Raw genomic sequence first — 265972 nt, 5'->3', positions numbered from 1 at the left:
TCAGCACGAATTGTACTCGCTCGCTCTCGTCGCCCTGTCTGGGCGGATTTTACCACAGAATCTGAAGATTTCCTCGTAGTGGGCAAATATAACTGAAAGAAGGGAAAGGATTAGGTGATGATTCCAGACCATACACTATCAGCTCCTCGACCTTGTAGTAGAAACTACATATTTCACTCGATTCCGGTAAAGTCTGGAAGGAACAGAGGTAAAATGAACTACTATTCAAGAGTTTTAAGACCCGGGGAGGAGTGAGCAGCCAAAACTTTATATAGAAAATTAAAGAACTTGCATCAAAGCAGGTTCAAGTGGGTGTTAATCAAAGTCCGTCATCTTACTTTACTCTCCGCCAGTTGCTTCAGGTAAAGCTGCTGGTCTAAAGCGTTCGCTTGAATCTGGGCAATACTAGTCTGCACGTGTTCTGAAAACCCAGTTCTACTTAAGTCCTCCATAAGAGTAGAATGATCTAGAATTTAGAGGAAATTTGGTAACCCCCTCCCCAAATTTATGGTGTTTCTAAACATCAGATCATCTACAAGGCTGATTTGATGATAGTGGTGAATCCGCATTTGATAATTGAAGTGCTGTGCCATATGTGCTGTAGGTAAGTCAGATGTGTAAGAGCAAGTAATTATTTGGAACACAGTTTCTTTTAAGAGAAAAGAAAGGGGGAGGCCCCACTTAGAATTGTAAAGAATGAAATGTTCTGAGTAACAGGACACTCATGAAAATGATTAATAACAGGTAAAATTTTTATTGTGAAAGTGCTTCTGTTTTTCTCAACACTGTGAAACACTAAAAAATTGAGAGAAATAAGGAAAGCTTCAAGAAGAAAGTGAAATTTGAACTAGTAATAAAAATACTCATTTACTGGCAGTGGAAATAAAAGGTAAACTAGTAAAGGGCACATTACCAAGGCAGAATCAATAATAATTGGTAATGAAATCGATTTGGGGAAGAGAATGAGAAAGAGAAAGAATATAGGGTTTCATTGTATAATTGAGGAAAACAGCAATATGATTAATAATAAAGTGAACAATACAGAAACAGTTTCAATTTTGTGAGAAAAATATTGAATTCTTAGTTAGAAATACAATATGTTATGTGTTTACAGGAAAGTGTATTATATAGGCACCATCTCTTCTGTTACAACAGAGAAGCTTTTACCCCAACCCAGAGCCAGGCATTCCACCTGTGCTTTCTTAGGAATACTACACTAGTGATTATCCTTTATCTCATGTTGACTCATAGAACTGGGACCATCTGTCAACTTTTAAACTTTCTCAAATCTTTACTACGTTAAAAAAAAAAAAGAAAAGAAAAGTTCCTCCTGTGATCCCACACCCACTACTACTAGCAGAAGCTATAGCTTCTTCCTTTCAAAATATTGTGTGTGTCCATTTTCTTACATCCTGCTTTCTGCTCTGCAGTTCACTCAAATCTGGGTTCTGGGTTCTAGCCTATAAATCAACAGAAATGGCTTTTGCTAAGGTAATCAATGACTTTCATGTTATATTTAGTGAACAGTGTTCAATCTTTCTGTTACTAGAGCTTTCAGCAGCATTTAACACTATTAACCTTTTATTGCTCCTTATAGTGTTCTTTTCCTTTGATAGACCAGTTGGTAAAGAATTCACCTGCAATGGAGGAGACTCCAGTTCAGTTCCTGGGTCAGGAATATCCCCTGCAGAAGGGATAGGCTACCTGCTCCAGGATTCTTGGACTTCCCCGTGGCTCAGCTGGTGAAGAATCCACCTGCAATGTGGGAGACCTGGTTAGATCCCTAAGTTGGGAAGATCCCCTGCAGAAGGGAAAGGCTACCCACTCTAGTATTCTGGCCTGAAGAATTCCATGGACTATATAGTCTATGGGGACACAAAGAGTCAGAAACGACTGAGCAAGACTTTCACTTTCACTTCAATTTGAGTTTCCTCCTGTCTGGTCATTCCTTTTAGTTCAATTCAGTTCAGTTCAGTTGCTCAGTCATGTCCGACTCTTTGCAATCCCATGAACTGCAGCATGCCAGGCTTCCCTGTCCATCACCAACTCCCAGAGCTTACTCAAACTCATGTCCATAGAGTCAGTGATGCCATCCAACCATCTCATCCTCTGTTGTCCCCTTCTCCTCCTGCCTTCCATCTTTCCCAGCAACAGGGTCTTTTCAAATGACTCGTTTCTTCACATCAGGTGGCCAAAGTATTGGAGTTTCAGCTTCAACATCAGTCCTTCCAATGAATATTCAGGACTGATTTCCTTTAGGATGGACTGGTTGGATCTCCTTGCAGTCCAGAGGACTCTCAAGAGTCTTCTCCAACACCACAGTTCAAAAGCATCAATTCTTCTATGCTCAGCTTTCTTTATAGTCCAAGTCTCACATCCATACATGACTAATAGAAAAACCATAGCTTGGCTAAACGGACCTTGGTTGGCAAAGTTATGCCTGTGCTTTTTAGTATGCTGTCTAGGTTGGTCATAGCTTTTCTTCCAAGGAGCAAGCGTCTTTTTAATTTCACTGCAATCACCATCTGCAGTGATTTTGGAGCCCCCCAAAATAAAGTCTCTCACTCTTTCCATTGTTTCCCTATCTATTTGCCTTGAAGTGGTGAGATCAGATGCCATGATCTTAGTTTTCTGAATGTTGAGTTCTAAGCCAACTTTTTCACTCTCCTCTTTCACTTTCATCAAGAGGTTCTTTAGTTCATCTTCGCTTTCTGCTGTAAGGGTGGTATCATTTGCATATCTGAGGTTATTGATATTTCTCTCAGCAATCTTGATTCCAGCTTGTGCTTCATTCAGCCCAGCATTTCTCATGATGTACTCTGCATGTAAGTTAAATAAGCAAGGTGACAATATACAGCCTTGACATACTCCTTTCCCAATTTGAAACCAGTCTGTTGTTCCATGTCAAGTTCTAACTGTTGCTTCTTGACCTGAATACAGATTCCTCAAGACGCAGGTCAGGTGGTCTGGTATTTCCATCTCTTGAAGAATTTTCCATAGTTTGATGTGATCCACACAGTCAAAGGCTTTGTCATACTCAATAAAACAGAAATAGATGTTTTTCTGGAACTCTCATGCTTTTTCGATGATCCAGAGGATGTTGTCAATTTGATCTCTGGTTCCTCTGCCTTTTCTAAATCCAGCTTGAACATCTGGAAGCTCATGGTTCACATACTATTGAAGCCTTGCGTGGAGAATTTTGAGCATTACTTTGGTAGCATGTGAGATGAGTGCAATTGTGCAGTAGTTTGAACAGTCTTTGACATTGCCTTTCTTTGGGATTGGAATGAAAAGAGACCTTTTCCAGTCCTGTGGCCACTACTGAGTTTTCAAAATTTGCTTGCATATTGAGTATAGCACCATCTTTTAGGATTTGAAATAGCTCAAGTGGAATTCCATCACCTCCACTATCTTTGTTCGAAGTGATGCTTCCTAAGGCCCACTTGACTTCGCATTCCAGGATGTCTGGCTCTAGGTGAGTGATCATATTATGGTGGTTATCTGGGTAATGAAGATCTTTTGTGTATAGTTCTTCTGTGTATTCTTGCCACCTCTTCTTAATATCTTCGTTCCTTTACAGTCTCCTTTTTTGCCCCATCTTTCTTTTCAGTCATTAAATTTTGGAGTTCATTGACACTCAGAACTATAGCTTCTTATCTCTTTTCACTTTTTCCTTTGAATAATTTCATCCATATTCATGGCTCCATTTATAACTATAATTCTCAACTAGGGGCAGTTCTTTCTCCCTTGGGGACACAAGCAATGTCTGTGGGCATTTTTGGTTGTCACACCTAAGGGAAGAATGCTACTGGCATTGAGTGAGTATAAACCAAGGATTCTGCTAAGCGACCTATGATGCACAGTATAGTCCCCCACAACAAAGAATGTCAATACTGCTGAGGTTAGGAAATCCTGAGTTACATCAATGACTCCCAAGTTTATTATTTCTAGGAAAACTTTCTTCTTGAACTTTAGACCTACCATGTACTGGATCTTAACTTCAAGAGGCAGTGTTACACACTGGTAAAAAGGCATGTGGAGCCAGTTCATCTGAATTCAAATTCTAGGTTTACCCTTATTGATTATGTGACTCTTGGCAAGTTATTCAAGGTCTCTGAACTTTGTGGGAAGGGGGGTTGATCTGTTATATGGAAACGAAAATATAGTATCTACCTTATAAGACTGATGTAAGATCAAATGAGTCAAAACACAAAATGACTAGCACATAGTAAATGTGGCAGAGATGCTCACTAATATAATGTGTTCTTTCTTGGTCCATAACAAGACCATATTTTCTAGTCTCCCTTGAAGTTGGTTGGCTTCTCTGATAGCTCAGCTGGTAAAGAACCCATCTGCAATGCAGGAGACCCCGATTCAATTCCTGGGTCAGGAAGATCCCCTGAAGATGAGATAGGCTACCTACTCCAGTATTCTTGGGCTTCCCTAGTGGCTCAGCTGGTAAAGAATCTGCCTGCAATGTGGGAGACCTGGGTTCAATCCCTGGATTAGAAAGATCCCCTGGAGAGTGGAAAGGCTACCTGCTCCACTATTCTGGCCTGGAGAATTCCATGGACTGTATAGTCTATGGGGTCACAAAGAGTCAACACGACTGAGCAACTTTCACTTTCACTTGAATTTAGTTACTACATATGACTGCATCCTGGGTCAGTTATGGGACAAAAGTTACACATGCCACTTCCAGGCCTAACCATCAGACTGTCTGTGTACTCATTCATATTCTCTTTCTTTTCCACAGTGATCACAGAAACAGTATCTCAAGAAGGAAGGAACTTAGATCCCTGAGTCACTGCTTGAAGGAGTATCTCTGGCCTCCAAGGAGTACCACATCAGGCTATGATGTAAATAAGAAACTTATGTATTGTGTTAAGGCATTGGTAGTTAGAGGGTCCTTGTTTCAGTATTTAGTTTTAATTACTCTGACAAAATACCATTGAAAAGTGTTCAGTTCAGTTCATTTCAGTCATTCAGTCATGTCCGACTCTTTGCTGCCCCATGGACTATAGCACATCAGGCTTCCCTGTCCATCACCAAATCCTGGCGCTTACTAAAATAAATATTTAATATCTCAGAAATATTTGAAATGTACCATGTAACACACTGATCTTTTCCCCACTCTTAGACCTCTTCTAGCATCTTCATCCAGAGAAGGCAATGGCACCCCACTCCAGTACTCTTGCCTGAAAAATCCCATGGACGGAGGAGCCTGGTGGGCTGCCATCTATGGGGTCGCACAGAGTCGAATATGACTGAAGTGACTTAGCAGCAGTAGCAGCAGCAGCATCTTCATCTCTTTGAATGGCTTCTTCACCCATTTCAGTTGAGCAATATAGAAACCTAAGCACCATCCCTGGTACCTCTTTAAACTTTTCTCTCATTTCAAGTGAATGGCTATACTTCTCAGTTTTATTTCCTGTACTACTGTTCTTGAATTACTCACCCTTCCAATAGCACTGCAGTAAGCTAAGTCTGAATAAAAGACTTCCTTACTCTCTGTCCCCCTGTTGACTTTTGCCTCTCTTCTGTCTGTTCAATGCCCTGCATCTAGAGTTATCAAATGTGATCAAGTCATTTCACTGCTGTAGCTCATTAAGTGACTTTCTGATGGTCTTAATTATAGATTGAATTGAGTTTCCCCCAAAATTCATATGTTGAAACTCTAGCCCATGATATGGTTATATCTAGATATAGGGTCTTTTGGAGGTAATTAGGGTTAAATGAGGTCATAAGGGTGGAGCTCTAATCCAGTAGGACTGTGACCTTTAAAAAAGAGGAAGAGTTCACACACTTTCTCTCTCTCTCTCTCCCTCTCTCTCTCTCTCTCTCTCTCTCTCTCTCTCCCTCCCTCCCTCCCCCCTTCCCCCTGACCCCACCATCCTGACTCTACTGTCCCCCATCATGTAGAGACAAAGTGAGAAGGCAGCCATCTGCAAGAGAAAGAGAGCCTTCCCAAGAAGCAGATGACGCTGTACCCTGATCACAGACTTCCAGCTTCTAGAACTGTTAGAAAATTGATTTCTGTTGTTCAAGCCACACAGTATTTTGTCTTGGCCACCCAAGCTGACTAAAACAATCATTATTAAAACTGAATCATTTAGGAGTGACCCTCACTACCAATTCTGCTTTATCTTATACCATGCTTCACCCCGCCACCCATCTCTGATTCCAACCATAGCAGCCCTTAGAGCTTTTCAGCTCCTTAAGCACATCTTATTCTCACCATATGGCCTTTTCACATGTTTATCACTCTACCTAGGACATGTCATGCTTAGCCAATCCATTCTCGTTCTTCAGAGTATAGCTGGTAAAATTCTCTCCCTGGCAAAGCCTTCGGTGATTCTGACCCCATCTGACCTCTTCACACAGTTTCCCCTTATATGTCATCAGTACTCATTCATTTTCCAATGAAACACTTTTCACAGGTTTTTTGAGATTATTTTATTAATACTTATCTTTTACTCTGGACTTAACAAACTCTCTGAGGACAGGAAATATATCTTGTTGCTCACCATTCACAGAAAATGCCCAACGCCTGGCACATAATAAAGGTTTATTGAATGAATGAAATGTAAGGAAGCATCTATAGAGAAATGTTAGCAAAATTAAGGAAGAGTACATGAGACCAAAATGGGAGACCCTAATTTTAATGTGAAGAACAAGAGAGGAACTAACAAAATTATTGTGAACTTCTCAAAGAGTGTCACCATCCATCTTTAGCATACAGCAGATTTTCAACACGTGAATGAATGAGTGAGGATGCAGTAGAAGAAGAATGAGAAGTTTATTCAACAGTGTAGAATATTACTTGCAATTCCATTTTCAGAAAAAAAAAATACTATATTTTCAAGAAGAGGTTAATGATCAGAAATGTCAGATTTCTCACAGAGATTAAGTAGGATAAGAACTGAGAAAAGATAATTGGGTTTATCGTCTATGTAAATTAGTGAAAATAAAAGCAAATAGTTGAAGAATAAGTGAGAGTCAGCAAGACAGGAGCAGTGATTATAGAGTATTCTTTTGAGATATTTAGAGGCTAAAAGATAAATAGAGAAGATATTAATATCAGTAGTAAGGATACTAGAGTCAAAAGAAAATTTTTCTAGGAGAGATGAGTTTTTAAATTAAAAAGATTGATACAAAAAGATTGAAACAAAAAGAAAAAGAGAGATGAAAAGAGAAAAAGAAGAACAAATGCTAAATAGATTGAAGTGCCAGAGAAAGTAAATGTGGATAGAATCAGAAGTGAGAGAAGTTTGGACATAGAAGGAAGGAAGTCGAGGGAAGATAGGTCAAATGGCCATGGTTTGAGTGAAAACAAAAAGCAAAATCATCTGCAGAAAGATGCTGATAATTCTGGATCCAAATGGGGACTGGTAAAAAGATTGTGTAAAGAACATTTAATGAGTGACATTAACAGTTTAAATAAATTTTATTTAGAGACTTTTTAAAAGCACAGATGTTGCGACAGTTATATTTTGAAGTCCCTTAGTGAAAAGAAAAGATATTAGGGACTCTGGAAGACTAAATAATGATCCCAAAGATTTCTAGGACCTAATCTCTAGAACCTATGAATGTTATTTTATGTGGCAGAAGGAACTTTGCAGACATGACTAAGGATCTTGAGATGAGATTATCCTGTATTTTTATGATCCCTAAATGTAATTGCAAGTGTCCTAAGAGGGAGACAGAGGAAGATTAAACCACAGAAGAGGATAAAGCAAAGTAATGGTTGTGCACAGATTGGAGTGATATAGCCACAAACTGAGAAATGTGGGCAGCCACTAAAACCTGGATAATTCCAGGCAAAGAATTGATTCTCCCCTGAACAAACTAGGTCTGCTCTCTCTTTTTGTTAAACACTTTTTAAAATTTATTTGGCCACACCAGATCTTCTTTGCAGCACATGGGATCTACTTCCCTGATGAAGGATCGAACCCAGGTCCCCTGCACTGGGAGCTGGATATCTTATCCACTGGACCACCAGGGAAGACCCTAGATCCGCTCTTAATTTTAGTCCTGTAAGAATGCTTTTGGACTCCTGACCTCCGGAACCGTAAAAGAATAAATTTCTGGGGTTTTTGTAGTATTCAGCACAACAGTGACAATAAAGGGAGTAAAGTAAACCTGAAAGTTCAAGGCAATAAATACAACTGTTTCGGAAGTAATTATCTGAACACACTGTAAAAGTTGGGTATATTTTAGGTATGATTCCTCTACCAGCTCCTTTCTTTGGATAATGTTAATATTGCCATACTTTTACCTAAATACTCAGGCTTCTCTGATAGCTCAGCTGGTGAAAGAATCCACCTGCAATGCAGGAGACCCTGGTTCAATTCCTGGGTCAGGAAGATCCACTGGAGAAGAATATGCCAGTATTCTTGGGCTTCTCTGGTGGCTCAGCTGGTAAAGAATCTGCCTGCAGTGTGGAGACCTGGGTTTGATCCCTGGGTTGGGAAGATCACCTGGAAAAGGGGAAGGCTACCCACTCCAGTTTTCTGGCCTGGAGAATTCCATGGATTGTGTAGTCCATGGACTCACAAACAGTTGGACACAACTGAGTGACTTTCACGACCTAAATACTCATTTTAATATCTGGTCCTAGCCTTGAGAGTATTCATTTGTGAAATGCCCATGTATTTTAAGATAATAAATAAGGCATTTTAAAACACCTTTTATAAAAATGTTTAATGAAGCACTTTTTTTTAAATGTAATTGATTGAAATTTGATTTGATCCCAGTAAAACGTCAGCAGTTCCTTACTTGAACAGAGAAGAAACATTTTCACCAAGATGGGGACAACATAGTTGTCCATATGTTTCTTGTCCACTGTACCCTTGAGATGTTAGATTAAAGGATGATGTCAGGTTAGTTCATGTGCTTAGTTGTGCTTTCCCATAATTGCAGCTTGCACCTCTGGAGGTAACATAAAAGTAAGAACTTCCAGCAACTCTGAAAAGAGTTCAGAGAGCAACTCCTACCTATTTCAAGGCCACCACTTATCTCTAACCAGAGAAGTAGCAAACTAGATATGGTTCCTTGTCCACAGCCTGCTTTGTCCTTCAGCTGCCATCATTCCAGGTTGAAAGGAAATTCCTGGCAGCTCATTGGCCCAAGAGTAAGGAAATTGTTGCTTAGCAACCAAGTCCTGACCCCTACAGGCCTGAAAAGAGGAAGCTTGTGGGCTAGCCACCTAGTTCTGCCTGTGTTACAGTAAGAAGGAGCTACTTAGAAGAAGATGAAGCCCTTGTTCCTGCTAATAGAGATATTGATAATTCTTGGGGTCACAATTAAAAGTAAGTTTTTCTGTCCTTACAGTTCTCTATGAGGGTCTTAGCGCTAAGAGTGGAATCTGATTAGAGAATTGTAAATAACTTTACAATATTTCTAATTAACACAATTTTTGGATAAGTACTTTAAAATATGCAATAAGGATAGATAGCAATGATACTGTCATTTAAGACAGTACCTGGGAAGAATATGTGTATATGTCTGTGTGTGTGTGTGTGTGTGTGTGTGTGTGTGTGTGTGTTGTGTGTGTGTGTGAAAGAGAGAGAGAAAGAGATTAAAAGAGAGAGAAGAGGGGCAGACATTGAGCAAATCTATGAGAAAAGTATTATAATAATTTTTATACCATAGGGATATTTGACACAGGTTGTTGAGTTTTCTTAAATCTAGAATATCATGAAGATCTAGTTCTAGAATTTTAAATGAGAATTATAGGACTCAAAGAGTGGTAAAGTACTTTAATTGATATTCTTATAGTCTCTTACAATCTTTCCACAATAACAATTCTACTTTCAAGGTTTCTGTAATTCCTAACTAGTTCAGTTCAGTTCAGTCGCTCAGTCGTGTCCGACTCTTTGCGACCCCATGAATCGCAGCACGCCAGGCCTCCCTGTCCATCACCATCTCCCGGAGTTCACTCAGATTCATGTCCATTGAGTCCGTGATGCCATCCAGCCATCTCATCCTTGGTCGTCCCTTTCTCCTACTGCCCCCAATCCCTCCCAGCATCAGAGTCTTTTCCAGTGAGTCAACTCTTCACATGAGGTGGCCAAAGTACTGGAGTTTCAGCTTCAGCATCATTCCCGCCAAAGAAATCCCAGGGTAGATCTCCTTCAGAATGGACTGGTTGGATCTCCTTGCAGTCCAAGGGACTCTCAAGAGTCTTCTCCAGCACCACAGTTCAAACGCATCAATTCTTCGGCGCTCTGCCTTCTTCACAGTCCAACTCTCACATCCATACATGACCACAGGAAAAACCATAGCCTTGACTAGACGGACCTTAGTCGGCAAAGTAATGTCTCTGCTTTTGAATATGCTATCTTATGTCATAACTTTTCTTCCAAGGAGTAAGCGTCTTTTAATTTCATGGCCTAACTAGTTACTATCTCAAAATGGAAATTATTTTTCCAGTCTTGTTTCTCTGGTCATTTATTGAGTTAATTTTTACCCAGTCCTTACATAATTTGCTCATCATGAATTCAATTTAAGAAATACTTATTTCCATTTAACCTAGGAGTGCAAGGTTGGTATAACATCTTAAAGTTAATTGCTGTAACACACTACAACAATAGAACAAATGACAAAGACCACATGATCATCTCAACTGATGCAAGAAGAGCACTTAACAAAGATCAACTTCCCTTTTGTATAAAAACACTCAATAAATAAGAAATTGAAACACTATCAGCCTGATAAAGGGCATCCTCAAAAAACTGGCACCTGATATATTTAATGGTGAAACACTGAATGCTTTCTCCCAGTGGTCCCCTAAGATCAGGAACAAGACAAAGATGTCCATTCCTGCAATTCCTGTTCAATATTGTACTGGAGGTTTTAGCCAAGGCAATTAAGAAAAAGAAGTAAAGATTGGGAAAAGAGAAGTAAACCTCTCTGTATTTACCAAAGACAGGATATTATACACAGAAAATCCTAAGGTTTTCAATTTTTTAAATATTCAGTTCAGTTCAGTTCAGTTCCTCAGTCGTGTCCGACTCTTTGCGACCCCATGAATCGCAGCATGCCAGGCCTCCCTGTCTATCACCAACTCCCAGAGTTCACTTAGACTCACATCCATCGAGTCAGTGATGCCATTCAGCCATCTCATCCTCTGTTGTCCACTTCTCCTCCTGCCCCCAATCCCTCCCAGCATCAGAGTCTTTTCCAATGAGTTAGAACTGATAAATGAGTTTGGCAGGGTTCCAGGATAAAGATTAATAGACAAAAATTTACTCTATTTCTATACTATCACAGTAAACATACCAAAAATGAAATTGGTTCCATTCGTAATAGCATCAAAATGGATAAGTTACTTAGAAATAAATTTAACAAAAGAAGTACAAAGTTCATCCTCTGAAACTGAAAAAGTTGTTGAAAGAAATTAAAGAAAATCTCAATAAATGAAAACACTTCCCATGTTCATGGATTGGAAAAGTTAATATTGTTAAGATGGCAATACTCTCCAATTTGATCTATAGATTCTATATAATCCCTATCAAAATCCCAGCTTATTTCTTTGTAAAAATTAACAAAATCTGAAAATTAGCATAGAAATGAATGTTCTTTAAAAAAAAGAAGAGGACACGTACTTCTCAAATTTCTCGAACTGCAAAGCTGCAGTAATCAAGACAGTGTGGTACTTGTATGAAGATAGATTATATAGATCAATAAAATATCATTAAAAATTCAGAAATAAATCCTTACATTTATTATCAATCAATTTTTGGAAAGGATGCCAAAATATTGAGCTAATGGAGAAGGGGAAGAATAATTTCTTCAACATATGGTGAGGACAGCTGGAGACACACCTATCTCACCCCAGTCAAACACCTACCTCATACTTTATATGAAAAATAATTCAAAATGGGTCAAAGATCTGAATAATAGCTTAAGCTTTAAAACTCCTAGAAGAAAATATAGACATAAATCTTTTTGACCCTAGATTAGGCAATAATTTCTTAAATATGCCACCAAAAGCACAAACAGAAAGAAGAAAACCATAAACTGGACATCACCAAAATTAAACACTTTTATGTTCCAAAAGACATCATCAAGAAACTAAAAAGACAACCCACAGAATAGGAGAAAATGTTGCAAATCATATTCAGTAAAGGTTTAGAATACAGAATGTATGAAAAAATCTTAACAACTCATCAACAAAATAACACACAACCCAGTTTTTTTAACCCCATTTTTAAATGGGCTAAGGATTTAGATATTCTTCCAAAAGATATGCAAATCACCATCAAGTGCATAAAGAGATACTCAACTTCATTGCTTACTAAGAAAATGCAAATCAAAACCACAATGAAATATTACATTGTATGCAATCATGTGACAGTCCTGGGTAAATCTAGAAGGTTGGTCACTCTCAGGAGAAGACAATAAAGGAGAGAAAAGGTTGAGGAGGTGGAGGTGAAGATGGAGAGAGGCAGAAACCAGAGGCAAGAAGCAGGCAAGCTTGTACGCTGGTGTTTTCCAAACGGGCCAGAACATGGAGTCATTCTCACCAGCTGATAATGCAGCTTTCTACTAGCTTAGCGTCCTGTCTTCCCCAGCTGAGCGTCGCTTAGGATGGCTATAATTTTTAAAAAAGGAAAATAACAAGATTTGGAAATGATGTGGAGAAATAGGAACCCTGACACATTGCTAGTGGAAGTGTAAAATGGTGGGAAACAGTTTGGCAGTTCCTCACTAAGTTAAATTTAGAATTGTCATTTGTTGTTGTTGTTCAGTAATGACTAAAGTACTGTCCAACTCTTTGTGACTTCTCAGACTGTAGCATGCCAGGTTCCTCTGTCCTTCACTATCTCCCAGAGTTGGCTCAAATTCATGTCCATTGAGCCTGTGCTGCTGTCTAACCATCTCATCCTCTGCTGCCCCCTCCTCTTGTTGCCTTCATTCTTTCCCAGCATCAGGGTTTTTTCCAGTGAGTTGGCTTTTCTCATCAGGTGGCCAAACTATTGGATCTTCAGCTTCAGCATCAGTCCTTCCAATGAATATTGAGAGTTAATTTCCTTTAGAATTGACAGGTATCTCCTTGCAGTCCAAAGGACTCTCAAGAGTCTTCTCCAGCACCACATTTGGAAAGAACTACCATATGACTCATCAATTCCAATGACCCATCAATTCTACTACTAGGAATATTCCCAAGAGAAGTGAAAGCATATGTCCACAATGGAAGTTTGTATACAAATGCTTATAAAAGCGTTACTTTTTATAGTTATAAGATGGAAACGACCTCAATAATGGATGAGTAAGTAAACAAATTGTTGTGTATACATACTGTGGAATATCATTCAACCATGAAAAGGATGAAGTACTAGAATGTACTACAAGTTGGATGAACCGCAAAAACGTTATGACAAGTGAAAGAAGCCAGATACAAAAGGTCACATGTTATTTGATTTTTATTATATGAAATGTAAGTGAAATATCCAGAATAGGCAAATCCATAGAAATAGAAAGATTATTAGTGGTTGCCAGTGGTTGTGCAGAGAGAGAATAGGAAGTTATTTAATGAATATAGAGTGTATTTCTGGGCTAATGAAAAAGTTTTGAAAGTAAAAATACATGATGGTTGTGAATACACTAAGTATTACTTAATTGTGTACTTTAAAATGGTTACTTGTATGGAGAAAAGACAATCTTTTTAACAAGTGGTGCTGGGAAAACTGGTCAACCACTTGTAAAAGAATGAAACTAGAACACTTTCTAACACCATACACAAAAATAAACTCAAAATAGAATAAGGATCTAAACGTAAGACCAGAAACTATAAAACTCTTAGAGGAGAACATAGGCAAAACATTTTCCGACATAAATCACAGCAGGATCCTCTAAGACCCACCTCCCAGAATACTGGAATTAAAAGCATAAATAAACAAATGGGACCTAATTAAAATTAAAACCTTCTGCACAACAAAAGAAACTATCAGTTCAGTTCAGTTCAGTCGCTCAGTCGTGTCCGACTCTTTGCGACCCCATGAATCGCAGCATGCCAGGCCTCCCTGTCCATCACCATCTCCCGGAGTTCACTCAGACTCACGTCCATCGAGTCTGTGATGCCATCCAGCCATCTCATCCTCGGTCGTCCCCTTCTCCTCCTGCCCTCAATCCCTCCCAGCATCAGAGTCTTTTCCAATGAGTCAACTCTTCGCATGAGGTGGCTGAAGTACTGGAGCTTCAGCTTCAGCATCATTCCTTCCAAAGAAATCCCAGGGCTGATCTCTTTCAGAATGGACTGGTTGGATCTCCTTGCAGTCCAAGGGACTCTCAAGAGTCTTCTCCAACACCACAGTTCAAATGCATCAATTCTTCGGCGTTCAGCCATCTTCACAGTCCAACTCTCACATCCATACATGATCACAGGAAAAACCATAGCCTTGACTAGACGGAACTTAGTCGGCAAAGTAATGTCTCTGCTTTTGATTATACTATCTAGGTTGGTCATAACTTTTCTTCCAAGGAGTAAGCGTCTTTTAATTTCATGGCTGCAGTCACCATCTGCAGTGATTTTGGAGGCCAAAAAAATAAAGTCTGACACTGTTTCTTCTCTTTCCCCATCTATTTCTCATGAAGTGATGGGACCAGATGCCATGATCTTCGTTTTCTGAATGTTGAGCTTTAAGCCAACTTTTTCACTCTCCTCTTTCACTTTCATCTAGAGGCTCTTTAGTTCCTCTTCACTTTCTGCCATAAGGGTGGTATCATCTGCATATCTGAGATTATTGATATTTCTCCTGGCAATCTTGATTCCACCTTGTGTTTCTTCCAGCCCAGCGTTTCTCATGATGTACTCTGCATAGAAGTTAAATAAGGAGGGTGACAATATACAGCCTTGACGTACTCCTTTTCCTATTTGGCACCAGTGTGTTGTTCCATGTCCAGTTCTAACTGTTGCTTCCTGACCTGCATACAGATTTCTCAAGAGGCAGGTTAGGTGGTCTGGTATTCCCATCTCTTTCAGAATTTTCCAGTTTATTGTGATCCACACAGTCAAAGGCTTTGGCATAGTCAATAAAGCAGAAATAGATGTTTTTCTGAAACTCTCTTGCTTTTTCAATGATCCAGCAGATGTTGGCAATCTGATCTCTGGTTCCTCTGCCTTTTCTAAAACCAGCTTGAACATCAGGGAGTTCATGGTTCACATATTGCTGAAGTCTGGCTTGGAAAATTTTGAACATTACTTTACCAGCATGTGAGATAAGCAAGGTGAAAAGACAGCCTTCTGAATGGGAGAAAATAAGAGCAAATGAAGCAACTGACAAACAACTAATCTCAAAAATATACAAGCAACTCCTGCAGCTCAATTCCAGAAAAATAAGCGACCCAATCAAAAAAAGAGCCAAAGAACTAAACAGACATTTCTCCAAAGAAGACATACAGATGGCTAACAAGCACATGAAAAGATGCTCAACATCACTCATTATCAGAGAAATTCACATCAAAACCACAATAAGGTATCATTTCATGCCAGTCAGAATGGCTGTGATCCAAAAGTCTACAAGCAATAAATGCTGGAGAGGGTGTAGAGAAAAGGGAACCCTCTTACACTGTTGGTGGGAATGCAAACTAGTACACCCACTATGGAGAACAGTGTGGAGATTCCTTAAAAAACTGCAAATAGAGCTGCCTTATGACCCAGCAATCCCACTGCTGGGCATACACACCGAGGAAACCAGAATTGAAAGAGACATGTGTACCCCAATGTTCATCACAGCACTGTTTATAATAGCCAGGACATGGAAGCAACCTAGATGTCCATCAGCAGACGAATGGATAAGAAAGCTGTGGTACATATACACAATGGAGTATTACTCAGCCATTAAAAAGAATACATTTGAATCCATTCTAATGAGGTGGATGAAACTGGAGCCTATTATACAGAGTGAAGTAAGCCAGAAAGAAAAACACCAATACCATATATGGAATTTAGAAAGATGGTAATGATAACCCTTTATGTGAGACAGCAAAAGAGACACAGATGTATAGAACAGTCTTTTGGACTCTGTGGGAGAGGGAGAGGGTGGGATGATTAGGGAGAATGGCATTGAAACATGTATAATATCATATAAGAAATGAATTGCCAGTCCAGGTTCAATGCAAGATACAGGATGCGTGGGGCTGGTGCACTGGGATGACCCAGAGGGATGGTACGGGGAGGGAGGTAAGAGGGGGGTTCAGAATTGGGAACACGTGTACACCCGTGGTGGATTCATGTTGATGTATGGCAAAACCAATACAATATTGTAAAGTAATTAGCCTCCAATTAAAATAAGTAAATTTAAAAAAATAAATAAAATCAACTTGAATCTGAAAAAAAAAATGGTTACTTGTATATTATGAATTTCATCTCAATTTTTTAAAATCGTACAGTGCTTTGGAAAACAGCCTTAGAGTTCCTCAAAAGATTAAACATAGAATTACCATATGATCTAGATATTATACTCCTAAGTACATATACAAGGAAACTAAAAACTTTTCCATGCAAAAACTTGTACACAGATGGCAGCATTATTCATAGTAGCCAACAAGTGGTGAAAAACTGATCTTCACCAACCAATGAGTGAATAAAAAACTTCAGTATATCCATACAATGGAGTATTATTCAGCAATAAAGAAAGTACAATATGGATAATAATTTAAATATTGTACTAAGCCACAAAAGCCCACATATTGTGTGATATCCGTAAATGAAATGTTCAGATTAGGCACACCCATGGAGACAGAATGTAGTTTACTGATTACCTAAGGCTGGGAGGTGTAGGATACTTGTAGGAGATTATAATTAAAGGACACAAGATTACTGATTGAGTAATGAAAATGTTCTAAAATTATAGCAATCGTTGTACATATCTGTGAATATACTAAAAGCCATTGACTTGCAGGGAGAAGAGTATTTAATAAAAGTTATATGTCAGGGGTATGGGAAGAATATAATAAAAATTATATGTCAAGGATATGTGAAGAATATCTAAGACACAATCCTTATCCTTGAGCAGTTAAGAAGAAAACAAACTATAAGTGAATAAATTATTAAATGTTGCAGGTATTTGGCTTCCTGGTAGCTAAGCAGTAAAGAATCCACCTACAATGCAGGAGACCTTGGCCAATCCCCAGTCAAGAAGATACCCTGGAGGAGGAAATGGCAACCCACTCCAGCAAGCTTGCCAGGAAAATCCCATGGATAGAGGAGCCTGGTGGGCTACAGTCCATGGGGTCGCAAAGAGTCAGGCATGACAAAGCGACTAAGCACATAGGTATTTAAATAATAGCATTTATAAGGTACTATATATAGGGCACAAATCAGGGAATGGCCAATTCTACCAGTTTGTGGAGCAGTCAGAGGGCTTCACAAACGAAATGGCATAAACTGAATCTTGAAAGATTAGTGAGTGTTCACTAAGCAGGCAAAAGAGGAAAACATTTTAGACTATGTAAAGGGAATAAAGACATAGAGAAATAAAAGCGTGGTCTATAAATAAGTATGGAACACAACGTTTTGAGGCTGGAGAAGTAGGCAAAGACTGTGTGATAGGCTTTGAAGCTTGGGTTTGATCTTGTGAGCAATAGGGAGTCATTTAAGAGTTTACTCATTGAAGAATGTGAATAAAATTATGCTTTTTAAAAAATAGTCATTTTCGCAATTGAGAGGTAGGTGGGTCGGCTGTGTAACTGGTGACCATGTAACCAGTAGCAGACTATTAAATGACCCAAACAAGAAATGACGAGGACTTCAACTATAGCGACAGCAGTGGGGACCAAGGAGTACTGTAGATGGAAAACAACACTAAAGAGTCATAAGAGTTCAGAGTGAGAGTGTGCCTGGAAGATGAGAATAACCAGTAGTGCCAAATGCCAGATAGAGTAGGGAAGGGAAACAAAGGCCAGTGAGTGAACACTGGATTTATTATTTATTTATTTATTTAATTTATTTTTTTAATTTATTTATTTATTTTACTTTACAATACTGCATTGGTTTTGCCATACATTGACATGAATCCGCCATGAGTAGTCATGTACATGAGTTCCCAATCCTGAACCCCCATCCCACCTCTCTCCCCATATCATCTCTCTGGGTCATCCCAGTGCATCAGCCCCAAGCATCCTGTATCCTGTATCGAACCTAGACTGGTGATTCATTTCTTACATGATAGTATACATGCTTCAATGCCATTCTCCCAAATCATCCCACCCTCTCCCTCTCCCACAGAGTCCAAAAGTCTGTTCTATACATCTGTGTCTCTTTTGCTGTCTCGCATACAGGGTTATCATTACCTTCTTTCTAAATTCCATATATATGTGTCAGTATACTGTATTGGTGTTTTTCTTTCTGGCTTACTTCACTCTGTATAATCGGCTCCAGTTTCATCCACCTCATTAGAACGGATTCAAATGTATTCTTTTTAATGGCTGAGTAATACTCCATTGTGTATATGTACCACAGCTTTCTTATCCATTCGTCTGCTGATGGACATCTAGGTTGCTTCCATGTCCTGGCTATTATAAACAGTGCTGTGATGAACATTGGGGTACATGTGAACACTGGATTTAATAGCTGGAGAATCTTTACATTTCCAAGACACTTTTATCAGAGAAGCAGAGAAAAAACTTGATTTCAATTGGTAGGAGTGAACAGGAGGAGAGCGAGTAGAGACAGCCATGATGAGTACAGAGCTCTTCTGGGATTATCACACTTCACAGAGTCAGAGGAGTTTTCAACAGATCATTTATCAGTTGCAGGTATATAGAGACTCAGAGGAGAAGTTTGTAAGGGAGAAGTGAAGTGAAAATCGCTCAGTCATGTCCAACTCTTTGCGACTCCATGGACTATACAGTCCATGGAATTCTCCAGGCCAGAATACTAGAGTGGGGAGCTGTTTCCTTCTCCAGGGGATCTTCCCAACCCAGGGATCGAACCCAGGGTCTCTCGCATTGCAGGTGGATTCTTTACCATCTGAGCCACCAGGGAAGCCCAAGAATACAGAGTGGGTTGTCTATCCCTTCTCCAGTGGATCTTCCCCACCCAGGAATTGAACTAGGGTCTCCTGCACTGCAGGCAGATTCTTTACCAACTGAGGTATCATGGGGGAGAAGACAGTTGCTTTCCAAGCAAGTGCTGAAACACCTAAAGGTCTATATGTAAAATCAGTCCTTAACCCTGCTCATTTTTTTTTTCTTCCTGACTCTCTACCCCTAGTTTTCAAGGCAAAACAGGTCTCACCTTTTACATTCACATTGTGAGCTTGCTTATTGCCTTCTTATGGTTTTTTCACTTATATTCACTTTACTTTGACTTCACTTGTGTGAAATTTTTGAGACAGGGATGATGCCATAACCACAATTTTTCCCTGACTCTGCATTCATCTCAGGAGCGTTCTAAAATAGTTACTGACCTTAGGTTTCCCTTTTAATAAATGCTCAAAATGAAGTAGCTGATGCTCATGGAAAGACTGAGCAGTCTATCCCAAAGTGTACCTTAGAAAATGGAAGTAAAACAATGGTCTGTTTTCTCTCTATCCACCCTACCTGTTCAGCCACTGGTTTAAGAGGTAATATAAGGTACATAGGGGCTTCTCTAGTGGCTCAGAGGTAAAGAATTCACCTGCAATGCAGGAACCACAGTTGGCCTGGGTTGAGAAAATCCCCTGGAGGAGGAGGGCATGGCAACCCACTCCAGTATTCTTGCCTGGAGAATCCTATGGACAGAGAAGCCCGGTGGACTACACTCCATAGGGTCACAATGGTTGGACACTACTGAAGCAACTTAGCATGTGTGCACACATAAGGTATATAACTGAGGCAGAAAGAAGACATTGCCAGAAGTTCTGGCTCTAGATCACTCAGGATCCAAGGTTTCTCTGTCCTATCTCACTTTCTGGTAGTAATTTCTCACTATCATAAGCTTCTACAACTTGGAAAATAAAATAAAAATAAATTAAAATACATGCTAAAATAAAAAGTTCGCAGCAACTCTCTCCACTGTTACCCTCCCACCCAGCAACTGTCTTTCCCGGTTGAAAAAGGCAAGAAGCTTATTGATCTCACTCTAATCAGAGGTCAGAAGCAATTGCCTAGCAATCACATCTACATTCTTGGAGAGTCCAGAGAGGAGCCACATAAAGGCCAAGTCCTGGACGTGTTTTAGAGGATGCTGGGTATAAGCAGTAGAAGCAGGCAATGTCTTACTGCTTCAGAAACGTACCTTTTATTACCAGCTGTATTATATTTTGAATAACTTGTGAAATCCAGAAGTTTTAAATTACCTTTGTTTCCTTTCAGTCCCTTACATTATGCCTCTAAATAGGGAGAGAATTAATTGCCAGTATCTGGAGCATCTTTCCTTGCAGAGAAGTGGGAATGAGCAGGTGTGTCATGGGGTAACCACTGACTACTAGAGACAGCTTTGGTTTCTATGTTATGTTAGAGATCAGTAAGGAAGCTCATTCCTCTTGTGAATTGTCCTGAAATATGTAAGCCTTTTCCTTGTATTCATATCCTAGAGTCTGAAACATTTCTATATTAACAAGTTACTATTCCTCTTTGGAACCATTCAGTAAGACAGCACTTGGTGGGGAGAAGGCAGCCCTCAACCTGAGGATCTAGGGCAGGATAGACCCCTTCCCCAGCTGCTCCCATGATTGCCCTGGCATCAGCTTTATTTCTGGTTACTCTGTCTGCTTCAAGGAACTAACTTCTGCCATGTCCTTTTGTCATATCAGAAATCACTCTTTCCAATTCTACTCCATTTTCTCCATGCAAAGGCTCATGTCTCTCCTACCCCAAGAATCCTCTCTGTCAGTGATAACTGTCTGTGCATGCATGTTAAGTCATTTCAGTCATGTCTGACTCTTTGCAACCCTATGGACTGTAGCCTGCCAGGCTCCTCTGTCCATGGGGTTCTGCAGGCAAGAATACTGGAGTAGATTGCCATGTCCTCCTCCAGGGGATCTTCTCCACCCAGGGGTTGAACTCGCACCTCTTCTGTCTCCTGCACTGGCACGCAGGTTCTTTACCACTGGCACAACCTGGGAAGCCCAATAGCTGTCTACCTGTTCTTAACTGATTCTAAGATCTACTTCCCATCTATTGAGACTGCTCCAGGGGGCTCTTAGTGTTCTTACTACTTAAACTCTCTGCAGCATTTGACACTGTGCACTGTATTCTTTTCCCTTCTACCTCTGTACGATCTTCCTAGACACTTTCACTGGTTTGTATTCCTCAACCCTCCCTTTAAATGCTAAGCCCAAAGTTCATTGCATAGCTTTCTTAGTCTTCATATTCTGTGCTTCTGATTCTCTCTCCCAAGCTTCAATTATTATTTTTTATTTTTTAGTAATTGTGACTTTTATATTTATTTTATATATTTAATTTATCTATCTACCTGGCTGTGCTAGTTCTTAGTTGCAGCACATGGGATTTTCATTGCGACATGCTGTTGTGGCACGCAGGGACTTTAGCTGCGACATAAGAACTCTTACTTGCAGCATTTGGGGTCTAGTTCCCTAGCTAGAGATCAAACTAGGGCCCCTTTCATTGGGAGCATGGAGTCTTAGCCACTGGACCACCAGGGAAGTCCCTCAGGGCTTCATTTACACCCCAGACCTTCCTCCAGATCTCTTGACCTGCATATCAGCTGCATGATTGTCATGAATAATGTATAATCTGCAAACATCTTAAATTGACCATTTTTTCTCCAAGTTAGTTTCTCTCTTCTTAATGGTATCAACATCTCTCCCAGCATCCTGGGTTCTCAGGTGCAAAACCTCAAATTCTTGATCATATGGTTAATAATGCACTGAAAAAAGAAAGTGTAAGGTACTCAGTTGTGTCCTACTCTTTGCAACCCCATGTACTGTAGCCCACCATGGAATTCTCCAGGCAAGAATACTGGAGTGGGTAGCCATTCCCTTCTTCAAGAGATCTTCCCAATCCAGGGATCAAACCCAGGTCTCCTTCATTGCAGGCAGATTCTTTACCATCTCAGCCACCTGGGATGCACTAAGAATCATCTAATTCAATGTTTTTACAGGTGATAGGACTGTCTTCCAGAGTCATGAAATTAATTCACCACCATAAATACACAGCATAACATCCTACTAATCTTTAAAGGTCCGTTTCAAGTTTTACTCTTCCAATAAAAAGCGTTTCCAAGCCCTTCCTCATAGAAAATTGTGCCTTTATTTTCTTATGCATCACAGTCTCACAATTGAGTTAGTTTTTACCCTTCTCACTAAACTGTCACCTACCTGAATGTAGAGACTGTGTTTTCCTCACCTCTAATATTTCTTATAACTCATTGCAGAACTTGGCACATGCTCAATTAGCACTTGTAAAATAGGATCGTAACTAATAGCCATGTAACAATTTAAAACTTTGTAAAATACATTCCCAAAACCAATGAAATAAGTCATGTAAATATTTTTATTATTCTAGATTTACACATTTTCAAAACTCTAAAATCTAGGAAACCCAAATCCTCCAATGAGAATCAAGTTTTGCTTTTTGGTTTTTTACTTCCTATCATCTGTTTGTTATTCTATGTATTCTCCAAAGTAGACTGTTCAGAGTATTTGCCTCATTATCATATTTACTTGCCATAAGCTGTTTCTACATACTACCAAACAATCAGATGAAAAATATAAATTCAATCAATCATCCAAATATTTTAAAATGTAATGTATATTTGCTTCTGTATAGAACAAACAGCTAGGTGATTGATTTGCATTACTTACTTTTCAACCAGTTGTTTTGGCAGAATGATGACTACATAAACTTCAACAATGGCATTTTATCAGTTTTTTCTTGATTCTGTGATATTACTACTGTATTTGTTAGCTATAACCATATAATTTTATTTATATAGTTTATCACCAAAGAGATATGGTAGGCAAGGAAAACTGGTTTCCCCAGATTGGAAAAAGTAATATATACCCTGCAGCTTCCCTCAGAGAAGAGTTGTTTTTAAAGAAAACAGATCATCAGTCCTGAGAAACAAATGTCTGTGTTGAAATGGAATTAGGAATACCTAAAGGACAAGAAGTAGAAATGGATTGAAAGAAGAAACTTCTGCCAAAAAATGTAAAAAGAGAATATGGCTAGAAAAAAAAATGTACACATGGATTTAGGAAAAAAGAGAGGAGCCCCAGGGCAAAAAGAAAGGATTGTTGGTTGAAAACATTAGAAGCAGCCTAGCAGTTCTGACCCCTACTCCCCTCATCACTGCATGGCACTCCCACCGGATACAAAGGAAAAGGCAACAGGTTGATTGCTAGTAACAAAGCCTAGGTGAGGGGCTATTTGGACTAACCCGCCCACTGAAAAATATGACACAGAAGCATACAAATGAGTTGAGAAGTTAGTAAAGGACTACTAGATTTTTTTTTTTAACATGTAAGAGATCGCTGGAATGAAAGAAGTAAATACAGAATACCTGAGCAGGGCCAGGACTTGCCTTACCTTGCTCCCAGCCCTGTACCTGAACACCAAAACAGCTTTTGCCCTGAGCCAGATAAACTTGGGCTTTGTTTATAGTTGCCTCACAAAGCAAGGAGGATGGAATCTAGTCCTCAAGACCAGAGGACTTGAGGCGTCTAATAGGAATCCTTGTCAACATTAACCTAAATCCTTAAAGTGCTGTACTCTTAGGACAAGGGCAAACCAGAAATAAATACACCTCTTCCAAAGTCCAGGGATTTGCAGAGTCTTGACACTTAGAAGAGCAGGGAGAAAAGGAAAAAGAAAAAATACATTTCTAAGAAGTTGTGACCTCCAGCCCTCCTGGAGATTTTCAGACTTGGTTATCCCAGGTACTCTACGTCTAGTACTAGATCTAAGATCTAAGATCTATAGTGCCCCATGCACTTGGCAAAAGCAAATTTATGTTCTCTTCACAGGAAGGTGATTTCATTGTAGGTCTCAAAGAATTCACTCAGATAAGGGTTTTAGTACTTAATAAAATAATTAAGCACACAGGAGACAAAGCACCATTAAGTGGGGGCATTTTGGGGTGGGCACTTGAGCCAGAAATACAGGTTACAGCTTCAAATGTCTAGTGATACTCAGGGAACCTCTATCCCAGAAGACTAGCTCATGTCACATTCTAATAGCATATCCTGCAACACTAAGTTACTAGTGGCAAGCTAAGTTCATTGTTACAGCATTCACATACAGGTTAAAAGGGAAAATCCAAGTCCAACATGAATATAACCAAGCCTCACCAAACATTTGACGAAAAGTAACACCATAAGAGAAAAGCATCAGCCTACACACACACACACACACACCTGATAACACCTGAGGAAACATAACAAGTAGAACAGATGGTTGAAGACTTTAAGACGTAAAATGATTGTCATAAGATGTATTTAGAGAGGTTATTGTATCCTTGAAACAAGAGTGCATCTTAATAAAAAGAAGATGAGCTACTTTGTAAATGAAATAAATAATGGTAAAAAAAGAAGAAGAAGAAGAAAAAAGCAAAGCCTTGAAGCTAAATAGCAAAATTGAGGGCTGAAGAGCAACTTGGCTACTCAAAGATCAGCCTGAGAAATTATCTTAGACCACAGTGTGAATGGACAGAGAAGATACGTATAAAATAAAAGTCAAAGGCCTTGGAGGACCCATCCAAAGTTACAAATCCACAAAGTGGGATTTCCAGAAAGAGAAAAATCAAAGCACTTAGAGAAAGAAATAAAAAAATAAAATTCTCAGTGTGAAAGAAGACTCACATTTTTAAATTAAATTCCACTGAGTGTCGAGTAAGAAGACTGAGAAAAGACCCATCCTTAGAAAGTAATGGTAAAACTTTAATATTTCATGGATAAGCAGAAAATCCTAAAGACTTCTAACATGAAAAAAATATATTATTTATAAGGAAAAAAAAAACATGTATTGACTTCAAATTCATTAGCAATGTTGGGTACAAAAAGATACTGGAGATATATTTTCTTTGTACTGAGGTGAAATGATTTTGAATCTAGAATTGTATAATCTGACAAATCCTCAGACAAGTGTAATGGCTAACTAAGACATTTTCAGACAAGAATGGATTCAGAAAATTTACCACTCAGAAATTTTAGATGAAATATTGACTAGAAGATATGCTCTATCATAAGGAAAGGAGGAAAGAAAGCTCAGGAGGAACACTAAAAATCAATGGTAAGCAAAGAAAGCCTTAAGACTTAGGACTACTCATAAAAGTTCATTTTAATTTTTAAAAATATAGCAGTCACAAATTCAGGATTGGGGTTCAGGATTGGGAACTTATGTACACCCGTGGCTGATTCATGTCAATGTATGGCAAAACCAATACAGTATTGTAAAGCAAAATAAAGTAAATATAAAAATTAAATAAATAAATAAATAAAAATCCCTTCCACAATAGCAACAGAAATTATAAAATACCCAAGTCAATTTAATTAAAGTGAAACAATACATACATGAATAATACAGATGAAATTTTTCTGAAGATTATTAAATAGAAAATTTGAATAAATTAAGGCTACACAACTGAATATATCTCACTATTGTAAATATCACAAGTCTTTGTAAATTAATATATAAATCCAATGCAATCTCAGAGAAAATATCAACACATTTTTTGAAATGGATCTGACAACCTTATTCTAAAATTTTTCTCAAAAAGAAATTATGCTAGAATTCCCAATATAAGTTCTTAAAAGAGGAACAATGAGGGTGTACTGCTGTGGATCTTCACAGAGATTCTCGTGCAACCAGATTGTATAATACGCAATTATTCAGTTCAGTTCAGTCACTCAGTCATGTCCAGCTCTTTGCGACCTCATGAACTGCAGCACGCCAGGCATCCCTGTCCATCACCAACTCCCGGAGTTCACCCAGATTCATGTGCATCGAGTCAGTGATGCCATCCAGCCATCTCATTCTCTGTCATCCCCTTTTCCTTCTGCCCTCAATCCCTCGCACCAACAGAGTCTTTTCCAATGAGTCAACTCTTTGCATGAGATGGCCAAAGTACTGGAGTTTCAGCTTTAGCATCAGTCCTTCCAGTGAACCCTCAGGACTGATCTCCTTCAGAATGGACTGGTTGGATCTCCTTGCAGTCCAAGGGACTCTCAAGAGTCTTCTCCAACACCATAGTTCAAAAGCATCAATTCTTTGGTGCTCAGCTTTCTTCACAGTCCAACTCTCACTTCCATACATGACCACTGGAAAAACCACAGCCTTGACTAAACAGACTTTTGTTGGCAAAGTAATGTCTCTGCTTTTGAATATGCTATCTAGGTTGGTCATAACTTTTCTTCCAAGGAGTAAGCGTCTTTTAATTCCATGGCTGCAATCACCATCTGCATTGATTTTGGAGCCCAGAAAAATAAAGTCTGACACTGTTTCTACTCTTTCCCCATCTATTTCTCATGAAGTGATGGGACCAGATGCCATGATCTTCGTTTTCTGAATGTTGAGCTTTAAGCCAACTTTTTCACTCTCCTCTTTCACTTTCATCAAGAGGCTCTTTAGTTCCTCTTCACTTTCTGCCATAAGGGTGGTATCATCTGCATATCTGAGGTTATTGATATTTCTCCTGGCAATCTTGATTCCACCTTGTGTTTCTTCCAGCCCAGCGTTTCTCATGATGTACTCTGCATATAAGTTAAATAAGCAGGGTGACAATATACAGCCTTGACGTACTCCTTTTCCTATTTGGCACCAGTCTGTTGTTCCATGTCCAGTTCTAACCGTTGCTTCCTGATCTGCATACAGATTTCTCAAGAGGCAGGTTAGGTGGTCTGGTATTCCCATCTCTTTCAGAATTTTCCACAGTTGATTGTGATCCACACAGTCAAAGGCTTTGGCATAGTCAATAAAGCAGAAATAGATGTTTTTCTGGAACTCTCTTGCTTTTTTAGTGATCCAACGGATGTTTGCCATTTGATCTCTGGTTCCTCTGCCTTTTCTAAAACCAGCTTGAACATCAGGAAGTTCATGGTTCATGTATTGCTGAAGCCTGGCTTGAAGAATTTTGAGCATTACTTTACTAGTGTGTGAGATGAGTGCAATTGTGTTGTAGTTTCAGCATTCTTTAGCATTGCCTTTCTTTGGGATTGAAATGAAAACTGACCTTTTCCAGTCCTGTGGCCACTGCTGAGTTTTCCAAATTTGCTGGCATACTGTCTGCAGTAATTAGAGTATTAGAAGAAGAATAGAGAAATAGATCAAGAAAACAGAACAGAGAGTTTTAAAATGGACCCATGTATAAATCGGAATTTGGTACCTGAAAAAGTTTTTTTTTTTTAATTTTAAAATCTTTAATTCTTACATGTGTTCCCAAACATGAACCCCCCTCCCACCTCCCTCCCCATAACATCTCTGTGGGTCATCCCCATGCACCAGCCCCAAGCATGCTGTATCCTGTGTCAGACATAGACTGGCGATTCAATTCTTACATGATAGTATACATGATAGAATGCCATTCTCCCAAATCATCCCACCCTCTCCCTCTCCCTCTGAGTCCAAAAGTCCGTTATACACCGCTGTGTCTTTTTTGCTGTCTTGCATACAGGGTCGTCATTGCCATCTTTCTAAATTCCATATATATGTGTTAGTATACTGTATTGGTGTTTTTCTTTGAAAAAGGTTTTTTAATTCAATGGGTAAAAGATTGACTGTAATAAATTCTGTTGTCAAAGTGTACATTCATTTATGAAACAATGTCAGATTCTGCTTCATACCAATCTCAAAAGTTGATTCCAGAGTATTTAAAAAGTAAAAATTAAAATCAAAATTCTAAAAAATAGCTGAAGGAAATATAGGAGAATGGATATTCAACTGTTGGTAAGAAAGCCTTCTTGAACAAGACACATACACACAGGTTGTAAGTGAGAAAAAGATTGATTATTTTGACATTATCAGAATTTAAAACCTCTACTACAAAGGACACCATAAACAGTTAAAAGGCTAACAACAGATTGAAAAATATGTTTACAACATATACCTTAATCAAATAATATCCAGAATATATAAATAACTCCTAAAACTGCATATCTTAAAAAGCCTTATAGAAAGATGGGCTAAATATCTAACAGTCAGTTCCTTGGAGAGGATATATTTTACAAACACCCCTAAATGTGAAGAGATCACTAACCTTGCCAGATAATTAATTAATGATCATTAAAAGATCATTAATTTCTATGCAAACTTCAATACACTGGCAAAGACTGAAAATGTTTGTAGAGTGAGGAAAAATTAATATTTGGTATACCATATGTGGAATTATAAGTCAGTGTAGCTTTTGGGGGAATGCCAATATGCAGATGCCACCACCCTTATGAGAAAGCGAAGAAGAACTAAAGATCCTCTTGATGAAAGTGAAAGAGGAGAGTGAAGAAGTTGGCTTAAAACTCAACATTCAGAAAACTAAGATCATGGCATCCAGTCCCATCACTTCATGGCAAATAGATGGGGAAACAATGGAAAGAGTGAGAGCCTATTTTGAGGGGGAGGGGGGCTCCAAAATCACTGCAGATGGTGACTGCGGCCATGAAATTAAAAGACACTTGCTCCTTGGAAGAAAATCTATGACCAACCTAGACAGAGTATTAAAAAGCAGAGACATTACTTTACCAACAAAGGTCCGTCTAGTCAAAGCTATGGTTTTTCCAGTATGAATGCCAAAGAATTGATGCTTTTGAACTGTGGTCCTGGAGAAGACTCTTGAGAGTCCCTTGGACTGCAAGGAGATCCAACCTGTCCATCCTAAAGGAAATCAGTCCTGAATATTCATTTGAAGGACTGATGCTGAAGCTGAAGCTCCAATACTTTGGCCACCTGATGTGAAGAACCAATTCATTGGAAAAGACCCTGTTGCTGGGAAAGATTGAAGGTGAGAGAAGAAGGGGATGACAGAGGATGAGATGGTTGGATGGCATCACTGACTCTATGGACATGATGTTTGAGTAGGCTCCAGGAGTTGGTGATGGACATGGAAGCCTAGCATGCTGCAGTCTGTGGGGTCGCAAAGAGTCGGACACGACTGAGCAACTGAACTGAACAGAATATACCATTGACTATCAAAAATTAAGTTGGGCATATTACTTCTTAAGTGAGCAAATCTATTTCTTCTTGTCTACTCTAGCAAACCCTTATACCTGTTTCACAGAAAACGTGTTCAAGATTATCCATTACAGTGTTATTGTTTGTAATAGCAAAATCATTGAAAATATCATGTGTCTATGGGATCACAAAGAGTCAGACACTACTGAGAGACTGACCTGACTGAACTGATCCATTAAATAATTATATGTAACATCATTGTAGAGATGACTCTCTTCCAAACCTGAAATTCTGGATTTTACTTTTAATATGTCAGAAGTCCTCAAGAATGGTTAACAAAAAATTCCTGCACATAAACAAACTACTTTCTTATCTCCACATTAAGTAGATGTTGAACATTACCTCAAGTGCTTACAGTATCCAGATTACTACACATTTCTAAGATCAGGTACATAGTTTTCTACAAATGTATCTTTGTATAAAATGTATATTTTGTATAAAATGTATATTTGTATAAAATATACAAAATATACCACAATACAAATGCTTTAGGAATGTTCTACATGGTTATTTCCTGTGTTTGGTTGATTTAATATGCCCAGATAAATTATCTTTCTTTCAACTTCTGTCAGTTTTGATCCCTACTGCATTAATTATTTAAGTAATTTTAATCACCCCAAGCTATTCATTTAGATCACCGGAGAAGACAAGATGTGGTAAACATAAATGCTTCACCTCAAATCAGTTAGCACATTCATTTACAAGGGGAACTAAGACTAGAGTTAAAGACTTCTGAATTGTATTACCTTGCTCTACTGATAATCTACATATTCTTACTTTAAAAGAAAGACACATTGGTAAATAAGGACATAAGAACTAAAAGCTACAAAGTTCTAAACCTGCTCTAAAACTACTTCTTATAATACTCAAAACAAATCCTCCATATCAGGTTGCTAAAAGTAATCAGTCAAATACTTCTGTGGTTTCAATCAGTCAATTAATTCTACATATATAAGAACATATGAACTTAAAAGCACCTTCAACTCGGTCAGCCTGTTCCCAGATTTGTAATGTTCTAATGGTAGAGCAATATGGATAAAAATTCTATTGGTAGCTAGGGGGAAAAAAGAACAGTAATGTTATAGTCCTGTATCATCTTTGTTTTTGAAAAATGGTATATTATATAAAGATTTTAAAATAACACAACTTCATGAATAGAACTACTTAATTCAAAGTTGTTGCAGGGATGAAGCATAGCAACAGTAAAAAAAAATTTTTTTTGAATAGGAAAGCCACATCTTTGTGTAAAATTTTTCAAAAAATTTGTCTTTGTGGCTATGTAATTTCATTTGACAATTCCAAACCTGAGATTCTTTGATTCTAAGTTTCCAGTAGTAACTTTAAAAGCATTTTTTTTTAACTTTAGATCCAAGAGCAGAATTATATGCTATTATAACAAACCTGTATAGTTTCTTAGTTTTATTTTGATGAGGGAAGTGTTTATCTCACAGGTGCTAGTGCAGTTTTCTTTTAAAAGATAAGCCTTTGGAAAAAGAGAAAGAGACACATTATTATTATATTTATTATTATACTGACATTTATTATTTAGCTGCCATGTATTAACTAAAACACTGAACATTACACTTTAATTCGATTCTGTCTTTATATCTGCTCTAAGAGGTACATATAGTATTGATATTCCCATTTTATGCAAAACTGAGACTCAGAGAAGTTAAAGTATCTAAGGTCACAGGCTTAAGTAAGAAGACTATATAGAGTGAAGTACATTATTGCATATTAACGCATACATGTGGAACCTAGAAAAATGGTACAGATGAATCATTCGCAGGCAGGAATAGAGATGCAGACGTAGAGAATGGACATGTAGATGGGATGAGGGGGGAAGGGGTGATGGGACAAATTGGGAATTGACACATATACACTACCATGTGCAAAAGAGAGACCTCGTGGGAAGTTGCTCTTCCCACGTGAAGCTCAGCTCAGTGCCCTGAATGACGCAGAGGGGTGAAGTGGGGGATGTGGAGGGAAGGGATTTCCAAAAGGGGGAGGATATATATGTATACATATAACTGATTCACTTCGTTGTACAGCAGAAACTAGCGCAACATTGTGAGGCAACTACACTCCAATTCTTATAAAATAGCTATGAAATAGTTTTATGTCAGCAGAGGCTTTGATGGTAGAGATTTTTTGCCTACTTGTTAATTTGGCAAGATTATGCATAAACACAGATTATTAGTCTTGGGTCTCAGGTTTGTCTGTGTCTCTACCACTAATTTATATTCCTTAGGGCATACACTCAACTCTCCCCAGCTTCTAAATATATTATCCTTTGTCCTAATAAATGTATAAAATTTTTAAAAAGAAGGTATGAAATGTTATTTCTAAACATCATTCTTGATGATATCCAAAGCTAAATATCTCACAAAACAAAATAAGTGACCTAAAATTATATTTGTTTTTATTAAAAAAGTTTAATGTTTAGTCTCTTCAACAGGAATTGTTAAAATTTAGGGGAAGAAAACTTAAAAAAAAAAACAATTAGTAGCTAATGAAGCAGAGATTATTTGGATTTGAAAAATAGTTGTGAATGTGGAGTTAAACCTGATTAGGAAACCAGAAGTCAAAATAGGAAGTTAGCCATTGTACAATAAGATGTAAGGACTTCTAAGCAGATGCATGCATTGCTGGAAACAGTACTTGGGTGAAATTATTCTGAGGCAAGAAGTAAACCAGATCAAAATTAGACTCACTTCAGTTCAGTTCAGTTGCTCAGTCATGTCCAACTCTTTCTGACCTATGGAGAGCAGCCGCCTGGCTTCCCTGTCCATCACCAACTCCTGGAGTTGACTCAAACTCATGTCCATCAAGTCGGTGATGCCATTCAACCATCTCATCCTCTGTAATCTCCATCTCCTCCTGCCTTCAGTCTTTCCCAGCATCACGGTCTTTTCAAATGAGTCAGCTCTTTGCTTCAGGTGGCCAAAGTATTGGAGTTTCAGCTTCAGCATCAGTCTTTCCAACGAATATTCAGGACTGATTTCCTTTCGGATTGACTGGCTTGAATGCCTTGCAGTCCAAGGGACTCTCAAGAGTCTTCTCCAACACGACAGTTCAAAACCATCAATGCTTCAACACTCAGCTTTCTTTCTAGTCCAACTCTCACATCCATACATGACTACTGGAAAAACCATAGCTATGACTAGACGGACCTTTGTTGGCAAAGTAATGTCTCTGCTTCTTAATATGCTGTCTAGGTTGGTCATAACTTTTCTTCCAAGGAGCAGGCATCTTTTAATTTCATGGGTGCAGTCACCATCTGCAGTGATTTTGGAGCCCCCCAAAATAAAGTCTGTCAGTTTCCATTGTTTCATGTATTTGCCATGAAGTGATGAGAACGGATGCCATGATCTTAGTTTTCTGAATGTTGACTTTTAAGCCAGCTTTTTCCTTTTCTTCTTTCACTTACATTAAGAGGCTCTTTAATTCTTCTTTGCTTTCTGCCATAATAGTGATGTCATCTGCATATCTGAGGTTATTGGTATTTCCCCTGGCAATCTTGATTCCAGCTTGTGCTTCATCCAGCCTGGCATTTCACATGATGTACTCTGCATATAGGTTAAATAAACAGGGTGACAATCTACAGCCTTGGTGTACTCCTTTCCCATTTTGGAACCAGTCTGTTGTTCCAGGTCCAGTTCTAACTGTTGCTTCTTGACCTGCATACAGATTTCTCAGGAGACAGGTCAGGTGGTCTGATATTCCCATCTCTTTAAGAATTTTCCACAATTTGTTGTGATCCACACAGTCTAAGGCTTTGGCATAGTCAGTGAAGCATAAGTTGATGTTTTTCAGGAACTCTCTTGCTTTTTCGATGATCCAGTGGATGTTGGCAATTTGATCTCTGCTTCCTCTGCCTTTTCTAAATCCAGCTCAAGCATCTGGAATTTCATGGTTCATGTACTGTTGAAGCCTGGCTTGGAGAATTTTGAGCATTACTTTGCTAGCGTGTGAGATGAGCACAATTGTGCGGTAGTTTGAGCATTCTTTGGCATTGCCTTTCTTTGGGATTGGAATGAAAACTGACCTTTTCCAGTCCTGTGGCCACTGCTGAGTTTTCCAGATTTGCTGGCATACTGAGTGCAGCACTTTCACAGCATCATCTTTTAGGATTTGAAATAGCTCAGCTGGAATTCCATCAGCTCTACTAGCTTTGTTTGTAGTAACGCTTCCTAAGGCCCACTTGACTTCACATTCCAGGATGTCTGGCTCTAGGTGAGTGATCACACCATAGTGGTTATCTGGGTTGTGAAGATCTAGTTCTTCCATGTATTCTTGCCACCTCTTCTTAATATCTTCTGCTTCTGTTAGGTCCATACCATTTCTATATGGTATTAGATAAATTATGATTCAATCCGTTGGAGGGCTGTTTTAAGAATGCAGGCCTGAAACAATGATGATCTCATTCATGCTATGCTTTCCACAGGAAACCAAATACTCACCCCTACAAAATCCTTTCACAGAACTTTCTCTGGACCCATACAGGTGCCAACCCTCCCTCTTCTTACTTCTACGTTTCCACAGTTGTTTACTCATTTCTCGCTCATCTACACACTTCTGTGCCCACCCTGACCTACCCCCATGATTTTAGTCCCAAGTTTTCAAACTGTCCTCAATGCCTGGTTTTCGCTCACCACTTGTTTCACCTCTGCCAACCTGATTCTTTCTCTGGATTCTTCTGTAACCTGTGTTTTCCTGCTTTCCTGCCATCGCAGTTTGATTCACTCGGTTTTACTTCTTACATGGCTGCTTGATACTTGTCCTGGAATCAGCACATTATCCTTTCCCAGCTCATGACCTCCTGCACCACCATCTGTCCACTTCAAAGCCCTTCCTGGTTGCACTCAGCCCTTAGATCACACCAGAGAGAAAAGGTGAGGACCAAGCATTGAGAAATACACAGTCATTAGTGGATATAAAACCACAGAGAAACTCTAGCATAGGGGTTTGAAAGAAAGAACGATATCCAGGGTAGTGTAATGTCACAGAAGCCAGTGTACTATGCAGGGTCTAAAAGGAAGTTTGGAACGAAACCAGTTGCTAATATTTTTTACACCAAATGAATCAGGTGAAGATCATAGTGAGGCAGAAAGCACCATTTTAGAGAACCAGGACAGGAGAATCAATAAAATACTTCATTTAGTTTCATTTGTCAGTGTTGTATGAATAAAGAAACAGATTTTATTTGACTTTAACTCCCCAGGCAGATCCTGCCTAAAGAATAGAAGTGTTTTTTGCAGAACTTAAGTCAGTGAAAAACATCAGTTATCCTGATGTTAACTTAAAGGAAGATAAACCATGTTCTGGAAAAAAAGGAGGTGAGCCAAACTGGGGGATTTCATGGTAAAGCCAGGAGTTAATTATATCAAGCCTTTCAAGAGAAAGTAGGTCTGAAAAGAACTGTGATCAAAGCAATATTTGGGGATATTATTTTTTCAAATCTTTTTCTCAAAGCTATGAATTTATTATTTATATATGACTTATTTTCGCATCATATATTGGTCTAATGTGGCTTCTGAGAGTTGAGAATTCTATCCAAGGAGTCCTAGTAGGCTGAAAAAATAAGCTTATTTCAGTTATCAATTGCTGCATAACAAAACCCCCAAACTTAGAGGTATGAAACAATGATTTATTATTTGTTGTAATTCTCTTTGAGGTTGACTGGGTGGTTTTTCCCCTGGTCTCACCTGAGCTCACTCATGCAGCTTCACTCAGCTCGTAGTCAGTGGGGACAGCTGGGTCTCTCTCTCCATATGCTCTTTTACTTGGATATGATAAGCTCAAGGCATTTTTCCAAGACAGTAAAAGAGACTGAATGGCCCAAGTACTACCCTTGGAAATTAATATCATCCACCACACTTCTTTTGGCCAAAACTAGTCACAAAAGCAACCCATTCAAAGAATAGGAAACATAATCTCCACCTCTTGATGGGAGGATTGGGCAAAATCACGTGGCAAAGAAGCATTTGTTGTTGTTTAGTCACAAAGTTGGGAATACCAGACCACCTGACCTGCCTCTTGAGAAATCTGTATGCAGGTCAGGAAGCAATAGTTAGACATGGAACTGGACATGGAACAACAGACTGGTTCCAAATGGGGAAAGGAGTATATCAAAGATGTATATTGTCACTCTGCTTATTTAACTTATATGTAGGGTACAGCATGAGAAATGCTGGACTGGATGAAGCACAAACTGGAATCAAGATTGCTGGGAGGAATATCAATAACGTTACATATGCAGATGACATCACCCTTATGGCAGAAAGTGAAGAACTAAGGAGCCTCTTGATGAAAGTGGAAGAAGAGAGTAAAAAAGTTGGCTTAAAGCTCAACATTCAGAAAACTAAGATCATGGCATCCAGTCCCATCACTTCATGGCAAATAGATGGAGAAACAGTGGAAACAGTGGCAGATTTTATTTTTGGGGGGCTCCAAAATCACTGCAGATGGTGACTGCAGCCATGAAATTAAAAGACACTTACTCATTGGAAGAAAAATTATGACCAACCTAGACAGCATATTAAAAAGCAGAGGCATTACTTTGCCGACAAAGGTCTGTGTAGTCAAGGCTATGGTTTTTCCAGTAGTAATGTATGGATGTGAGAGTTGGACTATAAAGAAAGCTGAGTGCTGAAGAATTGATGCTTTTGAACTGTGGTGTTGGAGAAAACTCTTGAGAGTCCCTTGGACTGCAGGGAGATCCAACCAGTCATCCTAAAGAAAATCAGTCCTGAATATTCATTGGAAGGACTGATGTTGAAGCTGAAACTCCAATATTTTGGCCACCTGATGCGAAGAGCTGACTCATTTGAAAAAACCCTGATACTGGGAAAGATTGAAGGCAAAAGGAGAAGGGGATGACAGTGGATGAGTTGGTTGGATGGCATCACAGACTCAGTGGACATGAGTTTGAGTAAATTCCGGGAGTAGGTGATGGACAGGGAGGCCTGGCGTGCTGCAGTCCACAGGGTTGCAAAGAGTCGGACACGACGAAGTGACTGAACTGAACTGAACTGAGTCACTAAGTCATGTTGGACTCTTTTGTGACCCCACAAACTATAGCCCCCCTGGGTCCTCTGTCCATGGGATTTCTCAGGCACGAATACTCGAGTCGGTTGCCATTTCCTTTTCCAAGAGATCTTCCCGATCCAGGGATTGAACCCATGGCTTCTGCATCAGCAGACGGATTCTTTACTGCGGAGCCACCAGGGAAGCACTAAAGGGGCATAAACGTGGGTTATTGTGATTCACTGGGGCGGTTGATGTGATAATCTACAACAGTCTACCCTTGGTTTTGATGATTCACATCTTTCTCACGTGATTCTCCCCCCTCCCCTTCCAAAACTGTCTGTATCTCATCCAGTCATGACATAGGGCTCAGAATCCACAATCTCATAGTCTGCATCAGGTCAAGATGTCAATGAGGCTCCTTGGTTACAGTTCTTAGATTCAGAGGCTTGTGAACTAAAAAGGCAAGTTATCCGCCCATTTCCTCAGGTACCAATGTACATTGGAGAGAGAAAAAAACCACACTCTAGTAGACACTGATGTTCAAAAAAGGAGAGGGGAAAATGTGCAATAGTTACTGGTCCATGACAATTTGGAAACCCATCCAGGTACATGCTGGCAAGTTTCTATACTCCAGGAGTAGGCAGAGTTCCTTGATTCTACTCTCTTGAAATATATGCCTGATCTTCTGTCCTTCTGGGCTCTGGGCAACACTCTCTCAGCTCTGCCCTCTTGGTTGTTCTTCCCTCTCAGTAAGAAATGACCCATGCTTGTAAGAGAGAAGCTTTCTCATCCTACTTCCTATTCATTGAAAGATAGAGGCCCAGAAGCCTCTTCTATTTCTGTCTCTTTCACTCCAAGCTGTGATGATTTTTCAACACAACTCTTTTAACACTATGTGGATATTCTACAAAGTTGTTCAGGTTCACTCTATAACCCTAAAAGCACATGAATAATTCTTTTGGAGGCAGTGAGCTGTAATGCTAGCTTCTTCCTTACTTCTTCAAAATCCTTCTTTCTCAATGAAACAAGAAGGTGTTAGTCACTCAGTTGTGTCCGAGTCTTGCAACCGCATGGACTGCAGCCCATCAGGCTCCTCTGTCCATGGAATTCTCCAGGCAAGAATACTAGACTGGGCAACCATTCCCTTCTCCAGGGGATCTTCCCAACCCAATAGGGGATAGTAAATTAAAGCTCTTATGTACATAAAAGGGTATATTTCACATTACGCAAATAGACATGCCATATCAAATATTGTGCATAAATTGATTTTTTTATAAAGACAGTGGAATTTATCTCATTGTAGAATTTGCCATTTGATCTATCATGTATCCTTTGGTAAAGTTTGGAGACTCAGTAGGTAAAAAGAGGGAGAGTTCTGGAGTCAGACCTGCATTTGAATCCACTCTGCCATGTGACCTTGAACAAGTTACTCATGCTCATTTGGTGTCAGTTTCCTCATCAGTAAAATAACAATATAGATATTCTGTGCTTACTATCTTGCTGGGTTGCTAAGGAGAGTGGAACTAAATTCTGCAAAGCAACTGACATATAATAAATTATAGTTAGATTACAGATATAGAAATGAACTTATGGTTACCAGGGAGTGAAAGGGGGAAGGGTTAAATTGGAAGATTGGGATTGACACATACAAGCTACTATATATAAAATAGGTAACTAATAAGGACCTACTATACAGCATAAGGAAATCTACTCAATACTCAATGGCCTATATGGGAAAAGAATCTAAAAATGAGTGGATACATGTATGCGCATAACTGATTCACGTTGCTGTACACCTGAAACTCACACAATATTGTAAATCAACTACACCCCAATAAAAAGTTTTTAAGTAATAAATAAATATATTATATCTAGAGCTACAATTTTGGAGCTGAATAAAACTTTAATCCCCTTCCAAAGCTAACTCCATATCAAAACTTTTTGATGGTTGCTGTTATATATATTATTTATAACAGTGATATAATACTGATCTTATTGTTGTGCTTAGTTGCTCAGTCATGTCTGACTCTTTGTGACCCCATGGACAGTAACCCACCAGGCTCCTCCGTCAATGGGGATTCTCCAGGCAAGAATACTGGAGTGGGTTACTATGCCCTCCTCCAGAGGATCTTCCCAACCCAGGGATCAAACCCAGGTCTCCCACATTGTAGGCGGATTCTTTACCATCTGAGCTACTAGGGAAGACCCATACTACTGATCTAGTATATTATAAAACACACCCCAGAAGTAGAAATTATAAAAGATATTTTTAAAATTACACATAAGTAGAAAGTCTAATATTTTCTTCCTGTACCCAGTAGACTGTGTTTTTCTCAGGGAGTGCTAAAATTTGTGGCAATATCCATATTCATATAGAGAATGAAAGTGCAACAGGTCTCCAACAATTACAGATGTCTCTCAGTTAATATAAATATCTACCAGAAAACATTGTGCAAGGTACTTTTTGCAGCAGAATGGTTTCCCTGGTAGCCAATCAAAACTTTATCTATATGAAAACCTAGAAGTCTAATATTTAGAAAAGAAACACATACTTTGAAATGAATTTCAAGGTTTTTTTTATGATTGTGCATCTTCTGTTGTAAATAATGACCAACTACACTTGTCTTCTTTTTGTGTTTTAAGCTATTAGTTTGTTCTTTGAGTTAGACTATTATATCTCCTCCCATTTCACTAATTCTTTTAACTACATTTATTTTACCTTTGATAACTGCTTTTAGCCCTGTAATTTTCATGTTAGTTTTTGACCAACTGACAGTTTGATTTTCTCGTCCAATGTATAATACATACTTTATTCCATTTAATATCCATAATTTTCTCTTCTTACTCTAATACACATGACACTTTGTACTTCTTATTCTGTGTCTGTACATTCCATACATACTAACTTTAATTTTACTGTCTGTACTTTGAATATAATAATGGGAATCTATCAAATCACATTGCTTTTTCTAGTTATTGTTAATGGCATTTTTAGGCTAGTAGACATTAACTATGACTGTAGTATCAGTCACTGTCTGATTTCTAATACACAAATATAATTAGACTAATTTGTTTTGAAGAAAGTGCTTAATTGAGAAAGAAGGCAAATAGGAAAAGCATTAATAAATTTTAATAGTGTATTAAATCTTTAATAATTCTTTATCATAGTCTTTTTAAAATATAAATTTAAAGTACTATTATCTTGAAGGCATCTAAGTCCTTTAAAGAAGTAAGCTTCATATAATAATAATTGTTATTATTTTTGTATATTTTATATATTAGTGTATTAGTCACTCAGTCATATCCATATCCATCTCTTTGTGATCCCATGGACTGTAGCCTGCCAGACTCCTCTGTACATAGAATTCTCCAGGCAAGAATACTGGAGTGGGTTGCCATTTTCTATAGCTAACATTTAAACATACTGAACACATATTAAGTACTGTGCCAAATACTTTACCTAGATTATCTCATTTGATTAGCATAACACGTTAATGAAATAGATATAAAATTATGACTTGAATGCAGACCTGTCTGACTCAAAGTCCGAATGGTGGGTCATGATGCTATATGTTGCCTCTGATAATGAGTATTCATGACCCCAAAATGATCACTTGACAAACTTGCGATAAAAAAAGTTTTATTTGTAGTAAACACTTTAATTCTGGGATAATTTATTTTACATTCTGAATCTAAAGAGCGATCTTGATATGTATAATTATTTGAAACATACATAATCTTTTAAAGTTTTCATATGCTTTCTATTAATGCGTTTGACAGCATGTACTTATTGGATTTTTATTTAGAATTTGCCAACTGTTTCTCTAATTTGACAGAGGACTAAATATCAAATAACCTGATGAGTTTGTATAAGATCTGGCTTAGGAAGTAAACAGAACTATGAGGCTAAGTGCTAAAGTTCATCAGTGACAGAAAGGATAAAACATATCAAATTAATTTTTTTTAAGTCAAAGATAACATTAGAACATTGACAACATGCTTTAAAGCACAAACTCATATATTGGAAATGTAAAATTTTGACTTCCCTATATTTGTCTTGAGTCAAGTTTTTCTGTCTGTAAAAGGTGAATGTATCACATACATGCATGTTTTACTTCAGGAAGTATGTGGGGTGACACTTTTGCTGTCCATCAGATAATTTTTCAGTAATTGAAACTGAGTAATACTAATAAAGTAGTTGACATGTCATGATTATCAATTGTTATTATCAGGTTTTCAAATTCTTATTTTTCTAAATATGTAAGTTAATAAAATTCAAGTACTATGCAAAAATGAAATATACCAATGTGTGGATCACAATAAACTGTGGAAAATTCTGAAAGAGATGGGAATACCAGACCACCTGACCTGCCTCTTGAGAAACCTGTATGTAGGTCAGGAAACAACAGTTAGAACTGAACATGGAACAACAGACTGGTTCCAAATAGGAAAAGGAGTACATCAAGGCTGTATATTGTCACCCTGCTTATTTAACTTATATGCGGAGTACATCATGAGAAACACTGGGCTGGAAGAAGCACAAGCTGGAATCAAGATTGCTGAGAGAAATATCAATAACCTCAGATATGGAGATGATACCACCCTTATGGCAGAAACTGAAGAGGAACTAAAGAGCCTCTTGATGAAAGTGAAAGAGGAGAGTGAAAAAGTTGGCTTAAAGCTCAAAATTCAGAAAATGAAGATCATGGCATCCAGTCCCATCACTTCATGGGAAATAGATGGGGAAACAGTGCCAGACTTTATTTTTCTGGGCTCCAAAATCACTGCAGATGATGATTGCAGCCATGAAATTAAAAGACACTCCTTGGAAGGAAAGTTATGACCAACCTAGATAGTATATTCAAAAGCAGAGACATTACTTTGCCAACAAAGGTCCGTCTATCAAGGCTATGGTTTTTCCAGTGGGCATGTAGGTATGTGAGAGTTGGACTGTGAAGAAAGCTGAGCGCCGAAGAATTGATGCTTTTGAACTGTGGTGTTGGAGAAGACACTTGAGAGTCCCTTGGACTACAAGGAGATCCAACCAGTCCATTCTAAAGGAGATCAGTCCTGGGTGTTCTTTGGAAGGACTGATGCTAAATCTGAAACTCCAGTACTTTGGCCACCTCATACGAAGAGCTGACTCATTTGAAAAGACCCAGATGCTGGGAGGGATTGGGGGCAGGAGGAGAAGGGGACGACAGAGGATGAGATGGCCAGATGGCATCACCAACTCGATGGACATGAGTTTGGGTGAACTCCGGGAGTTGGCGATGAACAGGGAGGCCTGGCGTGCTGCAATTCACGGGTTCGCAAAGAGTCGGACACGACTGAGTGACTGAACTGAACTGACATATATAGTCTATTAATATATGGTATATATAGTCTTCAGTTTATAAAAAGAGTCATTAAAAATTTCTTGTGAAAATGTTCTCAAATTTCAAAGCTTGATATAATTATACTACTCTACATTTCTCAGATATTTATATCATTCAACTGTATTAATTTTTAGTATCTCTCTGCCACATGGATGAGTCTATAAAAATTTAAAAGGTTGTATTCCCTCTCCTATGTTTTAATATTCTCTATTAATAGATAGCATTTATTTATATAGATACATTTTAATTAAATTCTAGCTCAGAAAGTTTTCCACTGTTGTAATTAGCTCCATTATTTGTAGAACTCTTTCAGGTTATATCAGTTTCAGGATACTTGATCAAAGTGATACTTGATCAGTGTCAATTACATCTTTAAAAATTATCAGTGAAGAAATTAGTTTGTATCACATTAATAACTTTAAAGTTTTAAATTGTTTTTAACTATCATTCTTAGAATTCTGTTATCCCACAAGTTTTTTTAACAAGAAACTATACTTAGTGAAATTTTTTTTAATTTTAGTATTTTATAAAAATGTTTTATGTATTTCAGCTATTGAAGCAGAAAAACATAGTAAAAAGCAGAAAGGAAGAAATGTCACCACACAGGTAAAAATTTTGCTATATCATTATATTTTTCCAACACAAAATTAAGCTATACCTATTAACAGCATTTATTTGGTATGCTCAGAATTTCTTAAACAATGAAATTTTGACTGTTCTTTCTGTTATTTTTTTTCCAATCTCAATCCACAGTTTTTTTCATCCATTCAACAAACAGTTACTCATTCCCCTGTGAGAAGAAAAGAATGTCATCAGGCTTGAGCCTTCCTATAAGTCATGGTCTGTCTGAGGTCCTAAAATACCAAGACAAAAAGGGCAGACAGAGACCAGCCTGGCTTATAGAGCCACAGATGCTTGTTAAACTTGATTAACCTCAGGATGTCTCCTGACATCTTGAAAGAATTCAGCATTTTCCGTCTGTTCTCAGCCCAGCAACCCTTGCTCCTTTCTTTGAAACCCTTTAGTGGCTTCCCATCTCATGCCAAGTAAAACCAGTGTCTTGCTTAACAGGCTCTGTGAGCTAGTCCTACCGCTTTTTCTCTGATATCACCTCCCTTACACACCATTCTAGACACACCAGGCTCTGTGCTATTGCTCAGAAACCCCCACACACGTGCCCACCTTTCTGTTTTTTCTGCCTGGAATGTCCCTGAGCCCAGATATCCATGTGGCTTTATTTTAGGAGAGTCTTCCCCTAGGCATTCTGTGAAGTTGCACTCACTCTATCCAAAATTACTAACCCTATCACAACACTTTATACCTCCCTTCCTTACTGTAACAGAGCTACCATTATGGAACACTCTGTGATGTGTGCAGTCACTCTCCCTCCTCTAGCACATAAACTCCATGACAGCAGGAGTTTTTGTCTCTGTTGTTCAGGGCTATTATCCCAGTAGCTAGAACAGTACCTGGCACTTTGCAGGCACTCATTAAATGTCTATTGCTTAATGACTAAATCCAAAATCCAGATTAAACAGGTAAACTTTGTTTTTTGTTTTAATTAATTTATTTTTTAATCAAAGGATAATTGCTTTAAACAGGTAAACTTTGAAGAAATGTTTGCACAAGCTAAAAACTCTGTACATTGCAATATTTTCTAAACCCCTCCAAATTTAGCTTTCCCCCATTACCATAACTACCACATCCCATAATTAGCAGTGGGATTGTCATCTGCCTAAATAGAAGTGATCTTGGCAAAAAACTCAGTTTGTCCTTGAGCAGGTGGAGACTGAAGGACATGTGCTTCATCAGGTCATCTTGTTTTCCATGATGCCTTGTGATATGCAGTGCCTACCCAATAGCATGTAAAAGCCTTCTTTGGGTCTGAGGATCACCTTACTGCTTGGGACCAATGATATTGCTCAGGCTCATAAGTGTCTTCCCTGATGCCCAGCATCAGTAGATAAGGCCTATATAGTAAACACAGGAAAGGACCCCAGCTTTACCCATGTATAGCCAAGAATAAAAAGAAAAATATGAACTATACTAAAGATCTTAGAATATTTGGAGAAAAAATACTATTTTCATGTCCAAGATGGGAAAATATGCCAGGGTAGCCTGTTTGCAGACTATCTGTCTCACAGTTCCCCTGGAGCTTCTCCTTTTCCTGCCTTCCTGAGACCCATCCTCATAGAGCACAGACCGCCAAAGTGAAAAGACCAACGACTGTAAATGGCTCTAATGCAAAGTTCCCTTATATCCCTGCTTCACTACAGCCAGGATAAAGTAACAGTTTACTCAACTGGCCACATTGCTTCATGACTCCTTTATAATAAAAAAATATTATTTATAATATTTAGGAGTCAGGATATAATCTGGCTGAAGATGCCCTCCTCATGTCTCTACCTTCATTACAGACACAGCAAATTCTAGTTGTCTTTCATAATAATTACTATTTGTACTGTAATTTTTTTAACCCTTACTTAAGTATAGCTAGGGCTTCCTTTGTGGCTCAGCTGGTAAAAAATCCGCCTGCAATGCGGGAGAACTGGGTTTGATCGCTGGGTTGGGAAGATCCCCTGGAGAAGGGAAAGGCTACCCACTCCAGTATTCTGACCTGGAGAATTCCAGGGACTGTATAGTCATGGGATTGCAAAGAGTCGGACACGACTGAGCAACTTTCACTTTCACTTAAGTACGGCTATGTAAGTATAGCTAGCTTCCCTACGCTTTCTCTTTCTGGCTTTAGAACTCTAAAATCCACAAGCGTACCACCTATTCCTCCATTCCCCAACATTTAACTTTCTAAAAACACACCTACACACTTAAAATGATGTTTAAATACACTTTGTTTTGTGTTGAGGATCTAATATTTTCAGTTCTGTGTATTACTTCCTTCAGTATTAAAGTATGATCATGATCATAGAGGGGGTAGACACTCAGGTGTCTAATGTCTTACAGGGGAGTAACTGAGGCCCTGAAAGGCAGCAATTCAAATGTATGGCTGAGAGACCACTATGACAACTACCACCACCAAGAGTGAAAATGAAAACTCTGAAAACAAGAAAAGGGTAGCCCAGCTCTCAGCATTGTTTCACCAGAGGCCCCAGAGTTCTCAGCTCCTTTCTCTGTTTCACCTAAGCAGACACTTTCTGCTTGTTTTTGAGATTAACACCTTTTTCTAAGAGTTAGAGTTTTTTTTTACACATCTTGGTACTTTGATTTATGTTTTACAATTATATAATAGTACTTTATACAACCCCTTCACATATACTATTCATTTCTCCTAACATTTCTGTTACAGAAGTTATTTAAATAGCTAATTATTATCCCCATTTACAGATTAGCATAACCAATCCCATTCAAATATAAAAGATCTTTATAATACAAATTTCATTCATTCAACACCATGCCTGCCAGTTATTGGAACTTGGAATATCCAAAGGTTCTAGTTTTGTTTAGCTTTGTGAATCCTCCATTTGATATTGCTTAAACTTGATTGTGAACTTCTAAAGGGTAAGAAAGTATAAAGTATATTTTCAAACTTTTTTGCATGTGGTAAGATACAATAAAAGTTTAAAGACTTAATTAAATATGCTGCTACAATTCTCTACCCCCTGACTCTTTTTTCCTAATCACTTATCTTGGTGTCATACTTCTCCAAATATTGTCCTCACATTCATTTTAACTGAAATCTGCTTGCCTCCTGAGAACATTCCCTGCAGCCCTCTCAAGAATTTTCTCCCATTGGAGATATAATATCAGTCCTAGCTGGGGTGCTGAGTATTGCTGCCTTCTCACTGAGAGAGTAGTAGGAAATAGGGACAGAGAAGTGACTCACAGGCTTCTCTCCAACTCTGCTCTATTATTCTAGCACCCATGAAGCCTAGCCTCTTAATTCTGTTCTTTAGATCTTTCAGCGCCAAGATTTGCATGCTTCTCTCTGCTCCCATGGTCATAAGCTCAGCAATTTCTTTTTCAAATCAAGTGTTCAAGGCTCTAAGTCTTTAATGACAACCTGGTACTCTCTAAGTTACTCTGTCAATCCTTCAGTCCCACCAGGACCTCAGATCTATTTGTACCTTTTACTGCCATCATCCCCCTCACATTCTCACTTCTTTTCCTACTTGGCTTTCGACTTGGTGGCTCATCATTAAAGGACCACAGTTTCTTTTCCAAAACCCTTGGGAACAAGTGCGTTTCAGAACTCAAGGTTGTTGTTGTTGTTGTTGTTGTTGTTTTCAATTGTTGTAAAATATACATAACATAAAATTTACTCTCATAACAATTTCTATGTCTACAATTCATTAGTGTTAGGTACCTTCATTCATATTTTGTACAACCAATTTCTAGAACTCTTTTCATCTTTGAGAACTGAAGCTTGATGTGTATAAGGTAACAACTCTCCACCACTCCCAGTCCCTGTCAACCGCCACTATAGTTTCTGCCTCTGTGAATTTGATTACTCTAGGTGCCTCATATAAGTGTTTAAAATCATAACAGTATTTGTCTTTTTTGTGACTGACTTATTTCACTCAGCATAATTTGCCAAAGGTTCATCCATGCTGTAGCACGTATCTGAATTTTCTTTCTTTTTAAAGGACAGAACAGAAACACTAGTGAAAGTTAGGAGAAAAAAGCCCTGATGAAACACAGATTACCAGGGTTACCTTTTGATTGTAATAACCTGTTTATTCCCTGTACCATGAATACCTAATATGGCTATAAGTTTAACTATAATGTTATGCTCCTTGTATGTAAAAATGCAGAATATAAATACTGTAATATATATGGGTTCTTAATGTTCTCTTAAATTCTTAAAGCTACCCTTATAATGCATCTAATGATTAGTAGAATGTTATATTAGCGCTATATTACTAGTATCACAGAATCTGCATGCAATGCAGGAGATCTGGGTTCAATCCCTGGGTTGGGAAGATCCCCTGGAGCAGGGAAAGACTACTCACTCCAGTATTCTGGCCTGGAGAATCCCATGGACTGTGTAGTCCATGGGGTCACGGATAGGACTGAGCGACTTTCACTTTCACTGACGTTATTTTACTTTTCCCTTTTTACCTTCTACTTAACCATTTTCCCACATTTCTCACATATCTTTGGATTGCCATCTACAGTTGTTATTCTGTGACTTTTGAAGGTAGATGTACAAATAGACGATAAAATAATTAGCGAGATCCACTGTGGTGCTGCAGAAGACTCTTGAGAGTCCCTTGGACTGCAAGGAGATCCAACCAGTCCATTCTGAAGGAGATCAACCCTGGGATTTCTTTGGAAGGAATGAGGATAAAGCTGAAGCTCCAGTACTTTGGCCACCTCATGAGAAGAGTTGACTCATTTGAAAAGACCCGGATGCTGGGAGGGATTGGGGGCAGGAGGAGAAGGGGACGACAGAGGATGAGATGGCTGGATGGCATCACTGACTCCATGGATGTGAGTCTGAGTGAACTCTGGGAGTTGGTGATGGACAGGGAGGCCTGGCGTGCTGGGATTCATGGGGTTGCAAAGAGTCGGACACAACTGAGCGACTGAACTGAGCTGAACTTGCCAAGAGAAAGAAATGTTTTTGCTGATGAATGAGTTATTCTTTGAAAGGAGTGGCTATTTTAATGAGAGGTGGCTATTGCCATATTTGCTTTAAGAAAATCTTAGGCATGTTAGAAAAAAGTATTTTCAGATTATTTTATATTCTTAACTGAACATAGCCCAGGAAAAATGAAAAATAAAAAGATCATTACCCAAAATATCTTTGCTTCACTTGAAGCATCTCAAGTAAAATCTTACTTTAAAAGAGAAAAACTATTAAATTGGTGTTATTTTCAAATTTAAAACACCAGTCCTTGTTTCCCAAATATATGCATACCTTTATTTAAGATCTAGAAAGCTTGAGCCATCTAACTTAAATTCCTGATAAAAACTATAATTCAGACAATGTTAACTTCAATGTATCTTTGCTATATGTGTAAACATTGTCACTGTCTGATAAGTGATCAAAATTTTATACTATTTTATTGGTGTACTTTAATCCCATTTTAATTTGCTGTCTACCTTCTTCACTACTACCTAGGGCAGGGTAGTAGGACACTACCAAACTTTCACTTGCATCAGAAACACCTGGGGGGCCTGTTAAAACACAGGTTGCTGGGCTTCGCCCCCAGAATTTTTGATTCTGTAGACTTTTGAGTGCAGATGGGAAAAATTGCTTTTTTTCTCTTCTGAGGGAAGAGTCACACCAGCTTCTGTAAGGCTACGTGCTGGGCCAAGTTCTTCTGGATCAAGACCTTCTGTGAATGCACTGCCAGAGCTTATTCTGCCCTCTCTGGCAGAGCCCTGTAGCCCCCACTGCTCCCCGTGGATGAGGGCCGCTAATGAGGAGGTGCTCAGCTAGTCCTGGTTTGCCACACTCTTATTGTCTTCTGCTTTCAGTAAGCTCCTTCTTTTCATGTGCTTTTTTCCAGAGATGTTTTTGAGCACAATTTAGGACATTACACAGTGCCCAGGAACAGTGACTCTTTTGAAGTATGTAAGCCAGGAAAAAAAGAAAAGGGACACAGATAGTTAAGGAAAGCAAGGTACACCCTTGACTTTTGAGCCCTAGGGAAAGTAAGTCTGACAGGCAAGAGCCCTTCCCTTCCAGTTTTTCTTTCACTTCTCGGTATCTCCTATTTGCAAGGAACAAGGCTCACTTCCCGTTCCATGACAAACATGACTCTCACTCCCACTTAAACAAAAAAGCCAAAACATTTTTTGTTTTCCATGTATATAGTCACATAATTTGGAGACATGACCACATGTACAGGTATGTGTGTGGAGGGGTGGAGGGTGAGACCAATTCCCCCCTCCACAATTCCTCCTGGCTCCCCATTCTCCTTCACCCCTAAAACTGGAATCTCCATCTGCTCAGCTGGTTCAGCGAAAAAACAAGAAGGTACCTTCAACTTTGGCCTGGGGGACAAGCCTATTCAGTTCAGTTCAGTCGCTCAGTTGTGTCCAACTCTTTGTGACCCCTTTAACCACAGTGCCAGGCCTCCCTGTCCATCACCAACACCTGGAGCTTACCCAAACTCATGTCCATTGTGTCAGTGATGCCATCCGGCCATCTCATACTCTGTCATCCCCTTCTCCTCCTGCCCTCAATCTTTCCCTGCATCAGGGTCTTTTCAAATGAGTCAGTTCTTCCCATCAGGTGGCCAAAGTATTGGAGTTTCAGCTTCAACATCAGTCCTTCCAGTGAACACCCAGGACTGATCTCCTTTAGAATAGACTGGATGGATCTCCTTGCAGTCCAAGGGACTCTCAAGAGTCTTCTCCAACACCACAGTTCAAAAGCATCAATTCTTCAGCACTCAGCTTTCTTTATAGTCCAACTCTCACATCCATACACGACTACTGGAAAAACCATAGCCTTGACTAGATGGACCTTTGTTGACAAAATAATGTCTCTACTTTTCAATATGCTGTTTAGGTTGGTCATAACTTTCCTTCCAAGGAGTAAGCATCTTTTAATTTCATGGTTGCAGTCACCATCTGCAGTGATTTTGGACGCCCCCAAAAATAAAGTCAGCCACTGGTTCCATTGTTTCCCCATCTATTTGCCATGTAGTGGCGGGACCGGATGCCATGGTGTTAGTTTTCTGAATATTGAGCTTAAGGAAACTTTTTCACTCTCCTCTTTCACTTTCATCAAGAGCCTCTTTAGTTTTTCTTCACTTTCTGCCATAAGGGTGGTGTCATCTCCATATCTGAGGTGACTGATATTTCTCCCAGCAATCTTGATTCCAGCTTGTGCTTCCTCCAGCCCAGCGTTTCTCATGATGTACTCTGCATATAAGTTAAATAAGCAGGGTGACAAGATACAGCCTTGACGTATTCCTTTTCCTATTTGGAACCAGTCTGTTGTTCCTATTTGGAACAGTTCTAACTGTTGCTTCCTGACCTGTGTACAGGTTTCTCAAGAGGCAGATCAGGTGGTCTGGTATTCCCATCTCTTTCAGAATTTTTCATACTTTATTGTGATCCACACAGTCAAAGGCTTTGGCATAGTCGATAAAGCAGAAATAAATGTTTTTCTGGAATTCCCTTGCTTTTTTTGATGTTGGCAATTTGATCTCTGGTTCCTCTGCCTTTTCTAAAACCAGCTTAAACATCAGGAAGTTCACGGTTCATATATTGCTGAAGCCAGCCTGGAGAATTTTGAACATTACTTTACTAGCATGTGAGATGAGTGCAATTGTGCGGTAGTTTGAGCATTCTTTGGCATTGCCTTTCTTTGGGATTGGAATGAAAACTGACCTTTTCCAGTCCTGTTCGGACCAAAGAGTTCAGACAAAAGAGTCTGAAATGCAGTACTTGGATGCAATCTCAAAAACAACAGAATGATCTCTGTTTGTTTCCAAAGCAAACCATTCAATATCATGGTAATCCAAGTCTATGCCCCAACCAGTAATGCTGAAGAAGCTGAAGTTGAACAATTCTATGAAAACCTACAAGACCTTTTAGAACTAACACTCAAAAAATATGTCCTTTTCATTGTAAGGGACTGGAATGCAAAAGTAGGAAGTAAAGAAACACCTGGAGTAACAGGAAAATTTGGCCTTGGAGTACAAAATGAAGCAGGGCAAAGGCTAACAGAGTTTTGCTAAGAGAACACACTGGTCATAGCAAACACCCTCTTCCTGCAAAACAAGAGAAGACTCAACACATGGACATCACCAGATGCTCAACACCAAAATCAGATTGATCATATTCTTTGTAGCCAAAGATGGAGAAGCTCTATACAGTCAGCAAAAACAAGACTAGGAGCTGACTGTGGCTCAGATCATGAACTCCTTACTGCCACATTCAGACTTAAATTGAAGAAAGTGGGAAAAACCACTAGACCATTCAGAATAAGCCTATATCCAGCCTCTATCTGCACTACTTCCAAATCTTATCCTGAATCTGCTTGTGTAGTTTATCTGCACTGCTTCTGCACTCACCTGAGTCGCATCATCCGCCACCTGGTTGACTATGATAGTGTCTAAACTGTGCTTTCTGTCCCCACTCTTTTTTTATAATTTGTTTTTTGATTAGAGGAAAATCACTTTGCAGTGTTGTGTTGGTTTCTTTTGTACAACAACGTGAATCAGCCATAAGCATGTGTATATATATACCTCCCTCTTGAGCCTCCCTCCCCTCCCCTCATCCCACCCCTCTAGGTCATCACAGAGCACTAGACTGGGCTCCCAGTGTCCCCACTCTTAATCTGGTACTATCTGCGCCTCACAAGTCAGCCAGAATGTTCGTTCTTTCTAAAATGTAAATAAGAGCCTGTCACTTAAAACCCTTCATTGTCTTCCTCTCGTCTTTTGAATAAAATGTCAAATCCTTACCATGTCTCTCCATGATATGACCCCTACTGCTCTCTCTTTCTCTTTTATAATTCTCCCCTTAGCTCACACTCCTTCAGCCACTGGGGCCTTATTTCCATTGCTAGAACATACACATTTGTCCCCACTTTAGAGCACTGGTACTCACTATTCCCTCTGCCTGGAATGCTCTATTCCATATCTATGCAGGACTGCTGTCTTTAAAAGCATTAAACTCCTGTCATTAAACTCTTGGCTCCAAAATCACCTCTTCAATGAGGCTTCTTGGACATCCAATCTAAATCACCTGTACACCAATCCCTCTTCTCTCTGCATTTCACTCTTTTTTACACCTCCTTGTTTTATTCTCTTCAAAGCATGTATTGATACCTGCTACTAACTTGTTCATTTATTTTTTTACTGGTTATTTATTATCTGTCTACTCACAGATGAATGAAAGCTCCATGAGATCAGAAAGTTCTGCCTTATTTGCCACTATGTGTTCAAATCCTAGGGAATGCCAAGCATAAATGTGTTGAATGAATGAATCACTGATGTGTATAGAAAGAACAAGATTGGTTCATTACTTATTTTATACCTGTTGCCTACCCAAGACTATTTTATGAGGCTGATAAAGTTCCATTAACATTAGTTATGTTGCTGTTGTCAAAATTCTATTAAAGAACTAGCATGGAATTTGGGACTACTTTACACTCAGTATCAAATATATCCCAGGCAGCTGTTGGGTCCTAGGACATGCTAAAATTGCTCCTCCCCAACTTTAAGTGAAGTTAGTTCAGAAAATGTATGGCATAAAAGTGTTTTCTACTAGTAAAAAGGTTTCTGGGTATTCTGCTTAAGAGATAAAAAAAATATATTTCAAAAAAACTAACAATGTTTACTGAGTTTCTAGGCTGAAGTCATAGTTCACCAATGAACAGAGCAAATTAAATAATCAGAATACCTAGGTCCTGGTAGTTTAGAATTTGAAACAGAAAAATAGAAATATTAATTTTTAAAACACAGCCATATAATAATAGTGATAATAATAATATTTATGCTAATGTCTTATTATTCCTGTGTGAAAGGATCTTAACACGCATTAACTTATTTGACCCTCATGATTATCCAGTGAAGTAGGCCCTGGCAGCTCAGACGGTAAAGAACCCGCCTGCAATGAAGGAGACCCCGCTGGGGAAGACCCCCTGGAGGAGGAAATGGCTACCCACTCCAGTATTCTTGCCCCCAAAATCCCATGGACAGAGGAGCCTGGTGGGCTACAGCCCGTGGGGTCGCAAAGAGTCGGACACGACTGAGAGACTAACACTTTCACTTTCACAGGGCAATGTTATTATCTCTGTTTTACATTTACATTTAATAGTTTAACTGAACTGAGTCACAGAGAGGTTAGTTAACTTGCCCACAGTTAGACGCATTTAATTAGTGGTGAACAGAAAATACTATGAAGGGAATGAAAATAATAGTTTTAAAATCTGTAGTACATTTATTTGGGGATGTGAGCAATTTGGATGAACAGTTATCTGTTTATATGTTAACAAGTAAGCAAAGTTTCTTGTGTTTAAAATGTAAAGTTGTGTGTTTTTAAAGAATAAAACCAATTAATTATCTTCCAAACAAAACAGAATAAGCCCTTAAGTCAAATCACTAGCCTCAGCAGGATACCTTACTCTTTTAAACACAAAGCTATTCAATGTGCATCCTGTATCCCAGGACTGTTTTTGCTTGTGTGTTTGTTTGGTTTTGCTTTCAGGCAAAAAACCATAGGACTGGCCCTTCTTTGGAAATGTCTCTAGGCACAAGAAGCATGAAAGAAAAAGAGTATAGTTGCTCAGTCATGTCCGACTCTGAGACCCCAGGCTCCTCTGTCCGTGAAATACTCTAGGCAAGAATATTGGAGTGGACTTCTATACCTTTATCCAGGGGATCTTCCCAACCCAGGGATCGAAACTGGTCTCCTGGGTCTACGTCACTGCAGGCAGATTCTTTACCGTCTGAGCCACAAGGGAACATGCCAGGCACAAGAAGCTTGAGCTAGCCACAAATAAATTAGGATTAAATGTAGGATTTAAATGTGAGATAAATTCAACCTTCTTTCCTCCAAGCTCACAAATCATTTAGTTTCTCTTGAGAGAAGATGTTCCTACTCTTTCTGTGCTTTGAGAAAGCAAGGGATTTCCCCCAAATAAGGAAACCCACACATCCATCAGGATTCCCTCTACTCAGGACACTCTACTTGAAATGAGAACTACACTAAAGAGTTTACAGAGCATCTGGAATTTGTTGAGTAGATATAACATGAAATACATGACGTAGAATAATCTCAGCTGTTGCTTATGAAGAAGGGATGCTATCACAAGGTCAGAGGAGAGGGAGATCACTGTGGGTCAGAGAGAAGTGGAATTTGAGTTGGGTCTGGGGACAGGAGTGGTATTTGGGATAACAGAAAAGAGGGAGCAATGAAGACTATATAAGCAAGGGCTTCAGGAGGGAGGAAAGAACCTGTTCTATTTGGGGAACAGGGAATAGAAGAGTTTGGCTGTTGCAGATGTTCGTGCAGGTGTGGGAGTAGTAAGAAATAAGATTACTGTGACATTTTTAGGCCATACTCTGAACAGTCTTAGATCCTGTGTAATGGATTTTGATTCTATCCTGTTGTCACTGAGGACTGAGGGCTTGTGAGCTGGTCAGTGATGTGTTCAAATGGATCCTTAAGAAAAGCTCATCTGGCATGAGTTTCAGGAGACGGGGAAGTGAAGAGGCAGCAGAGCCAAGTAAGAGATTATCAAAACACTGTGCCACTCTGATCAAGAGCTATATTCAGTCTCTAATGGGGCTTGGAAGTTTAAAAACATACTTCCAAAGCACATACTTCAAACTTGGAGTTTAAAAACATACTTCACACTGGGTTTTCTGTTTAAAAACTAAAAATACACATGAATCGTCTTTCCACAGAAAATCCTGCCAACGATACCTCTGAAACATATCCAGAAACCAGCCACTATCATCACTTCCATCTACCATCTTCTGACTTGACTGCCACCATCAGCTCTCACCCAGTTTACTTCAGCAGTCTCCTTTTTCCCCACTCTCTCTCCAACGTAGAGTATCTTCTACACAGGATCCAGGGTGGTCCTTTAGAAATTTAAGTCAGGATTGCTTTTCCACTCAGAACACTCCCCGGGTCTCTGCTTCGCACAGAATGTGATGGGCAATCCTGAGGGTGATCTCAGAGCTGCTGCTCTGTCTTCTCATTTACCCACCACCCTATTCCGCTTCAGTGGGCTGTCTTACTGCACCCCTGCTTCCTCCTGCTTCAGGTCCTTTGTCTTTGCTATTCCTTCTTCCAGGACTCTCTTTCCAAGGTGTTTGTATGACTAACTCCCTACTTCCCCACAAAGGGGTCTACTCAAAAGCTATCTGAGAATTTGTCCCTTACCATCCACGTCAAAAACACCAACTTCAATCAATTCCATCCCTTTTACTCTTGCTTTTTTAAATCTCCTTTAATCAGTTGACTCTTCTTCCCAACCAGAACCTCAGCTTCATGAGGACAGAGAATACTTTAGTTCATGGCTATCTCCCCAGATCTTAGAACAGGGTCTGAGATAGAGAATAAATACTTGCTGTTGAATTATATAATCTTTCAAGATTTAGAGGAAGGCTCTCTGTCTGCTGGGGCTCCCTGATACTTGCTCCAGCTGGCTGTGGTTCTGCCCACTCCTACTGGGTGAGAAAGGAATGAAAATTGGGAAACAGCCTCTGTAGAAGGAGGAGATAGCAACAGCAGACAATCAGAGGCATTTGCCAAGCTTCACTGCCTCCTCAACTTAGCTGTTGGCTATTTTTTAGTTGAAAATTAAATTTCTTTTAATAGCAATAACATGATAATCCCACTGTATCACAGATGCTGTAGGCCCATCAAAATCCATTTTCTCTTCTTCATGACACCCAAATATCCCAGCTCCCTGTGCAGTTAGGTGGGGCCATGTGACAGCTTCAGCCAGTGGAAAGTGGCTGAAAACACTGTCTGCCACTTCTAGGTCTGGCCTATAAAAGAAAATTGAACCAAGCAAGCCAAATGTAACAAAGCAAAAACAAACAACAACAACAAAAACTGTCTGCATAAGATCTTCTGTGCTCTTTCTCTTTCTGTCTGCTAGATATCAGTCAAATCAGGGAAATCTTGGAATCCTCATGTTGAAGCTAGCATAGCCTCTGTCTGCCCAGATCCCTGAATGATAGCATAGAGGTGACACTGACTTGAAGACCTGGCTGTTGATTCTGAGCCATTGTATACTATGGGCCCATTGGTTAACATATAATATTTGTCCATTCATTGTCTATTGGTAAGTTGTATCTGACTCTTTGCAACCCCATGGACTCCTCTGTCCATGGGATTTCCCAGGCAAAATACTGGAGTAGGTTGCCATTTCGTTCTCCAGGGGATCTCCCCAAGCCAGGGAGGACACTCACACTTTAAAACAATTCATTGCTTATGTAATTCTGGAGAAGGCGATGGCACCCCACTCCAGTACTCTTGCCTGGAAAACCCCATGGACGGAGGAGCCTGGTGGGCTGCAGTTCATGGGGTAGCGAAGAGTCGGACACGACTGAGTGACTTCACTTTCACTTTTCACTTTCCTGCATTGGAGAAGGAAATGGCAACCCACTCCAGTATTCTTGCCTGGAGAATCCCAGGGTGGGGGGAGCCTGGCGGGCTGCCCCCATCTATGGGGTCGCACAGGGTCGGACACGACTGAAGCGACTTAGCAGCAGCTTAAGCAGCAGCTTATGTAAAATTCAGATTTAACTAGGCATCCTGTATTTTTATTTGCCAAATATGGCAAACTTACGATAAGAATAAAGTCAAGAAATAGTCCATCAGGTCGCAAAGAGTCGGACACGACTGAGAGATTGCACTTTCACTTTGAGGCTGGGAGTAGAGGGGATAGGGGTAGAGGGAGGGTAACAGTTGGAGGATTCATGGTTCCTTCTTGAAGTGATAAAAATATTCTAAAGTTGACTATGGTAACGATTGCACATTATCTGTTACTGTTCTAAAGACTGTTGAATCATGTTAAATGTACAACTATAGGGACTTCTCTGGAAGCCCAGTGGTTAAAGGCTCTGGGCTTCCAATGCAGAGGACTCAGGTTTGATCTCTGATCAGGGAACTAAGATCTCACATGCTGCATGGCATGGCCAAAAAGTAAAAATAAATGTTTTAATAAATAAACAAATGTACAATTATACATTTATATTATAGTATATGAATTATATCTCAGTAAATCTAGTTTTAAAGAGTCTCTTGTTTCATTTTAAAACACACAAAAATGAGCAAAAATGTTTTTCTTTATAGGTATCAGTGAACAAAGTCAAACAATATTTATCAAATGTATTGGAACAAAGAAAACCAATTAATGTAATCAGTAAAAAAGAAAATCTCTTAGAAAATAAGAAAAATCACCATAAACTAAGACGAAAAGGAATTCAAAATAAAGATCTCTGGAAAAGAAATAAAGATCACTGTAAGTAGAATTCCCTCTCACATGTAAATTTAAAATGACTTCATGTAATTTAAAATCAAATTTTATAGCTACTTTCTAAGAAATCTTGCGATATAGTCATAAAGATTTATACCCATGAAAGCCTTAAATTTTGTTAGCTTCTATCCCCTGACCTGATTTGGAATTTGTACCAATGATAACAAGCAAGGTAGGACTCATGGATAAAAAAAATCCATAATTAGGTGAATAAAGCATTTATCAAATATTTTGATAGTGGAAACTCTCATTCTCTAAAGAAAACTGAAGTTAATACAGTACACTTTCTTTCTGTTCTAGCAATCTAAAACTCTCTCTAGTAAAGCCATACCTGATTAGTTGATAGATTTCTCTGGTGCAAGAAGAGTTTAGAAAAATATAAATAATGTCTCCATTGGTTGTGCGTGCAGGAGCTAACTGGTGCTCAGTTGCAAAACTTAAGACATTTTCAACATTCAAGTGTGGTACATGAAAGCTGTCTCTCTTCTAACAAATATGTATGAATGTCTATCATTTAACATCTTATGTAAGAGAAGGAATCTTCTTTGGCAGAGAAAAATTAAGAATACCAGTTTTTAATGGCATTATAAAAATGATATGTACATATCTTAAAGTTATTTTAAATCTAAATTATAAACACTGAAACATAAATTGGACCATTTTTTGACATAGAAATATGGCCTGCCTTTTATTTAGATTGGTATTTCCAGTGTAAAGCACACTCAAACTGTATTATCTATGATTTCCCATCTCAGATTTTTAATGAAACGAAGTGCTAAAAACATTTATGGAACAACTATGAGCAAAATCCTTCCAGATATTTACTGACTTTCCCCCCCCAGTCATATATAAATGGTTTACCTACAATTAAATTTGATAACTTTTAGCGGCTCTCCTTATCACATTTTTCCATAATATTTTGATCATTTTACATAGAAACATTTTCTTTTTGCACTTATTTTAGTAAGTTTGCATATTGTTTGGTTAAATTCTGTAATTATAATAACAACAAGTACAATTGATGCAAATAGATTTGGCAACAAGCACTCTTGATCTTTGGTAAATATGCAAAAGGTGGAAACAGAAGTAACACCTATACAAAAGAGCATCCCACTAGCCGCAAAGCATTCAATATGCTGTCAGTCCATAAGTTGGATAGAAGATATGAAAATCATTGATTAATTTGGCAAATAAGATAGGTAGAGATTGATAAAGAGAGCTTCTGCTTTTTAAAAGAGTAACTAAGGCCACCCTTCAAATGAGATCCTTTTCCCTTATATGGAACTGGTTGTATTATGCCTAATAATAATAAATAATAAGCTAACTCTAACTGAGCATCTCCCATATTGTTTTAATGTTTAGTCAACTTTAGATAGGTTATATGATTTCCACTTTATAAGATGTGAAACTTGCAACACAGAAATAAAGTAATTTTCTTAACAGTATAAAACCATTATTTAATAGGGAAACTAGGATTTGAACTTAGTCTGGTGCCCAAATCCTCTAGCTCTTAGGGGACCATATGCATCTCACAAAGTAAGTCGACAGTATTTTGCAAGTAAGCATGGGACAAGTGCTTTTAATCCCATGCTTCTCAAAATGGCTGAGGGCAAATATTGAACTAAATGGCAAAGATGCTCAATTTCCTGAGCACAAAATTTACTTGATTATTTTAAGGGGAATAAATAATTGTAAATATAATCATTGAAAACATTTTCATTTTAGAACTAATGGTATAATGTATACAGTATATTTCAAAATTCACATTTTGAATTATCAAACCTAAGACTTTAAAACAATGTTTTCCTCTCCTCCACATCTCTAGGGAGTGTACATGCATTCATCACTGCCTTTATAAACGTTTCAAGAACATTTGAGAAGCCCTGTCTTGCAACAGTCATAACATCCATTCATAAAGATTTACATAAATTAGAAACTGTTTCCTTCTGGCATAAGGATTATAAGTATTGGAAAGTGATCACTACTAATAAGAGCAATAATTAGAAACTGAGAACCAGAAGATTCCAGAAGAAACTGAGAACCAAAGGGATTCCAGAAGAGAGAAAGGGGTTAGTTTTAGAGCTGGAAAGACTCTTACTGACTCTATTCTCTGCTTGATCTTTATGAGTCTTGCCTTGGCAAAGATTTTAAATTTTAAAATCTTAATATTTTAAGAGTATTTTTCCATATTTATTCCAAAAGATGGTTCACTGCTCAGTTGAAGAGTTGGCTCTATATAGGACATAAAAATGTTGACATGCATGTGACTTGAAGTATCAGGTAGGATTTTTACAGGATATAAATGACACATTTAAATTGGGTCATATAAGTTCAGTTCAGTCGCTCAGTCATGTCCAACTCTTTGCAATCCCATGGACTGCAGCATGCCACACCTCCCTGTCCATCACCAACTCCCGGAGTTTACTCAAACTCATATCTATTGAGTCGGTGATGCCATCCAACCATCTCATCCTCTGTCATCCCCGTCTCCTGCCTTCAATCTTTCTCAGTATCAGGGTTTTTTCCAATGAGTTGGTTCTTCACATCAGGTGGCCAAAGTCTTGGAGCTTCAGTTTCAACATCAGCCCTTCCAATGAATATTCAGTACTGATTTCCTTTAGGATGGACTGGTTTGATCTCCTTGCAGTCCAAGGGACTCTCAAGAGTCTTCTCCAACACCACAGTTCAAATGCATCAATTCTTCAGCACTCAGCTTTCTTTATGGTCTAACTTTACATCTATACATGGCTACTGGGAAAACCATAGCTTTGACTATACAGACCTTTGTTGGCAAAGTAATGTCTCTGCTTTTTAATAGGCTGTCTTGGTTTGTCATGGCTTTTCTCCCAAGGAGCAAGCATCTTTTAATTTCATGGCTGCAGTCACCATCTGAAGTGATTTCAGAGTCCAAGAAAATAAGTAAAGTTTAATCAAGGGCCTGTTTCTGAAAGAGCACACAGAGTGTAGAGAATCCACAAAGTAATCCCCTGCCCCAGTATAGTAACAGCAATCTCATTACCACCCCTAGATCTGAAGGGTCTTAGGGCAGCAGTGGCTACAGCGATGCTGAGAAAGAAAGCAAGAGGTGTATGGAGAAGGCTCTCTAACAGGAGTATGACCTTAGGTCAAGGACAAAGCCAGCCCATAACAACCAAGACCTGGGAAACCAGGGAATACTTAACTCTCTTCCTGTCCTTCAGGCTTCCAGGTGATGCCTCTCGGCCAAATCTAAGCAGAAGCCTGAGGACAAAGGAGTCCTTTGAAGAACCCATGTGGGCATAGAGCAGGATGGAATGGCTCTAGAAAGACAATCAGAAGACAACCAGACTTTTTAAACAAGGGGAATTAAATAGCATTAACTGAAAGGAGGAGGACTTTTAGTGGCATGCATTAGAAGCATAATTATTAAAAGTAATATTATAGAATCTTAGAATTAGGAAACGTTAGTGGTCATCTCAGCCAGTATCTTTCATCAGATATTCCAGGCAGATAATAGCATCTCCTACTTAAATACATGCGACTAAGCTCACTGCGTCATACAGGGCAGCCTGTGATGTTATTGAAGATATCTCTTTCTTATAAAGTTCTTAACTTACATTAAACCAAAATCCCTTCTGCATGGTGACCTTAGGCAGCTGGAGCTGGACAGAATAATCCTGCTATGGATGTGGACTCCTGTCACGGAGCTGTTGCCCCCATCCTCACAATCCTGTGGCGTGTGCTCATTGTTTCTAAGATTCTGTGAGCTGTTTCTGGCACCCACTTCCAGTGATGATCCGTGACAAAGTTAGAGCAAGCTGAAATCTTTTCTCACCTAAAAGTACTACACCAGTGTATCAATCAGGGTTCAACCAGGAAAAAAAAAAAAAAAAGAACCAGTAGGTGATATATATATGAAGATTTATTGTAAGGTACTGGCTTACATGATTATTATGGGAGCTGGCAGGCCAAGTCCAAAATCCATGGGGCAGTTTATCAACAAGGGCAGAAAGGAATTCTTGGGCAGGACCTGAAGCTGCTGTTCACAGCTGGAATTTTTTCTTCTTCAGAGAAACCTCAATTCCATTCCTAAGGCCTTTCAAGTGTTTGAATCAGATCGACCCAGATCATCTAGGATAACTTCTCTTATTTAAATGTGGCTGTTAAATACTGTCACAGCAACAACTAGATTCATGTTGAATTTGATAACCGGGGACTATATCCTCACCAAGAAGAAACACAAAGTCTCTCCTCATCCTTCTGTGTTCATCTAAAGTTTTGAATCTAAGTGAAAGATTTTACAGTTATTTCTATTAGTTTCCTTGTGTTCATTTGGGATTATTTCAACCTATTTATTATATCAATCAAACTCTCCTAGTTTTCTGTCATTCAAGTTTTTGATGAGCATGCCTATCAATCTTTTATCCAAATCCTTGTAGAAGGTAACAAGGCAGGACCAAGTTTAGAGCCTAGAGCCCACAATAATCCACCATAACTCTCCAGTATTATATTTACCCACTGATGACAGATGAAAATCTACATGTGATGAGGTTGAAAACGTAAAATTTTAATTATGAGAATGCCTTATACAGAGTGCACTGCCTTTGTTTGGGAAGACGCCTTAATAAGCATTGGTAGACAGAAAATAGGCAAACACCCTCTCCTGTCCCCCTTCTCCAACCCCACACAGAAGCCTGGTGTCAGGAAACTGTAGAATTAGCAGTTAATAAAGTAGAGAAAGCCATGGAGAAGTAAACCTTCCTTAGACAGAAGGTGTACAAGCTGTAAAATGAGCCAGGAGCATGGGTTACACACAGTTATTGTGCTCAGTCGCTCAGTCGTGTCTGACTCTTTGCGACCCATGGACTGTAGCCCACCAGGCTCCTCTGTCCTTGGGATTTCCCCACCAAGAATCCTGGAATGGGCTGCCATTTCCTCCTCTAAGGAATCTTCCCAAACCAAGGATTGAATGAGTGTCTCCTATACCAGCAGGCAGATTCTTTACCACTGTTCCACTTGGGAAGGCATACATGGTTATAGAACTGGCTGAAAACATTGTTATTTTCATTCTCATGCAGTTTCCTTTTCACCTTTTTGTGCATAAGATATCATAAAACATAGGCTATAGGTGTTTTATATAAATGCTACTCCTCAGACTTCAGAAAAGAAAAAATGAGATTTAACATAACATTCTCCAAACAACTTCCTAATTCTTAGTGATCATATCTCCTTAACTCAAGGTCATAATCTGTGTATAAAAATTTGTTCAAAAAATTAGAACTTAAGGAGGTTGACATCAAGCTGTTTCTAGAATATGAATGTGTTTTTCCACATCTTGGAAGTAGAGGAACTATTTACCAATTTTCAGTCCACTACCAGTTTTTCCTTTTCCTAGAGGTTGAAACTAGAACCAATAGCATTTGTATTCCCTTTACTTCAAGGCAAGATCTATGCCTAACATTGTGTCTGTCATACTTAATATGAGTAAGTATTTGCTGAATTAAATTGAGTTGAATTCTTCCTGTACAGAGCTAAGATGTAAACTCAGATCTTCTGAATTCAGGTTCAGCAAGCTCTATAATATAGGTGCTACATAAAAATAATAAAACCTTAGGAATTCCCTGGTGGTCCAGTGGTTAGGACTTGGCGTTTCCACTGCAGTGGGTCTAGGTTGGATCTCTGGTCATGGAACTAAGATCCCACAAGCTGTGTGACATGACCAAAAAATAAATGAATAATAACAACAAAGCCTTACATTTTTAGAGTACATTTGAATAGTGTTTTAGGGCTGAACATAATACTTTAACATCCCATTACAATTTTTTAATGGCATGCTCATTTTCTCTCAGGGTATCTTATCACTATAATTTCAACAATTAATACTTCCTTCTGAGTCAGAATTGAGCCTCATAGAGTAATTATCTTTGTTAAATTGTTAGCAAGACAAATCAATAATTAATCATGCAGTGGGAACAGTGGAGCCTATTCCTGCAGGAAACTGGAACACCAGCTTCTTTGTCCTTCCTGACCAGATCCTTCCTGGCAGTTCTTGGACTTGAATCCTCATTAATTTTGGTGATCAGACCATATCATCCCTGCGTGCTTGGTTGGCAGGGGGGCGGTGTCTTGGAATCTTACTTTAAGCTAGTCTCCACATTTTTTTTTTCCTCACTTCTGGAGTCTGTGACCAGCTAGGCTAAGTTTATCATTTGATAGACTTTATTGACTTTGGAATGTATGTGGAGGACACTGGGAAGTGCCATGCAGATTCTCTCTTCAATTGGGAACTTGTTGCCCAGTTGCTGAGGCAACAAGGTTCACAGACAGCCTTCAGCAGCAGTTCCTTCAGGGACCATCTTAGGTGCTGCTGCTGCTGCTGCTGCTGCTGTCACTCCAGTCGTGTGCTACCCCATAGACGGCAGCCCACCAGGCTCCCCCGTCCCTGGGATTCTCCAGGCAAGAACACTGGAGTGGGGTGCCATTGTGCAGACAACTGCATAACCCAAGGTTATGCCTCCTTCCAGGAAAAGCCCACTTCTAATGGCTAATCAATTTAGGCGCATAAAGCCTTGACCATGTCAGCCTAATTGGGACAAGCTAGAAGAGACATGTTAACTCCAGAGCACCCTGCGTGGTCAAGAAAGGGTTTTACTGGGCTTTTTACCACATGCAAACTTGTCCTGTTCACCATGTGACAGGTCAGTAAATCAAGAGATGCGTTGCTAGGGTGAGGAACAGTGATTTTATTCAGAAAACCAGTGACCAAAAAGATGGTGGATTAATGTTCCAAAGAACCATCTTACCTGAGTTAGAACTCAGGCTTCTTTTGTATTAAAATGGGAAAAGTATGACTTGTTGAAAACTTTTTGGTGGAGGAATCCTTTATTCTCGCAGCTGTCCAAGCAGATCTTTTGACAATGTTCCTATAAACCTATTATCCTCCAGCAAGACAATTGCTATTTTCCATTCTGCAACTTTTTAACTCTATATGAATGGAAACGTGGTATGCCTTTAAAGACCAGAAACTTGAGAATAGGCGTTCAAGTATGTTTCAGGCTACAGGCAACATTCTTTTACAAAAGGTGCAGAGCCAGCTTGAAAAGGAATAGGCAACAGAGCACAAGGCTTAGAGTCGAAGGAATAGATGCACTGTGGAGCCAGGCTTATTCTTTGTTACAGGCCTGCATCATAGCTTCTCTCTCTCTGCCCAATCCAATTTCTCCCCCAGATACCCAAGGCTACCTTTTAATAGCTAACCCCCCAACAGTCGGGTTATTAGGGAACCCAATCTGTGTACCCTTTAATAGCTTTCCTATTACTTACTGAAAGTTTTCTTTGAATCAGCACATTTTGCAAATAAATTGATTTTTTTAAAAATCACTGAAGCTCTCCTATTCTGCAAAATGGTGATATAATTCAATATAAAAATCCTACTGCTACAAATAACTAAAATTTATACCTAAAGTATACCAAAACTCTTTTTAAATGCAGAGCTGGGCTCACATGAAACTGAAATCCCCAGGTGCTAGAAATAATGAAAAATAAGCCTGTAAATTGATGTTTTGGCAAGATGTGATCAGAGCTGGTAATGCATGAGCCTTGAATTTTAATCCTAGGCTGGGTAAATAAAATAGACATGAGGATTTTTGACAAGAGAATTGGAATGAAGAGCTATGAGTAAAGCGAAGAGTCTCACAAAGATGTGTATACAGTGAAAGACGAAATTAGGAAATACCAACAAACCACCCACCATTATAGGCAAATATCAAGGAAGCTGTTCCTCCTCTTGGGCTCTCACAGGGAAAAGCATCTCCCTGGAGAAAACTTACACCACATTCCTGCACCTTATATAGATTTGGATTTGAATTTATGCCACCCAGTACTTTTGTGAATACTTTTCAAGCCAATATGTTCACATATATGAATTTCCTTCCACCAATAAGTTGATAAATCTGGAAACCTGACAGAAGCAACACAAAATCACTTTTTGGAGAAACATTTCCACAATTTCTACATTAAAAACCTTATTGGAGATAAGCTTTCATGAAAAAAACATTTTAATGAACCAAGTTAAAAAAATTCTACTCAGCGAGAGTCAGTTTGCAAGTACATGCATCCACCCACACACACAACATATAAGGCATAGACCCCCCAAGTTTAGGAAAATAAATCTATGAAATAAATGTATTTTTAAATGATTAAGAAACCATAAGAAAAAAGAGAAGGCATCATGAAAAATGAATGAGCATCTGTGCCAAAGAACCAAATAAAACTAAGGAAAAACAAAAGCATATTCATTTAAATTAAGTGAGCAGATGGGTAAACAGAAAAATTAGATACTGTTGAAGAGAACATTAATGAAATAAGAAAAGATCAGAAGAAATTTCCCTGAATGCAGCTCAGAAAGAAAATATGAAGTGAAAACAAGAGACCTTTAGATTAAAATAAAAATATTGTACTCAGTTGTATACCATTTTGAAGACATATACTTTAAGCATGACACAAAAAGACTTAAAGTAAAAGGACTGAAATGATATCTCAAGCAATACTAAGTGAAAGAAAGCTATTATTAATTGTATATGGAATAGACTTCAAGGTAAAGACATTTAATAGAGAGAAAGCATCACCACATAGTGTTCATAAGAACAATTCACCAGAATGATATGATGTTGATCTTGAAAAATTAAGGAAAATCTGTTAAACTATAAGAATTAATAGAGTTTGGAAAAGTTGCTAGATTTTAAAATTAATATATAAAACTCAATAGCATTTCTGTATATCATGTATGAAAAGCAAAATATAATGAAATGACTAAAGTATTATTTAAAATAGCAATAAAAAGTAAAAGATAAGAATAAATCTAATAAAAGATATACAAGATGTTCAAGAAAAGGAAAAGCGTAAAACCTTTTTGAATAATATATAAAAGAATAGTTATTATGATTGTGAATGGGAAAATTCAAAATTGTAAGATAGTATATCTTGTCAAATTAGCTTAAAAATTGATCAAGAGGATTTTCACGATATTTGACAAACTAATTTTAAAAGTATTTGTGAAAACTGAGCAGAAGACCTAAACAGACATTTCTCCAAAGAAGACATACAGATGGCCAATAAACACATGAAAAGATGCTCGACTTCACTCATTTTTAAAGGAATGTGAATTAAAACTGCAGTGAGGTATCAGGTCATATCAACCAGAATGGCCATCATCAAGAAACCTACGAACAATAAATGCTGTTTGTAGGAGTATGTGGAGAAAGGGAACCCTCTTGCACTGTTGGTAGGAATGTAAATTGATACAGCCACTATGGAAAACAGTATGGAGATTCTTTTAAAAACTAGGAATAAAACTACCATATGACCCAGCAATCCCACTACTGGGCATATCCCCTGAGAAAATCACAATTAAAAAAGACACATGTACCCCAGTGTTCACTGCAGCACTATTTATAATAGCTAGGACGTAGAAGCATTCTAGAAGTCCATTGACAGATAAATGGATAAAGAAGTTGTGGTACATATATACAATGGAATACTGTTGTTGTTTAGGTACTAAGTTGTATCCAACTCTTTTGTGACTACTTGGACTCCTCCAGGCTCCTCTATCCATGGAATTTCCCAAGCAAGAATACTGGAGTGCGTTGCCATTTCCTTTTCCAGGAGATCCTCCTGACCCAGGGATTAAACTCATATATCCTGAATTGGCAGGTAGATTCTTCACCACTGAGCCACCAAGGAAGTGAATATTACTCAACCATAAAAAGGAATGAATTTGAGTCAGTTGTAGTGAGGTAGATGAACCTGGAGCCTGTTATTCAGAATGAGGTAAGTCACAAGGAGAAAAACAAATATTATATACCAACTCATATATATGGAAGCTAGAGAAATGGTACTTATGAACCTATTTGCAGGGAAGGAATGGAGATGCAGATGTAGACAGTGGCCTTGTGGAGGTAGCAGAGGAAAGAGAGGGTTGGATGAACCGAGAGAGTAGCATTGACATATATTCACTACCGTGAAAAATAGGTAACTAGTGGGAAGCTGCTGTATAACACAGGGAGCCCAGCCTGGTGCTCTGTGATGAGCTAGAGGGGTGGGAGGGGGGAGAGATTGGGAGGGAGGCTCATGTGGAAGGGGATATGTGTATATATATATGGTTATGATTGACGTGTTGTTGTATGGCAGAAACCAACACTGTAAAGCAATTATCCTCCAATTAAAAAAAAATAAATTTTAAAGTATATATGATCCTCAGACGTTGTTGGGGTTGAAAAACTGCGGACGAAATGCCGGAGCGAGATAGCGAACCATTCTCCAATCCCTTGGCTCCAGATGGCCACGATGTGGACGATCCTCACTCCTTCCACCAATCAAAACTCACTAATGAAGACTTCAGGAAACTTCTCATGACCCCAAGGGCTGCACCTACCTCTGCACCACCCTCTAAGTCACGTCACCATGAGATGCCAAGAGAGTACAATGAGGATGAAGATCCAGCTGCACGAAGGAGAAAAAAGAAAAGTTATTATGCCAAGCTTCGCCAACAAGAAATTGAGAGAGAGAGAGAACTAGCAGAGAAGTACCGGGACCGTGCCAAAGAACGGCGGGATGGTGTGAACAAAGATTATGAGGAAACGGAACTGATAAGCACCACGGCCAACTACAGGGCTGTGGGCCCCACTGCTGAGGCGGACAAATCAGCTGCAGAGAAAAGAAGACAGTTGATCCAGGAGTCTAAATTCTTGGGTGGTGACATGGAACACACCCATTTGGTGAAAGGCTTGGATTTTGCTCTGCTTCAAAAGGTACGAGCTGAAATTGCCAGCAAAGAGAAAGAGGAGGAAGAAATGATGGAAAAGCCCCAGAAGGAAACTAAGAAAGATGAGGATCCTGAAAATAAAATTGAATTCAAAACACGTTTGGGCCGAAATGTTTACCGCATGCTCTTCAAGAGCAAAGCATATGAGCGGAATGAGCTGTTTCTTCCAGGCCGCATGGCCTATGTGGTAGACCTGGATGATGAGTACGCCGACACAGACATCCCCACTACTCTTATCCGCAGCAAAGCTGATTGCCCCACCATGGAGGCCCAGACCACACTGACTACAAATGACATTGTCATCAGCAAGCTCACCCAGATCCTTTCCTACCTGAGGCAGGGTACCCGCAACAAGAAGCTCAAAAAGAAAGATAAAGGGAAAATGGAAGAGAAGAAACCCCCGGAAGCCGACATGAATATATTTGAAGATATTGGGGATTATGTGCCCTCCACAACCAAGACTCCTCGAGACAAGGAGCGGGAGAGATACCGGGAACGGGAGCGTGATCGGGAGAGAGACAGAGACCGTGACAGAGAGCGGGAGCGAGAGCGAGACCGGGAGCGAGAGCGAGACCGGGAGCGAGAGCGAGACCGGGAGCGAGAAGAAGAGAAGAAGAGACACAGCTACTTTGAGAAGCCAAAAGTGGACGATGAGCCCATGGATGTTGACAAAGGACCTGGATCTGCCAAGGAGTTGATCAAGTCCATCAATGAAAAGTTTGCTGGATCTGCTGGTTGGGAAGGCACGGAATCGCTGAAGAAGCCAGAGGACAAGAAGCAGCTGGGAGATTTCTTTGGCATGTCCAATAGCTATGCTGAGTGCTATCCAGCCACGATGGATGACATGGCTGTGGACAGTGATGAGGAGGTGGATTATAGCAAAATGGACCAGGGTAACAAGAAAGGTCCTTTAGGCCGCTGGGACTTTGACACCCAGGAGGAATATAGCGAGTATATGAACAACAAGGAGGCTTTGCCCAAAGCTGCATTCCAGTATGGCATCAAGATGTCTGAAGGGCGGAAAACCAGGCGCTTCAAGGAAACCAATGACAAAGCAGAGCTTGATCGCCAGTGGAAAAAGATTAGTGCGATCATTGAGAAGAGGAAGAAGATGGAAGCTGATGGAGTTGAAGTGAAAAGACCAAAATACTAAAATCTCTGGTTCCAACTCCAAGAATAATCTCCACAAGGATTTACTCCCCACTGCTTCCTTTATACAATTCCAAAAAAAAGTTGAAAGATTTTTTGTGTGTGAATGTGTATAAATTTTATTGTATAATGTTTTGATCCCATTAAAGTTGGTTAACCTGCAAAAAAAAAATAAAGTATATATGAAAGCAAGTCTAAAAATAGCCAAGATACTTTTGAAGTAGAATGATAAGGGGAACTTGTCCCACTAAATTCTTCCTATAAAATGATGTTTTGGTACATAGATTGAAAAATAGAAGAGAGTCTAGAGTCAGTCTTATATATACAGAGGATTTTGGTATGTAATGACAGAGGCGCAATTTCATCTTCTTTATCTGTTTGTCTATTGATGGCCACTTAGGTTGTCTACACATCTTGGCTATTGTGAATACAGAAGTGATGAAAACATGGGGGCATATATCTTTTCAAGTTAGTGTTTTCATAGTCTTTGGATAAATACCCAGAAGTGGAATTGCTGGATCACATGGTAGTCCTATTCTTAATTTTTTTAGGAACTTCCATATCTTTTCCCATAGTGTCTGCATCAATTTACATTCCCAACCGTATACAAGGGTTCCTTTTTCTTCACACCCTCACCAACATTTATTTCTTGCCATTTACCAGAAAAGGGAAAACAACCAAAGGTCAGTAAATATACTTAACTTCACTTATAATTGAAGAAACAAATTCAATAGCAAAGAATAATTATTTCACACTGATTAGCAAAACTAAAAGATAACCCCGTGAGTGATCCAGAATGTGAAGAAACAATAACTCTCATATATCAGAGAGTGAGAGTGAAGTTTGGTACAACCTCTTTGAACAGCAATATGGTAATATTTAGTAAAGTTTAAGATGCATATACCCCACTCTGCACATGTACTTTTAGATAAGTTCTCACACATCCGTAGAAGAAAATGTGCACAAGGATTTTCATTGCAGAATTGTTTTTGGTAGCATACAAGTGGAGAAACTGAATGTTCATGGAAGGCCTAGGAGAAATAATGAAGGAAAACTGGGCTTCCCTGATAGCTCAGTTGGTAAAGAATCCTCCTGCAATGGAGGAGACCGCGGTGCGATTCCTGGGTCTGGAAGATCCCCTGGAGAAGGGATAGGCTACCCACTCCAGTATTCTGGCCTGGAGAATTCCATGGACTGTATAGTCTATGGGGTGACAAAAAGTCCGACACGAGCGACTCTCACTTTCATTTTCACTTTCACTTTCATTCATACAAAGAATTTTGACCAGACAATTGGCACTGTTAAAATGAATGAATGAAGCTTGCTTGAATCAAGATGAATAAATCTCAAACCGTGAAAAACTTAGTTGCAAAAGTATACATAGTATGATGCTACTTATATATACAAATAACACTGGGTGCACATATGTAGCAAAAGAGCCACACAGCGGACCTTCCTAGTGGTACAGTACGGAAGAATCAGCCTGACAATGCAGGGGACACAGGTTTGACCCCTGGTCCAGGAAGATTCCACACGCCACGGAGCGACTAAGCCTGTGTGCCACAGCTACTGAACCCAAGCTCTAGAGCCCATGAGCGCCCCCCTGCTGCAATGACTGAAGCCGGCGTACGCTAGGGCCCATCAGGCCACAACCGCCAAGCCTGTATGCCGCAACTGTTGAAGTCTGCACGTCCGAGAGCCTGCGCTCCACAACAAGGGAAGCCACAGCAACGTAAAGCCCACACACCACAACTAAAAAGTAGCCTCTCCACAGCTAGAGACAGACTGTGCACAGCAACGGAAGACCCAGCGCAACCAAATAAATAAATGAAGAGCTACCCAGCAACTTCAGGAAAATAGCCACCTCTGAAGAGGGAACAAGGGCCAGGGTTGTTGGGAGGAGGCTTGCCTGTATCTGTACGTTGTTTCCTTACAATTGATACATAAAACAAGTGAGGCAAAATGTTACCATCCGTTAAACTGTGTGTGAGGCTGGGAGGGTGATAGTGAGGTATGTTTCATTTTCTGTACTTTTTTTGTATGTTTGAAATAGTTCACGGTTATTTAAAAAAAAATAGAAATTAACATCACTTGACATAAAAAGAATCTACAGGTGAGTATAAAGTATTTTAACTATCAAAGTTTTAAAGTTTGTGTGTGTACCACTTAAAATTATTTTATGGGGTGAGAAAAAATTGGGAGAGCAGGATTGACATATACATACTGCCATGTGCAAAATCGATAGCTGGTGGGAAGCCGCTGCACAGCACAGGCAGTTCAGCCTAGCGCTCTGTGATGACCTAGAGGGGTGGGATGGTGGTGAGGGTGGGGGGACATTCAAAAGAGAGAGGGTATATGTATACATCTGTGCTTCTGAACTGTGGTGTTGGAGAAGTCTCTTGAGAGTCCCTTGGACTGCAAGGAGATCCAACCAGTCCACCCTAAAGGAAATCAGTCCTGGGTGTTCATTGGAAGGACTCGTGCTGAAGCTGAAACTTCAATACTTTGGCCACCTGATGCGAAGAGCTGACTCATTTGAAAAGACCCTGATGCTGCGAAAGATTGAAGGCGGGAGAAGGGGACGACAGAGGATGAGATGGCTGGATGGCATCACTGACTCAATGGACGTGAGTCTGAGTGAACTCCGGGAGTTGATGATGGACAGGGACGCCTGGCATGCTGCGGTGCATGGGGTCGCAAAGAGTCAGACACGACTGAGCGACTGAACTGAACTGAACTGGTAGGTGATTCACTTTAGACACGACTGAGCGACTGAACTGAACTGAACTGATAGGTGATTCACTTTGTTGTACAGCAGAAACTAACACAACATTGTAAAGCACATACACTCCAATAAAAAATTATCCTACATACCCTTCGGGAATCAGTGACCTAAGGTGCTACAAATTACCATGTACACCGAAGTGTCAAACCAGCCACTTCCAGCAGGCACTCTTGTCCACCCCAGAGGACATGAATACAGCGTGCCACTTTCTTTTCTTGCCCCTTCTGCTCCTCCTCACCGCTGAAGGTCTTTCCATTATCCAAGGCCTCCCATAAGCATTGTCTTCTTACATAATCATGTCCAAACCAACCAGACTGGGAATTATCATGTGTGTATAATGATGCTCTGAATCATCAAGACCTGGTTAAATCACGCTCATTATCTTCTGCTGGGGAAGGTGGAAGAATATATTGTTCCCTTTTTAGACGGATTTACATCAGAAAATAGTCAAAAAGAGATATGATTCATCTAATGGGGAAAATGATTTATATGAAACATATTTCTCAAGAGTCAGGTAAATGAAGTATTACTATAAAGAAACAACTATAAAATACTTTAAACAATTACAGTAAATTATTTTTTAAATGTATTTTGGACCTTTTTTCAAATTTTTCATCATTTGATAATAACTTTGTGTTTAACACATGATTCTGCGTATTATGTAGCTCTGAGAAGTATTATAGGCTCTGTGCATAAACCAACTCATCTGTAAAATGACAGCCAATGAGAAAATTGCCTAGGACCCAAGTGGTTTATGAATATTAGCACCAATTATAACTATAACTATACATTATTTGATTATTCACTTCTTTTATAATGCATGTCTTTCTGATAAATTAAGGATTTTAGATCATGAATTATATCTTTCTAAGTCAGGGTCTCTCTCATTTTAAGCTTTGCTTAGTAGATATTTGAAGAGGAAAAAAAATTTTTTTTAACTTATAATTTGTCTGCCATTTCCAAGAAATACCAACGGAGGCATTTATATCTGAGGACAATGATCTGGGGACAGAATGAATAAATTTGACTGTTGTAAATATCTGTGCTGTATTCAAGTGGATTTGAGTTGATGGCATCTTTATCTGACTAAACTCTGCTGAGTCATTCTTTCTTGGGTGGAATATTATTTTTAGAAATGGATCATTACTCTCCCACCTTATCTGAGATTGTATCTTTCTAGCAGACATTAAGGGCAAATGTGAAGAGCTCTTCTCATGCATTATTTGGAAAATCAGAAACTGAAGTTGGTTTATATTAAATACAGTTAAAATTAGATAGATGCAGTGTTTGTGGAGGCAAGCTTTTCTGCAGAGCAAAGATTTTCCCATTTTATTCTTCTGTATCATTTTAATGGTGAAAGCACCTAATTTTTAGTCAGGTTAAAAGATATTCATCTCCTTTAACTCTCAATGTCAAGACATTCTTTTAACTCTCAGTGGTCCTTTATGTGATTCAAGAAGTAATAAAATTTGAGATTCAAACTAAGGAATTTAATATCTTTTCCCTTTTATTTTTCTAGATCATTTAGATAATATTTATATACTTGAATTTAAATGTTAAAGTATTAAATTTTCTGATGAAACATTTAAGAAAATGAGTAATGCAGATTAAGGCAAGGGAAGGAACTGAGCAAAGATAGAGTTTCAAAATTTAGGATTTTGAAGAGCAAATTGCACTGGAGGATTGGCCCCCTCCCACAAGCAAGGGAGCTGGGCTCTTTTACTTCTTCATCCATCAGTCAGTGGCTAGAGGCCCCCAGCACCCTGAAGGATTGAACATCGCTGTTCTAAGTCTTTGCCTTACTTGCTAGACCTCCTGGATTCCAGTCAACTTCATCCCTATTTCTCCTCAGCCATTTACCAGCCACACGTAGAGCCATTGCACCAATATAATTTCAGACTCGAAAGCAGCGATCTCTGATCAGGGCCAGCTTCCTGCCGCTTCTTATCCCTCTGTCTTTCTCCTAGCAATCCTGCCTTCACCTTCACAGTGCCCTGAGTCGCCTCCTCCCTTTCGTTCTTCACATCTCTGTCCACTCAGTATCATTGGCTGCCAGCTTTGACTGCCTGGCCAGATATGACTTGCAAGCTCTCTATCTTCGTTTAAAACATACTGCCCACCCCAGTTATTTTGCACCAACTGTTTCCTCCAAATGGAGTACCAGTTTCATCTTCTTGGTCTGGCAAATTTCTACTTACCTTTGGAGAACTGTCTAAAGTGCCATTTCATCTGTGAAGATTTCTTTCTTTCACTAGGCTAGAGTAAGGGACCTGAAGTGGGTGGGCATTTGCTGTTTGTGGTCTTCCCATCACCCATTCTACCCTTCTCACCATCCCAATTTCCTTTTCTGGAATTAGGTTTCCCCCAATGGATACATTCTTATAAGAATGTAATGAGATGCTTTGTCTTCCCTACTAGACTCATCAGACTCATCAGGGAGCTGGAACAGAGAGAGGAAGGTCTTAAAAGGATTCGATCCTCGTCCATCCCAGTGGCCGTGTTTGCCACTGTTTGCAAGGATGCTTTGATTCCTGATCAACCCCATTAAATCTGTGAACCTCCTAATAAATTCCTTCAGCTTAAGTCAATCAGATTGGGTTTCTGTGGCTCACAAACAAAGAAGGCCCCTGTATTCCCACAGTGCCTTCTTATGTAGAGCCTACCAGATGGCCTTGTAATTTTTGGTAAACATGTTTGTCTCTGCCAGGCTAATCTACAATGTTTAGCATTGTGTCTAACACATGGTAAGAATCAATTCATACCAATTAAATGAACAAGTAATGTATGAATGGCAGAGAACAAGTTGTCTCCAACTTTACCCTTTCTTCTTATATCTGAAACAAGCAAGTGGGCCATTTTTATTCTAAAGATTTGCTTGTAGTCATTATGAATGAGCGGAGAAGGTGATGGCAACCCACTCCAGTACTCTTGCCTGGAAAACCCCATGGATGGAGGAGTCTGGTAGGCTGCAGTCCATGGGGTCACGAAGAGTCAGACAGGACTGAGCGACTTCACTTTCCCTTTTCACTTTCATGCATTGGAGAAGGAAATGGCAACCCACTCCAGTGTTCTTGTCTGGAGAATCCCAGGGACAGGGGAGCCTGGTGGGCTGCCGTCTATGGGGTCACACAGAGTCAGACACGACTGAAGCGACTTAGCAGCAGCAGCAGCAGCATTATGAATGAGAGGATTCTGCATGAATTCCACAGTGACAAGTGACAGGAGTTAAGAAATAGACTTGATTAGAGAATTTTACAACTGAAGTATCAGAATGAAGAGGCATAGATTCCTGTTCATCCCATTGTCTCAGAAAAGTGATCTGGGTCTAGAGATTGATGGTTACTTAGAAGGTCCACCAACTACACTGTACTTTGAGTACAGTAATGAGAACACAGCCTTGTCAGAGGTGGGCTGCTTGGGCATCCAGTTGCCTAGGAAAGTCAGAGGTTCAGTCCATCTGGAAACCTTGGAGGCCCATGGGAAATCTCAGTCCTTCTTGCTTTTATAGAGTAGCCACTGATCTGAGCTGAGTTTGGGTACCTCCCTTCTTATGGGGAGAAGAGGTAGCTTGTTTTCCATGTGATACAGAGCTAGCATCAGTATTAGTTTGCCAGGGATACCATAACAAAATACCATAGGCAAAGTGGCTTAAGCGGCAGAAATGGATTTTCTCACAGTCCTGGAGGCTCAAAGTCCACAATCAAGGTGTTAAAGGGTTCATTCTCAGGCTTCTTTCCTTAGCTTATAACTGGTCACCTTCTCACTACGTCCTTATAGTGTCTCTTTTCCATGCCAGTGTACTGTTGGTGTTTTTTCTGCTTAAAGAGACATCCAGTCATATTGGATTAGGGCTCCAATCAAACAGCCTCCTTCAATCACTTCTTTAAAGACCTTACCTCCAAATAAGGTTACATTCTGAGGTACTGGGGGATAAGACTTCAACATACAAATTTTGGCGGTTACAATTCAGCCCATGACAGTCCCCAAATTAAAGAATATTGATAATAAGACTGAAAAAGTAATAAAATGTCTAGAACTGTCTACAAATTATATCTCTGACAAACACTGAAGTCCAAATTCATCTAGTTGGAGCAAGTTCCACAATTGCTGCTGCCTTAAATACTCCTCTGGCACACCTACTCACCCTTTATCCTGAGGCTCATCCCCAGCCCTCCCCAGTCACTGAAGAGCTCCTATCAGGACAAAGCAACAGGCATCCACTGGCTGACTGTTCAGAGGACCCCAGAGTCATGAAGGTCCTTTACAACAACTTCAGGGTTGTCTCCTCAAATCCCAATCATTTCCTGACTGCACTTTACCCACATTTGGAAATCATTAACCTATACAAAGAAAAAGTGTTGTCAAGATAATTTTACTGGTAATGAAGCCCTCTTATAGTACATAAAACTTGTATTTGAGTACATTTGGAAAGCCCAAAATAAAATTACATGTAAAGGTAAAAACCGTGGATAGAAATCTATAGTGGTAAATCATTTCTCACATGTATGTGGATGTAGAGACAACCTTTCAACATTTATTCTCTCTTAATAGGACCGATTGCCATTCCAAGCACAGATTAATATGTTTTCCCATTATTTTTCCTCTTAATCATTAAGTATAGATAACCTATAACTCAAAGCAGAAATTAGACACTAAATGCGTCTGGTGTTACTAAATTGATTGGATAACTTTAAGCATTCAAAATAATTGTAAACTGGATTGTAAATTGTAATTTTTTTAATTTACAAAAGAAAGTGGGAAGTTCTGATAGCATGTCAGGAGGAAGAAAAATAAGAACCACTTAAAAATTTTTTTGTGGTCTTGTTAATGAGGCATCAAATCCCAGAGTGCCTCTCCTTTAAAATGGCTTCACATGTGGTTCACCTAATCAGAGGTTTCAGTGAGTGTCATAATGGACTTCAAGAGGCACTGTGATGCTATGGAAGGGTGTGTGTGTGTGTGTGTGTGTGTGTGTGTGTGTGTGTGTGTGTATGTACTGGGGTTGGGGCTCTAAGGCAGACTTTCCTTCTAAACAGCTTTCCCCATCTGTAAACTGGTGATATGCTTTGAAAATCGTGAATTGTTATATAAATGTTTTAGAAGTATTATTATTGTAGCAGGTAAAATTATGTTTCTTAGTTTCCTTAAATACGATAAAACTTTACTCTGAGGTATCATCCCACAAGGCAAATTATTATTGATCCCCTCCTTTGTGCCTTCTACCCTGCCCACTTATTCCTGACGCTCATCCCCAGCAGTTCTCAGTCAGGCTAGAAAGGTCTCAGAAAGACTCTGGGGAGGATGAGGGAGCATCTCTCCTCCAATCCTGAGCACACACTGCCCATGATATCTTCTGGTTCAGACAAGAGAGCTGAGCACTGGGAAGCCAGGGAGCTAAGGCCCAGAGAGCAGGGCGCACCCAGCCACCGCCTCCCTTGGAGACCTTGCTTCCTGTCTTCTGCTTGCAGGGTGTTACACCCCTTTTTCAGACTGGGGACATCTCTCTCCCTCCTATCATAGAAACATCCATCTCTCTCCTCCATCCTCCAAGACCCTTTCACAAAAGAGAGGAAGAGAATACTTTCGTAGACAGCTTCTACCGTCTAGCCAAAGGTAGGGTGATCTTGAAATGCAGAGGCTAAAAAATAAGGAGAGCAAACCCCAAAATAATATGCCAGCACATTATTTTTAAAATGTAAAACACAAAATAATGTTATTTTTCCTTGTTTGTCCACATACAGTAGAAAACCAAGCAAAGAACAATTTCACAGATGAAGGAGACCAGCTTTTTAAGATGGGCATCAAGATCCTCCAGCAGTCTAAAAGCCAGAAACAAAAAGCAGAGTAAGTCCACCCAGCACTCAAACCAAGTGCAATTTCCAGGTTGAGAAAAGAGAGCAATCCAAAATCTGATTTGTCATTAACAGCTTATTGGTATAACAAATAAGCTTATTTGCCTATAAACTTTTGTTTTTAAAAAGACCAAATGGTGTTTAAAGAATCCTACAAATTATCAGCCTAAACATGTGGAAGACCTTATATATGAAACCGCAGTCCCTACACATTAAGTGAAACGCAGAATAAAGGCACTGATCTAAGCATTCAAGCAAAAGTATTGTTTTGGCTTTAATTGACTCAAGTGAAACAAAATATGTACTATTTGAAAAAAAGATGCATTGTTTGAACTGGAGTCGCTGTTGTTTTAGAATGCTTTATGCTGCCTAACAGCTTTTGTGCCTCGCTTTATGGTTTTCAGAACACTTTCATGTACGTGATGCCATTTTATCCCCAGAACAGAATTATGAGTTAAGAAGAGCTCCATTTTTACCCTGTTTGAAACTCTGGGGACAGAGATGCGAGGATGGTAAAGGGAGGTGATGACAAATCCACAGCTGGGAGGTGATCAAGCAGAGGCCATGTGGTCTCACACCGCGGCCACCGTTTCTCGTTTCACTTCTCTGCCCTGTCTAAATGGGAGGCAGAGCTATCTTTACCCCCCCGTCCCCAGGAGAGAGGCACAACCTGAAGTCCTACCAAGTCTCCAGTCACAACCTTGGAATCGAACTCTGGCTCTACTGTTTCCTGGCCGTGGAACAGAGAAAGTGACTTAACCCCTTGTGCCCTGGATAATGCAGTCTAGCTCTTAGAACCATGTCCGATACACAGTAATAAGGAGATAAGTGTTTGCCATTTTTATTTCTAGTCCTTTAACTGGTAAGTGGAAGGTGTGGAAGAGAAATCAAGTGTGTCTTGAACCTTAATAGAAGGAATAAATTCTGAACCTCCAACAATCCTGCTTCTTTTGTTTTCACGCGGATTAGGCATACCAGCCCTATGGGATGCTTCCCAGAGCTGGGGCAGCCAGCCTGAGGCAGGGCAGCTGCAGAGTCCATGAATTCTTCCCTAAAGCTCAAAGCCTCTGAGACAAGCGTAAGAGTGTAGAGGATCAGTTCAGTTCTGTCCAGTTCAGTCGCTCAGTCGTGTCTAGGCAAGGCTATGGTTTTTGCTGTGGTCATGTATGGATGTGAGAGTTGGACTGTGAAGAAGGCTGAGCGCCGAAGAATTGATGCTTTTGAACTGTGGTGTTGGAGAAGACTCTTGAGAGTCCTTGGACTGCAAGGAGATCCAAACAGTCCATTCTGAAGGAGATCAACCCTGGGATTTCTTTGGAAGGAATGATGCTGAAGCTGAAACTCCAGTACTTTGACCACCTCATGAGAAGAATTGACTCATTGGAAAAGACTCTGATGCTGGGACGGATTAGGGGCAGGAGGAAAAGGGGACGACCGAGGATGAGATGGCTGGATGGCATCACAGACTCGATGGACGTGAGTCTAGAGGATAGGGTGGGGGGATTAAGCATGAACCTGGTTATCACAACATCACAACTTCCATTTTTCAAGCTTCTTCTTCGTGTGACTTGTGGGATATTCTTCATTGTTCACAATGATATTGTAAAACATAAATTATTATCCCCAGATTATGGAGGAGGAAATAGAAGGTCAAAAAGATTTTGATTTTTCCAAAGTGACAAGAAGAATGAAGTAAGGCATTTGATCCTCTCTCTAGTGAAAGTTAAATTAGAAGCACTTAAGAGCTGAGCACCAAAGAATTGATGCTTTTGAACTGTGGTGTTGGAGAAGACTCTTGAGAGTCCCTTGGACTGCAAGGAGATCCAACCAGTCCATTCTGAAGGAGATCAGCCCTGGGATTTCTTTGGAAGGAATGATGCTAAAGCTGAAACTCCAGTACTTTAGCCACCTTATGCGAAGAGTTGACTCATTGGAAAAGACTCTGATACTGGGAGGGATTGGGGGCAGGAGGAGAAGCGGATGACAGAGGATGAGATGGTTGGATGGCATCACTGACTCGATGGACGTGAGTCTGAGTGAACTCCAGGAGTTGGTGATGGACAGGGAGGCCTGGCATGCTGCGATTCATGGGGTCGCAAAGAGTCAGACATGACTGAGCGACTGAACTGAACTGAACTGAACTGAATAAGAGCAAAAGAAACCATCCTCAGCAAAAACTCAAGCCTCATGCTAAGCGTCCCTGGGGACTGTCATGATGATGATGGAATTAAACGAAGCTCCAAAAATACGATCCAGCCTTAGAGGGAAGTCAGCTCATGTGGGTGCCACTGAGCAGATGAGTAAGAAGGACAGGGAATCCTGAGCCCAGCCTAGCAGGATGAGAGAACAGTGGCGTTCTGGGAAGGGCTTGTCCTTGAGATTCAACCTAGCAGGTGAACCCAAGGTGAGGGGCCCCATTAAGTCCAAGGGACTCCTAGATTCAGCCTGATGGGACAACATCACTCTTAGAAGGCTCTGCTTAACCTTGATAGGTGCCTTCCTTTTTTGACTTAAAGGATGGGGAGAAACCCAGCCCTTCACTGCAGGGCCATTAACCAGTGCAGGAACCTTCATGCCTACATGGTATCACTCAATCTCAGATTACTCTTTCCCAACCTATCCTGCTCCAGTCCTTGCCCAAGAATCCCAGAAGAACAGCTTATGTGTGCAGCAGCACAGATACGTAAGAGGGTACATAAACCTGAGTCTGCTGACTGTTCTAGGTTGGTAGCAGCAGAGAACAGAAAACAAATCTCTTCATAACCAGAGACCCCAGGAGTTTGTGGGCAAGATGTGTGAAACTCCTTCAGTGTTCAGGATTGTCTGCTTTACAGCCAACTTAGCCATCTCTAAGACTCTGGTCAGGGAAGAGAAAAGGCTACACCCCCAGACCAAAGGGGAGTCATTTTGCTACTCTTCATCCTGTGCCCTGCCTGCTCCTTGCCTCACCACTCCTCACTGAGGGTAGCATAAGCCACAGGTGCTGCCAGTCCTTTTGCCTCATCCACACCCACATCTTGGTCTAATTCATTTGTTCAGTGTCTTCGTATGTATGCGAGGAAAATTGTTGAACAAGCTCGTGGTTTTAGAAGTACAGACGTTAAACAAGCATATGTCAGGGAAACACAAACTTGTCTGAAAGAGCTGAGAAGCCTCCATGATATCCAAGGTTAACTGTCATTAAGAATTACTTATCAGTGAAGAAGGTTTGGAGATAAGCCTCTGACATGTCCTGCTGCTGCTGCTAAGTTGCTTCAGTCGTGTCCGACTCTGTGCGACCCCGTAGGCAGCAGCCCACTAGGCTCCTCTGTCCCTGGGATTCTTCAGGCAAGAATACTGGAGTGGGTTGCCATTTCCTTCTCCAATCTGACATGTCCTAGAGATGCATTTAGCCTCCCCTTACCCCAGTACCCCCCCAAGCATCCAACACCAAATCCTCTAGAGACACTCCAGACACCTAACTGAACTTTCTTTTGTGGACCTACCCCTCCTTTCCAGTTTTTCCTACTTTTTCCCTCGTGGGGATTGCAGTCCAGATCTTAATCCCACCTAATTTGCCATGACTTTTCTTCTACCCTAGGTCCAGCTTCTGGTATTCCACATATCAGCTTGGACTGCCCTGATAGGGGACAGAGGTACCCCTCCTCCCTCAGACTCAAAGCCACCTGGAGGGACTGGTTTTGGAAATGTTTGCTGCCTCTTGGGACCAGCAACTACATGTACTCCTGCCCCCTGTAGTCCATCTCAGGCTTCTCTGCTCTGGACCATGTTGGTGCCCTTCTAGTCCCAGCAGACTGTGTTGTTGCAGCAACAAGCCATGTGACAGAAGAGCTCCGGGGAATCTGTACTTGGTGCCATACCTTTCCCGTGATGCCAGACCCGTGCATTCAGTGACCTTTGAAACCCTCTCTCTTATTATTTGCTTTCTGGCCCCCAGAACTTACACTTGATTTGACCACAGCTATTTTTTTGCTAGATCTCCTGGATTCTTTTTGTTCCACTGTGATCTACTCTCTGTTTACCATCCAGGACCCTAATGCTTACCTGGATCTCTCTCTTTCTTGGCCCTTCTGGCCTATTCTATTTGGCTCCAGCCTTTGACCATGAGCAACTTATTTTAATATCAGCATGGGTAGGGGTGTATAAAGCTGAATCTCCTAATCCTTCTGAATTGGTAGCTATGGTAGATTTGCGTGTTTATTCCTGTATTTGAGTCAAGGTCACAGGCAGAGGTTAATGCTTTGTGATCTTACTGCTACCAAAGGGGAAGTGATAAGAATAAAAATAAATCCTCAGAGCACTCTGTCTCCAACACAAGTTTTGACCTTGCAAGGCTCTCCATCACTACTTGTTGCACAGATCAGGTCTGGGTGACTTCTGACCAGGACTCATAAAATATACTGCAAGGCAATCCTCTGGTGTCTATATTTATAATCAGTAACTTTATGTGATTTACCCACAAATTATAGGAGAACAATTACCATGCCATAAAACTTTCTATGCAATAGTCTTAATAATAATTATAGCTGAATTTATTGAGGGCTTACTCTATATCAGGCAGTATGCCAAGAACTTCACATGGATTATCTCATTGAATCTTCCCAGAAGCCCCATAAAGTAGATGCTATTATTATCCAATTTTATAGATGACAGAGGCACAGAGAAGTTAAGTAACTTGCCTGAAGCTCTCAAACTAATTAATGGTAGATTTTAACCCAGTCAATCAGACTCTAAAGCCCTAAAAATCATTACGGTTTTGTTTCGTTATTGTTTTTCCAGAGTCTGCTTGTGCTAAAGAATATGCTCTGCTTCAGAAAAATATTTTGGAATGTAAAGGTACAGTTGTTCTCAATCATGAGAACTTCTTAGGTGTGACATTGCAGTTTTGATTTCTTAAAACTGATTTTAATTATATTGTTCAGAGTTCATTTTATAAATCAAATACTCATAAGTAATGGGATTTACTATGTTAGGACAAATGCCCCAGTTTTTCACTCCACTTGGTCTATAAGCTTGAAGCATGGATGATATAGCTACATATTTCTCTGTTTCAGCAGCTTCATTATTTGTCAGATATATTTGAAATTATAGTCTTAGACTGGCTTAGGGCTGATAAAAATCTTCTGGTATAGAGATGTAATGGACTATATAGTTAAACTGTAGTGTTATTAGCAATGTCAACTGGGTCCTTCTTGTTAGAAGCAGAATGAAGGAGGAGCAGAAATTTTCATTTTTGATACTCACACTTCTAACTTCATATTCTTGAAACAGAGCCTACATATTCTTTGCCAAAGCAGCTGATCTGGGAAACTTGAAAGCTATGGAGAAAATGGCTGATGCTTTGCTATTTGGAAATTTTGGCATGCAAAACATTACAGCAGCTATCCAATTATATGAGTCCTTGGCTAAGGAAGGATCATATAAAGCCCAAAACGTGAGTTTTGAGAGAAAATTAAATCTTAAATAGCTACCTCCTGAAATAACTATGGACAAATAGCATGTGAGAGGAGTTGAGCCTCTGCTGCACAAGCCCAAGCCTAGGAAAGTTACTGCAATGCCCTAAATGTTCCATCAGGACACAAGGCAGGAACCTGGGGCAAGTCCTTCTAGCTCCTGGGTGACTTTCAGGAGTGGAACAGAGCTGCTCTCTAATCCCTCTTCCCATCTTCCACGTCCACATGTGTGTTTTAAAATAATGTGAGAACTCCAAGCCCCTAACATAGTTAAATTTTATAAAAAAATACACTGTATTTACCTATGCAAAGAAATATGGAACTAAATCTATTTGTTTAGGATGATGTTTGCCTGGTTTTTACCTGGTTTAAATATTTTACAAGCTATATAAATTTGCTTTTCTATTTTAATGTGTGTTTCATTTTATGGGGCTTTCTTGGTAGCTCAACAGTAAAGAATCTGCCTGCAGCGCAGAAGACACAGGTGTGATCCCTGGGTCGGGAAGAGTCTCTGGAGAAGGAAGTAGCAACCCACCCCAATATTCTTGGCCTGGGAAATCCCGGAGACAGAGGAGCTTTGTGGGCTATAGTCCATGGGGTCACAAAAGTAGGACGTGACTTAGTGACCAACCAACCAACCAACATTTCATTCTATTCCCAGAATAACATAAGCATTTCATAGAAAATCTGGAAAACAATGAAAACAAAACAAAAAAAGCCTCTCATAAGCCAGCCATCCTGACTGCACTTCTTGTCAGGACCACTCTGTGTTTCTGTTTGGCTTCTTTCCCTTTTTACAGCACCATCATCACAGAGGAAGCACACGCATTGTTTTGTTTTTGGCTGCTTGTACTTAGTGTGGTAGCAAAAGTATATTTTCATGTTCTTGGTCTTCTTAATGAAAACACTTCTTTCTGATTACAAATGAAATTTATACTGATTACAATTTTAAAAAAAACAACCCCGTGAATTCAGAAAGTTTGAGGAAGAGAGTAAAAATTACCTAAAAGCTTTCTTCCCAGAGATTACTTTTTTTTTCCCATCAAGTAAATGTAGAAGCTAAGCTTTGGAATCAGACAGATTTAACTTCAAATCCACTCTACCACTTTCTACTTAACAAAACCCTTTCCCCTTCTGCGTGAGAATTTGACCTTTGGTTCACCCTTTACTTGTGTTTCCCTGGTGATATGATAGGAATAAAATGTTCTCTATGTTTCCAGGTAGTATTACTTATCGTTGAAATGACCTCTCCTTGGTAAACTACCTTGGGAGAAACTCTTATGAGCTATACGTACAGGGACCCTGGGCAATATGGACTGACTATGCCTATGGAGTTCTTACACAGGGAATGAGGCTTTTATGTCAGGGCGGCTGCCACACCCCCAGTGTAGATCTCATCTCCTTGAGTCTGGTCTGTCATCCGAAGCACTAAAGATGAGGGCTGCTAGAGGACTGTGTGACCAGCTACAAGGACTCCTACCGAAGGAGGCTGATGCTGCCCTCTGGCAAACTCTGGTTGCTATGCTACGTCCACCTGAGCAGACTGACAGGTGTAGCCTCTTGTGAGACTACATTCATTTGAACCAGAAGTTGGACCAGGGGAACTCTGATGGGTGGGGCAACGTCCCTAATTTTCATCTGTAGAGTTAGGATAATGATAAAACACCGGATATTGTGTTTATTTGGTTCACTACTGTATCTCTAAAAATATAGTGCAGGGCCTGGGACAGAAAAAAATATAGCTCAATAGTGAATTAATTCATGATGAATGAATGAACAAAGTTGTGAGAATTAAAATAGTGTGTGAAGGCACTTAATTCTATACCTGTAACTTTATAATCATCCACCAGAAAAAAATATATATATAATTATTATTATTCTATTATCCTTCTAGAATTTTTTCTATAACTTTGTAGAATGTGTTTTACAAAAATGAGACATGCTTTAATTACTGTTTCCTAATCAGCTCTTGATTCACTTAATAATATATCATATTGAGTTAGTCAAAAAGTTCATTTGGGTTTTTCCATAAGCTCTTATGAACAGACTTTTTGGCCAACCCAAATAGATCTCTTTCCCTGTGAATATATCCCATATTTGGTTAATCAAAAATATAAAGTTCCAAAACAGACCAAATGTTATCATGTCCACCACTACAAATAATATTACCTAACCCCTAGGTAATGAACTAGTGAACATGTGCTTTGTCAGTGGGTATACTAATTAAGTCAACAGTGGTTTCTTGGACATTTACTATGCGCCACACACAATCTTGTTGATGGGAATAAAAAATTAATAGGTCAAAGTCCTTATGGGCCAATCTTAAATATAAACAAATAATTGCAGCACAGTTTAGGTGGACTAGAGTTAAGGTATAAAGTGCTTTAGGCATGGAAAAGTGTCTGACTGGCTTTGCCTGGGGCAGGTAGAAAAGGCTTCAAGGATGAAGGAACATTTACACTCAGTCTAGAATACTGGATATAGGCAACATGAAGGATTTGTCTGAACTTGAATGACATATCTGATGCAAGGTCAAAACACTACTCCCAGAAAAGAAATCCCAAATTAACATAATTGGTACATTAAACATATGGACTGAGAGCTGACATCAGAGTTTTACTCCACATACTCTAGGTAGCATGGTTCTGTGGCATGGACCACAGACAAGGAGGGCAAGAAAGCAAAATGTGGATGAGGACAAATGTTTCACCTGAAAGGCCAACGTTAACCTGATATGCAAAATTCAGCCACACTGTTGAAGTGCTGCAATACTGATTGGAAAAAGTCTCTGCCCCAAGCTCCTCTTGTGCTCTCCCTGACAACCTGAACACTCTTATTCTTCTCTCGGACTTCCCTTCCTCACTTTAGCTCTCATGATATTGAGCCAAAGTGTTATCTGGATGGGCAGGGGGCCTAGAAGACACCCTGGTCCAGTGCTACAGCTGGATTCTATTCTAATGAATGCTGGATTCGAGTCTAGAATTTTAACTTTTATCCCAGTCATCACTACAGGAAAATCTATTTCCAACAGCAAGTCCTTGTGCAGTTGATTTATCTCCTTGTACAAAGCACGGTTAAAAATATTCTGTGGTACAAACGTTGCTTTGTTCGATGACTGGTTTCTGGGACCAGGCTGGCCACATGCCATATTGATCACAGTTCTCTAACAGGACTGGCCAGGTGACCACCTTTCCTCTCAAGCTGTTTGTGACAGGTTGATATAGGAAACGTTGCTGGGAACTGTGGGGACAATGCAGCAACAGAAATGTGGCTGAAGAAGCTGAACTGTGTACTGAGATGACAGCAGAGGACGGTGAGAGGGACAGAGGTAAAGAGAGAACAAGGACACCTGTCTCTGGGGGAGAGGTCAAGGGCAGCTGGAAATGCTGAAGGGGGATAGATGGGAGAAACCAGACACCAGCGGGCTCGTGGAGCCCTGGTTCAACAAAGAAAGCGAGAAAGATGTGAATTCAGATTATAAAGTGGCATTGAGGGCATAGGGGGAGAAAGGCAGCTTCAAGCTACGTATAAAAGGGAAGCTGATGGAAGCAAAGAGGCATAATTATTTCTTTTCATGCACCTTGAATGGTTCATCTGACAGAAATCCAAATAAACTGAAAGAAATCCCAATAAGGGCAATAGAAGCAATTAAGATTGTGAACAGAGTTCATTGAACTGATTTTCAAGACAACTGTACCTTCTGAAAAAAACTATTCATGAATTAGTCTTCATGAAAATGGTGAAAACTGAAGAAAGAGCAAGCAAAAATAAAAATAGAGGATCTTATAAGATACTACACTATACCAGCTAGAGGTAGTTAGGTATTTTTTATTTCTCTGATTCTCATTTAGGAAGCAGAAATTCAGAATTAGAAAGGCTCACTCTTTTCTTAATAGTGATGAACCATTTTAATAGGAAAATTTGTTTGTTAATTTGCCAAACAAGAAGGTAGGGCCTAAATCTCATTTGCTTTAAGAATCAAGAAATGGATCATTCACATTGTATCACCTTAAAATTAATTGAATCATGGTAATGATTATTAGGACTGTGCTACAACTGAAAAAAAAAATCATTTTAGTATCAAATAATCATTTTGATAATTCTAGGACTACCTGTGTAGAGCATTTTTTTTTGATGTAAATCATCTTTTTGTATTAAGGGTACAAAAAGGAACTGAGTTTTTCATCAGGGTTGATTCACATTTTTTTCGGCTTGCAATTTAAAAAGAATGACCACAGATGCTTTCAAGACTTGTAAAATAATTACAATAATTAAATGCTTGATCTTTTTTCTCTTTTAATTTCTTATATAAAAAGTAAAAGGAGGAATATTTAATTTTTAAACTGTTAATATGGAACCTGAGTAATTTACTTTGAAATTGATTAAAATATCCTCTACACTTAACTCTTTAAATTTAAATCCCAGCTACTATAACACAGCATAGTGGTTGAGATCAGAGTCTGATAAACAAATCTAATTTGCAGAGTTTGACCTTTTAAAACCACCATTGATGTCATCACTATAGCGTAGCTTCTCTTCAACTTACAGCATTTTTTTGTCTAGGTTAAGATTTAATCATTCTATAATCCATCTCATTGCACCTCAGCCTCATCTCAGAAAATATCGAAGACCAAAAACTTATCACTGTAAAGTTTTAGGTGACAATGCCCAACTGTAAAGAAATAGGACAACCCTGACTATAATTGGCATATTTACTACATGATAGCCCATGACATCTTTTGTCTTCCACGAGTGCCTGGCATGTTTTAAAGAGTGAAAAAAAAGTGGAGCCCTCCAGAGAAATAATTTAAAATCACTCGTTATTTTTCTGCTAAAGAAAGAAGCATGCTCTTTGAGTTGATTATTTGAGGCTTCAAAAGTCATGGTTTTAGTTCCTTACTTTACAGTCTGAGCATTATACAGATAAAACACCCTCCCCCCCGCAATCATAGGATAAAAATTAACTCCCACACAATGCACAACCTCCCAACCTCACAATTTTCTCCAAGAGGATCAGGCCAAAAAGCGTGGTAGGCTCTGCACAAAATGATTCAGTGTTGGTGAAAGTATCTTAAAATACATGATCAACTAAGTAGAGCAGTATCTTCACTTTCTTATACAAAGGTCAGTATATTTGTGTTCTATCAAAGTTTCTACATACACAAGATTCTAAATTGAGCAGAGTCAAAAATTGCTAAGAGCTGCAAGAAAAAATAAATTATTTTGCCAATAACATTGGCTAAAGATATTTTTGCAAGGAGCCAATTTAACCATTTTAAATATAACTATAGAGGTTTGAGGAGTACCAGGATTCCAGCCTTTCTTTTGTAATAACAGCCTTTATGATCAACTTTCCCAAAAATGGAAACTTTGAGACTAAAGAGAAACTGACAGTATAGTAAGTTTTTTTAGTGTATGAATTAAGTAGATGACAAATTATAAACCACATAGTAGAGCTATTATGCTTTTAGGAATTGAACTCTCTGCATTCAGTTTCCTAGTTTAAAAAGTAACATAGTTCTTTGTCCTTGAAATTATAACAAAATGTTTAAGAAATTATTCATTTTCTGTTTTGATGAAATTATCAGACCTTGTATCCTGATTTTAGGGAGACATCTAACAAAGTCTTGGATTATGTTACCATAAACTAGATGAAAAAGTAGAAATGTGGGCTTTGATAATAGTAAATAAAGAGTATAGACTAATGGATTGATGCCAAGGTGAAAGATTTTCTGGCAGTCCACCACAGAACACTGCCTATGACCTTGTGCTCTTCAAATATTCCATCAGCTATTAAGCTGAGTGCGTGTGTGCGTGCTAAGTCACTTCGGTAGTGTCCTACTCTTTCAGACGCTATGAACTGTAGACTGCCAGGCTCTTCTGTCCATGGGATTCTCCAGGCAAGAACACTGGAGTGAGTTGCCATGCCCTCCTCCTGTGTCTAATACCAAATTGTTCTTAATATGAAGCATGAAAATAAATCCAAAAAGAATCCTAAAAGAGGATGCTGTGAAAGTGCTGTACTCAATATGCCAGCAAATCTGGAAAACTCAGCAGTGGCCACAGGACTGGAAAAGGTCAGTTTTCATTCCAACCCCAAAGAAAAGCAATGCCAAAGAATGCTCAAATTACCACACAATTGCACTCATCTCACACGCTAGTAAAGTAATGCTCAAAATTCTCCAAGCCAGGCTTCAATAGTATGTGAGCCATGAACTTCCAGATGTTCACGTTGGATTTAGAAAAGGCAGAGGAACCAGAGATCAAATTGCCAACATCTGTTGGATCATCGAAAAAGCGAGAGTTCCAGAAAAACATCTATTTCTGCTTCATTGACTATGCCAAAGCCTTAGACTGTGTGGATCACAACAAACTGTGGAAAATTCTTGTGGGAATACCAGACCACCCGACCTGTCTCCTGAGAAATCTGTATGCAGGTCAAGAAGCAACAGTTAGAACTGGACATGGAACAACAGACTGGTTCCAAATTGGGAAAAGAGTACATCAGGCTGTAAATTGTCACCCTGCTTATTTAACTTATATGCAGAGTGTGTCATGCAAAATGCAGGGCTGGATGAAGCACAAGCTGGAATCAAGATTGCTGGGAGAAATATCAATAACCTCAGATATGCAGATGACACCACCCTTTTGGCAGAAAGCGAAGAAGAACCAAAGAGGCTCTTGATGGAAGTGAAAGAGGAGAGTGAAAAAGTTGGCTTAAAACTCAACATTCAGAAAATGAATATCATGGCATCTGGTCCCATCACTTCATGGCAAATAGATGGGGAAACATTGGAAACAGTGGCAGACTTTATTTTGGGGGCTTCAAAATCACTGCAGATGGTGACTGCAGCCATGAAATTAAAAGACATTTACTCCTTGGAAGAAAAGTTATGATCAACCTAGACAGCATATTAAAGAGCAGAGGCATTACTTTGCCAACAAAGGTCTGTTTAGTCAAAGCTATGGTTTTTCCAGTAGTCATGTATGGATGTGAGAGTCAGACATAAAGAAAGCTGAGTGCCAAAGAATTGATGCTTTTGAACTGTGGTACTGGAGAAGACTCTTGAGAGTCCCTTGGACTGCAAGGAGCTCAAGTCAGTCCATCCTAAAGGAAATTAGTCCTGAATATTCATTGGAAGGACTGATGCTAAAGCTAAAACTCCGATCCTTTGGGCACCTGATGCAAGAACTGACTCATTGGAAAAAACCCTGACGCTTGGAAATATTGAAGGCAGGAGAAAGGGCTGACAGAGGATGAGATGGTTGGATGGCATCACTGACTCAATGGACATGAGTTTGAGCAAGCTCTGGGAGTTGGTGATGGACAGGGAGGCCTGACGTGCTGCAGTCCATGGGGTCACAAGAAGTCGGACATGACTGAGTGATTGCATTGAACTTATGGAAAGAAAGGTGTATTATCAATGATATGTAAAAGAGTGTGGAATGAACCTCTAAAATGGTGATAGGAAAGATAAACTTACAAATGAGCAGAAGCTTGAAAATATTAAGAACACCAAAACAGACTATTACAATTATTCTGACAAAAATAATATTATGACTCTATTGAGAAGAGAAGCAAAAAGAAAAAAGAAGAAAGTCATGTAGATGACCTAAATTATTATCTATCATGTAGCAAATCTATAGCTAAATGTGTGAAATATATAAATTAGCAGCAAGTAGAAGCAATTTATCAGGAGTCCTAATGATGGTAATTATCAGCAGAAAACAGCCAAAATAATTAAAAGTAGTTTTCTATGAGGAAAATAGGGAGTTTCTGAGAAAAGACCATGGCATTGCTGTTTAAATTTTAAGCCCTCAGAAGTATTAGAATTTTAATTTTTAATACATATACATCTCTTAATTTGTTAACAAAGAAATAAAAAGTTAAATTTATATATTCATTTTTCCCCACAAAGGAATTATCCTTAAAATAAAAAACAGACGTCCTCTCCCACTGAAAAGAACCCAACTCCTTTGGAAAATGTCAAATTCCAGGTCTGGGGCAAAAAATGTACAAGATAATATTGAAGCATCTTATCCTGTCTGATAGCAAAGAACTGGTCAGAAAATACCGGGGTTGAGAATTCCCTGGCAGTCCAATAGTTAAGACTCAGTGCTTTCAGGTGGGCTTGTAACTACCCCAAACAGGAGAGTTTGCTGGAAGTGACACCACGTCGCTCTGAAGGCTGGGTCGTAAAAAGGATACAGCTCTGCCTAGCTCTCGCTCTCTCGGCGTGCTCAGTCCTGGAACACAGTTACCAGACTTGGAGAAGCTCGTATGATAGAAGACGTCCCATGTTGTTGTTCTGGCTGTTAGCCTCTGCTAAGATCTCAACCAACAGCTAGAATCAACTGCCAAACGCATGAAAGAACCAGAATCCACACTATGGCAACTCCAGCCTTTGAGTCTTCCAACTAAAGCCCCCAGATCATGAATCAGAGAACAGCCATCCCCACTCTACCTTGGCCGAATTCCTGACCCACTGAATCCTTGGCGTAATAAATGGTCATCATGCCACCAAGTTTCTGAGTGATTTGTTACACCAGCCACAGTAACTGCAACAGAGACATTAATGTTCAGAATTGAAAGACAGATTGCAGTTTTCTCAGAAGCATCCGATACCTTGGCATCCTTGTTGAAACTCATTTGGCCATATATATGAGGATTTATTTCTGGTCTCTTTACACTGTTCCATTGGCCTATATGTCTGTCTTTATGCCAGTACCATCAGATTTTGAATCACTCTAATTTGTAATATATTTTGAAATCAGGAAGTGTGAGGCCTCCAGCTTAGTTTTTTTCCCTCAAGATAGATGAGCTATTTTGTGAGTTTACATATGAGATTCTATATAAATTTTAGGACGGTTTTTTCTATTTCTGCAAAATGGCACTGAGATTTCAACAGGGGTTGCACTAAATCCAATCCCTCTGGATATAAAGTAGCAATATTACTTCTTCTAATACATAAACATAGGATATTTTCCATTTACTTATGTATTTTCAGATTTTTTAAGCAATGTTTTATAGTTTTCAGTGTACAAGCCTTTCACCTCCTTGGTTAGTTTATTCTAAAGTGTTTATTGTTTTTGATGCTATTGTAAATTAGACTGTTAATTTCCTTTTCTGAATGTTCATTGTTAATGTATAGAAAATCTATTTTTGTGTGTTGATTTTGCATCCTACACTTTTTCTAAATTTATTAGTTTTAGCAGTTTTTGTTTTCTGTATATAAGATCATGTCATCTGTGAACAAAGAAAATTTTGTTAATTTGTCTGGTTGTTCTATCCATTTTTGAAAGTGGGGGATTAAAATCTGCTACTGTTATTGTATTAATGTCTGTTTCTTCTTTCAGCTCTGTCAGTGTTTGCTTCATGTATTTGGGTGCTCTGCTCTTATATGCATATATATTTATAGTGGTTATATCTTCCTGGTGAATTGATCCTTTCACCATTACACAATATCCTTTATCTCTTGTGACAGTTTTTAACTTGAAGTCTATTTTATCTAAGTGTGATCATCCCTCTCTTTTGGTTGCAATTTACATAGAGTATCTTCTTCCATTCTTTCACTTTCAGACTATGTGTTTCTGTATCTAAAATAAATCTTCTGTAGACAGCATTAAGTTGGGTCTTGTTTTCTTATCCATTCAGCCTTTTATGTCTATTAATTGAGTGAATTTAATCCATATACATTTAGAGTAACTTCTTAAAGGGAAAGACTCACTACTGCCATTTTGTTCATTATTTTCTGCTTGTCCTGTACTTATTTTATCCTCCTTTTCCTCTCTTGATGCCTTCTTTTGTCTTTCATTTATTTTTTGTAATGGCATACTTTGATTCCCTCCTCATTGTTTGGGTGCATTTTCTATAGGTATTTTCCTTGTAGTTACTCTTTGTGTGCATGTGTTAGTTGCTCAGTCGTGTCCAACTCTTTGTGACCGCGTGGACCATAGCCTGCCAGGCTTCTCTGTCCATGGCACAAGACAAGGCAAGAATACTGGAGTGGGTTGCCATTCTCTGCTCAAGTGTAGTTACTCTTGGGATTACATAAAATGTCTTATAGTTACAACATGCATGCAGTTGTTCAGTTGTGTCTGACTCTCTGTGACCCCATGGACTGTAGCCCACCAGGCTCCTCTGTCCATGGGATTTTCCTGGCAAGAATACTGGAGTGGATTGTCATTGCCTCTTGCAGGGGATCTTCCCGACCCAGGGATTGAACCCATGTCTCCTGCATCTCCTGGATTGGCAGGCAGATTCTTTACCACTGCGCCAATCTATTTTAAATTGATATTGACTTAACTTCAGTCAGAGAAGGCAATGGCACCCCACTCCAATACTCTTGCCTGGAAAATCCCATGGGCAGAGGAGCCTGGTAGGCTGCAGTCCATGGGGTCGCGAAGAGTTGGACACGACTGAGCGACTTTACTTTCATTTTTCACTTTCATGCATTGGAAAAGGAAATGGCAACCCACTCCAGTGTTCTTGCGTGGGGAATCCCAGGGACGGGGAGCCTGGAAGGTTACCATCTATGAGATCGCACAGAGTCGGACATGACTGAAGTGACTTAGCGGCAGCAGCAGTAACTTCAATCACATATACTCTGCTCTCCTCCCATTTTATGTTATCAATGACACAAATCATATCTTTTTATATTTTGTATCCATTAGCATAGTTTTTTAGTTATAGCTATCTTTTATGCTTTTACCTTTTAGATTCTCTACCAGAATTTAAAGTGACTTATCCACCACCATTACAGCATTATATGATTCTGTGCTTGTCTATGTGTTTATTATTACCGGAGGGCTTTATATTTTTATATGCTTTTGTGTTATGGCTAGCATTCTTTCAACTTGGACACCCTTTAGCAATTCTTGTAAGGCAGCTCTAGTGTTGATGAATTCCCTCAGTTTTTGATTATCAGGGAATTTCTATTTTTGTCTTCATTTTTTAAAGTTAGTTTGGCCAGATACAGTGTTCTTGGTTGACAGCTTTTTTCCTTCAACATTTTGAATGTTTCATCCCACTCCCTTCTACCCTGTAATGTTTCTGCTGATATATCTGCTCATAATCATATGGAAATTTCTTTGTATGTGGCAAGTCTCTTTTCTCTTGCTACACCCAGTGTTCTGTGCCTTTGACTTTTGATAGTTTGAGTAAGGATATGTCTTGGCATTGGGCTCTTTGAGTTCATCCTACTTGGAGTTCTTTGAATTTGAATTTGGATGTCTATTTCCTGTCTCAGGTTTGGGAAGTTTTCAGTCAAATTTTCTTAAAATAATTTCTCTGCCTCCTTTTCTCTCACTCCCCTGTGACTCCCACAATATGTATTACAATGTTATTATATGTAATATAATGTTCGGTTTGCTGATGTTCCTTAAGTACTGCATTTTATGGTAGTGTAGGTTCTCTAGAGTTGCAACAAGTCTCTAAGCTCTCTTTATTACTTAGAGGTCCCTAGCATCTAACATTCCAGTTCTGCCAGTGCTGTAAATCAGATGAGATGAAAGTCAGATCTTTGATCAGCTACTCCTTGAAAGTCAGAATTCCTATCCCATTTTTCTCTTTTTTTCCTGATCACAACAAGCTATGCTGGCTTGGGGAGGAGTGATTGCAGATTAAATAAAATGGCTTTTCTGACCTATTTCAATGGGCTATTCTTTGCTGTGAGTTTGACTGGGTAACATTGATTTCTTAACTGGTCTCTTGAGTTCTCATAAAGGCTTTTTGCACTATATATTTTGGCTCCATTGGAGGAACAAGGCCTGGGACTTCGTATTCCACCATCTTGATCTGTGTTCAGACTTTAACCTTTTATTCAATATAATTTTTTCCTGTTCAAACTTTTTATATCCATCACATTTTATTTTAAAAATATGAAGAAAAATATTCAAATTCAAATTTTAATATATTGAAGAAAAATGTCTTTATGTTTCTAAAAAGGCAAACACATACAGAGCATTGGTTTATATTATTTTATCACTATAATTATTCTAAAGTTCAGTAAGTATTAGCTTATTTCCACATATATTATACAAAGCTTTCATTATTGCCACCTTTTCTAAATTCGTGCTGCCTTAGTAAAAGTATAATAATGCAACTTGCTATAAGAAATAAGTTAACAATACAAGTAATTATAGAGCAGACATTTAAAACAACCCTTACTAATGTTGGTAATAACTGTAAAATAAATGGATTTATTGAATTTTTCTTTATCTTTTGGGCTTTAGGCCTTAGGATTTTTGTCTTCTTATGGAATAGGAATGGAATACAATCAAGCTAAGGTAACGTCATTCTATTTTTTTTTTTGGAAAAAAATATGATTTTTTTAAAGGGACACTGAATAGAGAGTCTACTCTTTGAGTGCAGAGCTCACTCTAGAGTGGTGGGTAAGAGCACAGCTCAATAGTTAGAGAAGGTTAGGGCCTGAATGCCATAGTTTCCTAATGTTCCATATTATAAAGTTTCAGATAACATCTACTCCATAGGGATTTCATGATGTTTTAATGAAATATCATGTACAATCCCCTTTTCACAAACTTCAGAACTCAATAAGCCCTCAGTGAATGGAAGCCATCTTTAAAGAGGAAGAGAATGAAATTTAGGATTTATGTGGGAGTATTTCGAGGTTCATTGCTGGGCTAGGAATAAAAAAGCAGTGATTGGGTTTGAGTTTCAAATTTAGATGTCAAATAATTTTTTTTAACTTTAGGCACTGATATATTATACCTTTGGAAGTGCTGGAGGAAGCATGATGTCGCAGATGATTTTGGTTTGTAATTAAATATTCTTGAGCCCAAATAAGTGTGTTATAAATATTGCATTGTCAGAATATTAAGAATGTATATGCCTGTGTTTTAGGGGTACAGATATTTGTCAGGAATCAATGTTCTACAGAATTGTGAAGTTTCCCTAAGTCATTACAAGAAAGCGGCAGATTATAGTGAGTAATCCACATAGTTTATTTTAAGATAGACTTGCCAAGAAATTTAAAAAATTAATCAATACTAGTTGAAGTATTTATAAGGTATTTAAAGACTGTGCTTTAACATCAGTTATAATACAGCTCTTTCCATACAATGTGAAGCTTCTGATTTCTTAAGTTACTTTTCAAAAAGTTCTAAATGATTGTACTCATCTTTTATTTTTGTTAGCTCATGTCTCCAAATAATTCTGTTTTACTTGATCTGGTGATCTTCTTTCCTTAAACTGAGAACTTAAATATAACATCAATAAATATTAAGTATTTTTTATAATTCAAACATTTCAAATATAAGATGCCTTGTTAAAAAATTCCTGAAGCTATGGATGTACATACATTGTACAATGTATGTGCAAGATACATACACTGGCAATCTCTATCACTGCATTTGAGAACAATTCAAGTAATCATTACTCTATTACCCTAACCTTTGTCTACAAAAAAAAAAAAAAATTGAGCATGAGGTTAATTATTTCTAGAATTTTCAAAGTTGCATGTAATATTTCCACACGCAGCATCACTAAACTGGACTACATAATGGAGTATTAAATAAAAGTCTAAGAAGTGAGTAAGCTAAAGTCCATTTAGTTAGTTTCTATAATCATAATAACATCTAAATTTACATCTTTGTCATGATTAGGATCTGAGAAAAAAACTGCTTTTGAATTTAAGATGCTTTATATAGCAAGATGTTTTTATGTGCTTAATGAAACTGAAATTATTTGATATATATATATTTCAAACTGCTGTTTTTTTAGGTTTACTCAAGCATATTTACAGTTTATTTTCAGACTATCCATAGGAAGTAAATAAGAAGCAGTTCTTACTCTTATATTGTAGTTTCAGGATGCCCAGAAAAAGTCAGTGATAGAAAGGTTGGTTGCCTTCTTCTGACATCTATCTTCTTTCCTGAGTCTGCCTGGTTAAGGTCTTCAGTAGGGTCTGACATATACTGATACAATGATTATACTGGTTACAAAGAATAGGTAGTGTCTTATACTTTTCTCAGAACCAAATCAACAAAATTAGCAGATTTCTGTCTCCTAAGGGTATTTCTTTTCTGTTAGTAGGCCCAATCTCGGCATAGTTTAAAGAGAATCAGCCGAATAGTGCTTGCTCTAAGATGACTGTTATATATTGCTCTTGCTTGTTTCTCTTCACAGTTGCTGATAAATTGGAAAAAAGTGAAGGTATTCCAGTGGAAAAAGTGAGACTAACTGAAAGACCTGAAAATCTGAGTTCTAACAGTGAGATTTTGGACTGGGACATATACCAATACTATAAATTTTTGGCAGAAAGAGGAGATGTTCAGATACAAGTAATGTATACAGATGAACTTAAATTTTTAGAACATTTTAATGACAAAGGCCTTGGTTCTCTCTGAGTCCTAGAAGGGTTAACAGCAATGCCCCATCCAGAATAGGAAAGGAAAGAGAACCCCCTCCTCTTTGTTCTGCTCCTTTTTTGTTCCCTAACTTGTAGTTTCTTATAGCTTATGAAGGAGCCAGTTGCCATAGTAGTGGCATTTTTGGGGCACTTACCCTAAAAAACTTATTAAAAAAAAACTAGATTGTAATTATAGAAAAGAGTTACCATAAATGTTGGTTTTAATATGAATGAACTCTTATCAGAAGCCAGAAGCAGCCTGTCTTTGGAAATAAGAATAGAAATGAGACATCGTTTATGTGACCTTTGAGAACCAAAAGTTAAGGTCACTAGTGTGCCGGGCATTGCTGTACATCATCAGGCCAGCTTCCTGCCCCTGAGGAAGCTGCATACCCCATGTCAACCATTTACCCAATAAAACACAGAGTCAGGAATGGTTTCCTGCCTCTTTTTTTAAGACACGCTAACTGCAGCAAACTGGATTGATGTACTATAGTAAAATCATCAGGTAATTTTTTTCCCTTTTTCTTTGTTAAAATGAATACTACTGCTAAAATTATTTTCCAAAACTCCTCTTTTCTAGGTATCTCTCGGACAGTTGCACCTAATTGGGAGGAAAGGTCTGGATCAAGATTACTATGTAAGTCCATCTCAAGCTTGAGTCATGTGGGTGGGAGGACAGGGGTAAGGGAAGCTGAGGGTGGGTGGACAAGCTGCCCGGGAAAGCCCACCGCAGCTTCCTTTGTCAGACCTGCTTTCCAGCTTTTGAAGGAGAACAGAGTTTGTTAGAGAAAGCACTTTTCCTACCTCCTCTAAGTATGGAGGGGTAGAGGCCTGTGAAAGAGTAGCTGGGGGGAGTTTCTGGGGTCCCACTGAACCTGCCCTCTTCCCACTGAGACTCACAATGGCCCTGGGGCTAGGTGAGGAGGACACGCTCTCTCTAAGGCCAGCTGTGGCAAGTCCACCTGGAAATTTCCTGCCAGGGAGCCTGAGGACCAGCCTCAACCCCACTGAGCTAAATCAGAGGGCAGGCTGCTTCCAACATAATTGAGTATATTATTAAGCTTCTTTATAAATTTGTAAAGCTCCTTTCAATCGCTTAACCTTATTTTATCCCAGTGAAGTTAGACGATTAATTAACAATTCAAATATATGGTGGAGAAAAAAGCAAATAAACTTAACCTACACAGGATCCTCCTCAGTAAGATGCCAAAACCCATGGATGAGATCTTCTCTCAACCCTGATTGTAGTTTTAAGGCCCTAGATCCCCATAGATCTGGGGAAGTAGCTGATATTCTTCTTAAAAGATGACTTTGTAGCGCTTGTTATTTTATAGGAGCCATGTGCTCACTGTCTCAAAGGAGTATTTGCTCTACTTCAATCCCAATGGCTAAGCAATAGAAATAACTACTTCCACAGCAGTTACATAAAAATCTGAACTGTTATTACTCTCTGTTTCACTTTACATTGTTATTTCATGAATGTATCTTTGGCACTATAGTTTCTGTTTTATATGAGGTACTATACGCTTTCAATGGGCTTCCTACATGGGCTGGTGGCTCAGGTGGTAAGGAATCCAGCCACAGTGCAGGAGACCTGGGTTCGATCCCTGGGTTGGGAAGATCCCCTGGAAAAGGAAATGGCAACCCACTTCAGTACTCTTGCCTGGAAAATCCCATGGATGGAGGAGCCTGGTAGGCTGCAGTCCATGGGCTCACTAAGAGTCAGACACGACTCAGTGACTTCACTTTTCACTTTATACGCATTATGTAAATGTCAAAGTTAATTTCACAAAATGTGATAAAATAGGTAGCAGTTGAAATAAACATATGCATCCATCTCAGGACAGCTCAACTGAAGGTCTTCAACTAAGGTTTTATCTTCTTGGATGAGAACTTCTGGATTCACAATATTATGGCAATATCAGATTTCAGCCTGTGATGAGTTTCTTCTGCTAACTACAAGATGCAAAACTGGGAAGAAGTTCCCATTTTCCATAAAGACAAAATTTGATTATGAAGGCACCAAAACCACACCTATACAGAATGCCCACTAACATCTATAGAGTATATAAAACCCCACAAAGCTAAGCACTTCCAGTCAGCTCCAGCCACATGAACACCAGATGGGAGCTATAGCTGCCTCCAGGTGAGAATGAGGTGCAGTCCCAAGGCTGGCAATAGAAGAGTCTGGTGCTGTAGCAGCAACGGCAAGGCAGTCGAGCCTCAGCTGAATGGCCCAGACAAGCTCTGCTATGGGCTCATTCACATTCATTAGCTCTGTTTTACAGATGAGAAGCTGAGGCTGTAGATGATAGATGATAGATGATGTAAATTGTTTCAAATCTCACAGCTTGGTAGTAAGAGTGTTAAGAAATAAACGTCCAACTCAGTATTTCTGTATTCAAAGCCTGTGCTCCTTTCATTAAAACTTACTTAAACTCAACTTAAAACTTACTTACTTACTCTTGACCTGAGCAAAAACAAAAAAACAAGTTTATAAAAACACCAGTCATTGATATCTAGTTTTCTTATTCATAAGGCAAGAAAAAGGAATGATGTAATCATTCAGGTTGCTTCTAATTTTCTGTTGGTAGGTTGGGCCCCCTGCTTCCCATCCAGACATCTCAAAAAGACTTGTTTAATTCCAGAACCATCCCAGCAGTAGGGCAAGCACTAGCCCTTCCTGCTTTCCTTAGCCTAAAGAAACCTGAACTTGGATGAAGGATTCCCATCAAGGCATCAGACCTCAAGATTCACTGGCTATTCAGTTAGCTTAGGCTGCCATCATAAACCACCCCCAAACGTAGGTACCCTAACACAACCACCATTTATTTAATTCATGATTTTGGCAGGTCAGTAGTTATGGCTGGGTTCCCCTGAGTAATTCTTCTGATCTTGGCTGGGCTTGTTCACACATCTAGAGTTTGCTAGAGTTTTGACCAGGGCTGGCTGATTTATGATGGCCATCCATGGCAGCTAGGATGGCTTGATCTCTCCACATGCTCTCATCCTCCAGCTAGCAGACCCACTCTTTTTACATGGCAGTCAAATGTTTTACAAATGCAGTAGTGAAAGTCTCCTGAGGCCTAGGGTCAGAAACGACAGAATCAATTCTGCCATATTCTTTTGGCCAAAGTAAGTCACAAGGCCAGCCAGCATTGAAAGAATAGGAAAAAGAACTTCTCTTAACAGGCAGACCTGCAAAGTATTATGGCTATTTTTGCAACTTGCCACAGCTTGAAGTGAAGTGAAGTCACTCAGTCATGTCAGACTCTTTGCAACCCTGTGGACTGTAGCCCACCAGGCTCTTCCATCCATGGGATTCACCAGGCAAGAATACTGGAGTGGGTTGCCATTTCCTTCTCCAGGGGATCTTCCCAACCTAGGGATCGAACCCAGGTCTCCTGCATTGCGGGCAGATGCTTTAACATCTGAGCAACCAGGGAAGCCCTGCACCAAAATCAATTTGGAATAGTGTGAGATATGCAGAGAGGAGTGGGAAGATCTCCCCATGGCTAGCTTCTTATCCTTTAAATCTTACTTCCTCAGAGAGGATTTTCTTGATCAATTCTACCTTTTTTTTTTAATCACTTATCTTATCATACTGTGTTTATTTTTCTCTAGCCCCTCTCATTTCTTGTACTTTACTGATCTTGGCTTGTTAACTGTCTTCCTGCAGTGCAATGTAAATTCTTATCCATCTTATTCAAAATGTGTGTCCTGTACTTAGATTAAAAGCAAGGTCCGATGATGTAAAGAGCAATATTGCATAGGAACCTGGAATGTCAGGTCCATGAATCAAGGCAAATTGGAAGTGGTCAAACAAGAGATGGCAAGAGTGAACGTCGACATTCTAGGAATCAGCGAACTAAAATGGACTGGAATGGGTGAATTTAACTCAGATGACCATTATATCTACTACTGTGGGCAGGAATCCCTCAGAAGAAATGGAGTAGCCATCATGGTCAACAAAAGAGTCCAAAATGCAGTACTTGGGTGCAATCCTAAAAACGACAGAATGATCTCTGTTCGTCTCCAAGGCAAAACATTCAATATCACGGTAATCCAAGTCTATGCCCCAACCAGTAATGCTGAAGAAGCTGAAGTTGAATGGTTTATGAAGACCTACAAGACCTCTTAGAACTAACACCCAAAAAAGATGTCCTTTTCATTATAGGGGACTGGAATGCAAAAGTAGGAAGTAAAGAAACACCTGGTTCATCGCAGCACTGTTTATAATAGCCAGGACATGGAAACAACCTAGATGTCCATCAGCAGATGAATGGATAAGAAAGCTTTGGTACATGTACACAATGGAGTATTACTCAGCCATTAAAAAGAATTCATTTGAATCAGTTCTGATGAGATGGATGAAACTGGAGCCGATTATACAGAGTGAAGTAAGCCAGAAAGAAAAACACCAATACAGTATACTAACACATATATATGGAATTTAGAAAGATAGCAATGATGACCCTGTATGCAAGACAGGAAAAAAGACACAGCGGTGTATAACGGACTTTTGGACTCAGAGGGAGAGGGAGAGGGTGGGATGATTTGGGAGAATGGCATTCTATCATGTATACTATCATGTAAGAATTGAATCGCCAGTCTATGTCTGACGCAGGATACAGCATGCTTGGGGCTGGTGCAAGGGGATGACCCACAGAGATGTTATGGGGAGGGAGGTGGGAGGGGGGTTCATGTTTGGGAACACATGTAAGAATTAAAGATTTTAAAATTAAATTAAAAAAAATTAATTAATTTAAAAAAATTGGATGTAACAAAAAAAAAAAAAAAAGAAACACCTGGAGTAACAGGCAAATTTGGCCTTGGAATGCAGAATGAAGCAGGGCAAAGACTAATAGAGTTTTGCCAAGAAAATGCACTGGTCATAGCAAACACCCTCTTCCAACAACACAAGAGAAGACTCTACACATGGACATCACCAGATGGTCAACACCAAAATCAGACTGATTATATTCTTTGCAGCCAAAGATGGAGAAGCTCTATACAGTCAACAAAAACAAGACCAGGAGCTGACTGTGGCTCAGATCATGAACTCCTTATACCAAATTCAGACTCAAATTGAAGAAAGTAGGGAAAACCGCTAGACCATTCAGGTATGACCTCAATCAAATCCCTTATGATTATACAGTGGAAGTGAGAAATAGATTTAAGGGCCTAGATCTGATAGATAAAGTGCCTGATGAACTATGGAATGAGGTTCATGACATGGTACAGGAGACAGGGATCAAGACCATCCCCATGGAAAAGAAATGCAAAAAAGCAAAATGACTGTCTGGGGAGGTCTTACAAATAGCTGTGAAAAGAAGAGAAGCAAAAAGCAAAGGAGAAAGGAAAGATATAAGCATCTGAATGCAGAGTTCCAAAGAATAGCAAGAAGAGATAAGAAAGCCTTCTTCAGCGATCAGTGCAAAGAAATAGAGGAAAACAACAGAATGGGAAAGACTAGAGATCTCTTCAAGAAAATTAGAGATACCAAGGGAACATTTCATGCAAAGATGGGCTTGATAAAGGACACAAATGGTCTGGACCTAACAGAAGCAGAAGATATTAAGAAGAGGTGGCAAGAATACACAGAAGAACTGTACAAAAAAGATCTTCACGACCCAGATAATCACGATGGTGTGATCACTCACCTAGAGCCAGACATCCTGGAATGTGAAGTCAAGTGGGCCTTAGAAAGCATCACTACGAACAAAGCTAGTGGAGGTGATGGAATTCCACTTGAGCTATTTCAAATCCTGAAAGAGGATGCTGTGAAAGTGCTGCACTCAATAGGCCAACAAATTTGGAAAACTCAGTAGTGGCCACAGGACTGGAAAAGTTCAGTTTTCATTCCAATCCCAAAGAAAGGTAATGCCAGAGAATGCTCAAACTACTGCACAATTGCACTCATGTCACATGCTAGTAAAGTAATGCTCAAAATTCTCCAAGCCAGGCTTCAGCAATACGTGAACTGTGAACTTCCTGATGTTCAAGCTGGTTTTAGAAAAGGCAGAGGAACCAGAGATCAAATTGCCAACATCCGCTGGATCATGGAAAAAGCAAGAGAGTTCCAGAAAAACATCTATTTCTGCTTTATTGACTATGCCGAAGCCTTTGACTGTGTGGATCACAATCAACTGTGGAAGATTCTGAAAGAGATGGGAATACCAGACCACCTGACCTGTCTCCTGAGAAATCTGTATGCAGATCAGGAAGCAACAATTAGAACTGGACATGGAACAACAGACTGGTTCCAAATAGGAAAAGGAGTACGTCAAGGCTGTATATTGTCACCCTGCTTATTTAACTTATATGCAGAGTACATCATGAGAAACGCTGGACTGGAAGAAACACAAGCTAGAATTAAGATTGCTGGGAGAAATATTAGTAACCTCAGATATGCAGATGACACCACCCTTATGGCAGAAAGTGAAGAGGAACTAAAAAGCCTCTTGCTGAAAGTGAAAGAGGAGAGCGAAACAGTTGGCTTAAAGCTCAACATTCAGAAAACAAAGATCATGGCATCTGGTCCCTTCACTTCATGGGAAATAGATGTGGAAAGAGTGGAAACAGTGTCAGACTTTATTTTTTGGGCTCCAAAATCACTGCAGATGGTGATTGCAGCCATGAAATTAAAAGACGCTTACTCCTCGGAAGAAAAGTTATGACCAACCTAGACAGCACATTCAAAAGCAGAGACGTTACTTTGCCGACTAAGTTCCGTCTAGTCAAGGCTATGGTTTTTCCAATAGTCATGTACGGATGTGAGAGTTGGACTGTGAAGAGGGCTGAGCGCGGTAGAATTGATGCGTTTGAACTGTGGTGTTGGAGAAGACTCTTGAGAGTCCCTTGAACTGAAAGGAGATCCAACCAGTCCATTCTGAAGGAGATCAACCCTGGGATTTCTTTGGAACGAATGATGCTGATGCTGAAGCTCCAGTACACTGGCCACCTCATGTGAAGTGTTGACTCATCGGAAAAGACGCTGATGCTGGGAGGGATTGGGGGCAGGAGGAGAAGGGGAAAACAGAGGATGAGATGGCTGGATGGCATCACTAACTAGATGGACGTGAGTCTGAGTGAACTCTGGGTGTTGGTGATGGACAGGGAGGCCTGGCATGCTGTGATTTATGGGGTCGCAAAGAGTCGGACACAACTGAGCAACTGAACTGAACTGATGTACTAGGTACTTACTGTCTACTGAATAAATAAATGATAGCATCCTAAGAATTAGATGTTATTTCTCAGCCACTTGAGTGAGTATGCTAATATTTTAGTCCACCAAAGAAAATTATTGCAAGGTTCTTTATAAATATAAGTGATGCCTGGTTGTTGTTGTTCACTCACTCAGTCATGCCTGACTCTTCGCAACCCCAGGGACTGCAGCACACCAGGCTTCCCTGTCCTTCTCCATCTCCTGGAGCTTGCTCAAACTCGTGTCTATCAAGTTGGTGACGCCATCCAACCATCTCATCCTCTGTCATCTCCTTCTCACCCTGCCTTCAGTCTTTCCCAGCATCAAGATCTTTTCTAATCAGTTGGCTCTTTGCATCAGGTGGCCAAAGTATTGGAGTTTCAGCTTCAGCATCAGTTCAGTTCAGTCACTCAGTAGTGTCCAACTCTTTGCGACCCTGTGAACTGCAGCATGCCAGGCCTCCCTGTCCATCACCAACTCCTGGAGTCCACCCAAACCCATGTCCGTTGAGTCGGTGATGCCATTCAACCATCTCATCCTCTGTCGTCCCCTTCTCCTCCTTCCCTCAATCTTTCCCGGCATCAGAGTCTTTTCCAGTGAGTCAGCTCTTGGCTTCAGGTGGCCAAAGTATTGGAGTTTCAGCTTCAACATCAGTCCCTCCAATGAACACCCAGGACTGATCTCCTTTAGGATGGATTGGTTGGATCTCCTTGCAGTCTAAGGGACTCCCAAGAGTCTTATTCAATACCACAGTTCAAAAGCATCAATTCTATGGCACTTATCCTTCTTTATGTTCCAACTCTCACATCCATACATGACTGCTGGAAAAACCATAGCTTTGACTAGATGGACCTTTGTTGGAAAAGTAATGTCTCTACTTCTTAATATGGTGTCTAGGTTGGTCATAGCTTTCCTTCCAAGGAGCAAACATCTTTTAATTTCATGGCTGCAGTTGGCATCTTCAGTGATTTTGGAGCTCCCAGAAATAAAGTCTGTCACTGTTTCCATTGTTTCCCCATCTATTTGCCATGAAGTGATAGGACCAGATGCCATGATCTTAATTTTTTGAATGTTGGGTTTTAAGCCAGCTTTTTCACTCTCCTCTTTCACCTTCATCAAGAGGCTCTTTAGTTCTTCTTCGCTCTCTGCCATAAGGGTGGTGTCATCGGCATGTCTGAGGTTATTGATATTTCTCCCGGCAATCTTGATTCCAGCTTATGCTTCATCCAGCCCAACATTTCACATGAGGTACTCCGCATATAAATTAAATAAGCATACAGCCTTGAGACTTACTCCTTTTTCCAAATTGGAATCAGTTTGTTGTTCCATGTCTGGTTTCTTCTTGACCTGCATACAAGTTTCTCAGGAGGCAAGTGAGATGGTCTGGTTCCCATCTCTTTAAGAATTTTCCACAGTTTGTTGTAATCTACACAGTCAAAGGGTTTAGCATATAGTCAATGAAGCAGAAGTAGATGTTTTTCTGGAATTCTTTTTCTATGATCCGGCTGATGTTGGCAGTTGATCTCTGGTTCCTCTACCTTTTCTAAATTCAGGTTGAACATCTGGAAGATCTCAGTTTATGTACTGTTGAAGCCTAGCTTGAAGAATTTTGAGCATTACTTTGCTAGCGTGTGAGATGAATGCAATTGTACAGTAGTTTGAACATTCTTTGGCACTGCTTTTCTCTGTCACTGGAATGAAAACTGACCTTTCCCAGTCCTGTCCCGGCACTGTCCAGCAAATTAAAAATCAAAATACTTAGAAATGACTAGCTTGATGTTTTCACCCTCCTCGTTGTTTGATTGAATTAATTTCTCATATTAGTTGTCACTATAGGCAACATTTTCACCTTCTCCCCACAAGATTCTTAATTATTGGAAAGTATTGTATGTGCAAGTCTTGATTACATTGTCTTGAATTTGTATACATACATTTTAATGTTATTTGCTTTTCTAAATATATACAGGCCCAGGATGAATTGGATTAGGAAAAGCTGGGTGTTTTGGTGCATGTTATTAAAGTGGGTAAGGCATAATTAAGTTAATTAAGTTATAACCAGAAGAGGAATAATATCAAATATGTAAAGGCAACTGTTTTATCCACTCTGCCATCCATGAAAAAGAAAAGAGCTAATGCTATCCCTTTTAAGAGTGATTTACAGAGCCTGAGATAAAAGAAGTATTCCCAAATGTTTTTAGAACAATACATTTTCTTGGCATTTCATTCTAGAGGAAACATTGCAAACTGATTAAACTAGGGATTTTCTTAGAACCAATGAAAAATCATGTTCAGTTTTAAAAAAAAAGAGAGAGATGTGCATTCAAATAATAAAACTTCACCTAGCATAATGCCTAAGACACACTATATTTCATCCTAAGACACCATCAGTTATAAGATACCTTATGTTTTACTGAGCAAGAGAAAACACTGCCAATATAAATTATATGGTGCCATTGATAGTAAAAAAATGTCCTGATTAAAATGAGAGATGGGGGTATACATGTTATAACCAGTAAAATATGATGGTAGGTGCTCAGTAAATATATGAAGGAAGGACGGATGGATGGATCGTGTTTTTGTTTGAACCATTGTAACAAAAATACTGAGTACTTGGTGGCTTATGCACAATGGAACTTTATTTTCTCACAGTTTTGGAGGCTGGAAGTCTGAGATCAGGGTGCCACCATGTTTGGGTGAGGGCCCTCTTACAATCTGTAGGATTTTCCTTGCATCCCTGCCTGGCAGAAGGGTCAAGCTAGCTCTCTGGGGCCTTTTTCAAGGGCACTAATCCCATTCATGAGGACTCTCCCAATCACCTCTCAGAAACTTCACTTCCTAATACCATCATGTTGGGTAGTAGGTTTTCAACATATGGATTTGGGGGGAACAGAAATATACAGAACACAGCAGATGGATAGATGAATGGATGGATGAATACTTGACTCTAAAAGCAAGAATGCAGGTTGGCCCGTGCATGGCCGCTGAAGCAGCTTGCATGATACTTTCACAGAGTGTTTAGTAAATGTTTATGCAGTTGAAACAGTGGCTTTAAAGGCATGTGAACTCAGTCATGTCTGGCTCTTTGCAGCCCTATGGACTGGCCAGGCTCCTCTGTCCATGACATTTTCCAGGCAAGAATACTAGAGTGGGTTGCCATTTCCTTCTCCAGGAGATCTTCTCCACCCAGGGATCAAACATGCATCTCCTGCATTGGCAGGCAGATTCTTTACCACTGAGCTACCTGGGAAGCCCAACATTAAAGGCAAGTTAATGTAAAGAGAAATTAAAGAGAACTGAGATGCCAAGTAACCAAGGAAAGTGGAAGGAGAAATTAGATCCTCCATTTTTGGTCTTTATGGACTCATTATATTGAAGGATGGGGAAAAACTCCAGGATTCTTATTCGCTTCTGGGGAATAGGCTATTCTCTTTTAACAGTTTAAATCTAGTTTCCCAGAGCGTAACTCTCTAATGCCAAATATTTGAGCCCAAACTCTGAAACTGCACTTTGAAAATGAGTTTACAAAATCATAATTTTAGAGCTGGAAGGGACCATAAAGATTAAAATTCAGTCCCTTTGTTTTAGAGATTAACAAATTTGTTCTTTCATTCACTCACTCATTCATTCATCTCAGAAACATTTTCTGACTGCCTAATATACAGTAGATACTGTGCTAAGTACAGAGGAGTCAACATTGGGGGAAACAGAAAATTAAGCGGACAGTTAAATCAATGGATGCATTCTACGATGGGGAAAGACAGAGTGCCCAAGAGCACGGAGGAGGAGACCACGAATGAGGGAACAAGGCTGGAAATACTGTGACTTGCACGCATCATGGTTCTCGATGGATATATTTGGGCCTTGGTTCAGCAGGGATATTCATAAGAAATATTTTTTATATTGATGTTCTTTGATAAATGTGATTATTAAATCATACATTTTATCATACATTTGATTTATTTACCAATATGTAATTGGTATAGTAAATCATACATTGCTATAATTTTCTCCTATCCAACTGACACCTACATTATTCCAGACATTTTCAGCCGCATTTGTTTCAACACTCCCTCATGCTCATGAATCTCCACTGGTTTCTATTTCTAAACCAAATAAAATAAAAGGCCTTAGCCTGTTAATAGTATTGCCCCATCACAGTTTAGCACATCCTAGCTTTTGAGTGCTCTACTTCAGCCATAGAGAAAATAAAAGGCCTTAGCCTGTTAACAGTGTTGCCCCATCACAGTTTAGCACATCCTAGCTTTTGAGTGCTCTACTTCAGCCATAGAGAAGGAGCTACTATTTCCGGGACACACTTTGGACACTCCCATCTCCATGCTTTGCTCATGTTGTGCCCTCAGCTCCTGATGCCCCCTGTGTGGTGAATCCTCTCCATCTTTTGTGTGACCTTTATCATTTGAGTCCTCGATCTTTAAACCATGAAGGCAGAGTGCCGAATGCACGGGAATTGGATTTAGGCTGCTGGCAGGATGCCAGTATCGGCTTCTTGACTCCAACTGTCACTAAATAGCTCAGATATTAGTAATACCTTCCTTACAGTGCAGTTTTGAAGATGAAGGAAGAAAAAGCTTATAAAATACTTAAAAGGACTAGGTACAATTTCTGTTGTTCTAAACCCCTCTAATTCTTTTTAGTGTCCCTTTTATTCTATCTTACACTTATTGTCATTGCTATTTACATCTACTTTTTCACAGCAGCATTGCTAAGAAGCAAAGTAGGAACCGTGGTTTTTGTTCATCTATCAATCACCTGTGATACCTAACATATTACCATATGTATGGCAGGTATCAGTCAAGATCTTGAAAGGATACGTGAAGAAGAGAAGGATGGGTGGATGGATCCATGACATGATGAGGTCCAGGATGGTGGCTTTTGTATTTACTTTATGTCCGTGGCAGACTGACTTGCGACATAATGTGTATAGTTCTCAAATAAGTTGCCAATATTTCTAGAGAAAACTTACATATAAAAGAACTACGTACCTTTCTTCCTCAAGCATTCTCTTCTCTTTGGGAAGGGGCAGATCCTTGCCCATCAATTGCAGACCCTTACAATCAGTCAAGGCTTTTTAAAGAGAGGAAAGTTGTGTCCTACTAAGACACTTTGGAGCAGGTCTTCATTTCTCATTCGTGGGACTTATTTCCTTAATTCTCCACGAAGTCTCTGACGAGAACTTAGGGAAAGTCAGGAGGAGGCCTGAGGAATGAGGCAGCAAGAGACAGGTGACCTCCCATGCGTTTAGACTGAGCATTTCATTTAATGTTATGACCCAGAGAGAGTCAGAAGGTTTTGCTGGCCCCCTTTGACTTTCTTTGGAAAGAACTGGTCTGAGGTTCACCTCTGCAGAGAGACCTGGACCAAGAAGGCAACCAGGTGTGTCTGGTCTCATTCCCTCTGCACCGTAAACATTAGGATGCTGTATATTCAATTCTGCCAGTTACACAAACTGTCTTACACAGTAAGTACATACTGTCAACATACAAGTGTAGTTTTTTAGAAATAATGGAGTATTTAGTTCTACAGCTGGGATTTATCTCTCCTCCCCAAAGCAACATGCCCATGATGCCTTTCCAAATGTGAAAAACAAGCCCTCACATTCTAAAACTGTATGTATGAAATATATATATATATATATATTTATCTCCCACTCTCCAGGTTCATGATTGAAATAGCACTTGGAGTAGTGAGTGCCTTGAACGAAGCAGGCATTTCAGAGAGGTTTTTTAATGCATGTCAAATGAAATAAAGTTTAATGCAAAAGCTATTTTACAGGATATGTTTATGACTGTGAATAATACTGTTCCTTTTCTCTCCAGAAAGCATTGTACTACTTCTTAAAGGCAGCAAAAGCTGGGAGCGCAAATGCTATGGCATTTATAGGAAAGGTACAAGCTTCATCTTGATCAATAGTTTTCATTTCTTAAAACCTAGTAGTACCAGCTAACTGAACCAGTGTAGGGTAACAGGTCTGCCTGCCTTTTTCATGAAAGCAGCTAAGCAGGGCCTTCAGCTACAAACTGACAGTGGTATTCTTGAGGTGACAGTTTGAGAAGAAGTCCCATACAATAGTGGTCTTTATCTGGGGTACCAAAAGCAGTCTTTTTTTTTTTTTTTTTTTGCAGCCCCAACTCCAGAATAAAGCAAACAAGACACCCAGACATTATTATACAATTCTGTATTGAGTGACGCGTTTATTACAGAACGTGTTCCTTTTTTTTTAAAATTTAAACAAAGTTCATCACTCTCTCATAGAAACGGTTTTGTGGGGTTTTGTTCTGTTTACCGTTACAGGACGTGAACCTGACAAAGTTGTTCACAGGTCTGCTAGCTTTAAGTACAACAGGATTTTCCATGTTCAAAAGACTATATGCTAAGTGCTTAATCAAATCCCGTCACATAAAAGCCAGATTTAGTCCTTTAAGAACTGCAGTCTGCATGTAAGCCTGGATTTCAGTGTTGTGTGGCTTTCAACAGTAAAAAGTGGTGTGTCTCCCACGATTGCCTTAGTTGGGACAGGGCGGTGGTGGCTAAAAGGAGATGTTTTCATTTGTTCCAGATTTGATTACTCTGAAAATTGGTCACTGTTTCCTATTGTCAAAATATAAAAATACCTTCATCTGGATAAAAATGTATACAGTGGAAAACTCTTCAATGCCTAGCCTGGGTGTATGGAAAATCCAGCAGGGTCTGCATTGTTCTTTATGACTGGTGTGGAGACTGCAGCCTGGGCTGGGTGCATGAGAGCTGAGATTTCTGAACGGCCCTCACCTGATCCCTTCTGCTCATTGGAATTTGCCGGACTGGGTTTCAAGATATTTGCTGCATCCTTGAAATCCTTGTCAGCCATCTTTCCCTCTGGTACTGGGTTGGCACCGTGACAACCACCTTTTCATTGTCATTCTGGATGGAGCTGATACGGCTGCTGTGATAGGCCCATTTTACAGACGGGGAGACTGAGGCCCTAGTTATACAGCTAGGACAGGGGCGCTGCTGTGTTGGTGACAATATGGTGACTGGTCCATCCAGATTTGGAGTTCTCCCCCTAAAAACCAAGATGATAAAGACGCTGGAAGGAGGGCTTCTCTGCATTGGGGTGCTGAGTCTTTGTTCTCAGACAGGTCAGGTGGTCTTTATCTGGGGTACCAAAAGCAGTCTTTTTTTAACTTTTAATTTTATATTGGAGCATAGCTGTTAACAATGTTGTGATAGTTTCAGGTGGACAGCAAAGAGACTCAGCCATATTTATAGGTAAGGTAAGGTGAAGTCGCTCAGTCGTGTCCGACTCTTTGCGACCCTGTGGACTGTAACCTACTAGGCTTCTCTGTCCATGGGATTCTCCAGGCAAGAATACTTGAGTGGATTGCCATTTCCTTCTCCAGGGGATCTTCCCGACCCAAGGATCGAACCCGGGTCTCCCGCATTCCAGGCAGACGCTTTAACCTCTGAGCCACCAGGGAAGCCCATAAAGTATTATGGCTATTTTTGCAACTTGCCACAGCTTGAAGTGAAGTGAAGTCACTCAGCCATGTCTGACTCTTTGCAACCCCATGGACTGTAGCCCACCAGGCTCCATTCTCCTCCAAACCTCCCTCCCATCCAGGCTGCCACATAACATTGAGCAGAGTTCCAAGTGCTATACATTCTGTCCTTGTCGGTCATCCATTTAAAATACAGCAGCGTGTACACGTCAGTCCCAAACTCCCTAACTATCCCTTCCCCTAAAGCAGTCTTTGAAAGTACCAGAGGCCCAGGGCTCCTGGCTGAGAGTAACTCGGAGCCCTCCCCATGAACCCCTGGTGTGTAACAGGAGAGCTGATCTAATTGTACATCAAACCCCGGGACACACCTCCACCCAACGTGGTGCCTCCTCCCACTGTCCCTGGAATGAGAACCAGGTACAGACTGACCAAAGAACCAGCTCCTCCCTGACTGACGGGAGGAGCCTTTGTGGAAGGTTCCTCTGGAGAGGCACCTTCTCTCCTTACAAGGCTACTCACTCCCCTGCGCACTGCCCTTGGCTCCCACAGCCAGTCTGTATCAGTAACCATGGGGACGAGTGCCCAGTTTCGAGAAGTACTACATACAGTAAATTTAGATGCAAGAAAACATGAAAAAATACCACAGGATTCTTTTCTCACCCTTAGGTGAGGGTACTCTAGAGTGTGTGTACTAGATTGTATCCTTAATTTTTCCTTTTATTAAAAACGAGGAGAAATTCAAATAACATAAAATTGCCCATTTTAAAGTATGTGCTTCAGCGGCATTTACTACATTCAATGTGTTGTGCCATCATCACCTCGATGTCATTCTAAAACATTTTCATTGCCCTCGAAATCTTTAGTTTTTACAGCTTTTTATTTGTGTGTGTGTGTGCTTTTTTGTAGATGTATTTAGAAGGGAATGCTGCAGCACCACAAAATAATGCTACTGCTTTCAAGTACTTTTCTATGGCAGCAAGTAAGGTATGTACCCTGCCCATTCTGTAGACACATGAAACATTTGCCTGTATTAACATGCAGACTGGGGCTGAAGCATTAACTCCAAAGCCCCGTGCCCGATTAATGGGCCTGAGAGGAGTGTAGGGTCCTGATAAAGAACAGCGTCACTGACAATAAAATAGGAGGTTGGGGTAGGCAGAGACCCACCTCGCCTTCTTGGTAAATGGAAGATGGCATCCTAGCTGCAGGCCAGACAACTCAGCGTCCCCTCCACCATGTGGTACATGAGGCCATCTAGCTCAAGAAACAAAAAAGATGAGGGCAGAGGAAGGGAAAACTCCGTCAGTAACTGCGGTAAGTTGAATACAAAGATAACCAAAAAATGCCCAGTTTTCTCTCCTCTGACCTTACTCAAAGGCTCTGGCTCAGGCAGAAGGCTGTCCAAGAGCCAGGACGAGATGACTGAGAGCACAGCTCTGGAGACAGAATCCCTGGTCTGAAGGCCAGTCCTTCAGTTGACTAGCTGTGTGACCATAGATGGGTTACTTAACCCCTCCACATCCCAATTTCCCTGTCTATAAAATGAGAATATAAGAATACTTCCCTCATATTGCTGTTTTCAGGATTTAATGAGTCAATAGTTATGTGCCTCATATTAAAAATACTTGAAGCAGTGCCTGTGCATAGTATGTGCTATGTGTCAGCTATTATCTTTCTAAGTCTGGGGCCCGTTAGGTAGAGTGAATTTCAAAGCATATCCAAGGCAGAATGGATTGGATCTGTGAGGAAACAGAGGAATCTCAGAGTATGGCTCCTGCCATTGAAGTTCCTGCCTTGTTCCTAAGCTCAGTGAGGCTGGATCTGTCAGGTGAAATTTAGCAGACTCCCCTAAACACCTTTGGTGCATAAAAGACATCCTCATAGCAACACCCACCACCCTAACATTGGAGAGCAGCCTTGATAAACTTTCTATCCCTGTGGCGTAAGAACCCTTTTGTTGTCTTACACCATCTTACTGCAACACTGGCAGTAGAGATGTGCTCAAATGGGGAATATTTTCAACTGTTCATGCTTTTTAAAAGCCCACATGCTGCTTTAGGAGCCTATTTATAAATGACTAGCACCTCGGAACTGAAGCTATTATGGTGTAAATTACTGAGAAGGCTGGTAGTCGGCTCCTCTCCCTTGTAATTTATATGGAATTGCTGCTCAGCAAGACAGTCATCCAGAATACCATTAGATTAGGACGACAAGGAAAGCAGACCCAAAAAAGAGGCGGGGTAATGTAATAGCAAATAGTGCTGATCTGTCAGTGTAAAGGAACAACGCCAGGGAGCTGAGTGTGTAAATTAACCCAGCCCCCAAGCTGTTCAGGGCTATGTAACCAGTTGTGATCTGAGCTACTCGAGTCCTAAGCCTGAGCTGCCCTTCTTTATGGAGGAAATCTAACATTGTAGTTAAGGTCATTCTTCTGAATGGCATCAGGTAAATATGACCATGTAATCCCTTATCATCTCCAGGACAATTTATTAGATTTCTCCCTTGGGCTCACTACCAAAGTATAGAGCTTCTGTCTCCACTCCTGCACACTTGTACGCTTCTCTTTTTTAAAATTCAGTATTACCATCTCTTGGCTGTGCTGGGTCTTCATTGCCCCACGGGCTTTTCTCCAGCTGCAGTGAGCAGGGGCTACTCTGTCATTGCGGTGCAGGAGCCTCTCATGGTGGTGGCTCCTCTTACGGTGGAGCATGGGCTCCAGCGCACATGGGCTTTGGTAGAGGCAGCACGCAGGTTTAGTTGCCCTGTGGCATATGGGCTCTTCCGAGACCAGGGATCGAACCCATGTCTCCCACACTGGCAGGCAGATTCTTCACCACTGAGCCACCAGGGCAGCCCCATAATCTTCTTTTACTGTTTTTTTTTTTTTTTTTTTAACTGCTGCTTTTAAAGTTGTTTCCAAGTCACATCAGTACCACGATGCAAAGCTGTGGACTCTCTGACTTCTTGTATCTTACTCAGAAACATGAACAGCTGTCCAATGTGATGCTGGGTCCAAGTTGGACCATATTCTTCTGGTTTTCTCTCTCACAACTATGGACACACCGGGCCCAGCTCCATCTTCACACTTTTGTCATCCCCTCTCCCTTCCCAGAATCCTTCTGAACACCCACCCCCAGTGCAGAGCTCTGTCCTCTCTACCCCCACAAAGCCTTCCCTGCCTTCCTGGCACACTTCATCCTCTCCCTCTTCTGAAAGTGCCCTGTGTTCACTTTGTACTGCTAGAACTTCACTGCTGCTACGCTGCACCCTCTCTCCTGGTGTCTGAAGGCCGTGTCTCTCCACCGAGAGGAGGGCAGTGGTCTTCGTTCCTCACAGGAGTTGAGCATCTAATATGAGCATCTGCTCCCTAGGTTCATGTCAGTTCATCTCAGCCGGAGCACTGAGCCCTAATGTGGAAGTATGTATAGGGAGAGGGATTGCCTACGCATATATTTTTTTCAGCTTGGAAGGAGTTTTAAAAATGAGGAAATTTCATATCAAAATCTGGGTGTCCAGCTTCTCTTGGAAAATGAGAAGAGCTGAGCACACGCGGTGGCCATTCCACGTGAGGACAGTGAGCCGCAGCAGAGCAGGGGAGGTGCCGCTGCCTTTAGACGTGCAGCTGCCCTTGGTTGGCCTCAGTCTCCACCTCCCCCCCATAACCTGGCTTACGCACGTCTTACAGTACCCACATGGCTCAGGGGGCATCTCAGCTGGCCGCTCTTGATCTGAACATTCTGAACAGGTTTTGTTGTTGATTGGTCACTAAGTCATGTCTGACTCTTTGTGGCCCGTGACCCCATGGACTGCAGCACGCCAGGCTTCCCTGTCCTTCACCATCTCCCAGAGTTTGCTCAAACTCATGTCCATTGCTCTGGGCCTTAGACGGTTGCTGAGTCATCCAGTGAGCCCCTGGTTCCCCAGGGATTCTCTTAAAGATAGAAAGGAATTTGTCCCCAGTACTCTAACCTTTCTCTTTCTGCCTCCTTCCCTTTTCCTTCCTCTAATTTCCCTTCCCTCTCATTTCTCTCAACATCTAAATGAAGATAGGGACTTCTCTGGTGGTCCAGTGGTGAAGAATTCTCCTTGCAATGCAGGGGGTGCAAGTTCAATCTTTGGTCAGAGAGCTAAGATCTCACAAGCCCCAAGCGCAAAATACAAAACATGAAACAAAAGAAGCAACATTGTAACAAATTTAGTAAAGACTCTGAAAATGGTCTACATAAAAAGGTATAAAAAATAAAAAATAAATAAATGAGGGTAGCTAAAAGGAGGTAGATTCAATACTTTACCACATGCCTCACACTAGGCTTTACCCCCAGAGCAGAGCATCCCCAGACTCCTGGGACTACAGGTCGATGTAGTCAGGGGAGAAGAGAGGAGAAGACAGTAGACATATACCAGCTGTTTGAAATGCACATAGACTGTCCTCAAGAATTCTTACACTAGCTGGCCCTTTGAATAGGGATAGGTTCAAAGTTTAGCACCTTGAAATAGTTGTTGAACTATGCCGTCTCTAGTTATGTGCGATTTCTGTCTCACCGAGGAGTACTCTATCTGTATCTGCAATAACTACATTTCAATTATTAAATTATAAAAAATAATTACAAATGAATATGTTTAGGCAGTAAAAAGAAATTTGGAGAGTTTCCTATCAGAACTTAAGTTCCTGAGGAAATACTATAAACCTAATAAATAGTAAAATTTGAATTAAAAAAACATAGGCCAACAGTGCTTTACCATCCACAATGGCTAGATTGAAAGCCACAGAGTCTCTAAAATGTTATTTGGCCACTTACATCAACCTCCTTTGCCCAAAGCAGGTAACAAGTGTTTAGATAGACTTCTCCCTTCTGAAAAATTCCCACACATCCTTTAAGACCCAGCTCAAATGTCACCACCTCTAACGACTCAGCCTGCTCGGTCCCACAGGCAGTTGAGTGTCCCTCTTCTGGGCTGCCCACAACACCATCCATCTGTTTCCACTGCAGGACTCACCACATTTGCCACAATTAAGAGGTCCCTCCTAGTGGGTCAGAGCCCACGGACCTGTCAGGCTGCCTTTAGACATGGAAGGTGCTGTCTGGTTTGCCTCAGAATCTTTTGACTTTCACCTCCTACCTCTGCCTGATGCCTCTTGTGGAGTCACACAAAGCAATCCCTAAAGAAATGCTGAATGAAAGATTGGGACAGAGGTTCAAGAGGGAGGGGTATTAGTATACTTATAACTGATTCACACTGTTGTATGGCAGAAAAGGCAATCATTCTCTAATTTGAAAAAAAGTAAGAAAAAGAAGATTGGAGGAAAGATGTGACTGTCATTTCCCTCTTTTCCGGTCAGATGGGGGCTATGAAAGTGTGAAAGGAGAAAGTAGAGAGGGTCAGAATAATGCCAACTGCCTCATTAACCTGCCTTAATTCAGCTCCTATTGTGCATGTTTCAAATTTTGTGAATGATTTTGCAGCACTGTTCCTTATCATGAATTCTTCTAAGACGTTACTTCGATTTTTAAATCCGTTCTAGGGCAATGCAATTGGTCTTCATGGGCTCGGTCTTCTTTACTTTTATGGGAAAGGAGTTCCCGTGGTAAGTTAAACAGTTTTATCATCTTTCATGTTTCCAGAAATTGACTAGGGTGAAATTCATGACCATTGATTAATTTAAAGGAATTAGTCTCTATTACCTGGTTCGTGGAGGTATCATATCTAATAATACAAAATAAAATAATCCAGTGAAATATTTGCCAGAGACATAGAGTAAGCTTATGACAAGAATAACAACCCTAATTAATATCTTAGAATCATAGATTCTAAGTGAACTTAGAAATCATCTAACCCAAGAGGATTTTTTTTTTTGGGATAGATAAATTTGTCTTCTCAGTTTAACTTTTGTCTTTTTGAGTGACCTTCCCCCAATATCTAACAAAACCTATTGTCAGTGTAGGAAAAGACATAATTTACAATGATAATGAGATAATTATTTCTTGGTAGAATCTAATATAATAATGAAATAAAATGTGTAATACTTCTGATACAATTTTAATTAGCTTAAATCACATAGGGCACTAACTACACTCTTTAAAAAAGTGGAAGGCAATTGTTACCATGGAGTTATGCATGTACCTTTGAGTAACAAAGTGTAATTATCTTGCAGAATTATGCAGAAGCACTTAAATACTTTCAGAAAGCTGCAGAGAAGGGATGGCCCAATGCTCAGTTTCAGTTAGGCTTCATGTACTACTGTAAGTACTATACATGTGGCTGCTTTACTTAGGATGACAAAGGCATCATTAAGTCTGACCCTTTTTTAACACAAATCAAAGGGTTGGTGTGGATGGTTTAGACAGAACAGTCAGGCAGCAATTTGAGGAGGAATTTGAAGAAGACAAGGAAAAGTACACTATTTGGAGGAGGGGGCAATGAGGCACAACCCGAAAGGTCACCTTAAAAAGCCAAGTTTGAGCAAGTATGAAACTCACAAGAAAGGTCAAACTTGAGAGAAAGATTTGGGTGGCATCAACATATAGGTGTTATTTAAGAGTAGCCGAGCTTCCAAAGGGAATGGAGAGAGAGTGCAAGAGAAAGGCGTGGTAGGCCACGATAAGAGATCTGGTGATCCTTGGCACCATATTGAAAATATGGGCAAAGAAAGAGTCATCACAGGAAGACTGAAAATGCACAGTCAGAGGGATGGTGTGGGGAGGAGGTTATCTTAAGGAGGACAAGGGTTAGAAATTTCAAGAAAGAGTAAATGAATGATACTCCGCTGAAATCCAGTGAAAAGCCTGGTTCTCACTTTCGGAAAAAAAAAGGGCAAAGTGTCTGTGGAACTTATCAGTAAAGAGGATGTTTGTGAGGTCATCGAACTGGTTGAGAGGGAAGCCAGATACAGTGGGGTGAGGATTACATGCGAGGTGAAGACGTAGATGGGTCCAAACATTATTGAAAGTAGTATTCCTTTAAATGGAGGAGAGAGATGAGATAATAGCATGAGGGAGATCAAGAATCAAGAGAAAGTTGTTTTTAACATGGTGAGAGACCTGAGTATAATTTTTTGCAGAAAAAATGAAAGCGAGTCAACCAATGGAGGTGGTTAATGGGTCACTGGGGAGATGAGATAATTGATGAAGAGGTTCTGGAAAAATTTAGGTGGCCTTTCTGATCTTACCTGACCAGTGGCAAATCTGCAAGTATCTGATCAGGTCCAGGGAGCCTCACTAGCTTTGATAAAGAGGAGGGATTTCTCATCCTCAAAACTGGAGAGATGATGAAACAAACGGTGCAGTTGTTAATCTGAGGAGAGAGGCAAATGAGGAAAGATAACGAGAGGGCTCCTATAGTGAGCTCAGAGGTACAGTCATTACCTGAGAACAAAGGTGGAGTGATTGAGATAGGTGATCTCAGAAAGCCTTGAAGATTTGTAATCATTTTTATAAGGACTGAGAAAGAGATTGGCCAAGACACATACCAAGAGGTCCAAATATATCCGAGTATTCTGTCTCAGTCCATCCCATCAGAGGTGGAGCAAGGGCAGGAGCAGATGTATCATCAGGAAGCCAGATCTGGCCTAGAGGTCAGCTGGCATTTTCCAAAATAGTCCAGCTTCAGAGTCTGTTCTGTACATCTTGGAAGGTTGCCTGAGATAGCCTGTCCTTCTAGTTTATTCCAAGTCCCAGCCCCAGGATCCATCAGCTTCCTCAAGCTTCTAAAATTAGGGTAATAGCTAACGGCTGATGTTTAAGTCTTGGTATGCTTTTACTCATTTAGTCCTCTCAACACATCCTGTGGGGTATCCCACAGTTTATAGATGAGCAAACTGAGCCATGTTGAGGTCACAAGTCTTACACGAGGTCACATGATCACACGCTCAGCGGATCTGGGATTCTAACCCAAATGATCTACCGGCAGAGCTGCTGGTCTCAGCAGCAACATGGCACTGCTTCTGACGGCTAAGAAATGTTAGAGCTGGGAGGCAATTTCAGAACCACCTGCAGAAAACTCTTCCTCTTGCAAAGGATGTGCCCCAAGCTGCCCAAGTTGCCACAGGAGTAATGGGAGAACCCCGACAAGAACCCCAGCTTCTGGGAGTAGCTGTTTCTCCATACCAGCTCCAAATACCTCTCCTTGCTCCAAGCATGAGCCGAGTCTGAGCTGGGCCCCTTGGAGCTGGGAGTTGCCTGCCCCAAACTCGGTGGTTACGTCTGGGAGGAGCTGTACCGGCCCCCTGGTACGGAAGGACGACAGTGATGGTAGCACACGTCACGGAGGGGCTTCTGGTCCTCAGAGCCTACCACTTGGTCTCTTTTCCATTAACTTCATTAACAATATGTGCCGTATTGAGGAGATATTGTCATGAGACTAGACAGTCCTCCTCCTTCAGTTCGCTGAATGGGCAGAGAACATTCATTTCCACACTCTTACTTCTAATCTAACTCAACATCTCCCCCTCCACCCCGCTCCAAATAGTGAATCGGGAGTGTAGCTTGGCTTTTGCCTGACTCTTCTGAACCTATTTAAAACAGCAGGAACCTATTTAAAACCATGACCATTACATGCATAGATTATAATGTTAAAAAATAATGTAAATAAGGGGTGGCTCAAAATGATTTTAATTTTTCAGCTGGCTCTGGAGTATGGAAGGATTATAAACTTGCCTTCAAATATTTTTACTTGGCATCTCAGAGTGGGCAGCCCTTAGCCATTTATTACCTGGCCGAGATGTACGCCACAGGAACAGGAGTGCTGCGATCATGCAGAACCGCTGTGGAGGTAAATCAGGAGCTGTTTCTGAAGTACTTTTCATTTGTCACACAGAGGAGGTGATACTGTCCTTAAATTGTGGTGCCTTTGATTTTATACATATTATCTTGTTTCTTTCAGCTGACAATGTGAATACTGACATTGGCCAGAGAGGAAGAGCAGTGATGTAACTCAGCCTGGGAAAGGGAGGCAGAGAAATGATCCTTCCTCTCTCTTGCATTTGGCTTTTCATCAGAGCTCTCCGCAGAATTCAGTTAGGGGGCTCTGTTTCAGTCGTCAATCAAATTGCCAGGGCAACTTGGCACTTCTAGTGGGCTTGGGAGTTGCAGCTGGGAAATGCAAGGCTTGATTTAGCCTAGAAAATGTAGCCCGCTTCTTCCCGGAAAGCAAGGTCCTGAGGTTTTTTTGATGATTTGGATGATACTGGAGAAAGTAAATTCTTTTAGCCTGGGATATTGGTGCACTTTTCAAAAGAGTGCTTTTAGGATCTTAATGTCCTTCATTGACTTATTAAACACTTCCCCTGCACCAGTATAAATACCTCCATGTTGTAATCTAATCCCTCTGAAATTCGTTTCAAAAGCTCCCAGCTAAAAATCTGTCTTTAGATTTGCTCCTTTGCCAGATCCCTAATGAACCGTGGGTGGCTAGCCTCCTTTGCGTGCGGAATTACGCGCTGTTCAGCTCGGCTGACAGTAGTCCCGTGCGCTCTGCACACCTCCCTCGTTCTGCTGCCCGTGCCCGCAGGCGTGTCCTCCCCTCGCTCTCTCTCCCACATCAGCTGCCCTCACAGGGCCGCAGTGCCCAGTAAGGCCCTTACAAAAACAAAAACAGAAGTTGAGACGTTCTTGTCCTGCCAAATAGCCCCTAAGTCAGAAAAGTGTATTAGGCAAATTTAAAATACGCTCAAGACAAATAAAATACACACTTATAACTTTTGTGCCTATGAAAGATATGAACTCCTCACTCTAAATAATTTTCAAAAGCCATGCTTCAGACCAAAAATCCTGGCCTGACCAGCCAGGAGGAACTAAAGACTGATGTCAGTTACCTTTTGCATGGAATTACATGTATTGGCTAACTAGTCTGCTTGATTTTTCTTTCCAAATACAGCTTTATAAAGGTGTCTGTGAACTAGGCCACTGGGCTGAGAAATTCCTGACAGCATACTTCGCTTATAAGAATGGTGATATAGATTCTTCTCTTGTTCAGTACGCACTGCTTGCAGAAATGGGGTATGAAGTAGCTCAAAGCAATTCAGCGTTCATTTTGGAATCTAGTAAGATAAGTTAAAATTCTCTGCAATTCCCTAATCACACATATGCATATTTGACTTTACTACAGAGACACCTTAAGCCTTCCTAATGGAATGTCTCCTTTTTTTTTTTTCTTTTTTTAAGAAAAGGCTAAAATTCTTGAAAAAGAGAAGATGTATCCATTGGCACTTCTCCTATGGAATCGAGCTGCCATTCAAGGTATCCGAACTTAGATAAAAATGAGCACTGCCTGGCCCCTGTCCACTATTGTTCCTCCGATTTGCTACAGCTGAGCTCTTGGGCACATAGGCACAAAGGTGCAGAATATCTAGTACGTGGTATTTCAAACTGATGATAGGGTCAGTCTTTGGTTGGAGGTCATTTCCAGAAATTTCTTTTGTTATTCTCAAGGTCCCCAGTTTAGTATATGGTGGGAATTTTTCTATGGCTCTGTCTCCATGGCACCAATTCAAACAATTGTCTGAAACTTGACAGTGTTACTCAAGAAATTAGTTTTCTTGGTCTGGCTTCAGTCACTCATTTGCTGAGTTTTTTTTTTTTTTTTAACTTATCAGAGATATTATCTATCTTTCAAGGAGTTTATAGATAAAACTACTTATGGCTGTAAGACTTGCTTGATTCTTCTTTTAAAATATCACTTTGAAGATTACCACAAACTTCAGATCCTTATTGTAATGATTAGTATGGTAGCATTAGAAAAAAAAATTAATTAGCGAGATCCAACCCCCTTCCCTTCCTGGAGTTCCTAAGCCCCACTACAGGGATCACAAGTGATGAGAAGGTAAGATAGGGTGGTGGGGAAGCAGCGGCAGGTGGCATTTGCATCACTGTGTCTCGTTCCGTTCTTTCCCTAAAATCATATTGCTAAAAGCAGAGAGCTTTTGCAAAGCTGTCACTATTGGCATTTGGATATGTGAGGAACTATCTTATAGTAAGAGAACAATTTTACTTCTAATTCATTTCTTAAAGTCACCTCATGCTAAGGTCGAATCATCCCTTTTCTCCAAGAAGTGAATGGGATAAAAAAAACAATTCTCAGTTGATGAGGGAGAAGGAAAAAGCCACCACTGTGCCTTCTCGGATTCAGCTAAGCTGCTACTACAGTGGCAAGCCATCCATGTGATTTTAGTGAGAAATTCCCGAAAAAAGAAAAGCCCATGTTTTCTAAAATTTAAAGAAGACCTTGTTTGGAGTGGAGAAACAACACCAGCAATCTCTCATCTATGGCAAATCAGCTCAATTGTACAAATACAGGTTTATCCCAAGCCATAAAATGCTGCAGAAGCTGCACCAAGGGAAAGAGACCTTGAAAACGAGAGGACATTAATATTAAACAGAATTCACCAATATAAAAATGTCAGACCACTAAAAATAATTGTGTGTCAAAAGAGGTCAGACATGAGTGTCCCTGAAGATGTAGCCGCTGGTGGCTGTCTCGAGGTGAGGAAATCTAGTCGAGCAAGTCAGACTTCCAGTCAGTCACTGCTGGTGCTTGCCTTCAGGAGCTGATGTGTGTGATGAGGCTGCTGAACCATCATGATGGTGAACTGGAGGGGAAATCCCTCCACCCGTCTAGTGACCCTCTGGGAGCCTGTCAGGATTGCCACCTGCCCCCAGTCAGTCCCCTGAGTAGGGTGGAGCTGAATCCTCTGGAGAATCTGCTTGTTCACTACGTTTCATTCCTAGAGACCTCTGGGGTCCTGCTTACTGCTTGTAAAGCTCAAAAATGCAGAGTCCTCTTCTTTTGTGGTTATGGTGCAGAAGGAACCTTGGAGTCAAACGTTAAGACAGCTTTGGGCAAAATTAGAGATGGAGCAGGTTTCTCTTTATAGCTCAAGGGGTCTCTTGCCTCTCCAGGCCCCTCTGGGCCCCTCTTCTCGGCATCATTTCTATGAGGTCTTGCCCCCAGCTACCTGTACATTTTGAAGTACCTGGGAAGCAAAGCCTAACAACCAATATCTTTGGCAGCTTAAGAATTTTATGACGTTACTTCTAATTATAGAAAGCTAAAGGTGGTTTACATTTTAGTACAGGATTCTAGAAGGTTAAAAGAACTTCAGAACCCAAAGGAATTAATTTCAAAAATTTTTAGGCTTTGTATTAGGCCAAATGGGGAGAAAAACTTAGAAGGAGTCCTATAGCCCTTAATGATATGGACCATATCACACAAGGTTACTTACCAGTTTTCCAAGTAAGCCTAGACTGTGCATCAGGGTTGGCCGCAGTTGAAGTGGAAGTCCTGCATGAGCATTCCCTCATCTTTCCAATCAACATAGTCCTGGTGACTGAAAACACGGGCCCCAGAGACCCCCTTAGAGGTCATCCCTAATTAGCCTTCAAAAGACTGAAGTCTCACATCTTAAAAGGTCATGTGAATTATTTTTACTCTGACATGAATATTTTCATGTTTGTTGGGAATTAAGATTGTAAAATACTTCACATCTGGGAAAAACATTTTCTAAAAAAGTCCCCTACTATGTCTATCCACTCATTCCATAAATATTCATCAGGTTCCGTTCCAGTTCTGGGACTGTATTAGTGATCAAGAGCGTCAAAGTTTTCTCTCATCAAAGAGGGAGAGAAAATAAACTAGTAAACAAAATAATAATGTTACGTGCTATGAAGAAATAAAGCATGTAGATGGGACAGATAATTACTGGAGTGTAGTCTGACGAGGTGGTCAGAGAAGTGCTAGGCAGGAAGCAACATTTGCAGTGAGGTCAGAAGGGTGAGGAACTCCAAACACGCCAGGCAGAGGGACTTGAAGAATCTTAGGGGATCCTGAGGCAAGGATGAGCTTGGTGTGTTGAAGGAATATGAAAAAGTCCAGAACATGCCAAGAAAGTGATGAAAGATAAGGATAGTCAGGGAGATAGAAGACAGACAAGGCATCGCTTGCAGGTCAGGTCAGGAGTCTGGGTATTATTCCAAGTGCAAAGTGAAGGCACTGGATGGTTTTCACATAGGGAATAACATGATTCAATTTTACATTTGAAAAAAATCATCTTGGCTGTTGTAATACTCCAGGATGAGACTAGATGGTAGAGGAGAGGGTAAAAAATGGGTGTGTTTTAGAGAAAGAGGACTTGCTGATGGATTTGATAATAAAAGTGAGGGGAAGGAACTGTGGACAATTCTGCTAGATTTATGGCCTGAGAAGTGGGCTGCTGGTCCTGAGAGAGGAAAGAAACTGATGATTTTGTTTGGAGGAAGAGGGAATGGGGTGTTAAGATTCTCTACCAGATGTCTTAAGTTTGAGATCCGGGTAGGGAAGTCAAGAAGGCACCTGTAAGAATCTGGAGCTTATGAGAGACAGGACTGTAAATACAGATTCAGAAATAGTGGCCATAGAGAGCCGTGGAACTAGACGAGATGACGTGGAGACAGAGTTGAGACAGAGCAGAGTTGGGGAGAGGAGGGGACGGCAGGAGAGGAGAGGAAAGAAGGGAGAGAAGCTGGAGGAAAAAAATCGGTGATAAGGCCTTAGCAGTCGGACATTTCGAAGTTAGTGGAGGAAGTCAGGCAAGAGTCTGTAAAGGAGAGGCCTATGGGGCATGAGGGAAGTCGAGAGAGGAAAGGACTTGGGCAGTTAGTTCCGGGGCTTCCAGCGTGGCTTAGCGGCCCAGTGCGATGAAGACAGGGATGTGGCCGGGGTTTTGGCTGCATGGAAGTTATCGACCACCTCGAGAGTTGCAGTCTCATGGAGGCGGGAGCAGAAGCCAGGCTGGGGGGGTTGAAGAGTATGTGGGAGGAGGCGCTTTTGAGACAGCAAGTATAGAACACACTTTTGAAAAGGCTGAGTGTGAAGTAAACTGAGAAATGGGGCGCTGTGACAAGGAGATGCCGTGGGATGAAGAAATGGGATGCAGGGTTTGATGTCATTCACAGAAGATACCAAAGGGTGTTTGCGTGACTGATGGGACTAGAAAGGGGGAGAAGCTGGTGATGCAGGAGAGCAGGGCTTCTGCAGGAGTGAAATCTGAGAAAAGAGGGATGGGACCCAGTTGACCTACCTTCAGAAAATTAATCTAAAAGGTAAAATTAATAATGTTATATTCTGGGACTTCCCTGGTGGTGTGGTGGATAAGAATCCGCCTGCCAATGCAGGGGACACTAGATCCCTGTCTGGTCTGGAAAGATTTCGCATGCTACAGGGCAACTAAGTCCGTGCACCTCAACTATCAAGCCTGTGCTCTAGAGTCTGTGAGCTGCAGCTGCTGAGCCTGTGTGCCACGACCACTGAAGCCCCTGAGAAGCAATGGCAGTGAGAAGCCCCCACTCTCTGCCCCCCGCGGACGCCCACGGCAGCAGTGGAGACACGGCATCACCAAAAATAAACAAAAGTATAGCAGAGTGCACATGTAAAGAAATTGTTATAATGTTTTACTCTTTAAGAACATTTGTACCACATTGTGGGAATTATCCTACAATGAAGACAGCTAGTATCGTGTGTTATATCCATAAATCATATCTAATCCTGATTATAGGATTCTAAGTGGTTTTTTTTTCTTTTCTATATAGATTATCATTAGGTTGAGTTACTAGGAACTACACCTGAATCATTTGAGTTATTCTTCTTCTCTTTCTGGTATTTCTATCAGGCAATGCATTTGCTAGAGTGAAAATTGGAGATTACCATTACTATGGCTACGGGACCAAGAGAGACTATCAAACAGCAGCCACACATTATAGCATCGCGGCCGACAAGTATCACAGCGCACAAGCCATGTTCAACCTGGGCTATATGTACGAACACGGTTTAGGTATCACAAAGGTAATTGTGCAAATCATCCAAACCTAGTAACAATGGCTGTACAGGAAGGAAAATTTGTAAATATTTTCCATTTCTCTGATGTCATCAATGGAGAGAAGAAGCCTTAACATTTGCTGAGCCCTCCCACAGACCAACACGTACCATGGACCCTCACATAGACTCCATAAGATCGGATTTATTTTCTCCATGACGCCTTAGGACATAACTAACAAGTGGAAGACACCTGGACTGCGTGTGGTGTGTGAGTGTGATAAATCATGTCCGATTCTTTGTGATCCCATGGACTGTAGGCCTCCAGTCTCCTCTGTTCATGAAATTTTCCAGGCAAGAATCTAGTGACTGATCTGATTCACAGTGAATTCACGCTTTTCCCAGCAACACTAGTGGGCTCTGCCCCCACTCCCTTCCACCTCCAGACCTCTTTCCATTAGTTTCCATTGACTCTGTAATAACCTAAATGGGAAAAGAATGTGGAAAAGATTAGATACATGTATGAATCTGTGATATGGATCACCTTGCTACGCACCTGAAACTAACACAACATTGTTAATCAACTGTACTCCAAAAAAATACAAATTAAAAAAAAAGTGTCCACTAATTCTCAAGCCCTCAGTAGTAAGGAAAAAGTGAGAATGAGGTCCCAGCTGAATACTGGGAGGTGCTTTGATCCAGAAATGTCTTTTGACACACCGCTGCATACATGACACAGCGCTGAGAGCTCCAGGAGGCCCAAGAAGATGGATCTCCATCCTTTAAAAGCTACACTTGACTTGAGGAGACGAGGCATGTTCATTAAGAAGCCGACAGTCTGGTGGGAGAAGAATATTGAGTAAATCCTGTAGTAAGTGTAAGTAAGGCTGAAGGTGGCACTGGGGTCTGACAGGGTGAGGAAGGTGTATTACATATCAGTACTGAAGATCATGGCATCTGGTCTCATCACTTCATGGGAAATAGGTGCGGAAACAGTGGAAACAGTGTCATACTTTATTTTGGGGGGCTCCAAAATAACTGCAGATGGTGACTGCAGCCATGAAATTAAAATATGCTTACTCCTTGGAAGAAAAGTTATGACATAAGATAGCATATTGAAAAGCAGAGACATTGCTTTGCCAACAAAGGTCTGTCTAGTCAAGGCTATGGTTTTTCCAGTAGTCAGGTATGGATGTGAGAGTTGGACTGTGAAGAAAGCTGAGCACCGAAGAATTGATGCTTTTGAACTGTGGTGTTGGAGAAGACTCTTGAGAGTTCCTTGGCCTGCAAGGAGATCCAACCAGTCCATTCTGAAGGAGATCAGTCCTGGGATTTCTTTGGAAGGAATGATGCTACAGCTGAAACTCCAGTACTTTGGCCACCTCATGCGAAGAGTTGACTCATTGGAAAAGACTCTGATGCTGGGAGGGATTGGGGGCAGGAGAAGGGGACGACAGAGGATGAGATGGCTGGATGGCATCACTGACTCGATGGACGTGAGTCTGAGTGAACTCCGAGAGTTGATGATGGACAGGGAGGCCTGGTGTGCTGCGATTCATGGGGTCACAGAGTCGGACACGACTGAGTGACTGAACTGAACTGAATGATAATAATAGCCAGGTGTTGGTGTATTGTGTGTACCACCTCATCTAAGTCACATAACCACTCAATGAGATGCATCCTATCATTGGCCTCCATTTTTGCATCAGGAAACCACAGAGCAGGTTAAATCACAGGACTGAGTTTGCAGGGCTCATTGGTGGTGGAACCAGAATTTGAACCCAGACCTATCTGACCCCACATTTCTGGTGGGAAGAGTGGGCCCTGCATTAATGCATTTTCGATGCTTTCTTCTTCCTTCCAGTTGTGCTAGTAACTGGGAATCACTGCAGGGAATTTCCTGGCTGACGACCGCTCCCATGCCTACCGCAGCAAGGGCTTCTTGTTCAGGTGCCCACAGCCGGGTGGGAGAGGTCCTTGCCTTTCTGTGCTCCCTGCACCTGCCTTTTGCCTGATGACTCTCCATCTTCCCGGCGCCCTAAGTCGTGGAAAGACTGTCAAACCCAAATGCAGTCTGTTATCCCTGTTCTTAGCAGATGCAACTTTCCTGTGTTGATGAAATGGGGGACAGAGGGGACGGGACCAAATAGCTAAATTGGTTGATTCTTTGGATGTTATCAAACCGCACTCCCTCCCTTCCAGCTGTCATCCACATCTGTACAGCAGAACAGGGATACAAGCCCTGCCCCAGGCTTTAAGGATGAAACGAATAAGCCTTTGTGAAAGGGCTTGCCGAGAAACAGTGTGTGGAATGGCTGTTATGTAGATCAGAAGAGAACTTGAAGGATTGCTAAATCAGGCTTCAATAGGATTAAAGCTTTTGCTCCTCATTCCCCATGTAAAACATAACCACACTGGTGAGAGGAGCATTGTCTGTATAGAGGATGAAGGTGACCCCACCCGGTGGGTTAGATTCAGATGAGCTCTCCTTCCCGCCTCGCCCCCCCCACGCCGCGAGTCGAGGAGGACTTGACCGGGCGCGGCCTCACCGCCGTGAGGTCATCTCGCCCTGATTCCCAGCAGCGGGGAGGGCGGCTCTGCCAGGACACGGGGTTGGCCATCTACACAGCCGGCCCGCCACCTCGGGAGCTTCGGTTTTCCTCCGCGGAGCCACTGCTGGGCTCTCTCCTAGGCACTTTCTTCACGATGTCAAATAGCAGTTGTTGAGACAGACATTTCATACATCTGGAAAACACTTTGAAGTTTCCTTCTAGTCACATTTCTGTTCTTTTCAGTCAGAGTTCTTGTTAAATCATGGATAGTTCATTTTGATCAGTCTCTCAGTCACACATATATTTTTTCCTACAGAAAGTCTCTACATTTAACAAAAAAAAAAAAAAAAAAAGGGAAAAGCTGCACTTAACCTCAGACCTGGACACAGAAATTTTAGAATCAGTTAATGAGGAGACGTTGCTTTTCATCTTTATTAATTTATTTTGTTTAGTAACTAGTAAAATAATAACCAACTACCCAGAGGCCAAGTTTAATTAATCTTGCTATCTTGCTGTCAAATTAATGATGAGATATCACTTCTTCTAATTCTTAAAACAAATATGCGGATAATGAAAAGCCCAAAGCGTGTTCCAGAGATGTTTAATGAAAGCAAAGCAATTAGGAGAACAGGTAATTACGCATGTCTTTAACAAGGCTCTTCACCATCCTTTGTGTTACTTAAACCTCATGCAAACCAGTGGAAAAGGTGAGTTTAACATTTCTAATAGGATTTATCAGAGAATCAAATAGGGTTTTGGTAAACTCTGTAGTTAAGCCTTCTGGAAAAAGAAAGGTACAAATCAACTCTTGGTAAATCAATGCAAAAATATGGGTTATTTTTCTCATCCTTCTTTAGGAGCAGATTTGGGGACTAAGGTGATATAGATGAATTATCCTAATGGCTTCATTGAGAAACATCTCAACATCTCATTCTCCAATATCTGACTTCAAGTTAAGCTCACTTGGCTTAAACTGCAGACCAGGACTGACGGCACTGCTCTTGTTTTCTTGTTTGGCCATACCACATGGCATGCAGGATCTTAGTTTCCTGACCAGGGACTGAACCCAGCCCCCTGTAGTGGAAGCATGGAATCTTAACCACTGGACTGCCAGGGATGTCCCCGCACCATTGTTTTGGAACACAAAATAGTACCTGGAGAGAAACTGAGAAATGACCTGAACTAATTTAGAAATATAAGCACTCAGCTCACAAGTTAATATGAAATTCCTTCTCAATTTATACTTGATTTAGAGGTACTTCAAAAATTTAACCATGAGAAAAAAACAGTTGCCCATTCTCTCCTGTCTGTTCTTTTGTCCTTATCCTGGTTCAGGCCAAAGTTTCTATTTGTTGTAAAGGCTTCTCAGGGTTCTCTCATTCTAATGTTCTTCCTTGAACTGTATGGCAGAGAAAGCTCTGTCAACCAAAGATGTGTAATCTCTGATGGAGGAAATACTCGCTGCTGAGAAATGGCTCCTAGTCTGAGGCTGCACTTCCCAGTTCCCGTGACACCCATGTGACTACTTTTCACTGAAGGAATGGATGTGAAAGGGAAGAGTGTAATTTCTGGGCCAAGGCTGCTAAGAAGTAGATGGAGCTTCTCCCAGAGGCTGTAGCACAGAACCACCCCAGGAAAATTTACCTCCAACCAGTAACATCCACAATGGACTGTTGAATGTGTTAAACCACTGAAATGTGGGGGTTTGTTTGTTACAGATGTTAGCATTACTTCAGTTAACATACATACATCTAGTGAAGCCCCACCAGGTTATTCTTTATACTTTAACCATCTAACTCTGGTACCGTTACTCTGAGACTTAACTTCCCCCAAAGTGTGCATGCGTGGACACACACACAGATATAAATATGAGCAAATGCAAAAATAAAAAAGAGTCTTACTGACTTTCTATTGCCTAATGAAGTCCAAACTTCTTACCCTGGCATTCAAAACCCTCCTTGACCTAACCTGCCTTGGTAATAATGGCTGGATATGCCACTATTTCCCTATATATCTTCTAGGCTTCTTTTCCTTTCCCCCGTGCCCTTAAACTGCACCCTCCTGACTTTAGGTCATATTGCCCCATTTGCTGGAATGATCTGCTCTCACATTTTTGCCCATTGAAGACTGATCCATTTTTCAAAGAATAGCTCCAATATCATCTCCTCTATGAATCCTTCGATGAATCCCTAGATTTAAAAGATTTAGAATCCCTGATTCTAAACTTCTGTGGTACCATGCCTTGCTTTTCTTCATTCATTTACTTACTCAGATATTTATCAAGTACTTGTTTTGTGTCCAAAAACACTGTGTGTGACTCTGGGGATACAAGAACAAGGCATCCTTCAAAGAGTTCACAGTGTGCTATGAAGAGACACATCCATAATGAAGATCAAAGTGCAAAATGGTGTGTGTGCACACATGAGAGAGGGAGGGAGTGATAGTCACTCAGTCGTGTCCCACTCCGTGCGACCCCAGGGACTGTAGCCTGCCAGGCTCCTTTGTCCAGGCAAGAATACTGGAGTGGGTTGCCATTTCCTTCTCCAGGGGATCTTCCCAATCCAGGGGTCAAACCTGGGTCTCCCGCATTGCAGGCAGACTCTTTACAGTCTGAGCCACCAGAGAAGTGGTGGCTTCTAAGTATAAAGACAGATCAACTTAAAAAGTATCAGCAGATACATGCTTGACTTTATCTTATAATCTATAGACAATACATTAGAAAATGTAATGAATCCATAGACTTTTTCCAAAGGAATACCCGAGACAGAGGTAGCAATATAGTTGTAAATGACAATCATCAATCAGATGAAATAATTAACTTTGTATGAAAAACAATGTTCGGTCCGCGCCGGAAGTGGGCGGCCCGGCGGCCCGGTTTGGGGCAGGACTCAAGGGACGCCGCCGCCATAGGGTCTGGGGCTCACCTGGCTGAGGGCGGTGAGAAGACCCAGCGGCGGCCTCAACTAGGACCCGGTGTCCCGATGAAAAGCAACCCGGTTACACTCTGCCGGGAGCCCACTCTCTGTGAAGATGGCGGGGCCGGAGCTGTTGCTTGACTCCAACATCCATCTCTGGGTGGTCCTGCCCATCGTTATCATCACCTTCTTCGTGGGCATGATCCGCCACTACGTCTCCATCCTGCTGCAGAGCGACAAGAAGCTTACCCAGGAACAAGTCTCCGACAGTCAAGTCCTAATTCGAAGCAGAGTCCTCAGGGAAAATGGAAAATACATTCCCAAACAGTCTTTCCTGACATGAAAGTATTACTTCAACAACCCAGAGGATGGATTTTTCAAAAAAACTAAAAGGAAGGTTGTGCCGCCTTCTCCTATGAAACAAGAAAAAAGTCAAATAAATAACCTAACTCTACAACTAAAGCAACTAGAAAAGGAAGAATTGGAGAACCCCAGAGTTAGTAGAAGGAAAGAAATCTTAAAAATTAGGGCAGAAATAAATGCTAAAGAAACAAAAGAGACCATAGCAAAAATCAACAAAGCCAAAAGCTGGTTCTTTGAAAGGATAAATAAAATTGACAAACCACTAGCCAGACTCATCAAGAAGCAAAGAGAGAAAAATCAAATCAATAAAATTAGAAATGAAAATGGAGAGATCACAACAGACAACACAGAAATACAAAGGATCATAAGAGACTAGACTCAGCAGTTGTATGCCAATAAAATGGACAACGTGGAAGAAATGGACAAATTCTTAGAAAAGTACAATTTTCCAAAACTGAACCAGGAAGAAATAGAAAATCTTAACAGACCCATCACAAGCACGGAAATTGAAACTGTAATCAGAAATCTTCCAGCAAACAAAAGCCCAGGTCCAGACGGCTTCACAGCTGAATTCTACCAAAAATTTCGAGAAGAGCTAACACCTATCCTACTCAAACTCTTCCAGAAAATTGCAGAGGAAGGTAAACTTCCAAACTCATTCTATGAGGCCACCATCACCCTAATACCGAAACCTGACAAAGATGTCACAAAAAAAGAAAACTACAGGCCAGTATCACTGATGAACATAGATGCAAAAATCCTCAACAAAATTCTAGCAATCAGAATCCAACAACACATTAAAAAGATCATACACCATGACCAAGTGGGCTTTATCCCAGGGATGCAAGGATTCTTCAATATCCGCAAATCAATCAATGTAATACACCACATTAACAAATTGAAAAATAAAAACCATATGATTATCTCAATAGATGCAGAGAAGGCCTTTGACAAAATTCAACATCCATTTATGGTAAAAACTCTCCAGAAAGCAGGAATAGAAGGAACATACCTCAACATAATAAAAGCTATATATGACAAACCCACAGCAAACATTATCCTCAATGGTGAAAAATTGAAAGCATTTCCCCTAAAGTCAGGAACAAGACAAGGGTGTCCACTTTCACCGCTACTATTCAACATAGTTCTGGAAGTTTTGGCCACAGCAATCAGAGCAGAAAAAGAAATAAAAGGAATCCAAATTGGAAAAGAAGAAGTAAAACTCTCACTGTTTGCAGATGACATGATCCTCTACATGGAAAACCCTAAAGACTCCACCAGAAAATTACTAGAGCTCATCAATGAATATAGTAAAGTTGCAGGATATAAAATCAACACACAGAAATCCCTTGCATTCCTATACACTAATAATGAGAAAGTAGAAAAAGAAATTAAGGAAACAATTCCATTCACCATTGCAACGAAAAGAATAAAATACTTAGGAATATATCTACCTAAAGAAACTAAAGACCTACATATAGAAAACTATAAAACACTGATGAAAGAAATCAAAGAGGACACTAATAGATGGAGAAATACACCATGTTCATGGATCGGAAGAATCAATATAGTGAAAATGAGTATTCTACCCAAAGCAATTTACAAATTCAATGCAATCCCTATCAAGCTACCAGCCATATTTTTCACAGAACTAGAACAAATAATTTCAAGATTTGTATGGAAATACAAAAAACCTCGAATTGCCAAAGCAATCTTGAGAAAGAAGAATGGAACTGGAGGAATCAACTTGCCTGACTTCAGGCTCTACTACAAAGCCACAGTCATCAAAACAGTATGGTACTGGCACAAAGACAGACATATAGATCAATGGAACAAAATAGAAAGCCCAGAGATAAATCCACACACATATGGACACCTTATCTTTGACAAAGGAGGCAAGAATATACAATGGAGTAAAGACAATCTCTTTAACAAGTGGTGCTGGGAAAACTGGTCAACCATTTGTAAAAGAATGAAACTAGATCACTTTCTAACACCGCACACAAAAATAAACTCAAAATGGATTAAAGATCTAAATGTAAGACCAGAAACTATAAAACTCCTAGAGGAGAACATAGGCAAAACACTCTCCGACATAAATCACAGCAGGATCCTCTATGATCCACCTCCCAGAATTCTGGAAATAAAAGCAAAAATAAACAAATGGGATCTAATTAAAATTAAAAGCTTCTGCACAACAAAGGAAACTATAAGCAAGGTGAAAAGACAGCCTTCAGAATGGGAGAAAATAATAGCAAATGAAGCAACTGACAAATAACTAATCTCAAAAATATACAAGCAACTTATGCAGCTCAATTCCAGAAAAATAAATGACCCAATCAAAAAATGGGCCAAAGAACTAAATAGACATTTCTCCAAAGAAGACATACGGATGGCTAACAAACACATGAAAAGATGCTCAACATCACTCATTATCAGAGAAATGCAAATCAAAACCACAATGAGGTACCACTTCACACCAGTCAGAATGGCAGTGATCCAAAAATCTGCAAGCAATAAATGCTGGAGAGGGTGTGGAGAAAAGGGAACCCTCCTACACTGTTGGTAGGAATGCAAACTAGTACAGCCACTATGGAGAACAGTGTGGAGATTCCTTAAAAAATTGCAAATAGAACTACCTTATGACCCAGCAATCCCACTGCTGGACATACACACCGAGGAAACCAGAATTGAAAGAGACACATGTACCCCAATGTTCATCGCAGTACTGTTTATAATAGCCAGGACATGGAAACAACCTAGATGTCCATCAGCAGATGAATGGATAAGAAAGCTGTGGTACATATACACAATGGAGCATTACTCAGCCATTAAAAAGAATTCATTTGAATCAGTTCTGATGAGATGGATGAAACTGGAGTCGATTATACAGAGTGAAGTAAGCCAGAAAGAAAAACACCAATACAGTATACTAACACATATATATGGAATCTAGAAAGATGGCAATGACGACCCTGTATGCAAGACAGCAAAAAAGACACAGCTGTGTATAACGGACTTTTGGACTCAGAGGGAGAGGGAGAGGGTGGGATGATTTGGGAGAATGGCATTCTATCATGTATACTATCATGTAAGAATTGAATCGCCAGTCCATGTCTGACGCAGGATACAGCATGCTTGGGGTTGGTGCATGGGGATGACCCACTGAGATGTTATGGGGAGGGAGGTGGGAGGGGGGTTCATGTTTGGGAACACATGTAAGAATTAAAGATTTTAAAATTAAAAAATAAATAAATAAATAAATAAATAAAATTAAAAAAAAAAAGAAAAACAATGTTCATTTCCGTGTTGCTGAACATAGTACTCTTTTTGCAAAATAAATCCTCTACTTCAAATTACTGTTCGAATGTTTTAAGAAAGGTTATGACTCTTTCTAAAAGATGTATATTTTGTCCTGTCATATTTCTGAGAGGGCCATTTTAAAATCTAACTTTAAGTTGGCTTTCCAGAAAATAATTCTGTTCTGGTGTTTAAAGCTTCAGCTCTAACACTCAATAGGTGGTCAAACCAGACAAATGAGAAATAAAAATGCTTCATGCAATAATTACTTTTATTTTTGACAGATCTATTTGTAGTTTATTCAGTAGATGTGGTTTTGTTTTACCTGCAGGAACCAAAAAAATGTGTTATCTTGTATGTCTAACTATAATATATTGAAACTCTAAAGGCTAATTTCCTCTCACTTTTTGTCTTATTTTGGATAGATTTTCTAGTCAATCTCTTAAAACATATATGCTTTCTTCCATTTTAGAGTATCAAAACAAACAAAAAAAAATAGTGAAAAAAACTCCAAAAATAAAAATAGAGTATCATGTGTTTCTTACTCTCTATGTAAAAAAAAAAAAAAAAAATTTAGAACAGAATCTGACAATATGATTCCTCAGCCCAAATGAATAGTTTTTTATTTTACAAACCTGTAAAATCTCAGCTCTGCCACTTACAAGTCAAATGAATTTGGATGAGTGACTTAAGCTCTCTATATCAGTTTTTTCATCTTTAAAATGGGGTTAATATCATCTGCCCTACAGCATTGTCATAGGGTTTAAATGACACCACAACAGTGGTGGCTGTTACACAGTAAATATTTAATGAGTATTAGGAGAAGGCAATGGCACCCCACTCCAGTACTCTTGCCTGGAAAATCCCATGGACAGAGGAGCCCCGTAGGTTTGCTGTGAGTCAGACACGACTAAGCGGCTTTGCTTTCACTTTTCACTTTCGTGCATTGGAGAAGGAAATGGCAACCCACTCTATTGTTCTTGCCTGGAGAATCCCAGGGACGGGGGAGCCTGGTGGGCTGTTGTCTCTGGGGTCGCACAGAGTCAGACACGACTGAAGCGATTTAGCAACAGCAGCCATTATTCTGCAATACTGTGCAACCATTAAAAATACAAATATTATAGACTAATATCTTAGAATGTGGTATATTGCTTGAAATATATTGTTAGCTTAAGAAAACAGAAGACAAAGTATCATACAGAGTGAAAAATTCCTTAATTAAAAATATGTATACATGAGTATAAAGAACACTGAAATGCTAGTAGGATGTGTGTGGAACATCAGCAGTTACCTCTGTACAGTGAGATTGTGGGTGTTTTCCCCTCATTTGTTCACCTCTATATTTTCAAAGTTTCCACTAATTTAACATATTTATAATAAGAAAATAAGAATGGATTGTTAAAGAAACTGTCTCTGTCCCAGTATAAGAAATTTTTGATGACACCCAAAGATTCTGGGCTGGAAAGCCCCTGCATCATGTGATTGAACAATTTACATAACCCAGATATTTTATTGCTAGAGAATTCTGTACCTTTGAGTTGTGAGCAACTTTTGAACATGTGAGCATTGAACAGGACTTCCGCACACCTGACATTATAGTCAAAAACCTGTTAGAAGTCTACAGATAGGTTTACATAATCTCCTAATCAGATAATTTAAAGCAAAATAAACTCAAATGTACCACAGAAAAGTTAAACCTAAGAGGACTAGATGTGCAATGGACATATTTAATGAACCTTGGGAATCACCAAAGCACTGTTTATCAAGGGGAATTTTTGTGTGGAAATGATATTGATTTTTTTTTTTTTTTTTTTTTTTACTAAATAAGATCAAAGAACAAGGAGTCTTTTCCAGAGTCTAGTAATAAAATTTTCTTTCTATGAGTTGCCCTAATTAGTCAGAAACATTCAGGATTTTCTTTCTCTGATAATTTTAAAGAAAGACTTTCCTATCTCATCCTACCCCCTCTGCCAATGGTGAGGCTGCCTTGGCCAGGAGCCAGCTCATCCCTCTTGAATGGTACTTCTTTGCTATTTTTTATTTATAAGCCAAGTGACTCACTTATGATATTTGTACCCCAAGAAATGAATTAATAACTCTTGCTGGCTTTAAATAAGAAGGAATGCCTGAGATATTGACACAGGCTGCCTTTTTCCGAACACCCCATTCAAGTTAATATGCCTGTCACGTGTGGGAGTGACACCACTGTTATCATCTGCGGGGTGTTTTCAAATGAACAGCCACTGAATTTGTTGGAATTAGAGACACAAATTAGAGTTTTTACAACATCCATTTTCTCTGTTGCCAGAAAGATTTGTTCTGAACAGTCTCCTGAATTTTAAGTATTTTAAGCAGGCCTTATTCCTCTTTCTCAAACATAAATTTACCAGTCCACAAAACTTTGGAAAAATTTAAGAAATGACAAGCAGAACACAGCTGAGAGGACACCACCCAAGAAATGTGTTTAGCCGAGGCTTCAGGATTCACAACTGTTAAGGCCTGTGTAATGGGAGTCTGGGAGAAGGCAATGGCACCCCACTCCAGTATTCTTGCCTGGAAAATCCCATGGATGGGGAGGCTGGTAGGCTGCAGTCCATGGGGTCGCGAAGAGTCGGACACGACTGAGCGACTTCACTTTAATTTTTCACTTTCCTGCATTGGAGAAGGCAATGGCAGCCCACTCCAGTGTTCTTGCCTGGAGAATCCCAGGGATGGCGGGGCCTGGCAGGCTGCCGTCTATGGGGTCGCACAGAGTCGGACACGACTGACGCGACTCAGCAGCAGCAGCAGCAATGGGAGTCTGGGAGATGGAGGGGAGACAGAGACTTACAAGACGACTGCAGTTTGTGAAAAGCTCTTCTCCTTCCCCTTCTTTTGAAAATAATCCACAGGCACCCAGGCAGAGTAGACCTTTAAAAGAGTAGACCTTTACATTCTACTTAGACTTTCATTATTCTGTTTGGGGAAACAAAACAACTACAAAGCAAGCAAAAAACAAGCCGTAAGTAGGTGAAAATGAAACAGAACCACATTTTGATCTGTCATGGCCTAATTTAATGGGAAGAAATGTTCCTAAAAATATAGTATGTCATTCATGGAATCAAATTCCAGCCTGAGAGCCAAAGTAATTTATTCACTCACTTCTCATTTATTCACTTATTTGATGTGTTATCAAAGACTTACCATGTATTTGACACTTCATTAGGCACTGGGAATTCAGGGGCAAACGGGCAGTTCAAACCCTCGTCTTCAAGGACCTGGAGACAATGAATTAACAAATCCCAAACCTTCAAGTATGATAAGTACATGAAGAGAAGTAGGAAGTTTAAATACTTATTACTGTGGAGATTCCTTAAAAAATTGCAAATAGAACTACCTTATAACCCAGCAATCCCACTGCTGGGCATACACACCAAGGAAACCAGAATTGAAAGAGACACATGTACCCCAATGTTCATCGCAGCACTGTTTATAATAGCCAGGACATGGAAACAACCTAGATGTCCATCAGCAGATGAATGGATAAGAAAGCTTTGGTACATATACACAATGGAGTATTACTCAGCCGTTAAAAGGAATTCATTTGAATCAGTTCTGATGAGATGGATGAAACTGGAGTCGATTATACAGAGTGAAGTAAGCCAGAAAGAAAAACACCAATACAGTATACTAACACATATATATGGAATTTAGAAAGATGGCAATGACGACCCTGTATGCAAGACAGCAAAAAAGACACAGATGTGTATAACGGACTTTTGGACTCAGAGGGAGAGGGAGAGGGTGGGATGATTTGGGAGAATGGCATTCTAACATGTATACTATCATGTAAGAATCGAATCGCCAGTCTATGTCTGACGCAGGATACAGCATGCTTGGGGCTGGTGCATGGGGATGACCCACAGAGATGTTATGGGGAGGGAGGTGGGAGGGGGGTTCATGTTTGGGAACGCATGTAAGAATTAAAGATTTTAAAATTAAAAAAAAAAAAAACTTATCACTGTCCATGTTGCCATTTGCTTTGGGAGCTGTATTGTTAGCGTCTGTCCTGCTGCCCCTTTAATTGGAATCATAGCTCTGGTTCAGTGATACTAAGAAAGCTCTTTGGAGACTCTGTTGATTTTCTACGGCTGCTGTAACAGATTACCACAAACTCAATGCCTTAAAACCACACACATTTGTCTCACTGTTTCTGTAGGTGAGAAGTCTAGGTGAGCTCGACTGGGACCTCTGCATAGGGTCTGCAGGCCTGAAATCACAGCTGTGGTCCTTACAGAGGACTCTGGGGAAGAATCTGCTTCCACATTTGTTCAGATCACTGTCCAAATTCAGTCTCTTGTGTTTATAGGACTGGGGGCCCCACTTCCTTGCTGGCTGTCCACTTTCCTTCTCCTGTCCAGGGGGCCCTTCCAGCAACAGGAAATTGAGTCCTTCCCATGCCTAGAACCTCTGACTTCTCCTCTGCCACATCTCTCTGCCTTTCTCTTCTGCTCTGTGAGAAAACTCAGTGTTTAAGGGCTCATGTGATTACACTGATTCCACCAGGTGCTTCAGGACAATCTCCCTACCTTAACATTTGAAACCTTATTTATATTTGCAAAATTTACTCTGCCCTTGTAACATAACATTTTTAACATTCGTTTTTAAAAAATTTTAATGGACTTTAGCAATCTTGTTTTTACGTTTTATCTTTTTAAAATTAATTATTTGCATCTTAGCTGTGATATGCAAACTCTTAGTTGCAGCATGTGGGATCTCATAGCCCAGCCAGGGGTTGAACCAAGGCCCCCTGTGTTGGGAGCTCTGAGTTGAGTCTTAGCTATCAGACCACCAGGGAAGCTGGTGGTTCCAAGGATTAAGGCATGAACATCCTGGGGTAGGGGGTAGTGGGGAAAGCATTCAGACCTACCAAAGATAAATTTCAAACAGTGGCTTTCACTTAATTACTCCTAAAGAATCTGCACCTAATAAGTATGGGCTGTTCTATTTCCAGGACATTCACTTGGCCAGGAGATTATACGACATGGCTGCTCAAACAAGTCCGGACGCTCACATACCAGTGTTCTTGGCCCTCATGAAATTGGAAACTGTGCATTTGCTCCAAGATATCCTGTTTTTTAATGTAAGTTTGTCTCTATTAGGTCCCAAATCTCTGGAAACTCCGATGAGCAACTCTTGGGCAGAGGGATGGGGGGAGATGATGTTCTGAATAAAGTGGGAGGCTCGGGTTTATTTTTGACAGAATGTCTCTCGCCTGTAGTTTACAATGAGATGGAAGTGGACGGTACTGGACAACACCATTGGACCATGCTGGGATTTATTTGTAATTGGCCTAATTGTTGCTGTGCTGATCTTCTTGCTTAGAAATCGCTATGGGTAGGATCCGGACCATGGGAAAACCTGCTCACGGGACCAGTCCACTGCAAGTTATCTTCACTAAATAAAAAATTTCCCCATCAGACTCAGGGGCCTGCTGCTGACTTCTTATATGGGCCTTGAGGGAAAATGGACAAAGACTGGGACCTGTCCTCTAAGAAACCATTTCAGACCTCCTGCTTAGCTGAGGTGACTCCTTGTGGGGAGAGGTTTGTTGGAGACTCATCAGCTAAGATTCCCTTACAAACTTCTCGTCTTGGAGTGCCCTAGTCCCGTGTGTTAGTCGCTCAGTCGTGCCTGACTCTTTGTGACCCCATGGACTGTAGCCCATCAGGCTCCTCGGTCTACAGGATTTTCCAGGCAAGGATACTGGAGTGGCTTGCCATTTCTTTCTCCAGGCTCTAGTCCTGAGTTAGGGATAAAAATCACCCATTTTCAAGTGGTTGTGACAACCTGTCCCCTTTCGAGAGGACAAATGGGTTTGTTTCTTGGCTCCTGCAAACATACTGAACTTGGGAGAAGGGAGAGTTTGGGGAGGGTGAGAACACAGATCCCTCAGAATTTGAGAAAGGCAAAAATTACAAACAGACTGTTATCTTGAGGGAATGACCTGGTGAACCACAGTCTATCTCTGATGAGCCAAAGTTTCTCATGGCGTTGCTGTGCCTAGGGACTGACTCAGCCTCCTCACCGGGGTCTTTCTGTCTGAGCTCCCTTAGCAGCCAGGTAGTGAACAGCACCGTCTGGGGTCTGTCCAGCATTGTATCCCTCTCTTCCTTTCCTCACTGGAACCCTGGGGACTCCCCTGCAGAGTAATCACAGTGGGTAATGGTGCAAGCCTCCAAGGACAGAAGGTAAAGGGCCTGGCTCTTTGTCTCCTCTGATGGATGAGGCAGGGTTGGGGCCCAGGGCTGGGGCAGAAGTCAAGGGCCAGGCTTAAATCTCACTCTTACTGAGCCTCAGTTTCCTGATCTGCAAAATGAAAAGATTGATCTTTTCATGTTTTTCCCTTGGGATAAAGCTACCCACTCCAGTATTCTGGCCTGGAGAATTCCATGGACTGTCCATGGGGTCGCCAAGAGTCAGACACTTCTGAATGACTTTTTCACTTTTTCAAGATCTTAGGGAGCTGGTATGAAGATTAATGGAATAATGTGTGTAAAGGAATTATCACAGCATCTGGCATCTAGAATGAATTTCCATAAATGACAACTTTTAATATTCTCTAAAAGCTCATGGGAGATGGAACACGGGGACAGTTGAGGTAATAACAATCAGTGTGGTTTCAGTACCCAGAGGTAGTTCTCCAGCCAAAATGCTGGGTGTTTAGGCAGGAAAAGATTGTACTTGCCTACTTGAAAGCCCAAACTAGGGACAGGAAGAGAGTTAATTGCTAATGTCGATCATAATCAGAAAGAAGAGAGCAATGGATTTGGAACCAAACACCCTGTGTTTGAGGTCCAGCTTTGCCCGTTAGTAGCTCTGTGACTTTGGGTGTAGTTTCTCCAAACCTCAATCTTTCCTCCATCAAATGGGATTAACTCCTACCTGACTGGAGATTTGTGAGATTTCAATAAGCCTAACTTCACAGATGCTTTGTAAACATTGTATATCCACATGCCAGCCATAGTCTTTCCTTAGCCATTAACTATCCAGGCCTGTCTGAGGTCCAAGTATTTAGAATTTCCTGCACACATTCCTTGACTTACTAGAGAGTTCCATTTCCAAAGGAACAATAAAAGCCTAATTTAAAAGCCAAATGTGAAAGGAAGGAGCAGGCAACATCCAAAGCTCAGGTCAGGGGCTAATGCATAGGCTAGCCGTGCAGTTCTATCTCACAGGTGTCTGGAATGCAAGCACATCAGAGATGGGATAAATGCAAAGAGGGGAGTGTAGAGTCGGTGAGCCCTGGCTCCAAGACCGGCTGAAGAATGAACTCCTTCGAGGTGGAGCTTGTGAGAATCGCTGCAGATGGCGCAGAAAGGAGGACGACTTGGCGGTGAGCTGTGTCGAGTGAACACTGCCTGAACCCTAGGAGCGGGACCAGGGTGAGCTCATCACTTCCCTGTTTCAGCTCATTGCTCCAAGTGAACACGAGCCAAAGGCTCTGAGAGCAAGCATGGTTGAGGGTGTTTGAATCATTCAAACGTCTGTTTCTGGGCTTCTCCTCCAGAGCCGGGGCTGTAGCAGCTCCCTCGCCCACACCTGGGCGGCCACGTGGTGACTGACCACTGAGCTCCACACAGGGCCTTCCCGCACGTGTCTGTCAGAGGACTTTTGGTAGCAAGAAAAGATGCTGTGTCAGCTTCCCTGTGGCCTGTGGCCAGTCCAGCTGCACGTGAGCCCTGTGAGGGCAAGGGATCGGCCTTCTCATCCCTGAGTACCCAGGGCTCCACATACAGAAGGTCCTCAGACAGCACTGGGTGACCAACTTGTCCACAACCCCCTTCCTCACCCCCAGCCCGGGCCAGCTCAGCCCCTTCTCTCAGCACAAGCCTGGCACGAAGTGCACAGTGACTCATGTTTTTATATCCAGCACAGTAGCTGGTCCTTCAGAGTTCCCAGCTACAACACAAGGGAGGTTACAATGGCGTTTATCTGTGATTCATAGTTTTCTTGCCTTAGGAAAGCTGATGCTCTATAACTTTCAAAACTCCCAAGGCTGAATTAAACGAAAATCTCTGGGGGTGGGAGCCAGGCAGCAGAGCCTAGGTTGAGGTCTACTGTAACCCACAACATGGAAGTGTGCTCTAGACAGATTCAGTGTAAGGCGCTGACTCTGGGTTTCGCTAAAGACTCGGTGCTTGGATGGAGAGCTGTGCTGGGGACATTCACAAATGCACCTCCAGCCGGGTGGGTGCGATGGCTGGGCCTTGGCTCTGCTGGGGTTGTGTGAATGACCAGCCCTGCCTCAGGTTGCTGGAAAAGACTCGGGAACATCTTTGTTCCAGGCCTGTCTCTCCAGGGCCAGCTAGTGACCTCAGGCAAATGAGTATCTCTGTGGGACTCAGTTTCCTCAACTGCAAACCAAGAAGACTTCTCTAATGTCTTACAGCGCCAAAGTTTTATAATTCCAATCCAGACTCTCAGTATAACATTAAGATCTATACCAGAAAACGTCTTAAAATCTTTCCATATGTGGCAAGAATAATTTTTTAGGCTGTGAGATTACTTTAATTCTTAGCTTTCTTTTTTTCCCCTGCCACCTAATTAATTTCATTCAGCATTTGTGCCTGTGATTTGATATGGAAACATTATTTTGTGGTGTGTGCTTATGTGAAATGATTTATCCTAATTTGTGTTTTATTAATCAGAAAATAATTTCTAGGTGAAGATAAAGTGCTTCTGAAAAAAGGAATATTCAATCTTCACCTAATAGAATATTTGAGCAAATCTCTTATATTTCAGGTTTGGATTTTGCCATAGACGCAAAACAGCTGTCTGAGGTCCTATGACATTTTTTTTAAAAAAAGGAATAATGACTTTAAGCAGTATCTGTTTATTAATCAGTCTTTTTGTATGAGCAAGAGGAAATTTTATGTAAGACAAATGGTAAGCTATTCAACATCATAATAGCTGTCAATAATTTGTTCTTGAAAGCTTCTCTAAAATTCATTCTGTCTGGGATAATAATAGCCAACATATCATGCTTATAATGTGCCAGGCACTGTTCTAACTGAATGTATTATTAACTCATTAGATCTTTACAACTACCTTTTCTGAAGGGTAATGTATCATCTTCCCTCTTTTCCAGAAGAGGAAACTGGGGTCAAGTAACTTGTCCAAGGCCACACAGCTAGAACAACCAGGTCCAGAGTCTGTGCTTTTAATCCCGGCACTGGACTGCCTTGAGAAAGTTCATAAACAACTCTTGCCAGTGACTGCATTCTCATAGCTGAACATTAAGTTTTCCTGCAACTATTCAAATTATTCAAAAAGCCTTCACAATGCCAGGAGTTGTGCTAGGCTGTATTTCCCAAAACATGTTCACAGTCTTGCAGGGTGCCCCTTGTTAAAGGGGTTATTGGGTCATTAAATCTGGAAGATGCCGTAAGGTATAGCCTCCTGTGGGGCTTCCCAGGCGGCACTAGCAGTAAAGAATCTGCCAGCCATTGCAGGAGACATGAGACCTGGGTTTGATCCCTGGGTTGGGAAGATCCCCTGGAGGAGGAAATGGCAACCCACTCCAGTATTCTTGCCTGGAGAATCCCATGAACAGAGGAGCCTGGCAGGCCACAGTCCATAGGGTTGCAAAAGTTGGATACAACTGAAGTGACTTAGCATGCATGCTCACATAGCCTCTTGTGGGAGATTCACAACAATGTGGGCATAGTAAAGACTCTGAAGCATCTTACAGGAAAAATACCCACTGAATCTTGTGTGACTCAGCTTTTCCAACCATAGTTACCTCTGGAAACTCTTCCTCTCCCTCCTACTCCAACGCTTATCTTCTTTTGTAGGACCTAGTAACACTGTAATTTGAGGGCTATTGTACTGCACATGTAAGTCATCTTATGAGTTTGGCTTTCCAAGCTTGGCACTTATTCTCTGCTGGGCATCATACAACCTAAGAATGGTTCATGTCAGCAGATAACTGACACAAGATAAGCTGGTTAGTGATGGATTCAACAGGCAGGTCTGATTTCAGAACTCATGCTGCCCACTCTCCTGGGCCAACCTGATATCTAATGACAGCCGGGCACCTTGCCTGCACCAGAGACTATCATCCCACAATCCAAGGCCCAGCCATCCTGGTGCAGGCCTTGCTGTGGCCTCACATCATGGGTCTTATTTTCCAGCACCAAGCCCTTCCCTGTACCCAGTTCACCTGCCTCCTGCAACCTGTATCCCCCTGCTCTGCAAGACACTCAGGCTCCACTGGAAACCCAGCCAAGGAGCTGATCCCTGAAATTTGAAGCTGAACTTGCCTGGTGCCCCCACTGCCTGTATTTCCAGGGTCTCATTGCCTCTTGTGCTTACGGGGATCCCCCTGTTTGCCTGGCAGCAAATCCATCTGGGCCATCTCCGTGGCTGATGAACCCTGATTATAGTAGTGCCACTGCTTAAAGGGTTGAACACTTAGCTGAAAGGCAGAAGCTGTGGACAAAGAACATCAGAGGGCTAACGGAGATGGAACTCAGAGAAGTTCAAGATGGCCCAGGAGAAAAAGGCACGATGAAGTTAAACTGGATGAAGGTGAGTTTAGAGTGAAAGGGACCCGGAAGAGTTTGAGGGCAGGGGGTTCCAAGGGACAGATTCTAGTGCAGGGCTGAGCATGTCGGAGACCGAGGAAGTTCCAATACGCTGGCTGGTACACACTATACTTAAAAGGGGAGAAGAGATGCAGAGAAAAAAGACTAGGGCATCACACAGAAGGCTCTGACCTCCAAAAGAAGGCAGTGTGATAAAATTAAATGCTTCGTCCCATACAAAACCAAAGTCACACTGGCTCTCCCATGTATGTGACCTTGGGGAAGTCATCACAGTCTCTCTGAACCTGTTTCCTCATCTGAAATTCGAGGCAACAGTACTAGCATCTATCTTTTGGAGAGCTGAGGAGATGAAAAGAGAATTGAGCATGCTAATCAGAGCCTCAGCACATTGCCTGGCAGAGGTGTAATACCCTCCAGTTTAAAAGGAGGGCTCTGCCAACCCATAGCACCTTGGTACAGGTTAAATGAAGCTGTTTTGGTTGAGAAGTTAAGCTGGCTTCAGTTGAAATCCAAGTTAATGTTGAAAAGACAAGTCCCCAACTGTTAACATGAAGACTGAGCAACTGCAAGGGCGAGAGGGCGATCCTGACTCCCCCTGTCTTGGGACCCAGGTCCTTGCACCAAGCTGAATGTTTCTGAACTCACCCTGCTCGAGGGCTCACAGCCATCTTCCCGCCATAATGTGGTGGGGGATTCTCCTGCTCCCCTCAGGGACTCAAGTCCTTATGGCCTTGACTCTCAACCAGTAGGAGGAAGGTGGGAAAAAATATTGTTTGAAGAATCCCCTCAGGGACTTGGGAGGCAGGCCTGTGGCCTCCCTTGAGATTGAGAGCCAGACCTTTATTCCACAGGAGAAAATCCTGAGGTCCGAGATGGTGCTGGCCCACGTGTCAGGAACCAGTATGCCAGGACCAAAGCCAGACCCCCCGGCTCCCACTCCCTGCCCTTCCCTCCACTTCCAGTTTCTTGGCAAGGCTGTCCAGTCCTACTCTGGAATTCTCTTCCTCCCCTCCTCCCACGCCCAGTGTCAGCATAGGCTCCTGACCCTGGGGCCTGGAGCCATTCCTGATTCTTCTTCTGCAGGCCTGGCTCTGATGCACACGCACGAGACTCTGGACAAGAAGTCCAGAGACGGGCCAGACTGTGTTTGGACTACACGCAGTTTATCTTTTTTTGGCAAAGGCCAGCCAAGACCAAGACAGGATTGACTCTGGCTTTTAGATTACCCGTAACCATTTAGTTCTTTAAAAGAACTAAAGAGAGCCTCTTGATGACAGTCAAAGAGGAGAGTAAAAAGTTGGCTTAAAGCTCAACATTTAGAGAACTAAGCTCATGGCATCCGGTCCCATCACTTCATGACAAATAGATGGAGAAGGAGTGGAAACAGAGGCTGACTTTATTTTTTGGGCTCCAAAATCACTGCAGATGGTGACTGCAGCCATGAAAGTAAAAGACGCTTACTCTTGGATGAAAATTTATGACCAACCTAGACAGCGTATTAAAAAGCAGAGACATTACTTTGTCAACAAAGGTCCGTCTAGTCAAGGCTATGGTTTTTCCAGTGGTCATGTATGGATGTGAGAGTTGGACTATAAAGAAAGCTGAGCATCGAAGAATTGATGTTTTGAACTGTGGTGTTGAAAAAGACTCCTGAGAGTCTCTTGGACTGTAAAGAGATCCAACCAGTCCATCCTAAAGGAAATCAGTCCTGAATATTAATTGGGAGAACTGATGCTGAAGGTGAAACTCCAATACTTTGGCCACCTGATACGAAGAACTGACTCATTGGAAAAGACTCTGATGCTGGGAAAGATTGAAGGTGGGAGGAGGAGACGACAGAAGATGAGATGGTTGGATGGCATCACGGACTCGACGGACATGAGCTTGGGTGGACTCTGGGAGGCCTGGTGTGCTGCAGTCCATGGGGTCGCAAAGAGTTGGACACGACTGAGTGACTGAACTGAACTGAACCGTTTCCACAGCCTTGTGCCTACCTGAGAGCCTGTAACAAGCCCACAGCATCAACAGTCCATCCTGATAACAAGCCGTCAGCAGCTGAGGCAGGAGGGACTGAGAAAACCAGGCCGCCGTTGCCTCACTGAACTCCCAAGGCAAGAGCCACCTCACTCTCTCTTGTTCTTTATGGACTCACTCCATCAGGTTGCTAGAAAATTGATCTCAGGACAGTATTCCTAGGAAATAAAATTTGAAGCCTACTAAATTTCCAACCTAAATTTGAAGCCTACTAACCTTGGGGAGGTTAGTTCTACTTCCAGATACCATGGACTCAAACCTCAAGGTAAGCGGATCTCAGCCCCAGGTTTCCCTGAGGACAAAGGTAACGTAGTTTGTGTTGACTTTACACAATTTCAAATAAGCAGGCTATGTTCGATGCTTTAAGGAACACCGTGGCACACCCTGGGCACCTCTGAAGACAGTGTATTAGTTAACTACCGCTGCCTTAATGCGTAACTCCAAACACAGACAGTTATCTGTTTGTGAGGATCAGGCACTCGGGAGTGGCTTAGCTGGCTGGTTCTGGGTCTGTCATGAGGCTGCCGTCAGGGCGTCACCTGAGAGTCCAACTGGGGCTGGAGGATGTCTTCCAAGCTGGCTCGCCTGCTGGCAGATCTCAGAGTCCTCTCCAAGAGCTGCCTGATGTCCCCAAGAACGGCACTGTCTCCCAGGGAAGTGATCCCAGACACGGCGAGGAGGCGGCGGGGCCTCTGACTACCTCCTCAGAGGGACACTCAGCGCTGCCATATTCTACTTGTTGGAAGAAAATGCCTGAATTCCACCCAAACTCACAGGGAGGAGAATGAGGCTCCACCTCTCGGAGGAAAGAGTATCAGAGAATCTGCAGACAGATTTTAAAACCACACAGACATAAAGCACTGTTTCCCTATTTGTTAACAGCAGTACCTCTGTTACCTTCAAATTAATCTTTTTTTAAGCAGCAAGATAAACACCTGTCAAGTATCCAGGCAGAGAATTAAAGTACACCAATTTGAGGAAGCTCAGTGGTAAATAATCCACCCAATGCAGAAGTGGGTTTGATCCCTGAATCGGGAAGATCCCCTGGAGAAGGAAACGGCACTCACTCCAGTATCCTTGCCTGGAAAAGCCCATGGACAAAAGAGCCTGGAGGGCTACAGTTCATGGGGTCGCAAAGAGTCGGATATGACTTAGCAACACAACATTTGTGAAAAATAACCTGCTTATTAGCTTTCTAAACTAATAAACTTCACATTATTAACAACCACAATAACAACCACCCCACCTTGAGACCCCCTCTATTAAAAAAATGCTCAAAACATTTCTTACGCAAGAGGCTAAAATAATAATTTATGAGGGAATAAAATATAACCAGTATGCCAACTATACTTTTCCCCAAATACCTTTTTTTTACATGTTCATTTCTTTCTTATGCAGAAGCCAACTGATGGTTAAATACATAATTTCATCCTTATTTAAGGGATATATACTGAGTTATAAAACCTACGTCTTCAGTATAATGTGAGTCACTCAGTCATGTCCGGCTCTTTGCAAGCTCATGGACTGTAGCCCGCCGGGCTCCTCTGTCCATAGAATTCTCCAGACAAGGATACTGGAGTGGGTAGCCATTCCCTTCTCCAGGAGGCCTTTCCACCCAGGGATTGAACCCAGGTCTCCTGCATTGCAGCCAGATTCTTTACCATCAAAGCCACCAGAAGCTTGTCTTCCGTAAAGGCCGTACTGTAATTGTTTCCACCTAGTGGATAAACATGGTACTAGAAGGGTATGAAAAAACTGGCTTCACAGCTACTTCATGAGATAAACATCTTTCTGTAGTTATAACTTTTTACAATCATATAACAGACTTGAGGGTCTATGGGTAGCTTCCAGAGCCCTGTTAGACTGACAACTAAGAACAAAAGAGTCGGGAGCCTGGCTCATGGGCCTCAGTGGGGTTTGTTATGGGAACCAATTAAGCCCATGCATTTTACTCCAAAGGGGAGTCGTTCTTGTAGAACCTCCTTCCTTTTTCCTACCTTAAACACTGTCCTCAAAACTGCCAATCTAAATTCTAATCTCACACATCAGAAAAGGCAAGAAAAACTGATCCAGCAAGTTCATTTCTGTCAGGCTACTGAGATTGACAGCAAGCGAGAAAAGTGCAGGGAAAGAGACAAACCACATGTTTCTTAGGGTCAGTGCAGGAACAAGCAATGCAGTACAAGTTGTGATAGTAACTGTCAAGTTATAAAGACAAAAAGTTACAAAGTTATTAAGAAAAAAGTTGCAAAGAAATGGTTATGTTCCTATACACTATTTAAGAATGAAACGTATTTTGGAAATATTTCTGATAAGACATTTTTTTAAGTTTTGGACCTGAAAGGAGGTCCTTAATCACTTGGAAAACATAGCTATTTAGAAAAATTTATTTTGAGGGTTCCAAACAATTAAACCTTAATAGATACTTCAAGCAGACATTAACTAAAAAATAATTTTACAGCTGTCACTCACATTAAACAGTAAGTGTCCTCAATTTGCAGTGTTAATTCCTTTTATTTTCGTAGCTTATTTCTAAGAGCTCAAGGTAGAGTCCTCCCCGGCCCCACCCCACCATTCACATATTCTCTGTGGGCATGAAATAAATGAAAGTTAATACCCTTGGTAAGAAACCTGAAACTTTACAGAAAGATTAAAAAGCGAAAGTACAAGCCTCTCTCCTTGCTTCTGCCCACTTCATGCACCATTGACAGGTGTTCAAACACCAGGACAGGTGCAGAGACACCTGGTTCCTCAGTCCCTGTCCTCAGCATGGACAATTCTGCATGCATTCTTCAAAAACAACCAACAAACATAAACGTGCATCATTTAGGAACAGACACTGTGGAATGTATCCTTTCCTTAGGGATCTATTTACAATTTACTATGCAAGGGGGGGTGGTTCACTGTTCTCTTCTCCCTTCAAATCTGAGAATTGAACATAAAAAAAAAAAAAACTCAACAAACAAACAAAAAACTTCCCCATGTTCTGCTTCCTAGGTATTCTTTTTCTTTTAACAACAACAAAAAAATGGTTATCAAGAGTATCCCAATTTCTAATATCAATAAACGTCCCAACTAAAGAGAGCAAGAAGAGTAATTTCTTTTTCTCCTACAAAATTCTGCTTTTACTGTAACTCAGTCTCTGAAAGGGCACATTATCCACATAGTTGTTTTCTTAAAATTAATTTATTTTAATTGGAGGCTAATTACTTTACAATATTGTAGTGGTTTTTCCATACATTGACATGAATCAGCCATGGGTGTACATGTGTTCCCCATCCTGAACTCCCCTCCCACCTCCCTCCCCATCCCATCCCTCTGGGTCATCCAAGTGCACCAGCCCTGAGCACCCTGGCTCATGCATCGAACCTAGACTGGCGATTCATTTCACATATAATATACATGTTTCAATGCCATTCTCTCAAATCGTCCCTCCCTCGCCTTTTCCCACAGAGTCCAACAGTCTGTTCCTTGAGGAGGGAGGTGGGAGGGGGGTTCTGGATGATGAACACATGTGCACCCGTGGCTGATTCATGTCAATGTATGGCAAAAACCACAATACTGTAAAGTAATTAGCCTCCAATTAAAATACATTAATTAATTAGAAAAAAAAAGTCTGTTCTTAATCTCTGTGTCTCTTTTGCTGTCTTGCATACAGGGTCATCATTAGCATTTTTCTAAATTCCATATATATGCATTAGTATACTGTATTGGTGTTTTTCTTTCTGACTTCAGTTTAATTTGACTCAAAATGGAGCTGAATACCTACCGTGTGAGACCCAGCCCTGACTGAGGGAGAGCCTGGTGCTTACTGGTAGAGGGCAGGCAGGAGGGGAGAGAGACAGAGAGAAAGCAAAGCCTGTAATAACCCCCTAAGGCTGAGGAAGTGGTGGGCCGTGCCCCCGGAATGAAAAGCTCAGCAAATGACTTGGCACCGCCTGGTGAGAACACACCTGAAGTCACTCCCAGGTGCCTCCCAGCATTGCCCCCACCTGCCCGGCGGCCTTGCAACCGCCTTCCTCCTCCTGTTCTACGCTGCTTCCGGATCACTTGGATCATGACGACAGGACGGTGGACTTAAGATTAGCAGAGCAGTGCCAGAGGCCTGAAACAGCAAAGTCAGACAGCACTGTTCATCACTGCACAGGTGCCTGACATGTGCCTTTGTAATCCTTCAAAATCCTCTAAAAAAGGACTTAGTTAAGTTCTCCTCTTAACTAAGGTAGAGTGTGAAACGATGGGACTCTCACATGGTGGAGGTGAAAAACAAACAAGCTCAGAATTCTGATGGTTGTAAAAAGGCGAGGAAGGATTCAAGAAGATGCTATTCCAAAGTACAAAACTACTCAATAGCTCTAAAGAGGTTCATCATCCTCTGTTCCTCTTTAAAGAGCAAGGAAGACAGTATCACAAATAATTCTGGCTTAAGTATCTTAGAGTAGTTGTTATAAAAGTCTACAATTTTATGCCAAAGAACCAGAAAACTAAAGAATCTACCAACTTGTCCTTCCCCTCGTCCTCTCTTCTCCACTGCTAATGTCCTCTCAAAGAAATAACAAAAGCTCAGACAGAGGAAAATGTTCATTTATATACATGAACATCTTTGGATTTTTTCAGAGAAATACCTTCTTGCTTTTAGGTTGATTCTGCAAACTAGTCTCTCAAATTACTAGATAATAATATCCATATTAAAATAGAAAACATGTGAAATTGAAATCACTACTAAACATAGATGGAGTATTAGGCGATTCTAATTATTAGAAAAGTCTGGTGGTAAATAGCTTATATATTGCTTCTTGCTTCAGAATGCAGTAATTTTAGATGTGAGAGTTACCAATCACTGATGAGAAATCTGGACTACATTAACACTGAATAAAAGATTTATTGTGACTTCTTCCCCTGTGACATAAGATCGTTTATTTTTCCAAGCTCTCCAAATGATACGGTTGCCGAACCTCTTTCAGCTGGTTTCGCCTGAAAATAATAAACAGGAAGGCCGTTATGAATAAATATCTATAGCTCTAATTAAACCCTTTAATGCTATCTTATATTAAAAAAAAAAAAATCCCCCACCGTAAGTAAATAAATAAAAAGAAAATGGAAACATCAACACAGGAAGACAAGTGATCAATATTAATACCTGTGAATCATGATATTTCCATCCAATCATGTAATAGATCTGATATGTGGCAGGCACAGAACCATCCTCATTTCTGTACATTTCTATAAAAAAAAAATCATGGTTAAATTTTTAAAAAAATGCAAGTAGGAAAAAAAAATCTGTTCAAAAAAAGTATGTCCTCCAAAAGAGAAATGAATATTAGAATACTCATGGGTTTCTGAGAAAGGCTCTTGTGAAAAAATCCTCAACACTGAGAAGCTGACAGTGAAGAAATAGGGCTTTGGGGGAAAAGGATACACAGTCACAGGATCTGTGTTTTGAGAGAAGGACAAGAAATCTGAAGGTGCCCTAGAAAAGACAATGCGATTTTAGGGGATAAGGATGACAGGGCACGGGACAGTAGTGAGCCTGGCTGGGAGAACGGGCAGCCTCCTTACCTTGGTACACTGCTGCAGCTGCCAGCATCGTGTCTCGGTGCAGGAGGGCTTTTCTATTCCAAGCACAGTTACTCTCACCCATCCCTAAAAACACACTAGAGGTTTGAGATGATTCAGCAAACACCCGAGCAGCTCAACAGCCCAGATTTAATCTTCTCTCATCCAACGGAATACCTGTTTCCCCACCTCTGACAGTCACATAAGATAATCTCCTTTTGCTCTCAGATCATAGGTAGTGACCCTCAGGCAAAGCTACTTGAAGCTTCTGGGTAGTGAGACAAGTCAAATTCCAGGAGGTAAGCCCCATAAGCACACTTTATTTGGCAGCAATGGACTATGGTAAGCCAGCTGGACCAAAGCAAGGCCACAGGCCCTCCACGTGAGTCATCAGGAGCTGGCAAGTGTCTTTCTAGTGATGCCACGTTTCATGCCCTTTTCAGCGGCTCTTTGAAGAAGGATAGGACATTGGTGCAACACCTCACTCCTTCTAAGCCATAAATCTAAGTATGAACGTGAAATCTGCAAGAGGGTTTGAAGACTCATTGAACCGGGGTCTCCTGCGTTGCAGGTGGATTCTTTTCCAGCTGAGCTACCAAGGAAGCCTGAAGACTCATTAGGTCGTACCAAAACTGCGTGTTCTCAGATTTTACATTTTACTGATCCCAGATTAGGAAACAATTATGTACATTCTCTTCAGGGGCACTTTTCTTAATGTTTTTAAAAAAGAAATTTTTAGATTTCTTTCCTTCAAATTGATAGCTAAAAGCTAGGATTATGTTATCTTCTTGTTCACTAAAATCTAATGTTATATATTTAATATTTTTAATGCATACAGTCGAATGAAATTACTTTGAAAGCCCACATTTTAAACTAGCTTGCAAAATTAAAAGAATCAAGATTACATTTATTCTCTATATATTATATGATCAAAAATCAGTTTCTTAGTTTTGTTTTTCTACTTTTAGAAGAGATACCGATAAAATTCCCAATGTCAATGTTCTTTAGTGATTTAAAAGTAATAATCTCCCAGGTTTCCAATGGCCTTATGAAAAACAATCAACAAATTAGGTGGAATGAGTAAATCTGTTTGGTTTCTCCAATCCCCAAAAGGTCCTTGTTATTCCCTAAAATAATAAAACTCTGATACTAAAAGCAATGTGCCATATCCTGTGAGTAAAACAGTCCCAATTCATTAAGAACAAGAGAAATATTATACAAACTAGAATCAAGAGATGAATCGCTATGAAGAGGGTGGATCTTACTCTTGCAGTCATGAAGTAGCTAGATGACCTTAGATCCATCACTCTGGGGCCTCAAGGTGGCCAGGCTAGATGATCTCTAAAGGCTTCCAACACTAAAATTTTAATGCATTACACAATCCAATATAAAAAATTATCCCACATAATGACTATCAATGGCAACAAGAGGCCAGAGGCAAACTGGGACTCGTATTGGAAGGATTTATTGCTGACGACAATAAATGGCGCAGTGGTGCTTTCATTTAACTCCCCACTTGCTATGACTTACACAGTAGAGGCAACACCAGTGAAAAAAAGGTTTAATTTTTTTACTGGAAATACTTAATGCACCAGAAATTCTAAATGCCTTCTATATAACTGGTATTGTGCTGTGCTAAGTCACTTCAGTCATGCCCGACCTCTTTGTGACACTATGGACTGTAGCCTGCCAGGCTCCTCTGTCCATGGGGATTCTCCAGGCAAGAATACTGGAGTGGGTTGCTCTGCCTTCCTCCAGGGAATCTTCCAAACCCAGGGATAGAACCCAGGTCTCTCGCACTGCAGGCGGATTCTTTACTGTCTGAGACACCAGGGAAGCCCAGGAATACTGGAGTGAGTTGCCATGCCCTCCTCCAGGGGATCTTCCTGACCCAGCAATTGAACCCATGTCTCTTACGTCTCTGGCATTGGCAGGTGGGCTCTTGACTACTAGCGCCACCTGGGAAGCGCAAAGAACTGATATACTGGATATACTAATTAAGATTATTAGGTACACTGATTTCTGATACAGAAACTCAAAGACACTAATGTGTTACTAACTGTTGCTAGGGACACCTACCCTTCCCTCACATGAGAATCTTCTCCTTAGAGAAGCAGTGTCATATGGCACACAGTCTAGACTTTGGGATCATAATTCCAGCTCTGGCCCTTAAATAACCTGGGGCTTAGCTCTGTTAAACTCAAGTTTTAACACCTGTATAACACAGCCTGGTTGACCTTTCCTGGAGACCACCTGGGAAACACATCTGGGGACTTCTGACCAGCTCTGGGCTTTGGGATAACAGAAGGATTTGGGTAACTGTTTAAGACTCTCACAGTGTTTTTAAGGTTAAGTTCAATTGCTTATTTAAAAAAAAAGGTCTGATTTATTATGGTTTATTAGGAACAATACTGAGTATTGTCTAAAAAAAAACAACTGAACTTACCTTAAAACTACTGTGAAAGCCTCCAAAACTTCTCATGTGTTCCTCAGCTGATACACAACTTGTTTTGCAAAATTAGGTCAATGTTCTGGACTTTCTTCTGTGAATGAATAATAGCAGCTTAAATGAGAAACATCACCACCATCAAGAAAAAAGTGTAACATGATGTAAAATGCCGAAAACCCACGGGATGGGAGCACCGTCTTCTGGTCCGCAGAGAAGCACCCCTGGGAGTCTGCCGAGCACGCCCCTCCGGCACTCGCCCCTCAACCACCCTTCTTGCCACGCCAGCTGCCTCGGGGCTCTCCGGGGGACAGTGGCCGACGTCTCAGGATGTGACTGAGGCTGCGACCCTGGGCTTAAGCCCTGGCTCTAGCACTTACCCAAGCACTGCACCTTGGGCTTGTCACTCCTCTGTGCCCAGTCTCCTCACGCAAAACAGGAGAGGGTAACCATGCTAGCCGGTCTCTTCCTCACGAACAGGCCTCATAAACGATGCTGGAGGGTGAGCTTGCTCTCACATCAATCAGACTGTCCCTCCTCCACACGAAATTCTCCCCACAGACTGCAGGGCTCCCCTGATAAAGTCTAGAAAAGCCTCTGAAGGACTCGCCTACACCACTTCCCATCATCCTCCCATTCTACCTATCTGAGCAATGCTGAATTACGATGCAGTTTCCCAGTTAGGAAAGCGGAGGCTGAGTGTCCCCTCTGGAGTCTCCGTGAGTTTACACAGGCCTTTCCCTTGGCCTGGAATGCAAGGCCTGACCCCCAGAGGGGCATCCACCCCTTCCTTCTTCCAGCATGAACTCGCTTCAGCTCAGGTGGTGCCTCTTCTGCAGAAGCATTCCTGATTCCCTAGGCAGACTTAGGGATTTTTCTGTGTTTCTCCCTGCACTTTTTAAAAAGAATTATCCCACTTTACAGTTAAAAGCATATGTCTGTCTCTGAGTGTCTCTTTCTCTACTAGAGTGTATGTTCCCTATGATCAGAAACTGTTATTTCCACACTGGCTCATGGTAGATGCTCAATAAACAGTAAGTGAACGAATATAAAATCAACCAGTTAATCTTTCTATCAATGTTGATAAACATTATTTTTACAAGTTATCTTTAGATAATTCCTCTTAATCCTCTTAAGAATAAGAAACATTAAAGACTAAAAGACACGATTTGTGTCAAAGGCTTTATAGTAAAGAGAAAAACTCGCAAAGCCGCTTAAAGGTGAATATTAGGCAACAGGTCCTCAAAATATATGACTGATTGAAACCAGCAGGGGGAGGGAAGGCTGGGTTATCAACTGGAAAGGGGCATGACGCAATCTTCGAGGGACTGAAAAGGTACTAGTCTGTGGTTTATATAATACTTGAAAATACAAGCAGCTGTATAGTTACAATTAGTGCATTTTACTGAACACCTAGGCTAACCCCTATGCCCTGTGAAGACCCAGACCATTTGGCTGGAATCCTCTTCCATTCCGGCTGTCAGACATCAGGCTCCCAGGCCCTTCTCTGATTCAGCAAAGGGTCTGGCACCTGGCTCAGGTTCCCTCTGTACCCCACGTGGTGCCACCACCCTGGAGGACTTCAAAGTTAATAACTGGCAAGCACCAGGGCCTCTAAGACTTCTGAGGCTCTTTACCACCCGTGGGATTCTCCATCACACCACCTCTGCCATCACACCTGTAACGTGTCCTGGACGAGTCAGCACTTCTAAAATCACCAATCCAAACGTCCTATTTTCTGACCATATCCTCCTTCCTTCAAGCGTGTTCATGTCTTTCAACTACGATCATCCTCTGACCTCCTCTACTTTCTCCCAGTTCATCAGCTCCTCCTCCCCCTTCTTTTTTTATTACTTCCTTTTTCTTCCAGCTTAGATTTTGCCCTATTATCTCAGTTACATTTTTGGAATTCTTTTTGCCTTTGTCTTCTTGTTATTCTCAATTAGTAAAGCCCCAAGCCAGACTGATACGACTCTGTTTTGTGCCAGGTCCCCAGCTGCCAGCTATTGTCAGAGAATGTCACAGATGCATCTGACCAACTTCAAATGTGTCCTTCAAATTTGACAACTCTCCCTGATCCATTCACCTTCCTATTCTCTACAGTGACTATATAAAATCTCTACTCATTTGCACACCTCTGACCCTTTGAGTCTCAGTATACGACTTTACAGAGAAGGCAATGGCACCCCACTCCAGTACTCTTGCCTGGAAAATCCCATGGATGGAGGAGCCTGGTGTGCTGTAATCCATGGGGTCACTCAGAGTCGGACACGACTGAGTGACTTCACTTTGACTTTTCACTTTCATGCATTGGAGAAGGAAATGGCAACCCACTCCAGTATTCTTGCCTAGAGAATCCCAGGGATGGGGGAGCCTGGTGGGCTGCCGTCTATGGGGTCGCACAGAGTCAGACAAGACTGAAGCGACTTAGCAGCAGCAGCAGCAGCATATGACTTTACACTCTGCTTGAAGGAGAGTGTCGATCCATCAGATGGGAACCTCCTGCTATCAAACCAAACACCCGTGACCACTGCACTGTCCCTCTTCCCTTCCATGTGGGCCTTTCCCGTCTTGTACAAGGGCAACCCTCCTCCTCTTATCTCATCCCCTTCCACCTTCTCGGGTACCTGACCTGATTAATTGTCCTCTCTCTCTCTTCTAGAGTCACTTCTTCTATGGAAGCACTTAGGTTCTTCTAATCAACTGTTCAATAAATTCAAGTCTTAAGACGAAACATAATAAAAAAACTTCAGCCCATCTCCCATCCCTCTCCCCCACTCACACCTGTAACCCTGCCCTCTCTCCCCTCTTCTTCATAATCAAGTTTCTTGAGAAGATGGATGCCTGCTGCCCTAGCCACCCCCTCCATAGGTGTCAACCTACTCCCCTTACCTCTGCCTCTCCCACCAAGCCCATGCCAACAGCAGAGCGCTCCCTGTGGTCACCAAAGCTTCCTCATCCTCCGTCAGTGGGCTTTCCTTTCAGTCCATATCGTGCTTCCGAGCAGCGTTTGACGCTCCCTTTGCTTTGAACTCTTTAGGGTCTCTTAGTCTAGGTAATATGATCCCTTTCTGCTGTTTCTCCTTAGCACCTTGCTAGCTACACATCCTCAGTCTCTGCAGGCTCCTCCTCTTCTTATGCACTCACTGCACGTTAGGTTCCTAAAGGCTCCGGACCAGGCTGCATTCTCTTCTCACGTCAGGCAGCTGCTTCTCATACCACCTATTGACAGTGACTCACAATGTTTACCTGGGCCACTTGCCTCCTCTGAGCTACACAGCCACGCACTCAACCCCTACCTGATGTCTCACCTCAGGGATTTCAGAAGCATTTCCCACCCAGCATGCCCAGGTGTGAATTCAAGAGCTGTGCCTGCTCACACTTGGCCGTCTTCTACTGTTTCTCTATCAGTGAAGGGCACCATCTATCTGGCTGTGAGAACTAGAAACTCAGTGCCAGGTTGGAAACGCCTCTCTCCTTATCAGCCCATACGTAATCCACCAGCAGGAACTGTCACGTTTATCTCCTAAATGTTTCCTGAATCCAATTCATTGACTTCTCACCATCTCTACTGTCACCACCTTAGTCCAAACCACCATCATTTCTCAGTAAGCTTTACAGCAATGTCTCCCTACTAATTTATCTGCCAATCCACCTAAAAATACAAATCTGACATCATGACCCCTCCCCCATTAAAATATCTCAAGGGGCATTTTAAGAAAAAGACAGACAATCTTAACAAAGGCTACAAGGCCCCCATTTACCTCCCAATTTAATCAGTCCTCTCTTTTCACTCCCTATATTCCAGCCACAATGCCCCTCTTTCGGTTCTCACCATGTTCCCTCCTGCAACAGGGCCTTTGCACATGTCCTTCCTGCTTCGCCCAGTGGCCTCACTTCATTTTTCAGGGTACAGCCATCGCTTCCTCAGAAGGACTTCACTGACTCTCCCAGACCAGGACCTAGCCCACCTAACCCTCTGGCAACCCCCAGTCCTACGGTAAGCCAGCTACTTGCTTTCTTGTGCCTGGATCCGAGCTGCCAAGCGCTGCTCGAGAAAGTCACTGAGGTGTCCTGCCATCCTCACGCACTCCTTCAAGAAAGTCCTGCCGGCCTTTCGTGGGCAGTCACCAAGTTCCCCTACTGCACAGCACCTACCACAAGTCTAGTTTAACATTTATCGTTGTGGCCGCTGCCTCAGGTTGGGTGCACCCAGCTTGTATTAAAAACTCCATCAAGCCAGTCCACTTTCTCCTTACCCAGTGTATCTCCAGGGCTTGGCCCCAGTGCCTGCACAGTCAGCTTGCAAAATACGACTCTCAAAAGGGGCCTAAAAATTCCTTAAAGTGTCTTACCTTGTAAGTCTTCCATCAATTCAAACATCCCAGGATAGTTAACTTGAATTTCATCAGTGTCCTATTTAAAAAGAAAGCAGAATCTTCATTTGGCATTCATTACCAAGGATCTAGATCAGAGAAGAAGTCGCAGAAATTCCCCAGACCGATCTCTCACAGTAAGCAGGAATCTTCTTTGCAATCCTCTTTGCAGGTATTATCTCGCTTACACTTGATTTACAAAGATTTCAAATTGCAGGGTACATGCTTGCTATTTTAACAGTAACCTTCCTATAACGTCATCAACTGCTTCTAATTCTCTCCTTGGGATTCACACAAAGTCTGTTCTGTACTCTGTAAACGATCCTTTTCTTCCAGTCTTTGAAAAGTCTTCTAGGACACTATAACTTTTTAGGGGGAGGGTTAGGCTTCTAGACAAAATCTTTACACATGCCAACTTCATTTTTCTCTACATAGTCAATATTAATCTCTCTCTAAATGTGACACCCAGAGTCAAACAGGGTCATCTCCCAAGATGCTTCCATCCTCCTCCCAGTGCTGCAGCAAAACCGCATGGACTAGTTTAGGAACGGACACACAGCTGGACAGACACAGTTTATTTCTTGAGTGACGTGGTGAGCAATGTGTCCCGCTCTTTCTCAAGTTCGATACAGGAGTTCACTGTTGGGACAGTGGCAGAGAGCACTGATGCTCCCCAAATATCGAGGTACTCCTGGACATTTCACAGCCCCACACATGTCTTCTGGCAAAAGAAAAGTGAGGTGGAGGCAGGTAATAAATAGCTAGGGAGCCTTTTCCAGGGCATGTCTGGGGCAGTGACCTTATGGGACACAGGCCCGGATGGCACAACCATAGGATGGAGATGAGCTGCCCAACCAGAATGACTGGGATTGATAAAAACTGTGTGTTAGCCACTCAGATGTAGGAGTCTGTCTACAATGGAAACTAACCCTGAATATAAAACACTTCCTTTTTTCCCCTAACTGTGCTATCAAAATGCTGCACGTAAGTCAAATTTCATCATATTGGCACTACTTTTGAAGCATCCAGATCTTTTTGTGTTCTGTAGCTTTATCTAATATCTGTCCAATTTTGGACTTAATGTTGCACAGAATCAAGTACAAAACCCTAAAGAACAGTTATCAAAAATATCCATTTTAATTCCTAAAGAAACATACAACAAAATGACCAATTACCATTTTTTTTAAACATTAGAGACACAAAATTACTTAGAAGCAGGAAATTAACATATACTGTTGATGAGGCATGTCAATTAATGCTACCTTATAGACAGTGATTTTACATGTCAAAATCTGAAATGCATAGATTCTTTGACTCAGCAGTTTGACAGATGTGCAGAGATTATGTGTAAAAGAAAATTCATGGCAACACTGTTTGAAAGAATATAAAAAACAAACAAACTGAAAACAATCTAAATGTCCATTAACAGAGAAAAGGTTAAATAAAGTGTACCTGTTCAATGAAATACTATATGAAAAGTGAAAGTGAAAGTCACTCAGTCATATCTGACTCTTTGCAACGCCATGGACTACACAGTCCATGGGATTCTCCAGGCCAGGATACTGGAGTGGGTAGCCTTTCCCTTCTCCAGGGGATCTTTCCAACCCAGGGATCGAACCCAGGTCTCCTGCATTGCAGGTGGATTCTTTACCAGCTGAGCCACAAGGGAAGTCCGAAATACTATATAGCTGTCCAAAAAAAAGAGAACATGGTAGGTATATGTTTGTAGCAGAAGATCTCCAAGACAAGTTATTGACTCGGGGAAAAAAAGACTTTATATAGAAAAAAGAAAAAGAGCATATATATTGTTGTATATGTATGTTTAAGCAATATAACTGCACTCCAATCTGTGAGGAAGAACGTCTGAAAGGACATACACGACAGTGGACAAAAGGCATCCATGTGGAGAGGGACGGTGCCGGGGGGGCAGGGGGAGGTGTCAGAAGGCAGGAGACCTCCACTCATTTTCGACCTGCTGTGTTACTCTCTCTTTGTCTGTTTTTCTTTTTTTTTTTAAACACATGCATGGACATATGTGCATAAGTTGTATGTGCACTTTTTAATAAGACCATCTCTGGATAGTCCACTTTTTCTATGTATTTTCCTACACAGGGATTTAAGATGAAAAAAAAAAAAGAATTCCTTCTAGGCTGATGCCTACCATTAAACAATACCCTGTGAAAACATTTCGATGAAACCAAATAAAAGCACCATCTCCTTCTCAATCAAAAGAGTACCAAAATAGCCTTGTCAAAGGTCTTATTCAAATCAAGATGAAGGATAATATTCACAGTTTTCTCCTAATATACTAGTCTGGAAATGATTCTGAAAGGAGATGAGTTTCACTTAGAATGCCAACTAATTAAAAAAAATAATTCATTAAGAGGGTCATATGTGTAAATATAATTATATGATATTAATTTAACCTGATTTCACTTTAAAGATAAAAACCCATTGCAATATAGAAGAAATATATCTAATGTTATATGCAACATAAACCTGCATAGTTGATTATATAAAAGCTTTTTTGCATAGGAGTTTTTGAAAATTAGTCAGGATGCAATGTAAAATAGCACTTTGGAGACAATGTATATGTCTCCACGAATAAATCTGCATAAATTTATTATTAAATTACCCTCTAATTTTAAAACTATAGAGAAGATCATATACCAAAGGGAATCTTTCTGGAACACATAACCCACTTTACAACTTAGAAAACTGCATGTTGTTAACATAATTTAGCTTTCTTTTGATGACTCAGGATAGAGGTTTCGTCTTTTTTCTCACAGGCGACAACCTTTGAGTCCCCTAATATTCCCGCTGAGCTGTCTGACCAGGCACGCGCTCCTCACATTGGCCCATGAGGGCTGTGTCACCTCCAGTCTAGCGTCTCTTCCCTTCCCTCTCAGCCCCTTCCCAACATCAGAGGCCCTGCAAGTCTGCGCCCCTTGCTTTCTGTCAGAGCGTGGACGGACATGACCAGCCATTTTGGTGGGCTGATTTTATGACATATACTCACACTGCTAAGTTGCTTCAGTCGTGTCCGACTCTGCGACCCTAGAGACAGCAGCCCACCAGGCTTCCCCATCCCTGGGATTCTCCAGGCAAGAATGCTGGAGTGGGTTGCCGGTGCCTTCTCCAATACTCACACTACACCTCCTTAAAAAGTTATTTTAATTTTGAGCCTGTCTAACCTGATCTAACCCTGGGCCTCATGAAGGCACAATCTCTCACTTCCGCCTCACACGACACCACTTTCCTTGAGAGTGGGTGGGAGAGGCCGTGCTGTGAACGCTCCTGACACCGCCTTCTTCCCCATCAGGGATGCTCTGTCTCTCGTGGTACACCCAGCTCTGGATCTGAAGGGTCTGATGGACAAGCAGGTCTTAGAAAATAGCCTCCCTGCTAACTGAGGTTCTTTTCTTTTTGAGTTACTTATTTAGGTAACAAATAACTAAAAATTTTACATTCCTACCTTGTGTCAATCAAGATAAAAAGAGATTATTTCTGAACAGTGTGATTAATGGGTTACTCGATTCTCTTGATAGTTACCACAGTCAGAGTATTAAAGCCAGCTCTCCCAAGCAGATGTCCTAAGTCATTGACAGCAGTGAAAGGGGAGACGTGCGGAGAAAAGCCCCCTTCCCTTTCTGTTTCCGCTAATTGTAAGGAACACCGGAGTTCAAAGAGCGTGTCACCTCCAAACATTGCACCAATGAACACTCCATCTGGTTTTAAAACATAATGAATCTGTAATAAATACAAACAACAACATGATTCAAAATTTCAGACACAAAAATGTTAAAAGAATAACTACATGGAATCTAGATCAGTATTTCATGATTACCATTCTTATTCTGTCAAGTTAAAAAACAGGTAATTTAATAAATAATACTCAGACAACCAACTATCAGAAAGACTCTGCAGGATATTATTCTAAAGAAAGATAAACATTTACTGATGGTGTTAATATCTATAAGATACATTACATGCTTTCAAATTTTCTAATAATAGACAAAACTTACTTTTTCAATCAGTAAAATATTGAAAGAACAAGATTTTTGATGTGGTAGGTTACAGAAATCACTGTCCTCCCTGTATCTGTGCCCTTAGACATGTCACTTTGTAACAGCCCCCATTGGGAGAATCTGGACCAGCCCCTCGACTTGCTCTGACCCAAAGAATGCAAAGAATGGCAGTGCCAAGCCGAGGGCTCGATGGCCTTGCTGCTTTCGCCTGCTCTCTAGGAGCCCCGTGTATGGGCCATGCTGTGAACAAGGCTGAGCCAGCCTGCTGAAGGATGACAGCAAGAGACATGGGGATCAGCCAGGAGTCCAGCTGAAGCCATCTGACAGCTCTGGGGCAAGCCACCCCCAGGTCAGACACATGGGTGAACCAAGCCAGACCCAGAAGAATCTCCTAAGTCTGGCCCAAATCCCTAACTCACAAAATCATGACTTACTTTTTTAAAACACAAAGTTGAGGTGGCTTATTAAGCAGAAAAAGCTAATTTATAGGGAAGCCATTATGATTCACAACTAAAATGTCTAGTAACATTTTAGTTAAATATTAACATATCAGTTAATTTAGTTACACACAGAATTAAGGAAAAGTAACCAACTTATTTTTCAGCTGTAAAACAAAAACCATTTTTAATTGGTAACTTAAAACAGTAGCAACGATCAATTCCAGAATCATAAATGTTTACTCAATGACTCTCGGAACTACAGTCTGTAACTCGTTTTGACTCTACTTTCATATAGGGCAAGGTGAACTCTGAAGTAAATCTGAACCCACATCACGGAAGGCTACTCTAATTCAAGTATATATCTTTTTTAAAAAATTGTTTTTCTTTTTTTTTTTTTTACTTTACAATACTGTATTGGTTTTGCCATACATTGACATGAATCCACCACGGGTGTACATGAGTTCCCAATCCTGAACCCCCCTCCCACCTCCCTCCCTATACCATCTCTCTGGGTCATCCCCGTGCACCAGCCCCAAGCATCCTGTATCCCGTATTGAACCTAGACTGGCAATTCATTTCTTACGTGATAGTACACGTTTCAATGCCATTCTCCCAAATCGTCCCACCCTCTCCCTCTCCCTCTGAGTCCAAAAGTCTGTTCTATACATCTGTGTCTCTATTGCTGTCTTGCACACAGGGTTATCGTTACCATCTTTCTAAATTCCATATATATGTGTTAGTATACTGCATTGGTGTTTTTCTTTCTGGCTTACTTCACTCTGTATAATCGGCTCCAGTTTCATCCATCTCATTAGAACTGATTCAGATGTATTCTTTTTAATGTCTGAGTAATATACTCCATTGTGTACATGTACCACAGCTTTCTTATCCATTCGTCTGCTGATGGACATCTAGATTGCTTCCATGTCCTGGCCATTATAAATAGTGCTGCAATGAATATTGGGGTACACATGCCTCTTTCAATTCTGGTTTCCTCGGTGTGTATGCCCAGCAGTGAGATTGCTGGGTCATAAGGCAGTTCTATTTCCAGTTTTTTAAGGAATCTCCACAACTCTTCTCCATAGTGGCTGTAGTAGTTTGCATTCCCACCAACAGTGTAAGAGGGTTCTCTTTTCTCCACAGCCTCTCCAGCATTTATTGCCTGTAGACTTTTGGATCGCAGCCATTCTGACTGGTATGAAATGGTACCTTATTGTGGTCTTGATTTGAATTTCTCTGATAATGAGTGATATTGAGCATTTGTTTGTTAGCCAACCATATGTCTTCTTTGGAGAAATGTCTATTTAGTTCTTTGGCCCATTTTTTGATTGGGTCATTTATTTTTCTGGAATTGAGCTGCGTAAGTTGCTTGTATATTTTTGAGATTAATTCTTTGTCAGTTGCTTCATTTGCTCTTATTTTCTCTCATTCCGAAGGCTGTCTTTTCCCCTTGCTTATAGTTTCCTTTGTTATGCAGAAGCTTTTAATTTTAATTAGATCCCATTTGTTTATTTTTGCTTTTATTTCCAGTATTCTGGGAGGTGGATCATAGAGGACCCTGCTGTGATTTATGTCGGAGAGTGTTTTGCCTATGTTCTCCTCTAGGAGTTTTATAGTTTCTGGTCTTATGTTTAGATCCTTAATCCATTTTGAGTTTATTTTTGTGTGTGGTATTAGAAAGTGTTCTAGTTTCATTCTTTTACAAGTGGTTGACCAGTTTTCCCAGCACCACTTGTTAAAGAGCTTGTCTTTAATCCATTGTATATTCTTGCCTCCTTTGTCGAAGATAAGGTGTCCATAGGTGTGTGGATTTATCTCTGGGCTTTCTATTTTATTCCATTGATCTATATTTCTGTCTTTGTGCCAGTACCATACTGTCTTGATGACTGTGGCTTTGTAGTAGAGCCTGAAGTCAGGCAGGTTGATTCCTCCAGTTCCATTCCTCTTTCTCAAGATTGCTTTGGTTATTCGAGGTTTTTCATATTACCATACAAATTGTTAAATTATTTGTTCTAGCTCTGTGAAAAACACTGCTGGTAGCTTGATAGGGATTGCATTGAATGTAGATTGATTTGGGTAGTATACTCATTTTCACTATATTGATTCTTCTGATCCATGAACATGGTATATTTCTCCATCTATTAGTGTCCTCTTTGATTTCTTTCATCAGTGTTTTATAGTTTTCTATATGTAGGTCTTTAGTTTCTTTAGGTAGATATATTCCTAAGTATTTTATTCTTTTTGTTGCAATGGTGAATGGAATTGTTTCCTTAATTTCTTTTTCTACTTTCTCATTATTAGTGTATAGGAATGCAAGGGATTTCTGAGTGTTGATTTTATATCCCACAACTTTACTATATTCATTGATTAGCTCTAGTAATTTTCTGGTGGAGTCTTTAGGGTCTTCTATGTAGAGGATCATGTCATCTGCAGTGTGAGTTTTACTTCTTCTTATCCAATTTGGATTCCTTTATTTCTTTTCTGCTCTGATTGCTGTGGCCAAAACTTCCAGAACTATGTTGAATAGTAGTGGTGAAAGTGGGCACCCTTGTCTTGTTCCTGACTTTAGGGGAAATGCTTTCAATTTTTCACCATTGAGGATAATGTTTGCTGTGGGTTTGTCATATATAGCTTTTATTATGTTGAGGTATGTTCCTTCTATTCCTGCTTTCTGGAGAGTTTTTACCATAAATGGATATTGAATTTTGTCAAAGGCTTTCTCTGCATCTATTAAGATAATCATATGGCTTTTATTTTTCAATTTGTTAATGTGGTGAATTACATTGATTGATTTGCAGATATTGAAGAATCCTTGCATCCCTGGGATAAAGCCCACTTGGTCATGGTGTATGATCTTTTTAATGTGTTGTTGAATTCTGATTGCTAGAATTTTGTTAAGGATTTTTGCATCTATGTTCATCAGTGATATTGGCCTGTAGTTTTCTTTTTTTGTGGCATCTTTGTCAGGTTTTGGTATTAGGGTGATGGTGGCCTCATAGAATGAGTTTGGAAGTTTACCTTCCTCTGCAATTTTCTGGAAGAGTTTGAGTAGGATAGGTGTTAGCTCTTCTCTAAATTTTTGGTAGAATTCAGCTGTGAAGTCGTCTGGACTTGGGCTTTTGTTTGCTGGAAGATATCTGATTACAGTTTCAATTTCCGTGCTTGTGATGGGTCTGTTAAGATTTTCTATTTCTTCCTGGTTCAGTTTTGGAAAGTTGTACTTTTCTAAGAATTTGTCCATTTCTTTCAAGTTGTCCATTTTATTGGCATATAATTGCTGATAGTAGTCTCTTATGATCCTTTGTATTTCTGTGTTGTCTGTTGCGATCTCTCCATTTTCATTTCTAATTTTATTGATTTGATTTTTCTCCCTTTGTTTCTTGATGAGTCTGGCTAATGGTTTGTCAATTTTATTTATCCTTTCAAAGAACCAGCTTTTGGTTTGTTGAATTTTGCTATGGTCTCTTTTGTTTCTTTTACATTTATTTCTGCCTTAATTTTTAAGATCTTTCCTTCTACTAACCCTGGGCTTCTCCATTTCTTCCTTTTCTAGTTGCTTTAGGTGTAGAGTTAGGTTATTTATTTGACTTTTTTCTTGTTTCTTGAGGTATGCCTGTATTGCTATGAACTTTCCCCTTAGCACTGCTTTTATAGTGTCCCACAGGTTTGGGGTTATTGTGTTTTCATTTTCATTAGTTTCTATGCATATTTTGATTTCTTTTTTGATTTCTTCTGTGATTTGTGGGTTACTCGGAAGCATGTTGTTCAGCCTCCATATGTTGGAATTTTTAATAGTTTTTCTCCTGTAACTGAGATCTAATCTTAATGCATTATGGTCAGAAAAGATGCTTGGAATTATTTCAATTTTTTTTGAATTTATCAAGGCTAGATTTATGGCCCAGGATGTGATCTATCCTGGAGAAGGTTCCATGAGCACTTGAGAAAAAGGTGAAATTCATTGTTTTGGGGTGAAATGTCCTATAATATCAATTAGGTCTAACTGGTCTATTGTATCATTTAAAGTTTGCATTTCTTTAATTTTCTGTTTAGTTGATCTGTCCATAGGTGTGAGTGGGGTAATAAAGTCTCCCACTATTATTGTGTTATTGTTAATTTCCCCTTTCATACTTATAAGCATTTGTCTTACATATTGTGGTGCTATGTTGGGTGCATATATATTTATAATTGTTATATCTTCTTCTTGGATTGATCCTTTGATCATTATGTAGTGGCCTTCTTTGTCTCTTTTCACAGCCTTTGTTTTAAAGTCTATTTTATCTGATATGAGTATTGCTACTCCTGCTTTCTTTTGGTCTCTATTTGCATGGAATATCTTTTTCCAGCCCTTCACTTTCAGTCTGTATGTGCCCCTTGTTTTGAGGTGGGTCTCTTGTAGACAACATATATAGGGGTCTTGTTTTTGTATCCATTCAGCCAGTCTTTGTCTTTTGGTTGGGGCATTCAACGCATTTATGTTTAAGGTAATTATTGATAAGTATGATCCCATTGCCATTTACTTTATTGTTTTGGGTTCGGGTTTATACACCCTTTTTCTATTTCCTTTCTAGAGACTATCCTTTAGCATTTGTTGGAGAGCTGGTTTGGTGGTACTGAATTCTCTCAGCTTTTGCTTGTCTGTAAAGCTTTTGATTTCTCCTTCATATTTGAATGAGATCCTTGCTGGGTACAGTAATCTGGGCTGTAGGTTATTTTCTTTCATCACTTTAAGTATGTCTTGCCATTCCCTCCTGGCCTGAAGAGTTTCTACTGAAAGATCAGCTGTTATCCTTATGGGAATCTCCTTGTGTGTTATTTGTTGTTTTTCCCTTGCTGCTTTTAATATTTGTTCTTCGTGTTTGATCTTTGTTAATTTGATTAATATGTGTCTTGGGGTGTTTTGCCTTGGGTTTATCCTGTTTGGGACTCTCTAGGTTTCTTGGACTTGGGTGATTATTTCCTTCCCCATTTTAGGGAAGTTTTCAACTATTATCTCCTCAAGGATTTTCTCATGGTCTTTCTTTTTGTCTTCTTCTTCTGGGACTCCTATAATTCGAATGTTGGAGCGTTTCATATTGTCCTGGAGGTCTCTGAGATTGTCCTCATTTCTTTTAATTCGTTTTTCTTTTTTCCTCTCTGATTCATTTATTTCTACCATTCTATCTTCTATTTCACTAATCCTATCTTCTGCCTCCATTATTCTACTATTTGTTGCCTCCAGAGTGTTTCTGATCTCATTTATTGCATTATTCATTATATATTGACTCTTTTTCATTTCTTCTAGGTCCTTGTTAAACCTTTCTTGCATCTTCTCAATCCTTGTCTCCAGGCTATTTATCTGTGATTCCATTTTGATTTCAAGATTTTGGATCATTTTCACTATCAATATTCGGAATTCTTTATCAGGCAGATTCCCTATCTCTTCTTTTGTTTGGTTTGGTGGGCATTTATCCTGTTCCTTTACCTGCTGGGTACTCCTCTGTCTCTTCATCTTGGTTATATTGCTGCGTTTGGGGTGGCCTTTCTGTATTCTGGCAGTTTGTGGAGTTCTCTTTATTATGGAGTTTCCTCACTGTGGGTGGGGTTATATCAGTGGCTTGTCAAGGTTTCTTGGTTAGAGAAGCTTGTGTTGGAGTTCTGGCGGCTGGAGCTGGATTTCTTCTCTCTGGAGTGCAATGAAGTGTCCAGTAATGAGTTATGAGATGTCAATGGTTTTGGAGTAACTTGAGCTGCCTGTATTTTGAAGCTCAGGGCTGTGTTCCTGTGTTGCTGGAGAACTTGCGTGGTATGTCTTGCTCTGGAACTTGTTGGCCCTTGGGTGATGCTTGGTTTCAGTGTAGGTATGGAGGCGTTTTATGAGCTCCTATCAATTAATGTTCCCTGGAGTCAGGAGTTCGCTGGTGTTCTCAGGATTTGGACTTAAGCCTTCTGCTTCTGGTTTTCAGTTTTATTTTTACAGTAGCCTCAAGACTTCTCCATCTATACAGCACCGATGATAAAACATCTAGGTTAAAGATGAAAAGTTTCTCCACACTGAGGGACACCCAGAAAGGTTCACTGAGTTACATGGAGAAGAGAAGAGGGAGGGGGGTGTTAGAGGTGACTGGAATGAGATGAGGTGGGATCAAAAGAGGAGAGAGCAAGCTAGCCAGTAATCACTTCCTGATGTGCGCTCCACAGTCTGGACCACTCAGAGATGTTCACAGAGTTATACAGAGAAGAGCAGAGGGAGGAAGGAGACAGAGGTGGCCAGGAGGATAAAAGGGGGGAATGAAAAGGAGAGAGACAGATCCAGCCAGTAACCAGTTCCCTAAGTGTTCTCCACGGTCTGGAACACACAGAGATTCACAGAGTTGGGTAGAGAAGAGAAGGGGGAGGGAGGAGACAGAGGCAACCTGGCAGAGAAAAAGGAGAGTCCAAAGAATGAGAGAGTGGTCAAGCCAGTAATCTCGCTCTCAAGTAAAAATGGGTACTGAAGATTGGGTTTTTAAAGGTACAAAATTGATAACAAATACCAAAAAGCAAAGATTAAAAATCTAGAGTAGAGGCTGGATTTTCAAAAATACAATATTAAAGAAAAGAAGAAGAAAGAAAAAAAAAGTCACAAGAATTATTAAAAAACAACAACCACCACCACAATATATATATATGGCGTTTGCTTTAAAAATAGCATCTTTTTTTTTAAGTAATAGTAGGTTATAAAAATAAAAATTAAAGGAGAAACAGAGGACTTAAAATTTTTTAAATGTTAAAAAAAAAGAACAAACAAACAAAGAAACAAAAAGAATGATCGTAAAAATAGTGAAGGTATATCTGGGACTTTCTCTGGTGTTGTTGTGGGCAGTGTGGGGTCAGTTCATTTTCGGATAGTTCCTTGGTCTGGCTTATATTTCTCAAGATCTATAGGCCCCTTCCTATGTAGCTGGTACTAACGACAGGGTTTTAATCTATTGCACCTGTCACTTCCAAGGCGGTTCCCTCTGTTTTAGCTTCTTCTGTTTGCTGGTCTCTTCAGTGTCTGTTTTCCGCCCTGACACAAGGGGGGCTGTGGTGGACACTTTTTTTCGGCTTACTTGTTCAGTCGTGTTGCGGGGAGGGAGGGGTGCTGCAAACAAATAACACTGGCATGTGCTCGCAGTGTCTCAGCCACGCTGGGCCTGCCCCCGCTCATGGCTCACACAGCTCAGGCTCTAGGTGCTCCGCCGGGAAGCATCTGAGGCTGGCCCTGGGCTGCATGCACCTCCCCGGTCTAAGCCGCTCAGGCTCAGGCACTCAGGTAGTCCTCAGAGGCGCAGACTCGGTTGGGCCTGTGTTTTGTGTCCTTCCCAGGTCCGAGTAGCTCGGGTGTTTGGCGAGCGTGGTCGCTGTGACGTATCACCTTTCCCATCCCTGCTGCTCAGTTTTCTGGGTGTACAACTGGTGCCCCTTCTTAGGCGGATGGTGACTGTCCAGAATCCCAAGAAGTCTAAGTTAGCAAAGAAGCCTGTTCGCAGTTTGGTAGTTAATGTCTCTCTGGGGCTGCGATTGCCTCCTTCCGGCCCTTCCGGCTCTGGCTGCCTGTCACCAGAGGGGGATGGTCTGCAGCCAGCTAATTCTGTTCTGTCCTTTGTTCTGTGCACGGTCCTGGTGGTGTCTTATGTTAGAGCTTTTCGCGTGGTAGCTATCCCACAGTCTGGTTTGCTAGCCCAAGTTAGTTCGCTCTGGTTACACTCGGGGCATTCCGGCCCAGTTCTTAAAAAGCACTGCAGCCCGCGCCTCCCTGCCCAGCCCCCACTTGCTAGTGGTAGATGCAGGCATCTGAGCTGCTTCTCCGCTGGGGGGGTTACCGTTGGGCTGGTAATCTGTTGGTTTTAATTATTTATTTTTCCTCCTTGTTATGTTGCCCTCTGTGCTTCCAAGGCTCGCCACAGACTCAGCAGCGAGAGTGTTTCCTGGTGTTTGAAAACGTCTCTCTTTTTAAGACTCTCTTCCGGAGACGGAGCTCCCTACCTACCTCTTTTGTCTCTTTTTTCATCTTTTATATTTTTTCCTACCTGTTTTTTAAGACGATCTGCTTTTCTGGGTACCTGATGTCCTCTGCCAGCATTCAGAAGTTGTTTTGTGAAATTTACTCAGCGATGAAATGTTCTTTTGATGGATTTGTGAGGGAGAAAGTGGTCTCCCTGTCCTATTCCTCCAGCATCTTAGGACCGCCCACCCCAAGTATATATCTTGAATCGTATTTAAAATATTATGAAGCAATTTTATATAAAACAGTATATAAACAAACTGACTGTAAAAACCTTTTTCCTTCTTTCCCTTCAGTGTTACTTCCTTCTCTTGCCACCAAACTCTCATAGAACTAAAGTACCTAAAATTATCAGTTTGTTTCTACCTCTGAAGGCTTATCAGTTCCCGTGGATTTCACAAGAATGACTTACCAATCTCTACCTTGAGTCTGGACAGCTTCCCAGGATCCTGTATTTATCTTTTGGCTGCTGGTGCCATAGAGATTTGTCTCTTGGCAAACACCCCCTGCCCCTCCCCTCAGCATCCCACATACAGAACACATATTCTCAAACCAACTCCCCTTTCCAACTGCTATATTTCTGTTAATTACCACTGTCAAGTCCCTTTATCTGATCATTACCATTCTTTCCCCTACTCTTACTAATTATCTCCAGTCATCCAGACTCAAAACTTGAAGGCAAGCTTTCACTCCTGACTCTTCAACCTTCAGTGTTAACCAGCCACCAGACTGTTGATTCTTACTTTGCAGAGTCCTGAAGACCTCTCTCTTCCTTTTATCTCCACAGTCCATGGGGTCACAGGGAGTCAGGCACGACTGAGCAACTGAACAACAACTGCCACCGAGGTTCAGTTTATTTCATGCTTGGACCACGGAAACAGTCTCTCTTCAACTTAACTGACTTTCTGCACCAGTTTTCTATTTAGCAAGATGAAGCCGTCTTGCAGTGTTATTTCACATACATAAAACAAAGCAGAGTGACTGGCAAACAGTACATGCGTAAGATACGGTAGTTATTCTTCTGCCTGGCGGCTTTTTAATCATGTCACTTTCCTCTTCAAAATGTGCTAGTGGCTCTGGACTGCATAAAGAATAAACTCCCAACTGCTTACCCTGTCACCGAGTCCTCTGACTTTGGTCCTGATATTCCTCATCTATACCTGGCACTATACTCTCCTCCCCCAGGCTTCCTCTCTGTCCTTTTGGGCTTCCCAGTCACTCACACATCCCATCTATCCCAGGATCCGGCCTTCCTGGAATGCATGCCCACTCCAAATACGACCTGTCCTTTTAAGCCCTGTTCAAGAAACTTCTTCCTCTTGAAGCTTTCCTAGGCAACTCCAAGCCACAGTGATCTCCTTCTCTCCTCTGAACATAATACTTCTACCTACCCCTTCCTTACCTGTTTGCTGATAAATATCAACCAACAAACATTTATCAGCACTGTCTTAGTATAAAGCATGGGCGAAGTACAAATGGGTTCCTACCCACAGAAAATTTATAGACAATTAAGAAAGAAAAGAAACCCATACATAAAATTTCTTATGATAGCAATACTATTTTGAATAAGTTTTAAACACTTATGAAAACTTTAGTAACATCTCCATAATTATATTTATAGAATTCTCTGGGAGTGGGGAGTCACTCATATACTTCCTAATACGGCAAAGGGTTCCAAGTGTATCCAGCCCACAGAAGATAATAAATTTTTGATTTGCTTCCATTTCCAATTGTCAAAAATGTGAAATAGAAACCATCTATAAGTTTCTGTGTAAAAACAGGCACATCTATAATTTGCTAATGATAAACAAAATAACACAGGCTATTAGAAACAGCACTAAGTTTCTTACCTGTTCAAGTGCTCTAGGAAGGTCATTCACCCAGTGCAAACTAAAATACGAAAACACATATCTGTTTTAGCTTAATCTGTATAATTAATTAGTACAAGAATCACTAATATAGCAAGCCACAGAAAAGGTGTAAGTTTGGATGTTTGAAAGTGCACATCAAAATTCACGGATTGTTGGGACTTCCCTGGTAGTCCAGTGGTTAAGGCTCTATACTTCCCAGGCAGGGGGCCTGGGTTCAATCTCTGGTCAGGGAACTAAGATCCTGAATGCAGTGGCCAAAAAATAAATTCCTTAAGAAAAAAAATTCACTGACTGTTTTCATATAAGTTTTAAAATAAAAATATTAGAGGATAACCTTCCTTTTGTCACAGGAGAAACCTTTAATATTACCTTATAACTTTAGAGCATAACATACCTATTTTGGGGGCTTCCCAGGTGGCACTAGTGGTAAAGAACCCACCTGCCAATGCAGGAGACTTAAGAGATGCGGGTTTGATCCCTGAGTCAGAAGAACTCCTGGAGGAGGGCATGGCAGCCCACTCCAGTATCCTTGCCTGGAGAATCCCATGGACAGAGGAGCCTGGTGGGCAACTGTCCATGGGGTCCCACAGAGTCAGACATGACTGAGGTGACCTGGCACACACACATGCATATCTATTTTAACATACATATATTTTTTAAAAGTACAAACGGATTACCAACCTTAAACTGCTAACCACCAGGTCAAATGTATTTTCTCTGAAGGGAAGAAATTCTTCATCAGCTAAAACGCTGACAGTAGGAATTTCTGTTTCTAGGGCATTTTTCTAAAGGTTAAAAATAAAAGTTCATAAACACATTTATATAACATCTTAATTATTAACACAATCATTGTTTGTTAAACATAAGTCATGTTATATTTACTTGACAGTTTCTAGTTCTTAAAAATTGAAAAAGCAGCCAAACAGAAAGCACTAAAAAAATGTATCTTAAATGACACTTAAGACTGGCCAGAAAAAATGGCTATCTGGTTGGAAAAACAAATGGGATAACTACATCACACCAAACCAAATCTCAGAAAGCTGAAAGTCTCGGTGGAATAATCAAAGCCAAAAAAAGTACTAGGAAAATATGGGTGCACACTTTAGACTCTTAAATGAAAATGCCAAAGTAAACATGACTCAAAAACCAGAAACTATAAAAGGAAACATGGATACACATAATGATAAACTGATCAAAAACTTCTAAAAAGCAATAAACAATGTAAACAACATGTTTGGGAAAAAATTTACAAAATACATGAAGAAAAATTAATATCCCTAGAAGACACATTCTTACAAACCACCTAGAATAAGAACAGCCAAGTAGAGAGAGGACCAAGGGACAAGCACATCATAAAATTACTGACAAAACTCACAAATTAAAAAGTACTCATAGACAAAAGATATCAAACAGCTACTTGGTTGCTCTAGCAATCAGAGAAATGCAAATAAAAAGGACAAAACTCTACTTTCCACCTATTAGACTAACAAAGACAAATTAACTGGCCTACGGTTGCCAACAAGGAGGAGGAAAGAGGGCTTTCATTTAATACTGTTGTTCAGTCTTCAAAGGGCAGTCTAGAGGTGGATATTAAAAACTGAAAGGTGAACATCAATGAATCCGTATACTCCACTCTTGGGAATTTATTCCCAGGGAGAAAAATAAATCAAACACAGAAAGTTGCTTTATATGAAGATGCTCACCACAGTGTTGGTTATTGAGAAGCTACAAATTTAGTAAATGAAGCATGGAATATTCCTACACTGGAATACTACATGTGTGTGTGCATCCATCACTCACTGATACAAAAGAATGACGTGTTAGCGTAATACTGTTTGTATAAAGCTGTGATGGGGAGACAGCTATTTGTCCACAAAGACACAGATGAAAATGTCACCAGCAGTTGCCTCTGAGTGGTGGGATTAATGGTGATTTTTTCCCTTCCCTTTAGATTTCCCACACTGTTTAATTCTTCTTTATTTGTAGTATAATCGGGAAAAAAAAAAAAGAGCTCATTTCATTCTGAAAGAAATAATAAAAAAAAGTACAGAACTAAAAACCAAACTAGGAGATCGGAAACCAGTAGCACTGAAAAGCCACCTACCAAAGCATTTTCTGCAATGTCTGTCTGGAACAACTTTCCAACAGCTTCCTGCAACGCAATAAAGTTGATCAGATAATACAAAAAGACAAGCAAATAAGAGAACCCAGTAACAAAACAAAACAACTGTTGAAACTGCTGAAGGAAAAAGTGATTAATTTGATTAATTTTCACCTCTGTAAGGGTATTTTTCTGCATATAATTAGTATGGTACACAAACACCTTTAATAACACATATTATGTTACATAGAATTAAATGTATGCAGCCAACCATATATGTAATATATTTAACAGTATTTAATAAAATAGAGAACATAGGTGTGAATAATCAGCATCTTCAGTTTACTCCACTGGGATAAGGTTTTACATGTTACCTTTTCCATAATATGCTAAGAGCTAGTCCTCATTCTTGTGACACAGAAGATCTGGAATGGTTTTCCTGCCTTTAGTTGTTATTGCAAGAGACTGCAAAGAGTAAAGAAAGACCTAACTAACACAGATGCTTGGGAGGGCCTCAGTGGTTTCACTCTCCCCTCTGTTTCACGAATCCTTTCTTCCTTCCCAAAGCAAAGGGCATCACAATACTTCTTGCCCAGCTGGCCACTTTCCACCATGCCCTCTCTTCTCCAGGAGCCTGCTCTTCCCTCCACTACCTCTCCAATCTTCAGTCTCCATCTTCTGCTGCTTCTTGCCTCACCTTACGACAGGAATAAGCTTCCCAATCTTGCAAACTCCTCACCTCGACCCACCTCACGGCTGTCTTGTTTGTAATCCACCGCACTACTTCTCACCGAGTTCCCCTCAGTTCTTGGTGATCTGTTTCCACCCTCACTGCTCTACTCACATGCTTTGTGGAAGATTCCTTTCTATACACTGGCCCCGAGAGCTTACCTATTACCAAGGTCTGTAGTTCTACCAGGCCTCCTCTACATTGCTGCCTTTATATCCTGCTGTCTCCACACTGGCAGCTGGCCTTTCTCTCTCATGCCTACACTTGCCTTTGACACAGCCCTCTAATTGGTCTGTTTCTCTACACTCTGTCTTCTTCAATCCCTCATACACACCAACCCCAAACCAACCTTCCTTAAGGATCACTGATCACACCCTACAGCTTGCCACTTCTGCCTTCCCTCCAGCCATGCCTTACATTCCAATCGCTATGAGCACCATCCCAGATTCTATCAAACCTCGGGTCAGATGCTGTGCCTTTCAGAAGTCTCGGTCATATGAACTCCACTGATTTTCCTTTCCTTAATTCCTGTTGCAGTTTAATGACGGTACCAATTCCACGGCATTTATTATTATCAATGACAGTGTTTTCAGAGACTTATCACATAGCCCTCCCCTGTCTTGGTGCAAGTGTACACTTTTTCGTTAAGTAGATTTGATATAGAAATCCCACTTTGATCTGTGTCCAGCATAGTGTCTATTTAGAGAGGCTAAAACAATTAATGAATGTTTTTTGGTTTGAATTACAAAATGAAAAATAAAATAGTATACATATTAATAAAGACTATTTATACTTAATCACACACAAAAATTTCTAACCAAATGATAAAGTGACTATTTTTCATAGCTAAAAAAAAAATAAGCTTAATCACTTGTCCCAAATGAATGTCAATGTGATTTTTATTGTGATTTATAAAAAATATTTGAACAAAGTGGGAATCACATGCAATGTATCGTATATAGACTTAGAGAAACTACCAGTGGGAATGCTGTATAAAATGGATTCAAAGAAAAAATCATTTAAGAAAAAACACAGGAGTAGACATAAAACAACCTTTGGTTCTATCACTTAAAAAATAACAAATGAGCAATTCTGATGTCATCAAAATCTAAATATGATACAAACAATATTTTATTAAGAAAGTTTTTCCTTAAAATTGGCCAATTTTATTTCTCTAAGTTAAATCATTCAATAAATATACCTTATTCAAGTGTTCTGCTATATAACCTCGTCCACAACCAACATCCAAAGCAAGATGGAAATCTCTGAAAAACAGACACAGAAGTTATGCTTTGACTATAATAATATAGCCCCCATAAAGTAATTATTAAAAACAAATTTTTCTTAAGAAAAAAGATTCTTGTGAACACAACTGTCAAACAAGTCCTATCATCTGCCTGCTCCCTCACATCACCAGATGTCTCCGTCAGAGAATACACTGGGCATGGCAAGGCTGTCCGGCCAAGCCGCTCTTAGGGCCTCCCAACTAATGGCTTTCCACAAGGTTGCTCCAAGACATGGATCTGAAGAACTGATTTAGTGCAGGTACTTAAACAGATGGGGAAACAATGGAAACAGTGACACACTTTATTGTCAGGAGCTATGTTAGGCATTACTGACAAAATACAGGCACGGCCCTAAACCCCCTCCCTTTGTTCCGTAGGCACAGACCCGGAATGAAGAAGTTAGGCTTTGTGATTCTGACTTGTTTTTTCCTTTCCTCGACTGAGATGACTGAAGAGAATATTAAGGTGCTTACTGTTTTTCAGAGGAGCAGGGAAGGCATAAAGCCTTCTGCAGCTGTGCTCTAAGAATAATTCATAAAGTTAATCACTGACATTTGTTCAAGGACCTTTACAAAAGAGTGTTCCAGGGTGAACGCAGAGGCCGCAGCTTGAGACCATGGGAGGGATTCCTATCTGAAGCCTATTTGTGAGAAAAGTGTTTATGGCAAAGGAGTTTGCTGAATTTAGGGCTTAGGGATAATTAAGAGTTAGAAGCTAAAGATTTAAGGATTGCTGTAATGTTACAATATTCTACTATAGCTTATAAAAATTAGGGACTTTAGAGATATTGTTAGCTAGAAGCCCTTTCTAAGAAATAGTGAACTTAGGATACTAGGGGAAAACAGGACTTAGAAAGATAAGAAATAAACTGAAGAATGTGGTATGCAGCCCAGACATTAGCCTGAGTTACAGTGTATTCACAAAAACACATGAGAGAAAGTAGATAAGAGAATCGCTGAAGAAGGAACTCCTTTTGAGAGGCAACAGTGATTTTTGGAGAAAAATAAATCTGGGTCAATGGGAACTAAAAATATCAAACCTCTGACCTAATGCTTTTGTAAAAGTATAAAAGAGAATCATAAGCTTGAAATAAACAGGCAGTCCAAGAAAACTGAGAGGCTGCCTCAGTTTCTCTCTCGCTGACACCACCCATCCCTTCAGGTTGAATCCCTGGCTGCTGGAGCTGGACTCCGTCCCTTTATTTTCTTGGGCTCCAAAATCACTGCAGGTGGTGACTGCAGCCATGAAATTAAAAGACGCTGCCTCCTTAGAAGAAAAGCTATTACCAACCTACACAGCATATTAAAAAGCAGAAACATTACTTTGCCAACAAAGGTCCGTCTAGTCAAACCGTCTATGGTTTTTCCAGTGGTCATGTATGGATGTGAGAGTTGGACCATAAAGAAGGCTGAATGCTCAAGAACTGACGCTTTTGAGCTGTGGTGTTGGAGAAAGACTCTTGAGAGTCCCTTGGACTGCAAAAAGATAAAACCAGTCAATCCTAAAGGAAATCAACCCTGAATATTCATTATAAGGACTGATGCTGAAGTTGAAGCTCCAATACTTTGGCCATCTGATGTGAAGAGCTGACTCACTGGAAAAGACCCGGATGCTGGGAAAGCCTGAAGGCGGGAGGAGAAGGGAACAACAAAGGATGAGATGGTTGGACGGCATCACTGACTCAGTGGACATGAGTTTGAGTAAGCTCCGGGAGATGATGAAGAGGGAAGCCTGGCGTGCTGCGGTCCATGGGGTTGCAAAGAGTTGGACATGACTGAGCGACTGAACAACAATTTTAATATGATAATATACTCAGACAAAGAGAAGAGAAGTTAATGTAATTAACATGAAAATATGTGGCATACCTATCAGGAACTTACTACTTATCCCTATTTCTCAAATTTGTTGCAGCAGCAGATAACTTAGAAATTACTATGTGAAATACTATGAAATATAACACGATAAACTAAAACCCAAATAAACCATCAATTAAATAACAGCTTTTACTGAAATCTTATCAGGTTCAAATCAGTGGGCTAAGTGTACAGTTAAGTATGTCAATCCAAGGTCATTCAGCTAATAAGCAGCAGTCAGACTTGAATTCAGTCAGAAAGAATCCTGACCAGAATTCTTATCCACTATGCTATGCTGTCTCCTCCAAACATATCGTCTCATACTAAATCACTTTACATATCCAACTGTGGATCACAGGTTTAGGAAAAATTTGTGACAATTTTTAAAGAAACTTCATGCACTAATAAAATTTTTCCTATTGGAACTGAGAGTCCCTTTGTAATTTCTATTAAAAACCTATGTTGCAAATATAGAACACCAGTACACAGCTGGAGAACCACTGGTGAGAGAATGTCTAATATACCTAATGCCCTGTGTCTTGACTGTGAACACAGGCAGTGTGACCTGGGAAAGCATACAGCCTTTGCAATCACAAAGACATGAGTTAGAATTCTAGGCTTGCAATTTACTGGCTCTGTGACCACAGACAAGAGATTTAATCTTGCTGGATCTCAGTTTCCCCATCTATAAAATGGGTTGGTATGAGAATTTTATCTAGCATGTGAAGTATTTAGCACAGTATAAATGTTCAACAATAGTTAGGAGTTATTAATATTATTATCATGGATTCTAACAGTATGAAGTGAGCCTCAGATAGCACAAAGAAGACATTTAATAATCTATTGTGTTCGTTTTAAAATATAAACATAAGACCAGTATTGACAATAAGCTATTCTTGCTAATAATAGAAGATCAGTGTAAGACATTTTAGATTGGTATTTTTAATAATTTAATTCCAAAGAGTTAACTGTTATTTTAAGACATGCTTTTTTAGCTGCAATCACAGTTTTCTCCACAGACTTGTGTTTTGCTGAGTATTATGACATAGAAAGATTACAAAATTCAATCTGATTTGGAAAATGTAATGTTTCATTTATTAAATCACAAATGACCTAAAATCCAGGCAAATGAATGACTACATCACAAAGAATTAGCTACTTTTCAGATTTTTAAAATAATGAAACTAATGAAGCAGATGAAATGAAGGTGGCTTTTGCAACAATGAAGAATTTTCTTTAATTTTATGAAACTGATTCACCTCATGACTCTTTCAAGTAGCCAGGATATATCTAAAATATGAGTGCAAGAGTTTGTGATTTTACAAAATTTCTCTTTTTTAACATAGACAAATGTAATAAATTCATCCCATATTGGTCTAATTTAATGGATGTCTTTTACACAGAAGAGCACAAAAAGTGATTTGCTAACATCACAGAGCAATTCTATAGCAAAACCATTATTTAACTGGGGTTCCTGCTACCTGTGAAAGTGAAAGCATTTAAGTCTCCAAAAGTTGTGTTGAAAGTTAAAAGTGTTAATCGCTCAGTCATGTCAGACTCTTTATGACCCCATGGGCTGCAACCTAACAGGCTCTCCTGCCCATGGGATTCTCCTGGCAAGAACACTGGAGTGGGTTGCCATGCCTTTCTCTGAGGGATCTTCCCAACCCAGGGATCCAACCCCGGTCTCCCACACTACAGGCAGATTCTTTACCATTTGAGCCACCAGGGAAATTGATTGTATTTTATTATGACAGTCATCACTTACCTGGCTATGTCATACACTCGATCTGCAATCCGACTTCCAACCTGACAGATTACAAGAGGTAATGATGTACAAAAGTAAAGATGAGTATGTTTAACAGAGAAATAACACTTTTCCCAGTAATCAACAATCCATAAGCTACTTATATTTCAACATTCTGAGTTCTCTTTATCCCTTTTTCAATTTGACCTCAGCAACTTTTAAAATTCTGAATGAAGTGAAGTGAAGTGAAGTCGCCCAGTCGTGTCTGACTCTTTGCAACCCCATGGACTATAGCCTACAAGGCTCCTCTGTCCATGGAATTTTCCAGGCAAGAGTACTGAAGTGGGTTGCCACTTTCCTCTCCAGGGGATCTTCCCGACCCAGGGATTGAACCCAGGTCTCCCGCAATGCAGGCAGACGCTTTACCATCTGAGCCACCAGGGAAGCCCCAAATTTTGAATAGGAATTCTGAATAGGAACATATAAATAAAAATAACCAAGGAAACACATTGAGTTAATTACCTCAGAAGTCAATTCAAGGAAAGAAGACTAAATTCTGTATATCTATGACTTTATATTTCATGTGCTGCAAGAGTGCAAAGACAAAAAGCAACAGGATACCCTAACTTAAAAAAAAAAAAGCAACAGAAGCATAACAAGCATATCATCCACAGATATTAGTGTGAGGTGCGTGAAAGTGAAAAATTAGTTAGCTGAGGATTATTACAGTTCAATGTATAAGTGATCATTTAATACAACTAATTATTTGTTAACTATTAACAAATTTTGTGGAACTCCTAAATGAATAAATAACTTTTCTGAGCAACATCTGCAAATTAGAAATCAGCCACATTTAAAGAAACCTCCTTAATCCCAATCCAATTTAAAAGAGGTCATTAGGCAGGTGCCTCCTCTTGCTCGGCTAGCTTCATGCAGCAGGAATAAAGATGTGGGAGACTAATATTCCCCACATTCCACTCATTCCCTGGTAAACATCACAGTTTCTACAGGGACTTGAAAGTTCAGAACAGAATATATGTGTATTTTCTTTGGGAGGTGAGGTGGGGAGGAAGGGTAAGGGAGAAGGGACAGCAGAAGTCTTTTCCCAGAGGAGTCCACTTTGTGCATCATTACTGATATGAATACCTTTTGTTTATTATTTTAAAAGACTCTCGTATACTTTATCTCATTTATTCTAGTCCTAAACAATGGTGAGGCCTCAGTCAAGTTGTAATCCAGGTGCCTTTCCTGGAAGAGAGGGTCTGGAAACTCACATCTTCTAAATATTTATATGTGTCACCCTGAGAACAGAGTCAGTCATCCGATCTGACCAGGACCTGCACAAAGTTCTGTCCAAAACAAGAGCTCAGTAAGTGTTGGCTGCAATGGCTTCAAACGGCTCATCACACTTGATTTCAATTTTGGTCTATCCCTGAAGAAGCACTTACATAGGCCTGAGCTCTGTGCTGCCTGTTCAGAGAGTAGAAACTGGCTCAAGTTCCTAGTTCACCTGAGTAAAGAGGAAGAGGTCTCTCAAACCAGCACAGATAAATCAGAGATCTTAATTCATCTTCCTAAAAGATGAATCAGATTCCATCACTTCACTGCTGAAAACCATTCAACAGCCTCCCATTCCTCTAGACTCCAGAGCTATGTTGGCCAAGAGAAAAACAATCAGAGCCACATGAGCAACTTAAGATTTTCCAGTGAAAGTGCTGAAAGTGTTAGTCACTCAGTTGTGTCTGATTCTTTGTGACCCCATGGACTGTAGCTCACCAGGCTCCTCTGTCCACGGATTTCTCCAGGCAAGTGGATTGCTATGCCCTTCTCCAAAGATTTTCTAGTAGCCATTTTAAAAAGAGTAAAGAAGTTGATTTTCACCCAAAATATCAAAAGAGTTTCAACGTGTAATTAATATAAAAATATATTAAGGAAATATTTTACATCCTTTTTCCATATTAATTCACTGAAACCCACTGTATTTTACACTTACTGGACGGAGGAGCCTGGTAGGCTGCAGTCCATCAGGTCGCTAAGAGTCGGACACGACTGAGCAACTTCACTTTCACTTTTCACTTTCATGCATTGGAGAAGGAAATGGCAACCCACTCCAGTGTCCTCGCCTGGAGAATCCCAGGGACGGTGGAGCCTGATGGGCTGCCATCTATGGGGTCGCACAGAGTCGGACACGACTGAAGCGACTTAGCAGCAGCAGCAGCAGCAGCACATCTCAAAGGGACATTTCAAGTGCTCAAAAGCTGCATGTGGCCAGAAATTACCACATGGAATGTACAGCTGAGATAGAGAAGAAAATCCAAAGTTCTTACCCATTAAGGCCCTCCTGACCTGGACACTCCCTTACCTCCCACTGGAGCTTTCCTGGAGGCCTTGACAAGGCCCTTTGGGCTTAAGGGCCTCTGGGTTCGTCTTCCCCTTTACCTGCAAAGCTTTCCCTCCACATCTCCCAGATCCCAGCTTGATTAATTTCTTGCCTCGTCGTGTGCCCCCGACCAGCGAAGTCGCTTTACTTCTTTACTTCACTACCTGGCTTTACTTCATTAACTGAAATTACGTTTCCGGTTCACTGTCTCGTCTCTCACAAGAATGAAATCTCTTGAGGGCAGCGGTCTTGCTTTGCCTCAGGTACACCTGTAACTCAAGTATTAATACTATCTGCCGAGGACATGAATGAATGAATGAATCGCACCTTGCAAACACTGGCGCCCGGCCCCTGCGCGATTACAGCAGAGGCCCAGACAGGCAGGGCGGCCTCTCAAGGTCACACGGCGAGGTGGAGGCGTTCAGGTCCTGGCCGGAGCTCCGGGACCCGAAGTCAAGGCGCTGAGCCACCCTCCGCGCCGTCTCGCAGACTCACCTCCTCCTTCAAGTAGTCGAACTTCATCGGCTCCGGCTGCCGGGCCGCCCAGTTCTTTTGCTTCCTCTTCAAATCCCGATCGAAGATGTTGAAGGCTTTGGGCGAGGCACCACTCGGGGAAGAGGCGCCAGAGGCCACCGTCCTGAGGCCGAGGTTCTTCACGGGGACCCCGGCCGCCGGCAGCCGCCGCCACGAGAACCGAAGCGGGGTGAGCAGAGGCATCTCCAGCACCTACACCCCTAGCCGGCTCAGTTACCGAGCGCATGCGCCAAGGCTACGGCAAGGACGTCGGAGCACTTCGCGGAGGGAAAGCGGAGGAAGTTTGGCCCCGTTCGCGTGCCATCACGGCGGTGTGTCTCGCAGAGGATTGTGGGTGTGGGGGGCCCCATGTGACGCTGTGAGAGGATTCGGAGTCGGTGAGTGGAGTCGGGCTCCAAGAGAAAAGGGACAGAGCCAGTGTACGACAGATTCTCCGGGTTTACGAGCCCCGCGCTTTTTCTCCTTGCCTTTACGAGCCCTCTTCTCAAGCTTCTTTGCTCCTCCTCCAGATCGTGTTGAGGGACTTGAGCCCCAAAGCGTCTCTCTGAGGTTTGGGAGCTGGGAAGGAGGTCCTAGTTCCCTGGTGTTCCCGGAGTTACCGGGTGGGTAGGAGGGGCAGGTGGGCACCGGAGATGAGGGCGGGCGACCGAGATGAAGTCAGGTCGCCTTCCTGTCTCCGAATATTTGCCGTAGATCAAGTGGTTTCGTTCTAAACATCTATACGCTTTACCTCTGATAGTTGAATGAAATATTGTTTACCCCACAAGGCTGTTCTGAGGGTCAAATGTTTAATGGTGCGTCATAGTCAAGCCTTGCTTTTGGAACAAAACACTGCTACTTTGTAATTGTTAACTAAAAGAGAGGCTTTACCTGGTTCTCGAAGGGTGGTCATATACAAAGAGGGGGAACTTTGTGAACTAAACCTGAATTCATTTGGTTCTGTTATCAGCCTGGTCGAAGTAAAGGCTGTTCGGAATAAAACGAAGTCAGGATTAACGGAGAGAATGGGACCAGAATGTGAAAAAACAAATAAGACCGACTGAGACTTAAGGATATTTTAATCATATTAGCTTTTACTTGTAACACATACACATATAAAGTAGAAATATGGGATATCTAAATGAGGGCAGTTGGCTAGTAATCATTTGCCTCCCTCCATAAAGACCTGGAATTCTGCTTGGTTTTGCCTTAAGTTTATTTCTTCAAATGCTGTACTCAAAAGATTTTATGATAGTTTTTCTTTTCTGCATGTGACTCAAGATTTGTTCGGGAAATGAAATTAGACCTCTTTTATTTTACTTAATGTAGCTTAGAATATAGTATTGTGAATTAATATTTTCCCAAAGCATCTTACTTAATTCTGTTACTGACCTTTCATTATGATTTTATTTTTTAGTATTTGATTTCTTCAGGCATTTGTCCAGTTACACATTTAAAAATGGCATCTAAACAGGAAATCATGAGTGACCAACGGTTTAGGCGGGTTGCAAAGGACCCAAGATTTTGGGAAATGCCAGAAAAGGATCGAAAAGTCAAAATTGACAAGAGATTTCGAGCAATGTTTCATGACAAAAAGTTCAAATTGAATTACGCTGTGGATAAAAGAGGACGTCCCATCAACCACAGCACTACAGAGGACTTGAAACGTTTTTATGACCTTTCAGATTCTGATTCCGATCTCTCTGATGAGAATAATAAACCATTGAGTCAAAAGAAAATGAAGAAGAAAAAAACCCAGACTATAAATGAAGTAGAATCAAAAAATCTTGTTGAAGATAAAAAGAAAAAAACCAAGAAAATACATCAAAAGGATTCTGGAAATAAGAATGATTTGGATAACTCTGAGAAAATTCAGAAAATAAAAACCTCACGCAAATCTAAGAAGATAGACTCAGTTAGTCCTGAGAAAGATAGCAAAGAATTTACACAAAAAAGTACAAAAGGGGAAAAAAACACTGTTCAACGTAGCACAGACTCGTTTCCCAAAGAACAGCTAAGAACGGTAGACTCAGGCACCTCTGAGATTGTTCAATCTCCCAAGGTCAAGTATTCTGAGACAAGAAGAAGAAAAATGCAATCAGGTTGGTTTGAAAAAACTAAGGAATCTTTGTTTTTATATTGTTTATTCTTATACTGGTCTTTTAAAAAGCAAATATGTATAATAAGTATTTTCATAGTATCATAGGAGTGGTCAGATACTTATTTGGAAGTATAAAGCTATGAAAGATAATACACCATAAGATAATTTTTTATTTGGTGCCATAATGGCTAGAAGTGAGACAAAAGTATGAGTCTTGAGGCTAAACCAGTGATTTTGATTTGTGGTGAGCACTAGTGACAGCTGTGTCCTCTAACTAGGTAAAGTGTCACATGATCTCATGATGGGGTAAGAAGAGATGTAGTTGAAGAAAGAAAGTAGAGTGGGGTACTCAGGCATTGCTTCATTTATTCAACTACTTGTAGTAGCAAATATGTGGCAGATAGAACATCAAGACATGATTCCTCCCATCTTAGGGCTACTGCTAGTTTAAGTGATGCCTGTGCAAAAATTAGAGAAACATACACCCTTCTAGACCCACAGAGCTTCCAGCGCTCACAGCGTGGTGAGGACAGTACCTTTGAGGGAAGCACAGGCTCTTTTCCTCGAAAAGACACGCTGTTCCTGCAGGTTGTGTGGCTTGGTGATTGGAGTTTGGCTTTGATTGTAGCCCTTCTTGACACTTTGAAAATCAGCTTTTGCAAATAACTGCTTGCAACACTATGCAATAGCCCTGATCTGAAGCAGTACTGTCCAATAGAAGTCTGTAACTTTGAATATTCTATTGGACCCATTAAAAAGAAACAGGTGATTAATAGATAGATGAATATATTCTATTTAACCTAATATATCAAAACTATTTCAATATATAATCAATATGAAAATGTAATAGGATATTTTACATTCTGTTTTCTTACTATATCTAGTTGGACAAACTGTTTTTTGGGTGCTGTTATCATATGTGGTTGCTGGCTACCATATTGGATAGTGCAGATATAAAGTGGAAGAAATCAGAACCATAATACATAATAATTTTAAGTACCGTAGAAGAAAAGGCCTCACACTTTGGAGGAAGAGGTCACTCAAGATACAGTAATTGGTAAAATTCATAGGTGAAGTGCTATTTTGGTTGGAGTTTAGAAGAATTAAATTTGGAATCCAGAGTATCCTAAATGGAAAGAACTTTTTGAGCAGATGTTTGATTGGGCTTATTGAGAAGAGATGAGTATTCCTATTTGATTAGATAATAAGATGTCTGAAGGGATGAGTGATAATAAAGCTAGAAATGATTATTTGATACGAAGTAAGAAATGTCTGATTCTAGTTCATGTTTACAAGTTTTCTAAGCTAATTAGAATTGTCCTATCTGGCAGCAGAAAATTTTGAGTATTGGTATTGCTGATCATTGGTGTTGTAATTGAAAACTGGTGATGTTCAGATAACGCAGACAAAGGGTGGTTATGGTGTCAGTACCCTAGCAGGGTAGGCATCAAAAAGAGACAGAAACGTCTTGACAGGCCATGGTCACATGGGGAAGGTAGGAAGTATCAGGCAGTGGACAGAATTTGAAATAACAGGACTGAGGGGTTAGGAGTGAGATCTCATTCCATTTGTAGAGGAACCAGGCAGCAAACTGACGTATAGGGAGAAGGGATGCAAGTCTGGTTACTGAAAATGGAAAATAAAATCAGATTGGGAATAGTAGCAAGGTTGGCCTGATGCCTCATTTGTGAGCTATGTTAGTCTAGCTTGCTTTAAATTTCAGTAGATTTAGGGTACTGGGTTAATATTATTTTACGTTATCTTAAGTTTCTCAATAACCATGAGAAATTAGGTTACATTACTTAGGAAGCAAGGTTAAAGTGATTTATGTGAGGATACACAGACCTGTAACTCAAGTCTTTTGAGTCTTTCTGCCCCACCTTGTTGCTTGCTATAATTTTCATTGGTTCCTCAATTCAGAAAAAGCATTATCTCTAAGTAGAGATTAAGTGACTCCACATATCACCATCTTTTGCTCATTATTATTCATCACTTACCATTCCAGCAACTGCTATATACAAGGGGCTTTTTTAAGTGCTGTGAGGTAAAGGTGATGTGAGGAGCTTCAGTTTGATATTACATGTCATTTTAAAATGTTCCCCAGCACTTGTGTGCTTAAGAATTTAAGTAAATAATTAGACGTGTGCAAAGAACGTGGACTGTAGCCCTGTTTTGAAATTTTAAAAATGGTAACATAAGTCATTAGTGAAAGAACATGCAAGTGAGAGTTTCTCAGTCATGTCTGACTCTTTGTGACCCCATGGACTGTATAGTTCTCCAGGCTAGAATACTGGAGTGGGTAGCCTTTCCCTTCTCCATGGATCTTCCCAACCCAGGGATAGAACCCAGGTCTCCCACACTGTAGCCAGATTCTTTACCAGCTGAGCCGCAAGGGAAGCACAAGAATACTGGAGTGGGTAGCCTATCCCTTCTCCAGTGGATCTTCCCAACCAAGAATCGAATCGGGGTCTCCTGCATTGCAGGCAGATTCTTTACCAACTGAGCTGTCAAGGAATCCCTTAAATGAGTTATGATACATCCAAATATGTCTGTGACAAATGAACATTTGTGAGCTCTCACAAATGTAGCATATGACCATTTAAAAAATAGGTTACAAAATTGAGTAGATAGTATGACCAGCTACTTAAATTAGTGAGCATATTATAGAAAACAAATACAGAGTTACATACCAAAATAACCAGCCAGTTACTTCTAGATGAAAAGTTACTAGTCATCCTTATTTTCTTCATTAAACCATATTTTTTTGTTTTTCTTTTGTAATCAGAGGAAAAATAATATAAGCATTTAAAAAAAATAGGTAAGTAAGTAGTAGTATTTGCAGTCACTACCAGAGCAGTGCCATCTAGAAACAGAGGCAGTTAACTTATTTTTGTATTCCCTCATTGTTTATTTAATGGCTTATTTTTGTTTCTTTATATTCCCTCATTATTTAAAATAAGGTTTTGTACACAGTGGGCCTTGAACAAATACTTAGTGAATGAATAAATGTTATATGAGTATACTTGATATTGTCAAAAATATTAAAATACTAGATCATTTAATTTGTTCAGTTTGTTATACGACCCCAAATGTGATATATGTGTACCACTGTTAAATGTGAGATGATATCTTATCAGGTGATATTTAAACTTTTTTTATATTAATAGTTAGTGGTTCAACATCTTAGGGGGAAAAAGTAACCACCACATCACAAATACATGAAATCTGTAACTTCAGGGATATTGTTTAGAACAAGCTGCTCATTTTAATTTTAAAAAAATTCAGCTTCATGAAAAATGTCAGTGATAGGCAAAAATCATGAAAATTACATGATAATAACTGATGCTTAAGCGATACTGCAATACTAGATAGAAATGTGTCCCCAAGGTGTTATTTTAAGCAAGTTGTTTAAAAATGAATTTTGATGCTTATCTCTTACTAATTTACTTTCATAATTGTGGTAGTTTTCTGATCCCATTTCTAGAACTTAGGTTAATGCCCTTTTTTGGCTTTTTCACATCTGCTGGTTAGTTTTCTTTTATGATGCCCCACTCTTGTGATACTGAAATAAAGCTTAATTCCTACTCTTTCTCCTAATAAAACTTCATTTGGTTAGGCATGAATTTTGCTGAATTTATATTTTCCTTTAGTCTACTTCATGGAAATTATATTTTTACTGGATTTGAGGTCAAAATAACTTGGATTTAATATAATTCATCGTTTACATTTTCTTAGTTTCTCCTTTGACCTTTTTGCAGTGGTTCCATTCATAATGGCAAGAGACAGTGATGGTCATGAAGACTCAACAGATGGTAAAATGTTTGACAAAGATGCTCTGGAGGAAGATTCAGAAAGTGCTAGTGAAACAGGAAGTGATGAAGAATCTGAAGATGAAATTACAGGCATTCGTAGGGCTGCTGCTGCTGATTTTCATGATGAAGAAGAAGATGATGATGATGATGATGATGATGATGATGGAGGAGGAATTGAAAATGAGGAGGAAGATGATAGTGAGGATGATGATGAAAGTGACAGTGGCCCTGATCTTGCAAGGGGCAAAGGAAATATAGAAACCAGTTCTGAAGATGAAGACGATATGGCAGATTTACTTCCAGAGGAATCTGGTTTTGAGCATGCTTGGAGAGAATTAGATAAAGATGCTCCTCGGGCTGATGAGGTAACCTTTTGAATAAATAAGATTATTTTGTCAAGAGTACAAGTAGCTGTTATGGGTGGTAGTATTAATGTAATTAAAGTAATAAGGAAAAGCTTTATTGATAAATAATACTCTTGATGGTGATTCTGGTTAAAACTTCTTGATATAGAATATACCTATATAAAGTTAATGTCTGTTCCAGCAGTTAGGGGTGAATTTCTATATAAATAATTAGAAGTCATGTGAAATTTTTAGAAAATTGTTTTATCTACAAGTGTGTATCAGTTCCTACTGTACCTATTAGAAATGCTATAGATTAATATATTAAACTCTCCTACTCCCTCATGGGTGGCAAAATAGCTTAATAACCTTGGTAGTTAAAGAATCAGCTCATCCTCATGTTCTGATTCAAGAACTAAGAACCAAATAAGAGAGAGTGCTTTTCTGTTTACAGTTTTACTGTTGTGTTGCTCATCTGAAGTTTCCTTTTACATACTGAAATCACTTAGATAAATACTGTATTAATGATTTCAGGATAGGCATTATATTTACTATCTTAATTTTGCAAGCATTGGGAATGATATAGATTATATAATAAGTAATTTTTGTCATTTTTTAGATTACGTGTCGATTAGCAGTTTGCAACATGGACTGGGATAGATTGAAGGCAAAAGATCTGCTGGCTTTGTTCAATTCATTTAAACCTAAAGGAGGTGTTATATTTTCTGTAAAGGTGAGAATTTACTTCAAAATTTTATTTTGAAGTATTTCTAAGCATTCTAAGTTAAATCCCTTTTTTTAATAGTCATAGTTTTCCTTTTAAGGAAAATAATTAATCTGAAAGTTGTTCCAATACAGTTAGACACAAAACTGATGAAACGAGTATGAAGGTAAGAAAGGAACAGGTAAAATTATTGATCGGTTATATGATTGTGTTTAATTTTGAAAACCTAAGTAATCAGTTGAAAAGCTATTATAATAAAGCTCAGTAAAGGGACAGGGTATAAGATAAATATTTGTAAAAAATGTTTCATTACTAACATTAACAAGTAACATTCTATTTTTACTAACAGAAATATATAAAAATCTTACAAATTACCTTATAAACACAACCTATATGAAGTAAGCTATCAGTTCAGTTCAGTCGCTCAGTCGTGTCTGACTCTTTGCGACCCCATGAGTCACAGCACGCCAGGCCTCCCTGTCCATCACCATCTCCCGGAGTTCACTCAGACTCACGTTCATTGAGTCCGTGATGCCATCCAGCCATCTCATCCTCGGTCGTCCCCTTCTCCTCCTGCCCCCAATCCCTCCCAGCATCAGAGTCTTTTGCAATGAGTCAACTCTTCACATGAGGTGGCCAGAGTACTGGAGCTTCAGCTTTAGCATCATTCCTTCCAAAGAAATCCCAGGGTTGATCTCCTTCAGAGTGGACTGGTTGGATCTCCTTGCAGTCCAAGGGACCCTCAAGAGTCTTCTCCAACACCACAGTTCAAAAGCATCAGTTCTTCGGCGCTTAGCCTTCTTCACAGTCCGACTCTCACATCCATACATGACCACAGGAAAAACCATAGCCTTGACTAGACGGACCTTAGTTGGCAAAGTAATGTCTCTGCTTTTGAATATATTATCTAGGTTGGTCATAAGTTTTCTTCCAAGGAGTAAGCGTCTTTTAATTTCATGGCTGCAATCACCATCTGCAGTGATTTTGGAGCCCCCAAAAATAAAGTCTGACACTGTTTCCACTGTTTCCCCATCTATTTCCCATGAAGTGATGGGACCGGATGCCATGATCTTAGTTTTCTGAATGTTGAGCTTTAAGCCAACTTTTTCACTCTCCTCTTTCACTTTCATCAAGAGGCTTTTTAGCTATAACACTTGATAAATAATATATGAAAAATTTTGAGATACTGTATTTCTAGAAAGCCCACATAGTGATTTAGACTCTAATCTTGATTCTGACACATGCTATATGATCTTGTGCATTTTATTGATTATTTCTTAAACGTATTTTCTCCTCTAAGTAGATATAACAGTGGTATTTCTTAAGGTAGTGGTAAGGATTCAATGAAAAGCAGATCATATGAAGTATTTACTACAGTACGTGAAGCAACTCTGAATTACTGTTGTTCAGTTTAAATATTTAAGATATCAGTTCTGTAGTTTTAGTATGCTAAGTCGCTTCAGCCGTGTCTGACCCTGTGCAACCCCAGAGACGGCAGTCCATCAGGCTCCCCCATCCCTGGGATTCTCCAAGCAAGAATACTGGAGTGGATTGCCATTTCCTCCTCGAATGCATCAAAATGAAAAGTGAAAGTGAAGTCGCTGAGTCGTGTCCGACTCAGCGACCCCATGGACTGCAGCCTACCAGGCTCCTCCGTCCATGGGATTTTCTAGGCAAGAGTACTGGAGTGGGGTGCCATTGCCTTCTCCAGTTTTAGTATAGTTTCAGTCAAAATCTCAGTGCAAATTAAAGTTAAGAAAAAGGTTGCCATTAGTTATCTAAAAGAATAAACAAGTGAGAAGGACTCATAAGTCTTTGAGAAATCATACCAGTATAAAAGGATTTACCCTACCAGTTACAACATCACAACATTTTATAATGTTGCAGAAGTTTTCAGGTTTGGGTAGAGCATAGGGACAGCTAAGGCTTCTCTCATAGCTCAGTTGGTAAAGAATCCACCTGCAATGTAGGAGACCCCGGTTCGATTCCTGGGTCGGGAAGATCCCCTTGAGAAGGGATAGGCTACCCAGTCCAGTATTCTTGTGCGTCCCTTTTGGCTCAGCTGGTAAAGAATCTGCCTGCAATGTGGGAGACTTGGGTTCGATCCCTGGATTGGGAAGATCCCATGGAGAAGGAAAAGACTACCCACTGCTATTCTGGCCTGGAGAATTCCATGGATGGTATAGTCCATGGGGTTACAAAGAGTCGGACACTACTGAGCGACTTTCACTTTCACTTCTCCCAAATGATAGTCAGATAAAGTAAGATAAATTAAAAATCAAACTCTAGGCAGAATTGAAATAGAATGGTGTTTTTGTTAAATTTTATATTTTAGGAGATGAGTAGTAGGAATCTCTGGACTTATAAAAAGGAAAAACCACAAAGAATCAACATGTGACTGCATATATGCTAAAAACTTCTACACCGAAACCGTTATGGTTTACATCTGTTGCCCTGCATCATCCTGTCTCACATGCATTGTGGATTAATTATATTTAAATATAGTATTATTATTTATAGTTATAATATTATTATTTATAGACATATTAGAATAAACCTGCTTGGCTTCATAGAAAAAAACAAAACCAAACTTGTTTTATGCAACTTAGATTAGTGAGAAAAACTTGGATTCCCTAGTCGATAAATTACATATTTCAGACAACAGAAAAAAGCATATATTACTTAATAAATGAATATTAAGCCTGGTAGTAACAAAACACTGCAGGTTAATATGATTATATTTCCTGACTCTTAAAAGTAGCCTGGATTAAAAAAATACCAAAGATTTAATGCAAATTATTTTATCCAGTCATTGTTCACACATGGGAGCATGTGTGTATGTGCCATTCTTGCTGTTCGCATTCAGTCCAGTTGTTAAGAGCTCCTGACCTTCAAAGGTCTGTATATTTTGAGAAAAGGGAAGTATAAATTATTTGATCTTGTTTTTTTTGTGTGTGTTTAGATATATCCTTCAGAGTTTGGAAAGGAGAGGATGAAGGAAGAGCACATTCAAGGACCAGTGGAGTTATTAAGCATTCCTGAAGATGCTCCTGAAAAGGACTGGTATTAAAACACTCTAGAAAATAAAACTAAACCTCATATGAGTTTGTGTCACTAATTCTGGATTCTGGTCACTTTCTTAGTTGGAACTAAAGTTTATATTTGTGCCATTCATGGTTAAAACAGGTTGCAAAGAAAGTTAAAGTCTGCCAGAAGTGGCACACTATTCCAAACACATTTTCTGTATAAATATATATTTCTGTATTCATGAAAGTAATTATTGCAGTTTTGAAAAACATTTCATGGTTAGGGTTAGCTGAATCAGTTAGCTGAATCATGGTTACCTGAATCAGTAAGTTTTGCTTTTTTTCTTAGATGTTGATTTCTATGTAAAGGGCATTGAAACTATTTACCTCCAAATTATATAATTTTTCTTAGTTAAATAGAAAAATATAAGAATGCAAGAATAATAAAGTTCTTAATCATCGTAATGTAGAGAAATAAATTTTAAGTACTTTTGAATCCACTAGGTGGAGCTATATGTGCACTTAATAAAAATTGGTGGCAAATTTTTATTTGCCAGATGAAGACCCTCAAAGAATATGCTATAGTTAAGTAAGTTGAACTTAAATACCATTTAGTGTTGACATGAATAAAGTTTTACAAGATCAGGTATTTGTTTATAATAAAAGCTAGTGCTTTCCTAGCGTCTGTTACACCGCAGTGGTCCTCTTCAGTGGATTTACTTGAGAAAGCTGTATATGGTAATAAAACAAACAAAAAATAATCTATTCTAAAAATTAAAATTATAGGTAGCCACATGTAATTCTTGCTTTCCTTTTCTAAATACAAAATTCCAGTCAAGATCCCTAGTCTGTGCCTTGTCAAAATAATAAATTGCGCCTAAGTATTTAATGTTAGGCAAGAAGGCTATTCATAAAGGAAGATGGATTATAATAAAAGCCAGTTTGTAGTATGTTTTTCTTGGAACAGTTACATTTCTTTTTTACAAGGAGAGAGGTATTTGTGTTCCTGTCTAAGTAAGCCTAATGAGTTTTTCCCCTTTTTTAGGGCCTCTAGAGAAAAACTGAGAGATTATCAATTCAAACGACTGAAATACTATTATGCAGTAGTAGACTGTGATTCTCCTGAAACAGCTGCTAAAATTTATGAGGATTGTGATGGCCTGGAATTCGAAAGTAGTTGTTCGTTTGTAGATCTAAGGTAATTAGTGTGTGTGGTACCAGTTTAATCTTGTAGCACAATGTAACTGTAAGAACTGAGATATTAGAATTGGTAATGCTGTCTGTTGTTTCATTTTCTAAGAGGATTTCTCCCTTTTAGTAGAATGCTCTTGTAGAAATCACACTTAAGAAAGAAAACTGAAATGAGAAAATGCTAAAGTGTTAGATAGAAGTCACCTCCCTTTCATGTGCTTTCAGATCTGTCAGATGTATTTTTAGGATGGCAGGTTTTATGTAATGATATTTCTTGGCAGCTGTCTTTTAAAACTAGGGAACCAGAGTGAAGTATCAAAAGCATTGAGGTGGAGGCAAAGGAATTTGCTAACAGACTAGTGTCTCTCGATCTGTGCTGTCTAGTACAGTAGCCAGTAATCATATCTGGCTTATTTACATTTAATTAAAAACTTAAAAAATTTAAAATTCATCTGCTTAGTCACACTGGACACATTTCAAGTACTTAATGGCCCCATATTGGGCAGAACAGAAACAGAACTTTGATGACATCATCATAGAAAGTTCTATTGGACAATGCTGATGAGTAGATGGTCTTGCTGGCCTTGTCTTCAGACTTGAGCATTATTTCCACCGTGTGCTCAGGATTCACTGACCCAAGCTGAAAAACCTTACATGGTTGGGAATGTCTGTTCTAAGGAAACCAGAAAGCTAAACTGTCGTATCATTTTATCATTAGCCTAGTTCCTTGAACCCAGTAAACCATTCTACTGTGACACTGTCAATAGAAATCACTTTTTTTTTAAGATTTTTAATTTTAAATTAAGTATCAGTATACTAAGGCTTCTCTGGTGGCTCAGACAGTAAAGAGTCTGCTTGCAGTGCAGGAGACCTGAGTTTAATCCCTGCATCAGGAAGATCCCCTGGAGTAGGAAATGGCAACCCACTCCAGTATTCTTGCCTGGAGAAGTGCATGGACAGAAGATCCTGGCAGCTTACAGCCGACGGGTCACAAAGAGTTGGACACAACTAAGCAACCAATACTGGAGAAGGCAATGGCACCCCACCCCAGTGTTCTTGCCTGGAGAATCCCAGGGACGGGGGAGCCTGGTGGGCTGCCGTCTATGGGGTCGCACAGAGTCGGACATGACTGAAGCGACTTAGCAGCAGCAAGTGACTAATACATAGACATACCCATATATTAAGAGCGTGCTTCACAATCATTGATTCTTTTTTTTTCTTTTTTGTTCTTTGTTCTACCTCTTGAACCTCCCTCCGGCTAGAAATCACTTCTTTGTATCTAAGTTTGTTAGAGGCTTTCTTGTCAAGATGAAATATTTTAGGGGAAGAAAAAAATGCATCAGTTGATAGTCACTGGCTTTCATACTTCAAAAGCATTCTGACTCATAGAAAAATACAAATAAAATTTTTTGAAAGTTTGGGGTAAGATTTTAGCATGCTTTAGTATATAGCAAGAAGGACCTATCTCATCAAACAAGCTATTTCCTTTTTAATAATTTCAAAAGGAGGTGCTTGTTTTAAATGTATTAATTGTAGTTACTAAACATTGGAATATCAGACTGCCTGTCATGAGTTCATGTTTACATGTTCTCAGGATCATTTTGTTCTTTCTTTTCCTTTTTGGGACATTTCCGTGCAGTGTTAGAATAACCTCTGGCAGTACCTAGAAAATAAGATCAATCACCATGGAAAAAACTTGCATACCCTGTTTTATTTTGTCATATATTTTCTTCATAAGAGAAAATTGAGTTTTCTGCTGCTATCCTACTATCTAGGGAACTCTTTATTCATCTACCTCAAAATCATGCCTATTGACAGTGTTTAAAATATTGGTCTCAGATGGTTATGTTTCTTCTACTAAATCTATGCAAAAGTGTATGTGGTGGAGGATATTCTGTAGACCTAATGAACCTTAATTTTTCATTCCTTCCCTCAAATATCATTTTTGGTATAATATATAGCTCATGCTTTTTTGTGTGTGTGAAAATAAAATTTATAAAAATGATAGAACCTAAATATAATAACCACGGATCATTTCTTTTTGCTTTTTTCCTCCCATTCATTAGCCTGATGGCTAAGAATTGTCAAACAGTTACAGTAGCTAATTTATATTTAACTGCTATTGTTTGTGATAGAAATTATAAGATAATATTAAAATTTTTAGTGTTGTTGAATCAGCCTTAAGCTTTTCATTATTTTAGTGATATCTTGTTCGTATGATACTTTATTTTCAGAGTACTTCCCCTTTAATAATTTTGTCTGATCTTCAGAATATCATGAAGCAAGTCAATGACTGTTATCAGGAATCTAGGTCTTTTTGAAGCATGAGGGACTCGTGTGTGTTTACACCAGACTCACATTAACTGACTCCTAATGCAGGGTTTCTACCTACAGAGTTCACTTAGATTTAGTGGAATTACAGATTTATAGCTTACGAATTTCAAAAGTTTTGTGCCAAGATTATTTCTAACATTGTTTACTTCATCTGCATGTGTGTTCTGTAGAACCTCTATGTGGTATATATGTATAAACTATACTTAATTAGAAGACAATCTAAACTCTGGTTGTTTATCACTGCAGCATATGTTTAAATGAATTCATTTTTTTCCTTTGTTTCTTAGGTTTATACCAGATGATATTACTTTTGATGATGAGCCCAAGGATGTAGCATCAGAAGTGGATTTAACAGCATATAAACCAAAATATTTCACATCTGCTGCAATGGGAACATCAACGGTATTTCTTCACTTTAGAAAGTATATAGCTGGACTCTGTTGCTTTCAGAAAAGACTTTCTTATTTACTTACATCATCTTTAGAAATGGAAAGTATTCAAAGTTTTAATGCATAAGTACAAATAGAAATGAAACACAAGTGTATTTGCATTTTTATTTACCCCATCTATTTGAACCTGTTTCCAGATTTTTGTTATGCCTTTAAGCCTGAATCAGTTACCTGCAAATGTTTCTTTTTTCTCTTCTATCTTTCCCATACAGTCTTACTTACCTAGATTCTTTAATAGGTAATATGTCAGTTATTAGTATCCTAGGGAGTAGGGGGAGGAGCTAACACTACTTCAAATCACAGTTAGAAGCAGTGCAAATTTAAAATAGGAACACATTTTTTTCTGCAGATGTGACCCCAAATTGTAAAAACAATTGAAGTAGAATAATTCTTGACTACTCAGTGTCACATTAATGCTTAATAATAAACAGCCAAAAGATTTTTATTGAATTAGTTTGTTACTTAGCTGCCTAGCTTATCTGCTCTCCTGCCCCATGTACCTTTTACCCACAGCTGAACTCTGCAGCAGCCACACAGGCTTCTCGTTGCCTTTCTTGTGACAAACTACCATGCTCTTCTGAGGCCAGCCCAGTGGCAGAGAGCTGCTGTATCTGCCGCCCACAGCCTGCGGATGCTGTGTGGCCTTGATTAGTTACTGAGTATAGGGAAACCCCACCAGTGTCCAGTAAGTGAAGTCTGAAAGATTCAGTCACATAAAACCTAAGATCGTGTTATTTTCAAGCCTAAAAACTCGGCAGGCCTATCCAGTCAGCCAGTCTTGAGTTCCTGTGGTCTGGCTGTATCATCCACGTCTGTCTCAGTTTAGAAGTGATTTTGTGGTCATCAGCTTAGTCTTAATGATCAGAATAGGAATAATTCTGAATTGTGGAACTAGCAGTAATTTCTCCAACAATGGCAGTTATTTTAAGGATTGGATCTCTTAGTTAATCTGGGGAGATTAGCCTGAGGGGGGGGAAAAAGTAAGGATGTGGAACCCGCCCTGTGATGGAGATTAAATCTCTAACAAGACTCAGAATGGGGGCTTCGTAGAGGACGGGAGCATGTCCCCAGACCGATCATGTTATAGATAAATTCCTGTGTCATGAGGGTTTCCTGTTCTTTGAACCAGTAAATGCGTTTCTAATCGGTGGCTTTTAATCTCTTTTGGAAAAAGGACCACACTGAGATTGTTCTAAAAGCTTTATCAGTAAATTTCAGTTTGTAGACCTCTTGAAATGCCTAGAACTCCAGGTGAAAAACATGTTTTGACTCGTTCATCATAATGTTAACTTTTTCACTAGTGCAGTTTCTTATTTTCACCACAGTCAGTCCATATACTGATGAATTTTTACTTCCAGTAATGAAGTGCCTTGCATACAGTAGAGAGTTAGGATATAGGCACAGGTTAACTGAAATGCTTCCCTTTCCACAGGTAGAAACTTTTGCTATAAGCATGTTATATATTATTGATTTTAGTATGTCTTTATTAGTTTACTGTTAAACATCCACGTTAACAATAAGTATTCGTTACAAGTTTGGGTTGCTGACATTTCCATTTTTATATGTTTATTTTTTCTTACTCGTTGGCGGAAGGTGGAGATCACTTGGGATGAGACTGATCATGAAAGAATTACAACACTCAACAGGAAATTTAAAAAGGAAGAACTTTTGGATATGGATTTTCAAGCCTATTTAGCTTCTTCTAGTGAAGATGAAGAGGAAATAGAAGAACCACAAGGTATTTGTTTGTCTTTTGGTGTTCTACTTTTGTAAGCATTTGAATACTTAATCTAGACTTACTAATGACAATATGTCTTTGGCAGTAGCTTGAAAGAGAATATCTAATCCTTAAATTGTCTGTGAAGTATGCTCACATGTACAGTATTATATATACTTGTAGATAGTAATTGAAGTTTTTTATTTAGAGATATTTTCTTAGCCTGAATTTCTTCAACCAAAGACACTTTTTTTAAAACCCTAACCTCAACAAAAAAAAGGGTCTGGTCTTTTAGACGACACATGATTCTTACAGTTACGCAATCACCTAAACAAGTAAAATGCTTTATTACCATCCCTTTTTTAAACTAAGAGCTTTTGGATTATTTTTTACATACCATTTTTCTGCTTAGTTAGTTTACAAAGTAGACTCTTCTTGTTCATGTAGTGATTATCGTAGAAATCGTGGCTTGCATCCTTATTAAAGTTGAATACTAATTAATATTTTTACCCTCCTAGAGAAGACAAGGAATCTTAAAAGAACTTTCATGCTGTTCTGTGCACTTTACTTCTTAAGTACCACAGGACGTTAATATTACTGTTTGGTTTGCATTTACTCACATTTTCCCTACTTCTTTTGCTCCTTGTTCTTTTCTAAATCTCATACTTCTGTTTGGAATCATTTTCTTTCTACCTTAAGTATATCTGTGGTAATTTCCAAAATTGAGTTTTAGTTTAGTCTAAAAATGTCCTTATTTGGCCTTTATTTGTGAATATATTTTCATGATTAAAAAAAATTCTAGGTGGACAGTCCTCTTGTTCCCACATTGATGATAATATTCTGCTGCCTTCTGATTTTGTTGTACTTTCTTCAGTCTTTTGAAGGTTGTCTGGATTTTATTCTTTGCATTTAAAAGTTTTCTCTTTCCTTTTGTCTTTCTGCAGTTTTAATATGAACTAAGAATAGATTTTTTTAATTTATTATGCTTGGGGTTTATTGGGTTCCTTGAATTTGTGGCATGGTATCTTTTAATCAATTTTGAAATGTTTTCAGCCATTATCTATTCAGGTATTTCTTCCCCCTTCCCTGGGACTCCAATTAAAAATATATTGTATCTTTTCACTGTAACTTCCATGTTGTTTCTCTCCTATATTTTTTCAATCCACTGTCTTTTTATTTCTATGCTAGTCTACTTCTGGTTGATCCTTGCCCTGGAGTATATCTTTCAGGGTCCCTACTAAATATGGGGTACTAGTTGGTTTTTTAACTTTGTCTTACTGGCCTGTGAGACTGCCAAAACTGTTGGTTAGTCTCAGGGCTATTTGTTTGGTAGACCAGTACGTGCATTCAGGGCAGTGGGGTCCTCTCGATAATGATCATCTTCTCCTTAATTTTGATTTGGTGGTAATTCTTCACTAACTTGTCAGTTCTTTGAAGTTTTCTTCTTTCTTTTTGAAATAACTTTGAGGCTTGGGTTAGATTTTCTTTGCCCCAGTGCCTTTCTTTTCATAGCTATGAAATGGGGATCATAATAGTACCTGCTCATGGTTGAAAAGATTGAGATAATATATATAGTCTTAGCATACTACCTCATATCATATATTTTTACTTCTAAAACTTTAAGGATTAATGGCTTTTTGTTTGAAATGTACTAATTAAGTTTTTAAAAACATGCATTTTTCTTCAGTATTTGAATTGATTGCGAGCTTACCGTAATCTATAATTTAGTACCTCTGATAGATGCATTAGTATATTTGAATGCTTTGAAGTTACTGGGTGTTCCTGTTGTAGTTTATAAGAGATCATACCAGGGCTTCTTACTGTTCCAATTTTTTTTCACTCCTTGTATAGAAATAAGTCTTTCACAAAGTATTGTCCTTGAATTGGGAGAAAACAGACTTACATGAGTTAACCCACATTTTAGAGCTTCAGAAAGTAAAATTTTAGTACTGGAAAAAATCAATTTAAAGTAGGCCATCAGAGACTTACCACTAAAATTTCAACCTGGAAGCAGCTTGCTTCTAATTATGTTTTCAGAAGTAAGCTTTTAATAGAAAGAAATACATTGCCATTTTGTTAATGCGTTCCTGATGTTTTATCCATTGAATTACGGGATACATGACAGAATTCCATCCAAGATTATTATTGTGGCATAAAGCACAAACAGGAAAAAAATGAATTTCAGCTGTTCAAGTGAAAATGTAAAAGTGTGATACGATGGAAAGAATGTTGTAGACTATTTTTTATTCATTCAGAGGAAAAAAAAACCTATAAAAACATTTATTTAACCAATTTTTTTCACATCACCTTTTGAAAATATAAGGACAATCTGTTAACATTGATGTTTCACAGCTAAATGCTTAATAATATCAGACGTATTTAGTGACCAGTTAGCTATAGCTCATAGAAGAGAGAGTCTTCTGTAAAGTTTCCCGTTACTGAGGACATTTACTCAGTTCAGTTAGTCTGTATGTTTTGTATTAAAACCTAGGTTCTTAATTTATGTTTTGATGTGGAGAATTACAGTGGAAATACAGAGCAAACAAACTTTTCATGTATTAGTTTTCTTTGGTATTTGTTGCCCATGAATTTTATACTGTTCCTTTGTATTATGATTATTTTTATAAAATTGGGAAATGGAAATGTGAAGCTTTTCTACATGGGAAAATTAAATGCACAAGCTTATAATTTGTTCATTTTTATTCTTTATGTGCTAATGAGACCCTGAGAGTAAGCATGCTTGCTGATTATCAGGTGGAAAGGACTCGTTATTCTTTGTTTTAGATAACAGGCAGCTTCCTTATCTGTGTCATTGAACAGCTAAGTCCATGTATCAGATGGATCCCAACACTACTCAGATTCCTTTTATTGACCATACATGTGTTAGATGGTAGGAGACAAAGGGGGAAAAAATGCCATCCCTGCTATATAGGGTGGAGAAGTTCAAAGATGTTACATGACTACAGGATTATTTTGAGATATGAATTTTAATAAAAACAGTGATTCTCAAGTATATTGTTATCACCGTACTAACTTATATTGCAGCTGATTTGTATTGTAAATAAGAGTTAAGTCATTTAATTCATTTTGTGTTAAGTTTAAGTCTGATTTTTATATTCTGTTGTTATAGTGTATCTGACAGCTTTGAGAAGAGTGCTACAGTGACTGAAATTGAACAGTGAAGTTAGAAGTGAAATTATTTCTGTATATTAAGTGAAATTGATTTTTTTGTTAGGTGATGATGGAGTCAGTGTAGAAGAAGATGAGAAAACAAAAAAAAGTCAGAAGGATGATGAAGAACAAATTGCTAAATATAGGCAACTCCTACAAGTTATTCAAGACGAAGAAAAGAAAGGCAAAGAAAATGATATGGAAATGGAAATTAAGTGGGTTCCAGGTAAGAATTAGATACTAACCAAATGTTCACTCTTTTCCTTCATTTGGGGACATCAGATAGAAAAGAAGGTCAACTCTTTGGAAACATTAACTTAAAAAAAAAATCACATTTTCAGGAATGTTTTCATGAGGAAGTTAATATGATATTTGCATACATCATTTAATTCACTTCGGGACTACTGTTTTAGACTCTTACTGGCTTATTCTTGGTTTCTTTAATTTACTCACTATAAATTACTGATTTATGAAAGTAGCCCTTTCCTAGGCTTGATTCCAGTGTTCTCAGAATATAGAAACTTGATTCCAGGCACCATGTATTCTAAAGTCATTAAACTTCTTCATAAGTGGGTTTTTCTCTAGTAACCACTAGTAGACTTTACTTAGTGAGGATTCACTAACACAAAATATGTAATACGTAGTTTTCCATCTCAATTAATGCAATTTTAAAATATTCTTGGATAGTCCAAGAAGTATATATAACATTATGATTTTTAACTGCCTTGAAGGATTCAGGAACTTTTTAGAGTAGTAAAATACTACTACGATAATAATTAAAAACTTGTCAAAGCTAAACCAAGGTAAGAGGATAAATGAGGGTTATTTTCTAACATAGGTATTTTTTCTTAACAGTCCTGGGCAAATCAGCATGTATCTTTGTGAATAATACTGTTTTTACAAATTACTGCTTTTTATGTATATCTTAAAGATAAATACAATTTTGGGCAATGATTCAATTATTTTAGCCTCAGTTTGTCTCTAGATGAAAGAATACTGTTAATAACACCATTACTTAAAAGTTAAGTGTTCTGTATTCATTTAGTTCTGTTTCTTACAACTCATTTTTGCACTGAGAGTAAAATATCTGTTTTCATAGATTTCATAGATTTCATCGATATTTGAGGATAGATCCTTAGAGTGAATTTATCAGGATGTCCATATGTCTCCTACATGTTCTGTAAGAATCCGGTGCTGTGTTTTAACTCATTTGTTTTAAATGTTTGGCTTTTGCGAGAAGTGGTGGAAAGAAAAAATGAAGTTTAGTAGTATTAGCATATGAACAGTGGCTAAGGGAACACAATTAATTTAGCCTGGAGAGGAAAAATCTGAAGTGAAATATTTTCAAGTACTCGCATGGTAAGTATGTAAATGAAGACTTAATCTCAGTTACTACCTCAGAAGTCAGTGTTTCACCAGTGGATAAAAGTTGAATGAAAGGTTTCAGTGTAGTATAAAGAGGAATTCTCTGTGTTAGAATTGTTCAGTAAAAGAGCACAGAGGCTGCATTAAGGGATTGTCAGTAAGTTTCGCAGTAAGGCAGTTTGAACCTACCACTCAGAGGTGTGTGAAGAAATTTTTTACTTGAGGTCCTTGGGTTAATGATTCTAAGAAATGGTGGAATCTATCTTTTAAATCAAATATGTTGGAATTGTAGCTTAATTCAGATCTTAGGATGAGCTTATTGAATGAAGATATTTTAAGTGAATATACTTTAAATTGAGATATTCAGGTGATAATATAAGAAAAAAGACTTAAATTGATCGAAAAGTTTTCTATTAAATATTTTAGAGAGATATTGAGTGAACCAGATATAGCTTTTGTGTTTATTAATATAGTTTATATAGTGAAAAATACCAAAAAGTGATGTGTAGGAATATTTAAGCAATACAGTTTTCCTAGGATAAACCTCACTTAGTCATGGTGCATTATCCTTCTTTTGATTCCTAGACTCAGTTTAATAATGTTTTGTTAAAGATTTTTGCACTTGTGTTAATGAGGAATACTTGCCTGTAGTTTCCATTTCTTGCAGTGTCCTTAGCTTTTGGTATCAGGGTAATGCTGACCTCATGTAATAAATTAGCAACTGTTCCGTCTGATATTTAGCAGTACATTTTTATCTTGACTTTGCTATTTGTGGATGTGATATTAATGTCATGTAAAATATTTTGAAATATAAAATGAAAAATTATCATCTGTAGTTCCATTTCCCTTATTCAGCCACTGAGTGATTAGGTAGATTGTGGTTTAGTTTATCATTTCTCTGTTGGTGAATATTAAATAATATTTCAAATATTAATCATATTTTAATCATATTTCTAATCTTTCACTTCAGTAGGTCCATGGCATTGAAAAGAAATGTGATCTAAGGCTGTTACGAATCCCAAAGCCAAAAATATCAGTACTTTCTTAGATCTCTTCACTTTCATCACCATTACTCGTTTAGGGTCTTTTACGTATAAAAACAGTTTTTTAACAAAGATGCTCCTCCTCCCTCCCCAGCCCCCTGTTTTAGAAATGTCAGTGCATGTGAGAACCTGCAGAGACCACAAGGAGAGAAGCTAATGCTGGCAGTCAGGCTCACTCGCCAGTCAGTAACATGACTTCCTCACTCACATAGCAACTTGACATATGCTGTGGATCAACCTGTGGTTCTCTCACAAGCTGCTGAAACTACCAGTGTCCAAGCCTCAAAATTTAAATCTCAGATGCCAAGGATCTAGAATGTTATAAATAATCTATAGCTTTTTCCATATTTTGAATTATTTTCATAGGATAGCTTCCCAGAAATAGAATTACTAGGAAAGGGCGCAGACACTTTTTGTGTCTTGAGATTAGTGCCAAATGCTTTCCAAAGGGGTTGTACCAGTTTTTAGTGCCTTCAACAATGATGAAAATGCCAGGTTCATGGAATTATCATCAACATTCATAATATAATTTTTGCTCTTAGTTGAACGAAGGAAAATTGATATTCTGCTATATAATGCACTTTTTTAAAGTCTTTAACCACAGTATTTTTTGAAGGCCCCATATGGGGTATTATTAACCTGTAGATCCTTGGTGTGGTTGTGCACACGAGTAAGTGTGTGCACTTTCTGTGTGTGTGTGAACGTAAGGGGTCTGTTACACACTGACATGTTAGATGAGATAAATGAACTTCTCTTTCAGGATCTCGGTTTACTTATTTGGAAAGTGGAGCTAATAATACCTTTCTGGCTTAACAAGGTATTATAAATGTACTTTCATAGTACAGAGTACTATTCATGTCATAGGTGTATTTTGTTGAATTTGTATCTTAAGGAATGTATGTTCCCAGTAACAATTACCCTGAACCACGGAACTTTTTTGATGTTATACTTCAGTAAACCACAGAGGGTCAGTATAAGATTGTACTTTATCACACATCAGTTTTCCTGTGACTTGAATTTCCCAAATATTAAACTCTTTAGAAAAATAATAAGTACTCTTAATAATCATTAACACTTGTTGAACTATGGCTTCAGTTCAGTTCAGTCACTCAGTCGTGTCCGACTCTTTGCGACCCCATGAATCGCAGCACGCCAGGCCTCCCTGTCCATCACCAACTCCTGGAGTTCACTCAGATTCACGTCCATTGAGTCAGTGATGCCATCCAGCCATCTCATCCTCTGTCGTCCCTTTCTCCTTCTGCACCCAATCCCTCCCAGTATCAAAGTCTTCTCCAATGAGTCAACTCTTCGCATGAGGTGGCCAAAGTACTGAAGTTTCAGCTTTAGCATCAGTCCTTCCAATGAACACCCAGGACTGATCTCCTTCAGAATGGACTGGTCGGCTCTCCTTGCAGTCCAAGGGACTCTCAAGAGTCTTCTCCAACACCACAGTTCAAAAGCATCAATTCTTCGGCGCTCAGCCTTCTTCACAGTCCAACTCTCACATCCATACATGACCACTGGAAAAACCATAGCCTTGTCTAGACGGACCTTACTCAGCAAAGTAATGTCTCTGCTTTTGAATATGCTATCTAGGTTGCTCATAACTTTTCTTCCAAGGAGTAAGCGTCTTTTAATTTCATGGCTGCAGTCACCATCTGCAGTGATTTTGGAGCCCACAGAAATAAAGTCTGACACTGTTTCCACTGTTTCCCCATCTATTTGCCATGAAGTGATGGGACCAGATGCCATGATCTTCGTTTTCTGAATGTTGAGCTTTAGGCCAACGTTTTCACTCTCCTCTTTTACTTTCTTCAAGAGGCTTTTTAGCTCCTCTCCACTTTCTCCTATAAGGGTGGTATCATCTGCACATCTGAGGTTCTTGATATTTCTCCCGGCAATCTTGATTCCAGCTTGTGTTTCTTCCAGTCCAGCGCTTCTCATGATGTACTCTGCATAGAAGTTAAATAAGCAGGGTGACAATATACAGCCTTGACGTACTCCTTTTCCTATTTGGAACCAGTCTGTTGTTCCATGTCCAGTTCTAACTGTTGCTTCCTGGCCTGCATACAGATTTCTCAAGAGGCAGGTCAGGTGGTCTGGTATTCCCATCTCTTTCAGAATTTTCCACAGTTTATTGTGATCCACACAGTCAAAGGCTTTGGCATAGTCAGTAAAGCAGAAATAGATGTTTTTCTGGAACTCTCTTGCTTTTTCCATGATCCAGCAGATGTTGGCAATTTGATCTCTGGTTCCTTGCCTTTTCTAAAACCAGCTTGAACATCTGGAAGTTCACAGTTCACATATTGCTGAAGCCTGGCTTGGAGAATTTTGAGCATTACTTTACTAGCATGTGAGATGAGTACAATTGTGCAGTAGTTTGAGCATTCTTTGGCATTGCCTTTCTTTGGGATTGGAATGAAAACTAACCTTTTCCAGTCCTGTGGCCACTGCTGAGTTTTCCAAATTTGTTGGCATATTGAATGCAGCACTTTCACAGCATCCTCTTTCAGGATTTGAAATAGCTCTACTGGAATTCCATCACCTGCACTAGCTTTGTTCATAGTGATGCTTTCTAAGGCCCACTTGACTTCACATTCCAGGATGTCTGGCTCTAGATGAGTGATCACACCATTGTGATTATCCAGGTCGTGAAGATCCTTCTTGTACAGTTCTTCTGTGTATTCTTGCCACCTCTTCTTAATATCTTCTGCTTCTGTTAGGTCCAGACCACTTCTGTCCTTTATTGAGCCCATCCTTACATGAAATACTCCCTTGGTATCTCTAATTTTCTTGAAGAGATCTCTAGTCTTTCCGGTTCTGTTGTTTGCCTCTATTTCTTTGCATTGATCACTGAAGAAGGCTTTCATATCTCTTCTTGCTATTCTTTGAAACTCTGCATTCAGATGCTTATATATTTCCTTTTCTTCTTTGCTTTTCACTTCTCTTCTTTTCACAGCTATTTGTAAGGCCTCCCCAGACAGCCATTTTTCTTTTTTGCATTTCTTTTCCATGGGGATGGTCTTGATCCCTGTGTCCTGTACAGTTTCACGAACCTCATTCCATAGTTGATCAGGCACTCTATCTATCAGATCTAGGCCCTTAAATCTATTTCTCACTTCTACTGTATAATCATAAGGGATTTGATTGAGGTCATACCTGAATGGTCTAGTGGTTTTCCCTACTTTCTTCAGTTTGAGTCTGAATTTGGTAATAAGGAGTTCCTGATCTGAGGCACAGTCAGGTCCTGGTCTTGTTTTTGTTGACTGTAGAGAGCTTCTCCATCTTTTGCTGCAGAGAATATAATCAGTCTGATTTCGGTGTTGACTATCTGGTGATGTCTTAGCTTGACTTAAAAAAAAATTTAGACTGTTTAAACTTCCTGTCTTTTTACATTGGATTGCATAATATAGTGGGCTTCCCAGGTAGCGCTAGTGGTAAAGAACCTACATGTCAGTGCAGGAGACGTAAGACATGCAGGTTCAACCCCTAGGTCAGGAAGATCCCCTGGAGTAGGGCATGGCATCCACCTCCAGTATTCTTGCCTGGAGAATCCCATGGACAGAGGAACATGGTGGGCTACAGTGCATAGGGTTGCAAAGAGTTGGACACAACTGAGTTGACTTAGCACGCATGCAGTATAGTAACATTAGGAGTTTTAATTCCTTAAGAGTAAGTATAACGAGAGGCAGGTAACAGGTACATGGGTGTAATAACTAGAATGAACTATTCTTTCTGTTGATATTTTAGTTCCTCATGGATGTAAGAGGATGTTATTAATGTTATAAATAGTTTAAAATGTTAAATTATAAGATTTTTAAGGAAAGCTGTAATTCATTGTTTTGATGTGGGGTGTTGTTTCCCATCTCAGTGTGTTGCTATTAATAGAAAAGTATCCTATCTGACTCATTTTGATGAGTAGAGAAGGTGACACATGTAATTAGCATATTGAGCCTTCGTTAATGAACTTGCCTCATTGGGGAATTTGTGATATACATAAAAATGAAGCATAATGAGTTTTATCTCATAAATATATAATAACCTCTCCTGTATTAATAGTTCAGTTAATCTGTGTGATAATTTTTTGCTGTAGATAATGCAAGCTGTATATTTTGACCTTTAACATTTCATCCAGAATATGAACAGATGTGTTCATAATGACATGTTTCTTTCTCTATCATCTTAAAGGAGATTGTTACTGTTTAATTGCTGAGTCATGTCCAACTTTTTTGCAACCTCAGGTGCCTGTAGCCTGCCAGGCACCTCTGTCCATGGGATTTCCCAGGCAAGAATACTGGCGAGTTCCAGGTGCCATTTCCTTCTGCAAGGTATCTTTGCGACCCAGGGATCAAACTCATGTATGTTGCATTGGCAAGCAGGTTCTTTACCACTGAGCCACCTGGGAAGCCAGTATATAGCTCACCTGTTGCTAAGCATTCACTTTTATTTGGCCTAGATTGACAGGGAAATAGATGTTTGCAAGACTAGGCGTGTGTGTGTGCTCAGTCACAAGTCATGTCCGACTCTTTGCAGCCCCATGGACTGTAGCCCGCCAGGCGCCTCCGTCTATGGAATTTTCTAGGCAAGAAATAGTGAAGTGGGTTGACATTTCATCCTTCAGTCTTCCCAAACAAGGAATGGAACCTGTGTTTCTGCATCTCTTGCATTGACAGGGGGAGTCTTTACCACTGAGCCACCTGGGAATCCCTAAAGGAGATTAGTATGATTAAATGTCCTCTGTTTCTTAGTTACCTGCTGATTAATGGACACTGGTGAAAGGACATCTAGTCTTTTTTCTATTCAGCATCTTTCAGTGCCTAAGCTTTCCTTCAAATACTTATGCCAAGAACCATTCTAGATACCATTTGTATGAGCAAAATGTAACAAACCCTTGACTTCTTAAAGCTTATATTCTGGTTAAGGGGAGACAGATAAGTCTTTAGTAGGAAAATATTTAGAAAGTAGAAGCCTTCCCAGGTGGTTCCGCGGTGAAGAATCCGCTGGCCAGTGCAGGAGACACAGTTTTGATCCTTTGGTTGGGAAGATCCTTTGGAGAAGGAAATGGCAACCCACTCCAATATTTCTTGCCTGGAAAATTCCATAGACAGAGGAGCCTGGTGGGCTACATACCATGGGGTCACAAAGAGTCAAGAATGACTGAGCAACTGAACAGCAGCAAAAGGAAGTAGAGGTCAGAGGGTGAACCATGAGAGGAGAGTGTGCAAGCAGAGGGGTGACAAGTGACTGGCTTTGAAGCTGTGGCTTATATATTGTGTTTGAGGAGCACAGCGAGAGCAGTGTGACCGCAGGGAGGGCGTGAAGGAGAGAACAGTGGATGCGGTCAGAGAGGTAACAGGGCCAAGTCAGAAGGTCTTGCAGGCCAGTTTTAGGCCTTGATGTCTTCACCGAGTGAGATGAGAAGCAACTGGAGTGTTTGAGCTAAGGAGCAGTGGGATCTGACTTGGGTTTTTCCCCAACTTTATTGAGATATAATAGACGTATGTTACTTTGTGAGTTTAAGGTGTACAGCATAAATCTTTGTTTCTGGTATCTGTTCTTTATCCTTTGTATTTCCTTTTCCCCATCTTTATCCTGTCTCCCTTTTTGTATTCAGTGACCCAATGGGAAGCGTAAACAGACTGTGACTATGGTATTATTCATTCTTTATTTAGAAATAAAATGTTTTTTAATTAGCTGGGCATCCATTTTACTAGGCAGCCCGGCTTCAAACAGTTTAATTTCAGACTTCTCAAAATCTGTTCACTATTTACTTTTAGCTATGTGTATATCCATTATTTGAGATAGTCACAAAAAAATGGTTTTTTGGTCAAAACTTTTAAAATAATCAGAAGTTTAAAATTTTGAGTTCATTGTAGAGGAGAGCATTAAATGGAAAACTGAACTTCAAATAAGCTGAAAAGAGTTTGCATTTTGCTTCATATTTTGGTCAGGGGGAGGAAACCAGTTTGCAGTGCACTGTTGTTACTTGGCCACAGCTAGTTGATGGCTCAAATTTTAAAACTCAGGTGTACACTCCTTCTGTAAATCATCCAGTTAACAGATTGACTGTAAGGGCCTTGTAAGGTAATAAGCTGAAACTTTTTACTGTGCAAAAAGGAAAGAAAAAAACCAATAAACATTTGAATCATTTGTGGAATGTGTCGTAAAAATGAGAAGCAGCTAGAGTTATCTAAAAGAACAATGCTAGCACATTTTCTCCATAGAGTTGCCAGTAAATTTCTTAGAATTTCCTGGATTATTTTAAAGATAATTTTCTCTGTTGAGATTTAATTTTTTTTTAAGTTTTCCAGGAAGCTTTAAAAAAAAAATCTAAAGCAAAACTGAAGATATTTTTATAATAACACTATTTTCACAAAGTGCTCAAGATTCTCATACGTTTAGAAGTTTTAGGTGAACTGGTCTGCTATTTTAGGATCCCAGTTAAGTATGTAAATCAATAAGGGCCTCTGGTTGCCAGCGCCTAGGCCATTGCTCTTCATGTGGTCCTTCCATCTCTGCATGTGTATCACGTCAGTTGCGCCATTTGCATCTGCAGCCACAACTTCCAGACAGTAGTACTTTTTTGGACTTTGCCTTAGATTTACAATCTGCCCGAAGTTGATTCAAGAGCAGAGAGTGTGTTTCATGTATTGTTTTCCCACAGCTATGCTGATTTGTTTGAAGTTGTGAATTCTTTGGTCTTGAAAGCAGAGCTTTTGCTTTTTCTGTTTGAGGTTGTCCCACATCATCATTCTATATCCTAACTGCCTGGCTAGCAAACTGTCATTTTTCTCACACATGTTCCATATGTTATTTTGACAGAATTCACTCAGACTGCTTTCAGCAGTTTCATTATTGCTCATCTTTTTTTTTTTTTTTGTCCCCCTAAAATTGAAAAGCCATATATCCTTACACTACTTTAACACATTTGGTTTTTTCCCCAATTTTTTTGTGATAAAATACACATAGCATAAGCTTTACCATCTTAGGTGCGTTTTAAGGGTATAGTTCAGTGGTATTAAGAACAGTCATACTCTTGTGCAGCCATCATGACCATCCATTTCCAGAAGAAGCATTTATGAAACTACATCTCTATATCCATTAAACAACTCTTCATTGGCCATCCCCCAACCCCTGAAAACCACCATTCTACTTTCTGTCTCTCTGATTTTGGCTCCTGTAAATATCTCATATAAATGGAATCCTAAAGTATTTATCTTTCTGTCACTGGCTTATTTCAGTTAGCAGAATGTCCTCAAGGTTCATCCGTGCTGTGGTATAAGTCTGAATTTCTTTCCTTCCTTCTTAAGGCTGAATAATATCCCATGGTGTGTGTGTGTGTACATACACTTTGCTTATCCAATTCATCCATTGATGGACTGGATGCTGTCCAACCATCTCATCCTCTGTCACCCCTTCTTCCTCCTGCCGTCAATCTTTCCCAGCATGAGAGTCTTTTCCAATGCATCGGCTCTTCCCGTCAGGTGGTCAGAATATTGGAACTTCAGCATCAGTCCTTCCAATGAATATTTAGGGTTGATTTCCTTTAGGATTGACTGACTTGATCTCCTTGCAATCCAAGGGATTCTCGACGGTCTTCTCCACCACAATTCACCAAGACCTAAGCATCGTCAGCTTAGATTGTCATAAAGTATATTTCACTGTAGGTTACTGTTACTCCTTCTTTCTGTGGAGGCATCGAGAGATTTAACAATATTTTTAAAGTAGTTTATTTGGATGCATAATTTTGAGCCAGAAGCACAGACTTCTCAGCATGAGGGAACATTTTGGTCCATGGCCAGGATCACATGTATGACAATGTCTAAGAAGCCTGTCTTCTGAGAAGCCTTCTTCTGTTTAGTAACCTGTTCTGAAGGTTTCAAAAAAAAAAAAAAAGGGCAAGGGAAAGCTTTTGCGTATTTGCTGTTGAATACTACAGGTTTCTAGGCATACATGTTGTTAGTGTTCCAAAATTCTGATATCTTTTTGGACACACAGAATGCTTGACCTGTCTTAAATTAGTAGATTTCTGTCAATAGAGAATCCTTAAGAATTGCAACAACACTCGCTTATAAAAGCAGCCATGGATATAAATCGAAGTCCTAAATTTTCTAAATTTTAATGTTACTTTCATTCTCTGTTAACTCTTATTCTATAATTTTTTCAGTGTTGCAGTAGAGGACATTGCCAGTGAAATAAGATCTGGGGTAATTGCAAATATTAGAAACGTTGAAAGAGTAAACCTTAAATGATACTCTGCTTCAGAGATTCCCACCCAGCATACCACGTGTGAGTTTCTGATTTGCCCAAGAATTGATTGCTTTCTCCTTCAGGCCAACCAGAGACTCCAGATGCGTTTCCTCCTCTGGTTGTCTCTCCTATTTACTCCATTGTTCCGTACAGCATTATTTTATGTATCTATCATCATAGGAAAAAGGTTGGCAATACCCTGCTTTACTAATAGTTATTTGGGAAGTCTTTTTAACAGTAGTCTGGTCCGAATTACAGTTTACTTATATAAACTTATCCCAGTAAAGGTAGAAGAAAATTCTTAAGAGTGTAGCAGCAAGAAAAATCTAGCTAGTTAAATGCTAGTGAGGCCAAAGTGCTTTTCATTTCTTTTCATTTTTCTTAAAGATGGGGTTTTTTGGTTTAATTGATTTAGAAATGCTATTTTGGTTGTACTGCAGCCTCAAAATGCCATTATGTTAGTAGCTTCTCTAGTCTCTCCCAGGGAGGAAAACAGACAGCTGAGTTTCAGGCCATTAGTTTATAGGTGGAATTTTTTAAAAAGTGTATGGATACAGACCTTCTTATAATGAAGTTTAGGATAACGTTAGTAGTTTACTGTGATCGTGGAAAGAGCACAGAGGGCTTACATCAGAAGATCTGAGTTTAAGGACCTATAATTTTGATGGGAATTAAATGACAAAGGTTAGTGAAAGCCAGTTTATTAGCACATGGTTGTCAAAGAGTGAACATTCACACACACACACCCTTTTTTTTACACTTTATTGTGGGGAAGAAGAACATAGACACAAAAGGTAAACACAGTGTATGTATACAGTTTAAAGGAAAAAAATTAAATGAATACCTGTGTATCTAGCTTAAGAAAGAACATCACCAATGTCTGCAGTCCCTGTTACACCCTCCTCCTTCTCCCAGAAGAAAATGTGAAACTACATTGCATGTTAACCATTCCCCTTCTCTGTATAATAGCTTTACCACTCATGCATGTATCCTAAAGTCTTTATTTAGTTCTATTAATTTTGAAGTTTATGAAAGCATCCTCTGTGTATTCTTCTGTCGTTTCTTTTTGCTGTTAACATTTTATTTTTGAGAGTTACCAATAATCCATATGTATGGAATTGGTCCATTAATTTTCACTGCTGCATAGAATTCCTTTATGGATATATCACATCTGTTCTGTTGCTGGCTATTGTGGTATTTTGCTCTTATAAGCAGTGTCTTTGTGAATATTCTTGGACTTGTCACCAAGGTATATATAGAACTTCTTGGATATGTATCAGATTTCTTGGTTGTATAGCATACTCACAATTACCTTAACAAGGTCATGCTGGATTGTTTTCATAGGTGCTTGTAGCATTTTACTCTAACTGGTAGTGTGAGTTTGCACAGCTCTGTATCCTCACTGTTAAATGGTAATTGTCGGGTGGTTTTTTTTCAATTGAGTATATAAGTAATGGTGTTTCATTATGGTTTTAATTTGTGTGTTAGGCTCAAAAATTATTTGAGCTCTTGCTGTGTGTGCCAAACTCTTCTCTAATAGCACTAAACAAAACAGACAAAGATCTAGGCCTTTGTGGAGTCCTCCATTTTAGTGTGTGCATTGAGGGAGAGCGGGGAGGAATGGAATTAGTAAACTAATAAATGGGTAAAATAATCAGATGATGATTAAGGGCTGTGGAAGCAAAAGGATAAGACCTGGATAGGACATAGGAAGTTCAGGGCTGGGAGTGGGTAGCAATGTGAACAGGACAGTCAGGGAAGGCTTCATTGAGAAAATGACATTTGTACAAAGAGCTAATGGGAAGTATGTTGTACCTTATGTGTTATCCTGGGAAAGGACATTTCAGGCAGAGGAAGCAATAAATGCAAAAACCCTGAGGGGAACGCATTTCTGATTTGTTCAGGAATAATGAGGCAGAATGAGCCAGAGAGTGGATAGTAGTAGAAGGTGAGGGCAGAGAGGTGGCCAGATCACAAAGGGCCTCTGATGATCTTTAGCTTGTACTAGAAAGACAACGGGAAATGGAGATGATGTGGCCTGACATGTTTTTAAAGGATTGCTCAGACATTTGCCTAATTACTAATGAAAAAAACCATTTTTTCCCTGCTTTCTTACCTGTGAAATACCTATTCATATCTTTTGATACCAGTTTTAGTGTAGTGTTCTTTGTGCTTTAGTGATTCTTAGGAGTTCTTCCTGTATTTGGCGTTCTCCTATATTTTGGGCTCATCTTTTATCAGTGGCATATTTTGCACATAACTTTTTCTAGTTGATGATTTTCCTTTTTATTTCCTCTATAAAGTTCTTTGCAGAACAAAAGTGGTATAGGCAAATGTACTAAATGTGTCCTTTTATTCTTATGAATCTCCAGTTCATGTGAGTTCATTAATTACAGTCTTTGGATTAGGACACTCTTAACATTGATCCAGCATGACTCTCTTTTGTTTATTTTTAGTAAATAAGTGAAAACACTACAAAAACTAGAATTGTGCAACAACTTAAATCCATCCATTTGATCTCTCCTGCTTCTCATTGCCTAAGAATAACCATCGTTCAGATTTCAGCATTCACTCCTTTGTTCTCTGTTGTATATATTTTCGTCTCATTTATTAAATATTTCTAAAAAGTATGGGTACATATAAAGAATGAAGTACTGCCGCGTGCTATAAAGTGAATGAACCTTGAAAGTATTATGCTAAGTGAAAGAAGCCAGTCACAAAATGGCACAGATTTTATATTAAATATCCAGCACAAACCATAGAGATAAGTGGTTGAGGGGTGGGCAGTGTTGAAGTGTCTTGAATGCTTCAACCTGAAGGGAGGGACTTGAACACTTCAACCTGATGGAACCTGAAGAAAGAAAGGTTCCTTTTTGAGAAGAATTAAATGTTCTAAAATTGATTGTGGTGATGGTTGCATATAACTTTGAATGGACTAAAAACCATCGAATTAGATTCTTTAAATGACTGAATTCTGTGGTAAAGCTCTTAGGTGTATTAACATTGGTGTGAAGGGTGGATTTGTATCATTTGGGACTGATTTTTGACTTTTAAGTGCTTGATTTATCAAGAGTTTTTTTTTTTTTTTCTTATGATATAAGGTAGGAATTCAATTTCAACTTCTTCAGCATGGCAGATCCTTTTAATTTTTTTTATAGAATAAATCTCTCCTTACCCCCAGAACTCAGACATACCACCTCTGTCAGGTACCAGAGTTTCAAACCTGTAAGGATCTATTGATTGGGTCCCTGATTTATTGGTCAGTAAGTTACTCTGCCTAACCCTGGGCCACTAACACTTTCTAAAACTGGATAGAGAGCTTTACTGATTCATATACCCACCCTTGCCCTAGGCTGACTGCTCTGTGAAGAAACCAGATGCCCCCACCACCATAAGCAGCAAGTGCTTGAAAGTGCTGCCTTGTGCAGACCCTTCAGGAGAGAGCCAGGTTTCAGTTAGAGCAAGAAGATGCGGAAAGCATTCAGAGATACAGTGGTTGGGTTTTTGCTGATGATGTACCATGAATTCCAGAGAACTTGGTGATAGAGAACTGAAGGGAGAGGCAGATGTGACAGACGAGTGGGTGTGTGGATAAATTCTGAGAATTAGACTGTGGTGAGGCTGTGACTGATGAGAATTAGGGAGGGAAGAGTATCTGCTGTTGCCATGGATGCACCAGCCTTGTTGTTCTATCGCTCAGTCATGTCTGACTGTTTGCAACCCCTTGGACTGCAGCAGGCCAGGCTTCCCTGTCGTTCACCATCTCCTGGAGTTTGCTCAAACTCATGTCCATCAAGTCAGTGATGCCATCCAAACATCTCATCCTCTGTTGTCCCCTTCTGCTGCCTTCGATCTTTCCCATCATCAGGGCTTTTTCCAGTGAGTCGGCTCTTTGCATCAGGTGGTGAAGCTTCAGCATCAGGCCTTCCAATGAATATTCAGGGTTGATTTCCTTTAGGATTGACTGGTTTGATGTCCTTGTAGTCCAAGGGACTCTCAAGAGTCTTCTCCAACACCACAGTTTGAAGGCATCAATTCTTCAGTGCTTAGCCTTTTTTATTGTCCAGCTCTCACATCCATACATGATTACTGGAAAAACCATAGCTTTGACTATATGCCAACCTCTTAATCCTTTTCTAGGGAGGGGCATATTTACCTTACATTCAAGGCTTTGCCTTGACTCCTCTTGATGTGAGGAGGCCTTTACAAGTGAGGCCAGTGTAACTGAAGAATATACTGTTTTAATCCCAGGGCCCAGGGGCCCACTTCTGAACCCTGTCATGGAAAGAGTTGACCTTATTCCACAGTGCTGTCTTTGTCCCTGGCTTTTAAAATACTTTCATATTCTAGAGTTTCACTATGGTATATATCTAGGTCATTTTTTGCTTGGTAGCTTTAATCTTGCTTAGAATGAATTGGATAACCAGAATTCTGAAGATCAATAACTCCCCATTCATTTAAACATTCCAAAAACTTCTTAGCCCTTTTCTCTTAAAATATTACCTATCCATCATCTTTATTTTCTCCTTCTGAGAATCCCATTTGATTTGTGTGGTGCGTTATTCTGAACCTAACTCATGGCTTCCATACCTTTGAGTCTGCTGTGCAGCATGCTAGGTAATTTCTTCAGTTCTTTCTTTCAGTTCATTAATTTTTTCTTTACCTCAGTCTTCTGTTTATCTTGGTTGACTTTATAATTTCAGTTGTTTTTCATTTCTGGAAGTTTTTTCCCTCTAATCTGTCTTATACCTTTAATAATCTTACCTTTTAATTTCTTTTGTTTCTCTAAAATGTGCTGACATTTTATTCTTTATAATTCCAAAATCTTTAGTCTTTGTAGGTCTGACTTATTTTGTTTCAGTTTACTCTGGTTCGTATTGAATTTTGATTATGATCTCATTGTTCTTGGATCTTTCTTTACCTATGGGAATTCTCAGAGGCCTGAGTCAAAAAAAACATGCTTCTTTTAGAGAGTATTTGCCAGGTACCTAAGGGCACTCCCAATCCTGGACCAATTGAAACCAAATTTTTGGATTAGGGTTTTGGAGCCACACAAATAGTGTGAATCCTAGCCACAAACCCATGGATCTGTGGGCCTGTGGTTATAAATTCTCTGAGGGAGAAAATATGTTTCTACTTCTTTTGTTCTGCCCGTGGCCAAAGCCAAGAAAGGCGTGTATTCCTTCTAAACCGCTGGAGGAGGAGCATCATCTCCTAAAGGACCCTGGCCTCGTGGTGGTGGTCTCTGCTGAGACCTGCAATCAGTTGGAGTTCCAAACTCAGTCCCCTGCCTCCTTGGCTAGCAGCCCATTAAAACCCGAGATCCATGCTGAACCAGAGCAGATTAGTGTATGTCCTCAAGGAAAATCCCTACTTCTAAGCTAGTTAAACATTTCTCTTTGAGCTTTCTTATTTTGACTAGATTCTAAAAAATTCCCTTAGCTTCCTTATGTCTTAGCCATTCATTTAAGTTTTCATTTATTTTCTACCTTGTCTGTAAACATTATGTATAAAAAGTGACAATAGAAAAGTAGTTCTTCAGTATTCTTTGCCACAGATTAAAGAACAGAATGGCTTCATCAGACTCGGCCAGAGTTTTACTCTGTGAGTATTAAGGACAGCTTGCTGTTATGTACATTATGATCACAAGCTACTTGAAAGGCAAAGACAACATACACATAAAGTACAGACAAATACAGGAAACAATAGCTTCCTAATGAAGCCCAAATGTCTTGTATTTGAAGTCAGCTTTGTAAGAACATTTGATTCTAAGAAGCAGGGACAGCTCAGTTCACAGTGAAATGAATATACTTGCAAATGGAAGACATCCTTCTTATGGGAGAGTAGAAGGGGTTTCAGAAGAGGGTAGAGGATGATAAACTCAAATTCAAGGCAAACGTAAACCAGTTGCTACCCACTGAAATGGCTTCTGGACAGTGAACAACAATAAAAAGCCTTAACATCTATTCATTTAGTGCATATTTTGGAATGTCTTCTTTGAATACTTCATTGACTTTTTTTAGGAGAAACAGAAAAATCGAGTGTTACATGAGAAGCCTTCCCAGTCGAAGTAGCTTACCTCTACTGCTCTCTTCTCTTTATTATAACTGTCTGTGTTGTTTCCATGTAGTAGATGTAACGGTATTCTGACAGTGTTAAGTGCATACAGAGAGCTTTTGTTGGCTCTGTCTGGCTGATTGTTAAATTCTGTTATTTACTATTGTTCCCAGAGCTAGTTGTTATTTTACTTTCTAATTTCATGAATTATTGCTCCCTGTTTGTAAGGTTGGGAACAAATTTGACTTATGTATCCCTTCAGTTGCACTTGCATTCATTCACCAGAGCATGTGCTGTGTAGTAGGCCCTCCACTAGCATAGGGTTACCTTTGTTGGGGTTAAAAAAAAAGCAAGCTGCAGCCTCTGCCATCATGGAGCTTGCAACCTAGTAAGGGAGATAGCCATTAATAATAGTTCACACAAATAAACATAAAGTTGCAACTGTGTTAAATAGAGCAGAATAAAGAATATATACTGTAAGAGTTAAGGAAAAAAAGTTACAGAAGTTCAGATTATGAACCAAATTGTGAACAATGTTCTAAACAACTTCTTGTTATAAACAAATCTTGAACCAAGTTGAAAACACTTCAAATCTTCATCTTTCTCATTATAAAGATTTGTAGTTTTGCATATATGATATACTTAAAGGATAAGTAAATCTCTCTCTCCCCCCACCATTGGAGAAAACTGACCAGTTTGAAGGGGTATTTTTGATGTCAGTGTTCCTCAGGGCACTGTTGGTTATTTTCCTCTGAAAACCCTTACACCCAGAGTGAATTCCTTGTTGGAAGTTCAGTTGGTGATGGTAGTTAGTTACATTTTAGAAGCTACTTTTGGAATTGAGTATTACCATGGCCTCATTTAAACATACAACATACATAAATAAAGATTGAACCATAAGTGTTCATAAATATTTTCAGTGGATCCTGAGTTCTCACATACATTTTTTAAAAGTGCCAGTTTCAGCCTATATCAGAAATCTTAAAATATTTTATTTTTATAAATAAAACCAACTATAGTACTTAGTTGAGTTGTTGTAAGTTATTATTCATGTCCTGCCCTTTGAAGACTTTTCAAAATTTGAAATGAGCTAGGTCAGAAGAAATGTATATTCTTATTTTAGTGGCTTTTGAAAGAATATTTGAAAGTATTTTTGTGTGTATGCAAACTGCCAAAATAATTCTGAATAAATTGCACTTAAATTATTATCGTTAAAATTGAGTCATCTGTGTTCATGGTTGGTTTTAAAGAGTTTCTCACCTCTTACTTGTAGGATTATTAATGTTATTTTTAACTAATTCAACAGCCCTTGACTATATGCTTAAAATTTTTAAAAAACAAACTTGCACAAAACTAGATATTTATAATGAAGTTGTTTTTCAGTCATAGTGGCTGCTCTCAAATGAGGCTAAAACTGTTCGAAGAATGTTCTTGTGCTTATGCCAAGAAGCTTCTGGGATGGGCATATTTTTAAGAATTTAGAATATAAACAGCTGTGATCTGTGGCAAAGAGATTTAAATGACCTCATGATGACAGCAAGAACAAAGCATTTTTAAGTTATCGTGGTGGTGTATTAATTCATTGCAATGTGTTTGTCATTCTACTATTTTGGTGTATTAAGTGAGAGCCAAGCAAAAAATTTCAGACTGGATTTAACCGAAGATGCTATTTCTTTATTGTTATAAACAAACTAAATACCAGAAAAATATTTCCCAAGAATGATATTTCATGAATTATTCTAGAGCTTTAGTTCCTTAAAAAAAATTCATGAACAGCTTGGGGATGAAGGCCATTTATTTAGATCCTAAAGTTTTGATTCATTTTCTGTTGGAAAGACTATGTTCCAAACATGAAAGATCAAACACTTGGCTTACAATAAGAATTCTTTCTTCAAGACAGATCAATTAAGTGCTTATTAAGTACTTACTATGTGTCTGGCGCTATGCTAAATATTATGGAATACAAAAGAAGGTGACTTTAGCTGCCTTTGTTCTGGTTGAAAGAAAAGGCATACTCAGTTGAAGTTGCTAAAGTAGGAAAGACATTGTTATAATCAAGTACCAAATAAAATAATACATAGTTTATGTGAGACAAATATTGAAATACAGCCCTTCTTTTCAGAAGTGACTTCTAATCATTGTCAAGAACAGTGGTTCTCAACTCAGAACCACTGAGTTGAGATTTTTCTCCCCAAGAGGACACTGGCAATTCTGGAGAAATTTTTGATTTTCGTGACTGGAGCTACTGGCAACTAGTGTGATAGACCAGATACATTGCTTAACATCCTACAATGCACAGGATAGTCCTTCACAACAGAATTATCTGGTCCAAAATGACAGTCATACTGAAATAAGAAACCTTCATGTAGCACCTGCAAATGTCAGGACCAGTAAGTCTTGAAGTTGGGAGACAGACTCCCACCTTCCTCGAGACCTCTGTTGTCCCATAATGCTGTTTGCCTGAGGCCCTTTGGGTCCTTCCACAGAAATGAGCGTTGAAGATCTATAAACTTTTGAATATTGTAGACAAGTTTTTCTAGTACAGTGTTTCAGAGAGAGATTCCATAGTTCTTATCAAATTATAAGGATATCCACGCACGTCCCCCAAAAAATGTCAGGACCCAGTCGTCACGTTGGAGTAGTTCTTAGAGATTGAGACCCATTAAACCAGTGGTCTGGTCGTGTGAAAGAAACACCTTTCTTAACATCATGCCTAGATAGGAATAAAGTTTATGTTTTGAGGATTAAAATTAACCATAGAAGACATTTTGGTGGGGTGGGGGACTCTAAATGTATTGCTTAATTTAGTATTTTGGAATAGTAAAATCTGTCTTCATGTTTGAGGAAACTGTAGTAGAATACCTTAAAGATTATTATTTAAACATATAACAGTAGTATGCATTTAGAATTTGACTGGACTGTGTGCTGACCCACAGGCATAATATATAAATTATTTTATTTTCCTATTTGAAACCAACTTGTTTTGTCAGGATTTGCTGCTTTCTCCCAAGTGAGTACCAGTGTTTACATTTCCTAAGGTGCTTTGTATCTGTTGCTTCAGTCAGAGATCTGGACATGTTTTCTACAATTCACATTTCTCCTGAAAACTGCTTAGTAAAGTGAACTATGTTTTTCTTACAAGAAACATTTTTGAATTGAGAGTTGAGTTTCTAATTTGGCATCCCATAAATCAGAGTATTCTCATAAATCAGACATGAAGCAGTAGTGTGTTGTAAAAACGAATCTAAGTAACCTTGAGTTATCAGTTCAGTTCAGTCGCTCAGTCGTGTCCAACTCTTTGCGACCCCATGAATCACAGCATGCCAGGCTTCCCTGTCCATCACCAACTCCCGGAGTTCACTCAGACTCACGTCCATTGAGTTGGTGATGCCATCCAGCCATCTCATCTGCTGTCGTCCCCTTTTCTTCCTGCCCCTAATCCCTCCCAGCATCAGAGTCTTTTCCAATGAGTCAGCTCTTCACATGAGGTGGCCAAAGTACTGGAGTTTCAGCTTTAAGCGTCATTCCTTCCAAAGAACACCCAGGACTGATCTCCTTTTGAATGGACTGGTTCGATCTCCTTGCAGTCCAAGGGACTCTCAAGAGTCTTCAACACCACAGTTCAAAAGCATCAATTCTTTGGCACTCAGCTTTCTTCACAATCCAACTCTCACATCCATACATGACTACTAGAAAAACCATAGCCTTGACTAGACGGACCTTTGTTGGCAAAGTAATGTCTCTGCTTTTTAATATGCTATCTAGGTTGGCCATAACTTTCCTTCCAAGGAGTATGCATATACCTTAATGCTTTTCTGAGTTATAGAAATTTAGAGATTAAGTCTTGGTTTATAAGCCAAAGAGGGGATCTTTGAAATCATCTGTTCCAGCTGTTTCATGCTATTCTTTGGGGCTTAGGACCCGAAGTATGGCTTTCAGTTCTTCTGTGCATTTGGACTTTTACCAGATATTTTCTTTAAGAGGAAAAACAGTGTATGTGGGAGGAGGAAGTTGTATGCTTCTGATCCAGCCCAGCTGCACTTTGCAGATAAGGAACCTGAGACCCAAAGCTTTAGATTTTACTCATGGACTATACGTTTCTTTATTCTCGATCAAACAAGCATTTTAGATGGATCTGGTAATAGTACAGAGGATAATTAGGAGTTAAAAGTCTAGCTGTATATAGCTTCCTTATTCTAGGTTCTTAGGCAAGTTGCTGAATATCCTCAGTCTCAGTATACTCATCAGGGAAGAAGGGAATTATATCCTTAGAATGGTTTTCACTTTCTTAGAATTTAGAATGTATCTGGGAAGATGATCTGGATTGACCTTGTCTGTCGAATCATTCCATTAATTTTGTAATGGATTTTGTGTTCTCCAAATATTAAAGACCCCTCTTTCCAAACTGAACATGATCTTCCAAAAATACTCCAAATTAAACATTTGTTTTATCAAAGGTCACACAGTCATTATATTTCCTTTACTGTGGCAGTAGTAAGGTTTTCATGAACTGATAGATCAGCCTTGGGGCTTTTTCTTTCTTCTCATCCCTCTCTAGTTATTGCATTAGCCACTGAGAAACATTTCAGGAACCATAGAATATAAGGAGCAAGAACCCTATACAAGCAGATAACATCACTGAAAGAACTTAAACCATACAAAGTGGAATCTGAACTTGATGGCCCTTTTGATCTTAAAGATGTGTACTCACTGAATGAGTGCTTGATAAGAAATTACAAGAATTCTTTCCTCCTGGGGTATTTCCACGGAGATTGCCTTAGTAATCAATTTTTGTTACTCACCTATAGTTTCCAGGGAATATAAGCTTTTACTTGGGCAACAGAAGCAAGTAGGAATAACTGTGTTAAAGACAGTTGCCTTTAGAGTCTCAAGTGGTTAAATTACATACCAAGAAATACAGTTTGAGCCTAAGTAAAGGAGTTTTCTTTAGTAGCTTGACTATATATTTAACTGCTGGGTTGGTTTGTTTATCTATTTTGGTTTGGTTAGGTTTATAGTTGTTTGTTTTTAGTAAAAAGCTCTGATGTAAGTTGATACTACATTACTCTGTGACATTGGAGTATTGCATTTTTTCTTGTTTCTCTAGTAAATATATTAAAATAATCCTTTTTGGTTAATTACATCTTTAAGTGAGTGAAGATATAACATTTTAAACTAAACTATTTGTATTTTCCCTTATAGGCCTTAAAGAAAGTGCAGAAGAGATGGTCAAAAACAAATTGGAAGGAAAGGATAAACTGACCCCTTGGGAACAATTTTTAGAGAAGAAGAAAGAGAAAAAAAGACTGAAAAAGAAACAGAAGGTATCAATAATTGTGATTGAATAATTATTGAGCAGCCACTAAGTATCAGAAGGTACCAGTGCTTGGCACCCATTGTCTCATAATGTAACCACTCACTGGGGTTGGTTAAGTGTTCTCTGCAAGGCTACACAGTGATGCATGAAACCTGTAAAAGCCCAGAGCCACTGTAAATGCTGTGCTCTAATATTTTGCATTTATGTGCTACCTCAATAAAATGCATAGTTTAGTAGATTTCTAGATGTAAGACAGTTTGATTCTGTTCTGTGTCTGTGAGAGAGATACAGACATTTTTACTTGAGCATATATAGAGACAGTTTCAGAATGAATGAAATTTTTTCTGTATATTTCTCAAGATGCTGTTTTCACTATTTCTGAAGTTTTTCAATATTTGTGTATAGATCTTTTAACATATTGTCATTAGATCCCTTTTTTGAAGATATTTTGTCTGTGCTAGTATGTTGTCTGTGTTAAATCTGATTTGACTCCCATGATTCAGAAATAACATCTTTCCAGAGTTAGAGTCCTTAGTAGTAACAGACACATTTAGGGTTCCTGCCAATAAAAATATTCTGTCTTGTCAATGAAATGCAGCATCCTAGCAGTTCGTTCATTATCTTAACATTATATCACTACTCAGAGAATTTTACAACCTGAGGAATCTTAAATGATTACTTTTAGTTCAACCCTGATGTTTTATACTGATAGTTGTAGAAAATAAAGTGATTCATCTAAGAATATGCACCTCGTTAATTGCCAGGCTGATGCCAGACTCCAGATCTCGTGCTCCAGTGCTCTTTCTATGCACTGTATTGTCCCTGTGCTCTACAAGAACTGCAGTATTGAAAGAGGGCTTCGGAACTGAATGATGCAGTGGAGTGATTTTGGTACTCCTTTTATATTCCATGTTTCTGGAAATGGATAGAAAAATGAGGAAATGAGGTCAGAGCCCTGCCTGCATTGATATTCTGCCTCTCTCAGGCAATAAAATATCTTTAAAATGGAATAATTCCACAAGTTATTAAGCCATCAGTTTAATGGAAGACTTCCAAGTGGGTCTTTATGGGGTCAGTAAAGTAGTCACTCTTCTGTGAGACATTTAGCAGCTGTTTGCTTTGATTTTCGTTTGATTGGTACTTTGATATTATCTTGTGCTTTTCGCTTTTCCTTTTATTGAGCTTACACTGGACTAGTTGTATCAATGATATTAAAAATAGGTTTGCTGAGTGCTCAGTTTGTTCTAGACTGAGTGCTGGACGTGGTGATTCAGCAGATCTCTTCCATCTCATGAGATTCTCCACGTACAGGGAAATCTGAAGAACTCAGGTTAAAAATATTTTTCCCCCAATTCTTTGTCACTTTAGTTTGATACTGAGAGATTATTACTGAAGAAATGAATACATGTTTATTTGCCATAGTTGATACAGCTGTAATTTAGATATAAAAGAACAGTTTTTAAAAACGTAAATAAATATGTAATTAGATATCTAAATATTTTAGAATCTTTGCTATAAACATCATATTACTGCTAAACCAATTATAATAATTTGGTGAAAAATTCTTAGAAGTCCTTGTTTTTAAAAGGATCAGTTCAGTTCAGTCGCTCAGTCGTGTCCAACTCTTTGCGACCCCATGAATCGCAGCACGCCAGGCCTCCCTGTCCATCACCATCTCCCGGAGTTCACTCAAAATCACGTCCATCGAGTCCGTGATGCCATCCAGCCATTTCATCCGCTGTCGTCCCCTTCTCCTCCTGCCCCCAACCCTTCCCAGCATCAGAGTCTTTTGCAATGAGTCAACTCTTTGCATGAGGTGGCCAAAGTACTGGAGTTTCAGCTTTAGTATCATTCCTTCCAAAGAAATCCCAGGGTTGATCTCCTTCAGAATGGACTGGTTGGATCTCCTTGCAGTTCAAGGGACTCTCAAAAGTCTTCTCCAACACCACAGTTCAAAAGCATCAATTCCTCGGCGCTCAGCCTTCTTCACAGTCCAACTCTCACATCCATACGTGACCACAGGAAAAACCATAGCCTTGACTAGCCGGACCTTAGTTGGCAAAGTAATGTCTCTGCTTTTGAATATGCTGTCTAGGTTGCTCATAACTTTTCTTCCAAGGAGTAAGCGTCTTTTAATTTCATGGCTGCAATCACCATCTGCAGTGATTTTGGAGCCCCCCAAAATAAAGTCTGACACTGTTTCCACTGTTTCCCCATCTATTTCCCATGAAGTGATGGGACCGGATGCCATGATCTTCGTTTTCTGAATGTTGAGCTTTAAGCCAACTTTTTCACTCGCCTCTTTCACTTTCATCAAGAGGCTTTTTAGTTCCTCTTCACTTTCTGCCATAAGGGTGGTGTCATCTGCATATCTGAGGTTATTGATACTTCTCCTGGCAATCTTGATTCCAGCTTGTGTTTCTTCCAGTCCAGCGTTTCTCATGATGTACTCTGCATATAAGTTAAATAAGCAGGGTGACAGTATACAGCCTTGACATACTCCTTTTCCTATTTGGAACCAGTCTGTTGTTCCATGTCCAGTTGTAACTGTTGCTTCCTGACCTGAATACAGATTTCTCAAGAGGCAGGTCAGGTGGTCTGCTATTCCCATCTCTTGAAGAATTTTCCACAGTTTATTGTGATCCACACAGTCAAAGGCTTTGGCATAGTCAATAAAGCAGAAATAGATGTTTTTCTGGAACTCTCTTGCTTTTTCCATGATCCAGCGGATGTTGGCAATTTGATCTCTGCCTCTGCCTTTTCTAAAACCAGCTTGAACATCAGGGATTTCACAGTTCACGTATTGCTAAAGCCTGGCTTGGAGAATTTTGAGCATTACTTTACTAGCATGTGATATGAGTCCAATTGTGCGGTAGTTTGAGCATTCTTTGGCATTGCCTTTCTTTGGGATTGGAATGAAAACTGACCTTTTCCAGTCCTGTGGCCACTGCTGAGTTTTCCAAATTTGTTGGCATATTGAATGCAGCACTTTCACAGCATCATCTTTCAGGATTTGAAGGAGTTCAACTGGAATTCGATCACCTCCACTAGCTTTGTTCGTAGTGATGCTTTCTAAAGCCCACTTGACTTCACATTCCAGGATGTCTGGCTCTAGATGAGTGATCACATCATCATGATTATCTGGGTGGTGAAGCTCTTTTTTGTACAGTTCTTCTGTGTATTCTTGCCACCTCTTCTTAATATCTTCTGCTTCTGTTAGGTCCATACCACCTCTGTCCTTTATTGAGCCCATCTTTGCATGAAATGTTCCCTTGGTATTTTTAATTTTCTTGAAGAGATCTCTAGTCTTTCCCATTCGGTTGTTTTCCTCTATTTCTTTGCATTGATCGCTGAGGAAGGATTTCTTATCTCTTCTTGCTATTCTTTGGAACTCTGCATTCAGATGCTTATATCTTTCCTTTTTTCCTTTGCTTTTCGCCTCTCTTTACACAGCTATTTGTAAGGCCTCCCCAGACAGCCATTTTGCTTTTTTGCATTTCTTTTCCATGGGGATGGTCTTGATCCCTGTCTCCTGTACAGTTTCATGAACCTCATTCCGTAGTTGATCAGGCACTCTATCTATCAGATCTAGGCCCTTAAATCTATATCTCACTTCTACTGTATAATCATAAGGGATTTGATTGAGGTCATACCTGAATGGTCTAGCGGTTTTCCCTACTTTCTTCAGTTTGAGTCTGAATTTGGTAATAAGGAGTTCATGATCTGAGCCACAGTCAGCTCCTAGTCTTGTTTTTGTTGACTGTATAGAGCTTCTCCATCTTTGGCTGCAAAGAATACAATCAATCTGATTTCGGTGTTGACCATCTGGTGATGTCCATGTGTAGAGTCTTCTCTTGTGTTGTTGGAAGAGGGTGTTTGCTATGACCAGTGCATTTTCCTGGCAAAACTCTATTAGTCTTTGCCCTGCTTCATTCTGCATGCCAAGGCCAAATTTGCCTGTTACTCCAGGTGTTTCTTGACTTCCTACGTTTGCATTCCAATCCCCTGTAATGAAAAGGACATTTTTTGGGGGTGTTAGTTCTAAAAGGTCTTGTAGGTCTTCATAAAACCATTCAGCTTCAGTTTCTTCAGTGTTACGGGTTGGGGCATAGACTTGGATAACTGTGATATTGAATGGTTTGCCTTGGAGACAAACAGAGATCATTCTGTCATTTTTGAGGTTGCATCCAAGTACTGCATTTCAGACTCTTTTGTTGACCATGATGGCTACTCCATTTCTTCTGAGGATTCCTGCCCGCAATAGTAGATATAATGATCATCTGAGTTAAATTCACCCATTCCAGTCCATTTTAGTTCACTGATTCCTAGAATGTCGACGTTCACCCTTGCCATCTCTTGTTTTACCACTTCCAATTTGCCTTGATTCATGGACCTGACATTCCAGGTTCCTATGCAATATTGGTCTTTACAGCGTCGGATCTTGCTTCTCTCACCAATCACATCCTTAAAAGGATAGTAATACCAAAATGAACATTCTTTAGGGTTTGGCAGGTCTTCTTCAGCATGTAGGATAATATTTAGCAATGTGCATTCTAAATGTTTTTCTTTTTTTTTTAATATAAACTGATTTATTTTAATTGGAGGCTAATTACTTTACAGTATTGTGTTGGCTTTGCCATGCATTGACATGAATCTGCCACGGGTGTACATGTGTTCCCCATCCTGAACCCCCCTTCCCACCTCCCTCCCCATCCCATCCCTCAGGGTCATCCCAGTGCACCAGTCTTTAGCACCCTGTCTCATGCATTGAACCTGGACTGGTGATCCATTTCACATATAATATACATGTTTCAATGCCATCTCCCAAATCATCGCACCCTCTCCCTCTCCCACAGAGTCCAAAAGACTGTTCTATACATCTGTGTCTCTTTTGCTGACTTGCATACAGAGTTATCATTACCATCTTTCTAAATTCCACATATATGCATATACTGTATTAAAGTTTCTCTTTCTGACTCACTTCACTCTGTATAATTGGCTCCAGTTTCATCCACCTCATTAGAACTGATTCAAATGTATTCTTTTTAATGGCTGCGTAATACTCCATTGTGTATATATGTACCATAGCTTTCTTATCCGTTCATCTGCTGATGGGTATCTAGGTTGCTTCCATGTCCTGGCTATTATAAACAGTGCTGTGATGAACATTGGGGTACACGTGTCTCTTTCAATTCTGGTTTCCTCAGTGTGTATGCCCAGCAGTGGGATTGCTGGGTCATAAGGCAGTTCTAGTTCCAGTTTTTTAAGGAATCTCCACACTGTTCTCCATAGTGGCTGTACTAGTTTGCATTCCCACCAACAGTGTAAGAGGGTTCCCTTTTCTCCACACCCTCTCCAGCATTTATTGCTTGTAGACTTTTGGATCGCAGCCATTCTGACTGGTGTGAAATGGTACCTCATTGTGGTTTTGATTTGCATTTCTCTGAGAATGAGTGATGTTGAGCATCTGTTTGTTAGCCATCTGTATGTCTTCTTTGAAGAAATGTCTGTTTAGTTCTTTGGCTCTTTTTTTGATTGGGTCGCTTATTTTTCTGGAATTGAGCTGCAGGAGTTGCTTGTATATTTTTGAGATTAATTCTTTGTCAATTGCTTCATTTGCTCTTGTTTTCTCCCATTCCGAAGGCTGTCTTTTTCCCTTGCTTATAGTTTCCTTTGTTGTGCAGAAGCTTTTAATTTTAATTAGGTCCCATTTGTTTATTTTTGCTTTTATTTCCAGTATTCTGGGAGGTGTGTCATAGAGGATCCTGCTGTGATGTATGTCGGAGAGTGTTTTGCCTATGTTTTCCTCTAGGAGTTTTATAGTTTCTGGTCTTATGTTTAGATCTTTAATCCATTTTGAGTTTATTTTTGTGTGCGGTGTTAGAAAGTGATCTAGTTTCATTCTTTTACAAGAGGTTGATCAGTTTTCCAAGTACCACTTGTTAAAGAGATTGTCTTTTCTCCATTGTATATTGTTGCCTCCTTTGTTGAAGATAAGTGTCTATAGGTGCATGGATTTATCTAAATATTTTTCTTAAAATAACAGATATTGTAGATTCCTGGGGATAAACTCCATTTGGTTAGTGTGATCTTAGTTTGCATATATTCTGTTTACTTTATAGACTTGATTTTTTTTTAATTTAAATATACTAATTTAGTAAACTGTTCAAATTTCATTAAGGAAAATGTAACCAATTGATGTGCCTAAAATTAGTACAGAAGTTTTTGTGAATGGATTATAGATAAAACAAAGTAATTGTTGAAATTGTGTGATGAGAACAGAAGGTTCATTATACCTTCCTTACTGCTTTTGTATTTTTGAAGTTCAAAACAAAGAATCATTTTCTTTAATTAACCAGCAGATAAATTACATTAAATAATGATTTGAAAGATAACCCACAATGCACTTGTTCAGTCATTAAGTCATGTCTGATTCTTTGTGACCCCATGGACTGCAGCCTGCCAGGCTTCCACAGTGAACTACTTCATGCTATTGTTAATCACTGCCATTTCTCAATTTTGTTGGAGATTAAGGCTCCCTCTCTTCACTGATCACCCATCTAAAAGTATTCTTTTCCTTGAATGTGTTTTATTTTTGTCTCTTCTGGAACTTCCTATCTTTAATTATTATTAATACATACCTTTGTTGTTTAGGGCTTCCCTCACAGCCCAGTCGGTAAAGAACCTGCCTGCAATGCAGGAGACCCAGGTTCAATCCCTGAGTCAAGAACATCCCCTGGAGACGGGAATGGCAACCCACTCCAGTGTGCTTGCCTGGAGAATCCCATGGACAGAGGAGCCTGGCGGGCTACATTCTGCGGGATTGCAAAGAGTTGGACACAACTTAACGACTATACCACCACCATACCTTTGTTTATGTGGCTAATTTCTTTTAATAGATCATAAAATTTTTGAAGACAGAAACCATATATCTGATAACTGTTGTCTCTCTCAAAAACCCTATATAGTTACTGCATTTATAAAGTATTCCATAAGTATTTGTTGAACAAACAAAAGAGTTAATCAGAAGTTATTTTGTATACTTAGCCATTTTTAAAAACTAGTTTAACTTTAGATTGAACTACTTGATTTAAAAGAAATTAGGTTTTTCTTCACATTCGTTTTGGTCCTTACAATAAACTGTATTTATTTTTATATTCATTTTTAAGGCTCTTGCTGAAGAGGCCAGTGAAGATGATGTTCCCTCTGATGTAGATATGAATGACCCATACTTTGCTGAAGAAGCTAAAAAAATAGGTAAGCCAACCCATAGTTGTAATTTTCAGTTGGAATCTAAAGTGAAAAAGGTAACATGGGTAGAAACAATGTAAACTGTGCATTCTCTCAAAATTCCTAGAATTTGTGTAGCTCCCTAGTGGCTTATAAGCAAGTTTGTCCTGTTAGGTGTAACCACTGATCAGATAGGAGGGTCAGCATGTCCCCTGTACATACAAGAAGTAATTTCATTATAGGAAGCTTTGGGTGAACATGATTAATTTCATAGTTTTCTAGGGATTCCTTTCTGGATTCTAGGTAGATTGATTATAAAAGGATGAGGAAATGAAGGAAGTCATATCTTTGTGTGCTTTCACTGCTTTTTTATAACACATCCACTCCAGGTCTCTCTTTGCAAAGTCTGTGAAGAATTGAAAGTATGGAATAAATCCATTTGTGTTTATGTGGATATGTTAAATTTTTTACATGGCTTGCATGTGTGAAACATGTGTACACAGTGTGAAAACTTTTTGGCTCCAATTGACCCAGCATCTATGTTTCATTTTATCCCATTTCATTTATTCTGCTTCATGGTTAGCTTTCATGTAGCTGAAAAGCCAGCTTCCTCCTCTTTTCCCTTGAATCCCTAAATAAACTCTCAGGTATCTGATTTCCAATTTCCAAGGAGCCTTGTTTCCATTGCACATGCACCAGTCAATTCTCTCCTGAATGCATTCATTCTTACCTTTTTCATACGTGTAAATGTGTGTGTGTATAAATATGTGTGGTAAGGCTCAGACCATACTTGGATAAGTCAGTACAGGAACACTGGAAGCTTTTTCCATTTGTTCTTATGCATTTTGCCCTTCCCTGCTCTGCATACCACACACATGAACCCCAAAGGCTTGCTCCTGGAGCAACTCCAAGCTGGCATTGTAAAGAGAAGGATTTTATGAAGTTTCCCTCCTTCTCGTCCCTTGTGACTAGTGGGCCAGAATAGTTCTCTACAGGAAAGTCAAAATTGCTCAAAATTATTTCCTGGTTGTTACAGCCTTTTAGTACTGATGTTTTATTGATGAAAAGGGGGATCAAGATGAATAAAGTCTATTATGGGATGTGAGATTCTTAGGAATTGGAAAGGGAAATGGAAACTTAGCATATTCTTCTTCTTATCATACCTGAGCAGTCATTTCTAGAAGATGATGGATTTTAGCCTTATCCTCGCATTTCAGGAACCCAAGTTTATAATGGAGAAATGTGAAGCATTATCGTTTCCTTGTTCTCATTCCAAAGTGCTTCATTTGGCTTGTGAAATCTGGTCAAACTGCAGAACTCAGAGTAGAATTCAAAGAGTAAGTTATGTAGCTTGGTGGCTTAGGGTAGCTTGTTTCTTGGAATCAGCACATTTAAATTGTGAATAGTAGGAGAGGGCAAGGGTGGGATGATTTGGGAGAATGGCATTGAAACATGTATAATATCATATAAGAAATGAATCGCCAGTCCAGGTTTGATGCAGGATACAGGATGCTTGGGGCTGGTGCACTGGGATGACCCAGAGAGGTGGTATGGGGAGGGACGTGGGAGGGGGGTTCAGGATGGGGAACACATGTACACCCATGGCAGAGTCATGTTGATGTATGGCAAAACCAATACAATATTGTAAAGTAATTAGCCTCCAATTAAAATAAATTAATTTAAATTAAAAAAATAAATGTGAATAGTTTCCTTGAAAGTTAGTATCAGAAGTTCCAAAGGAAAATGCAGATAAAGTTTGCTTATTTTCAACATACTTTTGATTTCAGAATACTTCCTAGAAATAATAATTTATATCTTATTTTCTTTTAAGGAAAAAGTGATTTTTTTTTAAGTTTACATAAAAATTAGACCAAGAAATGGTCTCACCATATGTTTGTTTATTCATTCTGTCAATAAATATTTTTGAGTGCCTGCCAGGCACTAAGCACTCTGGTATGCTAGAGATACAGTACTAATAATACAAGCAAAGTTGCATCCTTCAGAGTTTATGGTTTTAGGGAAGGGAAGACATGAAGTGGTAGTTTAGTCATGAAGTCATGTCCAACTCTTATAACCTCATGGACTGTAACCCACCAGGTTCCTCTATCCATAGCATTTTCCAGGTAAGGCTACTGGGTTGCCATTTCCTTCTGTAGGGGATCTTCCCAACCCAGGGATTGAACCTGGGTCTCTTGCACTGCAGGCAGATTCTTTACAGGTAAACAAATAAGAATGTTATGAGAATATGATCAGTGTTCTAAAGGAACTAATCAATAGGATAATACAGAGCATGTACCTGGGAAGAAGAAAGAGAGAGGCTTTCTTATATAGGGTGGGTGAAGCAAGCTTCTTGGAGATGGTAACATTTGAGCTGAGACCTGCAGAATGAGGAGGAGTCAGGCATGGAGAGCTAGAGGAAGGAGCATTGCAAATCAGGGGAAAGTGGGTAGAACAGCTGTGAGGTGAGAAAGAATGTGTGGTGGAATTGAAGGACACCATTGTGGCTGGAATCTGTGCAGAAGGGCAGTTTAGTATGAGGCAGGGCCTTGTGTCACAGCAGCAAATTTGGATTTTACTCATTGACAATGGGAGGGCCACTAAAGGATCTTAAAAGACGCTCCTTGGAAGGAAAGTTATGACCAACCTAGACAGCATATTAAAAAGCAGAGACATTACTTTGTCTAGTCAAGGCTATGGTTTTTCCAGTAGTCATGGATGAATGTGAGAGTTGGACTGTAAAGAAAGCTGAGCACAGAACAATTGATGCTTTTGAACTGTGGTGTTGGAGAAGACTCTTGAGAGTCTCTTGGACTGCAAGGAGATCCAACCAGTCCATCCTAAAGGAGATCAGCCCTGGGTGTTGATTGGAGGGACTGATGTTGAAGCTGAAACTCCAGTACTTTGGCCACCTGAGAGCCGACTCCTTTGAAAAGACCCTGATGCTGGAAAAGATTGAGGGCAGGAGGAGAAGGTGACGACAGAGGATGAGATGGCTGGATGGCATCACTGACACAATGGACATGGGTTTGGGTGGACTCTAGGAGTTGGTGATGGACAGGAAGGCCTGGCGTGCTACAGTTCATGGGGTCCCAAAGAGTCGGACATGACTGAACAACTGAACTGAACTGAAAGGGTCTTAAAACAAGGATGTGACATGGTATGGTGTGTATGTAAGCCTACTGCTCTGAGTCCTGCAAAGAGAACAGACTGAAGAAAGCATGGTGAGAGCTGAGAGACCAGGCTTTTGCAGAGATCTAGACAAGAGGTGATGGTTAGTCTAGACAGCTTACTAGTAATAATATTGGAAGAAGGAAACTGAATGGGACTCTAGATATATTTTGGAGGTAGACTTACCAGTTTTTTATTTGGATAAGGAAGAAATTTAGCATAACTCCTAGATTCTTGTTTTGAATCTCTGCAGTTGTTGTTGTTGTTGTTCAGTCACTCAGTCATGTCTGACTATTTGTGACCCCATGGACTGCAGCATGCCAGGCTTCCCTGTCTTTTACCATCTCCCAGAGCTTGCTCAAGGTCATGTTTATTGAGTTGGTGATACCTTCCAACTATTTCGTCCTCTGTTGTCCCTTTCTCCTCCCACCTTCAATCTTTCCCAACATCAGGGTCTTTTCCAGTGAATCAGCTCTTCACATCAGGTGGCCAAAGCTTTGGAGCTTCAGCTTCAGCATCAGTCCATCCAGTGAATTTTCAGGTTTGATTTCCTTTAGGATTGACTGGTTTGATCTTACAGCCCAAGAGACTCATGAGTTTTCTCCAACACCACAGTTCAAAAGCATCAATTCTTTGGCACTCAGCCTTTATAGTCCAACTCTCACATCCATACATGACTACTGGAAAAACCATAGCTTTGACTAAACCCACCTTTGTCAGTAAAGTGATATCTCTGCTTTTTAATATGCTGTCTAGGTTTGTCATAGCTTTTCTTCCAAGGAGCAAACATCTTTTAATTTCGTGGCTTCAGTCACCATCCTCAGTGATTTTGAAGCCCAATAAAATAAAGTCTGTCACGATTTCCATTGTCTCTCCATCTGTTTGCCATGAAGTGATGGGACCGATGCCATGATCTTAGTTTTTTGAATGCTGAGTTTTAATACAGCTTTTTCACTCTCCGCTTTTACCTTCATCAAGAGGCTCTTTAGTCCCTCTTTGCTTTCTGCCATAAGGGTGGTGTCATCTGCATATCTGAGGTTGTTGATATTTTTCCCAGCAATCTTTGATTTTAATTTGTGCTTCATCCAGCTCTGTATTTCTTGTGATGTACTTTGCATATAAGGGGAATAAGCAGGGTGACAACATACAGCCTTGAGGCACTCCTTTCCCAATTTGGAACCAGTTTGTTGTCCCATGTCTGGTTCTAACTGTTGGTTCTTGACCTGCATACAGGTTTCTCAGGAGGCAGGTAAGGTGGTCTGGTATTCCCATCTCTAAGAATTTTCCACAGTTTGTTGTGATCCACACAGTCAAAGGCTTTCTCATAATCAATGAAGCAGAAGTAGGTGTTTTTCTGGAACTCTGTTGCTTTTTCCTGTGATCCAACGGATGTTGGCAATTTGATCTCTAGTTCTTCTGCCTTTTCTAAATTCACCTTGAACATCTGGAAGTTCTTGGTTCATGTACTGTTGGAGCCTAGCTTGGAGGATTTTAAGCAATGATGTTTTCTAGCATGTGAAATGAGTGCAATTGTGTAGTAGTTTGAACGTTCTTTGGCATTGCCATTCTTTGGGATTGGAATGAAAACTGACCTTTTCCAGTCCTGTGGCTGCGATAATGTTCTTCTATTTACTGAGTTAAGGAGAATCTTACGAAAGGATCAGTAGTATGTAATTGGTCTGAGATGTCAATCAGATATCTACATGAGGTATTAGGTTAACATTTATATATGAGCCTTGGAGATCAGCTGAAAAGTCAGATTGCAAATATATACTTAGGAATTTTTAGCTTGTAAATAGTATTTCAAACCACAGAATGAGAGGTAGGAAGCATTGGTGAGAGAGGAGGATGCAGGTTTGGGCACTGAAGTCAAGAGCCTGCATAAAGTACCCTATCCTGGAGAAAGGTATACCTGGAAGGTAGGAAAGTTTAAGAAACTGAGAAGGAACAGCTGTGAAATAGGAAAAGTGTTTGTGTTTGGAAGGGTGTATAGTTCAGTTCCCACAGTTGAGCGGGACAGAGACATTTTAAGCCAGATAGACTTGAGTGTGTTTATAACACTTTACCCTAGGCAGTCCCAGAGCTAACTTACACACTGTTCAAAAAATATGGAGAAATCGAGCTCACTGACTGATGCCAGACCTGGTATTTGGCTCAGGTTAGGAGCCAACATGAGTACCAGAAATCTTTTTTATTAGTTCTTCCTTCTGTTTCTTCCCCATACACTGTAAATTTGCTGTTCTTTCTATTTTATTTGAAGATGCAAACTCAATATTAGATGAAAGTTTTGAAAATGTACTTCTAGAATGAGTTAAAACATTTTTTTTTTTGTAGAAGTGAGATGGTGGGATAATGTGCTTATTGCTATCTTAACTGCATAAACTCTAATAAGATTTTGTTTTTTAAGAAGTAGAAGTGAATTAAAGTATATCACATGTAAATATACCCTATTAGAGTGTATCTTTTGTCTTGACAACTTTAGATTATCTAATTTGATAAAATACCAAGAAAATCTAATAAGGTGAGACTTCCTGGCAGTCCGTTGGTTAAGACATCATACTTCCAGTGCAGGGGGCACAGGTTCAGTCCCTAAATGGGAACTAAGGGGGAACTAAGATCTCACAGACCACACAACATGACGGGAAAAAAACAAAATCTAGTAAAGTATATGTATTTGGTTCATTCAGCCAGTATGGTGAGTACTTACAGTATACTACTCATATATTGTTTTATAGTTTACAAATGCTTTTAGAAGCATTTTGTAACTCTTCAAGTGCATTGTAAAGACCAGAGCCAGGATCCATATGTGTCAGAGCTGGACACAAGGACTTGCTGGCTTTCCAGGCAAGGCTGAACGCCTTGGTTCAGAGGAAGATACACAGACTGTATATTGTATCTGATTATGAATCAGCACTCTTGGGTGCAGGAGCTTGCTGCTAAGTGTGAATCATTAGGGGACTTACCACTCCCATCTGGTCGGTACGGAGACCAGTCTGCCCTCCAGTGAGTTCTCTTAACTGCTGTCCCACAAGAAGTGTTCAACTGAACACTCTGAAAGAACTTTTTTACAGGAACAGTTCTCTGACATTACAAGTAATGGAAAATGAAATTATTAAGATAACATTTCAGAACAGGGACTTTCATTTCCCCTGTAGTCTTCATCTAAATTAGGTCTGAAAACTTTCCAAAGGGAAAATGCTTTTTTTTTTTTAATAAATAAATAAAGATGTGCCCGCTTACTGCAATCTTGTTAACAGTGCAGAAAGGGTCTCTACACGTTATTTATCTTCAGACTAAACAGTTCAGTTTAGCACACAGTAAATTCTTCTTGAGCAAAGAAATTTTCATCACAGTAAAATTAGATATCATTTTTAGTCCCAACCATCTTGGAGATTTTTTTCCTCCTTTACTGAAGTCTTCCTTTCAAGTTTATTTTTATGGCTTTTCACCAGGTTGTTATAAAAATCCGAAACAGTTCATTGTGGGCTCTTTGAAATGATTTCCCACAGCTGTGTGTGAAGATTTTTATCTCCTTCATGTGTTAATCATGCACAGCCTGATATTCTCCCGCGCCGCAGGGAGATCTTCTGCCTGTGCCACTTGTCTGTTCACTTCAGAAGGAGCCCTGGCCTTACGAGGACAGGAGCAGAGGCACACTGAGGCTGTGGGAGTCAGACGCTAGGAGAGTGGAACCTTGAGGATGCTTTTATGTGTGTGTGTGTGTGTGTGTGTGTACACACACGTACGTGCATGTACTTCACAGCAGAGAAAAGGCTATAATCTCAAAACAGATAGATCATTCCCTGAAAAACATTTGCGATAAGGAGCACAATCTCACTTAGAGAAAGGACTGCATACAATAGTGTTTCTTCTTGAAAGTGCAGACAGATAGATGCCTTGGTGGCAGTGAGCGGTGAACCTGGCCACACTTTATACACCGTCGTCATCTCTCAGCTGGGCAGGGCTGCCCCCATGCAGAGGGCTAGTGCCCACAAGGCAGCTTCTAAAGTGGTTCAAGAGGGAGGGGACATATGTATTCCTGTGGCTGGGTTATGTTGATGTATGGCAGAAACCAAACAATGTAACAGTATTTACAACTATTATAAAGCGACTATCCTCCAATTAACAATAAATAAATTTTTTAAAAAGGAAGCTTCTCTTGACTTCTTGTTATCCCCCACTAGATGGGTTATTCAGCCATCATTATATGTTCTCTGGAATGTATTATTTCACAACAAAGTGCTTTTTAAAAGGAAAGAACTACTCAAGGGAGAGTGACATTTGGTAGGGAAGGGTAGAGTGTGGGGGTGACCAGAGCCTGAACTGGAGTGCTAGGGTTTGACTCAACGGTTCCTTTGCTTACTCAGCTTGAGACAATCACTCAGTCTCTCTCTGTTTCAGTTTCGTCAACAACAGAGTGAAAATTGTAATAAATAATAGACTCTACGTCATAGGGTTTTTGTGAGGATCAAAGTAGTTCATATATAAAAGGAAGTAAATAGCACTATTTCCAGATGCATAGTAAGTGCTGTAGCAGTATTACATTGTTACTATTTTCTAAAGTAGTAACCATTGGTTTCTCTGCATTGGAAGGACAAAACTGAGCTCATCCAAATACAAATAAGACAGTGTCCAGTAGCTCAGAGAGCGACTTCACTTTCACTTTTCACTTCCATGCATTGGAGGAAGGGAATGGCAACCCACTCCAGTGTTCTTGCCTGGAGAATCCCAGGGATGGGGGAGCCTGGTGAGCTGCCGTCTATGGGGTTGCACAGAGTCGGACACAACTGAAGCAACTTAGCAGCAGCAGCAGCAGCAGTAGCTCAGAGAAGGTTGACATGGTGTAATAACATTCTAGAAGGTGGCTTTGTGGATTCTGAACCTTCTTACTCTTTAGTCCTCACAGTAACCCTAGATGCTAGGTGAAATTAGTTGTTGTAATCCCCACTTCACAAAGAAGGGCACAGACACGAATGCTGTAGCTTGAGTGGAGTTGAGCCAGAGCTTAAACCCAAGCCAGGCACTCCAGACTCAAGTGCTCTTAACTGCCATTGGTTACTACCTCTCCTTCAGGAACATCTCATCTAGCATCTTGTGGTCTTCAGAAGTCCCTGCATCCTTGGAAGTTTTTCTCATCAGGAGCCACTTTTACCATAAGTAATTTTGTCTAATAATAGTAGACACAGGAAGTTAAACAAAGATCAACTTTGTCTTTGGAGAAGGAGAAAGGGTTTTGTTAAACTTTTACTTCCAGGTAGTTATTGTCAAATTGTCACTAAACAGACGAATTTTTCATTTTGCTGATGAGTTTTAAGAGTTTATATATTTAAATTACTTTTTTTTTCCTTTGATCTCTTCTATTGTTCTTATGCTAAGAAAATGTTTCTTCTACTTAATATCAGGTAGCTGGTCCCCTGTATTTTCTCACAGGTTTCTTAGTGTTTAACTCTTCAATACATCTGCATTTTGTTCTTCTGTACATTATTCAGTATGGCTCCTAGGTTGGGAAGATCCCTTGGAATAGGAAATGGCAGCCCACTCCAGTATTCTTGCCTGGGAAATCCCGTGAACAGAGGAGCCTGGTGGGCTATAGTCGATGGGGTTGCAAAGACTCAGACATGAATGAGTGACTGAGCACATGCACACAGCTATAGCTCAAGGATTATTTTGCAGAATAGAACAAATTGCCCAGCACCAGTTATTGAATAATCCCTTCTTTTGCCAGTGATGTATGATGCTACATTTTATTAAATACTAAGCCATACTGTTCTATTTTTCTCATTGTATAGTTACAGCATTTTTTGTTTTTTTTCACTTTGTAGTACACTGTAGCATACTGTATCACTAGTAAATCAGATCTCTCATTCTTTGCAAAGATTTCCTTGAATAAAATTTTATTTAGAATTTTATTAAATGTATATACATTATGAGAGGATACTAAATTCTATCTAGTGTTTATTCTGTTTCTGCTAAAATGATCTTGCAAGTTTTCTTTTTAATTGATGTAGAATTATACATTACTTTCAGAAGAAATTCCTTTTTTATAATATTCACTCATCATGTCCAGACTATTATTATTCTATTCATACCCATAGTCATCTCAGTAATACTTTTTTTTTTAGTTTCTTTAGTTTCTATATGGTTATTGGTAAGATTATTTCTAGATACCTTGCATTTTTGTTATAAACAAAATTTTTAAAATAAATAGTATAAGCAAATTGTTGTTGTGATAGTCATAATTTTTAACCCTTCTATGTTGATTTGTTGTGCCAGGTATAAAAGAAAAGAAAAAATCAACAAAGTCTGCAAAAGATGACATATCTCCAGAGGAAGAAGCTGAAATAGAAAGACAAAAGGTAATGGTCATGTTTACATTTTTAATGGACAAGTGATATGTACACTTCGAGTGAAGGTGTCCATATGAGTTTCCAATATGTCTAATAAAAATAACTGATTTTAACAATGAAATTTATAAATATTTTAGCAGCATAATTTTAAAATACCTCCCTTTCACCAAACATTTCTCCAAGTACAGAGTTAAAGTTTAGTTCACACCCAAGGCATGTCCCTTTGTGATTAAGAGGAAAATATCTTATCTTTTAAAAGCCTTATTATAACTGACAATAAAGGACAAAACTGACAATAAGAGATAAAAATACTAATATTAAAACCTCAAAATAATATTGACATGGTTTTAATTCAGTCTGAATCTGTCCTGTAATACAGAGTTTGCTTTATGGCTTGTTAAATGCTCCTTTCTCTCCTTTTATTATTGAAAGTTAATGTGCAGAATTAAAGCCTTTCTTGGAAGTGTAGTGAATATTATCCTTAAGCACCTCCACATAATCCATGGCACAAAGTAGTATGTGTTTTTGCTGAGACAGGAATTGGAGTCAGCAGCATTCCTGAGTCTGATGTTCACAGCACTGTCTAGGAGGGAGCCAGACTGGTCACCTAAACTCTGCATCTTAATGCATCTTTTGTCGCATATGTAATAGTGTTTATAGAGTTAAGGAACACAAAGAAAATCTTTGTTTGTAGGAAATCATTCTAAAAAGAAAGCCAACTGTAGGTACCAGTCATGGAAAGGAGAGGAAATTAAAGCAGTCTAAGTGGGCCATGGAGGAAGATTGTGTTTTCTTTAGCATGCATGGTTGTTTACTTGATTCTTGAAGATTTACATTTAATCCCATGGTCAGTAGAAAATACCTGTTGAGTGGAAACAGGCATTATATTAGATTTCAGAAGCAAATATTAAGATCTTGCCTTCATAGAAGTATATCAATATTGGAAAAGTAGAGGCAAAATCAGCAAAAGAAACGGAATTCATTGTTCCTAAAGCACATACTTGGAAAGCCTAGTCTGTATCAAAAACTACTACATGTTTACGAGATTTAGTGTCTGCTTAAAAAGACCAAAGTGAAAATGAGGAATTTTTATTTGGAAAACTTGAGGACTTTTGTTTCTACCACCTACAGATCAGTTACATAATGTGAAATATGGTCTGGTTTTTAGATAAAGCATTCACCCCTCTCCTGTTGTCAGTGATGTTGCTCCAAAAAATTACACCTGTTACTGTACAGCGGTCTGTGGATTTCTTTATGAGTTTAGTGAGCCACAGTCTGTGATGGTAGACAGGTGTCATCCCAGAGCACTGATGACTGGCTTCTCCTTTTCTGAGGGGATTTCTGTGCTCCATACTCCTGTCTGAGGAAAGAAAAACACTGTCGTATATTTGAACTGTTTTTTTTTCTCTCCACAGGCTGAAATGGCTTTGCTTGTGATGGATGAGGAGGAAGAGAGCAAGAAACACTTCAATTATAACAAGATTGTGGAGCACCAGAATCTGAGCAAAAAGAAGAAAAAACAGCTCATGAAGAAGAAGGAATTATTGGAGGATGACTTTGAGGTAACCAGTGACAAAAGTCATTATTCTATTAAAAGCTGGCGTTGAATCTAAAGTCAGATCTGTAGATAAAAATTGAGCTTGGCCCCTTGATCTCAGGAATGACCCATTGTGTAGCCAAAGCTACCATCTTTTAGTCCAGTGTAACCAGTTCATCCCAGGGTGGTTCTTTGAGCATTGGGTAAAGTAGTAGGCTTCTATGCTGGTAGCTATGCTGCACCAAAATTTGTAGCTTTTAGTGTTAGAATCACATGCAGTGTGATGCTCACACTGGGAAAGTTCTACATTGTTAAGCCTGACTGTGAAGTAGCAGATTCACATCACACTGTGTGCAAGGGCCAGTGCAGTAGGCGCGATTTTTTTTTGGCTGCGCGGGGTCTATGTTTCGCTGCATGGGCTCTTTGTTGCTCTGCACAGGCTTTCTCTAGCTCTGGTGAGCAGGGGCTGCCCTGCAGCTGTGGTACTCAGGCTTCTCGTTGTGATGGGTTCTCTTGAGGAATATGAACTCTAGGGTGCATGGGCTCGGCAGTTGAGGCACGTAGGCTTAGTTGTGCAGTTTGTGAAGTCTTCCTGGACCAGGGATCAAACCCACATCCCCTGCATTGGCAGTCAGTTTCTTAACCACTGGACCACCGGGGAAGTCCCAGGCCACACTTTTTTAATTGCTCTGTTTCTTGTTTCCACTGTTCCCTCTTTTCCCTCTTTTTTTGCTAAGTACATATTTCTAGTGGCCACACAGTCCCCACGCATGAGTTTGAGTCCTGTACAGAAAACCTACAGACAGCTATCAGGAACTATTTGGTGACTTCCATCCATTAGCATGGAAGAACAGACTCAGAAGAAAATGGGAGAGATTTTGAATTTGTTTAGAGAATTGAGAGAAGCATACAAATAACTTATAAGCAGCATTGAGAGGGACTTTGAGACCACTGTATAACTCTGGTTTCTGTAAGTCAGCTCCAAGTATGGTGCTATTCCACTGAATCAATTTTTGTTAAATCAGTTTTCTTAGAAAAAGTTAAAAGCAGAGAATGATTTATAGTCAAATCTTCTATTATGATAATTAATCATCATGCAGAAAATGATGTCTTATGCATGATGACCATCACGTATAAAAACATTCTTTTGTGAGTGTGGTAGTAGTATCACGCCTGTGGTCCTTATTACAAATAACTCTACAGTCCATCTCTGGGTGGGCTCTTTTTCACAGGGCAATGATGAGTGGCAGAGAGGGAGTCATGCTCACTTTCTGTCTGGTCACTCCTGTGCCCGGCAATACTTGAAGGCCTGGCTGGAGCTAAGAGTATGCTCTTAGAATGTGGGAACGCAGTGTTTTTGTAGAACAATAAAGGATAAATTTGGAGCTTGTATCTGATCAGATCTTAGTCTTGGGAGTACCATCTTTCCCATTATGGTCTTTAAATCTGCTGTATGAGTCACTCTCAATAGCTGCTCATTTTGGCACCAAGGTTGAAAAAAAAAATTTATTGTGCAAAGAAGGCAGTGACTTCGCCTGAAATTCCAACAGGAGATACCATCACTGGCTTAATTATCTCAGCCAGAAAGAGATTTCACACTGTAAGCATAGGTGAGCTTGCATCTCCTGTGGTAACTCCTGCAGACAGTCTAAGAGGCTGAGGTAGTAACAGGCCACTGTGTAACATACAGACTGTGATAATTCCCTTCCAAGGATATTGTCATTGTGTGATAAGAACAGTGTGCCCTGCACATGTGGTTCAAGAATAAAGCTAAAAACTTCATTGAAGGTCTGTGGAGGAATGGCTTTCTAATGAGTCAATGCAAAATACATTTGTATTTTTTATCATCAACTCACTGACTTTTTGAACTCTGGTCTCATTTCTAGGCCTTTTGGTTTACTAATTTTATGTATCTATACTTTCCTTTTGGGTTTGCAGGTCAATGTGAAGGATGCAAGATTTCAGGCAATGTATACTTCCCACTTGTTCAATTTGGATCCTTCAGATCCTAATTTCAAGAAAACAAAAGCTATGGAAAGAATCCTTGAGGAGAAAGCCCGTCAGAGAGAACAAAAAGAACAGGGGCTGACTCAGGCAACGAGTGAAAAGGAGGGTGAGGTTCAGAAGGAATCACACAAGAGGTCCATTGATCCTGCCTTGTCAATGTTGATTAAATCTGTAAAAAGCAAAACAGAGCAGTTTCAAGCAAGAAAAAAACAAAAAGTCAAATAATTGTATGTTGTTTCTTTTTGAATTGAGAATGTAGAAAGTATACAGAAGTGGTGGAAGGATTACTTATTGGGAATAGTCAACTTTTCAAGAATATAAGTAAAATCTGACAGTCATATAATTTATTTTCCATGTATAACAGACCAAATTATGAATGAAAGATTTGTACTGTATATTTCCACAAATTAATCATAATCCAGACTGTAAGGTTTATAAAGTTTTACTATTTTTTACTCTTTTAGCTTTTTTAAAGACTGTTTACAATTCCTATACAAAAAATAGAGTACTGCCCAAATCTTGAGTTGGAATAAGAGTTGGGAACAATTTGAAAATATGTACATGCAATACATTAATTTCTCTGGAAGCAGGAGGCAGATTTAGATACTTGTTTAAATAATTTATTTTTCTAGTCATAATGAATAGAAGCCAGTAACTTTCTTTGCTGTTTGGTCATGTTTATTATAGTTTGCTTATTAATTTATAAATAAAAGTTTTTATTATTTTGAGTACACTGATTTATTTCATCTTATTCACCTCAAATAAACTACTCTCTGGAAAACTATCTAAAAACCTAACTAACTCCTTAAGCGTACATCTCCATGAAAAGGCAGTTCCAGGTTTGCATTACTCATAATTGTATTTGAAATATTTGTGAACTCTGTGATGGTTTTTCTAATTATAGTAACAGGAAATCTTTCTGTCTACCGTTCAGATTTTTGGAATGCCTGGAATGGTAGATAGGCTGCTGTAGAGTTTAAGGAATCTTAATTTTTTAATTAAATTAAAACACACCTTTGAGGCCTTAATACTCCTGGATCTCATCTGGTCTAGATTTTATAAACTGTTAACTGACCACTTAGAAGAAGTAGGTGTGCTATATAAGTAAATGAAAATTTAAAAACCCAAAATGATCCCTTGAGGAAAAAAAAAGGAAGTAGGAATTTGGCCAAGTTTTTGATTAACAGTAAACTTGACATTATCGGTACAAAAACTCAAGCCCGCCAGTGTACTATATATTTTCGAGAATAAAAGGATATAAGACACAGAATGATGTCAAGATATTAAGGGCATATAAACAGTCTCTGAAAGGGGAAGGAAAGAAGAAGATATCTAAAATTGCTCATAATAACAGAAAAATGCAGAGTATGTGCAGGGCATGATATTCTTACCATAAAGTGTTGACATTGTTAGGTAGTTCAGCCAAATAAAGCAGTATTTACATACTCATCACTAAAAGATCATAAATCTTAATGTATTTTTGAATATTGTCTATAAACAGTTGTATATATTTCATTAAGCAAGGAAAAAGACTTTTTTCCTTTAAACTTTAATCATAGTATGGGGATTACTCAGTTTGATTTTTAAATTACTGTGAAATTTAGCTCTTTGGTTTTGGGGGGCGTGTTTAGCCCTTTGGTTTTTTAATTGGTTTGGTTTGGATTTTTGTTTTTGAGCCCTTTGTTGCTAAGTCACTATATTTAATTGTAAGTCTCATTTTACTAGTCAGGCACACACTTGATTATAACAAATAAATGGAACACGTGCACAGCCCTGGCTCATTTTCTCAGAAAGTTGATATTTTTTTAAGTAGAAAAAAAAGAATAGCATTATCAGTTACTTTGTTAAACATTCTATACCAAAAATATTAGGTTCTCAATAATTCCTGGTAGTAGAACTCAGGGTAAAAAATGGCCACTGTCACTTCAGTACACAATGTGAGGGTAGTTTGGGTGACTCTTAAGGTCACATTTATTTTGATTGTTGTTTGTGGTATCCTTAATACAAAGACAAAAGACAGTACAAATAATACCTGCACACTGGTGTTTATTGTTAATATGTAGAAATGAGATTGCTTCTGGAGAATCCATCTGTCTCTAAAACTTAAGCATAAAAATCCTCAACAAAGTATTAGCATATTAAATCTAACAATGTATAAAAAGAATTATACATGAGGGTTTAATTATGTGGCCTGCTGCTGCTGCTAAGTTGCTTCAGTAGTGTCTGACTCTGTGTGACCCCATAGACGGCAGCCCACCAGGCTCCCCTGTCCCTGGAATTCTCCAGGCAAGAACACGAGTGGGTTGCCATTTCCTTCTCCAATGCATGAAAGTGAAAAGTGAAAGTGAAGTCACTCAGTCGTGTCTGACTCTTCGTGACTCCATGGACTGCAGCCCACCAGGCTCCTCCATCCATGGGATTTTCCAGGCAAGAGTATTGGAGTGGGGTGCCATCGCCTTCTCCAATTATATGGCCTAGGAGGTTTAATTCCAGGTATGCAAAACTGGTTCTTTCACAACCAACCAAAGTAATCCACTGTATTAACAGGTTTAAGAAGAGAGAAAGTATTTGACAAAATTTAATACTCATTCAACTCGATGGACATGAGTTTGAGTAAACTCTGGGAGTTGGTGATGGACAGGGAGGCCTGGCATGCTGTGATTCATGGGAACGCAGAGAGTCAGACAAGACTGAGCAACTGAACTGAATACTCATTCATTATAAAAAAGTTTGGAATAGAGGGAAAGAGACTCTTCAGAGTCCCTTGGACCTCAAGATGATGCAACTAGCTCATCCTAAAGGAAATCAGTCCTGAATATTCATTGGAAGGACTGATGCCGAAGCTGAAACTCCAATACTTTGGCCACCTGATGAAAAGAACTAACTCATTGGAAAAGACCCTGATGCTGGGAAAGATTGAAGGCAGGAGGAGAAGGGGATGACAGAGGATGAGATGGTGGGATAGCATCACTGACTTGTTGGACATGACTTTGAGCAAACTCCAGGAGTTGGTGATGAACAGGGTAGCCCGGCGTATTGAAGTTCATGGGGTCACAAAGAATCGGACACGACTGAGCAACTGAACTGAACTGAAATCACTGTCAAGCAGGAGCCGAGCGTTCAATCCCCAGGATGGGAAGATCCCCTGGAGAAGGAAAATGCAACCCACTCTAGTATTCTTGCCTGGGAAATCCTATGGACAGAGGAGCCTGGTGGCCACAGTCCATGGAGTTGCAAAAGAGTCAAACATGACTTACAACTAAACAACAACAACTGGTTCCTCTAATACCCTGTTAAAATGATTAAACTTTCCTTCTTCAAACTTTTTCTTTCTCCTGAATGGATGCTGACACTCAAGGATACAAAGATAATCTCACCTGGACAATATTGGGTCCTGAATGATCCTTCTATTCCTTTTTTTTTTTTTAATCACAACTTGTGGGATCTCAGTTCCATGACCATTGGTTGAAGCCTCACCCTTGGCAGTGAAAGCAAAATTGAAATCATTGGACCACCAGGGAATTCCCAGTCCTCCCACTCCTAAATCTACATTCCCATGCTCATGAGGCCTAACTTTCACTCTCCAAGATCATGCAAGTTTCCTTGGTTCCTGACCATGGTGGTGGTGGTTTAGTCACCAAGTCATGTCTGACTCTTGTGACCCCATGGACTGTAGCCTGCCAGGCTGCTCTGTCCATGGGATTCTCCAGGCAAGAATACTGGAGTGAGTTGCCATTTCCTCTCCAGGGGATCTTCCCAACCCAGGAATCGAACCTGGGTCTCCTGCATTGCAGGCACACTCTTTACCAACTGAGCTACAAGGGAAGATCCTGACCATTCTGGTGACCTATTGCTTTATAACAAACCACCCTCAAACTTTGCAATTTAAAACAACCATAATCATTTGTTTTCTTAAAAATACTCAGTTTCCAGAGGGCTCAGTGGAGAAGGCTGATGTATTCTCCACTTGGCCTTAGTTGAGAACTAAAGGATTTGCTTCCAAAATGCCTCCTTCAGTGACTTGCAAGTTAGTGCCAGCTGTTGATTAGGAGCGTGGAAGCCGGGTTCCAAAGGTGATCAAGATGGAAGCTCTCACTTTTTTTTTTATCTAGACTCCGATGTCACTCCTGCCATCCATACTTAACTCACTGAGGTGGTTGAAAAGGTCTTCCCACATGAGAGGATATAAACTCCACCTCTTAAAGAAGAGAGTGGCAAAGTCCTTGAAGAATATGCATGTCCAAAAATATGGTTGCAGCCATTTTTGGAAAATGAGGCTTGCCTCACCAGCCACTTCATGAAAATCTTCCCCTGCACATTAATTGTAATATATAATTGTATTAATTGTAATCTATATTACAATTATAGTAAGTGCTCCATTATTTGAGATCACCTGAGTCTGTAGTCTTTGCAATCATAAGTATAAGCAACAGCCCAAATCAGTGAAGAAAACTCTATACCAGTAGTTAGACCATAGTTGATAGGATCATTAAGAAGATCAGACCAATAAAAAAGATTATACATGCTCCTCAAGGGACTTTCAGTGACTGTGGGTGAAACTAATGGTTATTTCTCAATATGTGTTCTTTCCATCTTCCATGTTAAACATAGGACTTTCCAGAATAAAGCAATTTTACCCAACCTTCTTCACAGCTTTTTGTGGAAGCAGGTGACAGCTTCTAGGGACCTTCCTTTGATGTTAGCACACTAGTAAATTTTGCCTCTTCGTCTCTCCTTCTACCTGATTGCCTGGAATGCAGATGTAATGCCTTAAGTTCCAGCAGCCATATTGGATCCTGAGTACAAAACTCCATTTTGTAGAAATAGTATTAAATTGATTATGTAGGAATAATGTAATCATAATAATAAAATTATGTACTACTAGTAATTTCATTATGTAGACTGATGATTACTGGATAGTTGTCTGGAAGGAGCCAGGATCCCTGAGGACTTTGTGGCGCACAGCCACCATATCATCCATGGACTGTCTTTCTTGAGATAACTATGTGACAGAATGGATGTGAGAGTTGGACCATAAAGAAGTCTGAGTGATGAAGAATTGACGCTTTCGAACTGTGGTGTTGGAGAAGCCTCTTGAGAATCTTTTGGACAGCAAGGAGATCAAACCAGTCAATCCTAAAGGAAATCAGTCCTGAATATTCATTGAAAGGACTGATGCTGAAGCTGAAGCTCCAATACTTTGGCCACCTGATGTGAAGAGCCAACTCATTGGAGAAGACCCTGGTGCTGGGAAAGATTGAAGGAGAGAGAAGGGGACAGCAGAGGATGAGATGGCATCATCAACTCAATAGATGTGAGTTTGAGCAAACTCTGGGAGAGAGTTAAGGACAGGGAAGCCAATATGTTGCAGTCCATGGGCTCCCAAAGAGTCAGACACGACTGATCAATTAAATAATAATGTGACAGAAAAAGAAAATACTGTTTAAGCCACTATTTTCTCAAGTCTATTACTTGCAGTTCTACCTACATCTTAACAGAACAATAAGCAGTACTGGGCCATAGTCTTTATGGAATATTTTGCCCTGCTTTGCAGATCATTTATCCATATTCTTAAGGAAACTTGATATTAAATTATAGTCAGAGTACTTACAGCTTGAGAGGGCCAAAACAGGATGCTCAATCATGTAAGTTTCCAAGATTTCTGGATATGGACATGAGTCAAGAGAAGTTAGACAAACCTCCTGGACGGCAACTGAGAACCTTTGTTCCACAAACCCCACTGACATTAGAGTTATAAAGTCTATATTCAGCATCTCTGGGTTCACATTATCACTTCCTTGAAAAGTTTATGAAAAAGGAGTTGCCAAGAGTAACCAGAATCAGGCACATGGGAAAATGAAAGAGTGTGAATGAGAGTCTGTGCTCAGCCTAAAGTATGGATTTTGCATTACCCCAAATTTGCAAAAATGTAGAGATGAGAACTTCATGCTATATGACAATGCCAAAGCAAATAGACTAAGATTATATTGTGTTGAGGCAAGTTGTGAGAAATGCCAGCTTTGGGGTTATGAGCTGTTTCCATGAATTTTTTAAAATTAAAACTGAGTCATTATCCTTCATACTACACATGATCTTGTCTTGAGTAGCCGGTCGTGAGTTTTTTAACTCTTTTTACTAAAATCTGAAATTAATCAGAAGTATCTTTTCTCTCAGACTAGTAAGAAATAATGTTCTCTATCATGTTTCAAGAAGCTCATCTGATGAATAAGGCAAGAAATGGCAAATAAAGTACATTAAATTTTTTAAATCCTTTTGGAAAAATCATTAAACCAAGAATTAGTTAGGAAAGACATTTAAGTTACAGTGGAATGACTCTAAAAAAAAAAGTTTCATCTGGCAGCAGCTCATTATTTGATGAAAGAAAAACTCTGAAAAACAATTGGATTTGTGTATGTTCTTCTATTTGGATCTGTTATAAAGCTTTGTTTAGAACAATTTTACGGTTCTTCCGGAGGGCCCCAGCAGTATCAGAAACCACCTAGGTATTGTGATCCTTCAGATTTCTTTGGATTCAAATGACCCTCAATCCCCTGACCATTGCCTTAGGAATGTTGCAAGAAACATAAAACAATTCAAACTACCTCAAGCAAAAACTTTAAAAGAAGTGAGGGTGGATTTTTATGATAAAGGCCCTGTGGGATCTCACAGCACTGAATCCAAAGCAAAAGGCAGTCAGTTCTCAGGAAGAGGCTGAGAGCAGGAACTACGCAATGTCCTCAGAAACTCTGCTTTACTCCTCTGTCTTCTATTAGCCTTGTTTTACTCACATCGACACCAATAGGCCAATCTCCTTAGCCCACTGAACAAGAGGAGTAAGATTACACCATCAGCGTTTCCGCATTTTAAGTTATAGGTCCACTTTTTATGTTATTAGAAGAAGAGATTTTTGCCTTCTGTTTAAGATTCAGGAATGAATTTGGAACTTTTTGTCCTGATACTATTAAAATGAAGATAACTTGTCTGTTCAATTATATGAAAAGTGAAAGTGTTAGAGCTCAGTTGTGTCCAACTCTTTGTGACCCTATGTATTGTACCCCACCATGCTCCTCTGTCCATGGGATTTTCCAGGTAAGAAGACTGGAGCTGGTTGCCATGCCCTCCTCCAGGGGATCTTCCCAATCCAGAGATCAAACCAGGGTTGCTGACAGATTCTGAGCCACCAGGGAAGCCCTGGTTATATACAATTTATATAATTATAATTTTAAAAATATATACAGTTATGTAAGGTAAAATATTAAGAACAGCTTGGTAAATTTCCTTGTGAATATTATATACCAACCAAGGTATATAACTAAACAATCAAAACTAATCACAATCACAGAAAACTAATCATACTGATCACATGGACCACAGCCTTGTGTAACTCAATGAAACTATGAGGAATATTTAACTTATATGCAGAATACATCATGTGAAATGCTGGGCTGGATGAAGCACAAGCTGGAATCGATCGCCGGGAGAAATATCAACAACCTCAGATATGCAGATAACACCACCCTTTCGGCAGAAAGTGAAGAGGAACTAAAGAGCCTCTTGTTGAAAGTGAAAGAGGAGAGCGAAAAAGTTGGCTTAAACCTCAACATTCGAAAAACTATGATCATTAAAAAAAAAACAAAATAGATCATGGCATCTGGTCCCTTCACCTCATGGTAAATAGATGGGGAAACAGTGGAAATACTGACAGATTTTGTTTTCTTGAGCTCCAAAATCACCTCAGATGGTGACTGCAGCCATGAAATTAAACCACTTGCTCCTTGGAAGAAAAGCTATGACCAGCCTAGACAGCATACTAAAAAGCAGAGACAGTACTTTGCCAACAAAGGTCCATCTAGTCAAGGCTATGGTTTTTCCAGTAGTCATGTATGGATGTGAGAGTTGGACTATAAAAAAAGCTGAGTGCTGAAGAATTGATGCTTTTACTGTGGTGTTGGAGAAGACTCTTGAGAGTTTCTTGGACAGCAAGGAGATCCAACCAGTCCATCCTAAAGGAAATCAGTCCTGAATATTCATTGGAAGGACTGATGCTGAAGCTGAAACTCCAATACTCTGGCCACCTGATGCAAAGGACTGACTCACTGGAAAAGAATCTAATGCTGGGAAAGTCTGAAGTCAGTAGGATAACAGAGGATGAGATGGTTGGATGGCATCACCCACTTGATGGACGTGAGTTTGAGCAAGCTTTGGGTGATGGTGATGGACAGGGAGGCCTGGTGTGCTGCAGTCTATGGGGTTGCAGAGAGTCAGATGTGACTAAGTGACTGAACTGAACTGAAGTGAAGACAGAAGCAATTTTACACAAGTATGACTTACGTGATAATCTAAAAATGTTCTAGGCATTTGAAAGCACTAAACAACAAAGGATCCTTAATGTCTATAAAGAGGGAAGGGAAACGGAAATCTTCTTTTCTTTAACCTTTGTCTTGCTGTAAAGTTCTAACAGATATTCAACATTCCCTGGCAGTCTGGCAGTTAGAATTCTGCACTTCCTCTGCAGGGAACCCAGGTTCGGTCCATGGTTAGGATAGTAAGATCCCACAAGGCATGAGGCAAGGCCAAAAACAAACAAATAACATTCTTAATGGAGGAACTTCAACACCTGATCTTAGTTTTTCAGGAGCTGAGAGGAACTTAGACTAAAAGAATTATGCACAAGATGCTGATAACAGGGAGTAGCTCCGGGGAAGACATTCCTCTGGAAACCTTTGTATATGGGTTTGTTTTACTATATGTCACTTCTGTTGTTCTTTAGTCGTTCAGTCTTTCCAACTCTTTTGCATCCCCAGGAAGTGTAGCCCGCCAAGCTCCTCTGTCCATGGGATTTCCCAGGCAAGAATAGTAGAGTGGATAGCCACTTCCTTCTCCAGGGAATTTTCCTGACTCAAGGATTGAACCTGGGTCTCCTGCAAGGCAGATGGATTCTTTACCACTGAGCCACCTGGGAAGGCCATATATCACTTTTAAAATTCCAAGCTCTAAAAAGGGAAATGTCATAATTCTTAACTGGACACTTTAACTACAAAGAACATGGAATGCTGGAAGAACTTGAATGGCCTGAGGATGAACTGGTAGCCGTTATCACTGTTAATTTCCTGCTTTTGATGACTGAAATTCAGTGAAGAGCATGATGTGGCATGATGAGGCATCATGTCAGGAGCTTGCTTCCACAATATTCAGGAAGCAACAAATATCTTTGTACTGTCTTGTAAATTTTCTGTAAGTTTGAGATTGGTTCAAATAAAGATTTTTTTCAAAATTATTTTTTAAATAGTCTAAGTTCTAAATTTCCAGAGAGACAATGTGATTGGCCCAGCTTGTGTTCCCTGCTCACCCATCAACTACGGTCAATGAGAACTAGTTTCCAAAAGCGGAATTAAGGAATTGCTCCAGTGGATGTCCTCTGTACCAACCACATCATGGGTCACTGATTTTGAACTGTTGGAATTTTTTTATTAACCCATCAGTATTAATTAACCCTTTTAGTTCTTTGTCTCTTTTCCTCTTTGGGGAAGTGGAGAGGGCCAGGGACTATATATGTGAAATACAACAAGAATACAAGACTAGCTTCAAAGAGGTATCCAACATGGAACCCTAGGCTGCAGACAATGTAATAATGATTGTTGCACTCCAGAAAAATCGCATTCCAATGATCGTCGACAGCATTTCCCTGTCGGAAGATTTAACAGGAGGATTCCTGCGTGCTGTTTTCTATTTCTCAAGGATTCTCTGTTCCTTATCAGTTCCTATCCCAAGAACAAGTAAAGCTGCACGCAGTTCTCAGGACTGAGATCATGAGAAAGGGTATCTGCTTGGATTCTTTTCAGTAACTCCCTTCAGTGACTATTTTCAGCGTCAGCGACCTTGTATGTATTAGACAATCCAGATTGTGGCTATTGATAAAATTTTATCCCGTGTAATAGCTGAGTAATCATCTTACTAAAGATAATAAGCCTGCATTTCTGCTAATAAAATACCCTTGCTCCATCAGAGCTTGGGTCCCTGTATCTTTTTTTCTTTCTTTCTCTCTCTCTCTCTTTCACTTTCTTATCATCGACTCCAGACCATCAGGTTCCGATCCATTAAAGGACAGCAACAAGTGGCGCCCGAACAGGGACATGGCTACAGAGCATGGCTATTATTATCCAGCTATGTATATTGTCACCCTGCTTATTTAACTTATATGCAGAGTACAGCATGAGAAACGCTGGGCTGGAAGAAGCACAAGCTGGAATCAAGATTGCTGGGAGAAATATTAACAACCTCAGATATTCAGATGACACCACCCTTATGGCAGAAAGTGAAGAGGAACTAAAAAGCCTCTTGATGAAAGTGAAAGAGGAGAGTGAAAAAGTTGGCTTAAAGCTTAACATTCAGAAAACGAAGATCATGGCATCCGATCCCATCACTTCATAGGAAATAGATGGGGAAACAGTGTCAGCCTTTATTTTGGGGGGCTCTAAAATCACTGCAGATGGTGATTGCAGCCATTAAATTAAAAGACGCTTATTCCTTGGAAGGAAAATTATGACCAAACTAGATAGTATATTGAAAAGCAGAGGTATTACTTTGCCAACAAAGGTCTGTCTAGTCAAGGCTATGGTTTTTCCAGTGGTCATGTATGGATGTGAGAGTTGGACTGTGAAGAATGCTGAGCACCAGAGAATTGATGCTTTTGAACTGTGGTCTTGGAGAAGACTCTTGAGAGTCCCTTGGACTGCAAGGAGATCCAACCAGTCCATTCTAAAGGAGATCAGTCCTGGGTGTTCATTGGAAGGACTGATGCTGAAGCTGGAACTCCAGTACTTTGGCCACCTCATGCGAAGAGTTGACTCATTGGAAAAAACCCTGATGCTGGGAGGGATTGGGGGCAGGAGGAAAAGGGAACGACAGAGGATGAGATGGCTGGATGGCATCACCGACTTGATGGGCATGAGTTTGAGTGAACTCCGAAGTTGGTGATGGACAGGGAGGACTGTCGTGCTGCGATTCATGGAGTCGCAAATAGTCGGACATGACTGAGCGATTGAACTGAACTGAATTGAAATACAAAATGAGAAAGTCACCAATGTTTCTTCATTGATTGATACCACTTAGATGTCTAGGGTTCATGTAAAAAAGAAACCTTATTTTAAGCCACTCAGCTGGGAATTAACTGTTTTGCAGTGACCTAGCCCATCCATTTGGACTGAGATGCTTCATTGCCCTAACCTCCGCCCTTTGGGACTCAGTACTGAGAGAGTCATTTCCTAGGCAGGTTGATAAGAAGTCTAGGGGTCCCCAAGGAGAGAGGAATTCTCAAGGAGGAAGAAAGGACAAATTTTTTTCCTTCTCTACATTCCTTGGGATTATATGACAACAATGTATTCTGCCTGAGGACAGTCTCTGGATTAAACCTTCTGGCTAATTCTGTTATCTTAAATTGTAAATTATGGGAGTAGGTCTGATGAGGTCTTTACAACCTCCAGACAGTCTTTGGATTTACTGGAGAGTATATAACTTCATTGCTAATACTAACAAGCCGGTACTCTTTCTACCCCCTTCTGATGTCTATGTCAGAAGCTTTCTCTCTCTCCTTTATACTTTAATAAAACTTTATTACACAAAAGCTCTGAGCGATCAAGCCTCATCTCTGGCCCAGGATTGAATTCTTCTCCTCTGGGGGCCAAGAATCCCGGCGTTGTGATTCAACAACAACCTTTCAGTACCCTTCCTCATCCCGGTCTTTTTGTATGTATCTGCAAGGTAGCTCTCTTCCTCCCCTGAGAACTTAATTTTTTTGGCATTGCCTATTTAATTAAAAAAATTTCTTGATTTCAAAGCAACTCGACTGCAATAAAAATTAATTTTAAAAAAATTTATTGGAGTATAGTTGATTTACAATGCTGTGTTAGTTTCTTCTGTACAGCAAAATGAATCAGTTATATATATACATAAATCCAGTCTTTTTAAGATTCTATTCCCATATAGGTCATTACAGAGCATTGAGCAGAGTTCCCTGTGCTATACAGTAGGTCTTTATTAGTTATATATTTTGTTTGTAGTAGTGTGTATATGCCAACCTCAATCTTCCAATTTATCCCTCCTCCTGAACTTGATTAATGTTAAAAGTTATACATAATTATTATCGTTTATATTAATTATTTTTCTTTTGATGGCCTACTTGTAGGATGTCTACTGCTGTCACATCAGACTGTATCCTTCCTATTGGGACAATCCTGAATGAGGGGCTTTGTTACACTATGGTGGGCTCCCAGCACTACCTCATTGCTGTGCAGTATACAAAGGCTGGGAAAAACGGGACTCTGATCAGGCCAGCAGTTACCTTTAGGACCCAAGACAAATAATGAGGGTGTCCACAGCAACAAATATGTAGGAACTAACTTGCTAGTTAAGAGTATAGGATGTATTTTTTTAATTAATTTTTTATCGGCATATAGTCGCTTTACAATGTTGTGTTAGTTTCTGCTGTATAGCAAAGTGAATCAGCTATACATATACACATATCCCCTCCTTTTTGGATCTCCTTCCCATTTAGGTCATCACAGAGCATCAAGTAGAGTTCCCTGAGCTATATGTAGGTTCTCTTTAGTTATCTGTTTTTATGTGTGCGTGCGTGCATGCTAAATCGCTTCATTCATGTGGACTATAGCCCACCAGACTCCTCTGTGCGTGGGGCTCTCCAGGCAAGAATACTGGAGTGGGTTGCTATGCCCCCCTCCAGAGGATCTTCCCCACCCAGGGATCAAACCTCTCATGTCTCCTGCAGTGGCAGGCAGGTTCTTTACCACTAGCACGACCTGGGAAGCCCATCTATTTTATACAGAGTATTAATAGCATATTAATAGAGTCCTGAGATCCTGTCTTTCCACTTTGATACCCTGGAGAGAAGCTCCACTGGTCTTCTCCTTCTTCAGATTATGCTGATTTCCTCCACATTAGTGTTCAGCACAGCCAGAAGTCATTTCTGGGTCAGTTAGGGTTCCTGGGTTACAAGCAAAGGAAGAGGTTTATTGACAGAATAATGCTTAGCTCGTGGATTCAAAGGAAGAGCTAAACTTTCCAAATGATGGACCCAGGTGCTTCCAGGAATCTTCATCAGCAGTGGCTGTTTCCCCCCTTTCCTTCCTTCCAAGCGAAAAAGCACAGGTCATTTTAAAAAAAATGAAAAAGAAGACAGCAGTGTTATTCTTTGTTGTTTTTGATTAAAGCTCACCAACACTGTGTTGTGTCTAGAGTCGCTGATGCAAACTTAGGGAAGCACAGTGACCAGAGGGGCTGGAAGAGCAGAGGCAACCTGAAAACCTTCCCAAACTCCACAGCTATCGTGTGGTGATATTTTTTGTACTTGTGTGTGTCTGTGTGTTAGTCGCTCAGTCGTGTCTGACTCTTTGCAACCCCATGGACTGTAGCCCACCTGGCTCCTCTGTCCCTAGAATTCTCCAAGGAGAAATACTGGAGTGGGTTGCCATTCCCTTCTCTAGGGGATCTTCCCTACCAAAGGATCAAACCTGGGTTTCCTGCATTGCAAGCATATTCTTTACCACCTGAGTTACCAGGGAAGCCCCCCCCTTTTTTCACTTAAATATAGTTTAATGTGATTGTATATTTAAAACCATTCTTCTGGGAAAGGTCCATAAGCTTCAGGAGGCCATAACAGAAAAAAAGTTCAAGAACAGGGACTTCCCTGCTTATTTAATGGTTAAGACTCTGCACTTCCAGTGCAGGGGTGCGAGTTTAATCCTTGGTTAGGGAAAAAAGATATCACACGTCACATGGTCTGGTCAAAATATAATAAAAATTATATATATATTTTTAAAAGGTCAAGAACACCTTGATGTGGTGTGTTCCAGACAGAGGCCTCTCCACCAGCTCCATGATCCAGGTGGGGTGCAGGGTCTATAGGCCCACTCCCCACCCACAGCCCCTGGCTCTTGCCCTAAGCCCAGACCTATTGCTGAATGTTTACATCAGACATGCAGAAATATGAGATTATGAGTCAAAACCACAAGAGGTTTTGATTCTTAAAATAATTCAAGGAGATGAGCCAGAGATGAACAGCTCCATGTGATTTCTATCACTCTCGCCTTCTGAAATTAAACACATTGTTTCCAATTAATTTTGACAGTTGGCTTTTGTCTTCCTTATACACAGTTGGGGATTTCAAAATTAACCTAGGCGATGGTTAAGTACCTCCAGTACTCTTGCCTGGAAAATCCCATGGACAGAGGAGCCTGGTAGGCTGCAGTCCATGGGGTCGCTAAGAGTGGGACACAACTGAGCGACTTCACTTTCACTTTTCACTTTTCACTTTCATGCATTGGAGAAGGAAATGGCAACCCGCTCCAGTGTTCTTGCCTGGAGAATCCCAGGGATGGGGGAGCCTGGTGGGCTGCCGTCTGTGGGGTCACACAGAGTCGGACACGACTGAAGCGACTTAGCAGCAGCAGCAGAGCATCACCGACACACATTTTTAATAACCAAGGTGACTGAAGGACAAAACTCCTGGCTGTGGAATATCCCTTGACATGGGACTTGGAGACTGATTTTGGGATTTCACCCTATTGCCTGTATCTTTTGGAAGGAGTAGAGAACAGACAAGGTATAAAGGAGAGAAGATAAGAAATGAAACAGATTATCAGCTGTTGGTGAAAATGATGGAAACTGGAAATGGCGGGAGGGATGACACTGAACCTTAGGGTGAGCATAGAGCCAGAGCCAGAGTTGCTGGCCCCCCTTTGTGCCACCAAGGTCCCAGAAGGAAACGATTTGTCTCAGACGGTTCAAAGGAGGAGGCTGCAGGGCAGGATCTCCTCACCAAGGGACAGTCAGAAGCAGGAATCCACTCGGAGCAGAGCAACCGTGGGGAGCTGTGACCTGCCATTTTCTGGACGGTTGTGGGAAGGAAACGGAGCTACAGGAACTCAGGACAGAGCAAGCCGTGCAGCGGGGACTTTCTGTCTTTGGTGAACTGCTAGTGTAGAGGCAAGCCTGCTCTAACACTTGAGGAACCCAGCCCCTTACAGACAGGTTCATGTTTAACCACCATTTCCATGACCAGCCTGGATGTGTAGGGTTTGCTGACTTCTCTACTGGAAATACACTCACCATGATGATTTCAAGCTACCAAACTGATACCAGAGAACATAAAATTCAAGAGATACCTACAATCGGTTACAGATCCTGGTGAACTGCTCAAGAGCGCCATCGGACAGGGGAGCGTGCTATGGGGCTGTAGACTTAGAAAATATTCATGACCTAAAAGTTGAGAGTTATGTTTTATTTGGCAGGAATTTTTAGGACTTTCAGTTTGGGAGGCAGAATCTCAAGTAAGTCTGAGATAACTGCTCTGAGAAGTCCAGAGGGAAGCCAGATTATACAGAAGTTTTGCAACAAAGGGCAGATAGTCTGAATGCCAAAAGATGATCATTAATTAAAGGAAAACTTGATATGCCAAGTTAAGGAATTTAGCGCTGTTTTATGTATGGGAAAATGCAAGACTCTGGGCTCACTGAAATCCTTCCTTTGATATGTACCTAATCTATCTGGGACCAGTATCTTGGGTTTTCACATGTTGACTCCCCTTGGAGCTCACTGTGGGGAATAGCCGCCGTCTGAGGGCCCCTGGATGGCGGGTATTCTTTCCTTTCTGAGTACCCTGGGGCTCACTGTGGGGAAGAGCTGCCGTCTGAGGGCCCCTGGATGGCGGGTATTCTTTCCTTCCTCAGTCCCCTGGGACTCGCCGTGGGGAATAGCCGCCGTCTGAGGGCCCCTGGACACCGGGTATTCTTTCCTTCCTGAGTCCCGGCCGGGCTCACCGCTTCACTCACCCTCCATGGCGGCCGCAGTCGCTGCTGACTGTGACATCCCTTGTTTACTGATACGGCAGGAAATACTTCATTTCTCAGAGCCCATGTCCCATACACTTGAATATTTAAAAGTTGCAAAGCAAGATTACATACTATGCGTGTTCCATCCTCCTGTTTTGACAGTCATAGTAAACATCCTGGTGCGTCACCAAAAACTCTTCTTTTAGCCAGGGTTCTCCAGAACCAATAGGATGTGTAACAGAGAAATGTACATTAAGGAGTTAGTCATTTGACTGTGGAGGTTGACAAGCCCACAGTCTGCAGGGCGGGCCATCAGGTAGGAGACCCAAGGAACAGGCAAGCTGTGACTCTAGTCTGAAGGCTGTCTGCTGGCAGGATTCCCCCTTGCTCAGGTGAGTCAGCCTTTTCTTCTGTTCAAGCCTTCACCTGATTGCATGAGACCCACCTACATTATGGTGTGAGGGGGGGGGGGTCATGTGCTTTACTCGAAGTCCAGCAATTTAAGTGTTAGCCTCATCCACAAACATTTTCACAGAAACATCCAGAACAATGGTTGACCTAGTATCTGGACCCGACGGTCCAGTGGTTAAGACTCCACCTTCCAGTGCAGGGGGTGCGGGTTTGATCCCTGGTTGGGGAACTGAGATCTCACATGCCATGTATTGGGGCCAACAAAACAAAACATTCCATGAGAAAGTATGTGGCACTGTGACCCAGCATATAACACAGAAAATTAACCATCACATCTCTCCTTAAGATGGAGGCACTGATTCTGGGAGGTTGAGGTACTGACAGTTCACAGCAGGGTCCCCCTCTGGGCACTTCCCTCTGTTGAAGGGAGATGCCCTGTCTAGGGTCACATCTTGCAGTCCCTGTCCAGGGCACGTGGAGGTATAAAAGCCAGGCCACTTTGCCCTGAGCTGGGGCAAGACTAAAAGGCCAACCCTGAGGGCCGGCTCCCCGATGGGTCAGCTGAGGTGTCTACTGTGACTACACCCAGTTCAAGTTCTCTTCCTGCCGAGTCCTACCCTCCTGCAGTAAGTTTTCTGCACGCAGACTTCCATTTCAGAGGCTCACACAGTCTACTTCCTCTAACATAGTTCAGTTCAGTTCCCTGTCCATCACCAACTCCCAGAGCATGCTCAAACTCATGTCCATTGAGTCAGTGATGCCATCCAACCATCTCATTTTCTGTCATTGCTTTCTCTTGCCTTCAATCTTTCCCAGCATCAGAGTCTTTTCCAATGAGTCAGTTCTTCACATCAGGTGGCCAAAGTATTGGAACTTCAGCTTCAGCATCAGTCCTTCAAATGAATATTCAGGACTGGTTTTCTTTAGGATTGACTGGTTTGATCTCCTTGCTTCTTTGGCACTCAATTTTCTTTATGTTCCAACTCTCACATCCATATACGACTACTGGCAAAACACAGGGATCAGCAACTTACAGCCTGCAGACCCAACCCAGCCCACTGCCTTCTTTGGTGTTTTTGGAACACACCTCTGCCCACTCTTTCACGTGTTATCCATGGCCACTTAACATTCCACTAAGTAAGAGCTGTAACAGAAACTGTCTGGCTCACAACACCAAAGTTTACAACTTGCTCCAAAACAACAAATATACCTTTATAACCACAAAATTGAAAACATATGCAAACCTGTGTTTTTTATGTAATTGAAACTCAACAAAATATTAAAGAAAACTACATTTAATTATGATGACATATGATTGGCTTTTTATGGCCAGCAACGTTTGGATGAGTAATAAAGACATAATCAGTTTATAAAGTATTCCCTATATATAGTCCATAAAATTAATTTCTATCTTAATTTCAGGAAAATCACTGTGTTCTATTATCTAGATTTCATATAATTTATATTTTGTTGATAATAAAGGTGAAAAGATTGAAGCTAAAATACAATTGTGTTGTACTTGACATTTCAGCAAAGTTTCACAAAACTGGCAAAGTAAATATAAAAACTTTTAAATTATTTTTCATATTTTCCTTCAAAAATTTTTTGTTCTAGACCCTTCAAAAATTATTCCTTTTCAAAATCTAAGCATTTTTAAGTTTAATAGAACCTTTAAAAATAGTTTTATAACACAAATCTATTTACCATCTTAGCATTTGATGTTCACCCAGTTGCCAAATGTAGAGAATCCGTTTCATGCCTCACTCAGGTGACATCTGGACTGCATACACACAGCCTTTCTTGGCCAACAGGTGACAGTGTTGTAAATATTACATCCACAGAGCTTGAATTAAAACAACCAAAGAGAAGCAAGAAAATGGGTACCTAGCACCACCAGAAAACAATACTTCATTATTCTAAAACCTGTTGTGCTTCTGAAAGGGGACAAATTTAGCAAGCTAATGTTTTTTTCTCATCTAAGGTCTCAGCCATTAAGTTCACCTGCCCACTGAGCGTTGTTCGCTCTGATGGTAGTGCTCTCTCCCAAGAAACAAAAGTGCCCATGTGGTTTTTTTAAGAATAATAATTATTTATGTATTTATTTGGCTGCATCTGGTCTCAGTTGTAGCATACAGGATCTTTTGTTGCATCTTGTGGACCGTGCGGGCCTAGTTGCTCTGAGGCATGCGGGATCTTAGTTCCCTGACCACGGATCAAACCCAGGTCCCCTGCAGTGGGAGGACAAAGTCTTAGCCACTAGACCACCATGTGCAGTGGTCCCATGTGTCCCCCATGTGTCTTTTAATCTATATACATATATATATTTACTTATTTATTTATTGCATGTGTCTATAGCCTATGTTGCTATATAAAACATTGGGCCCAGGGCTGGCCCCTGTTGCCTGGGTCTAAGGGCAGCATTACCAGGGACTCCTTCTGTCAAAACCCAACCAGAAGAGTCACTTACAAAGAGCTCTGGTCAGCAGGGGCCAGATTGCCATAGAACAGGAGAGGGAAGGGTGGAGAATGGATGGGGTGGGAGCGGGTGTGGTGCGGACAAACACAGACTATTCTATAGGCATTTACCCTGCAGAGCGAGTCTGTGGGCCAGTGGAAACTGTCATACATGTCACCTCTGGAGTGTATGTTAAAGGTCACTGATCTGATCCTATTTCATGCTTCATCACAAGAGAGCTGAGCATTTAGGTTACGTGTCACTTCAACTCCCAATCAAGATTCAGACTTATTTATAGCAGAGTTAACACAAAAGTCATCCACAGCCCTCACCTAGGTGGAGGTTGAATGGGTTTTTTATTCTCTCTTTTACTATATAATAAAATCATAAATTGCAACTTGGGGATATGAAAATAAACACCTTCTCATGGCCACAAAGTATGTTGATTTAAGAAACAATAGTGACCTGGTTCAATCTTGTAGATTTGCCAAATTGGTCAGAATTTCTGAGGTCTTTCCAGAAGGGTGCCTTACCCAACTGGAAGTATTTTCTCTACCTTACATATGTGGAGGGCAGGGAAAAGAATATTGCTTCACGAACCCACTATCAAACACACATTCTTTTCTACTCCAATGG

At 39.9% G+C, this 265972-nt stretch overlaps 4 protein-coding genes across 10 annotated transcripts; 3 read left to right on the top strand and 1 right to left on the bottom strand.

The window, feature by feature from the left end:
* Positions 1 to 56270: 56270 nt before the first annotated feature.
* SEL1L2 (SEL1L2 adaptor subunit of SYVN1 ubiquitin ligase) lies at positions 56271 to 140860 on the top strand. Of its 3 annotated transcripts, XM_068987717.1 has the most exons (18): positions 56271 to 56433; positions 76925 to 77027; positions 82307 to 82469; positions 94723 to 94776; positions 95205 to 95264; positions 95354 to 95435; positions 96638 to 96792; positions 97444 to 97500; positions 109908 to 109976; positions 112476 to 112553; positions 117094 to 117156; positions 117724 to 117811; positions 120190 to 120338; positions 121443 to 121608; positions 121730 to 121804; positions 126208 to 126380; positions 140474 to 140602; positions 140741 to 140860. In XM_068987717.1, the coding sequence occupies exons 2-18, from the start codon at positions 76978 to 76980 to the stop codon at positions 140858 to 140860; spliced, it is 1731 nt and encodes a 576-aa protein (XP_068843818.1). In that variant the 5' UTR covers positions 56271 to 56433; positions 76925 to 76977. The 3 variants fall into 3 exon arrangements, with proteins under 3 accessions (XP_068843818.1, XP_068843820.1, XP_068843819.1); XM_068987719.1 differs by lacking the exons at positions 121443 to 121608; positions 126208 to 126380; XM_068987718.1 differs by lacking the exons at positions 56271 to 56433; positions 97444 to 97500; positions 121443 to 121608; positions 126208 to 126380 and having other exon boundaries at positions 76978 to 77027.
* On the top strand, positions 66683 to 68543 carry LOC138091382 (protein Red). Its single transcript, XM_068987175.1, has one exon. The coding sequence runs from the start codon at positions 66717 to 66719 to the stop codon at positions 68400 to 68402; it is 1686 nt and encodes a 561-aa protein (XP_068843276.1). The 5' UTR covers positions 66683 to 66716; the 3' UTR covers positions 68403 to 68543.
* Positions 140861 to 152970: 12110 nt separating the features above from the next.
* On the bottom strand, positions 152971 to 185653 carry NDUFAF5 (NADH:ubiquinone oxidoreductase complex assembly factor 5). Of its 5 annotated transcripts, none has more exons than XM_068987129.1 (11): positions 185418 to 185653; positions 182564 to 182604; positions 178858 to 178921; positions 176930 to 176977; positions 175507 to 175610; positions 174805 to 174844; positions 164034 to 164231; positions 160461 to 160521; positions 153663 to 153746; positions 153244 to 153326; positions 152971 to 153077 (listed from the first exon to the last, which is right to left on the bottom strand). In XM_068987129.1, exons 1-11 carry the CDS (start codon positions 185637 to 185639, stop codon positions 152985 to 152987), a joined length of 1038 nt encoding a protein of 345 aa, XP_068843230.1. In that variant the 5' UTR covers positions 185640 to 185653; the 3' UTR covers positions 152971 to 152984. The 5 variants fall into 5 exon arrangements, 4 of the variants coding, with proteins under 4 accessions (XP_068843230.1, XP_068843231.1, XP_068843233.1 ...); XR_011145932.1 differs by lacking the exon at positions 152971 to 153077 and adding an exon at positions 156106 to 156202 and having other exon boundaries at positions 153290 to 153326; XM_068987130.1 differs by lacking the exon at positions 175507 to 175610 and having other exon boundaries at positions 176930 to 176993; positions 178854 to 178921.
* A 1205-nt stretch (positions 185654 to 186858) lies between these two features.
* ESF1 (ESF1 nucleolar pre-rRNA processing protein homolog) lies at positions 186859 to 247227 on the top strand. The gene is made up of 13 exons (XM_068987396.1): positions 186859 to 187537; positions 191295 to 191713; positions 192312 to 192425; positions 195379 to 195479; positions 196488 to 196640; positions 199255 to 199369; positions 201010 to 201154; positions 204369 to 204530; positions 226222 to 226343; positions 233506 to 233593; positions 243008 to 243090; positions 244497 to 244643; positions 246557 to 247227. Exons 1-13 carry the CDS (start codon positions 186895 to 186897, stop codon positions 246848 to 246850), a joined length of 2586 nt encoding a protein of 861 aa, XP_068843497.1. The 5' UTR covers positions 186859 to 186894; the 3' UTR covers positions 246851 to 247227.
* Positions 247228 to 265972: the final 18745 nt, after the last annotated feature.

Source organism: Capricornis sumatraensis, chromosome 15, assembly GCF_032405125.1.
Source record: "Capricornis sumatraensis isolate serow.1 chromosome 15, serow.2, whole genome shotgun sequence".
NCBI classification, from domain to species: Eukaryota; Metazoa; Chordata; class Mammalia; order Artiodactyla; family Bovidae; genus Capricornis; species Capricornis sumatraensis.
This window is presented reverse-complemented; position numbering and strand designations above follow the sequence as displayed.

Excerpts from the sequence above, each read along its gene's own strand:
- LOC138091382 (XM_068987175.1), top strand. The coding sequence starts at position 66,717 with ATGCCGGAGCGAGATAGCGAACCATTCTCCAATCCCTTGGCTCCAGAT.
- SEL1L2 (XM_068987717.1), top strand. The coding sequence starts at position 76,978 with ATGGGCATCAAGATCCTCCAGCAGTCTAAAAGCCAGAAACAAAAAGCA. Across the intron at positions 109,977-112,475 it reads CTATGGCATTTATAGGAAAG|ATGTATTTAGAAGGGAATGC; the intron begins GTACAAGCTTCA and ends GCTTTTTTGTAG. Across the intron at positions 140,603-140,740 it reads AAGATATCCTGTTTTTTAAT|TTTACAATGAGATGGAAGTG; the intron begins GTAAGTTTGTCT and ends TCTCGCCTGTAG.
- NDUFAF5 (XM_068987129.1), bottom strand. The coding sequence starts at position 185,639 with ATGCCTCTGCTCACCCCGCTTCGGTTCTCGTGGCGGCGGCTGCCGGCG. Across the intron at positions 176,978-178,857 it reads TAGCAGAACACTTGAATAAG|GAAGCTGTTGGAAAGTTGTT; the intron begins GTATATTTATTG and ends ATTGCGTTGCAG. Across the intron at positions 153,078-153,243 it reads GGAAATATCATGATTCACAG|GCGAAACCAGCTGAAAGAGG; the intron begins GTATTAATATTG and ends TATTATTTTCAG.
- ESF1 (XM_068987396.1), top strand. The coding sequence starts at position 186,895 with ATGGCATCTAAACAGGAAATCATGAGTGACCAACGGTTTAGGCGGGTT. Across the intron at positions 199,370-201,009 it reads CTGCAATGGGAACATCAACG|GTGGAGATCACTTGGGATGA; the intron begins GTATTTCTTCAC and ends CGTTGGCGGAAG. Across the intron at positions 244,644-246,556 it reads TATTGGAGGATGACTTTGAG|GTCAATGTGAAGGATGCAAG; the intron begins GTAACCAGTGAC and ends TTGGGTTTGCAG.